The sequence below is a fragment of the Vulpes vulpes genome, chromosome 5, assembly GCF_048418805.1.
Source record: "Vulpes vulpes isolate BD-2025 chromosome 5, VulVul3, whole genome shotgun sequence".
Classification (NCBI taxonomy): domain Eukaryota; kingdom Metazoa; phylum Chordata; class Mammalia; order Carnivora; family Canidae; genus Vulpes; species Vulpes vulpes.
This window is the reverse complement of record NC_132784.1, coordinates 134,515,394-134,803,751: the sequence shown is the minus strand read 5'-3', so window position 1 is coordinate 134,803,751 and position 288,358 is coordinate 134,515,394. Positions and strand designations below refer to the sequence as shown.

General features: G+C 45.5%; 1 protein-coding gene and 1 pseudogene across 3 annotated transcripts; one reads left to right on the top strand and one right to left on the bottom strand.

Moving 5' to 3' along the window:
* Positions 1 to 64,196: 64,196 nt before the first annotated feature.
* On the bottom strand, positions 64,197 to 64,347 carry LOC112925865 (U4 spliceosomal RNA; annotated as a pseudogene).
* Positions 64,348 to 78,636: 14,289 nt separating this feature from the next.
* On the top strand, positions 78,637 to 276,393 carry EGFR (epidermal growth factor receptor). 3 transcript variants are annotated; one of them, XM_072760089.1, is made up of 28 exons: positions 78,637 to 78,849; positions 216,284 to 216,435; positions 217,289 to 217,472; positions 220,412 to 220,546; positions 225,930 to 225,998; positions 226,826 to 226,944; positions 228,458 to 228,599; positions 230,204 to 230,320; positions 233,487 to 233,613; positions 233,713 to 233,786; positions 234,629 to 234,719; positions 237,019 to 237,218; positions 238,322 to 238,454; positions 240,300 to 240,390; positions 242,030 to 242,187; positions 244,633 to 244,671; positions 246,716 to 246,857; positions 247,672 to 247,794; positions 248,464 to 248,562; positions 254,172 to 254,357; positions 263,314 to 263,469; positions 264,337 to 264,412; positions 268,393 to 268,539; positions 269,995 to 270,092; positions 271,307 to 271,474; positions 271,848 to 271,895; positions 272,803 to 272,905; positions 273,597 to 276,393. In XM_072760089.1, the coding sequence occupies exons 1-28, from the start codon at positions 78,765 to 78,767 to the stop codon at positions 273,953 to 273,955; spliced, it is 3,621 nt and encodes a 1,206-aa protein (XP_072616190.1). In that variant the 5' UTR covers positions 78,637 to 78,764; the 3' UTR covers positions 273,956 to 276,393. The 3 variants fall into 3 exon arrangements, with proteins under 3 accessions (XP_072616190.1, XP_072616189.1, XP_025862449.2); XM_072760088.1 differs by lacking the exon at positions 78,637 to 78,849 and adding an exon at positions 79,792 to 79,943; XM_026006664.2 differs by lacking the exon at positions 78,637 to 78,849 and adding an exon at positions 138,119 to 138,431.
* The last annotated feature ends 11,965 nt before the right edge of the window (positions 276,394 to 288,358 follow it).

The window sequence follows — 288,358 nt, the reverse complement described above, 5'->3', positions numbered from 1 at the left end:
AATCCATTAATTCCACTTTTGTATATTTACCTGAAGAAAACAAAAAACACTAATTCAAAAAGATACAATGTACCCTATGTTTGTTTATAATAGCAAAGGTATGGGAGCCACCTAAGTGTCTGTCAGTAGATGAATGGATAAAGAAAATGTCATATGTATACACAATGGAACGTTATTCAGCCAAAGAAAGAGTGAGGTCTTGCTCTTCAGGACAGCGTGAGTGGACCTGGAGATACTGTGCTAAGTGAAATCAGTGAAACAGAGAAAGCAAACACCATACGATTTTACATATATGTGGAATCTGACAAATGAAACAAAGTAAAAAAAAAAAAAAAAGGAAAAGTCATAAACACAAAGAATTGTATTTGGTTGCCGGAAAGGAGGGGTAGGGGTTCGGCAAAGTAGGTGAAGGGGATGAAGATGTACAAGCTTCCAGTTATAGAATAAATAAGTCATGGGGATGAGAATATAGCATAGGGAATAAATTTTAAGAAAGAAAAGAGAAAGAAGGAAAGAAAGAAAGAAAGAAAGAAGAAGAAAGAAAGAAAAAAAAGAAAGAAAGAAAGAAAGAAAGAAAGAAAGAAAGGAAGGAAGAAAGAAAGAAAGAAAAAGAAAGAAGAAAGAAAGAAAGAGAGAAAGAAAGAAAGAAAGAAAGAAAGAAAGAAAAAAAGAAAGAAAGAAAGAAAGGAAGAGAAAGATATCTGAGTGAGTGCTAGGGTATCAGGAAGGATACACTAGCTCCAAACCACGTTTTTCTAGTCTGTCATACTTGTAACCCAGTTTATTAGGAAAATTTCATCCTTTAGTTTAAGGTTGTTTCCTGTCAAAACAAAATGCTCTTGAAAGGCATGCTCATTCAATCTGATCCTTTGCCTTTTGTGGAGCTGATGAATTTGTCAAATCTTTTTCCTGGAAGCAGTTTTAATACAATGAGAGGAATGAAATGCCAAGTAATAGAAAAGTTCTCATAAGAATAAAATAATGCAGCAAAGAGGAGGCCCGGGACATGTCACTTAGGATTTCAACTGAGATCAATCCTGCATGCCACACCTTGTACATACCTGGGCCGTGCAACTCTGAAATAGGTGTGGCCCCAAGTGTTCTAGGATAAGTCCAGGCAAAGACTCTCCCTGGACTCCTGTCAAATTTACTGATCAAAAAACTTGGGTTTAAGCCAAATCCCCTAAAAGGGAAGATTTCAATCACCATGTGGTAAACTCAGTTTCCCCACTTTCCCAGCAATTCCCAAAGAGACTGAATGAAATATATATATATATTGTATATAATATCTGGGTGTGTCTGGGAAGGAGGCTGGAGGCAGAGTAGGAAGTTGAAGAGGAAGGAAGCATGATATTTGGTTGTCAGTATCCAGGGAATTAATCTCTTGCTTTGAACAAATCAAAATGATTTGACAGTTATGATTTAAAAATAGCTTATGTCTTAGAACTGAAAAACCAGAAGAAAGTACATTTTCTATTTTCCTGCTTGAATACATAGGTATCTACTACTTTTCTTTTGTTTTCATTTCTCTGTGTGTGTGTGTATGTTTTCACTTACAAATGAAGTGACTTTTTTTTTTTTTAACTCTCTCATCCAGAGTCCCATAACAATGAGAGTCACTAACCAGGTCACAGAAGAATCTTGACCTTCTGTGGTTACTCAGGATTCTGAAGCTCACCCTGAACTTGTAGGGCCAGGATAATAGCCTCCTTACTGCATCCTAAACCTGTATCTTTGCAATGAACCCCAGAGAAGTTAGAGGAGGAGCACATAAAGATGTGAGTAGGGGTTAGAAGTATGTGATATGCAGTTTTTAAGCTCAACGATTTTGACAAAGCATTTCAATCAATTACATTTGTTGTGTTCAATATTTATTATGTTATCATAATGCTTCAAACACCAAGACTTAATGAAAACAGTCTCTAAAACTATGTGGATTCATTAAAAAATAAAGTCTAGTGATGAAATCATCTGCGGCAGGAAATATTTGTAATTAAATGTATATTTTTAAAATCAAAATAATCTAGACTTTTACTAGAATTCGGTGAAAACGGCAGAAAAAGAAAATGAAAAATCCTCTTCTCCATTAAAGCAAGGCAAAAAATGGCCAGAAGTAACATTTTCGGAACCCTGAAAATTAACCAAAATCTTTCAGAAACCTAGAGGAATATTTCTTCAAGACAGTTAAATCTCAATAACAGCAGGATATATGACATTTTAATGTGCCCTGTTCCCATCCCACTTTCCCAATTCTGCAGGAGCCTGAAAAACTAACAATCTGCACTCATGTTGAAAGTGATCTGGCAGCCAACGGAGGTTGAAGAACACATGGATCTCTCTCAAAGCCCCATTTCCAGAGTTTTGCCATTATTCGATTCTCCTAGTGTTTCTTAGAAGACCCCACTCACAAGGCTGTCTTTATTTCACCTGATTGTCCAATACAAAAAGACTTTTCTCCAAGGATATTTGTCAAAAACAATCGGTCAGTCCTTTAACATGGTGGATGCTAAGGCAGTAGGTAAAAGCTGGGGTAAATGACAGGATAATTAAAAGGTAAAACTGAGGAAGGAGATGCCCTTAATGGTTTTGAAAAGCTCCAACAAATTCCAGAGAAGCTAGATAGCCATGTACATACACAAGATTGTGCCCAGAAAAAAAAAAAAAAATTTAAGAATGCCCTAATCTCTCATCTTGGGCTAATTCTGAGTCTCTGCCAAATAGAAAGTAAAAGCTAAAGCAGAGTTGTAAGGTATCTGGCTGAGGATGGAGGGTGTAGTCCAATACACACACAAAGCCTTTTGAAAATGACTGGGAGGTAAAAAAAAAAAAAGAAAGAAAATGACTGGGAGATATTTAGGGAAATCTCTGTCCAATCATTAGCTGACCGCTAAGCTAACTGAGCAGAATACAGACTTTACAAAATCAGATCATAAAAGTAATAACCAAACTATAGCAACAAACAGCAACGATAAGAGGCCCTGGGAAAGAGAGAAACTGATTCCCAAAATTCTCACATTATATTATTCCAAATGTGCAATTCCCAACAAAAATTTACGAGACATGCAAAGAAATGAGCAAATATGGCCCACTACACAAAGAAAAAAGCAATTAGTAGAAACTTCCCTGAAGAATTCCATACCCTGGGGGCACCTGGGTGGCATAATCAGTTAAGCATCCAGCTCTTGGTTTCGGCTCAGGTCGTGATATCAGGGTGTTGAGATGAAGTCCTGCATCAGCCTCCACACTCAGTGCAGAGTCGCCTTGAGATTCTCTCTCCCTCTCTCCCTGCCTCTTCCACACAGACTCTCTCTCTCTAAAATAAATAAATCTTTTAAAAATGCCACATATTGTACTTACTAGAAAAACATTAAATCCACCATTTTAAACATATTCATTAAACCAAAACATAATATCTAAAGAACTAAGATAAAGCACGAAAATAATGTCTCCCAAAATAGTGAATAATATGAAAACTTATATGCTAACAAACTGGACAACTTAGAAGAAATGGATAAATTCCTAAAAATGTATAACCTACCAAAACTAAGGCAGGAAGAAATAGAAATATTGAACAGACCAATTACCGGCAATGAAATTGAATAGTCAAAATAATCTTGAAAAAAGAAAACAAAAGAGGACTCATGATTTCAAAACCCACGATAAAGCAGTGGCAATCCAGATAGAGTGATTCTCTTGTGAGGAGCACTGGGTGTTATATGTAAATAATGAATCACTGGATTCTGATCCAGAAACCAATGTTATACTGTATGTTAACTAACTAAAATTAATTTAAATTTTAAATTAAATTAAATCAAAATTTAAAAACAGTGATACTGGCACAAGGATAGACATATAGATCAATGTAATAGAACTGAGAGTCTACATATGAACCTATATGTCTTCAAAGAAATGAATACCCACATGCAAATGAAGAAGGAGAAGAAGAAGATTGAGGAGGAAGAGGAGAGGGGGAGGGAAGGAGAAACTGGACTAGTATCTCATGCTACATGCAAAACTTAATGCATAATTTATAAAAGATCTAAATGTAAGAGATAAAACTAGAAAACCTCTTAGAAGAAAACAGCAAATCATCATTGCCTTGTATTTGGCAATGAATGATTTCTTTTTTTCTTTTTTAATACTTATTTATTTATTTATTCTTGAGAGACACAGACAGAGGCAGAGACACAGGCAGAGGGAGAAGCAGGCTACTTGCAGGGAACCCAATGTGGGACTTGATCCCGGATCCTGGGATCACAACCTGAGCTGAAGGTAGATGCTCAAACACTGAGCCACCCAGGGATCCCAGCAATGAATGATTTCTTAGATGCAATACCAAAAATACAAGAAACAAAAGAAAAATAATTTACTTTTCTTTAAAACGTTAAAATTGAGACCTTCTAAATTTTGGACCATTAAACCTTAGAACTCCTGTGCAACAAAATTATGATCAAGAAAGTGAAAAGAAGCCCACAGACTGGGACAAAATATTTGCAAATTAATCAGATAAGAGTCTAATATTCAGGACATAGAAAGAATTCCTACAACTCAACAACAAAAAGAGAAAGATCTCAATTGAAAACTAGGCAGAAGACTTAAATAGGCATGTCCCCAAAGAAGATACACAAATGGGAAGCAAGCGCATTAAAAAAAAAAAAAAAAATGTTCAACGTCCTTAGTCATTAAGGAAAAACAAACCAAATCCTCAATGACAGCCCACTTCACACTCGCTAGGATGACTATAATAAAAGAATGATGGAAAATAGTAAGTGCTGGCAAGGATATGGAGAAATTAGACCCTCATGCATTGCTGATCCGGGTGTAAGATGGTGCAGCCTCTTTGAAAAACAGTTTGGCAGTTACTCAAAAGGTTAAACAAAGCTGTCATATGACTCAGCAGCTCCACTTGTGAGTATATACCCCAAAGAACTGAAAACACATGTCTACACAAAAACTTGTGCACAAATGTGCATAACGACATAATTTATAATAGCCCCAAATTGGAAACAACTCAGGTTTCCATCAGTGGATGAATGGTACATCCATACATTGGGTTATGATTCAGCCATTAAAAGGAATAAAGTTCTGACTCATGCAACAACATGGATGAATTCTAAAAACACTACACTACGTGAAAGAAGCAAACACAAAAATATCACACATTGGGTAATTTCATTTCTATGAAATGACCAGAAGACATAAATCCAGATGGAAAGATGCAGATTAGTGGTTACCATAGGCTAAAGAATGTGACTTTGTGGCATGTGACTGCTAATAGGTAATGGGTTTCCTTGGGGGATGATGAATTAGATAGTGATGATGGTTGCTCACCTTTCGTAATATACTAAAAGCCACTGGATTATACATTGAAAATGGCTCAACATTATGATATGTGATTTATATCTCAATTTTAAAATAAGTTCAGATTTTGAAAAGTGTTTCAAACTGTGTTAAAAAAACATTTGCAGAAAACTGCTGTATTCTTTTGTTCTTTAAATTATAGCAAACTTTTGACAAAACCAATCCCTAGACAAAATATTCCTGAAGGGTAATTTCCTTCCACCAATCTTGGGGTCTCTGACTCTGTTATTTAGGTTTAAATATTTTAAATTATTTCTCAAAATTTGACTGAAATTACCACTGGTATACCTGAGCTCATATCCTAGAGTCAGCATTCTCTTTACACTATTTCTTTTCTTTCCTTGGAGAAAGTGAATAAAAAGAGGTGGCTCCATTCCCATTTGTGTATATCAAATTCATGAGCCTACATCTTTCTTACCCATTTGTTAGCTATCCTTAACAATAGGGATTTGGTCCAGGCATCTGTGTGTTTATCAAAAAACCTCAAGATGTTTCTTGAACTTGAATGAAATTTCCAAATCTGTTTTCAGCCTACCTTCTAAAAGATGTATCCCTTTCTCCCAACCCCTATTTTAGATTTACATGCACAAAATACCTTTCCAAATTATCAAGTCTGGTTTTAGGGGGAAAATTATGGTTTAAAATATAATCTTTTAAGATTTTATTTATTTATTTGAGAGAGAGAGAGCATCAGAAGGGGGAGGATCAGAGGGAGAAGCAGACTCCCCGCTGAGCAGGGAGCCAGATGTGGGCTCCATCCCAGGACCGGAGGATCATGACCTGAGCCCAGGGCAGATGCTTAACCAACTGAGGCACCCAGAACCCAAAATATAGTTATTTTGAAGAGGAAGACAGATGATAAATAATCAAAGAGAAAGTAAGAGAAAGTAACAAGTCACTGCAAAAAATCCCTACTACCTAAACATAAGTTTCAGAGACTAAAACCCTGGAAATATGACATTCAATTGCTTTATTTAAAAATTTGTCTGAGCTTAAGGGGAAAACTTAATAGTATTCTTTTTAAAAATAACAACAACAATAATAATAATGTGGTGAGCTAACATGCATAGGAACAGAATACGTTATTTATCTAATTAAGAAGCTTGATAATAATAAGTCAATATTTTGATGTGTACAGACCAGCAGTGTAAAACTATGGCATATTAGACTGTAGAAGCAATTTGAAGTATTTCAAAAAATCTTTGCCCAAGTTATCCCATGGGTTTTTATTTATCGACCCTTTAATATGTGAGTCTAACAATGATGTATAACAAACAAAAATCATAATGTTCCTTTGCAGTATATTTTACAAGCAATCAAAATTGCCTAATAAGGCAAAAATAAATATACAAAGTATCAATTGTATACACAATATATTCCTTAAATTATTTGCCATATTTTACAGACTACTAACATTTTGGTGACGTTTTAAAATTAAAATTGCTTTAAAATAACATATGGATTAACATTTTTTTGGACATTATAAGAGGGTATAAAATTGAAAGGAAAAGTCACCTTACCTCCAATTCCATTTCCTATCACTACCACTATTAAGATTTTGCTTTAATTTCCTTGGTAAGTGACATTTTAAGTTTCGATAACTTTATAGCACTTTTTCTTGATTCATCAACTTTTAAAAACTTTGAATGCTCAGATAATCTATACTTTCAGAGGAATTACAAAAAAAAATCAAAAAAGGAGAGTCCCTTTTACTCAGCTTTCATTTATGTTATCATCTTACATAGACCAATTATCAAACTAGAACAATTTTCAAAGCTAAGAAACAGAGAAGTATTTAGAACAATGATCAAAACTAAGAAATTAACATCAGTGCAATATTGTTAACTAAACTACAGAATTTATTCAGATCTCATTCAGATTTTCACTAATATTTCCTGAATCAAGATCTCATCCAGGATTTATCTGCTTTTAACAAGACCAATTTATATTCTCAAAGAAAAATGAGATTAGTACACTTAACACAACCTCCCATGTTCCTTTGCTTTTGACCTCTCTATAATTATTACTTATATGTAAGTAACTTATATATTACTTATATATTTTTGTTCTTTTAATGATGTCATTATAACTCCCATGTTTTGATTATCATATTTTAAAAGTATCTAATAATTTCCCACTTCAAAACATTAGGAAATTAGCCTTACACTTCCTTTCATTTGTCTTTTCTTATCTACTTAATTTTTGTTAAATTATTATTTTTATGCAATTAAAGTTTATCATATTTATTTTATATATTTATATTACAGTACCCTTGTCTTAATTCTCCATGTATTAATATCCACCAAAATGACCCATTTAACATCTTGGCTTCTCACTCAGTTCATTGAATTTTACTTCTCCAATGAGGTTCTTTTCTGTTTTATGTCAGCCTTTCATTCTTTTGAGTATCCCCCAGAACCTGTCACTATCAATATTCACAACTTAGTGAAATCTCAAGGATTATCCTATTTTCTTCCTACTTTCTATCTTTCTGGCTCACTTCTTCCAATTCTTTGACTTCCAAAAGCTTCCTCACGTCTTCTGTAACTCTTCTTTCTCACTGCTCACTACCCATCCTTAAGCAACACTTGATATGCTTCCTAGCACATTCATTAGTTTAAGTTTCTTAAAATTTTATACATGTGAACTATGTTTCCTGGATACTCTTACTTAAAAAAATTATTTTACAATTCATCCATCTCTCATTTATTTCTGTTACTGAGTAATATTCCATTATGCAGATGTAATTATTCACCTGTTGGTGGACATTTGAGTTGCTTTTTAGTTTACTGCCATTACCAACAAAGCTGCTATTACCATTTGTTTAAAAATCTTTGTATGGACAAAGATTCCTCTTTGAGCCATCGTTGGACATAGAATGGCTAGATCACATGGCAGTTTTATGTTTACCTGTTTAAGGAACTACTAAACCATTACCAACGTGATTATGCCATTTTACCTCCCTACCAGCAGTGTATGAGAATTCTAGTTTCTTCACATCTTCAGCACATGTCATATGACCAGTCTTTAAACTTGAATCACTCAAACAAATAAGTGTGTTGTGTTACTTTGTTTTGGTTTACATTTGCATTTCCCTAATGCTTAAAGATGTTAAGTCTCATGTAATTATTTACCATCCATATGCCTCCTTCGGTGAAGTATGTACTCAAACTTTTTGCTCATATTTTAGTTGAGTTGTATTAACTGGGTTGTTTTGAGATTTCTTTGATATTTTAGAGACAAGTCCTTTATAAGATATCTAATTTGAAAATAATTTCTCCCATTATATACTTGTCTTTTTATCTTCTTAACAGTATTTTTTGAAGAGCAGAAAATTTTAAATTTGATGAAGACCCATTTGATCATTTTCTTCCATATGAAGGTGTTAAAAATATCCACTCAGAAACTGGATTAATACTTTGCTTTAGGTTTGTCTACCATTATACAATGCTGTTTCTCTCTGTTTTAGAAAAATGTCTCTGACTTTTGTGGAAATACAGAGATAATTTCAAACTTTGCTGTCTTCACTGTTCAGGCCTAACTCCATCTCTCAGAACCTCTCCTGAAAGAGAGTCCCTACTTCTTTAGGGACTCATTAGGCTAAAGCATGCTACAGCCTAAGACCACTATGACTGATTTGCCTAAAGATAGAACCACCTCATCTATTTCCAATGCAGTTTGGTAATGGTCCCTGGATCACCCCCACTATCTTCACTTATTAGCTTTGGATCTATTTAGGGCTCTTCTGGAATGATCTGGGGAGCCTCTGGTATCCTAAACAGTGATGCTACTCTGATTTCTTTACCATTTCTGCCTCATTTATTTTCTTTTCTTCTAAGATATCTCAAGATTTCTGGTGTGCTCATGACATCTTTCATAGTTTCCAGGATGGTTACATTTTCCTTTAAATTTTTATTTCACACATGGGAATTTGAGATGCAGGGAAGGCAGCCACGTGTGCCATGGCTACTATCTTCAAGTAATGTGTTTCCAGCCTCTCATGTAGTATCCTTCAGTTGAAAGTGACAAACATAAACTTAAAAAAAAAGAGAGAGAGAGAGAGACAGAGGTGGGCAGAAGATGCTTTTACTCATGTGACTGAGAAATCAAAGTACAGTTGTGTCTGAGAGTTCCAACAATCCCTTCTGATCTGTGTCTTTTCTTTCTCCCCTCTGCTTGTCTTCAGTCTCAGGCTCTCTCCACATGCCAGCAAGATGGATTCTGACAGCTCCAAAGCTCTACCATTCTCACACATGATGATCCCAAAGAGAGACACCCTTTAGCCATATCCATATTTCATATCTCCTGGTGAAACTCTGGTTGGTATATTGGGTCATGTGACTAATCCTGAATTACTATCACCAAAAGGATGGATATAATGGTTGTGCTTATAGCTATGGGAGTGTTTGGGATTGGGAAAGTTAAAGAGTCAACTCTATCCAAACAGACAAAATGGGTCCCCCTTTAAAATTAGGGGTTATGAATCAAAGAAGAAGAAGAAGAAGACAAGGAGGAGAATGATGACAAGGACAAGGACAAGGAGAAGAATAATGAGATATTGGGCAAATATCCACCCAGTGTTAACAGAGGCATGAATTGGGTCATAACATCTCGAGTATAGTATAAACTGTCAATAAGATATATAAGATTCTAGAAACAAACCAGCTGCATATAAGAATTAAGCATATTGGGGCACCTGGAATGCTCAGTTGGTTAAGCATCTATCTTGAGCTCAGAGTCCTGGGATCAAGCCCCACATCAGGCTCCCTGATCAATAGGGAGCCTGCTTCTCCCTCTCTCCCTGCTTGTGCTCTCTCCCATTATCTCTCTCTCTCTCTCTCTCTCTAATAAATAAATAAAATATTTTTAAAAAGAATGAAGCATGTCATAAAACCAGTATCCCTAACAAATAGTGAATAGTTAGAATGTTAAATTAGTGGTACTGGTACAAATGGGAATATGTCTAAAATATTTAAAAGTTAGAAATTTTTCTTCATTCCGTAAACCAAATATGCCATATGAAACCAAAGTTGTAGTGAAAAAGAAATGAAATTGCAGCCTCAGAATGGAGGATTTTCTAAGTATTTATTGAGCCAGCACATATTCACTGAATATCTTCTGCATGCCAGGACTTTTCTAGTTATTTGGGATATATCTGTAAGGAATGCAAAAATTTTGTCCTAATGGAGCTTACATTCTAGCAGGGCAAATATGTGATTAAAAGAACAGACAAAATTAAAAAATTATACAGTGGGTTAGGAGGTGGGATGTGTTATGAAAAAAAAAAACAGAACTAAAGCAGAATAAGAAGGTGATATTTAAAAAGAACTGAAGGTGAGGGAAAATGCAGGGGGAAAGAGCATCTCTCCCCTGCATGGGAAACCATTAGGACAAAGTTCCTGAGGCAAGAATGTCCTTGGTATGTTGAGAAGCAAGAAATAATCCAGGGTGGTGGAAAGAGAGAGAACAGGAAGAAAAATAGTAGGAAGTGGGGTCAGAGGTAGGGGAAGGCACAGATCATAGGCCCTGAGGGATCTGTGAGACTTTGGCTCTTATTTCTACAAACGGGGTTTGCTCTAAGGAGATCCAAGAGGATCAATTTGGCTACTGTGATAGATTGACCTTGAGAGGAAGAGGGTAAAAGTGGGGACACGGGACATAATTAGGGGGTAAGCAGATTGTCCCAGGTAGAGAAGATGGTGCCCAGAACATGAAGGTAACGTGGTGGAGATGGTGCAGCATGGTCAAACTCCTTGTGCACTGAAGAGAGACCCAACAGACTTCCTCAGGGACTGGATTAGGGCTTTAAGAGAAAAAGATGAGTAAATGATGACTCACGTGTTTTGGCTTGAATGACTGAGGTGGTTGGGGTGGAGGGGAGCAGCAGGTGGAGCCGGCTTCAGAGGGAAGCTCAGGAGTATCGTGTATGAGATCTAAGGCATTCCAAATATAAAATGCCTATTTGGCATCTAAGGGAGGCTATCAAGTAAGCAGTTGCTTTTACAGCCTGGAGTATGAGGGGGAAAGGTCTGACTAGAGTCATATATTAGGGAGATGTGATATAAAGCCTGAACCTGAGTGAATGAATGAATGAATGTGAGGACTCCAGGAGTGAGTGTACACAGAAGAGTGTAGATAAAGGATAAGACAAAAGCAAAAAACATAAAGGAAAATTTAAGAATTTACCTGTGGAATAACATAAGACTTCTTTGTGTTAAAAAAGGAAAATATAGGGAGATCCCTGGGTGGCTCAGCAGTTTAGTGCCTGCCTTTGGCCCAGGGTGTGATCCTGGAGTCCCAGGATCGATTCCCGCATCGAGCTCCCTGCGTGGAGCCTGCTTCTCCCTCTGCCTGTGTCTCTGCCTCTCTCTCTCTCTCTCTCTGTGTCCCTCATGAATATATATATATATATATATACATATATATATATACATATATATATATACAAAATGCAAAATAAATTTGAACCTTACACAACAGACACAGGATTACTTACCTTAATATGTAAAAATGTCTTAGAAATCAATAAAACAAAGATGACTACATCACAAGAAAATCAGGCCAAAGATACCAGAGGCAGACGATTGAAAATAAAGGAGAAGACAAAAAATCAACAGTAAGATTTGCTGTTGCTTTCTAAATAATACACAAACAAATGCAAGTGAAGATAGTAATAAGTACCATGCTTTTATCAAATTAGAAAATGATTTTTAATAATAAAACACGTGGAGAAGACAAGATGATCTCCAGGCTTTGCAAAGCAAAAAAGCACATTGCTAAACAATATATGGAGTATCTCATTTTCATAAAACAATAAACATGTGATATATAATGCTAATTAGTCATAGGATATGATGCTACATATATGATATGATGTAAACTGTAAAGGGGAGAGTGTGTGCATTAACACAGAGACATTTTTGCACATGGAAGGAAATGTGTTAAAATATGAATAAAGATTGGTCCTGGTGATGAGGTTATGAAGAACTTTTTTACATATCTTTATATTATCTGTGTCAACTATCAGCATGCATATTTTGGGTAATCAGGGAAACAGTTGTTTGATAAAAATCACTGAGCACAAAAAATTCCAGATAAATATACAGTTTACAAAGATATTGCTACAGTGTTAGCTGAACATAAAACCACACAGCAGCAAACAAGGCAACCAAAGTTTAAATTTTCTCCTCTGGCTGCAAATAAAGTACTTCACACAGATTTGCAAAGCTGCGTTGTTTGTGTGTTATTTTTATAATTATAAAGCTAAATTTGTTGAGTTTTATAATATCATAGGAACTGAATGAACAGTATCATTCCATAGAGAAATGCCAAAATAAATTAAGCTGACAATGATCTATCTAACATGGTTTCTATAGCTCCCATGTCACTTGTTCAAATCTATTTGCCTCCCTTTTCCTGAAATGCCTATTATTTGGGTCACTTCATTGGAATATATAAAGCAGAAGCAGGTGCTACTTAGATGAGGAGGAAGGGGCCCAGAATCTCTTTGTGCAAATGCACAGTAATGTGGACTAGTCCCTGAACTTGACTAACTGGACCTACAGAAGGAAACTAAGAATCTGACCTGCAGATAAACTTGAATAAAGTAATGTGGTTACACACTGGTGAAGCACGACAGATGTTAACCATACATTTATCTTCAGGGCTTCCTGACGTCCCAGGGAATTTTTAAAGAAATTGGAAAATCCATGTCTTTATTTAAATCTCTCCAAAAGAAAAAAGGAAATGAGAGTAGGAAGAAAGTAGATGAGAGAGGACCACAATCTGTTAGGACGGGGAGGCTGTGGACAATGGTCACTGGCTTAATAGAATGGAAATGCAGGGTGGTGGGTGGAAGGCAGCACACGGAACAAGCAGGTCTGGGCCACGGAATCCTGAAAGGTTTAGCCAACAGACCTACCTCTTAATGCCAGGTTCAGAATGTGGCTGAAAATAAGGGATTGATTAAAGGTCCACATAAAAAGCAGTCAAATTTTCAGATTTCTAATCCTCGCCCCAACAGCAAAAAGCTCCTCCCTCTCTTTCCCTGGAAGTGTGCAAACCATCTGCACATACAGGCTCCTGAAGCAGCAAAAAATGAATGGAGAGGCTGATCTCAGCACAATTTTTCTCTTATAAATCATAATAAGTCCAACCAATAAAGGTACATGATTCTGGGACTCAAGATACTAAAATATGTTAACATCTGAGTGGACACTTGGAACAGCATGTCCATAGCACTGATCCCGTAGACAGGGTAAGTTTGCACAAAGGAAGCACACAGATAAGAACACTTCATGGCTCATTTCACTCCAGGGAGGCTTTTATTTGAGACTTTGACTAAGTTTACTGTTAGCCCACAGTTTAGGAGCCGCCATCACATATTGGTCAACGGATCTGAAAGCTTTATGACTTAAATGCATCAAAATGAAAAAAACAGCCAACCAAATGAAATGAACCACGAAGATACTTGAATAAAAGAGGACACAGAATTGACTTAAAATTTATTCAAATGCCCCTAAAGTCATTAGTTGGAACTTGTAACAAAGGTTAACGTGCATCAACATGGTTTTCATTTATTTCCTTAATACCAAATTAATTTTAGTGAAGAGGAACGAAATGCTCATTAAGTATCTTTCACTTGTGATATCTGAGCTGAATTATTAAATCTTCCTGAACCTATCAGGTTAGTTTAATTTCTCCTCCTGTAACTTGCTATTCCGTCTTGGTTTTTATTTGTCTAGGTGAGCTAAATGCACTGACCATAAATTTGAATTCTGGGTGATACTATTACAGTAAGTTTTGTGTGGTGTGTCTGTGCCTGTGAAATCTTGTACTTTATATTGTGCACCTAGAAATGGCAGAGAGACAGACACACGGACGGAGACAGAGAAACAGAGAGAGAGAGAGATTCCACAAAGACGTTTTGGGTTTTGTGTGATGTCTGCTGCAATCATATGCTATGTGTGTCGATGACAAAGTACAAAGCACTTTCCTCCCGCCTTTCCAGTGATGCCACTGAATTTAGCCCTTTACAAGTGATATTTATGATACTGGCTGATGTATTTCAGCGTGGAAAGAAGAAAATGTTTATTTTGTTTCCTGACACTCGAAAGTAGGTGCACCAGGCTCACCTTGTAAAAGCTACTTCTGGGCTTTGAAGGGAGCTGTATTTGCCGTAGCGCAGAGAAACCAGAAGCAGCAGGGAAATTGCGAGTCTTGCCAATCGTGGGCTTTGCCATTCTGGGATGCAGAAATACAAAATTAAAAAGGCCAGTCCTGGCCCCTGTGATTTCTTTTTCTCTGGGTCCAACACTTTGGACTCTAGTCAACCCCAGCAGCTGGCATCCCAGACGAGTCTTAGTAGGTCAGGTTAGAATCCTGGCCATTCCCACTCAGCCCTTCATCTGTACCCACCACACACAAGGGGCCATTTGAATGAGACCTTAAGAACCAGAGCTCTCCCTATTCTTCACTTTGGGCAAGATTCATCTTTGTTCCTCAAAAGACAATGACTGTGCTCCTTTTCCTCTCAGTTGAACTCTTGGCAACCTACAAAAAGCAGGGCATCTGTCTCTGTGGTCTTAATTTCCCACTGAACCCACTTTGTTCTTATTGTATACGTCAGGTCTCCAAATACATTTGAAATAGATTCGTAGCTCTTGGATGAATACTCTGAGCTTCATGGCTGATGAGCATGTCCCCTCTTCAGCTGAGGGAGTCTGGGAACCAGTGATAAGGAACTAGAGGGAGTCGTGAAGAGGCTGGCAGGACCAGAAGCAGGAGTTCCAGTCAGCAGTTGGTCACTCCTCAAGTAATGTTCCTCTGCACTCAGTCTGGATAATGTGAACCTTTGATGATGGCGGACGTATTTGGTGAGCTCCTACTATGACTCGGGACCATGCAAGGTGTTGGTGGTATAAAATCAAGCAAGAAGTGATCCCAGCCCTCCAAGATATTTCAAGTTAGTGAAGGAAGACAGGAGAATGTGATATTCTCTCACTGAACAAACACATATTGGGCACCTACCATGTGCCACGCCTGAGCTATGTCTTCTTGTCCTTGACTTTTATTTTTCTCTCACACTCACATTCTGCTTTAAATCCTATCGGCTCTATCTTCAATGCATATCCCTGATCCAGCGCTTCTCATCATGACTGCCACTTCTGGGCCTTGAGCCATCAGCATCCCCTGCATAAATTATTAGAGAATCCTCCGACCGACCACCTTGTTTGTGTACCTCTAGCTGTTCTGCCCACAGCAGCCCTGAGTGATTCTTTCAATCTGTGAGTCAGAGATGCCCTGGTCCAAACAGATGGCTCCCAAATAGGTGAGAAGTAAAAGCCAAATTTCCTCACTGGCCCACAGGCCTTATAGGACTAAGGTCACTGTCTCCTCTCTAAGCTCATTTCTCTTTGCTCTCACCTCACTCCTGTCCAGCCACCTGCTTTCCTTGCTGCCCTTCACTGTGCTCTTCACCAGGCAAGCTCCCAGCCCAGGGCCTCTGCACTTGCTATCACCACCTAGAACTTTCTTCCTTCAGATAGGCACGTGGGCCACCACATCAACTCGTTCAAGTTTGTGCTCAAATATCACTTTCACAAGGAAGCTTTCTCTGACAGTAAAAAATCATTTTCATCTCATTGCCAATCTTGTTTTATTCAAATCCCTACCAATGCCCCAACCCACATTATTTTGAACTAAATACTAAACGTCTTATCTTTTCACCTGTAAATGTTTCACAAATAAAGAATTTTTTGTCTAAAAAAACTCAACAATACCTCTATCACATCTTTAAAAATAATAATTTATTAATGTTGTCCGGTATTTGGTAAGTATATACCTTTCTCCTAATGACCGATATGTGTTTTTAAGTTTCTTTGAATCAGAATTCAAACAAGAATCTCTCTTAAGGTCTTCTAAAAATCTATTCTCTCTGCCTCTCTGTCTCTTCCTCTCCTTCTCCCACCTTCCTTCCCTCTTCCGGCTCTCTTTCTTCCTTTCTTCCTCCCTGCCTCTTTCCCAATTTATTTGTTGGAGAAAGTGAATGAATTGTCCTATAGTATTTTATATACTCTAGATTTTGCTGATTGTAAACTATCTTCTATATTTCCTGGAAGCTGGTAATTAAATCTAGATGTTGGATCAGATTCAAGTTAAAAATTTTAGCAAAAAAAAGAAAAAGATAGGTGATGTTATATATTTTTAATCAATAGGCACATAATGTCTTCTTCTCTCATTTTTTTTATATTTGCAGTCATTAATAGATCCACCAATTCCCGGGTCTATTATTTCATTAGAGGTAAAAAAAAAAAAAAAAAAGATGTTGATATTCAGCTCTATGAATCCTTCTTCATGTTTTTTTAGCTGGAAGAGATAGCAATAAGTCAAGAAATAGTTGTGCCAGGTTTGGATGAAGTCACCCTAGAAGCGGATATAGAAAGAGCCCTGAGGAATAACAGCATTTCAAGAGGAATGAGAAAATAAGGAGCTGAAAATGGAAACTAAAAATTAAAAGTCCTGAAAGGAAGGAGCATGCCATCAAAGTAACCAATACAGTGGAAACTTTTCAAGAAATAAGGAGGAGTCCAGTGCTAGATGTCACAAAGCTACCAAGATAAAGAATGGCAAAAAAATCCTTTAGAAACAGTAGCATTAAATTACATGCCCTGCCACAGCTCCCATTGTTGTATTTAAAAGAATGAAAGAATATTTACATTATTTATCACCTGATATGACACTCCCTGCCTCCAAAACTCACCTCTGTGTGATAGCCTCTACCATGAGGGGAAGCTGACTTGTCAGGCTAACGGATAAGGCGGTCTCATTCAGTCTGAGAGGGTCGACTAGTCAACTATCAATGGGCACAGGAAAATGGACTCTATGATGAATCTAGGACCATACGTAACCTGTCTCAGTTGTGACCCAGGTGAACCACCAGAAAATCACCAAGTGGAGAACACCCCGGGGAAGGAAGTGGAATGATTCAAAATGACCCGGATATTGAGTGGTAATATCTCAAATAAGGAAATACTAACCAGCAAAGCAACAAAGAGTAGCCCAGTGGGTGTTGGAGAAAGCTGACGTTGAGACGAGAGGGTTATGGAGAAGGGGTCCTGTTGAGGGCCAGGCTGTGCATGTCCAGACACCAGCCACTTTGGCATGGGCTCCAGTATTTGCCACCGGGGTAGTAGGTGCATTGCAGTGCTCAGCCAGGCAGCTCAAAAACTACCTGTTGAAAAGTAGTTGTGTGATAGAAAGAATCAAAAGTAATAACAAATATCCCTTTAGCAATTCTAGTAAATTCAAAGCAACAGTAGGAATCTTTTCCCACATAAAACAGGGACTGGAAAAAGATTCCAGACCCAATTCTGCTTCTTGTCAAAAGGGTAAACTAAGGTAAGTTACATTAAGACCTTGAGGTTTTTTTATTTGAATGCTTTTGCATAAGATCTGTAAAATAGAGATATTTCGTATCTCTTAGTTTGTATTAGGAATAAGTAGGTATATTTTCTAAACTATCAGAGAACCACATCCAAAATAAAAACTCTAATCTTAGAGTTTTAAAAGTTTAAACAACCAGCCCTTAGGTCATACAATCATGTAATTCCTGGGTGGTGAGCAGACTGCATACCTGGCCCTGGCACTGAGTTTCCTGCCCCATCATGCTGCCTCCCCTTCCTGGGCTCAGTGTTAAGGACACAAACAAAACACAGACAAACTGCCCAGCTCCTGGCAAATACCTGGGGCCATGGTAATATCTTTGCCAGCTCAAGAGTGAGCCACAAAAATAGCACTTACAAGACTCAAGCTTTAAGAAGAAAGACACATTGCAAAAGGATCAAAAGAAACAAAGGAAAATAATTTATTCTTCTCCATGTGGCCTAATTAGCAACAGGGTCATTTAGAGGCCTCAAACTAGAGAATGACCTTAAAAGACTTTGGGCAGCAGTTTGACCAGTGTTCATATTGTTTTTGGAAGCTGTGCGCTAATGTGGAAATTATCTGCATGGTATTTACCAGGAAGTAGGTAAAGAGTAAGCCAAAGAAATTTTCAAAGTGGCAGGGCCTGGTATGTCCAAAGAGGTAATAAATTTCTCCCAAAGATTCCTGGAACAACAGAAACATCAGTAATTAACATTTCAGGGTTCAACGTTATTCATGAAATCACAGGAGAAAAGTCAACTAAAACTATCAGGATATTCGAGGATAATTAATGTTCTAAAACTTGATTGTGAGGTTGTTTAAAATTTGTTAAAAATTACAGAGCTATACACTTGCTGTGGGTGAATTCTATAATACTTGAGTTATGCTCCAGTAAAGCTGTTTAAGAAAAGAAAAATAAAGCCAAAGTCATAACCATAAAAAGATTAATCAAATCAATAAACTTTAGCAAGACTTATCATGGAAAAGAAAAGAATAAAACACAAATTGACCAATATTAGGAATGAAAAAGGGAACATCACTACATAGATAGTAGAAAGATAACAAAAGTACAATATAAACAACTTCACAACTCTACATTTGACAACTTTTATGAAATAAATTCTTTTTTTTTAATAAGTTTCTTTTTTTTAAGATTTTATTTATTTATTCATGAGAGACACAGAGAGAGAGAGAGAGAGAGAGAGCACGCGTGAGAGAGAGGCAGAGACACAGGCAGAGGGAGAAGCAGGCTCCATGCAGGGAGCCCGATGTGGGACTTGATCCTGGGACTCCAAGATCATGCTCTGGACCAAAGGCAGGCGCTAAACCACTGAGCCACCCAGGGATCCCCTATGAAATAAATTCTTAAAAAATACTACTTACCAAAAGTAACAGAAAGAAATTTTAAAATTTTTAAATATTTCATGAGGGCAAAATAATTTAGATACCAAACTTCACGACCACATTGCAAATACATACATGCAAAAATATGAAGTAAAAATTAGTAATCGAATATAATAATACACAGAAGAATAATTAATATATAGGTAAACATATTCTAGGAAATTAAGGGTAGCTTAATATTTGAAAGATATTCAACATAATTCACCACCTGTGGTGGTTTTAAAACATGCCCACAGATACTACTCCTCCCTTCAATAGTAGAGTGTAATTTCCTTCCTCCTTACTGTCAGCTGGATTTAATGATTCCCTTTTAACTAAGAGAATAAAACAAAGGCATGGTATCTAACTTTGGAGACCAGGCCATAAAAGGAACTGGGCAAGCAGCTTTGTAGTGGTGATACTAGAGTAGCCCTCTGAAAATGCCCACTTGGTGAGAAACCATAGCTTTTTGCCAATAGCCAGAAAGGAAATGAGGCCTCCTGCCAATGGCCATCTTGGAGGTGGGTCTTCCAGCCAGTCAAGACCAAAGATAACCAGTCTGCCATTTTTGGGAGACCATGAGTCAGAAGCACTAAGCTAACCTGCTCATGGATTTCTAACTCTCAGAAATTGTGTGAGAAAATAAACATGTGTTGTTTGAAGCTGCTAAATCTTGGAGTAATTTTTTATGTGGCAATAAATAAAACTTAATAAGTTTTACCATAATAATATACAAAGAGAAATACATATATATATATAAAATCACCACCATAAATGCAGAAAAAGCACTTAATAAATCAACACTATTAACGATTTTTTAGAAAGCAGACATGAAATAGAAGGAAACAAACAATACACTTTTTAAAAATTCAAGATGAATAATTTTTTCAGCTTTACCAAGATATAACTGGCATATGATATTGCATAAGTTTAAGGTGTACACATGATGATCTAATACACATATATATTGGGAAATGATTACTACAGTAAGGTTAGTTAACACATCCATCTTCTCACATGGTTATCTTGTGTCTGCAAATGTTGAGAACTTTTGAGACCTTTCTTAGCAACTTTCAAATATACAATACAGGGACGCCTTGGTGGCACAGCGGTTAAGCACCTGAGCCTTTGGTCTCAGGTCATGATCCCAGAGTCCTGGGATCGAGTCCCACCCCAGGCTCCCTGCGTGGAGCATGCTTCTCCCTCTGCCTGTGTCTCTGCCTCTCTCTCTCTGTGTCTCTCATGAATGAATAAATAAAATCTTTAAAAATATATATACAATACAGTTAACTATAAGCACCGTGTTGTACATTAGATCCCCAGAACTTATTCATATTATAACTGGAAGTAAGTACCCTTGACCACCTTCATCCATTATACTTGATAATAAATTATTGAAGGATTTCTCTTTGAATACTACGCAGGAACAAAAAAGGAACAAATTATATATATATACATATATATATACACAACAATTGTTTGATTCTATTTACATAAATGTCTAATAGGCAAAAAGTGAGCTATGTTGAAAAATTTAGGACAGCGGTTGACTCTAGAATCATAAGAATGGAAATTGGCTGGGATGACGCATGAGAAAACACAGTGATGGTAACGCGCTATATAATTAGAGGGATTCGGGTTGTATGAGTGCATGCATTTATCAACCTCGAATTATATACTTCAGATTTATTCATTTTATTGTATGAAAATCTACCTCCAAAAGAAATAAGGAAACCACAAATATAGACTGAATTCTAGTTGATGATAATGCATATTAAAATAATTAAGGAGAAAAAAATAAATAATAAAATAAAATAAAATAAAATAAAATAAAATAAAATAAAAATTAAGGAGAAAGTACTAATGCCTGAAACTTATTTCAGAATGCAGAAAAAATTAAGATAAATTGATAGGTGAATAAAGGGTCGCAAAGATAGATAAATATGTGAAAAAGCAAGCAAGATAAAATGTTAATATTAGAATCTAGGTGACGGTATATAAGTGTTCACTATAAATTTATTCAAATTTTTCATACATTTTCATAATAAAATGTAAGGAAAAATTGTGCTTTTATGTAAGAGCAAAAACATGAACATTTTAATAAGATGCCATGTGCAAAAGCATTGAAAAACATCAAATACCTAGGAATGAATCTAACAAAATTTATACAATATCTCTACAGAAAAAAAACTAGAAAATATTGTTATAAAATAAAGAGCATGTTAATAAACAGAAGAATTTATTATATACATGGCCTAGAAGATACAATATTGCCAATAGAACCATTTTCTCCGTTGATCTGTAAATTCACTGAAATGCCATTCAGCACCCCGGCATGCTTTTGTTGTTGTGTTGAAGTTAAAAAGTTCTGATTCTAAAAAATTACTTGGAAATACCCAAGGTTAGAAATAGATAAAGCTATCTGGAAAACTACAAACAAAGCTGGAGGACGTACACTAACAGTTGTCAAGACCTATCATAAAGCTACAGTAAATAAGATAATGTGGAACTGGAATGAACAGAATGAACAGAGAATCCAGAAACAGACACAGCGCACACATACAGCCACCACGTTTATAACAGTACATGGGGCAGGGTCGATAGGCAATACCCCATGGAAAAAATTAATCTTGGCTCCTACCTCACATCATACACACACACACGAAAAAAATCAATGGAGGCAAAGCACTAAATATTTTAGAAGAAAACAAAGAAAAACATCTTTAAAACCTTACAGAAGACAAAAATTTCTTAAGCAGGACAAAAAAATATAAAAAAATAAAACAATATATCAGACTACATTAATTTAAGAAAATTTATTCACCAGAAGTCACAATTAGGGGGAAAATGGAAGCTACAGAGAGAGGGAAGATGTTTGTATGGCACATTTCCAACCAAGGGTTGCATCCACCATGTGTAAAGAACTACAGATTAATAACAAAAAACAGAAATCCAATTTTTCAAAATGGGTTAAAACTTAGCCACAAAGTCACAGGAATTGATTTGATTTCTTTTCTTCCTACAGGGCTTCTTTTTTTCCCCCAATTTTGTTAAGATGTAATTGATATACATCACTGTATAAGGTTTGCCACAGAATGCTTTGACTTACATATATCATAAAATGATTATCTCAATAAATTTATTTAATGTCCATCATCTCAAATAGATCCAATAAAACAAAAAAAAGAAAAAAATTATCCTTGTGATGAGACTTCAGAATTTACTCTCTTAACAACTTGCCTGTATAACCATACATTGGTGTGAACTGTGGTCATCATGTTGTATGTTATATCCCTAACACTGATTTATCAGAGAAACTTCTCATAAAGAACTATAGAAATAATCCCTGAAAGTTTAATCTTTCCAAAGCTTCTTATACCCACTCACTCTTCTGGACTATTTGCAATTCTACTGGGAATCTATCTTAGATATTATTATCAAAGTTCTCTTCTATTGGTTTTGTTCAGTAGAACCCTTCCATTCAAAGATTCATCCATGGAGTTGTCAGTCTTTTTTTTTTTTTTTTTTTCTCATCCATTTGTATGGGTTTTCTCTCAGCCTGTATAGGTCAGGCTTTTGGAATCTCTTGGAGAGGGATAAACCAGCAAACAGCTGGAAAATTTGGACCCTTCAGATAAGATGTGGGGAGTGTTTGAGGCTCTGAGGGCACAAATAAGGGAGGCAGTCCTCTGATAATCACCTAATCAAATAGGAATTCAGCTCAGAGCTGCAGTCCATTCAGCCTGCTGGTGTCAGCAGAATAAGGGGGCCACCATCCTTAAAGAATTCCACACACAAACTTTTTTTCCCAGCTGGTCTACTGGTTGGTATCTCTCCGGTGGCCCTAAAATATTGAGCCTTCCCAGGGTCTCCTTTTCAGAAACAAGGCTTCTCCTTGATTCCTGGACCCAAGTTCCTACCTAGGGATCATAGATCCACTGGAGCTCCTGGCCGCAGGGCTGTCCATGTGGTCTTCCAAGCCTGGTCCTTGGGAAAGCATGGAGTCTAAAAGAATGCGAGGTTATGCATGTGTGTTTGGGCTTCCCTCTTCCCCGGTATCTTCCATAATAAAGGCTGACATTTAAGTGCAGACTGATGCTACTCACTAACTACATTCACCAAACAGAAATTTTTCTCTCAATCCCCGCCCCCCCTCCAAGTTATCTCTTCCATCCACATGAACTGTGCTGGTATCTATTTCACCCTTTGGTGTCTGCTGGATATGAAATTCTATCCTGAGCCTCACTCGTTTCAGAGTCTTGATTATTTAAGGAACTCTGTCACATTTAACCCCACCACTAGAATCTTGCTTCAACCCCAATTGGCCCTACAGCCAAGATCTCACTGCCTTTCCTCCGAATGAAGAAATCCTTTCCCCTATATACTAGTTTAAAGACTTAATGCAAACTGACCTTAAATGAATTGGACTTCTGAGTCCTCCTCTTGGGGGACAGTGCATCCTAGACCTCACATTTTGACCTTACCACTCTGTCCCTGTGAGTTCTTGAGCAGAGCCAAAGCACAATCTAATCTCTTTTTACTTTTAACTGAGAAACTGAGGAGGTCACTATAACTGATTGCGGTAAGATACATGTATCATAAAATTTGCCATTTCAACTATTTTTCTGTCTACCATTCAGTGCCATTGATTACATTTATAATATTGGAGAAACTGGGGATCCCTGGGTGGCTCAGCAGTTGGTGCCTGCCTTTGGCCCCAGGAGAGATCTTGGAGTCCCTGGATCGAGTCCCACGTCGGGCTCCCTGCATGGAGCCTGCTTCTCCCTCTGCCTTTGTCTCTGCCTCTCTCTGTGTCTCTCATGAATAAATAAATAAAATATTTAAAAAAAAATATTGGAGAAACCATCATCACTTTCATTATCCCAAACGGGAATTCTGTATTCATTAATGTACTACCCATTTTAGATGTTGTTTTCATTTCCTAGATTGCTGACTCAAAATAAGAGGGATTCAGCAATTACTAAGTTAAAGCCTTTTCTTATACTTAATGTTTCATCGTAGGATGCTTCTCTTGGGAAAGGAAGAATGACAATTCATTCTAAACCTGGTCTAGTGATCCTAACTGTTCTGGAGTTAACCTTATTGTCTTTAGAAGGGTTAGATCTCTTCCAGAACCATGGCATTAATTTCATCCTTTATTTTATGATCAGTTTTCTTGGACACTATAGATTATATTCCAGCCATTGGGACAGATAGAAAACGGACTGAAATGTGTCCAGGAAAAATCTCTTACTGAATTTTAGCGATGTCATTCAGTCCCTGACACACGTATGCCCTGTCCCTTTAGTAACATCTGTACTACCAACATGGTGGAGGTAAATCAAAGGAGAGTAGAATTCAGACACCAGGACTACACTCATGAGAAAAAGGGTATGAGCTTCAGTGCTGTGATGCCAGGACAACTGTTTTGACTTTTCAAAGTATTGTTCGTTTGTATTTGTCATTCATTTTACCGTGCAGTGGTTAAGTACAAGAGCGGACTCTGGAGTTAAGCTCTCTGGGTTCAAATTAAAGCAATGGAATTTAGTAGACCTTAGAACTTTCTAAGCCTTTAAAGGTAAGTTAAAAAGCCTTTGTAAGTCTCAATTCTCCAAGCTGTATAATACACATAAAAATTATAACTATGCCATAAAGCTGTCATTTGGATTAACTTAAGTAAACCTTCTAAATTGTTCAGCTCAGTGCCTGGCCCAAACTTAGGGTAGATATTATTAAATGTATAAATTAAACAGATAAATACATAATTTTCAGAAAGTGAAGTGTCTAGATGCTATTTTTGAGATGCGAAAGCATAACTGAAAAGATATAAGGATTTAACTAACAAGATTGTTCAAAATGCTAAGTTTATAGATTATGAAAACTGTTTCTTTAAATAGGCTTGGATGTCAAGTTTCTGCATGGAGCAAATTAAACATTCTTTTCATAGTCTTTCTCTTCCAGTTCTAAGATGCCAAGTTTCAGACAAGCACCTGAATTCCAAGTGATATTCTAACATAGCCCCAGTGTAATATGCTTTCATGATTAGTCTATAACCTTGATTTAGTCCATTTGTTATTTGGGGGAAGGAGATTTTGACATTCGGTAGTTCTGTGGAGATTCCAGAGAAAATTTCAAGTTGAGAAAAGTTTGTACTTTGCACTGTTTGAGATTGTTGCAACTCCAGCAGAACATCCCATTTGATATATTGCAACAGTCTGGGCAATTACACACCTGAACGTGTCCTTGGAATGTGCCGAGCTACAAACAAATGCCAACTATTCCAGCTATGTCTCCAGAGGTCAGCACATATCTTTTTGCAAACAAGAACCGAAACAGCCCCTGGTCCCATTGCTTGAACATGTTTGGGAACCTCACACTCTCAGGTCAAGTGGTAAACAACCATAAATAAGGATGATTCGGAGTGAAGGCTAAAAAATAAATAAATAAGTGACCCAGGAGAAGGCACAGTATCAAGTTTAGAGTTTTTCAGAGATTCTGAACAGAGCAGTAGTTAGATCTATTCATAACAAGGTCAGTGATTTCCAAGAGCTCAAATATATCCAACAGAACAAAATCTAGACCTCTATAGAGTTGGTAGCCAAGAAATTTGATCACGAGTAGAAGGAGCCATAGTAGGTGTTGATATCTGGTGAGCATTCACAGAGATAGGTTCACCTGGAGCTTCTGAGGAATAATACTTGATTCCAGACATGAGAAGAATCTAGCAGAACTAATACAGCGAGAAAGCTAAATAAACAACAACAAAAATAGTTCCAGTGTGACTTACAGTGTAAACCAAGACCTAGTATATCGCAGATTGGTCATGTACCGGGTGGTAGGTAGAGATGAGGCTAACCCAGTGCTCCTATGGGCACCGCCCAACACAGTTCCCAGGAATATCCTGAAATGAATTTGCAGACTTCATTTTGCACTTGATGAGAAGTTGCCAATATACACAAAGGTGTATACATTGTAGGTTCAGAAGGGCTGAGACTGCAGGTGGAAGAGACAGGGACTGGCATTTGCAAAATCTTTTGATACCACCAGTACCAGTCATAAGGAATTAAATGGAAAAGTGAAGTGGGCAGGGCATCCTGAAGGCAGATGTTAATCAACATGGGACAGTCAAGATAGTGACCTCGGAGTGGGCCAACTCCTGACAAAATCAAGATACTCCAGACTGACTGCAAAAGCTCTGTATTAGTTTCCTATTGCTGCTACATCAAAAAAATACAACCCTAGTGGCTCAAAACAACACAGATTTATCATCTTATAGTAACAAAGGTCAGAAATCCAAAATGAGTCTCTCTCTGATGGCAAGGCAGTGTTCCTTCAGGGGGCTCTGTGGAAGAATCCATTGCCTTACATTTTCCAGCTTCTAGAAGTTGCCTTGATTCCTTGGCTCATGAGCACCTCCCTCCATCTTCAAAGTCAGCGGTATCAGGCCAAACGCTTCTCACGCTGCTATTATTCCACCCTTCTATGCTCCCTTGTCCACCTTTAAGGATCTTTGTGATTACACTGGGCCTACCTGGATAAACTAGGATATTCTCCCTTTCTCAGCATCTGTAAGTTAATCAGATCTGCAAGCTTCCTCTAACTGTGTAAGGTAACACCCTTAGAGGTTCCCAGGATTAGAATCTAGAAAATATTTGGGGGCCATTACTGTACCTACCATAGTCCCTAAATATCAGGTATTCCATGAGGCCTGACCAAAGCAGATGCACATCCTCTCTGGATGAACACACTCACAATTTAATTTTATAGTATTTACATAAAGGAAGATCAAGCATAAGACCACAATCGCTGATCAGCAAATGCATGAGAAAGCAATTCACCATAAATGAGAGAGCAGAAACAATAAATAGCAGTTTGAAGCCCCAAGAGACTCACATAAAGAGATTATTGGGAATCATCTTAAAGATAATAAGATCAAAACAATAATAATAAGATCCAAAGAAAGGAAAAAAACGTAACTGTTGAAATGAACACACACACACACACGGATGTGTCAAACCGAAAGATAGAGCAAAAGATACTATTCAGTATGCAGAACAGAGATACAAGGTCATAGAAAATATTTCTTTTTAATTGAAGCTACACTTAAAAAGATAATTAGAATATCTAAATTTTGTCTAATCAAGTCCCAGAGAGAAAGAAGATAAAGGAGAAAAAGAGAATGAAGAGAGGCAAATTTTGAAAAATATACCTGAGAAATTTCCATAAATTATGAAAAGGATAATTCACAGATTCAGGATGTATGACATACATAAAACCAAAAAACAAACAAACAGACAAATAAATAAATAAAATGTATAGGACACTTGTTGGGCCCTGTGTCTTGCCTTCTTGGCCACTTTTTACTTCGGATCTTTACTACAGCAACTGTCATTCTGCAGGACACCATCTGACCTCACCTGCAAATCCTACCTTTGCTTACTGCCCTGGCGGTCCTCTGGTGCGTGTGGGGAATGAACGACGTGTACACCAATTCTGAAATTTCACGGGAATTAACACGTCATGGAACAATCTTTGACCAATGTGGAACAGGAACTGGTGGATAAATTCTCCCCTCACAGCCAATTCAGGGATGTGTTCTAAAAAGTACTGCAGAGCGTCCTGGAGGGACTGAGCCCCAATTTTCCACAGCAGTGACCAGATCAATAAGGTACCCTTGCGTTGGCTCTTCCCATGGTCTTGTTTCATTTTTCCCACTCCTACTTTTCTTTTTCTGCTAATTAGTTCCCACATAAACTACCTGAACCCAAGCCTAAACCTCAGGCTCTGTTTATGACGGGAGAGGAAAGGGAAAGACAAGGCTCATACAAAAAGTCATCCCCAGGTCTATTGGAGGAGAACTGCAAAATATCAAAGATAATAGAAAATCTTAAAATTATCCAGGGAGAAAAGTGAAATCACCTCAAAAGAAATGACAATAAGGCTAATAACAGATTTCTCAATGATAAGGTCACAGAAGACAGTAGAACAATACTTTAAAAGGCTGAGCGAAAACAACTATTAATTTAGAACCAGGTACCCAGCAAAACCATGCTTTAAGAGCCAAGGCAAAATAAAGAAATTTATAGAAACTAGAAGGCTTATGATCAACACACCTACATTACAGGAACTCTAAAGAAAGTTCCTCAGGAAGTAGAAAAATAAACTCAGAAAAATATTATGAGATGCAAAAGAATAGCAGGAAAAGAAATTGGTAAACATGTGCATAAACCCAAACAAGTGTATAAGCGCAAACATAACCTCTATGGAATAGCAGGAATTATGCCTAACCTGAGGACTAAAACATAAAATGAACTTAAATCTGGGGCAACAATAAATGTAAGGAAGAAGTGGTACTCAAAGCTAAAATGTTCCAAGTTTCTTACAGCAGTCGGTAGGGAGGTTAAGATATTAACTTTGGACTTAGTTAAATATACATGATCACATCTTAAAAATTAGCACTCAAAAAAAATAGAAAACAAAGACAAAATGGAGAGGATAAGCAAAGCCAAAAAGGACGCATTTTAGAAGAAAACAATATAAGACATAAACTTTTCCTGACATTGACCAGGAAAACATGCTCAAATATAATCTGCTAAAAAAGTAGACATAACTACAGATGGATCAGAGATCAAAATAATGAAAGGAATGTGAACAACCTTATTCCAATACATCTAAAAACTTCAATAAAATGAATCAAGTTCTACAAAAATATAACTAATCGAAATCACTTCAAGATGAAAGAGAAAATCTTAAGTCCTATAACTATAAAGAAATTCTATTAATATTTTAAAACATTCCAATAAACAAAACAAGCCCAAAATACCTTATACATGGGTTCTACAAACTTTCAAGGAGCAGGTAATTTGTTGCTGTTGTTTGTATATTTCAAGTTTTTTATTTAAATTATATTAAATTTATTTAAATTAAATTTATTTAAATTTGTTTTTTGTATATTTCAAGTTTTTATTTAAATTCTATTTAAAGTATAGTGAAATATCAGTGTCAGGAGTAGAACTCAGCAATGCATCACTTATATATAACACTCAGTGCTCATCACAAGTGCCCTCCCTAATACCCGTCACCCGTTTAGCCCATCTTGCACCCACCTCCCTTCCAGCAATCCGTTTGTTCTCTATAATTAAGAGTCTCTCATATGGTTTGAATCCCTATCTTTTTTTTTTTTTTGTCATTTCCCCTATGTTCATCTGTTTTGTTTCTTAAATCCCATAAATGAGTGCAATCACACAGTATTTGTTTCTCTAGGACTAACTTATTTCCCTTAGCATAATACTGTCTAGTTCCATCCATATCATTGCAAAGGGCAGGATTTCATTCCTTTTATGGCCGAGTAGTATTCCATTGTACCTATGTACCACACCTTCCCTATTCATTCATCAGTGATTGGACATTTGGGCTTTTTCCATAATTTGACTATTGCTGCTAAAAACGTCAAGAGAGCACGTACCCTTTCAAGTCAGTGTTTTTCTATGCTTTGAGCAAATACCTCGTAGTGCACATGCTGGGGCGTAGGGTAGTTCTATTTTTAACTTTCTAAGGAATCTCTATACTGTTTTCCAGAGTGGCTGCCCCAGTTTGCATGTGCACCAGCAGTGTAAGAGGATTTTCTCCCCATCCTCACCAATACTAATTGTTTCCAGTGTTGTGAATTTTAGCCATTCTGACAAGTGGAGGTGGTATCTCACAATCTCACACCAGTTTTGATTTTCATTTCTCTGATGGTGAGCGATGTCGAACATCTTTCCATGTGTCTGTTGGCCATCTGATGTCTTCTTCGGAAAAATGACTATTCATGTCTTCTATCCATTTCTTAACTGGATAGTTTGTTTTTTGGGGGTGTTGAGTATGATTAAGCTCTTCACAGACTTTGGATACTAGCTTTTTATCACGTATATCATTTGCAAAGATCCTCTCCCATTCTGAACACTGCCTTTGTGTTTTGCTGTTTCCGTCACTGTGCAGAAGCCTTTTATCCCAATGAAGTCTCCATAGGTCACTTTTGCTTCTGCAAAAGTTATTATTATTATTTATAATTTCCTGCCTTTATTATTTATTTATTATTTCCTGCCTTCTGCAAGCTTTAGGCTTCATTTCCTGTTCTTTTTCTAGCTCCTTTAAGGTAGAAGGTTGGTCACACATTTGAGATTTTTCTTGCTTCTTGAGGTCGGCCTGTATTGCTATATACTTCCCTCTTCTGACTGCTTTTGCTGCATCCCAAAGGTTTATCATTGGGTTTTCATTTTCATTTGTTTCCATGTATTTTTTAAACTTCTTTAATTTTCTGGTTAACCTATTCATTCCTTAGTAGGATGTTCTTTAGCCTCCATGTATTTATGTTTTTTCCAAATTTGTTCTTGTGGTTGACTTCAAGTTTCATTGTGTTGTGGTCTGAAAATATGCATGGTATGATCTCAATCTTTTTGTACTTGAGGGCTGATCTGTGACCCAGCACGTAATCTATTCTGGAGAATGTCACATATGCACTCAGAAAAAATGTGTATTCTGCTGCTTTAGGAAGAAATGTCCCAAATATATCTATTAAGTCTATCCAGTCCAGTGTGTCATTCAAAGTCATTATTTCATTATTAATTTTCTGCTTAGATTATCTGTCCATTGGTGTAAGTGGGGTGTTAAAGTCCCCTACTATTACTGTATTGTTATCAATGAGTTTCTTTATGTTCGTTATTGTTTTATACATTTGGGTGCTCCCAAGTTGAGGGAATAAAAAGTTTACAGTTGTCTTCTGGGTGGATAGACCCTATCATTGATTCATTCCTCTGTTTCTTCCATCCTTGGGGTCATTACATCCAGCCAATTTTGCATCTCAGTTATAGAACTTTTCATTTGAGTCTGACTAGTTTTCAGGTTTTTTATCTCTGCAATCAGGGACTCCCCAGTGTCTTCTATGCTTTTCTCAAGCCCAGCCAGTATCTTTCGGGTTGTTGCTGTAAATTCTGGATCATACATATAATTTATAATTGTTTGATTAGATCCTTGGCTATGACTTTTTCTTGTTCTTTCTTTTGGAATGAATTCCTCATCTTGGCATTTTGTCTAGTTTGTCTTCTCTGTGTGTTAGGAAAGTCTGTAATGTTTCCTTCATCTGAGAGTAATGGCTTGATGAAGAAGAGGTCATATGCTATCTAGGCCCTGATGCTTTAGGAAGTGTTTTTGGTGTATACTGTGTGCACTCTGCTGCTGTGTTATGGCTGCTCTTTCCCCAGGTCAGTTCTCTGCAGTTTCTGCTTCCTCCAGTGAGGAGTGTTTGGACATAATCCAGTGTGTGGTGAGTTTTAACGAGGTGTCTTTTGGTTTGCTTGTTAAAAGAGGCCTGATCCTATTTCCATTAGAGCTGAGACTTTGCAGGAGTCTATTGTCAGTAGACTTAGTACACGTGAGGGATTTGTATTGATCTTTTGGGGCAGGGGCCCACTGCCCTGGTTGTCAGGCATAGTTGCCTTAGTAAAGAAGCACCTACAGAGCACAGGCTGCTGGGGCTTGAGGTAAGTGGCTCAGGCCTCCAGCATGAGTGCTGTTCTCCTCAGTGAAGTCAGTCCATGTTGATGGATAAGGAAGAAAAATGTCACCTGCCCTCTCCCTTCTCTCCACATTTTTTCATGCCCAGTGGTGTTCAGGAAACTCACAATCTTGCTTCCTGTGTCCCAGGTGTCCCTCAGATCCTTGCCTTCACCCTGTATCCAAGCTAGCTGCCCACCTGGCAGTGTAGTGTACCTGTGTTTTATCTCAGGCACTCTGGCTGAGTTTCAAAAACCCAAACTTTAGGGACCCAGTGCAGCATGGACCCACATTGATCCTCTGGGGCAAGGTTCTTGCTATGCTGGGGCTGGTGCAAGTTTATCCCAGAAGGGCAATCGCATGAATACACAGGAGCTTGGAGTTTAGAGTAAAGCATAGCAAAAAGCCTGCCCCAGGGTAGCTGCTCTCCCTCCACAGGTGTCTCTGCCCCTATGCTAAGGAACAGGGCAGCACGATGGCTCCCTCCAGCTCTTTTGTCCCCTGAGAGGAAGTGCCATGTCTCCCAGATGCACTCCAAGAAGGGGAAACCATCTCTCCCAATGCAATCCAGGGGATCTTCAGATCTGCTGTCCACCCTTGGGCCTCTGCTCTTCTTCTTCATAGGAGCACCACTGCACCCACCAGGCTCCACATCCAGATTATGTCAATCTCATAAAACTATTTCCAGAAAATAGAGAAATACTCATAACACAGCCTATGAAGCCAATATAATTGTATAGTAAAACCAGATATGGACAGCATACAAATGAAAAAACCAAAACTAGTATTTCTTTATGAATGAAGATAAAAATAAATCTTAGCTACAATTTATAAGTCATGAGTAAAATCATAGATAGTAAATATAGTATGCTGATGTTAAAATAGCCAGAAATATAGAATGACTTTAACATTTTTTTCAAAAAATATAAATATCACTCAGCACTTTAAATGCTTACGGATTAAAAATTATCTAACTACCAGCAGCAAAACAATTATTTACTAATTCATCCAATAGGTACATGAAAAATTATTCAACATCACTAATCATTAGGGAAATGCAAATCGAAACCAAAATGACATATCATCTCACACCTATCAAAATGTTTTTCCCAAAGATAAGAAATAACAAGTGTTGGGGGAGGATGTGGAGAAAAGGGAACCCTAGGCACTATTGGTGGGAATGTAAGTTAGCACAGCAACAATGGAAAACTGTATGGAAGTTCCTCAAAAAATTAAAAATCAATGACCATATGATTCAGCAATTTCACTTTGGGTATTTATGCAAAGAAAATGAAAAGACTACCTCAAAAAGATACATGTACCCCCATATTTCTTGCAGCATTATTTATAATAGCTAAGATATGGAAAAAATCGGGCAGCCCTGGTGGCTCAGGGGTTTAGCGCTGCCTTCAACGCAGGGCGTGATCCTGGAGACCTGGGATGGAGTCCCACATTGGGCTCCCTGCATGGAGCCTGCTTCTTCCTCTGCTTGTGTCTCTGCCTCCCTCTCTCTCTCTCTCTCTCTGTGTCTCTCATGAATAAATAAATAAAATCTTTAAAAAAAAAAGATATGGAAAAAATCTAAATGTTCATCAATGGATGAGTGGATAAAGAAAATATAGTGTGTGTGGATAGATATAGCTATAGCTCTAGCTATCTATCTATCTATCTACATACACACATGGGATATTATTCAGCCATAAAAAGAATGAAATCGTGTCATTTGCAACAACATGGATGGACCTTGAAGGCATTAGACTAGATGAAATAAGTCAGACAAAAAAAAAATCATATGATTTCACTTTTATGCAGAATCTAACACAGTGTACACAAATATCAAACCATTATGTTGTACACCTGAAAATATTATAATAATATAATATATAATATAATAATATAATGTTACATGTTAATTATACTTTAGTTGTATAATTTAATTGTAATTAATCATAACAATGTTATATGTCAATTATATTGTGATATATAATATAATAATGTTATATGTCAATTATACTTCATTTTTTTACAATGTTACATCAGTTCATATGTAGAACATAGTGATTCAACTTCTCTATACTATACGGCACCTGGGTAACTCAATGGTTGAACATCTGCATTTGGCTCAGGTCCTGGGATCGAGTTCCGCTTCAGGTTCCCCATAGGGAGCCTGCTTCTCCCTCTGCCTACGTCTCTGCCCCTCTCTGTGTGTCTCTCATGAATAAATAAATAATCTTTTTTAAAAAGTTGATAATTCATCACTATTCATTATTTCTAAAAATTTTTAGAAAATTCAGAATAGATTTTATTTAATCCTTTAAACTGAAGGATTATTTACAAAAATATACAGAAAACATCCGTTTTTGATGGTGATATAGTCTCTTTAAAATTAAAAGTAAAAGGCAGCCCCAGTGGCTCAGTGGTTAGCACCACCTTTGGCCCAGGGTGTGATCCTGGAGACCCGGGATCGAGTCCCACGTCGGGCTCCCTGCATGGAGCCTCCTTCTCCCTCTGCCTGTGTCTCTATGTCTCCCATGAATAAATAAATAAAATCTTTTTAAAAAATTATAAGATAGAGTATCCATCATCACAGCCCAACTCAATAGTGCACTATAGATTTTACCTAGAACAGCAATGCAAGATATAGAAACAAAGTCATAAAGATTGGAAAGAAACAAAGCTGTCATTATTTGCAGATGATTTTCTACATATAAAACCCAAAAGACTACATAGAAAATTTTTACAAATAACAAGAGAGTTTACTAAATGCCTGGCCTGTAATTGCCTTATACATGGCATCAATAAGCAATTAATTAATGTATTCCTTAGAAGATACAATGCTTAAAAATACTTCATATAAGTGTATAGCTATATACATGTATATATATTTCATATGTGCTTGTAATACATAGAATATACATTACTGTAGGTATTATATATAAATTTCAAAATTTATAATCAAGTTCCTATTTCAAAACTTGATTTAAAATATTAAGGTAGGGGGCAGCCCGGGTGGCTCAGCGGTTTAGCACCTGCCTTCAGCCCAGGGTGTGATCCTGGAGTCCCGGGATCGAGTCCTGCATCAGGCTGCCTGCATGGAGCCTGCTTCTCCCTCTGCCTGTGTCTCTGCCTCTCTCTCTCATGAATAAATAAATAAAATCTTAAAAAAACAAATAAATAAAACAAATAATAAATTAACTTTTAAAAAGTATGTAGCATAACATTTATCTAAAGCTCAAGACAAAGAAAAATGATATATATTATCTATATCTTTGTATGTATGTATCATCTATCATCTCTGCCTAAAGAGAACATAACCCTCTATATATATATATTAAAGGGAATAAAACAATAAGCCTGAAATTCAGTGGTGTTTTCCTAAGGGAGAGTGTGGGAACCAGAGTTAAGCAGCAGTCCATGATATGAAAGAATCACAGATATTTGCAAGGCACTGGATATGTCCTGGTACCTAAACAGGGAAAGGTACCATGATATTCATTTTATTACTACGCTTTTTCACTTCTATGAATTTTATACTTATTGTTTTTGTTTATCATAGTGTGAATCAAAAAGAAATATACATCTGATCTTCATTCCCAGTTCCTGACATCGAGCTCCTAAATCCTTTGGAATTCCCTGAGTGATAGGAACATCTCTTTCTAATGAGGCAAGTCTTGGTGGGCCTCTACACAGCTTGGGGGTGAGGGCTGGTCTACAGAAAGACCGAGGCATATTAGAGGGCTGGAACTTTTAGCCTTACCCCCAACCTCCAAAAAGGCAAGAGGAGCTGCAGATGGAGTTAATTACCATTGGCTGATGATGTGGTCAACTATGCCGACGTAAACCTCCATAAAAGCCTCTGAAGGGTGGGTTGGAAGAGCTTCCAAGTGAGTGAACACACTCACATATGGGGAGGGTTACACACCCAGCTCCACAGAACAGAAGCTCCAGTGCTCGAGACCCTCTCAAATCTTTCTACACACTTCCTCATCCGGCTCTTCATTTGTATCCTTTATAAAAAACTGACAAACGTAACTAAAATGTGTTCCTGAGTTGTATGACCCGTTCTAGCAAATTATCACTAGATTAATTCAGGGAGCGTGGGAATCTGCTACTTTGTAGCTAAGTCAATCAGAAGTACCCAGGGTACCCAATACCTGCAACTGGCACCCAAAGTGAGGGCAGTCTTATGGGACTGGGCCCTTAAACCTGTGGGGCCTAACGCAGGTCTGGCCAACTCCAGAGAGTTCGTGTCCGAATTGGATTGAATTGTAGGATACACAGGTGGTTGGTTTGGAGAAGTTGGAGAATTGGTTCTTGGTGTAAAAGTCTTGTGAGTAAAAACCGTGTAGATATATATTACACTTTAGAAGATTATAAGTATAAACTTAAATAGACACTAGGACAATATAAGGCCAGAGAAAAGCTGAATACAAATGAAAAATGACTCCGACTGTAAAAGGCAAAGAAGAGAGCGCACAATAGATTAGCTCCTGCAGAAAGCTGAATCAATGAGTACCTTAAACTTCAACTGATTTTTTATTATACCCACTTGGGAAAAACCAACAGTGGATGAACCTGTTTTGTGTGAGCCTTCGCTCGGGCAGCAGAGGCTGCCATGTAGACGCGGCCCTCGACAGCTAGTGTCTCCCTCTCCACTATCTCGTATCTGCCTTTCTGCAACCAAACGTCCAGCTCTGCTCTTATTCCCAGCACTTTTCAACAAATGCTTTCCCTTTTTACTTTAGAGAAAAAAATTGAAGACACAGGATGTTGCTCCTTAATCATAGAGACAGGAAATGGGTACAACTAACCTATAGATTCATGCAGCCTGGTTACTTTCTATTGTAAAAATAAATTGCCTAGTGTCCAGTCGGTTCACCCAGGCTCTGGAGCCCTCCATCAAAGTGATTGGAAATCGTTGTTGCTTTTGTATTTTTAAACTTTTCCCCCCTCTCAACAGCTTCATAATTTTCTGGTTCCAGTGCAAAATGAAAATGGGGGACTCCTGGTTCAAAAATTAAGAATTTCAATCCAGTAACAGTAGATTTTGAAACCAAGTGCACTTGTTTCACCTTATCTACTGCTGTCTGTATTGTCTCCACTTCCTCACTTTTCCCTCGAGCCTCAACCCACTCCAAACTGGCTTGGAACCCAGGGCTCACAGCAAGTGTTCTGCTAGAGGCCACCAGGGGCTGAGGGGGTGCTATGTCAGCTGTAGTCCAGTCCTCATCGTCTCTAGCCTCTCCCTCCAGGACACTCCTGATGCCACACCACCCTGGTGCTCTTGCCACCTCCTTGTTTGGGGTCTCCTCGGCGGAATCCTCATCTCTCCTAGCCAGTCACTCACTGCCTGAGCAACCAGCCCTCTTCTCTCTTGCACCTGTAATTTCCTCTTGAATGATTTCATTGAGGCCCATATCTTCAGTTTTAACTTCCTTACAGTATATCTCACAACATAAAACGTGTGTATTCTCACATAGCAAAAACAGCCATTTTTTTTTCCTTTTCTTCAGGAAATTTACTGGCCTATTTAGGAAGCCCTTCAACACCCAAATTGTAGGAACAAACTCTGATTTAATTTGTACTCCTTTTATGAGTTTTTACTTAACATTTTACATACATTTAACATTTTAGCATATGATTCAACAGAATTTATTTTATGTATGATATCTAACATTTTAAATAAATTATCTATGGGTTCCATAGTTCATCATTTTATCTCACTTTTTCATCATTGTTTTCTAATGAACATACTTTATTTTTTATTTTTTTTATTCTTATAGAGGCAGGAGGGGCAGAGGGAAAAGGAGAAGGAGACTTTTTTTTTTTTTAAAGATTTTATTTATTTATTCATGAGAGACACAGAGAGAGGCAGAGACACAGGCAGAGGAAGAAGTGGGCTCCATGCAGGAACCCGATGTGGGACTCAATCCCGGGTCTCCAGGATCACGCCCTGAGCTGAAAGGAGGCACTAAACCACTGAGCCACCCAGGGATCCCCCAAGAAGGAGACTCTTAAGCAGGCTCGTCACCCAGCACGGAGCCTGGTATGGCGCTTGATCTCACAATGCTGAGCTGAAATCAAGAGTTGTACACAACCAACTGAGCCACCCAGACACCCCAAAATACATTATTTTTATGATCACAGAAAGTAACAAATTTTAAATAAGAAAATAATATTGCATATAATCAAATATTTTTTCTTTAAAATTTATTTTTTTAATTTAAAGTAAGAAAAGATAGAAACTGATTAATCCTTAATCATAACTTCTGATAGATTTCAATCATTTTATTTTCTATTCATATCTTAAATAATCATTTTTCTACATTTTTCTCCACTTCAGAACATAAGATCTATGAAAGCAAGGATTTTGTATCTTTTGTTCAATGCCATCTCCCTACTTCTAGTGCTTAGAACAAATCAACAGGAAGAGTTTAATATATATTGGTTGAGTTAATAATTAGGTAAATAACTTAATGAATTACCTATTTTCTAATGACTTTCTCCAAACCTGTAATTGCTTATTTTTTTCAAGTGTTTTAAATTGCCTTCTAAAATTCAACTATTAAATTTTAAAGTCATTTATCTATAATTATAATTATAATCTCTATTGGTTCCACTAACTTAATTGTCTAGGAGCATGCCAGTATAACTGCATTCTAATAATTATGCCCATATGTTTTTATATGCTTGGGCTAAGATCTATTTAAACTAATCTTTTTCAGAACGGTTTTTGATAGTTTTATAATCAGATAAGAAGTGTAATACTCATTTAACTGTGTTGGACAAAAATTATTTTGTGACTTACATTTGATTCACATCTATTAATTCACTTGTGAGAATCAATTTTTTTTAGCCCATCCTCTGCACATTCAGGGATAACTGGTGCTGAGGAGGAAGAGATGATAGTTTAGAAAAGAACTGAAGTCCAATCAGCCAAATGGGCCTTTGATCCAAGACTCCTTCTCACACCATTGGTATATTAGGACTAGAAATGGTTGCCTAAAAAAGAACTTTTACACAAACAGGAAGAGAGGATCAAAGTGAATATCTAAAAGGCAAAGGGAGGGCAGCCCAGGTGGCTCAGCGGTTTAGTGCTGCCTTCGGCCCAGGGCCTGATCCTGGAGACCTGGCATCGAGTCCCATGTCGGGTTCCCTGCACGGAGCCTGCTTTTGTCTCTGCCTCTCTCTCTCTCTTTCTGTCTCTCTCATGAATAAATAAATAAAATCTTTTTTAAAAATTTAAAAAATAAAAGGCAAAGGGAGGACAGAAATGGGAGGAAAAGCAATGGATTCAAAAACCTGAAAGCAAAACAAACAAACAAAAAACTGAAAGCAAAAATAATAGACATCAAAATAATGAATGAGAAAAGCCAAAAAAAAAAAAAAGAAAGAAAGAAAGAAGAAAGAAGAAAGAAAGAAGAAAGAAAGAAAGAAAGAAAGAAAGAAAGAAAGAAAGAAAGAAAGGAAGGAAGAAAGAAAGAAAAGCCTTCTACTCTCTGAAGAGACCTCAAGGCTTCAATAAGAAGGGAAAGACCCAAAGGACACAAACATAGTGATCTGAAGGGACACATGCACCCCAATGTTTATAGCAGCAATGTTCGCAATAGCCAAATATAGAAGGAGCCCAGATGTCCATCAACAGATGAGTGGATAAAGAAGATGTGGTATATATACAATGGAATATTACTCCACTATCAAAATGAATGAAATCTTGCCATTTGCAACAACATGGATGGAACCAGAGGGTATTATGATAAGCAAAATGATTAGTTAGAGAAAGACAAATATATGATCTCACTCATATGTGGAATTTAAGAAACAAAACAGAGAAACACAGTGGAAAGGATGGAAAAACAAAATAATATGAAACCAGAGAGAGAGAGAGAGAGAGAGACAAGTCATAAGAGACTCTTAACTGTAGGAAAAAAACTGAGGGTTTCTGGAGGGGGGATTGGTGGAGGGATGGTGTAACTGGGTGATGGGTGTTAAGGAAAGCACGTTATGTAACAAGCGCTGGGTGTTATATGCAACTGATGAATCACTAAACTCTATCTCTGAAGCTAATAACATACATGTTAATTAATTGATTTTAAATTTAAAAATGGAAGATGTTAGTTGAAAGATGCTTTCTAAAAAAAAAGGAAAGGAAGGAGTATGGGAGGAAGGAAGAAAGACTTTATTTCCTTAATATTTTCTGATCAGGAAAGACAATCATCATATGGTTTCATTCATATGTGGAATATGAGAAATAGTGCAAGGGATTATAAGGGAAAGGAGGGAGACTGAGTGGGGAAAAATTAGAGAGAAAGACAAACCATGAGAGACTCTTAACTCTGGGAAGCAAACACAGGGTTGAAGAAGAGGTGCTTGGGGGATGGGGTAACTGGGTAACAGGCACTGAGGAGGGCACTTGATGGGATGAGCACTGGGTGTTATACTATATGTGGCAAATTGAATTTAAATTAAATATTTTTTAAAGTAAAACATTTTTTTCTGATCAAAAATATGCTCAGTATAGGAAAATTAGAAAACAAAAAATTATGAAAAAGAAAATATAATTCATCCATAATATGACAAATGAAGAATAATAATTCCCACCTTCTAATATATTACCTTGTGGCCAAAAAGTCAAGTCTATTTATGTTTGTATTTTCATAAATAGGATCCCCCCCCCATTCATTTCTTGGATATAATACATTCATCGTTTTTTTTTTCAGAGTATAGATAGATTTTTTTTAATGCAACCTGATAGTGTGTAAAGGGTGTCAAGTTCTTTTCAACTTAGTCATTACGTATCTGTTGCTTCTTGACAAATTTTCTCAAAACCTAGCAGCTTACTATCTCACAGGTTCTCCAGGGCAGGCATTTGGAAGTGCTTTATCTGGGGACACCTGGGTGGTTCAGTGGTTGAGTGTCTTCAAGTCCTACATCGGGCTCCCTGCACCGAGCCTGCTTCTCCCTCTGCCTGTGTCTCTGCCTCTCTTTCTCTCTGTGTCTCTCATGAATAAATAAATAAAATCTTTAAATAATAATAATTAAAAGGAAGTGGTTTATCTGAATGCTTCTGCTAAGGGTCTTTAACAAAGTTCCAGTCATGGTATTGACCAGGAATTTCCCCATTTCTGTGCTCAAGATGGGAAAACCCACAACCAAGAGCCTGTTTTTGGCAGGCTTTGGGTCTTTTCTGGCTTTTGGTGCTGAATATAAAAATGAATATCAAAAAAAAAAGAATATCTCTCTGTCTCATTTAGACATCTATCTATCTATCTATATCTAGCCCACAACCTACAGCAGCCTGCCCAGGAAACCAACATCTTATCTGTAGTAACCAGCCCAGGAAGCCAGGCTGTTGCAAATCAAGACTTGCAGGAAGTCAGATTGCTATCTCTAGTAACAGTCCAGGAAGCCAAACAATAACTTCTGTAACAATGAGCCCTAAATTGCTAGGACTTGATTAATTACTACAGATTCCCAAATTTTGTCCTGCTTTAAACTTAGCACCAATGCAGAACCAACCATAGGAAATGAAATATTTGCCCCTAACCAATCAAGTAGGATGCCCCACACTGAGTAGCCACTTCCAGCTTCCCTATGTCAGCAGCCTCCAATCAGTGCACACCTGAGCCTTCTCTTTTTTCTACTGTAGAGCTTTCCCACTCTCTGACCTGGTTGTGAATCTCTGACAAAAATGAAAGTGATAGTGGTTGACTTCCTTGTTTGCTACCGCTTTGAATAAATAGCCTTTGTTCTCATCCAGTTAGTTTTCAGTTATTCCCATAGTTAGTTGTGGAGGACCCACTGGAACCATCTTCGCTGCCCATTGCTGTGGATCCTGGCCTTCGACGAGATGCGGTGCTCACAGACGCCTCTGTGCACCCACTGCTCAAGGCTGGTTCTGGCTGTGAAGACGTGGTAAGTCAGCATCACTGTGTCTGAATCTGCTCTCGTCCCAGTGACATCTTTGACGCTCTATTCTTACTTTGGTACTTGAGTTTCGTTATCCATTCCCATTTGATTCTGGGTGGGATCAATCCATTCCTTTCATCCCTTTTTGCTGCCTTGTGTGTTACTGCTCCATGTTGTGCTAAGAAGACTTGTACAGAACATAAGCATGGGCCCAACAAACCTCTTGTTCAAGTCAACCTTATAGACTGTTGAATTTTTAATGACTGGTATCCACTTAGACAAATTTTGCTGTGAGTCACCAATAAAGCTGGATGAGCTTCTCCTTCCAGCTTAATTTTGTGTTCTGTGAGCTTGGCTTTGATCCAGAGCCAGCAGACAGCCCTACCTGCAGGGGAGCTCAGACTATCAGGTCTTGGTTGGGGGTAGCCAGCTGTCAGGTTAAAGGCCTGAGACCAGGTGCCTGAGCATTACATTGCTAATGACCATTGCCAGGATTCCTGGGGTTGTGTTAGTCTAAATCCTGTCCTCTACCAGGGAACACTCCTACTCCTCGTGGGAACTCTCATTGCAATCCTAATTCTTGTGCTTATCTTTCTAAATGGCACGATTTCACCAAAGATAATTTCCACCGGCCATTCTGGGGAACACTTTTTTTTTTTTTTAGGATTTTATTTATTTATTCACAAGAGACACAGAGAGAGAGAGAGAGAGAGAGAGAGAGAGAGGCAGAGACATAGGCAGAGGGAGAAGCAGGCTCCATGCAGGGAGCCCGATGTGGGACCCGATCCCGGAACTCCAGGATCACACCCTGGGCCGAAGGCAGGCTCTAAACCGCTGAGCCACCCAGGGATCCCCATTATGGGGAACATTTGATTTGAAACAAAACTGGTCATTTGAGAGGTGCCTCTTTCTTTAGAAAGAAAGGGAATACGTTCTCACAAGTCCAGTGAGTGGCATTTTTTGATCAGTACGTAGGATTCCGAATGAAATTATGAATCACAAGTGTTTCACTGTAAGATCCTTTGGCCAAAGTTAGTAAGCCAGTTCACAAGTGAAGAGAGAAGAAACTAGAAGAAACTAGACTCATTTCCCCAGTAAATCTGCCCCTCCTTGCCCTTCATTTGCATCCTGTATCCAGTTGGGTCTCTTCCCTCTCACAGCCAGCCTGCTGTAAGTCAGACTTGGGGGAAATCAGACAGCTATGTCTCATAAAAATCCAGGAAGCCAAACAATAATCATAACAACTGGCCTCAAATGTCCAGGACTTGATTAATTATTGACAGCTCTCCTAATTTTTCCCATTTACAGCTTAGGATCGGTCAGAGAGAGCCAGATATATACCCCTAACAAATTTCATAGTATGCCCTACTTCTAGCAGCCACCTACAGCTTCCCCGTGACAACAGTCTCCAATCAGGGCACCAGTAGCCTTTCCTTTTTTGCACCATAAAGTTTTCCCACTTTTCTGTCTGCCTGTGAGTCTCTGATGATGAAAGACCCCCTTGCTATAGCAAGCTCTGAATCAATAGCCTTCACCTTTTTTTCACTTGATTAATTTTCATTTATTTCCACAATGAAAAAAACAAAAAAAAAGGAAAATAAAAGTCACAAATGGTAATGGCTTTCCTCGGAGCAAATGCCTAAAGGAACAAGAGAGGGCAGTCCAAGACCGAAACCACAGTTCTTTTGTCACCTAATCTCCAAAGTGACATCCTACCACTTTCCTGTGTTTTATTCTTAGAAACAAGTTACTTAGTTCAGCCCACATTCAGGGGGATATTACATAAAATGTAAACACCAAGATGCAAGGATACTGGGGTCCATCTTAGAGGCTTCCCACCACACGTAGTATGGTGACTGATGTACTTAATGCTCATTCAACAAATTGTTTTATATTGTTCTTTCTTCCCTTTACTTTTTCATTGTTTTTTATGTATTTAATACCATTTTCCACATGATTGTTTTGAATTTCCTCTGTACTTTATTGTTGCATCAATTGTATTTTTCTCTATGCTCTTAGAGATAAATATGATATTATTATATATTTTTTAAATTGACCAACTGGGGGTGCCTGGGTGGAGGGGTCAGTTAAGTGCCCCACTCTTGATCTCAGCTTACGTCTTGATCTCATGATGGTGAGTTCAAACCCCACATTGGGTTCCAGGCCCAGCTTTTTAAAAAAGAAAACAACTATTTCCCTCCATGAAATCCTATTTCATCATTACTTCATCACACAGTAAGAGCAATCCTTTAAAATGGATTTATTCCTCCACCTCTTCAGTCTCTCATCCCATTGGCATCTTTAAAACACAGTCTTCTGATTCTTTGCCCTGCCAAACAACTCTGTTTTCTTTTTTTTTTTTTAAGATATTCTCTCTTTTTTTGTTTTTTAAGATTTAATTTATTTATTCATGAGCGACACAGAGAGAGAGGCAGAGACACAGGCAGAGGGAGAAGCAGGCTCCATGCAGGGAGCCTGACGTGGTACTCGATCCCCGGTCCCCAGGATCACACCCTGGGCTGCAGGTGGTGCTAAACCGCTGGGCCACCTGGGCTGCCCACAACTCTGTTTTCTTAATGTAAATTAGTACTTATTAGCATTTCCTTTAGAAATTGTCTGTTTAAAGAGTTGTCATTTGTACTTATTTTCCTAAGATGTTGAGTGTTATCCCTTTCTACATACACACACAGACCACACACACACTTGCCAGGTTTGTTTTCCACTATTTCCCCTTCTTTTTCCAATTTCCCATCTGAAAGTCTCTTTCCTTTGATTTGTTTTTACATTTTTCAAACTTTTTATTGGAATATAATAATACCCAGCAAAACACACAAATCAAGAGTCAACAATTTGATGACTGATCACAAAAATTCACACCCTCATGTAACCTTCACCATATCAGGAAATAAAATCTTGCCTGCACTCCAGAAGCTCCACTCATGTCTCAGCCAATCATTATCCCCTCCCTTCACCCAGGAGTTACCACACTAACTTCCTAAACATGGTTTTACTTGGTTTTGGATTTATATCAAAGGAATGGGGCAATATTAATCTCTGAGCCTGGCCTCCTTCACTCTCAGCATTGTCAGATTAAACCATGTAGCTCTAGTTCATTAATTTAAATTAATAGATAGCATTTCCTCATATAAATTACCATAATTTATTTGTCCATTCCATTCTTGACAGACATTTTGTTTCTTTCCAATTCGGAGTTATTATGAACAATATTGCTATAAATACTTTACATATGCCTTTTGGTGCACATAGGCATGAATTTTTGTCATGTCTAATATCTAGAAGTTAAAGCTATTTGGCAGAGAATGCATTTTTCACCTTTAATAGATGGTTCCAATTTCCAATGGTTGTGCCTCTTTGGTTCCCCCCAGCAATGTACAAAAGCCCCTTGGTTCATTTCTTTACGAATTTTTTTAGTTAACATTTATTAAGTTTAATAAAGACTTACTTGAATGCTCGCACCTAAGAGCAAAGCATTTCAGAGTTCTAAACTTTACAATTATTCCCATGATTTTACCAGTATCCTTAGAAAACCAGAGCCCTGATATCAGACCTTGTGTGCCCAGCCCTGTATTGAACACAAAGAGCAGGGTCCATCAGGAAACACAAGAACCTGATGGTATGGTGACCCAGATTATTCTGGCCACCTGGAAGTTCTTTTATTTCTTCTTTCCCATGAAACTTCAATAGTAATTACAATAGTTAAAATCTGGCAGACCCTAGAAGCTTAATGAAGATAGCTATATTCTTACAACCAAAATTACTGGACTATAATGACCCTTTTATTTCAGCAATTTTCACAATGGGAACAGATTATTAATGATCCATTTCCTTGATTTGTATATGGGCAATTCAAGAAATGATGAAAAATATCAAATGAGTTCTTTAATGGGCCACTCAACCATGGTTGTCAGAGCCAGTCTTGGTTATTTCTTTAGCTGATTACAGCCACTATCACCATCTATGACTTCTGCTTCGTACAGAGCATAATCTGTTAATTTACTCATTTGTTCAGTCATTCAAAAAGTATTATCCAACTCTGTGTCAACATTGCCTGGAGCAAGGGGAGAATAACGTGAAGACGAGGTCATGGACACTTCCTGTTAAAGATATTACCTGCTGGGCATTTTGCTTTATTCTCCTTTCTGAAATTCTCCAAAACAACCAAAACATGATGAAAGATATAAGGAAAACTGCCACTTTTATAGATCAAAGAAATTTCTAAACTTTCTGTGACAAACTGAAGCATATCTGCCAACTGCTACACGGTCTGGACTCAGGAGTCGCCAGGCAAGACAGAGGGATCCCTCCAAAAGCTCCAATCAGGAGACGCATGTTACATCAGGGAGATCACACTTGCAAGATGAAGGGAGACCAGGGCACAGCAGAGTGTCCCCTGGGAGACCTGCTTCAACACCATGGAATATTGAGGGAGAGGCAACTGCATCAACTGGCCATTCCTCTTGCTCCCCAGTAGAGAGAGTCTGCCAGAGGAAAAATAAATTGTTGTTTTTAAAGAACAGAACAGGAAAAGGCAAACAAATATTCCAAATTATACAAGGAAGCTTTTTAAAAAAAAATAAAGAAATATTTGACTATGCAGATTAACCCTGAATAAACACATTGAGGAAAATTCACAGCAAGATATAGCCAATGAAATCACTGTACTTAAAGGATAAAGAATCATGAAAGTATCCAGGTAGAGGGGCACCTGGGTGGCTCAGTCAGTTAAGCATCTGCTTTTGGTTCTGACCGTGGTCCCAGGGTCCTGGGATGGAGCCCAATGCCAGGCTCCCTGCTCAGCGGGGAGCCTGTTCCCCTTCCCTCTGCCTGCCGCTCCCCTACTTGTGGTCCCTCTCTCTTGGTCAAACAAATAAATAAAATCTTAAACAGAGAGAGAGAGAGAGAGAGAGAGGGTGGGGAAGAGAAAAAAAGAAAGTATCCAGGTAGAAAAAAAATAACAAATTACGTTGGGCGGCGAGCAGATTTCAGATTGTTTGCAATATCCAGAAGGCCAGAATACACTGGAACCGTGCGCATTAGAATTGTTACGCACTCAAGTTTTCCTTCAAGTATAAAGGCCAAAAATATTCTCAACCATGCAAGAATGTAGGAACAACTACACCAACTACACCAATAAGATTTTTTAAATAAGGTTTTGTTGTTGTTGTTGTTGTTGTTGTTGTTGTTGTTGTTGTTTAAGTAGGCTCCATGTCCAGCATGGAGCCCAGCACAGGGTTTGAACTCAAAGAGATTGAGTCGGACACTTAATCGACGGAGCCACCCAGGCTCCCCTAAATCAGGGTTTTAAACACAAGACACAACAAAAGTGCTTAATAAAATCCATCCACCATTTCAGAGTATTCGTTTGTGTTGGGTTTTCAACCTTTTAAGCATACAGCTCTGGGAAGAAACAATTGCGGTGAATAGTGTTTATAAGAAACAAATAGTATTGCCGTAGACATTTAAAAATCATGTATGATAATATCAAATGTCTGCAAGGATACAAGGAAACTGAGTCATTTCTACATTGTGAATGGAATGTGAAATGGTACAACCACGCTGAGTGTGGCAGTTTCTTAACAAAACTTAACATATGTTTCCCATACAATCCAGCAAATACACTCCCAGGTATTTATTCCAGGAAAACGAAAGCTTATGTTCACTGAAAAACCTGTAGATTAATGTGCATAGAAACTTTATTTGTGGGGACACCTGGGTGGCTCAGTGGTTGAGCAACTGCCTTTGGCTTAGGGTGTGATCCTGAGGTCCTGAGATAGAGTCCCGCATCGGGCTCCCTACAGGGAGCCTGCTTCTCCCTCTGCCTGTCCCTCTCTCTCTCTCTCTCTCTCTCTCTCTGTCTCTCATGAATAAATAAATAAAGTCTTAAAAAAAAAAAAAGAAACTTTATGATAGTCTAAACTTGGAAACAACCCAAATACCCTTCAATGGGTTACCAGATAAGCAGCTGGATACATCCATTCTGTGGAATATGACTCACTGATAAACTAGAACAAAGTACCAATACATGCAGCAACTTGGTGAATGTCAAGGGGATTTCACGGAGTGTAAGAAAGTCAATATCAAATGTTTACATAATGCGTAAGTCCATTTGTGTGATATTCTTGAAATGAGAAACTTATAGGGATGGAGAACAGATTATTGGTGCAAGGGTTTGAGGGATACTTGTGATAGAACTATTTTGTATCTTGGCTGTTGTGGAGCTCACACAAATCTACACATGTGATAAAATCGCCTAGAACTACATACACAAACATGCACGTAAAACTGCTGAAACCTAAATAGGATTGACGGATTACAATAATGTCGGTGTCTTGGTTGTGATGCTGAAAGGTACTACCTTTGAGAGAAACTGGGTGAAGAGTAGAAAGGATCTCTTTACATTATTTCTTATATTACTTTGTAGATGTGAATCTACAATCATCTCAAAATAGAAGTTTTTAAATGTATATAATGTAAATGAGAAAAATTGGGAGTTATGGGAGAAAAAATAACCAAAACCTAATGTTAAAACATTTAGCTAACCCAAATAATCATTTTGGTCTTTTATTTGATTTATTTATTTTTTTCACTTTAGTCTTTCATAAAGTAATAGACTTTGTACTTTTTAAATTTTTTAAATTATTTATTTATTTATTAGGTTTTATTTATTTATTCATGAGAGACACAGAGAGAGGCAGAGACACAAGCAGAGGGAGAAGGGCTCCATGCAGGGAGCCTGATGCAGGACTCAATCCCAAAACTCCGGGATCACACCCTGGGCCAAAGGCAGACGTTCAACCACTGAGCCACCCAGAAACCCCTGTACTTTTTTTTAACGTAAAGAGATCATTTAGAATTGTGATGAAAATAAATTTCAGTTGTTTTCTCCAGTTTAACTTCATTTCTTTTAAGTTCAAATAAAATTATGTGAAATGTAAATTATTTTGAAATACCATAAATAATTTGACTGTCTTTTTCTAAAATTATTTGTCCTTGTATTTTTTTCTATCTTTATATGTACAGCCACGCATTAACAGATATTTAGGGGGAAAAAAATCACCCGATACCAAGAAAGGCTACTTATTAATGACATTCGAGGTAAGTGTTTTAACTTTCTTTTTTGCATTTGTATGACTTTAAATTGTGGAAGTGTGTCATTTTTAACCCTAAACAAATAACATCCAAAATGAAACAATAAAACAACAGTCCCTGACTTTGAAGGGGTGATTGTCTTATAGATAAACAAAAGATTTAAAAGAATGGTCAAAGCTTCCATGACAGCACAGAGAAGGAAGAAACTAAAACTGCCTGAGTTCCGGAATGAGAGAAGCCTGCCCAGGGGTGATGAAGCATTTTACAATATTGTTTTTTAAATCATTCATTTCTTGGTAATTTTACAAGTTTTATCTGGAAAAAGCACACCACAGTAAAAAACCATTTCAAGTCAGACTTTCCACTGTAAAATCCACTTTGGTTAGTTTTGATAACTTATTGACATGACTTTGTAAAAGGTGAAAAACTGAAAGTGGAATAGCATAACTTGGAGGCCAAGATGTTGCTTATTTTTTTTAATGAGACATAGTTTTAATAAGTAGAACTTTACTTGAATGAGACACTTGTCAAAAACTCGTTTTCATCATTTTAACAATCATTTCCTTTTTATCTTTGTAAAAGATGCTATTAAAGCCAAACACTGCAGTGTGCCAGTAACCTACTTTTTTCATTTATATATAAAATACAAAGGAGCATTCAGATGTTTAATTTCCATAATTAGCTGGAAATTTTTACCAATCACTAAGGAGCAAGTATTAGTTTGTCCTTTATCTTAATCTCTGAACATACAGCTCATAAATTTTCACTGCAGACTTGGTGCCACACCAAAAACTCTTGTAGTAGCATAAGCTAAATCTTTCATTGAATCTATGTCTAATATTTGTCCAGTTGACTGCATGTCACTGTCTATTTACACGGCGTAATTGTGTAATAACATAATTGGCCATGATTAAATCATGGAGTTGGGCATTCATCACAACAATCTTGCCCACAATCCTCGCCATCCTGACATATGGTCACTCAGCCCCCACCGAAGCACCTCCAGTTTCAGCAAATTCACCGCTCACCGGTTGGCCAATTTCATGATGACAAGGTTCTGCACAACCTAAGCAAAAAGACCTCTGTGGGACTGATCTCATCACTCTGTCGGCATAGCTCGTATGTTCTATACCAGTCGCCATTTGTGCTCAGGATAACTTTTTAGGCTGCAAATGACAACATCCATCTCAATCACGTGTAAGGAGTAGAAAAAGGGTGATGGGAAACCTTCTCTGGAGGGATGCCGAAGTAAATGATAGAATCCAGGAAACCACCAACAACAACAAACACAAAATAGTCCTTGGGACTCCTGTTGCTCTGAGGTCCTTGACGTCAGGAGCTTAGGATCTTCCCTCTGCAGCACAACCATCAGTGCCATCTACATACCTGTCTGTGTTTTGGTTCAAATGAAACAGAGATGCAGGAGTTCAGTAGCCTCCAGGGAGCTGTGGTTGTGCAGCGAACACCCAGTGAGACCTGCGGGAGGAGAGGCAGTAAGAACACAACCGGGTTCTTCTACTGGAGCATCTATTGTGAAACCTTTAATCTTGCTAATTCGATTAGATTGTCCTTTTTTTCACTGTGGCCTGGTGCAAAGCGGGCGGACGCAGCGGTTGCTTGTAAACTGCTCCCTGGCAACGCCTGTGTTGGGTTCCCGGTTCTTCCCCGGGGCCTGCCACGATGCACTGCACATGTGGGCATTTAATGCCATTTTTTATAACAATGAAAATATTGTTTGAACCACTTTCACAAGCTCATAACACAGCAGCCATATATAATTGCACAACTGTCCACAGACCACATTAAAGAAGTGTCATTTTCGAAGACCAGATGTGATGATGTCTGCGGAGTACTTAACTCCCCATACAGCTCACGTGGCCGAGCAATGTTTATGAAAACCCGATGTTATATTTCCTGATGTGTGTACGTAAAAGTGTCTGTGCTTTGGAACTCACGGTATAGGCTTTCATTTCTTTTATGGTTTTGACAAATAAATAGGGTGGAGTGGAGACAGCAACAGGGACCTCCCTCACCCTGCAGTGACTGGTTGCTGAAAACCGCCTTATTACCCACGTGTTACTACAGAAACTTACCATGTTGGGTCATTAAGGAACAATATGTGAATTTCATCATCACAAATGACTCCTGTGCTCCCAAGGAAAGTTCCACAAATTCGCATTTAGGAGAGAGAATCAGACAGGAAGCCAAATGCCGGGTCCTGCCTTGGACAAGCAGCAAGGGTGGTCCTCTGTGAGGCTGGGCGAGTCACTCGGCCTCTCTTGAGTTTTCCGTTCGTTGCCAGGAAGAGACAAAAATCTCACTTTAGAGAGTTAGATACTCTGCGGTGTGACCAACACTTCTCTCGCATTCCGTCTAGGCCTCAGGAAAAAAAAGAATCAGCCGCCCCCAAATGTTTACATTTAAAATCAAAGTCTGATGGTGCAGTCCCTGAGCGGGGCCTCAGCTACAGCTCGCTGCCCCTTGCCTCCGCTAAGGCCCCAAGGGGCATCCAGATACGCTCAAGAGCAAGCGCAAGTCGCCTGGATGCCAACCTGCACGTGTCCCTGGCAACCTCCACTGCTGCTTCCTGGGTGTTCACTTACCCCCCATCCTCCCCAGTCCTCAGTCCCTGCTCTTCCCAAAGAATGTAGCCTCATGCAGGGCACTTCCCAGGACTTCGAGGCTGCCAACCATTGCAGAGTGCCCCGACACTCTGTAGGCCTCTGGGCCTCTCCTGCCGCCTGCCCCCACTGCGCACTGCCAGGACTTACCTTTTAGAATTAGGGTCGATGTTTCTCTTTCTGTCCTGCACCGACAGTTCTCATGGAACATGTACAGACTCCCTAGCAAAGGCTCTACCACACCCAGGTGCCATGACCCTCTTCTCTCTTGCTAGCTCCATCTCCTGCAACAGCCTTGCTCGTCAATACTGGAAGCCTTGCAGCCTGTTCTACTGTTCCACGTGTTTCTGCCTTTGTACATGTTCTTCTTGCTCCTTTTCCAACCCTGTTGCCAAAGAAAGCCCGAAAAAAAAGAAAAGAGAGAAAAGAAGAAAAGAAAAGAAAAGAAAAAAAGAAAAGAAAAGAAAAGAAAAGAAAAGAAAAGAAAAGAAAAGAAAAGAAGAAAAGAAAAAAGAAAGCCTGAGCATTTGCACCCTCCACGAAGACTCGAGGGGATCTCGGAGGAGGGTTCATCCTCGCTTCCTCTCAACTCTGGTTTGTCTAAACACATCTCTGACGTTGCCTAATCAGTGTTATTGTTTGCTCTGCTTTGTTTTACATTTGGATCTTTCCTACTAATCCTCACCTTAGAGGCTCAGGCAATTTTTAAATTCCTCTGGAAGTCCCTAGCACAGCAGAGCATCTGACACACACCTGGCATTCAATAAACAATTGTTGATGACTGAACCAATGAGCCAGCGAGGTTCATGGGAAGAGCGTGGTGGGAAGGTACGTATCACCACAGGCTCTGCATGCCTGAGCTGAGTTTGCCCTTTGGAGAAGCGCCCAGCTCACTAGATGTTGTGGATGCCACATGCGACTTCGAGGTGAGAGCACCTGCAGAAAGGCAAGAACACTACCGAGTTCCAAAGATGATCGCTGCTGGACTCTCTCATTAGAGCACTTGGAGTAAGAGATGCTTTGGGGGATTATTGCTGCTGGGAGCCAGTGGCAGCCACTGATGGCAGAAGCATCAATGACACTAGTGGGCGAACAGCTGCATCTGCGAGGAGGAAGTGCTGAGCAGCCCTGCGGGATGGGAGCTGCTGACAGGCTTCCCGCGGCCTGTGCACATCACCGGAGCTTCCAGGAGAGGCTTCCAGAGAGGCCAGCTGGGCTAACCACTGCTCAGAAAGCGAGGGCCCTCCCCTTCCCCAAAGGCATCCCCTCTGGCATCCCTGTGGGAGACGTGAAGGATTCCAGGTCCCCCCCCTTCAGGGACACAGAGGAAACATTTCCCACCAGAAACCTAGGAAGCAAGATCTCAGTGGGGTTTCCAGCTAGCCATTGAAAACTTGAAATGAAAACCCATCTTCAAAGTTTGGTGGAGGCCAGGGGCAGGAAAAAAGAGTTAGAATTAACATAACCTAAAAATAGAGTAACAAGACTGACTTTATTTGAAATATAGAAAGAAGTGTTGAATAGGAACCAATGTAAATAACAAAAAGTGAGGAATTTCAGACTAAGATGAGGTTTAATGGCCCTTGTACTGCTAGAAATAACTGAGTCCTCCCCCCCCCCCCCGCCCCCATTTCTCATCCTACAAAAGAAACTACTATATGGAGTGTCTCTGATGCCGAAATTCCAGAAAATCATTCGAACTGCTACGTTTTCTAAATACAGAGGATTTCTTTTCCAAAAGGCGGATATTTCCCAAATTGTGCTAAATAGAAGAGTCTTCCTATCTTCTCTCCCTATTACCACGGTGGCCTGTGAAATTCCAACAAGTCACCTAAATTAAGATATTTCTGAGAAGACTACAAAACTGAGTGCTGCCCTTGCCTTAGATGTTTCTTTTACAAGTTTTTGCATAGAAGTTAAATATGTAAAAAAAAAAAAAAAGAAGAAGAAATTAAATATCTAATGCAAACTTTTAGGAATAAATGTGAAGCATTTTGCCAGATTGATTAATTTGGATAACAAAACAATTCTGCTATTACTAACGTTGGGTATAACACTAAGTCCACCATATTTCAAAACAAAATAGCGTTCCTTGGTCACAAAATAGTTAATACTCAAAGAAAAATATAAAAATGCAGAAAAGTAGACAAAGGAAAAAACCTTTAGTTCCATTATCCAAAGAGAGCTATGTTTCCAGGAGTGCATTTTATTTCCTTCCAGTCTTTTCCCCTCTGTGTGAAGGGGCCTTGTTTTCATAGTTATCATCAACTCTATGTATAATTAAGATTATACATAGATAATAATGATTTTAAATGAAATATTGTAATTTCAGCCCTAAACATAAGAATGGCAATAACAACGTCTAATCAGTTGGGGAACATTTTCATGTAAGAAGCCTCTTTGTGCACAACGACCTCTAATTTGCTTAATGCTGTATTGACTCCGACACCCCCACATAAAATGTCTAAATGGATTTTTAGGACTTCTGTAAATTCCCAGTAGAAGTAGATGGGTCCTAGCAGTGCCTTACCCACCCACAAAAGCAGCATTTCCAAGCTGGAAGGGTCCACAGCAATTATTAGAGTGCATTTTCATTTTTAAGAAGAGGAAATTAGAACCAGAAGAAATTATGTAATTTGCTCGAAGTTATACAGTGAATTGGTCTCAGGTCAACCACTGCCACTGGGCCCCTGGACTGCTCTGTAGATCTTTCCACAACACCCACTGCCTGTCAATCATTTGTTGCCAAAATTAGTATCCACTGGAGGAGGCTCTCTGGAGCTCGCCCAACCCCTCATACCTCCTTCTTAGTTCTTGGGCTAGGCCAGATTTTTGGGAAGCTATAACAGAGAGAGAGTATAAATACTACATTTATTTATTTTTGGATTCAGAGATAGTACCTGCAAACTTGTCCTCTATTAGTCGAGCCCTCCCAGGGACTGAAGTCTTCGTTTACTGAGGAGGGAGACGTATTCTCTAATTCAACCACACAACTGAGAGAGGTATTTTAGTAACAAGAATAAAATCTCAGTGTCAGATCTACCCTTTGTTCCCCTATTTGTCCAGCTCTCCCCGACGTGGAGTTACCTGAAACGGGGCTGGTACTCTCAGAGGAGAGGAGGTGATGCGGAAATAAGAAAAAACTAGCCTGTAGGGGAGCTATGGTCACAGACAGAACCCACCAATTCTCCTTTCTCTTTAAGGGTACAAAGTCGTTTTAGGCCTTACTTTCTGTTTCACTCTCCTCCCCATCGTCGAGCTGTCTTGTAGGAGGGGAAAGCGAATTTCAGATGAAACTGGAAAAGGAGTTGCTATAAAAACACTCTTCTGTGTGCTTAATCAAACTCAAGGTCTGTATGTTTTAGGGTCTCTCGGTACGGTCCCAGGAATGCATGTAGAGGTTCTGATGAGGGGACACCTTGTCATGTGGCTGAGGTGACAGCAATCAGAGGAGACAGAGAAAGCCACAGAATCAGAGAGGGAGCTGGTCTGCTTGCCCAGGGCTCTCCCAGCTTTACAGTTAGTCCTCTGCCTACCGGGGTCATGATCTCGGGGTGGTGAGACTGAGCCCTGTGTCAGTCCGCACAAGCTTGGAGTCTGCTTGGGATTCTCGCTCTCCCTCTGCCCCTCCCTCTTCTTGCACACGCTCTCTCTAAAATAAATAAACAAAAATCTAAAAAAATAAAATAAAATAAAAAACCAAAAAGCCCAAACATAAAATGAGATCATCTGTAACTCCTTCAAAAGGGCACTAAGCCAATTTAACTTTGGGGGATTTATGGACCCCTTTCGAGAGTCTGATAACGAGACAAGCCCTCTCTCTAGAAAACTGCACATATACACAAATGTCTGGCTATAACTTCAGGGGGCTCATGGATTTTACGGGGCACATCACAGCCGCCTCGGGTTGAAAGGGTTTGAGATAGGGCTGGTATGAGGAAGAAAGCATTTAGGGAGAGAAGAAATGAACAAAGAGTATCAGCAACAGAGAGCACAATGGATTTGGAGCTATTAGGTATTCCAGGCTTGCAAAGGACTGCGTATGGATAGGGAGATAGTATGGCTGGTGGGGGCCAGGGCATGAGAATCTCGAATGGTCCACACAGATTCAACTGGTCCCCTAATGTATCCAGAAAATGTGTCACAATTGCTTCAGATTGCACAGCACCCCCGTGCTTGTCCAGAGGTCATTTCCCCCCAACCCTGCTCTTCAGAGTTCAGCCAAGAACATGGGGGCGAAACTGGCCCCCGAGAAACGTGATGACCTGGAATGAGGCTCAGGGTCCGAAGTTTAGGTCCTGGATTCACGGTGGAGGCCTCACCCAGAGCCAATTTCATGTCCATCTTTACATATTTCTAACCAGCATGATTATGAGATTCCTCAGCCCACAAATAGGTTAGAAATAGCAAGAATTTAAAAGGTAGTTGTCGGGCAGCTCCAGGGGCTCGGCAGTTTAGTGCCACCTGCAGCCCAGGGCCTGACCCTAGAGACCTGGGATCAAGTGCCGCGTCGGGCTCCCTGCGTGGAGCCTGCTTCTCCCTCTGCGTGTGTCTCTGCCTCTGTGTGTGTGTGTGTGTGTGTGTCTCATGAATAAATAAATAATAAAATCTTCTTTAAAAAATAAATAAAAAATAAAAAAAATAAAAGGTAGTTGTCTTGCTCCACTGACAGATGGTGAAGGAGAAATACTCAAAGTTAATAAATGCTTCGCCACCTAGATGTGGATTCGGTTTAGAGAGGCTCACATGCCAGCCGACCTCTTTAGCTCCTGGGGGACCACCGCCTGATAGGCCAGTCTATCCGCGAGTGTCAAGAATGATAAATGTCTGTGCTTCCTTCATGCCCTTCATATGGCAGCGTCACATGCTAGGAAAACCTCTCCAGTGATTCTACGGGAAGCAGCTGGAACCTCTCATTCTGTTTCTCAGCAACCTTTTATGTTTTCTCCCCAGCTCCTAACAGAATTTATAATCATGTTATTGATGACCTTACTTTTTTTTTTTTTTAACATTTATGTACTTACTGCACTAGATAGGAGCTCAATGTGGCAAAGAGCCACATCTTTCTGATTTATCACCGACTGCCCAAATCCTGGCCCAGTGCTTGCCACATAAATAAATGTTGGGCGAACAAAGAAGTGTCACCAGGGAAGCATCTATATTTCTTAATTACAATATAGCAACTTAGTAACAGTTTTTTAAAATTTAAGAATGCTTCTTAGAAAGATGATTAAAGGGATGCTATTTCCTGAAAGGACAGGAAGGTCAGGAGAAGATAACCACCATTTATTGAGCAACTATCATGTACCAGGAATGTTAATCCTCACAGTGACGCAGTAAAATAGGTATGATTAGTCCTCATTTCACGGGTGAGGAAACTGAAGTTAAGCAACTTTCCAATTTTGTGCAATGAGTAGGAAAGCCTGCATTCAAGTCTGAGGCGCAGGTCCCATTACATAGATGGGTAAAGCCTTAATTATCCTCACTTCCGGGATAGCCCCTGTGTTGACTGAGGTGCAGACGGGCCAGATCCAAGACCTGGGTTCCAAAGAGACTCATTAGGAGGGAGGAGGGTCTTGTAGACTGGCTGAGTCAAGTCTGAGAGTCACGACAGAGATGGGGCTCCCAGGGCAGACGTGGAATTAGGGAAGGACAGAATCAAAAGTCAGGAGTCCTGTGAAGACAGGATCTGAGTCACTCTTCAGCCCACTAAAACCTGGCCTCCAACCTCCAAACTTTCCCCAAACAGCTCTCATTAATGTCACCAATGACTTCGACATCAACAAATCCAATGGGTAATATTTATTCTTTGTCCTGCATGGTTTCTCAGCAGCATTTGGCATTCTGACCATTTCCTTCTTCGTGAATCATTGTTTACCCATGGCCTCCCTGCCACCCTGTTTCCCGGTCTTCCTCTTACCTATCTGCCTCTCCAACTGAGTCTGATTGCTTTTTCATCCTCCTCCACCTAAGCAATAAATGTGGGGGGTTCAAGATCAAGGTGAGACTTGTTTCTCTTCTGTCTCCCAGTCTGTACTCTCTCTCTCTCTAGGTAAACTTGTCTAGTCCCATGGCTCTAGATATTATTGACCAGCTGATGATTTTTTTTTTTTTATTTCCTACTCTACACTATCCTTCTGAGCTTCAGACTTGATTTAGCAATCACCTATTTGGCATTGCTATTTGGATATTGCAAAGGCAATTCAAATTGACCATGTTTGGGGCGCCGGGGGTTGCTCAGTCGGTTTAGCGTCTGCCTTGGGCTCAGGTCATGATCCCAGGGTCCTGGGATCGAGCCCCACATCCAGCTTCCTGCTCAGTGGGGAGCCAGCTTCTCCCTCTCCCTCTGCCTGCTTGTGCGCTCTCTCTTTCTCCATGTCTCTCTGTTCAATAAATCAATAAAATCTTTTAAAAAAAAAATTGAACATGTTCAGTACAAACTCACCCATTGCAATCTGATTGTCTTTAATGGTTCTAATCTTGATGAATGAGCCCATCTACCCACTTGGGGCAGAAACTTAGCGTGATCCTCATTATCTCCCTCTCCCTTAATCCTCACATATAAACCTACCAATTATCTCTCTCTTTTCTTTTTTCTTTCTGGAACCACACTTAATTGGTTTTTCCACCTCTACTCTTGGTCTCCTCCAATCCATTCTCCATGTTTATCACCAGAGATATCTTTTTATTTTTTTATTTTTATTTTTTTTAAGATTTTATTTATTTGTTAAGACACACAGAGAGAGAGAGAGGCAGAGACACAGGCAGAGGGAGAAGCAGGCTCCACCCTGGGAGCCCGGCGTGGGACTCGATCCTGGGTCTCCAGGATCACACCCCTGGCTGCAGGCAGCACTAAACCACTGGGCCACTCGGGCTGCCCCAGAGTTATCTTTTTAAAATACAAATGTGACTATGTTATCCCACTATAACCATAGAAGAAAACTTCAATTTCTACATGGTCCATATATTCCTGAAGGATCTGACTCTTGCTTTTATTTCTAGGCCCATCTCAACGTATGCTGATTCTCTATTATTGAAGTCTCACCACCAATGACCTTCTTTCAGTTTGTAGAACATATCATGCTCCCTTTGGCCTCAAGGCTTTGACATATTCTATCCCTCTTCTTGGAACATGCTCAATCCTTTCCACCACCCCTCATTTGGCCAGTCCTGAGATCTCAACTCAAATGTTAAGTCTTCAGGATCCCTACACATTTTGGACCACATTGTATGCACACACACAGAATTAAGCTCCCCTAATACCTAATATACTTGTACATAGGTCCCTATATAGTACATAAGTTGATCAATGTCTCTCTTCCTCAACAAACTCTAATCTTGGAGACAGGGTAGGGGGGTGGGGAGGATGAGCACGGAGATTACTCATCATTGAGTCCCAGGGACAAACACAACATTTTACACAAAGATGATTTGTGAGTATTTGTCAAGTGAAGGAGGGGAAAAAGAAGAAATGTAGCCCTTGGGGGCCTTTAGGGTATCCACTCTTTACCCTTAGACAGGATAGGCAGTGCCCAGGTATATCTGGCTTAAGGTGAGGGAGATTTGGTGTTATCAGTGGAGATTATGTGTCATTTATTTGTAAGGCAATAAATGTTTTACTTCATCTTTAGATTTCTTTGCCTTTACAAAGCTGAGTTATTTCTAACGATTTTTTAAAAAAAGATTTTATTTATTTTTTCATGAGAGACACAAAAGAGAGGCAAAGACACAGGCAGAGGGAGAAACAGGCTCCCCGTGGGGAGCCCAATGCGAGATTCAGTTCCAGGACCCTGGGATCAAGCTCTGAGCCAAAGGCAGATGCGCAACCACTGAGCCACCCTGTCGTCCCTCTAATGACTTTTTGTTGTTCTGATTGTTGCTGTTTTGGTAAATCATATTTCCCCATTAACTTTCAATTCACTATTTAAGATATATTTCCATTATAGAAATTCAAAATTAGCTTTTTTATTATTTTTTTAATTTGGACAAAAGTGCAGTGAAAATGGCAACCAAGTCTGTGCTAAATGTAGTACTGAGGGCAATTTTGCATAGATTTATGATAATTTCATCAGCTCCAAGCAGTCTTTTCTTCTTTCTTTCTTTCTTTCTTTCTTTCTTTCTTTCTTTCTTTCTTCTTTCTTTTTTTAAGATTTAATTTATTTATTCATGAGAGACACACAGAGAGAAGCAGAGACACGGGCAGAGGGAGAGGCAGGCTCCCTGCAGGGAGCCCCATGTGGGACTCCATCCCAGGACCCCAGGATCAGGCCTTAACGCTCAACTGCGGAGCCACCCAGGCATCCCTCCAGTCAGTCTTTTCTATTCTTAAGTTCAACGTATCCTTCTCCAGTAAGAAAGATTTCTTAAGCTTGAAGACCATCCTCAGTGGATTCAGATTGCTTGGGTTGGTCCAGCATCCAGCATTCCTGCTAATAGCACCTAAATATACTTCCTCGGCAAACCATTTTGACTCCATCTATGTGGTTGGGGTAGAGTGACCCATCCCCAGCTTCAGGGATGGGCAAGTAAGTGACCCATATCTGATCAGAGTACCACCTGCCCTGGCCAAAGTGACTGGCACATAGGTGGACACAGGCCAACGGGATTCAATTCTGGTCCTCTGAATGGAATGGGACAGAGACACTCCCTCCCGCTTTCCTTGACTGAGAGGATAGAAGCGTGTCATGCCTTTCTGCACTCTTGCCCCCACAAGATGAAAATGGAAACGAAACACAGAAAAGCAAAAGTGGGACACAGTGAGATGACGTCCACAGGCATAATTTGAGCGTCAGTGCCATCATACAGCTAGGGCAGGGGTGAAAACTATTTTTTGTAAAGGGTCAACTAGTAAACATGTTAGGTTTTGCGGGCCTGTGGTCTCTGTTGTGACTACTCTGCTGTCCTCATAGCACAAACACAGCCACAGATGATATGTAACCTAATGAGCAAGGCTATGTTCCAAAAATTTTATTTATAGATAGTGATATTTGAATTTCACATAATTTGTATGTGCCCTAAAACATTATCCTTCTTTGGTTTTTGTTTTTGTTTTTGTTTTTGTTTTCTCCAACCATTTAAAAAGTGCAAAAAACCCCTCCTAAGTTGCTGGCTTTACAACAGGCCATCAGCCAGTTTGGCTCCCAGACTGTCCTTGCCAACACCACTCAAGGCTTTTCAGTAGCCAGTAGCCAGTAGCCAGCTTGTAAATTCTCTTTTTTGCCTTAAATCAATCAGAGTGTGGGGGTTCTTTGTTTTTTTTTTTTTTTTTTCTGTCATTTGCAAGTGAAAGAGTCCTGACCTTATCCCACACCTGGGATTTAGTTTCTCTTTCTTTTTAGTCTAAACAATTAAGAGATCTAGAAAACTCCTAAAAATGAATGTGTAAGACACTCTCCCCACACTTGCTAAGGTGGGAAAAAATGTTTAACAATATCTCAGCTGGGACTTTCGGGATACATCACTTCCACATCCATATGAAAAATTAATTGAAAAAGAGAATAGTGCAGTTTATTATAAATTTACTAATTTAAAAAAATTACTAACATAAGAGCCTGAAATTCAACAAAAAGAACTTATTTCAGAATTGTGTATTTGTGTTTGCCCCTTTCCAGATTGATCTCCTTTGACTAGAAAGTACCATATTATATTTTAATATTAGGATTTTCGCCATTGTCTCAGATGGAAGTTATTACCAACCCAGAGTATATCGCACACAGTGCTTTTAACAGTATCCTCAATCATTTACTCCTAATTATTTACTCCTAATAATTGTCTCTGTCAATCTGCATGTATCTTCCTTTTTATTTATTTATTTTTATTTATTTATTTTTTAAGATTTTATTTAGTCATGAGAGAGAGACAGAGACCCAGAGACAGGCAGAGACACAGGCAGAGGGAGAAGCAGGCTTCCTGTGGGGATCCCGATGCTGTGGGACTCGATTCCAGAACCCTGGGATCACCACCTGAGCCAAAGGCAGACACACTCAGCCACTGAGCCCCCCAGGTGCCCCGGCAGGTATCTTTCTTTCTGCCCCTTACCTCTTCATTAGTCATTAAGTCGGTTCTTGGTGTTTTAAAAACTGATCATCTAATTTAAAGCAAAGTGGCAACAAAGAAAAATAAACAAATATAATAAATTGATCTCTATGCTAATCATTAACTCAAAATCCCCTACAAGCTTGAAATACATGTTTAAATTACTTTTAAGAAGAGGAAATTTGGGGATCCCTGGGTGGCTCAGTGGCTGATCATCTGCCTTTGGCCCAGGGTGTGATCCTGGAGTCCTGGGATCAAGTCCCACAACGGGGTCCCTGCATGTAGCCTGCTTCTCCCTCTGCCTGTGTCTCTGCCTCTCCCTGTGTCTCTCATGAATAAATAAATAAATAAAATCTTCCAAAAAAAAAAAAGAGGAAATTGATTTTGTTGCCACAATGTGCATCTTATAAAGTTGACATTTCAATTATCAGATGTGCAAAAAATGAGATATAAATCTGTATCAAAACACTAACAGAGGCTTAACTTAAAAAAAAAAAAACGAATGACATGATGCCTTTGTTCTCTACCCTGGCAAAATCACTACTTATATGTTTGCATGCTATCGCTCAGGAAGATAATTTTTACACTTAACATTGTCATCATCACACCCAAACCTGTGCATATGTGTGGGGCACCTACACCGGACCATGGGACTCCTGATTTGGGCTCAAGTCATGATCTCAGGGTCTGAGATTGAGCCCATGCTCAGTGGGCAGTCTGCTGGAGATTCGTTCTCTCTCCCTCGCCCTCTGCCCTTCCCTCCCTCCCTCCCTCCCTCCCTCCCTCCCTAATCTCTTAAATAAATAAATAAATAAATAAATAAATAAATAAATAAATAAAATCTTCCAATTTCAATTTGCCATGGAAATTCTGCATTGCTTCAGGTTTCTGCACAGTCTTCAGAATGACCATTTTATTGGCAACATTACATTACAAAATATTACTTTTCCTTTATATAGAAAGCAGAAAGATTGTATTTCCTTGATGTTCTAGAAAATGCTCCCCTGAATATTCACATGGGGTCTCGGAATCCATTTAGAGTCTCTGAGGACCATTAAAGAGTTCCTTCACCATTTCCTTCTTGGTTATTAGGCAGCTCCTTCTTGATTTAGTAACTGTGCTCTGCGGGGCCAGATCCTGCAGGTTGTCCGCCCGCTTTATGAGTACAGCAAAAACAAAAGCAGTAATTCCATTACAAGTCCTTTAGCTAAACATAAATTTCTTGCATTTAACCAGAGATGTCTGCTCCCCTCAGAGCAGTGTGCACATCCCCTGTGAAGACAGCCTTGGCTCTGGGTGGGAGTGGGGGGGCTGGGAGGTTTCAGGACTTTGCAAGCACCTCCCATTCTCCCTTTAGCCCCCTCTCCCCTCCACCCTGCAGTCAGGAGGGCTCAGACCTCCAGCCGGGAGGGCCGCCAGTGCAGCAGCAGCCTTGGGGAGCTGATGTCCGGAGCCAGTGTCCCTGGACTGCAGAAATACTACATTTTCTTGCATTGGGTCACCTTTATGGTTTCTGCAGAACTTGAGGACTCTTCAAGCTCCTCTGGTCTCTTAAACAGTCTGAAAGGAGCTGTGAACAAATTCTCAGCAGGAGGGAAATGAGACTGAGGACTCACCCACCCTGGGAAGGCCAGGAGGGCAAGCGAGCCTCTTCCCAGGTCTTGTTGGACTGAGAACCGCACGATTTCTGTCATAAAGGCTAGCTTGGGACAGGTGCAGGTGGTTGTTTCTCCCTGACAGGTTAGATGGCAGATGGCGGCTGTGCTGTGTTTGTCTATCTGTCCCATGCCTTGAAAGGTGGCATTTGGATGAGCACTACATATTGACTTGTTGTTTTAAAAGTAAATTCAGTGGCTCCAAGGCTATATACATATTTTTAAAGATCTTGAAGTGTGATTGTGTTTTTTTTCCCATATTGTTCTCAAAATTTTAGGATGCTACCAAAAGGAATAAATAAATGTCTATCTTCACCCTGAATGCACTGACCCTACATATATAAAATCACTGAAAAGCGATTAAGTTTTCTCTTCTTTGATTCCTGAGAAAGAAATATATTTTTCATTTCTATTTGTTTTATTCCCATTTGAGCTACACATTCATGTTTTATGTCCCCTTATTTAGATGGGTTTTGTTTTGTTCTTCATTGTCGTGTGTAATTCTGTTTGAATTCTTCTCCGGTTATCTTTCTTTGCTGTCCTTCCCATTACAGATTTTTATGTATGGATTGTGCTCCATTTCCTTTTACATTTTCACTTGAGATAGGTGGTAAATATCCTCACTTTTAATACCATGTATATTTACTTTAGGCTATTACAAACGTATCACTTTATATATCTATTAATCAAACATATTACAGACCCTAATTAAGTTGGTAATTAATGTTGTATTTTGGGTGTAGTTTTTCCAATCTTTGCTAGCTTAGTTGGAAATTCTATCATCTCTGTGATTTTCATTTTAGCTACAGTTAAACATTTTTAAGCTATTTTATCCGTGTTTGTGAGAAACAGAGTGTGCAATTTCATTAATATTTGGTATCCCCGTTAATCTTCAAGAAGTCAGAAAAAAAAGTGCACCGCCCTGAAGATTGAGCACTAATTTTCATCCACTAATTAACATCACATTTTTAATGCTGAAATAGACTGTAAGCACACTTCTAGTAAATTCCAGGTGTGTTGTGTTATCTATAAGTCAAAGTCATTTGATTACAATGAGACAACCACTAGGAACTCATTTTCTGTTGTTTTCCTTGGACTGGTTGAGTCATGATAAGAAGACAGCAGGATATACAGTACACCTGAACTGTCTTACTCATGCCAATAACTGATATCATGTCCAATCTTACTTCTAGATACCACCCAAATGAAATTATAGGAAGTCTGAAACATCAATAAAGATTATTGTTTTCAATTAGCAATAATCGCGCCTCGGATAAACCTCATTGGCTATGATACTGCCACTGGGCAAAGCTAAAGATTATTGTTATGCTAAGTTTTTAGTTTCCTAAAATACAATAGGATTTAGAGAAATGTGTCACCAACTTCTTCCCTTTTCTAGCTATAGGTACATACTTCCATGTAGAAATGAGAAGTAAGCATGACTATAGCGTCTGAATGTGTCAAGTTATGGCCAAGAAACTGTCTCTGTACCATCTGCTTTGGGGCACCTGGGTGGCTCAGTCAGGTAAGCATCTATCTTGGGGACAGGTCATGATCCTGGCCTGGGATCAAGCCCTGCTCCCCACTCAGTGGGGATCCTGCTTCTCCCACTCCCTCTGCTTGTGTTCTCTCTCTCCTTCTCTCTCTCTGCTATATAAATAAATAAAATCTTTTAAAAATTTAAACAAATATAATATCTGCTTTACCTTAAAATCCTTCCGCTATTCCTTGGCAGGCAGAAATGTTTTGGTAGCTCTACCAAAATACAGCAGCTTTAAGGCCGACATGATACAGGAGAGAATTAAGGAGCAGTGAAACTAGCATTTGCCCTGCAACTCAGCAATTCTGCTCCTAGGTATTGCCCCAAGTGAAATAAAACACATCTACACAAAGACTTGTGCATGAATATTCATAGCAATTTTATTGATACTGATGATAGTCAAGAATTGGCAACAACTCAACGTCCAACAACTGGTGAACGGATGAACAAAACATAAACAAAACATGGCACATCCATACCATGGAGTCCTCACTCAGTACTAAGAAGAAACAAAGTACTCGTAAACGTGACAACACGGATGAATCTCAGGATCAATAAACTGAGTACAAGTGCCAGACACAAAATACTTCATACTCTATGATTCCTTTTGAAGTTTAGGTTCCTTCTGAAATCCTAGAAAATGCCAACTAGTCTACAGTGACATGAGGTAAATCAGTAGTTGCCTGAAGCAAGGGGCGAATAGAGGGGTCTGGTCTGAAAAGGAGTACGAGAAACCTTTTTGGGGAGATGAAAATGTCCTCTGTATTTTGTTTTTAAAGACTTCATTTTTCAGTAGTCTCTACACCCGTGGTGGGCACTCCAACTGACAACCTCGGGCTCAAGTCACATACATGCTCTACTGAGCCCGCCAGGCGCTCCACAATGTCTCCTGTCTTGTGGGGACTTCACAGGGGCTTGTGCTGTCAGCACTCATTGAATTTTACACTTTAAACAGTTACAGGTTATTATATGTAAACTATACCTCCATCAAGTTGGTAATAATTTTTTTAATAGGCAAAAGATTTAAAACAGAGACTCCACAAATGGCCAATAGGTACATGAAAAACCTAATTAGACAACAGAGAAATGCAAATCCGAACCATATAAAGCCATTTAATGCATGCATGTTACTGCACGTAAATTATACCCTAATTTTTAAGGTGCAGATCTTCAAAGGAGAATTAAAATAAGTTTTCTTTTTGAATCAGAAACAAAACACTCAGGAATTTCACTTGCAAATGTGTGAAATCAGTACTCCGGGTTATTCCTCTATTCCTCCTCTGCTTGGGTATATTCTAAACATCCTTCCATAAGGAACCAGGAAAAGAAATTATAGTCCATACATCAAAGGAGATACTGTACTGTGTCAAAAAGAATCCCATTCATGTGTCTGCAGGTTCTGATGCAGCTGATTAACCCCTCCCCTTTGAAACCTGTTCTCTACTTGCTTCCAAGATCAGGCCACTCCTCTCCTTTGCTTTTCCCTCCTTATCTCCTGAGCCTGTTTCACGTTGGAGGCCCCAGGGCTTAGGACTTTAATCTTGTGTCCTTATCAAATATATTCTTTACTAACCCCTTTAGGATCTCCTTCAACCTCAAGAATTTGAGTAGTACCTGTTTACTGATGATCTCAAGTTTTATCTTTGCCCTCCACTGTCCTAAGGCCCAAACTCCTAGATCCAACTCCTTACCTAATATCTCCATTTGAAAATCTGAAAGGATCTCATGCATAGCAAGCTCAAAACCGGATTCTTAGACTTCCCCCTTTCAAACCTCTCCTCCCCTTCTGGTTTTCATCTTAATGAAGACTACCATCCCCCACTTGCTGCTCAAAGCCTTGAGGTCATCCTTGACTCTTTCTCTCAAGCTCGGGATTCAACTCATCAGTAATTTCTATCAGCTCTTGCATAACTGCATCCTGACTCTGGCCACATGTCATTACCTCTGCAGCACCAAATCAGGCCCACATCTAACCTGAGTTATTGCAATAGCCTCTTCCCTACCCTCATTCCATTCTGGAAACAGCCTCCACCCCAAAAGGGATCCAGTTAAGACCTAAGTCAATCATGCATGTCACTTCTCTGTTCAAAGTCTTCCAGTTTTTTTTGTCCATTTATTTTTCAGTAAAAGCTAAAAACATTACAATACCTTACCAAGGCCCTGTGGTCCCCCTGCCCCTCTGACCTCTCTCCCACTGCCCACTCCATTCCAGCCACACTGGCCTTCTTGCAGTCTTTAGTTTGTGTTCCAGCCCCCTGCCTGACTCACTGACTCTCCTCCATGCATTTAAATGTTCCCTTCTCACTGAGGCCCTCACACCACCCCACTTAAATTCATTAATCTTTATGCTCCTTCCTTATTGGTTCTGCGCAGCACTTGTCCTGTAATATCCCTGTGTACCGGCAGTCTTCCACCCACTAGAATGTGTGCTGGGCACTGTTCTAACAATTTGGAGATGGAGCAGTAAACAGTGCTCAGGACTCCCAAGTCTCTCAACCAAGTGCACGTGCACAAATGTGATGTTTAGGAGTTTACTATGCATTTAACTGGAACTCACTGAAGGCCGTCTTCCACTCGCTTTTCTCCTTAACCCCAAACAAGATGTGAAAAAGAGGGCAAAGGTCTATATAGTCTCCATAGCTCCGTTTCCCACAGCTGGTAAAAGAAGTGACAAATCAATGGAAGGTCTCAGGAGGTGACCAGAAGAGCATCCCGGCTGCTGCTAGAGAAAAAGGACAGGGGATTTCTGTGTGTAAACCGCCCTGGAGAGGGCAGAGCATCCTGGATTGTCTGTTCATAGCAGAGGCCTCATTCCTCTGGGGGTCAGGTAACATTGTAGCCAGGATCCTGGAACCAGGGAAGGAGGCACTGCAGAGGCTACCAGTAGCTGGAACATGAAGCAGAAGAACTGCATCTGCCAAAGACCGTCTCTTTCTGTGCCCACAGAGCAGCCGTAGGTCCAGGGGAAGATGCATCACTGACTGGCCAGATTGGCCCACGAAGCTGCCCAAGGCCACAGAATTTATCTCACTCTTATGTAGAACCTCGGGGTCCTTAGATCTTCCAGGGCTAGGTAAGGATGTCGCACCCCAGGAAAAACAGAGAGCGGGCAGGATGGAACCATAGGGATTGGGTGACAGGGAGCGGATGAGAGCTTCTCTGCTCCCCAATTCCAGGAGGGCGGGGGCGGGGGTGCTGTTTCCTCCAGAAGACGTGGCCACGCTTGCAGGTGGTCCTAGCCTCTGTCAAACAGCAGTCAGTTCAGAGGGCCCCTGGAGCCGGGGTGAGCAGCCTACCACCTGGCACCTCCCTGAAGACTCAGAAGGACTCTCCAAAGGGTCAGGTGTGCTCAGTCACAGTTCTCCGAGAGGAGTTAAAACTGGTGGCCAGGAAGGAAACACACGTGTCTGAGCGAGATCTCACCGAGGGCACCTACTCAGCACACTTGGGTGAGGGGACGGTGCTGCAGGCAAGGCTCAACCCATTGCCAAGAGCAGGCTGACCGGGACAACCCTTGCCCAGTCTAAGGTAAACCGAGAGCAAAACATGTTGGGGGGAGAGACATCTCAGTGCTTGGCTGAGGAACCACACATCTTGGGACATGCCCTCCATGGTGGAGGGCCAGGCCCCCCATGGTGGGGCTAGGAGCTCAACCCACTGCTCCTGTCGCTGGTTCCCTGAATGTTTGCGAATGGTTGGCATGGCCCACTCAACGCTGCCCGCTGAAAAAGAACCCTCACTCCCCGGCCGGTTTTCCTGGAGACATCTGGGACCTCCCTCTTCTGCAGGTGGTGGGCTAAAGACACTGCGGGAAATCTCACAATTTCAAGGAGAAATTTGAGAAACATCCCAAATCTCAGAGAAGGAGAGAAGATAAGGAACCAATATTCCCCTTCTCCATCCTTCAGAAACCAGGGAATCCCCCCCCCACCCAAGTCTCCCTGACTAGTTTTGCCTCCAACCCCTCATTTAAACATGAAAGACTGGGACCCCTGGGTGGCTCACTGGTTGAGCATCTGCCTTTGGCTCAGGTCATGATCCCAGAGTTTTGGGATCAAGTCCTGCATCAGGCTCCTTGCAGAGAGCGTGCTTCTCCCTCTGCCTGTGTCTCTGCCTCTCTCTCTGTGTCTCTCATGAATAAATAAATAAAATCTAAAAACAAAACAAAACAAAACATGAAAGACTGGGCACCTGGGGGCTCAGTCAGTGAAGTGTCTGCCTTTGGCTCAGGTCATGATGCCAGGGTCCTGGGATGGAGCCCCACAGGCTCCCTGCTCAGCAGGGGGGTCTGCTTCTCCCTCTCCCTCTCCCTCTGTCCCTCCTCCTTGCTCCTGTTCTTTCTCTCTCAAATAAATAAATGAAATCTAAAAGATAATAATAATAATTTAAGAATCAATTAAAACAAGAAGTGAAAGATTTATGAAAAGCTCCCCAGGATTTAACAAAAAAAAAAAGGAGGCAAACATAATAAAAAGAAGGAATTCCAAACACCACACATGCATATCCCAAGGTGTGGCTCAGATGCAGGGCCAGCTTTCCCACAAATCTCAGGTGAAGCTCTCAGATGTCAAAATCCCACAAAAATCCTGGCCTAGCGCCTGGGGGCAGGAGGCCCTGGGGCTTCCCCAGGGCAACCCCTCTGGTCTTTGCAGAGGCCTTCTCAGCCCCAGCAGCCTTCTCCTCCAGCTCTCTGCTTTGGCCTCAGAATCCCTCCGGCTTGAATACAGCTAACTTCCACCTTCACAGCTGCTCTAAGATCCCAGTATCAGTCTGGAACCTGAGACTCCTCCCCACCCCCACCCCTGCCCCACAGGAAGGGAGGCACGATTGAAAGCAACCTTTGAAGAAAGGCAATCGGGGAGCTATTGTGCAGAGGCACTGGCTGGGCGAGGCCTCCAGCCGGGCTCCAAAAGTGCCAGTTGACGGAGTCCACGGCTCGGGCCCTGTTAGCGCGTCCATCTGCAGACGGCTGGAGCACGCACTGCGGTGCCAGCCCTCTTTGGGACATTCATTGCCCTTTTTTCCCTTGCAGCTGCTACAACAAATAGCAGTTCTTTTGAGGGCCAGGAACAAGGCTGGTCCTCAAAGTTCATCATTAGAAATCTCAGAGAAAAATCACTGTTGCTAAGTTATGCCATGGGGAAGGGGGTCTTCTTTTCTTAAATTAAAAAAACATTCAATGACTAATTCTATGTTTAGATTGTTCATATGACCATAGAGACCAACTGAAGGATAAATCTAAGGGGGTGCACTCCGTGGCTGGGGGCTCCTGGCTGAGCCAGTGGACTGTCTTTGTTTCTTGCTCTGTCTGCATATACAGAAATCTCAAGGGAAATGAAAGAATGTTCTATATGCAACCCATAGCTCCAAAAACACAGGTACGTGGCAGTTTTTGGCGAGTGCTATGCTCTAGGTGCTTACATTACTTCAAGTCATAACACATCTGTGGGGCAAACGTTTGTGACAATTTACAGAAGAAAAAAAAAACCAAGGCTTTTGGTTTGGAAAGATCAAAAAAATAAAACATGCTCAAAGTCAATTCAGTTAATAGCGATTTTTAGATCATAGCGTTACTACATGCCCTTCCCCAATCTAAATATGTGTGTGTGTGTGTGTGTATACATGATATATTCCGAATATTAATATATTTATCATAGAGGCCACTTTTAGGCAAACAGACTTCAGCAATGGAATGCAGACCGGCTCATCAGGCCACCCACCTCAACATACCCGTAGGCCCAGGCTGACCAGGGGGCTACTTACAACTGGGCAGTTACCAAAAAGGGAGCATCCCATTCCTGGCCATTGCCCCTCATCTTTCCCCTTTAGAAACAGCCTCCACCCATCACCTCGCGGCCTCCCCTCTGCTGTCCCGTGCGCAGCTCCCTTGCGGTGTATGCAACAAACTTTTATCTCCTTTGCTCTGTCTCCAGTGAACCCTTTCACCTCCCATGCCACCTGCTTCTACTCCAGCATCGCCCCACATTTGGAGGCCCCATCCGATCGAGAGGCACCACATTTAGGTGCCACATATATATTATAGAAACATATATATGGGGACGCCTGAGTGGCTCAGTGGTTGAGCATCTGCCTTCAGCTCAGGGAGTGATCCCGGCGTCCCGGGATCGAGTCCCACGTCGGGTTCCCTGCAGGGAGCCTGCTTCTCCCTCTGCCTGTGTCTCTGCCTCTCTCTCTGTGTCTCTCATGAATAAATAAATAAGAGCTAAAAAAAAAAAAAGAAACATATATATGAATGCTTATACATTAAACAGAAAATGTAATATCAAGTATACATAAAATATACAAATAATTAGGGGTTGAATAATTCTTGTATAAATTAAAGTATGTTAGGGTACAAGGAAGTAAGAGACAACCTGAAAGTCCCACAGCCTGCCGAAGGCCGATTCTCTGCCACTCTCACACCCATCACGGAGATGTCACCTGTACGTCCAGCAGAGAATCTGCGGCCCAGCGTCAATTCCATCTGGGCCCAGGCCGAGGAGGAAGCCACTCTCTAGCGGATCACCAGGCAAAGCAAGAAAGAGGGAAAGGAGCCTCAGGGAAGCCTACGCTGAGAGCTTCTACCCAGAAGCAACTCATTTCCCTGCATTAACACGTGATATCGCTGACTTCCAGGGGACCAGAAGGTTCTGGCCTCCCTTGGGAGTTGGGGTAGCCAGATCCTGAGGGACGCATGACACTTCCCCTTGGGCTACAATGAATTGTTCTCAAGCGAGACAATGAATTGTTCTCAAAGGACATTACTCGGAAGGAAAGGCGGTAGGCCCTTGCCAAATTATCTTACCAGGTTCCAAAACTAAATGCCACCCGGGCAGAACAAGTCACTCATCTCCGACGACACAGTGATTCCCCTAAGTGCGGGCGCTGAGAATTCATTTCTATAGCAGAAGAGTGACACATTCTATTTTTCGGTGGTGCTTAGAAATCAGTGAAATTGGGACGCCCGGGTGGCTCAGTGGTTAAGCATCTGCCTTCGGCTCAGGGCCTGATCCTAGGATCAAGGGATCGACTCCCGCATCGGGCTCCCTGCGTGGAACCTGCTTCTCCCTCTGCCTCTTTCTCCCTCCCTCTCTCTCTCTCCTCTGTATGTCTCTCATGAATAAATAAATAAAATCTTTAAAAAAAATCAGTGAAATTGATGATTAAGGTAGAAAGGTTCTTATTCCTTCACATATCACATCTGGGTAGTCTAGGTGACCTCCGACAGGCTGCCTATAATTTCTGTGGGAGCAGGAACTGGTAACTGACCCCTGTCCCAGCCACTTTGGACTCAGCGAATGTAGAGTAAATGCCATTTATTCCAACTGTGAATTTTAATACAATAGCTAAGAACCCTGAGAACTCCCTGTTGTGTTTGGGTTTATTACTGAAATGTTATTTATTAATCCGTCCCCTCTCTGAAGCCATTCATCTGGACGAGGTGGTCACCCTGTCATCTGTAAACTGGCAGGGCCCTGTGTTTCATGTCTCTCCCCAACCTCAGCTTCCACCCAGGCTTTCTTGTGGCTCAGTTCTACAAAATTAACAACTGCAATAATGTCTCATTTTCTATTCAACTGCAGAGATAGGAAAGCAATTAGCTTAGATTTTTCTAGCCCTGTTGACCATTCTTAACTTATAATATCCACCTCCATTCAGACCCTACAGACCCTGCTACCATCTAAAAATGTCACTTTGAGGAGCACCGGGCTGACTTAGTCAGTAGACATATGACTCTTGATCTCAAGGTAAGTTCAAACACCATGTTGGGTGTAGAGGTTATCAAAAAAATAAAATTGAAGAAGAATTAAACTGCCACTTTGAATCTAACTTCTGGAGATTTCCTCAAAAGTGATTTTTTCCCCTTGTTTAGGACAGATAAATCCTTTATTCGCTGCATCTATATTCTTTGTGGAGAAAAATAAAGTGACACAATTCTCTCCATTTGTGAAGCGCCCTGAATTCCCATTTATTTATTTATTTTTTAAACATTTTTTTTTTAAGATTTTATTTTATTTACTCATGAGAGATACAGAGCGAGTGAGAGAGAGGCAGAGGGAGAAGCAGGCTCCATGCAGGGAGCCCAACATGGGACTTGATCCCCGGTCTCCAGGATCAGGCCCTGGGCTGCAGGCGGCGCTAAATCGCTGCGCCACCAGGGCTGCCCTGAATTCCCATTTAGAGGAGAATATAAGCTTGATGATAGGTCTTTGCCTCGTTACCTCTATTATGTGAGAAGAGACATAATTATATTAGTTAAAATATTAAATTATAAATAGCTAAAAAATACCTCCAAGTGTCTCTCTTTCTTTCCTAATGAAGCATATATTCTACCATTTATTATTTATTATAGACAGATAAGCTGGACAAAACTTGCTGATGATTGGCAAGATAAGCAATAATATTTAGTGCAGGCACCCTCCTAAACTCCTCCTCCTACCCTGGATTTTTTCACTGCCAGGTCATGGTCAGCTCATGGTACATGGTCATTGTACATGCACCATCCATTGAGAAGTAGGTCCTTCTTTCTCTATCCCACAACAGGACTCTATCTGTCTCCAATAATTTTTAATATATATATATATATATATATGCTTGTAAGATGTCAACCATGATAATGGTATATAGGCATAAGCAGTAATAAACATCTGTGTTTTCTGAAAAAAAAAAAAAAACAAAAAAAACAAAAAACAAGGGATGCCTGAGTGGCTTAGTGTTTGAGCATCTGCCTTTGGCTCAGGGCGTGAACCCCAGGGTCCTGGGATCAAGTCCTGCACGGGGCTCCCCGCAGGGAGCTTGCTTCTCCCTCTGCCTGTGTCTCTATCTCTCTGTCTCTCGTGAATAAATAAAATCTTAAAAAGAAATCAAAATGTGCTAAAATTTGAAATATGCTAATCTAAGATAAGGTCTATTGTGATATATAATAAATTATGACCTTTGGATCAAAATCTATCAACAAATGCATATGCCCACACATGAGGTGAGTGAGGGTGAGCTGGAAAGAGAAGGGAAGCTGAAGAAAACCAGACATGAGAACCACACCTATGGCATGGTTGACATTAGTACTGTTTAACCAGGAAGGGTGCAGTTGCAAGCCTTAATAATGCCTGCGGTAGCCCTGCGGGATCCACGAACTGGTGAATCAAGCCTGGTGGTGTCCCTGTGAGCTGGAGACCTAATATCCTTTCTGAAGCAGACAGTTATCACTCAGCAAGTTGCCACCTTGCTTGAAAGCAGACCCAGCTCACCAGCACTTTCCATTTTTCAAAAAAAAAAAAAAAAAAAACCCACAAAATCCGTATTTTAAAATATGCAATGTCCTGATTTTTAAACGTTGCCATTAATTCAATTAAAGGAAATATTGACGGGCCACACAAGCCACATCTGTATTCTGAACTTGCTCTTCAGGCCACCAGTTGCAACCCTGAGGCTAATGTTTCTGGTTATAACTATCCCTGACAAGTAGTCGTATCTTGGACAAAATTATTTAATCTCAGTCTTCAACCTTTATTGTGGCGGAAGCAACGTGCAGGGTCCAGAAACTTCCTACAAGATCCCCTGCAACGTAGTTACAAACATCTCAACAATGCCAGAAACTGGCATTCAGAAATGTGATCCTGCTTTTTAAGCATTACATAACCCTCAACCCTAGAGATAATGAAGAATACTAATGACATATAATGTTAATAAGAATACTAATGACAAATGAATGCCTCGGCAGCTCTGGGTCAGCATATCATCCCTGAAAAGAAGCAGCAGCTTCTTCCCTACTCTGCCAGAGACAGGTCTCAACTCAGAGTCAAATGCAAATAACTGGACTCAAAGGGAGACAATAAGTGGCTGAAGAAACAGAGGAAAGTCTGTCACCAGAAGCCCCCACCTCAGCAGGGGGCCTACTGGGATCACTGACCCTCACCTTACAGAAATAGGTGATGCCTGTTTACAGTACAACATTGCAAAGGTATAAAAGGAACCGTTGAAAAATAAGCCTCCTTCCAACCCCTGACCCCCCCTGACTCCCCAGGGGCAACCCTGTTGCTGAATTCCTTGCATCTTCTTAAAATACACCTTCGGAAGAGCTGTCGAATGCATGGACATTGAAATGGGAACCTGTTTTAGAAATGCATGTTCTTTTGGAATTTTAGGATCGCAAGGGACCTGGTTCAGCCCTTAATTCACAACCCACCTTAGTATTGCTCCTGCATACAAAGCTCTCTAAGGTTGAGAAACCATTCCACTCAGAGGCAGCTCATTCCACTGTTAGAGAGCTCTAGTTTCGGTGACCAAAGATTATTTAAAAAATTTTTGAAATCTGCCAATCTAGTGTTTTTCCTCATCATTCCTTGCTTTGCCCTCAAAGGCCAGAGAAAACAGGTGGTCAAATGCCTCTCGTCTAAGAAGGCACTTAAAATATTTGACACCCTCCTTTCTTTATCCTGTTTCTCCTCCCTTTCCATTGGGTGTGTGGTTGCAGGGGACTCACCACCACGTTCTTTCAGAAAAGATTAAACTCTTATTTAAAATACCCAGAAAGGGGCAGCCCGGGTGGCTCAGTGGTCTAGCGCCGCCTTCAGTCCAGGCTGTGATCCTGGAGTCAGGGATTGAGTCCCACGTCGGGCTCCCTGCATGGAGCCTGCTTCTCCTTCTGCCCATGTCTCTGCCTCTCTCTTTCTCTCTCTCTCTGTGTCTCTCATGAGTAAATAAATAAAATCTTTAAAAAATAAATACCCAGAAAGCTCTTCAAAGAGGAAAACTGCTCATCAGAGGAGCAAAAAAGTTTCCGATTTGTCGCTGGCAAAGAGAATGAACAGCCTGTGTTATGAAAATTGATAGCCTACGTGAGATTTAATATGGGAAATACTAGAGTCTCAATACATACTTGATAATACGGTGTCCGTGGGTGCTTTATCCAGAAATTTTCTGGCCAAGCAGAAACTTGGGTAGTAACTTCTCTAAAAACTTTCCAAGATACATTCTGAAATAGAATATGGAGTCCTAATGTCTCTATTTGGAAAGTCGTAGTATTAGAATGATGGGGAACACGGCCTGGATTTGGGTTCAAGGCTGGCTTCATGACTCACAAATTCTACTTTGGTACGTCGGGGAAGTTATTTATTTAACCTTTTCCAAGCCAGTGTCATCTTGCTATAAAAGGCAAACAGAGTATAAAGTAGCTAACGGGTCAGCTGAGCTCACTTCTGATCAGTGCTTAGCATGGAGTTGGGGCTGCCCCTGCTATTCCTAGGGTGGTGGCGGCAGTGGCTCTTGCCCGGGATATGGCCTGGGATATGCCCTGGGAGCACTCTCTGCAGACACCGGGTGCCTGAGAACCCTTTATGCAGGGCCCAGTCTGGGCAAAGCTTTGTTCTCTTAAGAGGATGCCATTCCTGCCAGCTCGGTCATATAGTTTTTCACCTTGCAAGTAGCACGTTTTCAGGCCACTCCACTACCTGCCAAAAAGTACAAAATTATCTGGAATGTCACCCCTTTATCACAAACTCAGAGGAGAAACTCAAACCTGAGATAGGTGTCCCAGTAGGATGTTAATGTCACACATTCCTCTCCATTCCTTGGGCTCAACCCAGTACCAGGTGGTCCGCCTGAAGTGTCCCACTGCCTCCTTGAGTAATTGTTTTAATAAGGCTTTGCTTCCTGAGATACCATCAGATCGTATCAAAGGTTGTTGGAACAAAACATCACTATAAAGGTTCATACCGCAACAAAGAGGTGGCTAGTGAGAACTCTAAAGTCTTTACACTTTGTCTTCTTTTGAGGGGCCCATGTGAGAAATTGCTAATGCAGTCTTAAAAATTCGTTGTACTTTTGGGCAGCCCGGGTGACTCGGCGGTTTAGCGCCACCTTCAGTCCAGGGTGTGACCCTGGAGTCCCGGGATCGAGTCCCAGGTCAGCTCCCTGCATTGGGCCTGCTTCTCCCTCTGCCTGTGTGTGTGTCTCTCTCTGTGTCTCTATGAATAAATAAATAAAATCTTAAAAAAAATTCATTGTAGTTTTAATTGATTGAATGTTTTAACATAAAGATACTCTGATTTGTGCCACCTCCCGTATTCCTTGACGGAAGTGTTGGAGCCAGTTCTGTGGTCTCTGTTAGGTGCGCACACGGGACTTTGTCGTGTGCAGCTCTTCCGTAAGACCCACTTCCAGATTCATCCTATGTTCCGCTGTGATGTTTCTGGTTTGCTCTTCCCCAACTTGTGTTCCTGCCGTCTTTGTGTTTCTTTGCAAACTGCTGGAAGTCCTGTTTGGAACACGTGGAGGAAACCAAAACATGGTCTGCAGGATCTTCACAGCCTTCTTCACCAGGGGCTAAATGAGTTCAGCAGGCTCAGTGCTCGTTCTTACCTGTTAAAACAAAGGAACAAACAAGAATGATTCTAAATTCAGTTGAAAAAAACACAGGTTCTAGGGGTGGTGAGGAGCCCTGTGCTCGGGACCCAGGACAGCAACAGGGGAGTTCTGGACTTTAAGTGCCCTTGCTTTAGGTTGGGGATTCCTACTCCAACAGTGAGGACACCCCGGGCTGGACCAGGATGAATGTCACTAGTGAGTCTGGCCAGGACGGCAGGGGATCCGGTTGTAGAATGGGGCCAGCGGCCACCTGCCCCTCTGGGAAGGAGCAGCGAGGAGAGGCGGGTGCTCTGCAAAAGAGACGCAGCTCAAGTCTCTGCGGCCGAAGGGAAAGGAGAGAAAATGAGTGAAGGTATCAGTGAGGGTGACAAAGCACGAGAGCACCAACGAACAAGGGGCGTGGAAGGGGAGGTGGAAGGGGGGTTGAGGTGACTGGGTGAGTGGGTGACGGGCACTGAGGGGGCACTTGGCCCCATGAGCACTGGGGGAACTCCAAGAAAACGAATTTAAAAAGTTTCTGCAGCTGGAGAAAATCTAGTTGCTTCTGGCCAAACCCTTAGCAGACTTCCCAGCACTTCTCCTGCTTGAGTGACCCTCTTGTCTCAGGGCGGGGCCCCTGGCTTCTGCAATAGGGTCCCCAGTGCGGTTTGTCTGGAGCCTTTATTGGAAGCGCTGATCTTCTGCGAAGTGACCGACACGCGTGTTTGCTCTCCGGGGAGCCCTGGCCCTGCGCGCTCGCTCCTCACGCACCCACTCAGCTCTTCTGCGAGCCCCTGTGTGAGCCCGGAGTCGGGTTCCAGGGGGTCGGGGGTGGGGGGGCTGCGACGGGCCCCCAGACTTGAGAGCGGCGCTCGGCTGCCGCGTTGGGTGGGGGCGCCCGGAATACCCGGTGCTTCCGTCCTTGCCATTACCCGCCTGGGCCTCAGGCGTGGCCGCGGGGCGCGGGGCCGGCGATGATCCGCCAGGGGGAGGCACGGGGGGGGCGGGGATGCGCGGGGGTCCCCGGACGGGGCGCGGGGGGGGCTGCTCTGCCAGGGGGAGGCACGGGGGGGACGGAGATGCGCGGGGTCCCCGGACGGGGCGCGGAGAGAGCTGCTCCGCCAGGGGGAGGCACGGGGGGCGGAGATGCGCCCGGGTCCCCAGGACGGGGCGCGGGGATGGGGGTTGCTCCGCCAGGGGGAAGCACGGGGGGGACGGAGATGCGCTGGGGTCCCCGGGACGGGGCGCGGGGAGGGCTTCTCCGCCAGGGGGAGGCACGGGGGCGAGGATGCACCGGGGTCCCCGGGACGGGGCGGGGAGGGGCTGCTCCGCCAGGGGGAGGCACGGGGGGGACGGAGATGCGCGGGGGTCCCCAGGACGGGGCGGGGGGCAGGAGGGGAGGCTGCTCCGCCAGGGGGAGGCACCGGAGGGGGAGGCACGGGGGCGGGGATGCGCGGGGGTCCCCAGGACGGGGCGCGGGGAGGGCTGCTCCGCCACGGGGAGGCACGGGAGGGGGAGGCACGGGGGCGGGGATGCGCCCGGGTCCCCGGGACGGGGCGCCGCCGCCCGCCGTCTGGGCCGCTCGGCTCCTCCCGCCGCCGCCTCCGCCGCCGCCTGGCCCCTCCCCCGGCGGCCCGGCCCGGCCCGGCCCCCGCCCCCGCCCCCGCCCCCGCGAGCTAGACGTCCGGGCCGCGCCGCGCCCGCAGCCTCCGCCCCCGGCACGGTGCGCACGCCCGCGTCCCCGCGAGTCCGTCCCCGGCCCGAGTCCCCGCGAGCCCGTCCCGCGGCCGCCGCCCCGCAGACGCGACCTCAGGCCCCGCCGCCCGCCGCCCGCCGCCCGCCGCGATGCGCCCCCCGGGGCCCGTGGGAGCCGCGCTCCTGGCGCTGCTGGCGGCGCACTTGCAGGCGAGCTCGGCGCTGGAGAAGAGAGGTGAGCGCCTCCCGCCCTCCTTTCCCGCTTCCTGGAGCGCCGGCTGCGCCCCCGCCGGGGCCGTGGGAGGAGGAGCGGCCGCGGGTTCCCGGGCCGGGGCGTCCTCCCTGCGCGGGGCCCGCGGGGCTGCAGCGCGCAACTTCCCGGGCTCGGCGGCCGCGGGGCGCCCCGCGCCTCCTCCCGGGGCCCGGCTGCGCTCGGGTGCGGGTGCGCGCCCCCGGGGCTCGGGGCGAGCCGGGTCCCCCTCCGCAGCCGCGGACCCGGACCCCCCGGGCACACACCCCCCCCCGGGTGTCGCTGCACCCCGACCTGGCCGGCCGGGGCGGGCCCTCTCCTGGGGTGCGCGCACCCTTCTGGGGGTCCCGCGTGTGCCTCTGCCTGTGGCTGCCGGGAGGGAGGAGGCGCGGGCCGCCCTGCCCGGCTCCAAGGGGTGCGCTGGGCTCCCCCGCGCGCGGCCCCCCGGCGCTTGTCCCGCTCTCCATCCCCCTGCGCGCCGGGCTCCGCGCGCCCCTGACCTCCGGGACCTCCGGGACCTGCCGGCACCTGCAGCCCGCGGGGGGCGTCCCCAGGCTCCCGGCAGCGCCCGGACGCACGGAGCCCCGACCCGCTCAGGTCCCCTCCGCTTCTCGAAATGAGGCCCACGGCACACTTTCCTTCTCCAGATCCCGAGATTTCTCTCGTGGGGGGGGGGGGGGCAAATGTGCCATTTAGCCTTTTTGAAGAATTTGACGTTGGGCCACCCGAAATATCGAAGGTGATGTTTTTTGAAAGAAGGACTGATGTCCGTGGCTCAGCGGTGCCAAATGTCCAGACTGAACATGAGCGAGCCTTGGCTTCGTGACTACCGGCCCTAAACCCACTTGACATGAGAAACATGCCTCCGAAGGCTTAATTACACAATTTCAAAATCAAGCAACCCGGGTTCCAAGAGTCAGGTCTGTACTTGCTGCTGATGTCATTGGCACAGGGAGCCGGGCTTCGGCGCTGGGCGAGTTTGCTGGGGCAGCTTTAATGCACAAGCCGGTGAGGTTCCCAAACTTCGCTGCGGGTTACAGTCACTTGGGATCTTCAAACCAAACCAGACGAAAACTCAGGTCTGCCCCCTCCCACCCCAGACATCCTGATTTCCTTGGTCTGATCTGAGACCTGGGCATCAGGATCTTGGAGAGCTCCTCTGGTGGGTCCGCTGGGCAGCCAGGTTTGGGGATCACTGGCGTAGGGGAGAGACTGCTAAGGTCTCTGGAAAGATTACCTGCTCATGTAAGGAAGCTCTTTTGGAACACCTGGACTGTTAACAACCTTGCAAAATATAGGAAAGAGGAGGTGGAGGGTGATTTCGGTAATAGGGGATTAGTCTTTTCACCGACAGAGCTGGTGGAGAGCTCTGCATCCTCTAAGGAGTCTGAAGGGCTCCCCTTCATCTCTGCGGGGAGCCCTGGAGGCTGTGGCCCTGCTTCTGCAACAGGGTCCTCTTAGGCAGGTGGTGTCTCTCCCTCTCTGCTACAGGGCGCCCCCTCCTTAATTTAAATTGACTCTTGGAGCACCTCCAAAGCATCACTTTGTGTGTGTGTGTGTTTAAACTCCTGAAGTGTTTGCAGCTCTTTGCTCTTCCCCCTTTGAACACTGCTATTAGTGCTTGGAGATGTGTTTCCGAGAAAATGTATAAATACCGCTTATTTTGCCTGTCCTGTATTTGCTTAAAACAGAATGCTCCTGAACACGATTGTGAGGGTAGGCGAACAGATGTCATTCTGTTAGAGTAACATTACAAAACCAATTTCAAAGGATGAATTATTAAAAATATAAAAGGAGATGTTTTTACCAAAGGTGTTAAGGACCCTTAGCAAATTCGGTCGGGTTTGTTCAAGCAAATTTACTCGGTTTAGAGAGCCCTTTTTCCCTAAGATTTGGTATCTTCTGTTCTTACGGCTCTTGGTACTGTCAAGCACTGTCTTACGCGTCCTTTTAATCCTTACATTAGGCATATGTGGTGAGTACGCGCTTTATTAAAAGGGGGGACTGAGGTCCAGAGTAGTAAAGCGACTTCCACATTAGGAAGAAGCAGAGCCAGGGGTCAGACTCAGGCCTTCTCACCTGCGAGTCCTGCCTCCGCCACCTAGCTCCACTGCCCCCTGTGAGTTCTGGTTTCAGGAGAGCCAGGTCGGGTGTGTGCAAACACCTAGTGGCAGGTGCTGGGAGTGGGAGGAAAGGACCAGGGAACGGGCTCCTTAGGACTGGTCTCTGTGAAACCTGGAACAAACGTCCACCTATTGGGTGGTCTAGACTCTTGCTCCTTTACTCAGTAGTCGCTTTGCCTTCTGTGGAGGCAGCTCAGTCGCCAGAGCAGCAGTGAGCTTGGACACTGCTCCGGGGTTGTTAAGCAAGCCCCTCTCCCTGGGAAAATGGAAAGGTAAAGGTGTTGCTCCAGAAGAGAGACCCTGGGTGGTTCTCTGGGGAGTGCGGGGGGCCTGTCCCAGCTCTTCCTCTGAAGACATTCTCGATTTAGTAGGCTGTGTTGAAGAGGAGGGAATGAGAGGATTTTGAATCGTATCCCAAGTGAAGATCCCACTACCCTCTTTTCTCTCGGGAGTTCAGAGGTCAGGAAGCCCAGTCGGTCGTGGCCTGGAAGCCGGGATGCCTCTTCTCATTCCAGCTCTGTGTCAGGCTGGACGTGGCAGTTACCAGGCCCAGGCTCCTGAGTCCATCTCAAAATTCAAAGAGTATTTATTGAGTGCATAGAATGTGCTGGATGTTATGAGTTAAAAGGGGTAGGGGTAATCTTAGTAGTTTCTACTAACACTTCCACTGTGTGATTCTTTAAGTCGTTAATGAAGTACAGAGGTCCTCGATTTATGATGGTTTGACTTAGAATCTTTTATTGTACGTGCGATGCACGTTAAGTAGAAACTGTACTTGGAATTTTAAATTTGGATTTTCCCCCCCAGGCTAGTGATAGGCGGTGCAGCCCTCTCCCATGATGCTGGGTGGTGGCAGCGAGCTGCAGCTCCCAGCCAGCCCCGTGATCACCAGGGTCGACAACCCCCACACACTGACAACCATCCTGTTTTTCACTTTTAGTACGGACTTCACAAGTCATGTGAGGGAGTCAACACTTCATATGAAATAGCCTTCGCATTAGATGATTTTATCCTCCTGTCGGCTAACGTAGGTGTCCTGAGCACGTTGAGGGCAGGCTAGGCTCAGCTATGATGGTCGGTAGGTTGGGTGGATTAAATGCATTTCAACTTAAAATATTTTTAATTTGCCCTGGGCTTATGGGAACATAACCCCATCGCGAGTCAAGGAAGATCTGTATTAGTAAACCTCTTTTTCAGTCTGCAAAGGGGCCCAGCAGTCTGTGTATCTCATGTATTCACACGCGTGGAGCTCTGTTCAGCAGTTACCTGGCTGATGGCTCCAGTGGGTTTGTAACCATTATTTCTGGCTTTATATATTTAGTTGCAGAGTCCGTGATTTTTCAAAAACTCATTCTGAAGTTTGAAGAAGCCGATTGCCAAAAGCCCATTGTGCTGCATGATTAGGCTTGGTCCACGTGACAGCACTAACATGTTTTGAAATGTTTTTAGAGGCAGTGTCAGTAAAGATGAAGGTGAAGGATCCCGCCCTGTTTAAAAAGAAAATACACCCCCCCACCCCCACCCCCGCCCTTGATCTAAGCTTCAGGATCAGCAGCTAGTGTCTGAACCTTTTCTGACAGGAGTGGCAAGTCAACTCTGATAGGAAATTGATGATTATGGCTGTTAAGGGAAGCTGGCCCCATGCTGGTGCCCCAGGCCCTAAAATTCAGGTGGGATCAGAATGTTAGCTAGGACCCACCTAGGGAAGCATTTGGCCTTTGCCCCGTGGCTTGCTGTGAAAGTTGTGTGTTTCTGTGTGTGTGATTTTGGACTCAGAACATGAAATGGGCTTATTTAAAGTCGGGTTCTACAAATATGAGAAAAGGGCAAAGTTCTAGAACGGTTCCCCACTGCATTGTTTCCACATATACGGTTTCAAAAGCAGATTCTGCTTCTCCGATCTGTACAAAACTACTTTCAGTTTGTTTTCTTCTGTCACTTTTGGACATTTGAAATCATCATAAGAAACATTTTTGGCCTTGGTTATTACCGGTTTATTCTTAAGCCATCAGCACTTATGGGGATAGAGTATAAACCTTGTTCTCGGGGGTCATTCCCGTCGGACATCCTAGCGTCTGTCCATCCATTCCTTCTTCTTCATCTTCCTCCTAAAAGGTCGCCTTTCCTAAGACAGTTTCAACAGTTGGCTCTTTGCACAACCTCGAAGGATAGCCTGCCATCCAGCCCATGGGCATGAGCAGGTTAGTTTGAATTCAGGCAGGGATCCAAGCTTATGTCAAATAACCGGTTTGACTGAAATTTTCACTTTTTCAGAGTCACTAGGTACAGCCTCCTTCCTACACATTTAGATAGACACAGTCAATACAGTTGTCTAGAAAGTTCCCTGAGCCAGTGGGGAGCAGGAGGGGGTATTTGGGGCCAGTGAGCGGTGGGTGGCGGCTTGTTTGTTTAGCCCTGTTAGAAACTAAGTGCTGGATTTGACATTTTAAATCTCTGAAGGCCCTGAGGTATAATATCAAATGCCTGACCCTGTTGACTAAGCATCTGTGAATTGCATATGCTTAAAATAAATTTTACTCCTACCAAATTTCAGCAGCTTGCTTCAGAAAGTAGTATGTGAAAGCGAGCACCGACGGATAGAATTTCCTTCTCTGCTCCAACTTATAGTCCATCCTGGTGGGCCAGCACACCTGGCCCTGATTTAGGAGAAATAATTACATAAGTTAACCGCTGCTGTTTGTCCTTTGAGTATAAGGACACGAATAGCTGCCTGTTACGACTTAGGCTTTTATTTTCTTTGCGTTTGGGCCACAGTGAGCAGTTTGCACTGTTCCATCCACGTTCTGAGACTTAGGAATGAATCAGCGTCGGTGCTTGCCTTTTAGTCATTTAGGGCAAGAGAAATCTATAGATAACCAGTGTGAAACTATGTCACAGAACCAGTGATAGAATTCTGTACACGGTGAATTCTTCTGGCTTTATTCTTTGCTTTTAGTTCCACCTGGAGAGGGGGCCGGGTATAGATGGCCCTGGGCTGTGGGCATTTCCCCTGGAGAATGCACATTAGGAAGGCATCCCACGCGTCGTGCCAGTGGTAGCAAAGGTCTGAGGAGCACTGGTGACTCAGTGTGATGGCAGGAGAAGGGGGTGATGGGGGGGCCACACATCCTAAGAGCTTGGCCATGCCCCCTCCAGGTGAGGGGAGGCTCACTGGGGAGCCCTAAGCTAGGAACTGGCAAGATGGGTTTGGGGTTTGAGAAAGATGATTCTAGCAGCCACGTGGGGAGTGAGTGCATTGCAGAGGCAACTGTGGAAATAGGGAGCTGGGTGGCTTCTGCGGGCCAAGGAGAGAGGCGGGAGGGGGAGCAGTGAGGACGCAGAACAGGTGACTGAGGCTGACCTGGAGGCAGTTCATGTGTGACCAGTACAGGATGTAGGGAGTCCCAGGAGACACACCGGGTTTGGCTTAGAAGGTCAGGATCAACACTCCAGCTGTTCACAGAGGCCGAGAAGGCTCCAGGAGGAAGGGTCACTTGGGTGGGTGGAAGTGCTCGGATGGAAAAGTCTGGAGGCCATAGAGCGAGTAAGCAGGGGGAGGGGGGCTCAAATTATCATTTTATTACATGTTTCAAATGCAGATATTGTCTTGGGCCAGAAAATAACCCGCCCCCGTCCTGGGTCATGCTCCCTGTCTCGTCCATGTTGAGCCAGGCCGGGTCCTGGATTACCAGCTTCTTTCTTCAGCAGGTTGCCCTGGCGAGCAGCTGGAGTAGCTGCAGCTCTGAGCAACTGATAAGTACCTTGGGGATCACATCTGTGTTATAATGCCACAAATCCTCCGACGGGAATCCCGCATTTCTTATTTAAGACAGCATCACATCACTTGGTTTGTACATTAGCGGCTGAACTGGAAAGACTAGGAGGTGACTTTTTTTTTTAAGTAGTAGGTTTTGAACCTTGCATGTACCTTAGAATCACTTGAGAAGGATGAGAAAGAGGATGGCTTGCAGCACCCTCCACCAGCTGAATAGAATCTTCCGGGGGATGGAGTGCCAGCACACAAGTTTTTTGTTTTTTTTGTTTTTTAAAGACTGCTTAGGCAATCCTGATGAGTGCCCCAAGTGGTGTGTGTAGCTTGTGGCGGAGAAGATATTTCATCTTTGTTCCCAGACTCCCATTTCTTACTCATTGCCTGAGCTTCCTCAAGATCCAGGAACAGTTTTGCATTTCCTTAGTAAATCAGGCTCAAAGTTGAATTTTTTTTCCCCCTGAAGTCCTGAGAAGTCTGTTACAGGGGCTCTCAGGGTGTGTGTCCCAAGACAGCAGCAGCAGTAGAACTTGGAGGCTGATAGAAACCCACATTCTGGGTTCCCCCAGCCGGGCCCTCTGGATAGGGTGCTTATGGGGATGGGGCTTGGCTTACAGTCTGAGAATATGAGCCCTGCGGGAGCTTCTGATGCACGCCAGTTCCAGAACCACAGACACTGCGTGCACACCGCGTGCTGGGTTCTGGAAATACGAGAGGAAGAAGGTAACTGCTTAGCTTTGAAGCACACACAGGTGGAAGGGCTGAGCAGGGAGAGAGACGGAGCAACCCCGGGTAAGGCCGCATCTTACGGTAGATGCGATTTGGGATTTCAGTGGGAGCCCCCCAAAATGGGCTTCATCCTATTTCTGTGATGGGGACAGTTTCTCAGAAAGAGAACATTTAGCTGGATCTCAACAATGAGGTTTTGCCCTGCGTCCAGGCAAAGGGAAAAGAATGAGGAGGGCTTGGCGCCCTGTCCGCCAGCCCACCATCACCGGTCATTTTATGAACGTGCGTGTCTTACTGCAGCACATGCTAAGGTTTTAGAGTTTCCTCCTTTATTTTTCTAAACTACCGTGAGGAAATGTACAACATCAAAAGTAAAGTGCCTGAGAGGTGACACATTTTACATTTAAAAATGAAAATGGGGGCAGCCCGGGTGGCTCAGCGGTTTAGCGCTGCCTTCAGCCCAAGGCGCAACCCTGGAGACCCGGGATCGAGTCCCACGTCGGGCTCCCTGGATGGAGCCTGCTTCTCCCTCTGCCTGTATCTCTGCCTCTCTCTCTCTCTCTCTCTCTCATGAGTAAATAAGTAAAATCTTAAAAAAAAAAAAAAAAAAAGAAAATGGCCTTTTTTAAAACTTATGGCTGGTTGTGAAGAATTGAACTGAATCTGGATGATAGTCGATAGTTTTGACATTCTTCCCCAGGTGGCATGATCCGGCCCTACCACTTGTCATGAATGAGAAAAAGGATTACTTGACATCCTTTGTTTAACTTCTATTGCAGAAAACAAAGAGAGGAACAAAAGTCTTCATAATTCTAGACATGATAGATGCATGTTGAATCACACTGAGGTCAGAAAGTGTCTCTCAGATGAACTGAGCCACGGCCACTTGTGAGTTAGAAGACGCCTGTGTCCTGATTCACTGTTGAAAATTGCACAGATTCACCAGTTTATTTGCAGAGGATCATTTGGAAACAGGTAGATTTGTACCACAGGGCCCCAATAGGGCTCTTGGAGATGCCAGGGGGTGTTCATGCCTTTATGGAGGAGGAAATACAGAAGTGGTTCCTGGCCCCTTTACTTAGCAGTGGTTTTAAGAACATTTTTGAAGGGTTTTATTTCAAAGCCAGAAATGCCTTGCCTGACAGCGTACTACTCGGTACTTGCAAGCCAGCGCATGCTGGGTGAAGCCACGATTGCCTTAGCAATTGTGTTTCCTGACACATGATATCATTATAGCTGTTTGAAAGTTCCTTTCTTTCACTCCACGTTTTGTAGAAAATTGATGCGTATAATCCCTCTGATATGACAAACTAACATTTTTATGTGAAAACCTGTGCGTGTTTGAGGTTCTTTGCCTCTTACCCATAGATTTATCACTATTTTAGAGTCTGGAATAAAAACAAATCACTTTAATGAATCTCAAGGACAGGCATGTGTGCCTGGAAAAATTCTTACTGTTGTAAAATGAGATTCCAGAAAGGTTGTCAGAAAGGATTTTTTCTTTTTTTTTTTTTTTTGTAACATCAAAAACCTGGTTTTGCTTATTTACCACCAAACATGGAATACCTGACACATGCTGGCTTGTCTGTGTTTCCGCAGTATCTCCCAGTTCATTCTTAAATATCATCAGCCGTAGCAGATGGTTAAATTGTCCTGAACGAGATAAATTAGACTATCTTAAGTGTGTTCTAGTACTAACTTGCAAGGTCCTTTTTTGAGAGTATATTTTAATATGGTATTAGAAATTTAAATAATGTTCATTTCTTTTCCAAGCAAAGGAAAAGAAGCCCCAATTTCACCTACTTTTGATTACGTCCAGATGAATGCCAGAAAAACGAAAGGTGGTTGTGGAAGAATTATTATGCCACCTGTTGGTTTTTAAGATGCTGATTTTAAGGGGCTTTTACCTATGATGAATTTCAGAACTTTTTTCTTGGCTTTGATTTGCTGCAAAGTTAATAGGCAGAAACCGTATCCTTATAGTTACTTCTTGATTTCTTTACCTCTGCTGGCATTTCCTGGTGCTCCAATAGCCTGTATGCATGCGGTGTATTTATAAGAATAATGTATTGCCTTAATCTGCCCTCCCTCCCTTCCTTCCTTTCCTGCTTCCTTCCTCTCTTTCTTTTTTTGCAAGCTGTTATGAATATATCTTCACCTAAGAAAGAAAATTTTCATGTATGACCATGAATAAAAAACGTTGACAAATTACCGCAAAAATACGCTACGTAACTTTTTAAAGTTAGAATGTCAGACGTTCGATGTTCGTGATTATTTTTAATACAGATATGAATAGACATGTATCATCATTCCTTCAAAAGTTGCATTGCTAAAGGAGGTTTTCTTAGGACAGTGCTTAGTGTATTTTTTCCCCTGTAATCCGTTGTTAGTGATAATAGAAAGAGAAAACAGGTTCGTGTCTACCTTTCCAGTTTCAGCTCCCGTAAAATAACTAAACTAGATGGTTTGATGATTCCTTGCAGCTGGAAACATCTATGAAATTAAAAGCAAATCTGAAAGCATGCAAGATACATATTTAAACTTGTAAATAATAAGTGTGCTGTCCCTGTGATCTAGCTGCTAAAGCAGTGATGTCATCGTAATAATAACACCTTGCACTGTACAGCACTTTACAGTTTACACAATACCTTAACATCCATCTCTCCAAGCTTCCTAACAACCCCACAGGATGGGGGTCATTATCCACATTTGGAGGTGAGGGACTCAGGCTTTCAGCCCTTCTGCAGTTTGCCCATGACCACCAAGCTAGTCAACATTTAGGCGTGGAGAGGTTTTCCGGCTACACAGCAGACACCTTTTCCAGACACCAGTATCACACGTCTCCAAAGCTCTCCCTCTTCCTCCTTTAAGACATCATCGCTTCTTAGCCGTTGATGCCTCCTCTCACTGGAGTCCTATTTGTGAATCGAGAGACTAACATCAAAAATACTCAAATTTTTTGTTGCACTCCTATTACTTATACCCAACGTCCTTCACAATTTTGGTGCATTCTGCTCCAATTTTGTTCCTCCCCACTTTTTTTTCTCGTTATGAAGTTGTTTTTGTTTTGTTTTTTTTTTTTAGAGGTAGGTGTCTTTATATATGCATCGTAATTGCACATTTTATATGATACAGGACAATACATTTGTGAGCCTTGAAAACATCTACTTTAGAAATCCGAACTATGACTTTTTGAAGTTGTGTCATAAACTTCTGTAAATTCGCCAGATCTATAAATACGTGAAGTAAAAACGAGGAGGGAAAGCACCTTGATGTAGCAGTTGGGTCAGTTAGCAGTGCCTGTGGCTAAATGTGGTAATGCCGTCACACCGATCTGTAGAGTCATTTCTGTGATTTAAATGAAGCACACACTTAAGCTCGTGAGGGTGTGTAAATAGCTGTTATGAAGAGGACAAACTTAACAAATTGTGTACGCTCCAGGGTTGCTGACTGTCTGTATCAGATCCTTTATAAGAAGCCAATGTGCCAGAGATTATATACGGAAGCATTGACTTTAAAGAGAAAATATTACAGAAATCACAATTCTCACTTAGAGGAACGTCATTGTTTAAATGAATAGGACGTGGGATGTGAGAGTTAGTAGATCTCTCATTGACGGTGACCCATAACTTTTCCAAAAGAAAAGTCAGAGCACAGTGTTTATTTTCCTCCATCAGGAAGGAAAGAGCTTTCTTCTTACTATTTCTAACATAGTGGAAACTTCAGTGCTCTAGCAGAGATTCCCAACGATCGTTTCTATTTCTTAATTATAAAGCAAAGTACGAAAAAAAAATCCCATATGTAAACGGAATAATCGGTCTGTAGTCGTCATCGATGTAGTGGAGGCTTAGAGATTATCACTAAGGGAAAACGTGGATTAAGAGCCAGAGATGATGCATCTCTTGTTGGATAGGTAAACTCTTCCCGTCAACTTCCAGGCATTTAGTGTATTGAGTTCAGGGTGGCTTGCTTAGTAGTTGGCCTCTATGCATTCATCGCAAAAGTTATTTGGGCAAAAGCTATGCCACTTGACCTTCAATCAACAAAAGTCCACCCAGCCAAGGCAGGACAGAAAGTTGAGCAATTTGGTGAAATGGGACGACATAAAGAGTCAGACCAGTTGCCCAGTTTTTCGCTTCACTTTTGACTTCTAAAGACGCTCTGTCATTATGCAAACTCAGGGATGTGCCTGGTTTGAAGGAGAGGCATCGATGGGAAAAGGCCCAGACGATTGAAGACCTGGGTGGTTATCTGAGACCATCTTGCCTCATGCCAAAGTCTTGTTCTTAAAGTCTTGGCTAGGAGAGCCAGGCTTTGAGAGAGTTGGGCAATGGCTACTACATATTCATAATGTTGCCCAGTTGCAAAAACAAAACGTTCAAATGATAGCCAGGAAAATAAGCAGTCATGGATTCAAGGCCTGAACCGTGCAGACGAAGCCCACGAAGACGGGGTGCCAGGGTGGGGAGAGTCGCCAATAGTATACGTACTTCTCCTGCAGTTTGAGGGGGATTTGTTTTTTTCTTTCCTCCTTGGACCTTGTTTTGGGAAGAGGTCAGACTTCATTTCCCTTCTAGGCTTGCTTTCTCTCTCATCTAGGTGACCGGGGAAGGGGTGGAAGGAGGTGGTAGCCGCAGCTGAAGCGTGATGTTGGTCAGCACAGGTGTGCCGATGCAGGTTTGTAGTCTAGTAGAAGTTTGACAGGCTGGGTGGCTTCTGAGCGCCACTTACCAGGTTGAATTTTAATGAAAAGAGAAGCACTAGGCGTCACGTAGTGTAATAGCAGCCGTCCTCACCTTAGGATCGTCAGGTGTGCTCTTCGCAAACCGACAAGGCCGAGGCTAAGTTTAAGAGCTGTTCTAAAAGTAACAGGTAATAACTAATTAATATCCAGTGATTTTTGAAATGTGCCATCAAACACGTCAGCTCCGCAGGGGCCTCCTAGAGATGGAGGGAGAACGATGACGTGAGTAAGCCCTTCCCCATCTGAGGAAGCAGCATAGTCTATGTCGCAGGTGCGTTCAGTGCGCCAATCAAGGGGGAAAAAAATCCCATCTGCAGATGGGTTTCCTTCCAAAGAGAGTTCGATCGAGTGAAGCTTCACCTGCACATGCTTCTGTTCAGCCTTCATATGTGTAGTGCGCAGAACCTGGTATGATCCAGATTGGTTCTACTGTCTTGGGGGCTTGTGCACCATCATGCGAGTGAGCAGGGTAGGGGGAGTGAGCAGGGCACCTCCATCCCCCTGGCCGTCCGTGCGGGCGCTGGCACCTGTCCGGCCCCCTCACTACCCTGCTCTCCCTGCTGGAGGTATTATTTTGCAGCAGGTGCCTACGGTCGCCTCTCAGATACGCCCACTCGCTGGTGGAGATTCGCCTGGACCGTCTCTATCCATTTGTGTTTTCCCTGGCTGTGAAGTGGAATGCATGTGTCTGCATTGCATTGCATGTGTCTGCAAAACCGGGGGAAATATTCCAGGGTTTCTTGACTCAGAGGCAAGAGGGACACTTCCTCAGCCAGGAATTGACTACATTCTCGGGGTGAAGGGGAGTGAGCAAGCCAGAGGTCAAGAAAGCTGCCTGTGCCAGTTGTTTAGGGCTCCGGGGATCATTCTGCTCTTACAACCAAGGCTACTCTGGGTGGATGTTTGTGAACTTCCGCTGGTTCTAAGCGTGTCCGAAATTATCGTGTCTATAATTTTTCCAATCTGAACATTATTATAACAGGTTAAAGAGTGCCCAAGGCCAGGGATTCTAGAATGATCATCACTAACATCTGATGGATGTTTTTGTTCCAGAAGGCAGTATAACCTATATCTAGCATCTTCTTGAGGTTGGACTTTTTTTTTTTATAAGTAGGAAAACTAAAATGTATACGTGGAACTAAAATGTGAGCATATAAAACAATAAATATACCAAAGAAAAAAAATCTCTAGACCTGTTCTGTGGTGCTTTTCTTTGGATAACAGTGAAGCATTAGGGCTTTGCCTCCTCCATGCGAGTAGGACCGTGCAGGATATGACAGACGGGGGTGTGCTGTCTCCAGACCTGGACCTCACTTTGCTTGTGGGGTGCTCGTGGCCAAGTTGAGTAACTACTGCAAGTCGTGATTTTTGCCTCTGCAGAGTGAAGATAATAATGGCTCTTATCTTGGCACCTCGGTGGTTCAGTCAGTTAAGCTTCTGACTCTTGGTTTTGGCTCAGGTCGTGAGATCCAGCCCCGGGTTGGGCTCCACGCCCCACGAGGAGGCTGCTTGAGACACTGTCTCCCTCTGCCCATCCCACAAGCATACTTGTGCTCTCTCTCTTTTTCTAAAACAAATCTTAAAAAAAAAGAAACAAAAAAAAAAAACCCGTCATGGCACTTATCTCAGGGAGCTGGGGAGAGGATGGAACGAGATGATTTGTGTAGGGGGAGGACCACAGGGCCTGTCCCCGGAGCACATTCCAGAAGTGGTGGATGTGAGCACTGTTTGAAGAGTGGACTTGCACTTGACCTCTGACCCTCACCATGACTGTCAGCATCCTTGGGGTAGGTGTAGAGAACCTGAGGTTTAAGAAGGTCATGTCACTTACCCAAGGTCATCTGGCGAGAGGGGGTCACCCTGGCCCCTGGGGAGCTGGTGCCCTTCGCGGCTACATGGCCTGCCCTGCGCTCAGGCTGCCCGGAGGCTGCAGAGCCCAGCAGGGGAAGGCTCCGCTCACCTTCCCCCCTCGCCCCCATCCCAGGACCCCCCCCCCAGCACAGCCACTTGACCCCACTTTCCTTCCACGGTGGGTCTTACTGTCCCTTGAAAGGAGACTGTTGTTTGCCCTGCGTGGCTCGGGGCCAGTCTTTGAAATGCTCTTTATTTCATCGTACGGCCCAGTCACTTCTTCTTGTGCTGTTTCTACTTTGGGACTTCTCCTGGCTGCTGGGGAGGCTGCTGCTCTGTCTGTTTTCTCCTGCTCGTCCTCCCTCCCCGTGTCACAGCCTTGGTGGCAGGGATGGGCCCGCGCGTTTCCCGGTGCGGCCCCTGGACACCCGGACCATCTCACAGGAGGGAGACCTGCACCCGGAGCCCTCGACCCTTCGGCGACAGCTCAGCTTTCTAAAGAGAGAAAACCACGAGTCTGCACCCTCTCTCCCGAGGACCGAGGACCGTTTGATCTGCAGTTGCTAAGCTGTTTCGGGTGACTGCAGTGCGCCCCGGCGGGCCCCTCCCCGAGCACGGGCTCTTCATCGGGGCTCCAGCCTCCGAACTTTCTGGGCCTCTGGTCTTCCCCTGCTCACTAGGATCAGGGCCCGCGGGTGTGTATGGACCGCGAGAGCACATCCCGCTGTCTGTCGTCGTTCTCACGTTCGCAGGGCGGTGGCAGACGGGTCACGGATTCACATAGGCTGGGGACTTGCTCTTTCTGCCAAGCAGTATATTTAGTTATTTTTAAAGTTGTTTAAAATAAATTGTGAGTAAAAATAAATTGCTTTTGCTGCAAGAAACACCAAAAATGGAAAAGCTAACAGTTCAAAGATGATAATTTATCTTGGAACTACGGCGAGCAGCATAGCTGCTTTATTAAACAGTGAGACGGTTTAGGAGATTATTTGATCTACAAATGGGTTGAAGGGTGGTCTGACCTCCGTGCCCCGTTTTCTCCATCCGTGAGCCTTTCTGGACTTAGAGAGCCGTCGTCGTGCAGCTCTATCACGCTTGGAGCGGTCCATTTGGGAACCAACACAAAGGGAAGAGACATCGCCCCTGATACGCAGGGCTCTGAGAGCCATACATTTATTTTTCTTTGAGTATTCGCTTTATGGTTAGCACATTTTTTAGTGTTAAAGCAGCAGGGGTGGGGTTGGGTGTAAGGTAATGAGGAGGTGTGAGGAGGGGAGGCAGGATTAAGGAAATTTTTTTTTTTTTTTTTAGGATTAAGGAAATTAACTCTCATGCGTACCCTACTTAATGTTTTTAGGTATTTTGTTCTTCGCTTCCAAAACACATTTTAGGGTAGGTATTTGAACTTAATATCTTATTTCTCCTCAGTGTTGTTTTTAGAGGTTTCCGGAGAAGTTAAGATTTTTTTTTTTTAAATTGCTGTAGTTCTTAGAAAAATCATACTAAAAACACTGACCATGTTACATAAATAAGAATAGTGGCTTTGCCGCCATAGCAAAGCTTTTTGTCACTAGCTTTTTATTTTGAAAGCATTACAGATTCACAGGAAGTTGCAAAATAGGCACAAGGAGGTCTGGTCAGGGCACCCTCTCCCTAACCTCCCCCAGCAGCAACATCTTAGTACAAAGTTTTAAATATTTAGTTTGACCTCTTTATCTAGTACTGACCTAGGCTAAACGCCCGCTGTTTTAATTAGCTAAGTGAGATGCTATTGTAGAAGTCATAGTCTTCGCAAGACTGTTTACAAGTTGCTTTTTTAGGTTTTTTGTTTTGTTTTGTTTTTTTGTTTTTTGGGGTTTTTTTTTTTGTCTCTAACATTTGGAGGCCGTGCAGGATGAGGAGGAAAAGGGAAGGAGGGGTAGAGGAAGAGTGTAGGTAGGCAGACAGATGGACAAATTGAGAAGCAGAGAGATAAGAAAACAGTACAGAGATTCCTCAAAAAGTTAAAACTAGACCTACCCTGACCCAGCAATCACACTCCTGGGTATTCGTCCCAAGAATACAGAAATACTAACTCAAAGGGATACATGCTGCCCTAAGTTTATAGCAGCATTATCTACAATAGCCAAAATATGGAAACAGCCTAAGTGTCTGTCAACTGATGAATAGATAAAGAAGATGTGGGGTGTGTAGATAGATATAATAGAAGGTTACTCGGCCATCAAAGAATGGGGGCTCCTGGGTGGCTCAGACAGTTAAGCATCTGCCTTCAGCTGTGGTCATGATCCCAAGGTCCTGGGATTGAGTCCCACAATCAGGTTCTCTGTCCAGTGGGGATCCTGTTTCTCCCTCTCCCTCTGCCTGCTTGCATGCACTCTCTCTCTCTCTCAAATAAATAAATAAAATCTAAAAAAAAAAAAATGAAATCTCTGCTATTTGCAATGATGTAGATGGAGCTAAGTGAGATAAGTCAGTCAGAGAGAGACAAATACAATATGATCTCATTCATATGTGGAATTTAAGAGATAAAACAGATGAATGTAGGGGAAAAAAGAGAGAGAGACAAACCGAATGAGAGAATAACTATAGAGAACAAAATAAGGGTGGCTGCAGGGGAAGTGGGTGGAGGGGATGGGTCATGAGGATCAAGGAGGGCACTTGTTGGGATGAGCACTGGGTGTATATGTAAGTGATGAACCACTAAATTCTACTCCTGAAAGTAACACTATATGTTAACTAACTAGAATTTATGGGACGCCTGGGTGGCTCAGTGGTTGAGCCCTGCCTTCAGCTCAGGGTGTGATCCCGGGTTCCCCACAGGGAGCCTGCTTCTCCCTCTGCCTGTGTCTCAGCTTCTCTCTCTGTATCTCTCATGAATAAATAAAAATCTTGAAAAAAATTAAAAAATAAAAAGGAGAAACAGAGATAGAGAGATGGACTTTCATTCATTGGCTGGACAAACCAAACATCCTCTTGTAGTTTTTGGGTCAGTTTGCATAAGCTTAGGGTATGTTCTATTCAAATCACTAGTGGTTGGGTTTTTGTGTATGCAGCTCCCTGTTCGTCCTATGTTTATTTTCATCTCTTTGTCCTAATTTGCCTTCTTTATAATAAGTGTAGGTGCCCCAGATGAGGGTCTTCTGAAATGCTGATGATGTCATGTTTTTTGATTCAGACGCTGATTACACAGATGTATTCATTTGGTAAAGAAAAATTCATGGAGCTGCAGTTTTGATTTGTATACTTTTCTACATTTATGTTATACTGCAATTCGAGTTCTCCATACTGTACAGGGCCACTTCGTAGAGAAGATAAAGCCTTCCAGGGAGAGCTCCTGTTTTATTAGGAAGTTCAGGATCTCAAAGAAGGGATTGGATTTCAATCAAGGCAATGCATTTATTCTGTTTTGGTAAATATAACACACACACAAAAAGTGTCCCTTCAAAACTGAGACTCCTCTTGCTGTTACTTCAGTTTCCTCTGACTCACAAATTATTTTAAAAATAGGGTTAATAAAGAGTCACAGCGAAGGAGCACGCTCCTCCTCCTGTACCTGTCTAGATGAATCCTTGGAGGGAAGGCCTCCTGTAACAGGTGTTAACCAACTGCAGAAACTTCGCAGGAAGACAGTGTCATCTGGGGGTAACCCCAGCTTCCTGCCCTGTTACTTCCTGGGGTCAGGCTCTTGTGGGGCTGTATTCGGGCCAACACTGGGAAGGAGAAGAGAAAGCAAATCCCGTGGTAAAGGAAAAATCTCAGTCCACACAGCACATGCAGACCCGTCCTGCAGGTCTTTTTGTGGAGTTTCCAGAGCATTCTGAGCCCTGATTGTTGCACCTGTTCTATTTATTGCCCAGTGGCAATCCCTGTTTGCTATCGCAGGGCAGCTTGTTTTAGTGGATTGGTGTAATTCAGCAGAATCTGAGGTGTGTGTTTCATTTTCAGTTTTCAGGGTGGTTCAACCCAGGAGGCGTGCATTAAATGGTGATTGCCTACTGTATACGAGAAAAGCTGCTGGGTGTGGGTTACACAGAAAATGCAGTCTTTGCCCATAAGGAGCCCGTAGTCCAGAACCCCGTTCATCCTGTCACATTCCCAGAAGTGAGAATTTAGTCTCATGTGGTTTGTGAGCACTTGAAAACTGAGATGATGGTCATAGAAACCAGAATGGGGGTGTGTGTGTGAATGTTACGTACGGCATAATTTTGCGAAGCGCTTTATAGCTTTCCGAGAGCCTTTGACCTATTTTATCGCATTTGAATAATCATGTGAAAATCGCCTCAGTTCCCTTCTTGATCTCTTGATCAGGGCGATGCAGGGCAGACTGAGTCTCCAGCTTCTGTGCCCTGGGAAGGACTGAACTAGTTCTGAAAATCTGTGTCCTCTCTTCACGGTTCCTCGTTGACATCTGAAGCTGTTTACCATAGGCTTACCAGCTCTAAGAGATGTGATTTCAATCATTTGGTAAATCAGCCAGTCAACTACTTTTCTGCCAGATGGAGTCTGACTTTTTTTTTCCTGACTCCCCCCTCCCCCCCCCCCCCAAAAAAAGTTCGTCCTTTCCTCCAAAGAGCTCAGTTTTAAGATGGGTGTTTGATGACACCAATGGGAAGATGGGGCAGATTGACACACCTGAGTCGGTCACCTCCAGCCTCAGCACTTGGGAGCAGAGTCACGCGCTCTGCACTCTGCTGTCCCTTTGTGTGGCACCTAGAAGGGCCCGTCCCCAGGGCCTGGAGCACTCCCGGTGGGAGATGGGTGAGCGGGGTGCCTGGGAAGGGAGGAGGAGAGCCTGGGGCAGGTGGCAGGTGCAGGCAGGTTGGCTTTGAAAAAAAAAGGCACGGGTAGGAGGTAAAACCCTGGCCACTGTCCTGCTGTGCCCCTAACCTGGAACTCTGTGTACTGCAGGGAGACACTTAGCCCAGTTTGAAGGCTGCTGACTGGAGCCCGAGGACATCACCAAGGCAATGGTGGGAAGACTGGAGGAAGCACAACCTGCACTGACACTCTCAGCCATAGGGAGGCTTCCCACGAGGAGGGGCTGGCCCCCCGTGTGTAGGGAGGGCTGCCGGCAGGTCCCCTGGCACAGGAGATGCATCTCTTTATCAAGTGGCCTTGCATTGAGCACCTACTATGCATCATGACCTGTGCTCGCTTCTGGGACGCAACCTTGCGTTTGTTAGCTCCGCATCAAGGAGGCTGTCAAGAAGCAGCGGGACATTCATGAACCTGCTCCAAAATCATTTCCTTAACCTGGGAGCCACAAATGTACCCCGGGGGAAGGGCCTGGCAATTTTATACTATTTTTAAATTTTTGTTTATTCACTTTTGAGGGTAATCCAAATTCTTTTGAACTTAGGTACAGACTGAACTATTTTATTATAATAAATCACAGTCATTGTGTGTGTGTGTGTGTGTGTATGTGTGTATTCAGTGAACCCCCCACCGTGCAGTGATGCTATTCTGAACAGTCCCTTGTATCTTAAGAACATTAAGAGGGAAAAAGGGGACACTGTTTTCTGTCGGCTCACATATTTACCATGTGTTTCCCTTCTCTTAGGTCATTCAGTCCTGCACTGCCCCGTTGTCTGTTGCCTCAGAACAGTTGCCCCAAATATTTTGCTCAGTTTTCTGGTTGTTTACAGCAGGAAGATAAGTCTGGGACCAGTTCAGCAGTTGCCAGAAGGAGGAGTGTGTGGTTGACATTTTATGACTTAAAAACTTAGCTCTACAGCCACTGCTTCTCTCATTGGGGTCCGTGGAAATGGTTTTTCTTGTAAAAAAGGCCAGTATGTTATGAAATTTGAGAAGAATCACTATAAGCGAATATATGTCCTAGGATGTCCTGGAGCTCGGAGGAGCAAAGAGATGGGCCATCCTGTCCCACGTAGTATGTATGTCAGGGAGCTGCTCATGAAAGGCTTGGTTGACCTTTGGTAGTAAAGATAAACTGAGGATTGGAGGTTCTCTGTCGAGCATGTCATACTTTATGGGGACCTTGGGAAACAGGCAGAAAGCAGTCGAGATGGCAAAGAGCAGAAGCCTGAAGCACAGTTAAAAGCCCCTAAAAGCACGGGCTTTTAATGGGAAGAAGAGGAACTGGAGGGCACATCTGCCTCTGTAGGGTGTGGGGGTGGGGAGGAGGGGCAGTCATGGGCCCCTGGGGGTACACATCCTTTCAGATCATATCCAGGAGGAGGGAGAGCCTGGGTCAGTGGAGGTTTCCGAAGGCTAAGCAGTCGTCCTGTGTGGGGTCATTATCTACATACGGGTCCATCGATAGAGAAGGTGAGAATAGAGGGTCTAGGAACACTTGAGAGATGGCTCTTTAAGAACTGAGTTCTGTGCATCCGCTTCTCTTCTTATTCTCTTGGGCCGTCACATTGGCTGCCAAGGACGCAGGCCCAGAGCTGTGACCCCAATAGGCATCTAAGCTGTTGAGAGTGGAGGGGGGCGAGGAAGAGAGCTGGAGCCTCTGTGAGTTTGCTCTTGCCCAGTACCTTTCTCTTTCTTAGACCAGCTAGTTAAGCTCCGGCACATGACTGTCCTCTTAACTCGTCCACGGATGGTGAAGCAGAAACTCAGAGTTCCCAGAATGTGTCACAATTTATATGTAAGTGTTTTTCAGCACGTTTTTGTATAGTTTAGAAGCAGTTGGTGGCCCTCCTGGGTCTTGGTCCAACAGGGAAAGTTGCTTATCATCAGGTTTTGTTGCAGGGTTGCCTGAATTTTCTGTATCAGGCTTGGAATGTGATGTCAGAAGAATGAGGTTTTCTTCCCCCAGGAAAATATAAATAATAGATTATACCCGTGTAGCTATATTGCCTAACTTACTGCCTATAAATTTTCTGTGGAGCTACTGTATGTATGTATATATGTGTGTGTATATATATGTAAATCTCCTGCCTTTCTTCAAAGAAATATTAATCCTGAGACCCACAGCTCAAGCCAAGTAGAATTCACAGATAAGAAAATGATGAGCTTGGGCGATCTGCATAATTATGTAAGTCTTCTGCTTGACATAACAGGAACCTTTCTCCATTGGAGAGAAGCTTTGGTAAATACCAAATGGGTGGATTAGATTTTCCCAATTTATTTTACCCATTGCTATTTTTATTTCAGAACTGATTTGAAATATTACAAAATAAAATTTAAAAGTGCTTTCCCGGACTTTTCTTTACTCTGCATTTCATCATCGGATAAGTAAATAAGTGGAGAGAGAACCTTGTTTTTGTTTTTCGGTGTCTACTTAATAAAACATGTTTTTTTTTAACTAACTGCGTTTTGGGGACAGCATGCCTTTTCCCAGAAAATCTCAGGTTAACAACATTAAATAGGCACTGGATGTTTATCTGATCTTGTTTATAGGAGCATGAGAAATTTGGTAACCTTTGTATATACTTTATGCTGTTAACTAGGTAAGAGGTCATCGAACATTTAGAATTTCCTCATAAGCTTCTAAAATTGTCAGGTGAAGTCTACTGTGTCTGTATCAGAAGATGGTGGTTCTTGGCCTAGCAAAAACATTAGCTGTGTGAGAAAGAATATATGTGGTTCTTTTTGGAAATCTGCATCCAGTGACAGAAACCCTGACAACTTCATGTCTTTTCCAGAGTTAACAGGGACATTCTGGACTGTTCACAATGGTGGGCGACCTTAGCAAACTCAGTCTGAGCCTCTATTGTGGGAAATGTCGTAACTGCACATGATATTCAAGTCATTGATTAAGAGTGAAGGTTATATATATGCACACACATATATAAATAAATTTATATATATAAATATATAAAAATATGTAATTTATATATGTATATCATATATATATTTATAAATAAACGGAGTATTTATAAATAGGGAGTGAGCCTGAGGTACCCTGTACTTTTTTTTAATGACATTATCTGTTGCGTTATCCTGTTATGTTCTGGTACAGCTTTCTCACTGGATTGTAAGCTCCAAGTGAAAAGGAGCTGTTTTATTCAGACTCCTAGCTCACAGCATCATGCCACGTACACAGTGGGTGCTAAATAAATACTGACTGCATGCATTGAATATATCTAAGATATAATTGCATTTCAGATAAACCTCCAAAATCCTAACACTTTATTCACTGGCTAGCATGAATGTATTTTCAGAAGGGGGGAGAGACTTTGTTTAAGCCACCAGATTATTAGGTTATAATGATCTCGGTCATGAATTTCCTCATTGGCCTCCTTTATACTTAATTTGCAGTATATAGAAAGACAAGCATGTCTAATGGAGTGTGACAAGTGTTTTCTTGTTCTGCTTTTCAGAGAATTCACCTCTAAAGTAAAGGACATGCATTGGCTTAAAAGTACTTTTAAGGGGCGTCTGGGTGGCTCAGATGGTTAAGCGTCTCTCTTTGGCTCAGGTCATGATCTCCTGGTCTTGGGATCAAGCCCCGCCTTGGGCTCCCTGCTCCTGCTTCCTCTCATTCTCTCTCTCTGAATCTCCCTTTCAAATGAATAAATAAAATCTCTAAAAATAACTAAGAGTATTTTTAAGGAATTAATACTTAGATTAAAATGGAATTCTCAGGGAAGAGTACATCTTAACTTCATGCAATCACAATGAGATGTTTTCATGTAGAGGAGTCTAAGGGTTATCTGTAGCATTCACCCATCATCCAAACAACACAGGGGTATAGATTTCTATTTTTAATTCAAATTAGTAGACATTAGCAGACAGTTCAGAGAAATACATGATCTTCAGAGCCCTCTCAGTAATTAAAGGAAGACAATTTTTACATGGAATGTGATAAAATGAGTTTAAGTGCATAATAAAAGGCCATAACCAGGATAACTCTTAAATATTACATCAAAGGAAAATAAATGTGATTTTCATTTACTTGGAAATAATGGTTAACTGTAACCTCAAGAAACACTATCAACAGTGAGATTTCTCCCCACCACAGTGTCATAAAAGTCAAATGGCTGGTGGTGATTTACTAACGACAAGAGAAAGAAGTCATGTACTATGTACAGGTGTGTCTGGAACTGTCCAGAGTTGGCAGTGATGATGGGGCCACAGGCACTAAATGCGGAGTTATTAATGAAATACAATTGGACTTTAAGGACGGGGAAAGCAAAGTTTATTTAATTCCGTGAATCACGTCCCAAGTATCATACGCTTTTATACACTCGGTGCAAGATATCCTGTGTTCAGTTTCTATTTCCATGTGGCATGGATGTGGCGAGTCTCATTTACATAGAGAGTTAATGCAGTTTATTCTACGTAAGCACATGAGGAAGGTAGTAAGAACAGTTTGAATGATCAGGGAACCTGGGTGGTTCAGCAGGTTAAGCGTCTGCCTTTGCCTCAGGTCATAATTATTGGTTCCTGGGGTCAAGCCCTGTGTCTGGCTCCCTGTTGGGGGTTGGGGGGGTCCACTTCTCTTTCTCCCTCTGCCCACCCCCTGGTGCGCTCAAGCACGCGTTCTCTCTCCCTCTCAAATACATGAATAAAATATTTAAAAAAAATTTTTTTTGAATGATCAACCAGATTGTATTTTGAATCTTCAAACCAACAGACATAAAATTGAAGGAATAAAAAGAAATATTTATTTATTTATTTATTTATTTATTTATTTATTTATGTATTTGTGTATTTATTTATTTATTCATGAGAGACATAGAGAGAGGCAGAGACATAGGCAGAGGGAGAAGCAGGCTCCTAGGGACCCGATCCCAGGACCCCAGGATCACAACCTGAGACAAAGACAGATGCTCAACCACTGAGCCACCCAGGCGCCCCTCAAAAAAAAAATATTTAAACAAAACAATGATAGTGGGTCAAAGTTTGCTGCCACACATGACCCTGGAGAGGAGTATCAGTCTTGATTTTGCATGTACAAGTTTAACAAAGGATTATTTTTCATTTTACCTCTGGAAATGTAAATTAGTGTCGCAAGTGCCTTTATTGGGGTGTAGACGCTGTCCGTGAACTTTTGTCATTTTTTAAAAAACAGACTATTACATTTACATGTCAACAATAAGGATAAACTGTCATTCTTTAGAAATATAAAGCACACCCCTCCAGTTGTGTGCAGTCTCCCTGTTTCAAATTGAATAGCATCTATCCTTCAAACTGCCGTTTAGTGACTAGGTACTATATACAAGGTGTTACCCTCAAAGTTAGGACTTTCAGTGTGGCCTAGGACTTGAGTCATGAAGCAAATTAATAGATTTTAGGAGTATGGAGATCTAGACCTGTGGTTCTCAACTGGGGACCCTTCTGCCCATCACCCCCCACGGCCCCCCGCGACATTCGGCAATATCAAGCAGTGGGGTGTGTTACTGGTATCTAGTGGGTAGAGGCCAGAGATGCTGTGACACATTCTTTAATGCACAAGACAGGGACGCCTGGGTGGCTCAGTGGTTGAGCATCTGCCTTTGGCTCAGGACGTGATCCCGGGGTCCTGGGACTGAGTCCCTAGGAGCCTGCTTCTCCCTCTGCCTGTGTCTCTGTCTCTCTCTCTGTGTCTCTCATGAAGAAATAAACAAAATCTTAAAAAAGAAAAAATGCACAGGACAGCCCCCGCCACAAAGAACGGTTTCCCACCCAAGATGTTAACAGTGCTGACACTGAGGAGCCCTGGGCTCCGCCGCATTCAGTAACCGCATTCAGCTCTTACTTATCCATCTACTTGAATATTACAATAGAATACATTTGTATTCTTTCTTCTTCTTTCTTTGGCGTGAATTATTCCTTTGCTTGGGTTTTGTATGTGCCAGAAGTGCAGCAGCCAGCATTCCAGCTTCACCTGCACCAGCTTGCCCAACCTGAGAACTTCCAAGTGAAAGCAAGAGTCATGTGAAGACGCCTTAATTATACCCACTCGTAAACTTGCTTAAAAAGGAATCCGTGAGGCCCTGGGAGTGAAAAATTGGCTCCTTCACTGTTGTAGAAACAACATAAGTTTAACATAAAACATGTGCTTTTCTTTTTTCCTTCTTCCCTCCCCGCCCCCCCCAAATCTGGCAACGTAAAAGCACCATTAGGTAAAGAAATCTTTCACCACACCACTTTCTCAGAAGCCAGAAGAAAACCCAGCTTGTTCCAGCCCAGCTTTGTCATGGAGAGAAGGCAGCTGCTCCATTCTGAAACGTCCTTTCTCTTGATAGCAGCCTACCCAAGGGTGAAAATGTGTTCTACAAGCGAACAGTGAACGTGTGCCCGTTCTCCTCTGTGGGATGCTGTTTGTGCTAAGGTTTAGATCACTACACCTGACGGCTTAGCAGGGGGAGGGCAGGCCTTCTGTCAGCCAGAGGCCACCAGGTCAGTGCTGGTCCCCAACCCAGCGGTTGCCTGAAGTCCCCCAAAGGGCAGAGAAGTCCCATGCCTTTTGCCATGCCTGAAGGGAGTCACCAGAGTCTCTAACACAGCCACACACCTGTGGGGTGTCACCTTGGCAAGTGCACAGGGCAGGTGACCGTTGGTGCTGTTGGGATTGGAGGCCAACCAGAATAACAAATCTGCTTGCGAGCTTGAGTTGAGTAACACTTGTCGTTCCCCTATAACTCATGTGTATCATAAAACACAATAATTTCTTGAATTTTATAGTCACGTCCCATAATAATGCCTGGCATATACCTGGTGCTCAATAAATATTTGTTGGGTGAATGAATGAGTTCAGAACTGGATGGGATCTTGGCCCAACTCTCTCATTTAACAAGGAAAGAAACTCAAGGTCCACAGAGATTCTACAATGACGAAGGAAAATGGGTATTTTCATGGCCTGTGGCTTGTGTGGCTCTGTGAATCACACGCAGATACGCCTGGAAAAATGTGTGACAGGCCACCCTGCTGGCATGGGTGCCCTCTTGGTCCTGCTCCCAATTTTCTGAAAATAGGCCTCCAAAATTGCTTCGGCTTTAAGTTTTATGCCCAAGTCTGCGTCACCCCCAGTTGAGAAAATCTAACGAAAGGATAGTCAGGGGATTGAAAACCTTGATGTAACTGTTTCATTTAAAAAAATGAAACGGGGGATCCCTGGGTGGCGCAGCGGTTTGGCGCCTGCCTTTGGCCCAGGGCGTGATCCTGGAGACCCGGGATCGAATCCCACGTCGGGCTCCCGGTGTATGGAGCCTGCTTCTCCCTCTGCCTGTGTCTCTGCCCCTCTCTCTCTCTCTCTCTCTGTGTGTGACTATCATAAATAAATAAAAATTAAAAAAAAAATGAAATGGATATTTTCAAATGTTTGACTCCATTAAATAAGATTTTTTAAAAAGTTGATTTTAGCATATATAGTCGTTATTGCTCTATGTCAATGCTATGCACGTGCTCCTGTCTATAAAAATTAATAAGTTTTAGAGAACCAAACATAATTGTCTAAATAAACTGGGCACATTGTGATCAAACTTAGTGTGTATAACTGATCGAACTTAATTTGAATTTGTAAATGATATGTTTTTCCAACAAAAGAACCCCGTGTAAGAAGACGTGTAACCCATCAGTAAGAAGAAGGGGTTAGAATGCGTGGTAGTTAATGTACCTTCCCAGTCTAAGGAAAGTAGCCAAAAGGGAGCTTCTGGACAGTGTTCGGAGGGGGCTCCCAGAGCCCCAGAGTCCGTACCATCACGTGGTGGCTGTGTGATCTAGTGGAGGACACCTCTGTCGGCCTTAGTTCCTCACCTGCCAGACACTCAACACCATGGGACCTAAGGCGAAAGGCTGTCCTGGAGATTCAGAGAGGTAGTAGTACATGAAAAGTACGGGGCATATAGAAGTTATTTGGTAAATATTAATATTTTGATGCTGCTGCTGCTCTCACTGCTGTTGTGGTTCTAGATCACTGCCATCCAACATGGTAACCGTGAGCTACATTTGGTGGCTGTTGGGCACTTGTGATGTGTCTTGTCCAGGCTAAGATACGCTGACAGTATAAGCTACATACTGGGTTTTGAAGACTTAGTATAAAAAGAAGGATGTAGGGATCCCTGGGTGGCGCAGCGGTTTAGCGCCTGCCTTTGGCCCAGGGCGCGATCCTGGAGACCCGGGATCGAATCCCACGTCAGGCTTCCGGTGCATGGAGCCTGCTTCTCCCTCTGCCTGTGTCTCTGCCTCTTTCTCTCTCTCTGTGTGTCTATCATAAATTAAAAAAAAAAAAAAAAAAAAGCAAGCTCACCTAATGCTCTTTTGAATTAATTGCACATCGAAATAAAAATATTTGGGGCATATTGCATTAAATGAAACGTCTTGTTAAAATTGACTTTGGCAGTTTCATTTTTGTTGTTTTTAATGGGGCTACTAGAAAATTTTTAATGATATATGTGGTTCTCGTTGCATTACTAGATAGTACAATGACTAATATACGTGGTGAGGGTCCCAGAAATGTGTTGCGTGTTTTGCTATAACCGTAAAGTGTCTCCTAGTCAACTACGCTTCCAGCCCTTGCATCTTGGACCTGAATCTTTTACTTTTTTAGGCTTTATTTCTCTGAAGGGTTGGCCTAGACTGAAAAAATTAAAAAAAGCATCTAGGCAAACATGAACTTATTTGCTTTCTGACCGTTCTATTCTGGCCAGGAGGAAGTCCTATCTAGGCATGAATCTGCCTTCAGTGATTGAAGAGAGATCCGATTCCTTATTCTTCGGAGAGCCCAGTGAGAAGGTGTCACTGAACTTGCTGGGTTATCCTTTATGGCATTGCGTGTCATTAGCAAGGGCCGCACTTTGCTTGATGCTCCTGCAATCGGTGGTTCCCAGCTGTGTTCCTTAGACACATGTTGGTCTTAATAGATGTTCCTGAAAAAAAAAAAAAAAAAAAAAAAAAGCATTCTGTAGTCAAGCAAGCTTGGAAAGCACCCTATCCACAAGACCACTGCTTATGTACGTTTCATATTGAAGATTCTGAAAAGTCCTGCAATAAAGAGGCCCGTCTAACATGTTACAGCCCATAGTTACTCGAATTTATTTGACTATAGATCATTTTTTTTCAAACAATACCTACAGGACACACCCCGCTGCTCACATGCAACACGGTTTCAGAAACACTCCTTCAAACAATGAGAAGGATCCACTCACTAACCTGAGCAATGTTTTTAGGGAAGGACGGGCAGAAACAGTTTCTCTGAAAGTGGTGGGACGATCACCCTTCACTGCCTTTCTAGGAAGGAATCGCTGATAAATATGCGTCTCTAAAGGGAGTGAAGGTGAAAAAAAACAGAGGAATTGCTGTTTTGCAAACACGTCAACTTTTTGAAAAAGAATGCCTTGTTCAGATAAGCAAAACAAGGAAAACATTGCAGAAGTCCTGCCTTACATTTATATTTATTTATAATCTATTTTCTGAAAATAGTTGAGACACCTTATGAGAGTTGCAAATACGATAGGGCCGTTCCAGCACAATTGTAAAGTAACGAGAATGCAGTCGTAGAGGAGTGGAGATGGCTCTACTGGCAACCACAGGCTTTGGGCACCTGCTACAGTGAGCACAGAGCCAGCCCAGGGCCTCCCAGCTACAGGGAAAGCCTTTGCAGGTGCCTGGTCCCCACTCCAGACCCACCTGATTGCTGCCTAAGTCATAGTGTGCAAGGCCAGCTCTGGGAATATCTCCTGGAACTTGTAGTTACTGCAGACTCCAGTTTAGAAGATTAGAAATTGTTATGCTGAGAAACTGCCTTAAAAAAAGGAGGAAACCTAATGCCGGTAAAGAAAGAAACCTAATGCTTTCAAACAAAATGGTTATTTATTTATTTATTTATTTATTTATTTAATTTATTTGAAGTAACTGCTTTTTTTTTTTAAATTTAGATTTCATTTATTTATTCATGAGAGACAGAGAGAGAGAGAGAGAGAGAGAGGCAGGGACAGACTCCCCACGGGGAGCCCGGTGCAGGACTCGATCCCACGACCTCAGGATCACGACCCGAGCCGAGAGCAGACGCTCAATCCCTGAGCCACCCAGACTTCCCAAAGTTTTTTTTAAAATGGGAAACGTATGGGGCACCTGGGAGGCTTAGTGAGTTAAGATGCCTGCCCTTGGCTCAAGTCATTATCTCCGGGTCCTGGGATCAAGCCCTGTATTGTTATTCATTTATAAATAAATAAAACCTGTGAAAAGATGGAAAATGTATTTGATCTGGCCTACTGTTTTGCAAAGATGAAAACTGAGATCAAAGAAATCTAAGGAAAATGATATATCTGGTAAAGGGTTAGTTTCTAAAATATATAGGGAACTCATAGAAATCAATAGCAAAAAAGCCCAAATAATTTCAATTTAATGTGGGCGAAGGGCCCAAATAGATATTTTTCCAAAGAAGACAGAGAAATAGCCAACAGGTACATGAAAAAGATGCTTCACTAGTCATAAGGGAAATACAAATGAAAGCCACACTGAGGTATCACCTCACATCTGTTAAAATGGTTATTATAAAAAAGATGAGATAAATATGGATGAAGATGTGGAGAAAACGGGTTCTCTTGCGCTGTTGGTGGGAATGCAACCTGGTGCAGCCACTAGAAATTTCTCAAAAAATTAAAAATAGGACTACCCTATGCCCCAGTAATTCCACGACTGGGTATATATCTGAAGGAAACTCCATCAGAATCTCAAAGAGAGGTCTGCACTCCCATGTTCCCTGCAGCATTATTCATAATAGTGAAGATATGGGAACAACCTAAGTGTCCATTGACAGATGCGTGGATAAAGAAAAAGTGAGGCAATGGAATAGTTAGTATTCAGCTCTAAAAAAGAGAAGGAAATCCTGCTATTTCTGACAACGTGGATGAACCTAGCCAGCCATCATCCTAAGTGAAAATACGGCAGAGAATGACAAATACCGTATCTCACTTTTATGCCAAATATAAAAAAAAAAAAAAAAAAGTTGAACTCCTAGGAAGATGATGAACTCCTAGTAGAATGATGGTTGCCAGGAGGTGGGGAAAGTGGGTGATCATAGTCAAAGGGTGCAAAGTTCCAGTTCTAAAATGAATAATTTCTGGTGGTATGATGTACAGCATGGTGACGATAGGTAACAATAATATTTACTTGAAATTTACTAAGAGAATAGATCTTTTAGCATCTTCACCACAAAAAAAAAAAAAAATGTGAGATGACAGGTGGGTTAAAAAAAAAAGAAGAAATCTGTGTGCTGAATCACGTGAACACATATTATGATATGGCTATAAAGTCATCAGTCAAATAAATTCACTAGCATATTCATTAACTAGGAAAATATTCCATTGGGGGAGCAGAAACTTCTATTTCATTTTTATCTGCTCATTTTCTGTTTCTTTTTTTTTTTTCATTTTCTGTTTCTTAATGCACAACATGTATTTGTACACCGTATGTGTGCATTAATTTTTTTTTTCAATCAGTAAGGAGGGATATTTATAAGAAGTCTTTAAAAGGGCATAGGCCTTATTGTGGGGTGACGTGTGAGTCATAGGTGACAAGCCTGTGTGTTGTGTAAAGCTGTGGAAGCTGGTATGTGGGTCCTGCAAGGAATGTGACTTATAAGCAATGATGAAGTTGGCGAAGTTTCAGTAAACACAGCTGGGACTGCCCCCACGGCCTTTGGGTGACCTTGGACATCACTGCAATTTATCTTTGGAGATGCACATATGCATCTTTTGAGCTTGATAGGACCTCGATCATGATGCTTTTCGAGTGATTCTGGTTTTTGTTTTTTTTTTTGTTTTTTGTTTTTGTTTTTTTTGAGCACTGGGCGAGACCGTGCATGCAGCTCAGGACGCACGTCCATCTGTGGCACAGCCAGGCAAGACGCAGTAGCAGCTGACACAGAATTTAAACAGGGAGAAAAATTAAGTAAATGGCCTAGAACAGATTTCCCTCTTCTGAATGACTCTAAGAACTGAAATAGCGGAAGATGCCGAGGACTCTAGGAAGGAGGTGTACATCAATCCTGGCCCGTCTCTTAATTAAAGGAAATCCAGACGATTAACACAAAACGGTGTGAACAGGCCGTTCACACACGTCACACGAAGGCTCACCAAGGATCTCCTTTTTCTGTTAATAGATCTTTCCCAGACTTTCCACTCTGATTTTTGGTGCAGACACCAGGTTGCCCCGGTTGTGTGTCCTGCTGTCAGGAATACCTTTTAAGGACCGAGAGGGGAATCTTTGGCTTTACGGGCTGGGTGTTTGAATTATAGTATAAAGTGGCAATAAAATCAACCGAGCGTTATTGCTCTCACTAGGAGCCAGGACAGTTCAATCTTTTCCACAAGGATATTGTGATGCTTGTGATAGTCCTGCTGCCGATACGGTGCCTGTGAAACACAAAGGGTGACCCTGGCCTTAAAACCAGCTCCAAGCAAGTTCTTGTTCTCCTCGCCTCTCGAGACACCTGATTCTCTGCCAACTGTGATACAGTTAAGGGTATATTGTCTTGGCCGTGCTTTACCGGAGCCAATGCTTAAAATGTTCCCTGAGTTTAAATTTTCCAGGAGTCCTATTTCATCTTGCCAAATGCTTGGTACTGTGACACTTTCAACCAGCACGGAAAATTCAATCTACATTTAGCTTTTTTTTTTTTTTTTTTTTTTTTTTAAGAAAACTCTCTTTTATGAATGTAGGTTGTGTCTCACACTCATCCACCTCCCTGTGCACAATCAAAATTAAGCACGCCTGGTCGTATTTGTAACACGAGAGAGAGTCAACAAGTCTCCACTAGTATGCACACACTCAGAAGTTGACAAGAAAAATAAATCTGAAAAGCGGTTTGAAATCCTTTTATTAGCCAGAAAAACGTGCTGTGCCAATATTTTTATTAGCTGTAAAAGATCAGTGAAAGTGTGTGACCAGAATTGGTTCATGCGTTCAGCAGCTTTTATGGGACTGGGTGCCGTGTTCGGCGCTGGTGTTCCCTATCAGAGGGCCATGTGACTAGTTAGCAAAGAATCAGGACCCCAAACCTAGATCTTTAGACTTCAGTTGCTTCTGGAACATCAGAAAGAAGAAAGTCATTTAGGAAAAACCCCGGGGCTGTGAGGATAACAGAAGCCAAGTCGCTTATTTCTGACCAAGAAGACATTCCTAGGGCATAGACTCACGGAGTGGCCGGGCTTTGATAATTGGGAGCCCAGCTGCCCTGCAGGTATATCAGAGATAGACCTACAAACTCAAAATGCTATTTTATTTTATTATTTTTTTTTAAAGATTATTTATTTGTGCATGAGAGACACAGAGGGAGAGAGAGAGGCAGAGACACAGGCAGAGGGAGAAGCAGGCTCCATGCAGGGAGCCCCACGTGGGACTCGATCCCGGGACTCTTGGATCACACCCTGAGCTGAAGGCAGATGCCCAACCACTGAGCCAGCCAGGCATCCCAAAATGCTATTTTAAAATAATATTTTCTTTCCTATTTAAGTGTAGTTGACACAGTGTTACATTAGTTCCCAGGGTACAAGGCCGTTTTCCCACATCCCTATGCGTTACACCGTGACCCCCGCATGTGTAGCTCCATCACCACACGGCATTACACTATCACTGTACCCCCTACGCGGACCTTTTCCCCGTGGCTTATGCATTCTGTACCTGGAAACCTGTACCCCCCACTCCCCTTCACCCATTATGTCCCTCCCCCCCAGCCCTCCCCTCTGGCAACCATTAGTTTATTTCATGTACGGAAAGGTCTGCTTCTGCCTTTTGTTTGTTTATTCATGGTGGGGTTTTTGTTTCTTTGTGGTGGTTGTTTTTTTGTTTTATTTTATTATTATTATTTTTTTATGTTCCACATATGAGCAAAATCATATGGTATTTGTTTTTCTGAGTCTGACTTAGCAAAATACCCTCTAGGGCCATCCATGTGGTCACAAATGGCACAACCCCATCCTTTTTTATGGCTGAATAGTATTCCACTGGGTCTTTTTTTTTTTAAGATTGTATTTATTTATTCATGAGAGAGAGAGAAAGAGAGAGAGACACGCAGGCAGAGGGAGAAGCAGGCTCCATGTAGGGAGCCTGACGTGGGACTCGATCCTGGGACCCCAGGATCCCGCCCTGGGCCGAAGGCAAGTGCTCAGCCGCTGAGCCACCCAGGCGTCCCTCCAGTGTGTCTTAAGTAATATTGTCAATTCTTTAAAATAAGCACAAGTGTGATTTACTTTGAGCATGTGTGCTTTAGCAGGATGACGCACTTCAATCTTGCCGATGCAACACAGAATTGTGTGACTTTTTCTGCTCAAACTCATAAATGTATGAATTCCATCCACATTATAAATCACAATACGATCCTTGTTGATGGACCATGGGAATAATGATCATTGACGTCTCCATAGAAAGTTCTACCCCATGTTTATAACTTTGGCAGGAGGCACAGAGTTAATAGAATTTTAATGTATCTTCAGTGGGGGGCGGGGGGGGGGGCTTGAAACTACCGCGCTCTCCTGCCCCAACAGATTTCACTACCAAACCTTTCTCCTTCGTTCTTTCACCTAAAGCACAAATCCGTGGGGGGCTTGGCCGCCCGGACTTTCCGCACCAGCCGGTCCGGGGCTGAGACCTGGCCTTGCGCTGACGTCAGCTTTTGGACCTCTCCAGGGAAGGCAATTCGATACCTCTTTCATGGTTGGGTTTTGACAATTGGGGATTAGGTGTCCCTTCACACGAGGACTCGCCTTCTCCATCCTCCTTCCCCCGGACCCTTTCCCCGCAGCTCCCGCTGGGCCCCCGGCTGTCCAGGCGGCTCCGAGCCCGGCCACCCAGCCGCCCAGCCACCCGGCCACCCAGCGTGTCCCCTCCCGGGGCTGCAGGAGCCGGGCCGGGGGGAGCACGCGGGCTCCCCTGTTTGTAAGCGGACGCATTCAGGCGAAACCGGGACTCTGTGCACCTGTCACAGGCGCGGGTCCCCTGCCCCGACGGCAGAACCCCTCGTGTGTGCTCATGCCCTCGGGCCCGCGGTGGCCCTGGAAACGCTGCTGGAATCCGGCCTTGGCACCCCGGCCCCCCGCTTCTCGCGGGCCGAGCAAGGGGAGCGGCTCCCTGCCCCTCCGCCAAGCCTCCTTCGAGGGCTCTGGCTTCTGTGTGTCTCAGACTGTTGTTGATTGTGATAAATACACATTACACGCGCTTTGCCATCTGGGCCACGTTAAGCGGGCAGCTCAGTGCACGCCGCGCGCCTGCACCCATGCTGCGGGGGGCTGTGCCCCGTCCGTCCACGGAGCTCGGGTCCACTCTGCCGACTCGTCCCCGTGAGACCGCAGGTCCTCAGGCTTCCCTCCCCCTGCTCCTGGCCTCCCCCTGCTCCTGGCCTCCCCCCTGCCCTAGGCCTCCCCTTGCTCCTGGTCTCTCCCATGCTCCTGGCCTCCCTCCCCACAGCCCCCTCTTCCTTGCTCCTCGTCTCCCCGCTGCTCCTGGCCTCCCCTCTGCCATCCCCCCTTCCCTGCTCCTGACCTCCCCTCCTTGCTTCTGGTCTCCCCCTTGCTCCAGGCCTCCCCCATGGTCCTGGCCTCCCCTCTGCCGCTGCCCCCCCTTCCCTACTCCTGGTCTCCCTCCTGCTCCAGGCCTCCCTCCTGCTCTAGGCCTCCCCATGCTCCCGGTCTCTCCCCTGCCCCTGGCCTCCCCTCTGCTGCCCCCCCTTCCCTGCTCCTGACCTCCCATCCTTGCTTCTGGTCTCCCCTTGCTCCAGGCCTCCCCCTTGGTCCTTGCCTCCCCCCCATTCACCCCCCTTCCCACTCCTGCCCTCCCCCCTGCTCCTGACAGCACCATTGCGCCCTCTGCCTCTGGTTCACACTGCTCTCGGGACCCCCTGTGAGTGGAATCGTGCAATATTTGTCCCTTGGTGACTGGTGTGTTTCTTCACCGAGTGTCCTCAGGGCCCATCCGTGTCATAGCACATTTACCACATTTTGGTTATTCATTTATCCATCAGTTGATACTTGGGTTGCCTCCATGTCTCGGCTGCTGTGAGCAACACAGCTTGGAACGTGGGCATCCACCCCAGCTCTGCGGCATCTTCTTGAAGCCCAGATGTGACCCAGTCACTCCTCGGCTTGAAATCTCCACAGCTCCCATGCCTGGAGGACGAAGACCAGGATCGCCTGCGGATCTGCTGCCAGCCCTCTTGGGCCTCCCCGCCCGGGGTCCCGGCTAGGCCTTGCGTTCCCATAGCCCTCTGCCTGTGTCCCTGCTCTGTCCTCCATCCAGGAAGTGGTGCCGGTATCTATACTGGAAATCTTATTTCTTCTTGAAACAGAACCAGACCAAACAAAGTACAGAATGAAGAGCTCGAGTGTCCTGGCCGCAGGCACCACGTGCGGGAGTACGTGTCCCCATCCCTCCCTTCTCCACGGTCGACACCTGCTAAGCGCCTCTGTGTGTCTGTGTCACCTCTAGGACCTGAGCTCCTGCGGGGGGGCATAGCGTCTGCTTCATTTTGAAATCTTGGTCTCAAGTGTATGCTCTTCTCTGGAGAAGGGGCTGACTTGCTGGATCTAACTTGCTTTAGCGCTGGGTCAGATCCCGACCCTCGGAAGAGCCCTTCTTAAGTTGTTATTTTTCAGGCTCCAGTTGCCACCAGAGTCTTAGGTCTTTGCATGAATTTATCTGGTCACCAGAGCTATGACCCATGTGGCAGGTGTGACTCTAGGAGCCTTCTACACAAAGATCGGGTTTTAGCCTTTATTGGTCATGTCAGGGTCATGAACCTCTGAAGTCTGCTTGTCCAATGTTAAGAGGAACATTTCAAGAGCTGCACTCACGTGCTCTGGCCCCACCTGCTCTCCAGTGCATGTTCTTCTCCTGTCCCCCTCTGGCCACACTGGCCACTGCTTAGTTTATCAAACCGAAGTTCTGACTGCCTCAGGGCCTTTGCACAAGCTGTTCCCACTGCCTGGCAAACTCGTGTTCTGGATCTTCAGTTGTAGGATCTCTCTCACCTTGCAAGAGTATTTGTTTGCTCCTTAAATGCCTCTCCAGCTAGCCTGTCAATGCCAGGAGGGCAGAGCTCCCACCTGCTCCGTCGACCTGCACACTCACAGAGCCCAACACTGTATGGCAGCTTGACTGACACGAAATGCGCTGGGTTGAAGCTGAAAGAACTGGAGCCCAGCTCTGTGGCACCTTCTTTAGCCGTGTGACTTTAACCAAGTACCTTATTCTCCCTGGGACTCAGTTTCCCCTTCTGTAAAACATGACGACAGTTCCCGTCTCAGGGGAGGGGAGCCGCCGAGCCAGGGCCTGCACACTGAGGACACGGAACGGTCAGTTCCAAGCTTTGCAAAAGGGACTTGCACAAAATTCCTTCTTCGTGCCCAGTTTATTCATTAATTAAAGCGTATGGAGGGATGATTTCTCAGGACGGGCTGTGTCCTCAGCCCTGATCACGCATCTTGGTCTTTGGTGTCCTTGTCCTCCCCCTCTTAACCCTAGCTGTGCTTCAGAAAATCAGACTTGTCGTTCAGGAGCTTCGGCAATCGATCAGTCATTACCAATAATTGTAGTTATTAGCCATCGTCATTGTAATCGCAGTAGTAGTAATAATGGGGGGAATCCCATGCTGGCTGTGTTGTGCTGAAAGCAAACTGCGAGCAGCTCTCCCCAGAAGCCTCCAGGTGCCTGTCCTGCTCAGGTGTGTGGATGCTGACGGTGAGGAAAGGCGCAGGCAGGCCGAGAAGCGCTCCGGGCCTCCCCCTGCATTTGCAGCTGTGCGGGGCTGGCCAGGCTTTTGCACAGGAGAGCTGAAGTCTGTGGCCGAGGAGCAGATGCAGGGCAGGGCAGCGTGGCAGGGAGAGGCTCCCGGTGGGGTTGGGGCGGGGCCCGCCGCCCCATGATAGGGCGACTCCCGAAGGTGGCTGTTCTGGAAAAACAACAGGTGAGAGCTTGTCGGGCTCTGGAGTCTCCTTGGCTCCTTGTGCCTGCTTCAGCCCAGCAGCTCAGCTCGCCCGTGATCTTGGAGCCCGTGGAGCAGCGAGGAGAGCCAACGGCCGAGAAAACCCCGCTCCCCCGTGTTTGAAAATAGTGCCCTGCACACATTTGGGGGACACGCTTTTGATGAGCCAGATGTTCCCATCCCTTTCTCATCCTTAGGGGACCTTTGCCTTTCTTGGGTCAGGGAGAAAATGCAGCCCGTGGCACATTCTTCAGGGCAGACTATTTTAATTATTACCAGTTTAATGTGCGTTTTGCTTATTTAAGGAAAATCCCTGCGGTTCCCTGACGTGCTTCAATGTCATAACTGTGCATTGGAGCAAATGGGGCCTCCCAGCCTGGCTCCTGTAGGACCTGATCCTCGGGGCTGGGGAACCTCCTTGGCCACGGGTGGAAAGGCCGTGCCTCTGGAAGCGCGGGGCCAGAGCCACCGTTGGCAAGAGCTAAGTGTGTGCCCAGCTCAGGGGGACGCGCCTGGTCTCTGGTCTGCAAACGCGCATGCGCCGTGCCATCCCGCAGCAGGCCGGGGCCCGCACGTCGGGGGGCTTTGGCCTTCCTGACATGTGCCGGTTTGGGTGGGCGCTGGAGCTGCCCCCCCCCCCCGCCCCCATGTGCTTTCTGGTCCCGAGAGGCCCGCAGGGCGCCTGCAGGACAGCACCTGTCACAGGAGGGCTCTGATCACGGCACCGTGCTCCGTGTCGGGCAGCAGCTGCCTGCTGGGAGGCCACCCTGGGCCTGTCCCTGTCCCTGTCCCTGGCGGACCTGGGAGACCTGGGGATTATGTAATTACTTGGTAGTTTCCCAGGGTTGAGAAGCAGAGGTTACAATTTAAAATGAAGGAAGGAAGGAAGGAAGGAAGGAAGGAAGGAAGGAAGGAATAAGTAAATAAATAAATAAGTAAATAAGTAAGTAAATGAATGAATGAATGAATGAATAAATAAATAAATAAATAAATAAAATAACGAAGGTTGGCCAACTCCGGAATTCCTGCCTCCCTCGTTGGGGCAGGCCTGCCCCCGTCATCTCCCCAGCCCAGCCTCCCCTGTGTCCCAGGTAACCTCAGAAGGGTGGCACATTTCCTAGGAGGACATTTGATTCCTGGCCATTCCCTCGAGGTGATTCACATGAGCTCACAGTCTTTTTTTTTTTTTTGTGGGCTCTCAACTGATGCACTCCACAATGAGCTAGTTTTGTTTGGAGCACACAAACCCAATCCCCAAGGGACAGCGGTGATTTCTTCAGTTCCTAAGGAAGAGTGTTCGTTTTCCCCAACTTGCAAAAAGACAGGGGCCCTCCCTGCCTCTCAGGGGACTACTTTCCAGTTGTATCAACAACCGCCGAGCGGTACATGAAACTTCGCTCGAGTCTGGAAGAGGAAACCATCGCCTAGTGGCGGCCCGTTCTTATTCATTCTCTGCCTTGGACTCCTGAGCTTCCCCCCTTTCTGGAAGGTCTAAGCAATCCTGCTTACGGCCGGCGCTTCCACTTCACTGCCCCAGGCCCCCTGCCCTGGTGCCTGAGATCCCCCAGCGCCGAATTAATTTTCAGAAAGGATCAGTGTCCCCGCCGGTAGCCAGAACCTCAGCCTTCTGGTTGGATCCTCTGTGTCTGCATCTGTGTCCCTGTTCCTCGTGAGGTTGAGTCCTCGTTGTCCTCTTCTCCGTGCTCACCTTTAAAGGCGGCCTCTGACCACGGATGGAGAGCCGTCCCGGGCAGCCCAGGCCTGACGTCCCTACTGTTGTGATAGAGCCCCTGAGAGGACATTGGCGGCCCCGGAACCACCGCAGGCCCAGCGTGTGCTCGTGCGCCTCCTCCTGCAGTATAGTGGGGAATTTCACACCTGCTCATTTACACCCGTGAGCCACACATGGGAGCTACCCCAGAGGTCCTCGTCTCCCTCCCTTCACCCATCTTGTCCTTTGGGTCCCCATGATAACGGTCTTGGGCCACCCCCGCCGTCTCCTGTCACAGTGGCTACGATTGCATCCTCCTCGTTCCTCTTGCTCCGTCCTAGAGCTTCTCCACATTGCTGCCAGAGCCAGCTCTAGAACGGGGGTTTGCAACCTTGGCTGCACGTTGGGATCGCCTGGGGAGCCGTGAGCAATCTGAACGCTGGCCCCAGCCCCTGAGGTTCTGCTGTTCCTGGTCTGGAATGGGGCCTTACGGGTATCTTCTGAAAGCTCTCCAGGTGGGAATGTTGCGTAACTCGGATTGTTCTCAAATGCCGGTCTGATCGTGTTACTAACTTTGTAATTCTTTTTGGTAGCTCCTTTTATCTAAAGTTCAAAAATGGAGCATAACTGGAATCAGGATTTACACCACCTTTACACTTTCTGCATTAACTCCTTCAGCCCACAGGCCTTATTTAGGAACTGTTCGCTCTAGCTGTAGACACCACGTGGTACCTATAATAGTGCACATGATTATTTTCCTCATAAATGCATGACAAATGGGTCTGTCCTTGCACCCAACCATACCTGGTCACCAGCTTCCCCTCTCACCTTATCCTCTTTCCCTAAACAATCCCTCCAACACACACACACACACACACACACACACACAACGGTCTATGTTATCTACATTAAACTTTGTCTTGAACTCCTTTAAGGTTGAATGATTTACTTTTTTCTTTTAAAGATCTTATTCCTTTGTTTATTTTAGAGAGAAAGCACGCACGCACACATGGTGGAAAGAGGCAGACGGGGAGGGGGAGAGAGTCTCAAGCAGACTCCCCATTAAGCACGAGCCCACAATGAGGCTCGATCCCACAACCCTGAGATCATGACCTGAGTCAAGATCAAGAGTCGGATGCTTAACTGACTGAGCCACCCCGGTGCCCCCCTGAATGATTTGCTCTTTTGTTCACCTGTATTTTCTCTTCCCAGTCATATTTCTGCCTGCTTGAACCTCAGGCATTCACATGCTTAGCATGGAGCTCAACATCCCGAAGGAAGGAAGGAAGGAAGGAAGGAAGGAAGGAAGGAAGGACAGAAGGAAGGAAGGAAAGAAGGAAGGAAGGAAGGTAAAGGAAAGAGGAAAGAGGAGAGGAAAGGAAAGGAAAAGAAGAAAGGCAACATCTGGGAGCCTCGTACCCTCGTTTGTATAATAAAGCACAGGGTTGGCCGATCCGCTGGGTTCCTCTAGCTCTGAGCTGGAGTTCCTCTTAATTAAATGATTCTGCGACAGTTTATCAATTAAAAAGAGACTAGAAAAGGTGAGTTATGTCCTTGGTGTAGAGCAAATGATTCACAGAACGTGGGAAACCAGATAGACGAAGGCAGATTGAGTGTAGACATCGTGTCGTTCTATAGCAATGCCGGTAGCTTAAGGGTTTTATGGAAAACTATGAGTATTTTCAATATTTAAGTAAAATGATAGTCATCCTGGGGTTTGCATGTAGTCAGTACCTGGGACATTAAGGAACCTGTCGGATGTGTCATAGTCAGTAAAAAAGCTAGCAGTGCTACTTATATAACTTGTATGAATGATCTTTTTGACCTAAAGATTTTATTTCCACTGATTTTCAGACTGGTGACAGCTAGTCAGGCTCCGCCTCCCAGAAACACACTTTGCGGCCCCCCTGAACAAACTCATTTGGACATGAAGTGAAACGTGATGGGATTTTCCCTCTTTGGCCTCTTGCGGTTCTCATTTCATGTATTTCTGGAATTCACTGTGGTTGCTTTGCCTTTGACAACAAACTGATAAATACCGTGGCTAAGTTTTAAGCTAACCTGGAAAAATTTAACTTGGGGTTCGCGTGTCGGTCAAAAGTTCTTGTGTTTCGTTAATCTGTTTGTCGCCCAATCCTCTTATGGAAAATCGTCAGCTTTTGGTGTGGAAATAATTTTCTTGAAGGCGGTATTTGTTGAATGACTGACGGAATGAAAACACACCGGTTGCGTAAGTGTGAAAAAGCTCTGGGTGTTTGAGTTGGCCACGAGTTCGCCATGAGCCAACAACAGTGTGACGTGGCTGTTGGAGTCCCGTTAATAAAAGTACAGTGTCCCAGATTCAGGAGGTGACCATCTGGCCAGGGCCGTGCGCTGGTCAGGACGCGCATGGGGTGTCCTGTGTGACCGAGGGCACGTTTCAAGGGACTGTGGTGACCTGGGGCTTGTGATGCAGGGAGTGGCTGGAGGGGGGCAGGGAGTGAGAGTGGCGAGGGGACGCTCAGCACAGTGGACACTGCACCAGCTGTCCCCAAGTATTCGAGATGCAGTGATGTGGCGAGGGAAGTAGGCTCGTTCTCCTGGCCCCGGAGTGCAGCACTGAGACAAATGGTGTGAAGTTGGATCAACATAAGAAAGAATTTCATAAACAGCTAGAGCGATCCTAAAATGGAATTTGCGGTTCATAAATTTGTAAATGCCTCACCCTGGAAGCGTTTGAGCAGAATTGGGATGGGCAGTTGTTAGTAATCTCTCCAGAGAGGCGATGCCAGCATTCACTAGGAATTGGGGCCTCCTGGCCTTTTCAGCATCTCTCAGTACCAGCATCTCCTGCGTTAACAAGCTCAGGATCTCAAAGAAGCCGTGTTATGCATGTGACGTTGGGCGGCTTGGATTTCTCGGTAATGCCGTTAAAATAAAACTTACCTACTCTTCTGCAAACACTATAAAAAGTTGAAGATTTTTGGGTTCGGGTAAAACTGGAATATGAGAGGGAGGATATTTATGGCGGGTGTGGTTATACTCAAGTATTTTATTGGACTCCGCTTTCTCCACTTTGAACTTGACACTTCTGTGCACAGCGCAGTCTCCCCGGCCTTCCTCTGTGTTTGGGTCGGGTCATTTAATGTAACATCCCAGGGGCTTGGTTTTTCTTACATAAAATAAGGGGCGGGGGTTTGGAACATCTGAAGTTCTTGTGGTCTGCACCCCAGGTCAGTGGCCATGTGGTATGCGGTACGTTCCTGGAAGCCACGGGGAGGTGTACTCCTTCCTGCCGTAGGACAGTCCATGGAACCTGTTTTGGGGGAGACGTTTCCTGGTGAGGAAGGAGTGTGCAAAGATCGGTGACACGGAAAAACAAGTCTATTTTATTTTATTTTTTTTACAAGATTTTATTTATTTATGATAGATACAGAGAGAGGCAGAGACACAGGCAGAGGGAGAGGCAGGCTCCATGCTGGGAGCCCGATGTGGGACTCAATCCCGGGACTCCAGGACCGGGCCCTGGGCCAAAGGCAGGTGCTAAACCGCTGAGCCACCCGGGGATTCCTGAAGTCTATTTTATAGCTGATCAGGGACACCTGGATGGCTCAGCAGTTGAGCATCTGTTGTTGGCTCAGGGCGTGTTCCCAGGGTCCTGGGATCGAGTCCTGCATCGGGCCCCCTGCAGGGAGCCTGCTTCTCCTCCCTCTGCCTGTGTCTCTGCCTCTTTCTTTGTGTCTCTCATGAATGAATAAATAAATAAATCTTTTTAAATATTTTTAAAATATTTTTTTAATTTATTTAATCATGAGAGTCACAGAGAGAGAGAGAGAGAGATTTGGGGCTGCCCAAATCTTTAAAAAAATAAAAAAAAATAGTTGATCGAAGTTGCATGAAAGCAAGCGGTAAATTTTGCCATTAACCAAATGAAGAGTTGCGTATATGTAGTATATTAAACAATGTCACTTAAGAATCAGACTGGGCAAGTGTGGAGTTAGTAGGCTAAAAAATATGTGTGTGGGATGTCCGGGTGGCTCAGTGGTTGAGCACCTGCCTTGGGCCCAGGGCGTGACCCCGGGGTCCCGAGATCGAGTCCCGCATCAGGCTCTCTGCATGGAGCCTGCTTCTCCCTCTGCCTGTGTCTCTGCCTCTCTCTGTATGTCTCTCATGAATAAATAAATTAATTTAAAAAATATGTATCTGGAGGGCTCTAGCAAAAAAATAAAATAAAATGAAACGAGAGAGAGAGAGAGAGAGAATGAAGTTTTGGTGATGGGAAGGCTGAAATACATCCGGAGGAATCGGAACTCGACCCTTCTCCTTCCGTTGGGCTTGGTGATGTGTCGGGAGGTTTTCGGCTTGTGTGTGGATGTGGGAGTCCCATGAGCACGAGCAGGAAATATGAGCAAAGGAGTAACTGTCCCCTGTGAAAATCTGGGGGACGAGTCTCCCAGATGGGGAGCCATACCCGGTGCCGTCAGTGGCCTCCTCCATGGTGACGTTGTGCGGTGCCGCGCTCCCCCGTCCGCTTAGCTGGGGAGCAGTGTGGGGTTTCTCGGGGAGTGGGGCACAGAGCGATCCGGTGCCCCTGCCCTTCCTCCACAGACCCCCAGCTTCCCTGGGTGCTGCCATCCCACCTTACTGAGGCGCCTTTGTTACAACTGATGAACCCATATTGATACAAGATGATTAGCTCAAGTCCAGGTCTACATTAGGGTTCGCTCTCGGCGCTGTGTGTGCCGTGGCTCTTGGCAGGTGCATAGTGGTGTATGTGCACCGTGGCGGGATCATGCAGGATAGTTTTGCTGCCCTAAAACCCCCTGTGCTCCATCTGACCCTCTCTTTCTTCCCCAAGCCTGCTGGTAACCACTTAACCTTCCGCTACATGAGTTTCCTCCTAAACGTGCTGCTACTGTATGCTTACTGTCTCTGGACATTGTGAAACGCCTTCACCTAACGGACGTGTTCCGTGAACCTTCATTAGGTATTTGCGCAAATGCATGAACAATCAAGAGTTTTGTAAGACTTCTTATCCTTGACATCATCATTGTGAGAAAACAGAGTTCTCACAGGGATGTGCTGAGGGGACACCGGAGGTGCTCTTGACCCAGATAGCTAGCTGGTCCTGGGTGAAAGTTGAGCGGACAAACAGAAAGCCGGCTCTCAGGCCCAGGCCCTGCTGGGCCTCGGGGGACAGCGAGGGCCTTGGGAGCACGTGTCTCGTTATCTGGTGGCAGCCTCGTGGGATCACAGCTAATTAATCTGTGTCAGCTACCTGAGGAAAACGCACAGGTGAAAGAGAAACACTTGCAGAGAATCCCTCTACCCCCTGCCCCCCCAAAGAACAGCTTAATTTTTTTTTTAATTTTTAAAAGATTTTAATTTATTATTTTTATTTTTTTTAAATTTTATTTATTTATTCATGAGAGACACACAGGGAGAGAGAGAGAGAGAGAGGCACAGACACAGGCAGAGGGATAAGCAGGCTCCATGCAGGGAGCTCAATGCAGGACTCGATCCCTGGACCCCAGGATCACGCCCTGGGCTGAAGGCAGGCACTAAACTGCTGAGCCACCCAGGGATCCCCTAAGATTTTATTTTTAATTTTATTTTTAAGTAATCTCTACCCGTAACGTGACACTCAGATTTACAACCCTGGGAGTCACACTCTGTGCCGACTGAGCCGGCCAGGTACTCCCAAAAGAACAACTTAATTCTGATTTATTGCTGTCGCTTTAAGTTTTTTTTTACTTTTCAAGTGCACGGGTTTATGAACTTTTACTCATGGAATTCTCATTTATAGTCCTATGATTTTATTTCATTAACATGTTGTAGTTTAGTCTATCATCCTTTTATTGGGCCAGTGTGTGTGGTTGTATATTTTTGTTTTCAAGAAACAGAAATCAGTAGTTTTACATGCAGTTATTTCTCTGTTTTGGGAGAAATATTTCTCCGTTTTGGGTTATTTCCATGTAGTTCAAGAAGTGAGGTTAAGGCGATCTCATGTAAATTTTTGAATTTCACAACGTGATCCTGATTTTCGAAGTCCCGCATTTTGTGAGGGAAGTGTACTGAGCACAGAAAAGCTTTCAGAATTGAATGGAAACATTTATCTTTGTGGGTTTTTTAAAATATTTTTTTAAAGATCTTATTTATTTATTCATGAGAGCTACAGAGAGAGAGAGAGAGAGAAGTAGAGACACAGGCGGAGGGAGAAGCAGGCTCCATGCAGGGAGCCCGACGTGGGACTCGATCCCGGGACTCCAGGATCATGCCCTGGGCCGAAGGCAGGCGCTCAACCGCTGAGCCACCCAGGCATCCCCAACATTTATCTTTGTATATGGGATAGCTGACTATTTCCAGAACCTGAGATCTAAGAAGTCTCTCTGCATAAATATGGCCACAATGGGTTTCTTGATATTTAACCTCCATTTCAGGAAAACATTTCATAACTTTTCACCTTGTGCTTTGGGAGCCATCAATGATTATGGGCGGGAGACTGGCTGTGTAATAGACAACCATGGTTTAGATGATTATTTGGGGTTGATCCTGTGATAATAATGCAGTTCTTCCCTCTGAAAAGTGGGTGAGTAGGGTTTGGGGACCCCAGGTGCTGCATGGCCTGGAGAAAGAGCCCGGCTTCGGAGCCCAAGAGACCTGGGCTGAATCCCAATCCCACCCACTATCAACTACGTAACTGTATGATCCTTAAATCTTACCTGCGTGTTTTGGTTAGCATGGTGTGGGAGCTCGGTGTCTTATTTTTATTTTCAGTTGTTACATGGACGTGGTCAAATCTATATTTTACCTTCCACCATATAGCGGTCTTTTAAAGCAAGCTCAGAGGAGGTCACCTGTTCGTTGGGAATGATTCCTTGTACCGTTTAAGCAAGGTGGTGTAAACCACGGGCCAGGCACCCCTGCAGGCTCCTCACGACTGTACTTCCATCAGCAGCATTTGTGCTGAAAAGCAATCTGTTCCACCGTGAATCATTTAAAATGAATCCAGTGGATTTTTGTTCATTATATTTATTAGCGGGCCGCTCAGGAATGGACGTTAGGTCTCTGGTGTGGATGGGGAGTCTGCCTTTTATGTAAGATGTGTTGCAATTCAGCTTTCAGGTCCCAGGCCTGGGAAGGCCATGGGGCCTTCATAAGCGGGCCCACCCACAGTAAGGAAAGCAATTGTCCAAATGTGGATAGCGTTTCCTCCCACTGCTCTCAGCTGTTTCCAATTAGCCCCAATATCCATAACCCCGGGTTGTGTCTTTATCAGTTCAATTCTCCCATGGCGATGCAAATTTTAAACCACAGAGGGAAAGGAGACAACAATGAATATGCTTTTATAACATAGCTCTCCCTTTTATTGTAGCTCTTGCACTGCACAAATTTCTCTTCTCTGATTAAACGAGTGCTTCATAGGCCAGACTTGGTGTTTGTGAGGCAAGCTTTTCCCTGCCATGAATGAGGGTCTCAGAGGATGTCAGAGATATAAATCACCATATAAATATAAACATATCTCTGTGTGAAACTTCATTTTCCATATGCAAATTTCTGGAACCAAGACAAGTGGAACTTAGCCAACAGACTGAAAAATGTAGACCAGCTATGATCTAATCTCCCTCACCTACTAGGCAATTTATTATAACTTGATTGGCATAATTTATATGGCATTCAAGAAATGAGTATTTAAGTATTGCAGACACCGAAATCACTAATGAGTATGATTTTTGGAGATGAGTGGCTTAGACGAACTGTTCCTCAAAAGGTCAAGTGTTTCGTGGTCACTTTTCATTGTAGGCTGGAATGGGGGAACAGGGATCTAATTGCCCAGGGTGATGGAACTTTAATCTCTAACTTAGAGGAATCTAGACCCTGGAGGAGGAATTAAAAGACCCCAGTGAAGCAGGAGAGGGATTCAGTGCTGGGGGGATAAGTGAAAATTAGTAAATCCAGCCTTTAGGAATGAGAGAGCCCCAAGGCTGGAAGCTAGAGGTGGAATGAGGGAGAAGTTGAGGAAAGACTGTTCTAGAATTACATCTGAGTCCCAGCATCAGTAGCTCCTAAGACTTGGTAGAGAAGGAAACTTTATTTGTGAGTTCTGATTAGTCCTCAAAGACACCACAGAGGATTGAGGCACATTAATTACCTCTTGCATTCATGTTTCACTGGGTATAAGCAGGAGTTTTGGCTTTGGATGTGTATGCATCAAAATTGGAATAATACGTTGGACATGAAAAGGTTGAACAGTCGAGAAACGAAGGATTCCACACCCCATGTATCCCTTTCTTAACCCTGTAGTTAAGATCATAGCCCTATCACATCAGTGGATAGATCGTCCAGAGAATCAATAAGGAAACATTGGCCTTGAGTGGCACAGCATTAGACCAGATGGACTTAACAGATATTTAGGGAACATCCCATCTGAAATCAACAAAAACACACTCTTCTCAGGTACTGGTGGGACGTGTTTGAAGATAGATCACATGTTAGACCATAAAGCAAGTCTCAATACATTTAAGAGGATTGAAATCATACCCAACTTTTTTTTTCTGATCACAATGATATAAAACCGGAAACCAATTACATAAAGAAACTTGGAAAAATTATAAATAGGTGGCTATTAAATGGCATGCTGCTGAACAACTAATGGGTCAAGGAAGACATCAAAAGAGAAGTAAAAAAAAAAATACCTTGAGATAAACGAGGATGGAAATGTGACATGCCAAATTTTACCATGTGCAACAAAAGCAGTCCAGAGAGGGAAGTTTATAGCAATTATAGGCCTACCTCAAGAATTGACAAGAGTCTCAAACAATTGAACCTTGCACCTCAGGGAACTAGGAGAAGAAGAATAAACAAAGCTCAAAGTTAGATGGAAGGAAGGAAATAACAAGGGGCAGAAATAAATAGAGACCAGAAAGGTGATGGAAGAGGTCAATGAAGCCAAGAGGTGGCTCTTTGAAAAGATAGACTAAATTGACAAACCTTAAGCTGGACTCCTGGGGGCAGTTGGGGAGGGGGGGTGGTGCGTGGAAAAGAGGACTCAAAATCCAAAATGAAAGAGGAGATGTTACAGCTGACAAAGGGTAAAGGATCATGAGAACCACTATGAACAATTATACACCAACAGATTAAACAATCTAGAAGAGATGGATAAGTTCCTGGAAACATACAGCCTCAATTCCTACCAAGAGTGAATTATGATGAAAGAAAAAATCTGAACAGACTGATTACTAGTAAGGAGATTTACACGATGATCAAAAGCCTCCCAGCAAGCAACAGACCATTTCACTGGCAAATGTACCAGATATTGAAAGAAAGAATACCAATCCTTCTCAAACTCTTTTTAAAAAACAGAAGATGGAATTCCTCCAAACTTATTTTATGGGGCCAGCCTTACCTTGATACCAAAACCAGACAAGGATGCCAAGAGAAAAGAAACTTAAAGGCTAATGTTTCTGATGAACATACATGCACAAATCCTCAACAAAATGTTGGCAAACCAAATTCAACAATATATTAAAAGGATCAAATAAATCTAGTGGGATTTGGTCCAGGGATACAGGGATGGTTCAACATCCATAAATCAGCCAGTGTGACACACCACATTAACAAAATGAAAAATAAAAATCATACGATCATGTCAGTAGATGCAGACAAATTTGACAAAATTTCGACACCCATTCATGATATAACTCCCAACAAAGCACTTATAAAGGGAAAGTACCTCATCATAATAAATGCCATATATGACAAGCCCACATACTTAATAATGAACAACTGAGAACTTTTCCTCTAAGGACAAGAACAAGGTGATGATGCCAACTCACTTTTATTCAACATAGTATTGGGAGTCCTAGCTGGAGCAGTTAGGCAAGAACAAGAAATAAAAGGCATCCAGATTAAAAAGGAAGATATAAAGCTGTCACTACGGATGACATGATAGAAAATGGTTAAGACTCCATCAAAAAAAAAAAAACTTGGAACTAATAAAAAATTCAGTAAAGTTGCAGGAAAAAAATCAATACACAAAAATCTGTTGTGTTTCTATACCTAATAATGAACTATCAGAGAATTTAAGAAAATTCAATTTACAGTTGCATCAAAAAGAATAATAAGATACCTAGGAATAAATTTACCCAGGGAGGTGAGAGACTTGTGTATTGAAAATTATAAGACAGTAATGAAAAAAAAATTGAAGAAGAGATACAAATAAAAGGAAAGGTATTTTGTGCTCATGGGTTGAAAAATTAATATTGTTTAAATATCCATGCTACCCAAAGCAGTCTACAGATTAAATGCGTTTCCTATCAAAATTCCGATGGCAGTTTTCACAGAAATATAACACAGAATCCTAAAGTTTGTATGGAATCATAAAAAACTCCAAGTAGTGAAAGCAATTTTGATAACAAAGCTGGAGGTATCACGTTCCCTGGTTTTAAACTATATGACAAAGCTATAGTAATTAAAATATGGTAATGGTGTTAAAAAAAAAAAAAAAAAACAGACACATGAGTCAGTGGAGCAGAATAGAGAGCCCAGAAATAAACTCACACATATGTGGTCAATTAATTTATATCAAAGAAGCCAAGAATATGTAGTGAGGGAAGGACAGACTTCAATAAACGGAAATGTGAACAGCCACATGCCAAAGAATGAAACTGGAACTTTATCTTAGAACATACACAAGAATTAATTCAAAAGGGAGTAAAGACTTGAATGTAAGATCTGAAACCATAAAACTAGAAGAAAACATGGGCGGTTAGCTCCTAGACATTGGTCTCAGTGATGATCTTTTGAATCTGACACCAAAAGCAAAAACAACAAAAGCAAAAACAAAAGTGAGACTACATCAAACTTAAAAGCTTCTATACAGCAAAAGAAACCACCCATGAGGTAAAAAGGCAGTTACTGAATGGGAGAAAATATTTGCAAATCATATCTCTAATAAAGGGCTAATATCCAAGATCCACACAGGACTTGTACAGCTCAGTAGCAAAACAAACAAACCCCAGAGCAATCCAATTAAAATATGGGCAGAAGATCTGAATAGACTTTTTTCCAAAGAAGACATCCAGGTGGCCAAGAGGTACATGCGGAAATGCTTTGCAGTACTAACCGTTAGGGGAATGCAAATCGAAACCAGAATGAGATGTCTCCTCACACCCTTTACAATGGCTGTCATCAAAAAGACAAATAAAAATGTTGGCAAAAAGTGGAGAAAAGGGAACCCTTGGGCATTATTGGTGAGAATGTGAATTGGTGCAGCCACTATGGAAAACTGTATGGAGGTTCCTCAAAAAATTAAAAAACAAAAAACAAAAAACTACCACATGCTCCAGCAGTTCCACTTCTGGGAATTATATGAAGAAGATGAGTACATTAACTTAAAAAAAATTACGTACTGCCATAGTCATTGCCACGTTATTTACAGTAGCCAAGATCTAGGAACAGCCCAGTGTCCAACCATGGATGAATGGATAAAGAAAAAAAAAAGAGAAAAAAAGAATGGATAAAGAAGTTTGGGTATATAGATATACACACAATGTAGATACACAGATACACACATATACACACGCAATGGAATATTATTCAGCCATAAAAAAACATGCCCTTTGCAACACCATGGATGGATCTCAAGGGCATTATGATAAGTGAAATAAGTCGGAGAAAGGGAAATACTATAGGATCTCTCTTATATGTGGAATCAAATATATATATATTAGATAATGTGCATAGATATAGATTTAAAGTTGCAGGATACAAAGTTATAGGCACATATATGGTATATTGGATAATATGCATAGATTAGGTTAGATTCAATAATATATGTTAGATTCCACATACACATAATATATATAAAAGATATAACTTATACATGTATAGAATATGTCATATAAATGAAAAAGCTCAAGATACAAAATAACAGATTAATAGTTGCCAGAGGCTTGGGTGAGGGGGAGGCAAGTGGGAGAAATGGATGAACTCTTTCTGCTTTTGTTTTTAGTTTCAATAAATTGGATTGAAGAAAAGAAAGAAACCAATGGATCATAGCCCTGGAAATAATTCACAAATAATTAACTGTCGATCATCTATATCTTACTGCTTGAACGAACTTGTGTTTTCTCTTCCTTTCATCCCTGCTCATTTGCATGGAAAAGTGGACGTGGATTTCTAAATATAAATCTGTGGTGCTTCTTTCCATTATTTTCGTGCCATTGGGATTATATTTGGCATGCAGGCAAACAGCCATGTATTACTGTGCATTGTTACGGGACGAACATTGAACTGAGTCAATGGAGTAAATGTAAAGATCTAATTGGCATTATTTAATGATTCATGAGTCGGGGCTGCATCCCATCTAACAGATAGATAGGAGCCCTGAGGAGCGGTTTGAAATGGGGTCCGCCGAGCAAGGGAGGACTGTTTGAGGCAAGGTCACCTTCCTTTAGTGGGAAGGGCAGGGGATCTTAACAGGCAGATTACCTAACCAGTGCTGATCAGAAAATTCCAGACTGATTGGCTGAAACCGCAGTGAGGTCAGGTATTACACATCTGCTGGGGCTTAGCACGAGCAACTCCATTTTCAGTCTGCTGCTTTTCAGGACGTTCACGTTACGCTTTTACACCGAGGTGGTGGTGGTTGGGTGGTTGGGTGGCTGTTTCCGATGCCCAGTTCCCTTCTTTCTCTCATTTCTCTGCAAGTGTCAGAAACTTCGGCATCTTTGCAGACCTACGTCAAACAATGCTGTGCTCGCTGCTTGAAAAAGTGCTCTTCGTACAAAGTTTATGGAACCCTTGCTGTTCCTATGAGGTGCGTCATCCCACGCAGTGGATGCTTGTCTCGTGGCAGCCACTGTGCTTTGCACCCATTATTGCCTTATTTTAGCACATAAAAGTTGCCTGCGCAAGAGACGCCGTGGTTCCTTTTTATGGGGGATCAGAGAGGTGAACGGATTGCTCTAAGCTCACAGAGCTAGCACGTGAGTCCAGGGTTATCTGCTGCCAAAGTCTGTGTACCCCTCTCCACCACATTGTTTCTCCATTCTCATCATCTAGGGTCAAATGGAAAGAACAGGTGGGGTCAAGTTTCAAACAATAAGAGAAATTAAGAAATCTGTGCCCGGAAGCAAGAACGCCTGCCCTCATTAAAGCTGGCTGCATTCACCTCCTCTCATTCCCATCCTGTTCTGCCTTTTTGGCAGATTTTTCTCTCCCCCGTGTTTCCTCCTTGATCTTGTGTGAAACCTCTTCCCTGGTGAAGTCATTAGGTCCAAGCTTTTATTTTACTTTGGTCCATAATTTAGATGGAACCACATGTGCTGATGTGATTATGGAAATCTCTGGACAGCGATAGAATTGTGGAGGGGTGGAGTGTACGTATTTGAGATTAAAAGACCAGGTGTGGGGGAGGAAATATAATGAAGAAAAAGTAGATTTGTAAAGAATGAATGCCAAACCTATGCTTATGGCAAAAGCTCTCTTCCCATGAGATCGCCTCAAAGTATCTTACCATTGGCACACACAGAGGTTGTTATGCTCAGTCTTCTGAGCTGGGACCATCTTGAAATCAACTGAAGGACACAGAGCATCAGCCAGGCTTGCAAAAAGAACGTCATGAGCTCCGAAGCAGGTACTGATTTCAGTCTTGGATCTGTGTAGTGAGAGGAGCAAAGCAAGGAGATGGAGTGATGGAGGGGAGGATATGCTGTTCATAACAGAGAGGGAACAGTGAGGCAGAGCAGTGCACCTCAACTGGAGGCAGGTCTTGTCCTGGATTGTAAATGCCAACTGTTCTCTTCCTTAAACTAAACAATAAAGCCAAGTCAGTACAGCAGCTCTTGGGATTATTTGCTTGTGCTACACATTTTTCTTGTTTTCCTTGGCTTTCCACCTCCATAAGCTGGCCTCAGGGATTTAAAAATCTTAATATGAAAAACTGATTGCCACTGTTTTTCATTGCTAATGGGTAATTCCTTTCAATATTCTTATTTCAGCAGTGCCTCATGATGTGTGGTGAACAAGAGGCAGGAAAGGTTGTATTACATATTTCAGGTTTATTTGCCTGAACTTAATAGGAGATTTATTATTTTTTAAAATATGCTGTAGACCCGTAAATACAGAAAATAAACTGAAAGTTGCCAAAGGTAGTTGCCAAAGGGGTGGGGGGTGGGGATGGGCAAATGGGGGAAGGGGAGTGGGAGGTATGGGCTTCCAGTGGTGGAGTGAATAAGTCACAGAGATGAAAGGCACAGCATAGGGAATACAGTCAGTGACATCGTCATGGCATTTTATGGTGATGGATGGTGCTCACTTGTGGTGAGCATAGCATGAACCATGGACTTGTCAAGTCACTATGTTGTACAGTTGAAACTAATGTAACATTGTCAACTATAGTTTAATAATAATAATAATAATAATAATAATAATAAAATGTGTCTTTCATGGACCAAAGAAACTTCTAAGCCCAGGTGAACATCCATTTTTGATGTATGACAGGATATAGTTCTTTAAACTATGCCCTTGATATTTAGATTTTAATTTAAAAATGCATGCAACATTATATATAAACCTATAGATATAGACTGAATGTTTAATAACAGGCTATCTGTATTATTCACAGGCCGTGTTTGACTGTCAAATAGAAGTAGTTTTAATTTATAATAATAATGTCATGTTCTTCCCATCAGAAAGGCAATTATGCAAGCTTTGCCATCACACATGGAAAATAATTTAATGGAGTGCTCATTGCAGTTTAATGAGTCCAGAATCTGATTTTTTTTTTAAGATTTTATTTATTTATTCATGAGAGACACAGAGAGAGAGGCAGAGACACAGGCAGAGGGAGACGTAGGCTCCATGCAGGGAGCCTGATGCAGGACTCGATCCCAGGATCCCAGGCTCACGACCTGAGCCAGATGCAGACACTCAACCACCAAGCCACCTAGGCATCCCCATTATGGGATATGGTGTGTGTGTGTATATACACACACACACACATACATGTATACACACACATATACATGTATATATATATATGTAATATATATGTATATATAATATATATATATATATATATATATATTTTTTTTTTTTTTACTGAGCAGCCTGTATTGCTTTGTTAAGGAGGATATGTTAGGATCCAGATGTCCAGAAAGGGCCCTTCTGCTTTTTTGAAGTTTGCCTTTTTTTACAAGTACAGCAAATCTTAGAAGTGATTCCACTGGTGTTTATACACATTTTTTTTTCTATCGGATCCTTCAAATTCTTATTCAGTGCCATTTACTTTTATTTTAGGTGTAATTCAAGTCTAATTAGAAACCAGAAACACTTGTAAGTCCACAGCAGATTTTAAAAAGCTTAACAGACCTTTTTAAGGAAGACGTAGTGAAGCAATTGCATATAGCAAGGTAGGGCCATTCAACAACACAAGGATAGGTTTTCTCATTGCATTTTCGAACTTCTTATGTCAAATTCTGAAACAGAGGAAAAGGCAGGGAATAAAGGACACGATGAAAGGTAGACACATCCTGGTAGGCTAAGGCATTTGTGTAATGGCAGACATCCCACACATAGTGGTCCCCAAAGACCTGTGTGTCTGCACTGCCCGGTCAACGTAACCCATCTGTACTTCCATGGAAAAGTTCAGCTACCCTCCTTAGCACAAAGCAAACATGGTAATGTTGGAAGGCATATAGCAAATATTTTGGAGATACTTATCCAGAAGCATTAAGTAAGCATTCTCAAAGCTTACAAAAGCCAACCCGAGTTATCTAGAAGGCGACTCTTTCGATGATGTTGGCTTGACCCTAAACAAATGGGAAGAGCAGACGAGGGAGGATTTCCCCCTCTACTTTCTCAGAGATGTAATTCTGGAATTCCTTAGTCTTTCTGGAGATTCTTGCTGCATTCTGGGGCTTTCATGTATAAACACTTAGATGTTCTAACTAAGTAACTCCCTAGAGAGGAGAGGAGTGGACAAGGAGTAACCTTTCTGGTGACTCATGGGGTGGGTGGAAATTCCCTGTTGCAAGAGAGCTCTGCTGGGTGAGTCTAAAGAGTTAATGCACTTTCAAAAGCCTCTAATTTACTATTCCCGAAGAGTGATTGACTCACTGGAAGTATCTGGGTGACTATTAACACGTTTGTAGCCTGAAGAAGATCGGTTCTATTTTAAGATGAAAAGTACAAAGCTAGAGCTGGGAAGTCATTAAAAACGGACAACCAGTTCACCATTTTTGAGAGTATTCATTAAAAGGTTCCTGTTACAAAAGGAACAAGAAGTAGCTTGGGATCAGGGCACCGTGAGTCATGATGTAAACATGTTAACCCCGGCTGGGGAGAGGTCTGTGAATAAGGCCGGAGGTAAGGTGAAGAAGCATCACTGCACGGTGTTGGAAGAAGCAGGGGGCAAGGACCATATTTCCTGTCTTCTCTTCACTAATGAATTTTTTATGTACTTGGGGAGCTGAAAGGCACTGGGGGACAACGGAGTAAATGAAATAACCTTTCTACCCTCCACCAATACGAAACTACCTCTGCTACTGCGTACCTCTCACTGCTGCCTCCTTTCAAACTCTGGAGAGGGGGTCCTCAAATGTGTCCCTACTCCGGATTATGAAAAAATAACTATTCCAAATAGTTTCACCTTGTTTCTAGCATCATCATCTCTTGACTGCAACTGCATGCTTAAAAGTGCAGTGTGACACCTGTATACGGTGCTAAAAATGTCTCCAGCAGCATTTGGAGCAGTCATCCTATGTGTTCCTTTCGATCTTCCATTTTTTGCAAACCAATGTTTCGCCTCGAAAGGCACTTTTACCTTTTAGCAGGTGGTGGTCTCCTCTTCTGAAATAGAAAGTCACATTTGCAAACCACTATAATCTAGAACTGCTTTTGGAGAATTTTAGCCCGTGTTTAAAAAAAAAAAAAATCACAGAATTGATACCTGAAGAATTAATACCAAGGTCACAGTATTGTAGCATTTGATAGAAAATGAGTCATTGCCATGATTAAGAGTATTTTCAGACTTCACTGTGCCTTTTTTTTTTTTTTTTTTTAATACAAGGAAATGTTTTGTGTGAAATGTGCCCTGGCGAGTTGGTGGAGGTAGGACTGGGTGCTCAGGTCATAATCTCAAATGCACACCAGCCAAGGAATGCCATCAGCCCGCACCAGACCAATTGCAGTTCTAAGTAAATAAAATATAAAACCAAGATATCTAGATGCAGTTGAGTTCAGAACTCACCATAATAAATTATCTTGTACTTCGCGGAGGCATCTGTTTTCACCGTCAAGTTTGGTTTGCTGAGTTACAGAAAAGAGCAATTCAAAAACTTTGATTCTTGGGGACGCCTGGGTGGCTGGGTGGTTGAGCATCTGCCTTCGAATCAGGTCATGATTCCGGGGTCCTGGGATCGAGTTCTGCACCAGGTTCCCTGCATGGAGCCTGCTTCTCCCTCTGCCTGTGTCTCTGCCTCTCTCTCTGTGTCTCTCATGAATAAATAAATAAAAGCTTAAAAAAAAAAACTTTGATTCTTGGATTGGTATTAGAAAAATAAGATAACCTTCTCCTCCCTGTGGGGTCAGGAGCCAAGTTCAAGCTGAGTGCCTCCCAGCACTCAGTGTTGTGAGTTTATAAAGGAGAGTGCACCTCCCAGGGCAAGCCTCACTGCACCTGAAGGTCATGTCCTCTGGCTGCCCCTGAGGTTGGCTGCACCGTCCTCTTCTCTGAAATATGCTGCAGCATAAACTAATGTGTGTAATTCTTTTAAAAAAAAAATATTTTAAGGAATCTCTACACCCAACCTGGGGCCTGAATTCAACCTGAGATCAAGAGTCCCATGTTCCACCGACTGAGCCAGCCAGGCACCCCAATGTGTGTCATTTAGAGCTTAAAAAATAATGCAGCAGGAAAAAAAAATACATGATCTCACATTCACAGGGACATCCCCAAACCTGAAAATAAGTAATATACTCACGTCGCGTTGCCATTCTGGAACTCGAGCTTGAGGTTGGGAATTCCAGGAGGCAGGGTGGTGAGACAAAAGTGCTTGCAATCCAGCAGACTGGTAATGATGCCTCAGCTCCAGCACCCCGTAGCTGACAAGGTGATCTCAGGCCTGGGCTAAGGATCTCTCTCTGGCAGCCCTGCTGCTGGGATTCCTGGAGCGCAGGGTGCGTGGCACCTGCTACAGTGTCTGGCCCACGGAGGCTGCATCAGAATGAGTAGGGCTCTGCAATTTCGGAGTCAATGATGAAGATCAGGGGAAAAGAAACAGAAACAAAAAAACAAAAAAACCTAAAAACGGGAAAAAGGCTGTTGTGACCTATAATGCCTTCAAGATTAGTTAGAAACACAATGTGAGGGGAGAAATGGAACCCTTGAGAAAGTTTTTTAAAAGTATTGCATTTATTAGTGGAAGTCGTTGGTGTGGAAAGCGTACAGTAAAGCAAATATGTGCCTGAACAAATGGTCAAAATCCTGAGAAAAGCCCCTGAAACATTAATTGCGGGTATATGGTGTTCAGAAGCCACAGTGGGGATGCTCCGTTGCCTCGTTCATCAAAAGAACAGTCATTGCTTGGGTTCGGCTTTTCGATCTGCGCAATGGAACAGTCACGATCTTGCATAGACAGAATTCTTCAGTTGACACCGTCCTCCTGTTTCATGGAGTCCTCAGGGAGTCCAGGCTTGATATTGAAATTTTTTTTTCTAAAAGTAGAAAAGGAGACAAAGTCAGGATCCAAAAAAAAAAAAAAAAAGAATCTTGCAGGCGACCTCATTCTATTCCTTCCTGTCTGCAGTCTCGGGGTCCCTTGGGTCAGGGTCTCTCTGACGCTGGTCATTTCTGGGAGAAGCTGTGTCAGCTCAGGCAGCGGCCTTCTTCGGAGCCTCAAGCCAGGCCAAGGCCGGGGGTACTGGCGTCCGCAGGTGCAGGGAACAGCATGGGCTCTTAGCTGGAATTGCACTGAGCTCTGTGCTTCACCGTCCTCCCTGGGGCAGGTGCTTGCAGAAGCCACGGTGCTCGGCAGGGCCAGCGAGCGGGTCAGTACCTCTGACAAGGCCTGAGACAGGGAGATGGCCCGGGAAGCGACACCCTCTCCCCACCTGAGAACTTGGATAAAGCCTTAGAGTGCAGAGGGAGGAACCCAGGAAAGGCCTCCGCCGTACAGAACCAGAAATGCTTAAATATTAGCTCCGGGAGTAGGGATGGGCTGGAGAGCCTGGGGAAGGTAGTTGGCCTCGTAGTTATGGTGGAGAGGGTGCCCGGGTGGCTCCGTCGCTGAGGTGTCTGCCTTGGGCTCAGGTCAAGATCTCAGGGTCCTGGGATCAAGTCCCGCATGGGACCCCCTGCTTCTCCATCTGCCCCTCCCCCTGCTCCTGCTCTCTCTCTCTCTCTCTCTCTCTCTCTCTCTCAGTCTCTCTCTCACTATGACAAACGAATAGAATCTTGAAAAAAAAAATAGAGCGGGGAGGTCCGGCTTTGTTATCGAACTTTTGGGACCCTTTGGGAACAGTATTTACTTCCTTATTGCTCCTATTTGTTCAAAGAAAGTTCAAAGGAGACTCACGTCTTCTCGTAAAGCAGCTTGAGACGTTCCGCTCCAGGTTGATCACAGCGGAGGATGAAGCTTTATTTTGTATTGCGAATTTATTTATTTATTTGTTTGTTTAAGGATTTTATTTATTTATTCATGAGAGACTCACACAGAGAGGCAGAGACACAGGCAGAGGGAGAAGCAGGCTCCATGCAGGGAGCCCGACGTGGGACTCGATCCTGGGATTCTAGAATCATGCCCTGGGCTAAAGGCAGGTGCTTAACCAAGGAGCCACCCAGCCATCCCTGTATTGCAGTTTTAAAAATGAGATTCTCATTTCAGGAAAGACACACACACACACACAACCTTGTGAAGGCTCTACAGTTCATTTTTCTTCTAAAATTCAGACAATTAAGGAAGTTGATTCTTCTGAAATTGTTGTGCTTATCAAGAAAAACATTTTACACAGGTGTCCTTGAGCCCCATGTGCTCCGCCGCAAAACAGAGTCATTTGTGACTACCCAGCAGTGGATGATTTTTATTTTCAGCCCTGCTGGGGTTTCTGCTGCTGTCCAATAAGTATTTGTTGAATGAATACTAAATAGCCTCAGTAAAAGGGGCGGCAGGTGTTCGGCAGGGTGTGCGTGCCGTGCCTGGAAGACCCCCCGGCTCCAGCTCACCCTGACTTGCCCCCACGGGGCCCCCTGTCACGCACGTCAGACCTGAGGCTTGCTCAGCCCGGGGGGCACAGAACTCATAGGGTATTTTACCTGCTAAGACTGAACTACCCCCACTCAACCTTGCCCTCCCTCCAAGGGTTGGAGACCCTCTGGGTCCTATACCGTGATGGGCAGAGACCCACGGCTTTCCTTCCAGACTGTTCCACCACCTGAGACATCATCGCCAGTGGGAATTAGAATAATAGAGCAGGGACAGCAGAGCTGGGTGGATGCCGTGAACCCAGGGAGGTGCCTGCATAGATTTCCCTCATTTCCAAGGAAGAAAATCCTTCTAGGGCACCCCAAGAAGTTTCCTACCAGAAACCTCCACCAACCCCAGAGGTTTGATTCTCTCTCTCTCTCTCTCTCTCACACACACACAATCGTACTTAACTCTAAGGTTCTTCTTTCAGAAAAGTTTCCAGTAATATATCTTGTACCAAACTGAGATGTATACCCTGAGGTTTCTTTAGATCAAGACACAGCGATGCAGGTTATGTTGATTTTCAAACATCACGCTTGAAAACGCACGACCATACTTACGCTTAGACAAACAGGTTTCAAACCTGTTTCATTTATTTACAGTTTTTTTTTTTTAAGATTTTTTCATGTAATCTCTAACCCAGTATCGGGCTTGACCTTACAACCCCAACATCAAGAGTCTCATGCTTTACTGACTGAGCCAGCCTGATGCCCCTCGAATTGTTTAAAAAGGAGAATAACGCGACGTGGCTGCTCCCACTGTGCTCTGAAGGTTGTAGCTCTTCTCCGTGGTCCCAGGCTGCATGCAGGGACAGCGAAGAGGGGGGGGTTTGTCTTTTTTGGATAACGAAGCTGTGCCCCCCCACACCTTGCAGTGCGTGACGCAGGCCTTCATTTCTGGTTAGACGGGCGTGGATCTTGAGGACCAAAGTCACGCTGTCCTGAGTCGGCTGATATCACGGATTTATTCTCCTCTTTTAGGCGATTCGTGAGACTTGCTAACTTTCTTGCCCCCGCAGAAGCCCCACTGCCTGAAATAGAGCCGGATGATCCATTTTTTCCCTTAGAGCATTGCCATCACTAGAAAGGGAAGAGAAGCCAAGTGGGGAGCGGCCTACCTAATCTCCAGGTCTGCAGCGAGTTCCGGGAGTCCGCGCCTCTGTACACACCGACCTGCGTGCACACGGCAGAGGAAGCTGGTGGGGTTGGGCGCGGACTCTGCAGGCTCAGCGGCCTCCTTGTGCAGACGAGAGAAGCCAGGCAGCTGTGGAAGGTTCCCTGGGCCTCAGCGGACCCCGGGGTTCTCGCTAGTGCTTGGTCGCAAGCAGACGCGTGCCAGGATCCCTGGAGCCAGGGCTTACGTGTTTTCTTCTCGTGCTGCTTCTCTCCGTACACAGAATATCTGATCCGAGGCCCCGTTTCTCATGTTCTTGCCCCATATCCTGTCTTGCAGACAGGAAAGGGGGGGGGGGGGAGAAAAAGAAATGAACAGAGCCGACGGGCCTTCTTGCCAGAGGAGTGGGACCTAATCCCGGCTTTCCAAAGTGTTGCTTTGTCCCATGGCAACGTGGCTATACACGACGTTCCAGCCTCTGAGCAGGTGAGCTCTGGGCCAGATTCCTCCGGGGGAGGGAGGCCAGGGTGGGCCGCCGAGGTGACGGCTGGCTCGTTGCCCCGTCCCCGGGCTCGTTAGCAGGGAGCAGGGCCTTGGAGCCTTGGCCGCGCTTTCCAAAGGCAGGGAGAGGCGGGGAGCGAAGGGGAGGCTGCGACCCCCACTCCACCAAGAGTATGTGACGGGGCAGACTCGCAGAAGGTGCAAGTGTGTGCGCGTGTCTCCAACATTGACTTTGTACGGGTTCGTGCGAGGCTTTGGGGGGCCGGGGGGCAGCAGGAGAGACGCGATCATCTGAAGATGCGCTTCAGCTTGCCTTCTGTGGCTCGTGATTCTGGTTCACCCGTTCTTTTTTTTAAACTCAGAATCTTCTAGCAATAAGTGAAAAGTTCCCTTAGACTTTTTTTTTTCTTAAAAGAACATTGAAAACAGACAACCTGAGTGTGTTAAAATACACTCAGGCCCAGGTTATCCTGTCCCTCAGGGCCTCTCCTGTGTAACTTGGCCAAGTCGTGGTTCTTGATCTGCTTCCTTCAAGATGGTCATCTCTCTGCAAGTGTGAATGTTCTTCCCTTCGACGAAGGTTGTCTTCCCCGTGTGCATGTGCGTGTGCGTGAGTGACTGAGTGTGCAGCATCCGGAAGCACCGGCTAGCTCACGAGGCCTCTCACTAGATCTGTTTCAGTTTTCATGCTAATCCGTTTAGAACCTTTTATTTCTCATCGGTGCAGAATCATGTGATTCTCTACAAATTATATATGAAGGAGAAAGAATAAAACAAAATCGACTCTACGGAAATACGCTCAGCACGTTTAGATCACGTATACCAAGACGTCCCAGAATGTAGCTTTATCTCTTTAAAGACAACACGGCTTTCTGGGGCAAGTCAAGGCAAAATATTTCAGTAACTTAGCAACATAAACAGAATAGAGGTGATTTTGCAGGACATTTTTCTCTTGGATTGGATCATAAAGTACCACAAAGGAAACCGTGAAGGGAGCCCTGAAACACATCAGTGCAGTTCCCGGGGGGTATCCTGCAGAAATACGTGCACGCTCCCCAAAAGCCCCCGACCAGGACTTGGAATGCAGTGACCTGCAGGAAAGTGAAACGTGCATATTTTATACGTTTCAAGTGCAAATGTAATTTTTTAAAAAGATTTTTTTATTAAAAAAAAGATTTTTTATTTATTCTTGAAAGATGGAGAGAGAGAGAGGCAGAGGGAGAAGCAGGCTCCATGCAGGGAGCTCGATTCAGGACTCGATCCCAGGACTCCGGGATCATGCCCTGGGTCAAAGGCAGGCGCTCAACCGCTGAGCCACCCAGGGATTCCCTGCAAATTTAATTTTGAATTAAATTACGTGACACTACTCTAATTTGAGACTCTCTTCTTCAAGGCACTTTGCTCAGATTTTGACACACACACAGCTTACTGAAAGTGGATTGATTTTAGTGCTTTATTTGTGGGGCTTTATCACAGTGGAAAAGCTCGTACCTCGGAGTCAGATGAACAAGGTACCAATCCCAGCTCTCCCACTTAGAAGCTGTTGAATTTTTGTATGTACTTTTTCTTTTTTTTTCTTTTTTCAAGATTTTATTATTTATTTGATAGAGCACAAGCAGGTAGAGGGAGAAGCAGGCTTCCCCCTGAGTGGAGAGCCGATGTGGGGCTCGATCCCAGGACCCTGGGATCATGACCTGAGCCAAAGGCAGACACTTAACTGACTGAGCCACCCAGGGGCCCCTTTAGTAAGTTCTTTAAGTCACCTGTGCCCGCATTTTCTTGTGGGACCATGGACCTAATAACAGCACATCCCTCAGAGGGCTGTGGTGTGGTGAGTTTGCTAGTGGGTGAGATGTAGAGCGGTGCCTAGAACGGGGTGTGTTGGCCGCCGTCACTAATGATCCTGCTAGTGGCTTCCCCTTTTAGGGAAGTGACTTCTTGCAAAGACACCAGCTGTACACAAGGACAGTTTCATGTCATTCATTGTTTCACGAATTGGACCGGGGTCAACTGCTTAGTTGTGTTTACATAAATCCTGACAAATGCTTTTAAAATCCTGGTGTTTTGTCTCCTTTCGTGGAAGATGACAGGACACGTGAAGAGACACCAGGAGTCCTCTGACATCTCTATGTAAACCGGTTTTCTTGTGTATCTGCCAGTTTCTAAAATGTCCTACATGAAGGACTTCCACCACTCTGTTTTAGGCACATAGCTACAGTTCAGTTCACTTCACCAACTGGAAGGTTCCCTAACAGTCAGACTAAAATCTCTCATATTATTAATGTCTCTTTACTGGTTTTTTAAAAGATTTTGCTTATTTATTCATGAGAGACACAGAGAGAGAGAGAGAGAGAGAGAGAGAGGCAGAGACACAGGCAGAGGGAGAAGCAGGCTCCACGTAGGGAGCCCGACGTGGGACTCGATCCCGGGTCTCCAGGGTCTGGGCTGAAGGCGGCGCTAAACCACTGAGCCACCCGGGCTGCCCCCTCTTTTTGTTTAGATAAGAAATATTCAGGCTTTGCTGTATCTGATCACCCTGGCAGGCCGGGCTTTCAGCTAACTGCTTGGCCAGTTTTATCATCGTTTTACCTCCCTCGTGATGATGCAAACATCCAACCCCAGTCTTTCCTCTGTTATTCAACCATTAAATCATGATTTTTTTTTCCAAATACTCAATTATGTCCAGGATCCAAGGAGGGGTGATCAGTTATTGGGAACAGCATAATGTGATGGCTGAGTGCCGTCACCCACGGTGGCCACTGTTGCTCAGCCTGTTTCCTCCTCTGTGAAGTAGGAGTGAGTATAGGGCCCTCCTAGTAGGGTTTTCTGCAAGAGTAAAATCACTCCCTGAAAGACTCTAGCACGGTACGTGGACAAGGCACGTGCCGTAATGCTTCTGCAGTCACTGGGATTGATGCCGTGCCCAGGGAGTGTAGACACTCGTGATATATGGATGTTACCCCAAACTCCCTGACTCTGACTTTGAATGCAGCTCAGTCTGTGTGTGGCCCTCAGGGAAGTGAAATGTGTAATACTTTATAAAGTTCAAGTGTGAACTCAGGTTTGAATTCATAGAACATTATTGGCTCTCGGCTGCTGCTAAGAGAATTTCTATCTACGTACTCTGTCCCATTTTCCCCCGAGGAAACCAAGGAGCACGAATTACTTTCTAGAGTCATCTAAATCCCATTCCTGTTCTTTTGCCGCACTGTTAATTATAGAGAGACACCCACACCTATGTCAGGCTTGGTTTTTCCCTACCTCTTAAGATGTTATCAGCTTTGTATTAAAAATTAAAAAAAAAAAAAGCAAACGTGCTATTTACTCTGTCCTTCGTCAAGCAGTGATAACAATCATAACATTTTCTTTTAGGGCTTTGCGTACTGACAGGGGTGGATGGCCCCCACGAGGAGTAAGTTGTAGGCAAATTATAATTAAAATGGTGTTTATATCTCTTTCCCTTTAGAATGGAAATAATAATTCCTTCGACTGAGTGAAAATGGGCATGGGGCATGTGTAGGGCTCGTTCTGGTAGCGTGTTAGGCGGTGGCCGGGGGATCCTCAGATGCCCTCTTCTTCACTATTTATGGTTCCCTGGTAGTTCGCCGCATTATGTTATTCCCTCAGAGCTGTGGCTCAGTCTAAGGAAATCACTATTAACCCCAAGAGAAAACAAAGAGGCTGGGGCCCCACCCTTCTTGCGTGCTCTGACTCATGCTGAAAATGTGTCGGAATCTCTGGGTTAACAATGAGTCCTCGTCTAGATCCATGAAGAACTTGTGGAGAACCATTTGTTCACCGGGACATCCCATTTTTTACTCACCCCCCCGCCCCCCCACAGCTGATCGATTCCCTCATGACCCTTTTACTCTGGCTCTGTTTGCATTCTAGCTGTCTCCAGGTTAGAACTGAAAATATGAAGATGTCGTCAAAACCGAGCACTGGCTTACAGTTGGTTCCCTTGTTGGGTTTGTGTATATGAACTAGAAACAGAAAGTGTGAGTAGTGACGTCATGTTATTTCCCTTTTAGTGAAAGGCCACTAAAAGTTTTTTCGGAGCGGTGTTTGAGGCTAATGGATTAAAAAATAAATAAATAAAAACCTAATTCTTTTAGGGACGCCTGGGTGGCTTAGTCGGTTAAGCGTCTGCCTCTTGGTTTCATCTCAGGTCGTGATCTCATCTGTCACGAGGTCGGCCCGTGCGGGGCTCCACGATCGGCACAAAGTCTGCTTGAGATTCTTTCCTCTGCCCCTCCACCACTTGCAGGTGTGCTCTCTCTCTCTCTCTAAAAATGAATAAAACTTAAAAAAACCCTCAAAACTCTTATTTTTTTTAAGATTTTATTTATTCATGAGAGACATAGAGGGAGAAAGAGGCAGAGACAGAAGCAGGCTCCATGCCGGGAGCCCCATGTGGGACTTGATCCCGGGTCTCCAGGATCACGCCCTGGGCTGAAAGCAGCACTAAACCACTGAGCCACCGGGGCTGCCCAAATCTCTAATTATTTTAAACATCTTGTTGTCTGTTCCCCAAACACCTGATGCTTTTACCTAGTGTTACTAAAGGATATATAATATTTAGGGATGCATTTTTTAATTTTATAAACCACTACTACAAATGGACCCATTCATTGAAGTCAAAAGAAATTACAATTAGCGGATTAACCGGCAAAATCAGTATTTTTTTCTTAAGGTAGATGAAGAATAATGGCTAACTTATGATTCTAATTACTTAATAAGGACTTCTCTCCATGGAAAGGTATTGCAGCAAAACATTTTCATCCAGAATGTGAACCTTAACGGTTGTAAGGTATTTTAGAAATCCGTTTTACGCATCTTTAGTGAAGGTTCTTGTTGAAAGAGTCACATGAATGGAAAATCCGTATAGAAAAACAACTCAGGAAGATCTCGCACAACACTAGTAAAATCATTTTGTCACTGTCTTAAAACTTTTACAGAATACTTGTAAATAAATAGAAGGTTGGGGGTATGTAGGCAGCCGAAACCCTCAACTGGCTGCTAGAGCAGGGTCAAGGGGTTCCAGTCTTCGTTCCTCTAAAAGGAGGAGCAAATTGACACAAAGGCAAAGCTATAAGAAACAAATGTTTTAAGTAAATTCCACCAACCAGAGGCACCACCAATGACCATTTGGGCTTCCTTAGTCTTTGTACTGCCTCAACTTCTTCAGCACCTGGAGCCATGTACATTTGCGTCTTAGCCCTTCTTCCGGAGGTCATCTTATCAACTGAGTTATAAACACGACAGAAGCTCTTGTCTTAGGGCTTTTGTAATAGAAACATTATCTTGAATTTCAGAGTATGCTCACTGGGGAGAGGACATAGCACAACAATGACACAAACAAAAAAGAAACCCAGTGTATTTTAGAACAAATTTGTCAGTCTGATTTTCCCCCAGTTTGGTCACACTCACATCACAGCTGATGCATAACTATGTCCCTCCTGAGTCCTGGGAACACGTCCTCTTGCACCTGGTAACAACAGGTTACCTGAAGCTCAGGTTTCTCCGACACGGACACTTCAGGAGGCTGAGCCAGCCACAGCGGTGAGGACGATGCTTTGGGGCCATCACGAGTTCACCACAGCTGCCTTCCCTGGCAAGCTCCAGGCTACACGATGTACTCTGGAATTGGATTGCCTGGTTTTTTTTTTTTTTTTTCAGTTGGTTTGTAAATAGGATTGCACAAAAATCCATGCAAATCAACTCTCCAAATCAGAATTTGCTCAGCTGACAAGACCATTAAATTAGATGGGCTGGCTTTCAGTTGATGGGGGTGCAATAATATAACTCTGCATAACAGTCCTATAAAAGGACAAACAAGCACATTACATGATAATTTCCATTAAACTGGAAATGTCCAGGCCTGTTTACCTCGATTAATTGTCCTTGTCCACTTTCCCAGCCTAGCAGTTATCCATTAGTAATTAGTTATGAATGGGGCACTTGATATTAAAACATCTCATTTAAGGTACCGTTGCTGTTTATTATGACATTCTATCAGCATTTTTTTTTTATCAGCTTGAAATGTATTAAAATCCAAACTCTACGGGAGGTGTATTAGTTTTTCACGTGGCATACCTAACTGAAATTCTGAATTGAAATACAATTCTCATTCCCATAAGGGGCACTCCAAGACAGTTTTGTCACCAAGACTCTGGGATCCCAGGAAAAGCTGGTTACGTTGGTTAGAGAGAGTCCCGATAACCACTGTGTGTTTTCATTTTTATGATTACAATTTTCAGGATATCGTGTGGACTGTGCTCAGGAACACAGTGTCAACACTAAATCTTTTTTTATTTTAAAAAGAGAGAGGATGTACAAGGGCGTGTGAGTCAGGAGGGGATGGGCAGAGGGAGAGAAACCCTCAAGCAGACTCTGCGCTGAGCAGGGAGCCCAACGTGGAGCTCAGTCCCAGGACCTGGAGATCATGACCTGAGCAGAAATCCAGAGTGAGATGCTCAACTGACTGAGCCACCCAGGTGCCCCATAAGTCTCGTTTTCATTTCTGTCATCTAGAATTCCTATTTTTCACACGGACCCCTCCACACGTATACTCCAGCCAGAAACAACCAAGTAGACACACACGTACACACCGCTACCTTCATCTATTTCGTTGGTAAGAAACTCAGCTCATCTGAATGTGACCTACTTAATACGTGATCCCTGCTTCTTCCAGCAGTCTTCCCTGCAAAGAAAATTTCTTTTCCTTTGAATTTCATTTGTAGGATGCACAGCACATTCGCCCCTGAGGGAGTTCTTGGTGTATATGCGGTCTCTCCTTTACTGGAATATCATGTTCATAGAGCTCTGAACACCCCTTTATTTATTTGCACCTTTGTAGTGCCTGCCACCCTATCATTGGTGTCCTGTAGGCTGTCAACAGGGAGAGAATGAGGGAAGTTAGCTAGCCACCAAGTATTTGAACCTTCTCTGCCTTAGTGTTTGAAAAGTGAGTTCACCACCACTTATGGGACATAAAAGAACAAAAACTGTACAGAAGTCCATGGGACTACCAATATGTCAATGCAATTGAACAAACACCTATGTAGTGAGGAGTTGATGACCCATTCCATGTCTTGATGAGCTCAACTACAGATGATTATTTAGACAAAAATTCTGAAAAGGATATTTAGATCAGATCTTCACCCTTTATAAATGTAGGTAAAAATGAGCACTTTACTATTCTGCACCAGACATAGTGTTTTTTAAAAGACACGCCAGTGTGCCTAGCATGGGACCTCAGGCCCATGGAAATTCTTTGATCGTTGTAGGATAAAATTTCAAGGTAAAAGCTCGTATTAAGTCTGTGAAATTGTCTTCCTGGGTACTTACAATTGGAAATAAATATTTTGCACAAAATAGGTCGTACAGTTCTATTGCTGAATTTTCCGATCCTGCTCTTGCCATTTATATAGACAGTGAAAACCCCTCCTCTGCGTTTTCCTCTGCAGCAGTGAACAGTGTGTGTGCCGTAGGCCGTCTCACGCGCCCTACCATACAATCCCTGCTCTAGCGTCTAGATTGATTATGCATGACTCTGATGTAATGAGATGACACAAACATTGACTTCTGAGTGGAGCTAACCCAGTGTTCAGACTAAAAGACAAAGGCCTACCAGAGAGCTGGAAAGCAGGCAAGAGCAGGAGTATCAGGTCCCTCCATGAACGTTCCGGGAGGCCCATAGAGACTCTCTGGTGCTGGAGTTGGTTAAATGCTCATAAAAAAGAGGCCTGGGAGAGGTACTTTTCTGGATGTAGCCTTGACTTTTCTTTTAAACTGAGGTAGCAAGACAGCTGGACATTGTCCCCTGGGCTGGGACTGGAGAGTAGGCTCTGACGCCATTGGGCTTTGTTTTGTTTGGCTCGCAAAGCTTCACACAATTGTAATGTTTCACCAGCTAAACGCTCTCCTAGTAAGCCAATGACATTGTGGGTGTGGAGGGGGTGGAGGAGGGAGGCACTTAGCTGGCTCTCTTGGGGTAAAGTACACAGTGGGGCCTGGCTTCCCGCTCTGAGCGGAGGAATTGCCTAGAGTCAGGCTGCATGTGTCCTTCAGGGCTTCCTAGAAGCTTTGGGGTGTTCACCCCTGCCCCCTTTGTGATATGCCCCAGGTCCCGAGCCTTCTGTTGCTTGTGGGCCTGTGCAGAGGGGCAGGTAAGGGGACAGGGTGACGGCGGTGGGGGCCGAGGACGTGGGGACCCTGCCCTCTGCACCCCCCATACCTTCCCTCATGCCCACGGTGCTGCAGAAGGGTTTCTCTTTGCAGCCTTGCCCGTAGGTACCCCACCGTCTCCAGAGGGACCACAGACATGTAAAAAGTGCTCTTTTACCGTATTTTCCTTAATCCTTAGACTACATGCTGAACGTACCACTCCAGGTGATCCCTACGTAGACCAAGAGCGTTTATAAACCTGCCCCTTCTTTTTCGGATCCCAGCACCCCGAGGAGAAGGGTTTTACACGCGATCCCCTGTCTTTCCACGCCTAGGAAGGGTTTCGATGCGCTTCGGGGACCAGTGGGCAGGGATGAGAGTGAGGAGAGCCTGGGTGCTGCGACGGGTCCACGGCGGGGGGCTCCGTTCGGGGCACAGGCCCGGGCTGCCCGGGGAACAGTCTAGGTTTCTGGGTCCCAGACGATCTGCTCCTCCACCGTTGCCTCCTCCGCAGAGAAATTGGGCGAGGGAGGGGAAGAGGGGGGCTCGGGAGCGCCGCTGCTTTGTGCGGCCCCTGTGGGGGTGGCCTGGGCCCCAGACTCCCGCCTGCCCCGGGTCTGCCCGCCCCCAGGTAGCAGGCAGGAGCTGATGTCCAGTTCGGGTTCCAGAAGAGGAGAAGAGCAAGTAAGTTCACGGCCCAGGGTTCTGGCCCCTGCCCTGCCCTGAGCAAGGGGCCGCGGTCACAGGCCTGGCCGCGGCCCGGGACTGGCTGGGTGCGGACCACGCTGGCGGGAGGGCTGGGCTGAGCACCTGCGGGAGGAGAGGGAGTGGGGGGGGGGGGGCGGACCCGGCGGGACCCGGACAGGCGGCAGGAGCTTGACTGGGGCTTTTTAGGCGCCGAAAATTACGTGAGAAATAAGCCGAAAATGTTAGAGGAGTCCGCGTTTTCCTTTAATCCCCCACCCCCCAAGCCCCGTTCTTTCCTTTGTTCTTCCTTTTAGGGCCAAAATTAGGTAACGAGTGAGATGGGCATTAAATCCTGTGTGCGTTGAGGTTTGGTATTGGGGGGGGAGGTCCCTGGGGGGCTTGGCGGTTGAGCGTCGGCCTTCGGCTCAGAGCGTGACCCTGAGGTCCTGGGATCGAGTCCCGCATCGGGCTCCCTGCAGGGAGCCTGCTTCTCCCTCGGCCTCTGTCTCTGCCTTTCTCTGTGTCTCTCATGAATAAATAGATAAAATCTCTAAGAAAAAAACAAAAACAAACACCAGTCACCGCAGCGTGGATGCGGTAGGGACAGACGCGGGACCTCCAGCCTGCTGAGCCACAGTCCGGCGTGAGCCCGTGCTGCTGCCCGATTATCAGGAGGTCGGGGGAGGCACATGCCCCCAGAAGGTGCACATCCAAGAAGGAAAGCTCAGGCCTGGATTTTTTTTTTATTATTTATTTATTTATCTTTAAAGATTTTATTTATTTATTCATGAGAGAGAGAGAGAGAGAGAGAGAGGGAGAGACACAGGCAGAGGGAGAAGCAGGCTCCATGCAGGGAGCCCGACGTGAGACTCGATCCCGGGTCTCCAGGATCAGGCCCTGGGCCAAAGGCAGCGCTAAACCACTGAGCCACCCGGGCTGCCCCAGGCCTGGATTTTAAATGCGTGGAAAGTGTTCCTGATGGGCGCGTTATGTCAGAGTCTCACGAGTCTAGTGTTTCCTTGTGGAAAGCAGCGGCAAGTCAGTCTGATCAGAAAGTGCTCTGCAGTGTCCCTTGGCAGGCCCCTTGCAGGCCAGGCGTGGAAATGATTAACAGGGGAGTTAGCAGTTGTGGACTTTTGGTAGCACAGGGAACAGTATCTTTTGATGTGGGCCTGGGCCGCGTCCCTTAGATACTGGCAGTTACCAGTTTATCCACTAACCTGGACTAGGAGTGACCGTGGCTGCGTAGCTCCCAGGTGCCTGCTGGAGGCTGAGCGGAGCTCGTTCCTAATTCCCAAGCTGTTGCCCTCTCTCCAGAAGGTGCTGTTAGGGTTTCTTTGTTTGTCCTATAAGGGATTTTGAAGCTGCTTGTAGACTCACAAAACGTGGGTACAGGAAAGGCTCCAAGATGATAGAAGTGTTCACTGGCTTTCAAACATTTTTCATGTGACCAAAGTAAGAAATGTGTTTTAAAATCATGACACGTACAGCGATTATTTATATAAAGTTTTGGGGGATAATTACTGCCTTTCCAGCACCTCGTCAAGTAGAGGGATGGCCTTAGCCTCATGTGTCTATAGAAGATGCATCGTCTCACGTGATTCCCTGATCCCATCTTCTCCCTTTTGCACTCCTCACTCCCTCCCCACATTTCCTTCATAAGCATCTTTGTTTTCCTTTCATTTCCTTTGTCTCCTACCTATGACTCTGTAGCTTTTTGGAGACTTGCACAGGAACAGTTTATTTAAACTCAGCTGGTGGCACCAAGGCTAAAGAGATTCCTTAGACACAAAACCACCATGGGGGGGGAGGGGAGGGCGGGGGGGCGGGGGGAGCCAAGCAGTGCAGCATCCTCATATGGTTGCTTTCCAGAACCTCAAACAAGGATTTGTTTCATGAACAATGATTATCCAAGATTTGCATCTTCTTTCTTTTCTTTTTTTTTTTTTAATTTTATTTATTTATTCACGAGAGACACAGAGAGAGAGAGAGGCAGAGACACAGGCAGAGGGAAAAGCAGGCTCCATGCAGGGAGCCTGACGGGGGACTCGATCCCGGGTCCCCAGGATCTCGCCCTGGGCCGAAGGTGTTGCTAAACCGCTGAGCCCCTCGGACTGCCCCCAAGGTTTGCATTTTCATCCCTCTTCTAGACTTGTCAGTCCCTCGGTCTATGGATGCAACAGGCCACTCTTCCATCTCTGGAAGTCGCCTCTGTCTGAGACCCTTCCTTGGACCTCTGGTGGGGGTGGAGGCTCGGGGTGATCATAGTGTATTAGCTACCTTAGCACTAATAGCAAACACAACCAACCATAGCAAATTGCAACCAACTGGGTGGCTTGAAACAAATTTATTCGCTCATGGTTTTGGAGATCAGAAGCCCAAAACCAAGGTGTTGGCAGAGCCATGCTCTCTCTGAAACCTGTAGGAGAGACTCCTCCCTCGCCTCTTCCTAAGCTTCTGGTGTTGCCAGAAATCCTTGGTATTTCTTGCCTTGTGGATGAGTCACTCCAACCTGTGCGCCCGTCGTCACACGGTATGTCCATTGTGTCTGTTCTGTGTCTTCGCATGGCCTTCTCTTCTCTGTATGTGTGTTCAGTCTTCTTTCTTCTAAGGACACCAGTCTTTGGCTTAGCAAACCCCACCCCCCCAACCGCAATCCAGGATGACCTCATTTTAACTTGATTACATCTTCAAAGCACCGTTGCCAAATAAGGTCACAGTTACAGGTACCAGCCGGAGATTAGGACTTGAACATGTCTCACTGAACAGTTCAGCTCGCAGCACAGTCATTTATACAATCCTCCTTGGGGACTTTGATTTTGGTGGTCTTAACCACGGAGTGTCAGCAGTGCCACAGGCAGGTGGAGCGTAGGACGCCCGAAGTGAAGGGCTTCCGTCGGATTCCTTCACGACTCACTCCACGGAGTCCTCACCACTGTCCAGGACTGGAGCAGATGCCTGTGTCCGCCGTCTCGAGCCCTCTGTGGGATGCTGCGTCCGGTGAACGCTGCATGAGGAAGACAACCAGTAATTCTTACAGGGGCAGGAAAACCTATCTCTGCAGCGTAACCCAAGTGATAGTGTGAGGCACCAAGTATACCCTGAGCTTTCAGTTTCTTCTGGGCCAAGTGGAGGCCTCTGGTGGGTTTCCTAGTGATAATTAAAAACTGAGGAAAGACCATTCTGTTCTTCCCGGGGGAAAAAAAAAAATGCGTCTCATTAACCAAAATTGTGTTTTGAAAATATGTGCACTAATATCATGCAACCAAATCAGTAACATTTAAATATATTGAGGAGTCTTTGGGGAAGTGAACTATACTAGACGGGTCTGTGATTACGTGCACGGGTCAAGGGGCAACGTGCTAGGAATGATTGTCCAGATTCAGGGAGTAGCCAGGTTTTCCGAATAGAAGAAATGAGAGATTATAATACACAAGTTGGCAAGATCAGGATCCTAAACCATAGACCACGGTTAAGTGGAACAGAGTTAGAGAACGTGTTCGTTACAGGGTCAAGGCAAAGCCAGCTGCCGAGGTGCAGGTGGAGGAGAGCTAGCTTGACCAACGCCCCCGTGGAGAATAGTCGGTTTAGTTTACCGGAATGAAATAAAAACCCAAACTGTGATATTGTAACAAATTATCACAAATGTCATGGCTTAAAGGAACACGGCACACGTGTATCCTCTCTCTGTTTCCGTGCTGTGTTCTTGAGAGACCCTCAAGGTTGGGTTCTCATCTGGAGCCCACTGTGCTCCAGCCTCGGCCCCGCTCTTCGCGGAATCCAGTTCCTTGAGGTCGTGGGCCTGAGGCCCGTGCTCAGAGGTGGCCCTTCTCCACCACAGCCCTTCACGGTAGAGCTGCTGCCTTCTTCACAGCTGACGCATCTCCGGCCAGGAACGGCGCAGACCTGTGTTGAAAGCTTTCACCTGATTGAGTCAGGCCCACCCCGGGTCTCTCCCTTTGGGTCTGGGACCCCGGGGATGTCTGCAAACTCCGTTCACCTTTGCCATTTGGCCCATCACAAGAGTATTGTTATCCATCATGCATCTGGGTCAAGTTGCAGGAAGGGATAAGCAAGAGATACGCAACTGGACAAGCATGTGTTGATGAGAAGTGCTCCTTTCCAAAGCCGCACTTGGGAGGGGTGTTTGCAAACTGGGACGGGCTAAGGGTGGGGAAAAGTCACAGCAGCGAATAGAGATGGAGCAGGATGTTTTTGGTGGGGGGAACAGAGGGAGGATATAACAGGTGTCTTGGACATTCGTAGGGCAGTAACGAGGCGCAATTTGACATACTGGTGTGTTCTGGCCTCAGATGGAGCGATTAGATGCCCTGAGGGGCTCCCCCAGCTGAGCCACTGGTCTGAACTCCAGAGAACAGCCTGTCCATAATCTTCAGCCATCAGATGTACCGTGGACCCTCAGTGTGGCATTCGGTGTCCCTTGGAACTGTCTGAAGGACACACTCAGATCCAAGCAAGGTATATCCTTGCCTGTTCCATTTCTCTAGACCCTCAAATGATCACGGAGCAACACACAGGACACCAGAAGCCTTCAAGAGTGGGCAACAGTCAGCCTGCCCTGAATACAAACACCCTCACGGGTATTCATATTTGCTCGCACAGTGGACACAGACCAGATTGAAAAAGCTGCCGAAGGCCACATTATGAATCATATCCCGCCCGAGGTCTGAGAGGTGACATGTAGTGGCTCCTTTTCCGCTGCATTCTTGCAAATCCTTTCGATGTTACAAAAACCCAAGTCCTCTGTATTCCCTACGTCTGCTGAATGCATGTTTTTGCACGGGTTTCTGTAGGGTGGCGGAAACCACAAGGGCTCCAGGGTCAGAGAGGCACTGGCTTTGAATCCCAGGTCTGCCCTCCACTCCTTGGCCCCTGGACAGTGCTCCGTCTTAGCTCATTTTATTTTCTATATGGTGGGGGGTGATTCTTCTCTATAAAGGAACAGAAGAGTACAGTGCATAGTTGGTGCTTCAGAAGTAATATTTCTTCTACTTTCGGGAAAAATTACATCTGAAGTAATGGAACAAGAATCCCTGAATGTTTAGAAATTTGGTTTTAGCCATACGGCAAAGTCAGTGGTATGGACACCTGCTAAGTAAGATTTGCTGCGTATCAGGGCAGAGGAGAGAATTGACACTTCAGGTGTTTCCGTCTACTGGCACAATACTGGGTTCTTTATATCTCCTCTCTTTTAATTGTCACAAATAACTTTCTAGTCCAAAAATAGGGAAATAGGGGTTCATCGTGGCTCCAAGAGCACAGTGGGGATGCAGAATTCAAGCTCATGTGTATGTAGCTCCGTGTTTTGTCCACTAGACATGCTCCCCTGATTGGACAACACTCATGATTTGTGTTGGAACATGACCCTGCCCCAGAAGCAAATGACCCTCTTCCACTCATACCTTCCTTTGTGTCTCATCCATAGTTTAAAACCATTATTAACACTACTGTAATAGCCGCCGTTTGTCAGGTGCATATACCAGGCCCTGCGCTAAGTAATTCCGATGAATTATGTAAAGTTGAGGAAAGTGAATCTCAGAGAGACAGTAATTTGCTCAGGTCCACACAGCTGGTCAGTATAGAGTCAGGGGCTTCCAACCCAAAACACTCCTTTATTCTTTTCTTTTTTTCTTTTTTTAAGATTTTATTTATTTATTCATGAGAGACACAGGGAGAGAGGCAGAGACACAGGCAGAGGGAGCAGCAGGCTCCCTGCAGGGACCCCAATGCGGGACTCGATCCCAGGACCCTGGGATCACACCCTGAGCCAAAGGCAGATGCTCAACCACTGAGCCCCCCAGGCACCCCCAACTCACCCCCAGGAACGCTCTTAGTGCCTTAAAACCATAATGACAGTTTGTAAGATTTACCAAAAAAAAAGTCTGTGGTTGTCCAGAAAAGTGAGATGATTTTGCTCCCTTGGAGGAAAAAAGGGCGCTGGAAAGACGTATCGCTCGAGTATGGGAAAAAATGAAGCTGTGGCTTTGCTGTGAGCCAGTTCTTTCCTGGCAGCGCTTGGAATAAAACCATCGATCGCAGGGTGTTCTGCTTTAGCAGGAGCTGCACGGTGACTTTTTTCTCTCGTGCTTGCAGGTCCCCTCCTCCCCCGGGGCCCCCGCCCTGCCGCTCCGGGTGCAGCACTGTGCTGCGGGTGGGCCATGGGCCTTTGGCGACCCACAAGGGAATGGATTTCTTTCTTTCTTTCTTTCTTTCTTTCTTTCTTTCTTTCTTTCTTTCTTTTTTCTTTCTTTTTTTTTTAATAATGGATTTCTTTTTTCCTTTTTGTTTCCCCTTCTAAGCCAGGAGTCCGGCTGCCGGCTCTCCCCGGCAGGCCTGCGGGCTTGCATTCTTTGTCCGCAATGCTATCCTAATATTTCTCTTTTCTTTGGGGCAGGAAACGGGAGACCCTTTTTTTTTTTTTTCACAGCCATTCAGGAAGTCATCCAGAGTTATAATGGCCCATTATCTAATGGTCAGAGTTTACTTAGGCTTTCACTACTTCCACTGCCCACTTGAAACAAGGAAAAATATTTTCCCCCGCCGCCGTGATGTGCTATTCACAGCTGACCACAAATGCTCAGAGGCCGCGCGTGTTCCCATCGAGAGCTCCGAGTCAGCAGAATTGTGCTGCGGTCCCCGGCACGACTCAGGGGGACGCTCTCCTAGAGTCTTTTCAAGACATTTCTCCATTATTTGTCTATAAATCTGTGCCCTGAACATGCCCTTACAATCCCTTTAAATCAGACATTTCTTAGCCTTAACACCAGCAGTGGCATTTATTAAAAATGCATATTCTGGGGACATCCGGGTGGCTCAGTTGGATCAGCATCTGCCTTGGGCTCAGGTCAGGATCCTGGGGTCCGGGGATGGAGCCCCACATGGGGCTCCCTGCTCGGCGGGGGGCTGCTTCTCCTGCTGCTTGTGCTCGCTCTCTCTCTCTCTCTGTCAAATAAATAAAATCTTTTAAAAGATTCATAGTCTTAGGCTTTGCCTGGTGCCTACTGGGTGAAATTGCTGGAGCGTAGATCTCAGGAATGTTCATTCCAAGAGTGATTCTGTGCGACCAAAACAGGAAGGCTCATTGCCTTAACATAGGTGGCTTGCACCAGAAGCGTGCATAACTTAAAAGCTATGGCAAAATGGGTCCTATTAATGCCAAGGGGGAAAAACAGACACCCCCAGTGATTTTTATTAGGATCCAGAAAAAGACACACCGGGGATTTTTATTAGGATCCAGGACAAGATCACAGTCTGCAGGAGGGAACAGGATAGTGGCATTTCCTCACCTGCTCTTTGTGATGCTGCGATGAATTAGAAGCTTTCCTCATGGGTTTATTAGCTCGTGAACACCCGTGTCCCCAGCTGAGTCCCCGCAGTGCTCCCAGCAGGATGTGGAAGAGCTGACCTTGACTCACAGCAGACAGGGGCTTGTGCAGGTGAGCAGGGAACATTCCAGTGCCCGGTGTACAGCAGCCTCCCCGCCTTAGCAGCTCCTCCCTCCCTCCATCGCAGGCCCTGGAGGAAGCAACTGGAAGGAGTAGCTTCTCTTCTCAGATATGTAATCAGATAGAGGAAAATTTATGGGGGGAAAAAAACAAGGAAAAGGTATATGTGCTGGAGCTGATTGGGGTGGGCTCTCGGGGAAGGTGGTAAATGGAAATCGCGATCCCCTTCCTTGATGCGATGTGGGAGAGGAAAAGGCCCCATCTCTCCTGCACCCCGGGCACCGCCTGCCCCCTCGTTGCTCTCCCTTCTGGATAGACAGTCCCCCGAAGCCAGAGGCCCACGTGGTCATCTCCAGGAGCAAGAAGACCCTTTCCACACCCTGCGCTCCGCGTCCGCCTGCCCCTGCTCTGAAAGTGGGATCGCATCAGGGGAGCCCCCCCACCCCGGCCCCAAGGACCCCCATCTAAGGAGGGGTGAAAGAGCCCGCCATCTGATCGGCAGAGCCGCAGGGCAGAGGCAGGAGATGTTCCAGCTTCTTCGTGAGTCGGAACACAGGTGCATCTGAACAGCCTCGCCAGAAACTTCGCCCCACAGCCTGCAGTTTCCCTGGTCACACTTGGGGTTGTTGAGATTACACAGGGGTAATTTCAGAGGCATTTTCAAGTGCACCACAGGCCTCTGCACTTGCAAATTAAACGCCTGGCGCCTGATTCTGCTAAAGTAATAGTTCATTATGCTACAGATTACAGGGGTGCGCCTGGGGCACGTGGCCTTCACGGTCATCCGACTCCCCGGTGATCGCCAGGGGCGTCATCCTCGCCTGTCAGCCCTGATGAAAGCCTCTGTCATCCTGCTGATGGGGACCTGGCCGCATCCCGAGCCCCATTTCTTTAAAGCTGACATAGTTTTCTTTTTGGAATGAAAGGCCTTTGCCAGTTGAGCCAGAATGTTGTGTGTCCCACCCCTGTCCCTTGGCCTGTGGAAACGTCATCGAGCTCTGGAATTCAGCAGCTTGCCTCGCCGTCTTCCCTTCCTCTGTCTTTCCTTCCTCTTCCACTCCCTCCGTTTTTGTTTTCTTTTGTGTGTGTGTGTGTGTGTGTGTGTGTGTGTCTCCATGTATTTATTCACTTGTCTGTGTTTTAATGACATGACACAAACACACCCCCTCTTGGGAAAATGCACTGGTTGCAGGAAGTTGGAAGTTAGAGAGTGAAAAGCAAGACCCGTGGATCCTACTAACCCCGTCAGGAGCTTGGGAGGTGTCGTTCCAGAATTTGTTCTCTGCAGTCTGTGTACAAGTATGTGGACAAAGAAGCATAGTTTAGGTTTTGTCCACATTTTTATACAAATGGGTTCGTTTACTGCGTATTGTTTAGCCTTTTTTCTTTTTAAGTTCATTCCACTTTGCTTGAGAGCTTTCCAGATTGCGGCAGGTATAGCACAGCCTCGTGTGTGGGGCCTGCCGCTGCCGGTGGACACTTCGATTGCTTTGGGTTTGTCAGCTGGTACGCTGGTGCTGCAGTGAATGTGTTTATACAAACCTCTCTTACCCACATAGGAAGTGGTTTTCCAGAAGAGATCTGGAAGGGGAGGTGCCACGAATGGATTTTTCTTTCTTTCTTTATTTTAGAAAAGATTTTGTTTATTTATTCATGAGATACTCAGAGAGAGAAAGAGGCAGAGACACAGGCAGAGGGAGAAGCAGGCTCCCTGCAGGGAGCCCAATGTGGGACTCGATCCCGGGACCCCGGGGTCACGCCCTGAGCCCAAGGCAGATGCTTAAACACTGAGCCACCCAGGCGTCCCCGAATGGATTTTTCAAGAACTTCTTTTTTTTTTTTCCACTTACACACAGAAGTCATATAATACACATCCAAGGCCCAGATCATCAAGCTTGTATTTTCTTGCATCATCTGCTCTTCCATTTCTGAAATATTTTAAAGCTGGTTATGTCACAGCGAGGAAATCATGTCATTTCACCACTCTGTACTTCACTCTGGATCTCTGAAAACTCGGATTTTTCTTGGGTAATCAAAGATCATCATCCCCCCTAAAAACTTACCCACCAGTCTTTTAGGTCATCCAGCGACCTCATTGGCATTTCTTCGATCGCCTCCAAAATGTCTTTGTACTGGGAGATTGTTGGAAGCACGATCCCAGAACTGGACCTACACCCACCGTCCATTATCATGTCTAATCCTCGAGCTGGATCAGCCCCTTTCCTCGGTGTGTGGGTGACTGTGGGAACCGGTGTTCTTTGCATCTGTGCTGGGAAATACCCCACCCGCTGCTCTTGCCTCTCGTGCCCTCCTCCAACTTGCTCGGCTGTCTTCTCCACTTCCTGTCCATGCAAGCTGCTCAAGGCATTGAAGAGACAGAAACTCAGCCTTTTAGGCTGACTTCTTCCTAGGTCGTGCTCTCTCCTTCATATTACATCCAGCGTTACGTATTTTTACTTTGATGATACTGTCTGTTTCTTAAGAAAAGACCTCAGGTGATCATCAGGTGCACGCCCTTGTTTGCTGACGAAAAACTGGCAGTACAAAGGGGTGAGGTGACAGGCTGAGGATGCGCAGCCGGGAGGCCCTGTCCCCAGCCCGTGCTCCGTCTGCTGCCCCATGAGGGATGCTTTTTCTTTTTTTCTTTTTTTTTTTTTTTGCTTTTTCTTCATTGCGCTGTTCCAGCTTCCCAGGAAATGGCCATACAATTTAGGATTCAGATACAGCGACTAATTTCTGTAGAAGAGAAAACATAACCTAGAGACATTTAAAAGAGTGGAAAACATACGATTTACTAAAACCACCAATCTTGCAAGTTGAAAGATTCACCAAATTTTTTAAAAGTGTACACGTTAAGCCCTATAATTAAGTCAAACCTGAACTCAGACATATGGCCGGAGATACCAAGTCATGTGTGTTGAGGGAGTAATATGTTACTATTCAGATTTTTAAAATACCATATGTGGGTTTTTTTTTTACCTACCTTTTAAAGACCGTCGTCTTGGCCTAAAGGCACCTGATGATCACCTGAGGTCTTTTCATGAATGAAGCCAGTAAAAGGTAAAATGTTATCTGCAGGAAGCAATGGCTCTTCTTTGTAGAAGATTTCTCATTTTAACTCTGAAGAACCCAAAGTGCCTTCTTCTTTGCAAGGACCTAACGTGTAGTCGTGTATTTTATAAGAGACAAACTATGCTTTTATAAATGGGCTTTTTTGTCATGTGGATATTGTTTTTATCGGGTATGTGATATTTGTGCAGGTGTCAGGTGCTTGATACTTCTCCTTTGTCCATGATCTCATTTGACCTTCTCAGCAACACGGCTAGAGAGGCACCATCCCTATCGCCCGAGATCACCAGGTTGCTAAGTGATGGAGCCAATATTTTAACCCCAAAGTCGAATTTATTTATTTTTTATTTTTTAAAGATTTTATTTATTTATTCATGAGAGACACAGAGAGAGAGTGAGAGAGGCAGAGACACAGGCGGGAGAAGCAGGCTCCATGCAGGGAGCCTGATGCAGGACTCGATCCCAGGACTCCAGGATCATGCCCCAGGCTGAAGGCAGGCGCTAAACCCACTGAGCCACTCGGGGATCCCTACCAAAGTCGAATTTAAAGATTAGTGTTTTTTCCACAGTATGATGCTTTAAAGGAGGGTGCTCTGAACTTTGCAAAAATGGGTCCCTCGATTTCAAGGGATCAGCAATATCTAGAAAAGAGCTACAATAATAGAAAATCGTAAATGAGTCTCTTACCTATAATTATAGGGTAAAACATGATGAAAGCTGCCGTCTTGAAAGATTCTGGTGATGGAGGTTCCTAATGTAGAGAGGTTTATGGGTTGAAAAAGTAGTACCAGGTCGGGAAAAAGACACGATGACTCGCCTGGCGAGAGCACAGGGCCAGCTGTCATCCCCTCCTGCCTCCCTCTAACACACACACCCCTCTGTCACCTGCCAGAGAGCCGGGGAGGGGAAAGATTCAAGAAACGCCAGAGCTGTCTGTCGACAAAGCCGGTGATGCTGCGTTCCAAGATCTGGCCCTGCCAAGTGGCGAGCGAGGGTCCCTGGGTAGTACTTGAACTCATCATCCTTCCGAAGAGCTCCTTGCCGGTGGCGAGATCCAAGCCTAAGCAGCAGAAGTGTGGCAAAACAATGGGCACCGGAACGAAGCCTTCCTCAAAACTAAGTCCCCTCCTGGTGCCCGATTCCTGATGTGCTGAGGACAGAATGGCCCGTGACACGATATTGTGGCTGAGGGTTTGAAAACTGGCCCTTGCGTCCCTTTGCGTTTGGCCGGACAGTTCAATTAGATGCTGAGCCCTGCAGATTTGTTTGAGGAGGACAGGAAATGCCCCAGAGGGTGAGATTAGGTGGCTCCCCATCAGGCCGAGCGTGCACCTTAATTACTGCAGCGAGATCTGCATCAGTAGGATTAGCTCCAGCCTCGTTTGGAGCCCTGCGGTGACCTGTGCCACATCCAGCGGGAAGTGTGCTCTCATCTCTTTGATATTCCACAGTGCAGAGCACCTGCAAATCCGTCCTCCGCCTCTGCAGCCTACCACTCTTACGTTTTATCCGCCCACCTCCACCTCCACCTCCACCACCACCACCGACAAATTCATCAAATCAAAGGATCCTGGTTTTCCATCCCCAGTCCCTAGAATGGCCTTTTCTGCATGCATTATAGAAGAATTGGTTTTGAAGAAAGTGTTTGAATTTTATATCACTTGAAGCATCTTTAGGGAGTCAAGCTTTTATACCTTTTTCACCGGCTCAAAACATGCTGTGCTATCAAGTGTCACCTGGCACAGTGACGAGCAGATGAATGTCATTTCTGTGTAGGGCTAATTACAGCTGCCTGGCCTGGCGTCAGCCCCTGGGCAGGGCCAGCGAGGGGGTGGGGGTTGTGCAGCCCCAGCGATTTGCAGGTAGTGCTTGTGATTCCAAAGATGTTGCTACAGATCTGTTCGTTTCGAGCCTGGATTAGACGCTAGGGGTTTGGAGGCTTCTTTTACTAGCAGTTATACGATAACCAGAGTGTTGAGTTCCAGCCCCGAAACCTATATGGAAACCCATGTGGACAGAGTTGACTCCCAGTCGGTTACCTGCATGTGGCCTACCCTTCTCCCTTGCCCAGCGTTTTCACGGAGGCCTTTTAGTTTTAATCAAAAGAATCCAAACTAAAAAAAAAAAAAAAAAAATCATGTAGCCTGTGTCCTAATTTCCTCAGCTGACCTCTAGGGAGAGAAGACGAAGTAGAGGGTCTAATGGGTCCCTTCCAACACACGTGTCCGCGAGCTACTCACGTGGGAATCAGGTCCGCGATGTCCCTGTGTCAGCCGTTGCTCCGGTACAGCGGAGTTTGCCGCCTTCTCTTCTAGTTCTAGGTTTCATGTTGGCAATTAGAGAAATCCGATTTCTCTGCTCTGTAAATGGAATTGCTTTTGCGTTGGTGGTTGTTTTTGTCCTATTTACTCCCCTTGGGTTTGGAATCACCAGCCCGGGCCATTTGTAAACCAAAATTTGCTAACGTGCAGTTAGTAACAAATCACATAGGTGGCGGGATCCACATACTCTTCCCACTTCTTATTTCCAGGTTTGGGTCCTAGTTGATAAGCAAAACAAGAGCACTTCTCACCTGGTTGTGAGGTGCCTCTCACTGTTTTGTCCTGTCCTTTCATGACACTGCACAAGTTTCTATTCTGGAAACAGTGATTTCTACTCATTATCTGTGCACAATCAGTAGTGAAGGAGTGGTGTTTTGGGGTTCTTTTTTAAGATTTTATTTATTTATTCATGAGAGACACACAGGGAGAGGCAGAGGCACAGGCAGAGGGAGAAGCAGGCTCCATGCAGGGAGCCTGATGCAAGACTTGATCCTGGGACCCCGGGGTCATGGCCTGGGCCAAAGGCAGAGGCTCAGCCCCTGAGCCCCCCAGACGCCCCAAGAAGTGGTCTGCAAACTGCATTTATACCCATTTCAGTTTTGATGGAGACTTTCTGCTGGAGCCTGGGGTTTTGCGTGCTTAGGGGTTTTGTTTGTTCGCTTTTTGCTTGTTTCGTTTTAACCTATGAGAATTTTCTCAGCTTAGGGCCATGAAGACACTCGTGTCTGTTGTGTGAGCACCTGCTGCTCCGGGTTTGGCCCAGGCGGTGTGGCTAAGGGTCTCACATTTGGGTTCAGGGCGCCCGTGGCGGCCGCCTTGGGTTTCCCGGGTGCTGCTGAGTGTTCCTGGAACCCCACGGAGTAGCTGAGGCACGAGAATGTGCAGCTGCCGACGGACACGGAGCAGGGGGCTCCACAAAACCCCACTCACACTGCCGATGGTGGTGAAGCGTACGTGGGGCAGGAAGTGCGCCCACCCGGAGCTAGTGACCCAGCCAGCGTGAGGCATGCACGGCCGCACGGAAAGGAGATTCTAGGGCGCTGCGCACAGGCCCGCGGCGGGTACCTTCTCCCCATCACCAAGGGAAAGTCTGTTTTCAAGAAGGGCCGTGGGATGGAGTGACTGACACCTGGTGATAGCATTTATTCATGTGAAAATGCATCTTTAAAGCGAGTTTCCGTGGACTGGCGAGGAGAAGATGAACTGGCCTGAGCAGCGTCCAGCTCCTTGGTCTCAGGACAGCGAGCTCGTGGCCCGTCGGGGAGGCAGCTGCCTGGAGGTTCGGGGGGCCCTCCCTGGCCCTACGGTGGGCCCTCTGCTCTTGTGAGGGGGTCGCCTCAGGAGGGCTGGTCATGAGGACGTTTCCAGGCACCCGGGTTCTGGGCAGCCGGAGACCAGGGCCTGGAGAAGCCTTAAGCGGGAGGCCGGTAGGGAGGGCTTAGCTTTCTACTGAGAGTCCATGGGACATAGGGAAAGGAATGCAGCACAGGCCACTCCAGCAGTTCCCTTCGAACCTGGTCTTTCACACGGCTACGGCCCCAAGGCCGCGTGTCCGTGCCGTCACCTCAGACCTGGTGTGGAAGCAGCGGGTGACGAGGTGCATGCACAGTGCCATGGGTGTGTTTCGGCCGTTGTAGCTGCTCTGGCATTACGTTTCCATGCGTGTTTATCCTACAGGCCCTAGACAGACCCTGCTCTTTGGTAGGTGAGGGAGATACCTTTGGGATATTAGAAAGGCCCAGAAGAATTTGGCGTAAGCATTTCAGACCATTCAAAACCAAGACTAGTGGTAATGCAAATTCATTGACTCTAACTTTTTTTTTCCCAAAGATTTTATTTATTTATTCATGAGAGACACAGAGAGAGAGGCAGAGACACAGGCAGAGGGAGAAGCAGGCTCCCTCTGGGGAGCCCAATGTGGGACTCGATCCCGGGACCCTGGGATCACGCCCTGAGCTGAAGGCAGGTGCTCAACCGTTGAGCCGCCCGGCTGCTCCCATTGACTCTAAAAGCAAAAGACACAGCGTTATGGGGATGTCCAGACTTGGGAGGCTGCTTTGTAGACTTTGGAAGACATGGGGCGGGGGCCTCCTCCCGAGCCATTGGTCTAGGCTCCTTCCTCAATTGAAGACTCCAGTAATTTGGCTTGCCCCTTTCCAGCTGAGATGCCTTGGCAAGCGTGAACGAAAAGATGGCCATGTCCTTGAGGACACGGACTCGGTCTTCTTACCCTCCCTGTCGTGGCGCCCAGGCCCGTGGCGTTGATGGCGTGGTCTCCTGAGACCGTCTCCGTACCCTTGGGTGCTCCTGCCACTCACGGGTGCATACACTTGGGAAGTGTGGAGGGAATGCATCTGTGACCTTGGAAACAGAATTATTTCCAGCCAAACAGGGAAATCAGGGGTGAATGCAGGTTGGCCCTGGAGCCTTAGCCATTCTCAGTACTGATTAGGGAGGCATTTCTGGACGATTTGGCTGAAAAGAGAAAATTGTATTTTAAAACGAAAGTTCTGTATTGTCTTTTACTTTTGATTCCCTCCGCCCTGCGGAAGAGCCTTCTTAGAAGTCACCTTGTGAGAACTGAACGTTTTGATTTTATTTATTTATTTATTGAACTGAATGTTTTATTTTTCGGTCTCTGGTGGCACTTGCGGAGCCAGCCCCAACTTTGAGGAAAGGGTGTCGTTGAGGAGTTCCCCGAGCTGGCCCATCTTGCGCTCTGCTCCCCGGTCCCAGCTTCTGGGACCTGCCTTCTCCTCTCCGCCTGAGATCTCTGACACTCTAGTTGTCTCCACTGACACTAGGAGAGAGTCCCAGAGCCCTCAGGGTCCCCGTCGATGCATCCTCCACACCTCGTCCCGCCTCCTCAGGGGCAGGGAGCTTCAGGTGGAACGAGGCCGAGCCCAGGGTTGGCCTCCGAGCTCCTGGAGACGCAGGGCGGAGGCCCGGACGTCCTTCCCCACCTGCTCAGCCCAGGGTGCGTCCCCGCGCCAGTCTTATCTCTTGGCTCTCTTATCGCAGACGTTTATTTCTCATAAAAGAGAAAAGCATGACTGTCTCTGAAAGCCCTCAGAGGCTCCTGAGGCTCAGGCTCGCGGCCTCTCCTGAGGGGGCCGTACCCCACGGTCCTGCCCCCACTTCTTCATAATTCAGCTCTGCTCGCTTACGTCCCCACCCGACTGACGCACACCAGCTTCGGGCCCCATAAACCCAGGATCCACCCCTCTGAGGACGTCTTATCTTTTTCAAGGGCTGTTTGTCCAGTTTTCCCTCCACCATGCAGAATTCAAAAGGTCAAATCACTTAACCTTTCTAGAACTCCATTTCCTTTTCCCTGAAGTAGGGAAATCAGGAGATAGTTGGAGGATTGAATGAGGAGAGCAGCCCCAGGACACCCCCTGATGGGGTTATTGGCCACACCACCACCACCATCATCATCATCATCATCATCATCATCATCATCACCACCACCATCATCACATCATCACCACATCATCATCATCACCATCACCATCCCCATCCCCATCACCATCACCATCGTCATCAGTGTCCTCTGGGTTGCAAGCAGGCATGCCACGGAGGAGTCACTTCACTGAGCCGTTTTCGTGGTGCTGTGGTAGTGCTGGTCGCCTGGCAGAGACAGCCCTGCTTCACAGGCCCGTGGCCCCGCCCTGGGCAGCCGTGGGACGTCAGGCCAGCTTAGGCCCAGCGCCTCAGTTTCCAGACTTGTGCAACGAGAGATTGAACACCTGCTATCAAAGGATCACATACAGAGACACACAGACACACATGCCCAGACACACGGACACTCACACTCGCACGAACATGTGCACACGCAGGCGTAGGCACACACACACGGACACGGGTACCCGCGTACACCGTACACGCAGGGAGACCCACAGAAACACACGAAGGGGGACTCATAGTTCCTAGTCACGGGCGAGAAAGTGAAACTCATTTCTCTCCACTCTTCTATGGGAGGAAACGTGGACGCTCGGTGTGAGGCGACGAAAGTACAAAAGTGATCCCAGGACCTGCCGAAGCCTCTTCTCTGTGATACTTCTTCCCGCTCACACTGATGCACGTACTCAAATGTTTTTCAGTGGTTTTTGTTGTTGTTGTTGTTTCAGACTGAGTCTTCCCCGATCTGGTAGCAAGAAACGATTATGACGGTGCAGCTTGCCCCAAAGGACTGAGGATGGGGCCGCGGGGGCTCGGCCGTGACCCCGGGGTCCTGGGATCGAGCCCCGCGGCGGGCTCCCTTCTCCCTCTGCCTGTGTCTCTGCCTCTCTCCCTCTCTGTGTGTCTCATAAATAAATAAAACCTTAAAAAATATAATAAATCCGGCAGATGATAGCATGCGGCGTCAGCTCTTAGGACCGAGCCACCAGTGCCTATCCCGGGGTGATTAATTCAAATTCCGCAAATAATACTTTTTAGAAGCCCTCCAGTGCCTTAGTGTGACTTACTGAAGATCTGACCCCCTTAAGCAGTCGACAGGTCTTTTTTTCCCCCTTTAATTTTCTCGTTTGTAAATGGAAGCTCCCCACCTCGTGGCTTCTAGGTTTGGCACCCCTTGATTCTAGTTCATAGCAGTGCTGGCTCTGCCAGCCGGAATTCAACTTAGGACAACTTTCTAGAAAAGCGTAGGGGGATTTGTCTCCCCGCCACGTATGAGAGGGTGAATCTGTACATTAGTTTCTTCTTACTGATGCCAATTGTCGGATCATTGTGCGAGCTCTGTTTCTTTGGACCACATCGGACCAAAAAGATGTGTTGGCCTATCGCGAGTTATCGTCGGTGGTGGCCAGTTACTCAAGGACTCGTTCGCTCATCCACTCGTTTATTTCCCAAGTAGCTGTCAGGTGTGTGTAGAGTGTGTACAGGTCGTTGGGCACATCGGGGTGTGAAGACCCGAAGCACACTCTGCCCCCCTTCTCATTTCACCCCGTCGGCGCAGTCCTATCAGGGCACATCCAGTGGTTAGTGGAGTCAGTACACCTCTTGGGACCAAGCCAAGCCCTCTTCCCAGCTCCCGTGTTTGCTGTTGATCTGAACGTCCCCTTTTGGGTTTCACTTTCCTCATATGTGAAATTTAAATACTAATAGATGCTGTCTGCTGGGTCCTTAACCTTTCCTGCGACAGAGGAGTCCTCTTCAGCTCGGTGGCCGGGCCTCCAGGTTTCTCTCATCTTGCCCTTCTGCTCTGTGCTTCTGCAAGCGAGACCCCCAGAGGCACGGATAGTATTTTGTAGCCACGTGCCCTGTCCAGACAGGTGCTCGCCTCCGCATCCTCAGGAGGATGACTTATTCAAGGACCCCAAAGATCTTCAAAACTCCAAATCACCTTCCTTGCCTACGCCCAGGACATTGGAGCTGTTTGGCCTGGGAAATCTTAAAGCTGAATGTCACAAACCCAAACTTCATACTATCATTAAAAAAAAAAAAGAAGTGCTAAGATTGCACAAAAACCTACTTCATTCTTTTTCCCAGTGAAGCTCTTGTCCCTTTGTCTAAAGGATGTGTCCCCTTTGCCCTCCTGGTTAAATTCCAGGATCAGGTCTTCGTTCTGTCTTCGTCATCTCTTCAGATGTCTTCCAGGGCAACCATCTGTCTTGGTCTGGGGGAGGACCAAAGCCTATACGCGTGTAGCTTGCATGTCACAATGGTTTGGAAATCAGCTTCTTCGGAAGGTCAGGAGGGTCTCTCAGTATCCTCAGGACACTGTTTCCTGTTCTGCAGATGCACACCTGTGTTGGCTCTGTTAACCGTGCTCACAGCTTCCCTGGCTCAGGGCTGCCATGTGGCGTTAGGCTAAGACAGATGTGGACAAGCTGACGAGACGTGTTCAGTTCTTCGGGGTCCAGCCTTCCGAGCATCTTGATAATTACCATCATTCCTCCTGCAATTAGAAGCCCTTTGTCTTTCTGCTACTTTGCACAAAACTCACTTTGCAAATTCTTGACAGAATGCAGACTTTAAACTTTTAGTTGAGATGATTTTTCCATTTTTGTTGACCAAAGTACTTGGTAACACTTGCAAATCCTATAAAACATACCCACGAGGATTGAAATTTGTTTCAGAGTTCATTCTGAAGCACCAGTTGACTAAAGTCTGAACACACGTCGTGGACATAAAGTATCTTTGCAATTCATGCTTACTAAAATTTTCTGCTCCTGCATAAAAATTGTGTCAAGCAATGGAATTAGATGGCAGAGATCACCTGTTACTTAAAAACAACAAATCTTGCGTGTGGCTATTTTACGAGACGACGAAGCATCACGATCTCAGGGGCCGGGACACCAAACTGGTTTTCTCCACCCTGACATCAGTCTCTGCTCTGATGGGCGTTCAGGACAAGCTGCTCCTGATTAAACTTTCACTTTGACATTCGTAAAGTAGAAATGTAGGGGTTCCCTTGGAAAAAAAAGAATGTGTCCTCCTCCCCCTCACAGTGGCGATGGAGCCTGCACCACTTAATGGTCCATCAGCTCCAGTGTGGCGGGGCAGGGCACTGGGGCGGCAGCGTTCCCTGATTGCTCCCTTCCTGAAGTTACTGAAGGTACTGCCTACATCAGATATTAATAAAGGCTGCCACGGACGAGGCTCCTGCGATGGGTCTCATGGGATGGAATGACTGTAATGGAAATTCGTTATCCCAGCTCCTCACCTGCTATTAGCTTCTCTAGACCCATAAGGGAGCTTGTGACTTACCCAAGGCCCTGCAGCCTGCACTCTCTGCAGCCTGAATTACTGGTTCTGGAACTTGAGCACACGAAGAAAGTTCTGGGGATGTTTTTCCAAATGCAGATTTCTGTGCCCCACCCTCATGGGCATAATCAGAGTCTCGGAATGAAGCCCAAGAATCAAGATTTTTCACCAGCCCTCCGGGGAATCTCAAGCCACTTGCATGGCCACTTTCCCAGGGTCCTCCCACCCAGGATGCGGAGCTCCAGCCTCCTTGCTCCTGGCCTGTTCTCGGATCCACACGGGAAGGGGAGACCACACCACCACTTGTGGGGATGGCTTCAGCCGACGAAGCCACCCCCTCAAACACTTACCCAGTATCGTTTTCCGAAAACAACAAAAACGACTAACCTAAATATCCATCAGAGCAAATAGAGAAGTGGGTCACCCCACATTCACCCAGAGGGATTTACTGTAAAGTTCATGAAACCGAAGCCACCTTCCGAGGCCCTGGGTGGTCCAAGCAGTGCGCTGGCAAGAGTCTTATATTTTGTGAAATTTCCATAAGGAAAACATTTTGTCAAATTTTTCTGATTTCCAGGATTCACTCTCGCTTTGTACCTGATTTTGTATGTGTTAGCCTCAGGACCCACAAGCCATGTGACCGCCTTCGCCATCCCTCAGGGGCACCGCATAGCAGTTAGCAGGTGGAGGTTGATGACAGTGGCCCCAGTGAGCCATGTTCAAGATCGATTCTGTACTTTGCCCAAGGACACATCTCCACAGGACACTTCTATTTGTGAAAAAAATACATATTTGAGTACACCTAAGTATCTCTGAAAATTATATATTTTTTGCCCCATACCCTTCTGTACTCTTTATCTCCCCGAACTCTTTGTTGACTTGTTGATTGAAGATGGGAGCACTCCTTCTCACCTCCTGTGAGCGCCCTGGCTTGACAATGCAAATTTAAAGGCCTAAAAACATGCACATCCTTCCAGTAACCAGGGAGGGATGGGTTAAGTACGTAATAGCTAAGTATGTAACTGTAGATGATGCAATACTCTCAGCCAGTAAAAAATATCGTGTAGATAAATAGTAAAATGAAAGCCTTTGTAATACTGTAAATGAGAAAAGGCAAGTGTCAACGAGTATACATAGTAAAATCCCATTTTTTGGTAAATAAATTCACCTCTCTGCCACGTACACATAGAAAACACGTTCTGAAAATTCAAGTACCATATGAATCTTGTTGATTATTTTGTTTTTGTTTTCCTGTTTGCTTATCTGTAATCCCAGTTGGCTTCAAAGAACATGCTCCTCCATCAATCTAAAAATAAGATCGTTAAAATATCTTACACTCAGAAAGAAAGAAAAGGCAAAACTGGTCCTCCAAGCTGTCATCCTTTGTGATGTGAATCTTGTTTTCTCACTTGTTGAAAGGTTCAACAAGGCACAGAAAAAGCATTTGACAAAGTACAACATCCATTCATGATAAAAACCCTCAACAAAGTAGGCTTAGAAGGAATATACTTCAACATACTAAAGGACATCTATGGAAAACCCACAGCACACATCATTCTTAATGGGGAAAAACAGATCTTTTTCCTTAAGGTCAGGAACAAGACAAGGATATTCACTCTCAACACTTTTATTCAACATAGTACTGGAAGTTCTGGTGATAGCAATCAAACGACATAAAAGAAATAAAAGGCGTCCAAATTGGCAAGGAAGAAGTAGAACTTTCACTGTTTGCAGATGACATGATACCATATGCAGAAACCCTGAGAGACTCCACCAAAAAACTACCAGAACTGATACAGTAATTGATTAAAGTTGCAGGTTACAAAATCAACATATAGAAATCTGTTGCTTTTCTATATACTGATAATAAAGCAGCAGAAAGAGAAATTAGGAAAACAGTCCCATTTACAGTTGCACCCAAAATAACAAGATACCTAGGGAAAAAACAACCAAAAAAGAGGTGAAAGAACTGTACTCTTAAAACAGTGATGAAAGAAATCAAAGATGACACAAAGGAATGGAAAGACATTCCACGCTCATGAACTGGAAGAACAAATATCATTAAAATGCCAATACTACTCAAGCAGTCTACACATTTAGTGTAATTTCTGTCAAAATACCAACGTTTTTCACAAAACTAGAACAAACAATCCTAAAATTTGTATGGAATCACAAGAGACCCTTAGTAGCCAAAGCAATCTTGAAAAAGGAAAGCAAAGCTGGAGGCCTCACAATTCTGGACTTCAAGTTATATTGCAAAGCGGTGGTCATCAAAACCATATGGTACTGACGCAAAAATAGCACATAGATCAATAGAATAGAATAGAAGAGCCAGAAATAGTTAATATTCACCAAAGCAGGAAAGAATATCCAATGGGGGTAGAAAAAAAAGACAGTCTTGTCAACAAATGGTTTTGGGGAAACTGGACCACTTTGTTACAGCACACACAGAAATAAATTCAAAATGGATGAAAGACTTAAATGTGAGACCCGAAACCATAAAAATCCTAGAGGAAAACACAGACAGTAACTTCTTTGATATTAGCCCTAGCAGCTTCTTGTCTCTTGAGACAAGGGAAACAAAAGCAAAAAATAAACTATAGGGACTACATCAAAATATAAGGAGTCTCCACAGCAAAGGAACCGATCAACAGAACCAAACGGCAACATACGCAATCAGAGAAGATGTTTGCAAATGACATATCCGATGAAGAGTTAGAATCCAAAACATATTAAGAACTTAGAAAGCTCACCATCCTAAAAATAAATAATCCAGTTAAAAAAGGAACAGACATTTCTCCAAAGAGGACATCCAGATGGCCAACAGCCACATGAAAAGATGCTCAACATCACTCATCATCAGGGAAATGCAAATCAAAACTACAAGGAGCTATCACTTCACACCTGTCAGAATGGCTAAAATTAACAACCCGGGGAAAAGGGAATACTTGTGCACCCCCACTGTTGGTAGGAATCCACCTGGCTGGTGCAGCCACTGTGGAAACCAGCAAGGAGGCTCCTCAGAAAGTTAGAACTGCCTTAGCATGCAGCCGTGGCACTACTAGGTATTTACCCAAAGAATATAAAAAACACTAATTCAAAGGAATACATGCACCATTAAGTTTATAGAAGCATTACTTATGATAGCCAAAGTGTGGAAGCGCCCGGGAGCCGATCGATAAGTGGACAAGGAAGATATGGTGTGTGGTGTCTGTGTGTGTGTGTGTGTAATGGAATATTACTCAACCATAAAAAGTGAAATCTTGGCCATTTGCAATAACATGGATGGAACTAGAGAGCATAATGCAGAGCAAAATAATTCAGAGAAAGACAAATGTCATGTTTTTCACTCATTTAAGAATTTAAGAAACAAAACAAACAAAAAAAAAAAAATAAGAGACAAAGCCAGAAACAGACTGTTAACTTGGAGAACACACTGATGGTCACCAGAGGGAGGTTGGTGGTGGGGATGGGTTAAATAGGTGACGGGGATTAGGAGGGCACTTGTCATGGTGAGCACAGGGTGATGTATGTGAGTGTTGAATCACTATATCATACACCTGAAACCCCTATGACACTGTGCGCTAACTCTACTGGAATTTAAATGAAAACTTAGGAAAAAAAATTTAGAAAAAGAAAAGATTCGACAAAATGATATATGAATACACCCTGAAAGGTGTTCAGGTGTTTTCTGCGCATCAATTTTTTAAGCAATTCACCTCCCGACTCCCAGAGTCTTCCAATTTCCAGGCAGCACTGGGCACAGCAAGGGCCTTCTCTTGCCTCGCTCCCTCCAGGCGGAGCTCAGGACAACCTCGCAGGTGCCTCGGCACGTTCAGAACTTCAGCAGGTTCTCCATAAATGCGCTTCCCCTCCTCTTTCATTCTTCTCATGGCCTTAAAGAGGAAAGGAAAATCCATTTCTGAAATATCCCTACGTTTTCTTTCTTACCTGTTCTTTGCCCACGTAGTTGTGCTGCTTGGTTTTTTTCCGTGTTGTCCCTTGATCGGTCCTCTGGAATCCGTCGAGTCGTGATCCCATGCCCAGAAGCCTGTGAACATGGTCATCTCCCCCGCATCTCATTCAGTCACAGGGACATTTCCAATGATAGTTCAGGTGCCTCTTCTGGGGGAGGGAGGCCCCATGTGACTCCTTGTAGTTTTGGGGGGGCCGTGGAATAGGTGATTTTTGTAAGTGCTACATTCTTTTAAGAATTAAAAGCCACCTTTTGGCCGTCAGCGTTGGAAGTCAGCATGGTGGTTCAAGCCAGGAGAGGGAGGCCAACATTCCTTTCTATGAAAGGTGAAATAATTTCTTGAAACAGCTGAGCAGGACGCTTGGTCCCAGAGGCATGGGAGGGATTCTTCTTCAGCCAGGAAAAGAGCCCGTCGCTCTTTCTGTACCTTGAGAGCTACAGTCGGATGCTGCAGGACTTAGCGCTGCCAAAGCCACCTTCCCGAGGGCTGCCCGGCTGTCCCCAGCTGTGTCCCCTCACCAGGCTGAGGTGGGTGGGGGCATCCTCCTCAGTCTGATCCGTGAGAAAGAGCAAATGGGTTTCACAATTGTTCCCAGTGCCTCCTGCCAACTTCTGTGAACAGATGTGAAATTAAAAAAAAAAAAAAAAGAAAGAAAGAAAGAAAGAGAAAAGCAAAGGACCTTCATTCCCAACTTCATATCATATTGTAAGTGGAACATTTTTGATAGAAGCAGATCGGCTAATCGGTTGTTGAAAGTCTGAGAGACAGAACCGATGTATTGAATGCCCTGGTGTTTACGGATGTTATTACAAGGCGGGCTGCCTTTCTATAGTTTCTATCTTTTATTTTTATTTTTATTTTTTTTTAAGACATGGGGCCTAGGAGCACTCCATGCAACCCAGCAGGCTTCCTGGTTTGTCAGAAGGAGATCAGTTTTCATCATGGGCTCGGTGGCCAGTCCGAATGGCAAGCTCTTCCCCATGAGTGCCTCAGGAATGGCCTGCCTCTTCAGTGGGGCCAGCCTCCCTTGGACACCTGACCATGCTCGCGGAGAAAAGAAAGCACTAGAAGATCACAAAGCTTTCCACCGAAGCTGCTGCGCTGGGCTACCTGACCTGGTTTTTTTCTGATCTTAACTATGTCAAGTGCTTGACAAAGACAGTAGCTCCCTTGGGTCCATCATGAGCTCACGGCCATGCGATTGCGCCAGTCGCAGCTGTGTCGTGCACACAACCATCCTCTGTGACCCAGCAGATGTTCTGTGTAAACAGTTGTATTAATTGCATCTTGAAAACATCATCCTCCTCGGATCCTCCGGGGTTGGGTGAAGTCTGAGGTGGGCGGGAGGGCCCTCAAGAGAGACATGTCTGCAGGAAATGCTCTCCCTCCCGTGGCTGTTGGCAGAGCTGTCTTAGAGCCGCCGCAGCTGCTGCAGCGGGCCCCTGCTCCCACTTGTGGCTGCATGATGCTTTGAAGGGGAGCTCGGCCTCCACCCCTTTAGAGCACCACGTCGGGGACCTCGGTGGCAACCTGAGTGCATCCTTGAGGTCCTGCGCTCACTGGGACGGATGGGGAGGCGCCCACCACAGATGCTCCCTGAGCCTCACAGCACACCCCTGGGGCCTGGGGGGCCCGTGGGGCCATTTGGACACTTACAGTGACAGGGAACTGACCACTACAGGACATAAGCTGTGGGCTTTTGGTTGTCATTTGGGAGGGATTTTTCTTTTCTTTTCTTTTTTTTTTTTTTTTTTTTTTGACAGCCATCGTGGTTTTTAGAAGACTGGCCTAGCACAAGTATGTGTGTCCCTGCCTCACCTTTCTCCTGACCCTCTGACACCACATACGAAGATTTTTTCCTTCCTGCCAACCCCTCAATTAAAGACAGCTGATTCTCCTCCTGCAGAGGCTGGCAGTCCCCTCTCTGCAGGCAGCTGACAGCCCGCGTCACTTTGACAAGCTCCCCGAGCAGCCCCGGGTAGGAGGCGTCAACCAGGCCTGTGACCCTTGCCTGTCCCCTCCCGCACTCTGGCCTGGAAGAGTCGGGGGTGTGGGTCCTCTGGAAAGGCCTGGCCTTTTTAAAAACGGATATTGTGATCAACCTTTTTCATTCCAGCCTCTTGAGGTCGATGACCGCAGAGCCAGGTCTGTCACCGGGCATACGTGGCCTGGCATTGCTTCATCGCACCTCCTATGGCTCAATGCACTGAGTCACCATGAAAGTGTTGAACGGGGCTCAATTTTCCAGTGTTAACTACAGTCCCCCCATCTGTTTAGAAGTCAATCCACTATCAATAGGCTTTGTTTACTCTGCAGGAATCCGTGAACTCCCCTCAGCTACCGCATCTTTTCCTTTTAGGCTGACGGGCCCAGTACATACTATCTGTGGAGCTCGCTGGCCTCAGCTACAGGCCAGTCTATCAGCTTTGTAATGCTGCCGGCCAAGTCCAACGAGTTGACCACATCTGATCTGCAATCCTGGACTCCTTTGATGGACCAGGAACAATTCCTTTGTCTTCCGGTGCCCATGCATCGCATTGTAATAACTCTCTGTTTCCTGAGATAGGTATTTCTCATCATCTTCTTTCCTTGTTTAAAAATTAGAACACTTGCCTGCCCACAGTTTTCCACTGGTTTCCCTAAGGTGGAACAACGGTGGTTCAGCTCCTTTGACTCACGTTCTTCCCATCACGTTCCCATTGCATTTATATTTCTTAAAGTAGGATTTAAAAAATTATTCAGAGATTGTCTTCGTGTTCCTCCATATTTACCCAAAGGATTTGAAGATGTATGTCCACACAAAAACCTGCACAAAGCTGTTCATAACAGCTTTATTCATAATTGCAAAACTTGGAAGACACCAACATAGGCTTGAGCGGGTGAATGGGTAAATAAACTGGTACATCCAAACAGTGGAATACTATTGGGCACTAAAATGAGCTCTCAAGCCATGAAAGGGCATGAAGGAACCTTTAAATGCGTATTAGTGAAAAAAGCCATCTGAAAATCCTACATATTCTATGATTCCAACTCTACGACATTCTGGAAAAGCCGAAACTATGGTGACAGTAACTATTAGGTCAAGGGTTGGGCCAGGGGATGAATAGGCATAGCACAGAGGATTTTTAGGGCAGTAAGACTACTCTGTGTGAGACTACAATGACAGGTGCATGTCATGATACCCTTTTTCCCAAAGCCATAGAGTACAACACCAAAGAGAGGAGCCTAACGTAAACTATGGATTTCGGATGAGAAGTATGTTGATCAGCTTGTGACAAATAGACTACTCTGGCGGTGATGTTGATCATGGGAGAGGCTGGCATGTGTATGGGTGGGGGTGTATGGGAACTCCTGTACCTTCGCCTCACTTTTGTTGTGTCCCTTAATCTTTTTAAGCCGTTTAGTAGCAATAATAGCCCAGATGGACATTTTCCTGAGACACATTGTGTAGCTGTTGCTTGATACACTTAGCTAGAATAAACTGTAAAGTCTTGTTCAAAGATGGAGGATGGAAAAGAAATCCCTGCAGATTCCGAAGTCCTCCTATTTGAAAGGGAATTTTCGGGTTGTGTAATGAAAAACCGCCTGCGTGGACTCTGGAGGTTCAAAACCTCTCTATGGTTTTCTCTTTCCTTTGAAGAAACTGGGAAATCTGGGAAGATGGAGAGAAATGGAAAGGAATTCTCACACGGGTCACCAACTCTCTTTTTGCATTGAAGTTCCCATGGTTCACTTTTTAGCGTTTGGTTCATCGAGATGGTGACCGCTTCAAAAGTCTTACGCTTCTTGGAGGCCTCCTCTGCTCGTAGGCATTGAGTGCCTTCCTGGACAAGCAACGCAGGCTGATACTTCTCACTGATGAGTTCTCTCAGCATCTGTCTTCAGAGACTTAATTGCTTAAATAAGAATCCCAAAGCAATCGCTAAGACTTTGATTCCTTTTGGACAGTGCTATAGGAGAGGCACAAAGTTTTATTGAGTTGATAATTGTTGCCAAGTCTGGACAAGTCCTTAAAAAGTGTCCTCTCTGAGCATTATCTGAATCATGTACTTAATATATGGAAAGGGATATTTTATTTTGGTGTGACTCTTCAAAATAATTTACTGGCTAACATTATGGTTTAGCTAACTCGATGGCCTCGTCGCAGAAGTCCATAATTGTGATATATCTTTAAATATCTGTCCTTCCCCACCGCCCCCCCGACACACGCATGGTCCAATGCAGTGTAAATGTAGAGATACCGTCACAGAATTAATCAGACATTCATGACCACATTAAGAGAAGGAGTTGAATACTGGCATATTTCATTTGAAGCTCAATCTAAGGAAGAAAGTTTGTGTAGACAGAGCCATGCAGGTGGAGCTCTTGGGGAAGAAACGAGGTGCTAGCTGGTGGTGGTGTCCACGCCTGAACATTATCAAAGGAACTTAGACATCAGACTACATTCTTTTAAACACAAGAGTCTATAGAATAATATCCCATAGAAAACCCCTAGATATTCTGGAAACTGTCTCTTCCTTTTCCTACCTTTGCATATGATTGAACCTTAACATCCCAGACGTGATTTGGGAATATTCATACAGGTTTTGTCATCTCTGTGCGCGAGAATAAAGAACGCCGTGTGGGAAGTTCACATCTTTTAATTCATGATAATTAGTTTTTTTTTTTGAAGGATATGGTTTCTAAAACTTTATTACTTGCTTTTTTACTTTTCCATGCCAGACTATCTGTGCTCATATTAAGAAACAGCAATGCGAGTCTCTGCCTAAATCAAAACCCAGTTTATAGGGGCACCTTTGTGGCTTAGTGGCGTTGGCTTAGGTCATGATCCCAGTCCCGCATCAGGCTCCTTGCTTGTCCCTCTGCTTTGTCTCTGCCTCTTTCTCGGTCTCCCATGAATAAATAAGTCAGATTAAAAAAAAAAAAAAACAGTCATAGGATATATCATGCACACACCTGTCTGGAAGTACCCATGGACCTGCTGAGTATAAAAGAACATCTATTGCTAAAAGTAATAGGAAACATTTACCGCATGCTTGCTATGCGATGGGCATTGTCCTGTGGGCCTCAGATTCTGATTAATAACCCTGTGTGGCAAAAAGCATTTGAAGCAATTCAACATGAGGAAACTGAGGCATGAAACTAATTTCCCAAGGTCACCCAGCCAACACTTTGCCAAGCTGGACGGAAGCCCTAGTGCATTCATTCCGCAGCCGCCGTGGATGAGTGACATCTGGGTAGATGGAGATTTGAAGTCCCTTTGGATGCTGAGACAGGTTGGGTGTAGATCTTTCCCCAATTCTCTACAAGGCTGTGTGACCTTGGCAAAGTCATTGTCTTGAGCTTCATCTACAAGTTAAGGAAAAACTAGTGCCCCTTGTGGGGTGTCGTCTCAAGGATTCTAGGGATGCGCATGGCACTTAGTAACCCACAGCAGTGAGCCGTGCTTTATATTCTCGGTAGAAAGAGGCCAAGCGTGCCAAGTCGCACAGCCACCTGTGCCTGGCCTCGCCGTGCTGGCTGACTAGCCCACTTGCCCACCTCTGGTTCCCCACGCCCCACGCCCCACGCCCCACAGTAAGGAAGGGCTGCATTCCATAACTTGGTAACTCCCGGGAGGCACTTTTCCTTTCATTCAAAACTCATGTTAATGACCCTGGTGTTTGGGGTTTTTTTGGTTTATTTTTTTTTTTCCTGTTGCTTTCCAATGAAGTAGGAGGTGGGCATCCTGTCAGGGAAAATCATTTAGAATCACTTATTGTTTATACTTTGGCTTTATTTGATCTAATGCAGATCAACTGCTTTCAGAAAGTTACTCAAATGAAGAAAAACTGGGAGGGGATGGATTTTGCTTCGTGTTCTTTTCAGTAAGAAAATTATTATTAATTGTTTTTTAAAGATTTTATTTATTTATTCATGAGAGACAGAGAGAGAGAGAGAGAGAGAGAGAGAGAAGCAGACCCCACAGCAGGCTGGAAGCCCAATGTGGGGCTCCATCCCGGGACCCCCGGGGTCACGCCCTGAGCCAAAGGCAAATGCTTAACCGCTGAGCCTCCCAGGCGTCCTGAGAAATATTATTCATTAATAACAACCTTTTTTGGCTAACATGGTCAACTTAATGCTGTAGTGATTCCTCTTGACAAATTAATTGTACAGTGGATGATTGTTTTTAGGACTTGGAGTATAGTCAATGTTTTATTTATTTTTATTTTTTATTTTTATTTTTTTTAGTCGATGTTTTAAATTATTATGTGAGCTTACGGTTGTTTGTGTTTATTGCTTATTTTTAGCTATCTCCCCGATGTCAAATACTTAAGGAAGGAATAATACATTCAATTGGACTGTAGCTCCTTCAGAACAATTCCATGTACTTCTTTGGTGTGGTTTATAGCTGAGAAGAATAGAGTCTACACACGTGGGAAACTGCAGAAAGTCTATATCTTAATTGCTTCAAGTACTTGAGATGAATGAAACCAGTTCATTTGCTGTTACTTTTTTAAATCTCATTCCAAGTGGTTTTGTAAGTCCTCCTAAGTTTTAAAAATGAGTTTTCTATTGCTAGGAGAGAGGGGTTTGCTCTATAACCTGCTTATAAAGCAAAGTGTTAGTGGTATCTTCTGTGATCAAAAAGAAATCGGGTCTGGGGGAAGGAGAAATGGGGAGATGTAGGTCCAGTTTTAAGATGAATGAGTTCTGAAGATCTAATGTACAGCACGGTGACTGTAGTTAATAATACGGTATCATAGATTTGAAATTTGCTGAGAGTAGATCTCGTGTTCTCACCACATACACATAAAAGAGTTAACCGTGCAAGGGGATGGATGTGTTCATTATCTTGAGTTCTTGGTGATCATTCCACAGTGTATATGTGTATCAAAGCACCACACTGTACACCTTATATACAGTTAGATTGGTCAGTTATTCTTCAGTAAGGCTGATGGAAAAAAAAAAAGAAACAATCTAGTAGTTCTATGCCCTACAGACACTAATTGTCTCCATTTCCTCATGAAAACCGCTCCTGCGGAAATGATGAACATAAGTGTAAATAAGCTATGAGCACAGCTCAAGCAGCACCGTGGAGCTCTGGTTGCAGACCTAGACTACCTAGATCTGACCCTACGGAGCTTATCAACAGCCAGGGTGAATCACAGAACTTATTCTAACGAGAAGCTACGTATAAAAAAGAGTAAAAGAAGCCTGATTATACTGAGGTTCTTTTATATTAAGCATTATTCCAAATGTGTGAACTATTTTAATATAGCTGTCTTGGTAGAAAGTTGTATTTGATTTAAGATAAATAAATTAATAATTTCATTTCATTTAAAATAAGTGTTCTGTTTAATGAACGGGTTTTTTAAAACTAGGTATTTTTATTCTTTCCTGTGAAAGAGGTAGGATGATGAGAGTGGCTGATAGAGTTGTAAGCATGGAACGTGAAGGGCTGACACACATGGCTTTCTGAGTTCTTCCTTGAAAACAGCAAAGTTCAAGAATTTGGTTAAGGGGGTGTGTCAGGGGCACCTGGGTGGCCCAGTGGTTGAGCATCTGCCTTTGGCTCAGGGCATGATCCCGGGGTCCTGGGATCGAGTCCCGCATCGGGCTTCCCGTGGGGAGCCTGCTTCTCCCTCTGCCTGTGTCTCCGCCTCTCTCCGTGTCTCTCATGAATAAATAAATAAATAAAATCTTAAAAAAAAAAAAAAGGAGGTTGTCCTGTAGTACAGAGAATTCCCCCAGGAGATCCAGGGACCCAGGTTTGAGCCACCTGCAAGACCTGCAGGCTGGACCACTTCAGTAGAAAGCCACGGCCATGGCCATTCTAAAAAACAAGGAGAAACGTAATGTCAGGATGTGGAGCTCGAAGCCTCGGTAATTCTGGTAGCACATAGCTGGACATTAAAGATGAACATAAATGCTTAATCATCCCCTCCCAAACACCACGGGGAATAACGTGAGGCCAAGTGGCTTACTGTTTGCCCAAGCCCTGTCTTGGCTCAGGAGTGGGAGCTGTGTGCTTCTCACCCCAGATCATGAATTCATTCTGGGTCAGAATCCACCGATAGTTCTGCCCAGGAAGTCCCTCCAGCGGGCCATACCCATCTTTCCCTTTTGCACTTGTAGCAGTTGACCCGTACCTCATAATGAGTTTTGCCCTGCTCCTAACATGAAACTGATGTCATTTCTTTGGGCGCCAGTTGTCCAGTGGTTGTTCAACACTAATCATTCCCCTTTACACATCACTCCATGCGTCTGGAATGCAGTGTGTGCTTCACGATCCACAGGTCTGAGAGAAACTGTACCTTTGATGCAGAGACTTAAAGTAAAACTATTTTATGTGGAAGTCTAGATCTCATTAATACAAAATGACTTTTTAGGCTTTAATTCCAAGACCTCCTTTGCCCAAACTCCGGAATTTTGTTGCGTCCCATCAACGTGTATCCTTAATGCAGTAGTTTATCATTTATTCCCCTAATGATAATATACATTTTATAATGTATATTTTAAAACCAGTTTTTTAAAAAGTGGTATTTGGAGATCTTAAAAATCTAGGAGTCAAGACATTGCCCTATTAACCATCAAGTGTTTTCAATTCTCATAACTCAGATATTCCTGAATTCGATTTCAAGATAAACACATTACATAAATATCTGTAAGTAGAAGCATATGTATAGGCTTCCAACTCTGTGCCTTTCCAAGAAAATTATAATACAGGAAAAGTCAGTCTGTCTTGTCAGAAAAAAACCTATCAAGAAGCATAATTAAGAAGCATCTGGTTTATTAAAACTCTAACATTCTTGTTGTTTACACAAAATAGTTAACGTTGTAGCAAATGTTTTCCTCCCTGTCCATGCCTCCTCTTCCTCCCATTTTTCCTTTCTGATACTAGGTGTTTATTTTTTTCCCATTTCCACTGACAAACCCCATGACAAGCAGATGATCACTGGAAGAATTTTATTCCCTCCGTGGGGAAAACTCAATAATTCCTATGGAGTTAAGTGGCATAAAAAAAAAATCTATTATTTCAGGGGTTTAATGATTTATTGTGAAATATTGGTGGTATAAGCCAAACAAAGGGAATACATGAGGAGGAAGTCTGGAGAGAGCGGGGGATTCATCTCTCGTCCCAGCAACGTCCTGCGGCCAGAGCACATTGTACAGCTCAGGGGTGAATTCTGTGTATTTACAGTACGTTCGACTTCCAGATTCCTGAGGCTACAGATTTGGAGACGTAGCAATGTTTGCAAGTGAAATTGGAAGGTGGTTTTCTCACAAGTGCCCATATGTAATCTAGAGTTTGCCTATCCAGTCTGTCCCTGCTCACCCCCATTATCTGAAGCAATCTGCTACCAAGGTAGGCCCACTCGTCAGATCGATGATTTGCAAACGAAGAAAAAATATTCAAAATCCACATAAATTATACTATGTTACATTGTTCGTAAAAATGCCAATAAACGAGGAAAGAGTTTTGAACAACTCCACTGCTGTGTAAATGAATCCTCTTTTTACTGGATCCCGCTGGATCTCTTAGAAGGATCTGCATAGCTCCCTTTCCATGATTATCCTTGAAAGATGAAATTGCAACAAAAGTTCTTTTTAAGTTGGCAGGACTTATGAAAGGTGATTCTTTGTTGTATTGTGATTCGTCCCAAATGTAAAAATGTCTCTGACCCTGAGCTAGTTCTGTTTTGTTTTTTTTTTTGTTTTGTTTTTGTTTTTGTTGTCGTTGTTGTTTGTTTTTTAATGTAGGAGCCTAGAAAAGGCATGAGTGATAGGAAATGTCCATATGGTCCTTTGGTGAAGCGTGGGCTGGGAGACCCAAGGGACAGAGCAGCAGTTGTGGCTGACTGCAAGCTTCATGGAAGGCCACGTGTGGCTGCTTGATCCCCACCCTGAAAACTAGAGCATACTGACACACTGCATTCCAGAACAGTCCTGGAGTCGCTCTTAGGAATTAATGGGAGGGTGGCTGGTATTCCGAGCAAAGGAGGGAGGAGTCCTGGTCTGTTTTTCCCTAGCCACACCATTTCTGGAATAACATTTTGCTTCTCTGATAGTCAAAGTCACATTACACTTATATATTTGTAAAAACCTTCCAAAATTCTAGAGCTATATGGCACAAAGTAAAATATCCCCATAAGCCTGTACCTACACTCCTGAGAAAAAACAAATTTGTAGCTTTCCCCCAAATGTTGCCTTTCATAAGCATGTATGTGTGTGTATGGATATATATGTATGTGTCTGTATAGATACATATAATGAATATTCAACAAACAGAATCATATTCATGTTGTTAACCATAACTCATGTTCAGAATCATGTTCTAAAAATTCCTTTTTCCTTTTGACTTCACAATGCAACTTGAGCAGATTTCCAGGGTGATCCACCAAGGACCATCTCATTCTTTTATTTTTTTAATTTTTTAATTTTTTAAAAGATTTTATTTATCCACGAGAGACACACAGAGAGAGGCAGGCTCCTTGAGGGAAGCTCGATAGGGGACTCGATCCCAGGACCCTGGGATCACACCCTGAGCAGACACTCAACCACTGAGCCACCCAAGCGCCCCCATCTCATTCTTTTAATAGCTGCCCTCTGTTGCCGTGCATGACTGATCTTTAGTTTGTTCCGTCCCCCACTGTTGGACATTTGAGTTATTTCCATGAACAGTTACCCTGAGCATCCTTATTCACACAGTCTTATGTGCTGAAGCAAGTGTCCACTGGACCACTCCTAGAACTGAAATCTGGAGTCAAAGGTCTGTGACAGTTTTAAGTGCTACACTCGGAAGGTAGGAACCTGCACAGTCAGGCTGAAGAGCAGTAGCCCGCATGGGCTTGTGATTAGGAGTTGAAAGGGCTGAGGGCAGTAGTCATGGCGCCAGAGATTGGGGGCGGGGGAGTCACAGGGTAATAGCCATCCTCAAATTTTCAAAGAACTGTCATTCAAAAGCAAAATAAGGTTTGACACTTGACCCTTAAACAGCACAGGGGCTGGGGTGCTGACTATCCACATGGTTGAAAATCCAAGTGTGACTTGACCCCCCCAACCTTACCTACTAATACCTTACTGTCGGCCTTACCGATCACGTGAACAGTTAACACATGTTTTGCAGGTTACGTGTACTATATACTGTATCCTTATGACAAAGTAAGCTGCTAGAGAAGAGAAAATGTTATTAGAAAAATCATAAGGAAGAGGAAAGACATTCACAGTAATGTACAGTAATTACGGAAAACAATCTGCATGTCAGTGGTCCCATGTAATTCAAACTGGTGGTGTTCAAGGGTCGTCTTTAATCTAGTAGGACCCCAGCTGGTAGACGATGAGCCATGAATGGGGGGAAGAAATGGCACCGACGTTTGACTTCATACACAACTTCCTTAGGCTTGGACTTCATTGAACTCACCAGGGTGAGTGCCCTAGGCCCAGGCAGTGGGGGCACAGGCCCGGCAAGCCGCCTGCTATCCTGGAGCTTACACTTCAGTGGGAAAAATAGAAAATGCAGAAGTAAACTTACAAAAAAAAAACCCAAGGAAATTTCCCATGATGGTCAGTCCTCCTTGGGGAAAAAGACAAAACAAAAAAGGGTAAGGTGATAGTGAGAAGGGAAGAGGGGCAAGAGCAGTTAATAGGATAAGCAGCAGGAGCCCGAATGAGGAATAGGCTGCCTTGCTGGAAGTTAGAAGTGGAATATATTAATGTGCATGGAAGATTAAATCATGGGATCTGCAAAGTCACTTAAAGTCTCATTCCACATAAGACACATGGACATTATCCAAACAAAAGGTTTGACAAGGGCTCCTATTCTTCTCAAGTATCACATTTTACTGTAGTTACACTGGCCACGTAGGTTCTTGTGGGGAAAATTGCAAGGGGGCTTTCTAGAGGAATGAGAGCTCTTCAGGCCCTGGGATGTGTTCCCAGGTAACAGGAACTTCAGACTGGTTTTGCCCTTGAGGTGTGGCCTCACGGCTGCCTGCAAAACACCCAGGGCCCCGAACGAGGCACAAGGCACAGCGTTTGCTGCTCACTGGTTGGAGCCATCCTACTGCCAGAGAGCAAGCAGAAAGCAAGACAAGACAGGTCCTGAAGCAGTAATTCCAAGCCTTCTTCTCTTTCCCATATGAGTCATTGTTAGTCAGAATATTACCTTTGCAGAGAGGCTTAATTCCTTTCAGACTTTAAAGCGATACTTCCTCTTGGCTGAGGTGTAGACTTTTGTCTCTGAGGACAGATCGTGTCAGTTCTTTGAGCCTAGGACTGTGGGCATTTGTTTATTTGCATGACAAAGCGGTCTTTTAGGCATTTCAACAAATAAAACCATAGAACACCATTCTGTGTTTTGAATGAGTACCAGAATAGCTCCCCTGTGAACTTCAGAAGGAAGCGGCAGCCGGGTCCCACTCCAGGGTTGGCTGTGCATCTGCTCTGCGTGACCTCTGAGAAGTTTCCTCTCTGGACTGGACAAGGTCATCTAGATAAACAAACGTGGAAGTGCATTAGGGGGCTTTAAAAGATTCAGAAAAATAATAATATAAACAAATCTGTGCTGCGAAGAGGCATAAAGCCATCTTCGTAAGGTAGGGGAGGAGGGGGCAGGAGGTAGGGGAGAAGCTTGATAGTGTTGTGAGAGATGCCAAAGAAAGGGGACAGAGAAGTTTTAAACTCTCATGGGAATGTAGCCGAAGTGAGAGCCGAGGGGTCTCTGTAGAGAGGGGTGCCTCTGTGAAGCTATCGCCGCTCATCCCAGTAGGAAAGGAAACAGGAATGTGTGTCTGGGCTGCTGCAGCCAAGCCTGACCACCTTCCAGGGCCAGTCCCTCAGCATGGTACAGCCCCCCCCCCCAAGCCCAGCACCCCCAGGAAAGGCAGGCAGAGGTTGGGCACAACCCAAGGTTTCCATTGGCACCAAGCACGATGATCTGCAGGCCTTTGTTTTACATCTTAAATGTCTTCAGATTATGAAATTATTTACAGCTTCATGAACACGCATCTCTAACCAAGAAGTTCGCAAGAGACTCTTTCTGGGTGAACAGAATCAAGGACCCAGGCGGCTAGCTCTCTGTCGTGTAATGACTGGGTCTCCACGCTGCTTCCTGTTCATATCCGGAAGTTGAATTTCAAATATTGCTTTTCAGACTTTATTTGGGGCCAGTTTTAGCTCCGCTTTCCTTTCTCCTGCCTCTTTCCTTTCTCTTGGCCATCAGCCACCAGGCTGCACAATGACCAGCTGGCCCCTGGCAGATCTTGGGACCAGGTGTGAAGTAGCTGGAGAAGCATTTCAAAGCCAACAAGGGAGTGATTTCATTTTCCATTGACACTATGCAGAAATGAAGGGGATTCAAGTGCCTTCAGAAAAGCTTCCTTCCAGTGAGTGGAGTTTTGGGGGGTTTCCAGACTTACTCTGTTTTTATTCTTGGAAGCATCATTGTTGCTTTTCCCCCTTCCATTTATATACCAGGAACTGATTCAGAAACCATAGAAATCGGATTTGGAATCGCTGAATGCTAGCAGACAGCTGACTGCTCTCTTCCCAAGAAATCCTGCCAGCTGGGTTAGGGTATCAAGTGGTGCCTGCCCTCCTGGGCTGGCCCTGCTCGGGCCTCTAACTCCACTGACTTGCATCTTACAGCAAAGTGCGCTAGCACCCGAGTGTTTTGCTTCATTCTTTAGACATTTTGTGGTTTGGGGCTCAATCAACCAGGGTATGATTTGCAATCCGCGGTAACCGGTTTTCGGAGCAGCTGCCCAACTAGGCAGGTTTCATCTTGCTTGCTTGCTGAATTTTTTTTTTTAACCCTCACACCTTTTTTTTATTACACTGGGATTTCATTTTCCAGAGCCTTTCAGTTGCCCCCGAATAGACAGGCTCCGAGCAGGACCCACCAGCCTTCCCACATAAAGTATAGCAATGAATGTATTGGTAGGTTTTAATTTGCCCCAAATGTGATCTGAAAGGCACTAAAAAAATATTGTTACTCTCCAGTTTGGACAAAATCCTATAGAAGTGAATCCCTTGCCTTGTGTGAGTGAGCTTGGCTCTACCTCCGGAGTGAATGAGTTCAGTTAAAGGAGTTTGGATAAGATCAAAATAGACGGGTTCGAACCTGAGAAGCGTTTTGGGGCCTTTCTGTTAGCGAGCTCTTCTGTAAAAGACCTGCCCTCTTGGGTCAGCAGCCACCAGGTAAACAGCATATCCAGCACCTTTGGGAGGGCTTGGGGTGGTGCCAGTAAAAGGAAACGGGCTTGAAACAGGAAGGAGGTGGAGTGGGCGCCCCAGATCCCGTGTTACTCTGCGCCGAGCACTGTGCCGCGAGCTTTGTCTGCATTATCCCGCTTAACCCTAGGGTAGCTGGGCTGAGGGGGGGGGGGCGCTGGGACAGGTTGGGGGGTGCGCTTCGGGGCTCCTGCCACTGCCCGGCAGAGCGGGACGGGGACTCGAGGTGACGGGCACCCAGCCCGGGCCCCCCAGACACCCGGTGGCTGCAGGCCCCTGTGCCCCGTGCTCGGAAGCTGCCCCGGAGCGCGCACCCCGCTCCGCTGGGAACAGGGTGCCGGGACCCCAGGACTTGGCCCGTGCTCTGCAGCGGCCGCCCCGTCATGCGAGAAGGAACCGTCCCCGAGTGCTGACCTCTGTCCCTGCCCGCCGGCCGGCGCTGGCACTGGGGTGCACGCCGTCTCGGGGCGCGGGGCCCTGATGCTCTGCCGGCCCCGCGGGTCGGCTCCCAGGGCAGCAGGTGGGAGGCGGCCTTCCCCAAACCTGTAATTTGGGGGCGAAACAAACAGATGATTAGCTGGGGGTTGTCGCTTTCAATCAAGGGCTTCGGCACCGTCTAGACGTGGCCTCAGAACCGGGGGCTCCCTGGCCGCACGCAGGAAGGGCTCCCGCGGGTCCCTCAAGTGCCAGGCCGCCTCGTCCTGGAGCCTCTCGGCGGCTCTCCCACCTGCCTCTTTTTTTTTTTTTTAAAAGATTTTATTTATTTATTCATGAGAGAGAGAGGCAGACACAGGCAGAGGGAGAAGCAGGCTCCATGCAGGCAGTCCGACGTGGGACTCGATCCTGGGTCTCCAGGATCAGGCCCTGGGCCCAAGGCGGCGCTAAACCCCTGAGCCACCCGGGCTGCCCTTCCTCCTGCCTTTTGTGCTCACTATTAGAACAGAGAAGTAAGAAGCAGTGTGAATCCTGTTTAAACAAGGCATCCTGGGCCGCCTGCAGGGCTCAGCGGTTGAGCATCTGCCTTCAGCCCAGGGCATGACCCCAGGGTCCTGGGATCGAGTCCTGCGTCGGGCTCCCTGTAGGGAGCCTGCTTCTCCCTCTGCCTGTGTCTCTGTTTCTCTCTGTGTGTCTCTCATGAATAAATAAAATATTTAAAATAAAACAATAAAATACAGCATCTTGACGATCCACGTAGAAGCTATGAAATTGCCATCTGACCGGGCCCCGGGCCACATGGGCACTTGGTGGAAGATGTAGCCCTGGCCCTGTCTCTGGACCTTCGCTGTTCACTCCTTAGCTGGGGCTCTGTGCCTGCGACCCCAGGGCCTTCCAGGCGCAGGTCCCCGGTTCCAGCCTTGGTCTTCTACGACAGCCGTTAATTTTAGCACGGAGATCTTGAGACGATCATCAGAGGAAGAGAAAATTATGCCAGACAGACTCAGGGTGTCCGTGTACTCTCCCTTCCAAATCATGACACTTTTTTTTTTTTAAAGATTTTTATTTATTTGAGAGAGAGAGAGAGGAGAGAGAATGAGGAGGATGAGCACAGAGAGAAGCAGACTCCCCGCTGAGCCGGGAGCCCAACCGGGGGCTCGATCCCAGGACCCTGAGATCATGACCTGAGCTGAGCCGAAGGCAGATGCTTCACGACTGAGCCCCCGGGTGCCCCCAAACCAGGGTACTTTTGTTAGTGAAAAGAGAGGAACCGAGCAGACCCTGGAAGCCCAGGCACGAAGAAGGCTGTCTGGACAGGTGCAGCCGTGCTTCCGTGTGCTTCAGAAAGTATTTCCAAAGTCAGCTTGGAAAGAGGTTTCATTACTCAACCTCCAGTTACATAGAAAGTTCAAGGAATCAGAGCAACTCGTTACATACACATTCTGAGTAACAGTGAGACAGGGCTGATAACGCGGCTAACCCCGGCTCGGGGTGACTGAGGAAGATAATGAACGTGCTGAGGGCATGGTGAGCAGTCAGGACAGATGTTGATCCCGTAAAAATATTTCGTAGTCAAATCACTAGCACCCAGGCAGTTGCCTTATTTTCCATGTGAAATACACAGTCGAAAACGCCCGATTGCACTCACTTTCCCCAGCTGTCTACAGCATATGGGGATTTCAGTTTCACGTTACCCCTAAAAATACTGGGGAAAGTCTTTGATGTACAAAATTATGTTTTTGTCCCATAGATGAGTAAGTCACCTTCTCCTCACATTCCCCAATATTTCTTTCACTGGACTTCTGCCAATAAGAAATCACTAAGGGGGAATTCACTGAAAGCCCCACATCGGGCCCCCTGCTCAGGGTGGGAGTCTGCTTCTCCCTCTCCCTCTGCTCCTCCCTGTCCTGCTCGCTTGCTCTCTCTCTCTCTCGTAAATAAATACATAATAAAATCAATAAAATCTTTTTTATTTTTATTTTTTTTTTAAGATTTCATTTATTTATTCATGAGAGACACAGAGAGAGAGAGGCAGAGACACAGGCAGAGGGAGAAGCAGGCTCCATGCAGGGAGCCCGACGTGGGACTCGATCCCGGGTCTCCAGGATCACGTCCTGGGCTGAAGGCAGACGCTTAACCACTGAGCCACCCAGGTGTCCCAATAAAATCTTTTTTTTAAAAAAAAGAAGTTATATTTATCATTACCTAAGATCTTAGCTGTTCTGTCTTTTAGAAATAGAGGGATTCTATAATCAGTCACGGGATGGGAGAGTGATCACAGCCCTCCCATCGCCAGGGTTTCCTGGAACCTTCCTAACGGTGGAGACTGTTGGGAATCCATCGACAGCTTGGCATAGGGGCACTGGGACAGCGGGGACACAGGCTCGCCACGGGTTTCACTTCCACCTACAAGTTTCCTTCAGAGCATCAGGCAACCAAGACTGACCTGGTAACTCCCTTACGTCAGTCCTGCCAATTACGTGGAGAACTTCCGGTGTGCCCGTCCCTCTGCGTCGGAATCCACTCACAGCAGCGTGCCAGTGCATTTGCCGGGCAGCTGGACTGGTTGGCCCGATTGCACAGCCGCAATGGAGAATGACATCAGTAAACTTTATAATCCCCAGGGCAATCGTGCATTGTTATAATTTTACATTTTAAAAGACAACAGGTTGCGTGTAGGACGATGTGTGCTCGCGCACCCAGGCACCCTTCCCAGGTAACCAGGATGAGCATCTGAAGTCGGAAACAGAAGTTTTCCTAAGGGGAGATTCAGTGGTTTTTATTAGCTTACTCAGTTCGGAATAGGGGGCAAAACGTGGGCATTGTTATGATCTTATTTGCTTGACACCTAAAAAGATGTCTTAATCGTGCTAGAGAAAGATTACTGTCGGAGAAGAAGGACTTGGCAGCACCATTGATCCCTGATGTCAGGCTCTGAAGAATGCAGGCCTTGGATTCTTGGGCAGGAGGGCAGGCCATTGAGATTTCTGAGTCCACGCGGTCCTCAGTAGTCCCTCCCACCCCCGAGGCTCTCCAGAGGGAGCCCAGTTGTACCTAGCATCTCCACTTTTGCAGGTAACTTAGTGAGGGGTGGTGAGGACCCTGGGCCGGATCACCTCCTTCTGGCTTCCTCCGCCCTCCTGTTCATACCCTACGCCAGCCCCCTGTACAACTCCATCCTGAAACCCCGGATTCCTAGCAGGGGGTTCTGCGTTTCACCAGACAGCTTTTCTGATAGGGAGCAGCTTTCCTGGAAGTTTTTTTCAAGTAAATTTTCAATTCAAGTGTAACGTAAAGTCAGGAACGTCCACGGATCACAGGCGTGGATCGCAATTTGACAAACTTCACAAACCGAATCTCTCTTCCTCACCAGCACCCAGATGAGGCCTTTTGTGTCTCCCTCTGGGATGCGGTAATCACTACACCGATGCCAACTCTGTGGGTTTGCTTTGACTGTCCTAGAATTTCGTATAAATGGAATCATCCAGTATGTGGCCTCACGTGTCTGATTTCTTCCGCTCAGCATCTTGCGTTCACATCGGTCCGTGATGTTCTATGCAGTTGTTTCTCCCATTCTCAGCTGGATGGCTCATTGTAAGAGAATACCACAAAGTGTTTATCTCTTCTACCGTAGGTGGATGTTTGGGGCATTTCTCTTCTTTTGCAATTATGAGAGTGTGAAATCCTCCCCCATGTCTCTTGGTGGGGTGCCGAGGAGTGGAATGCTGGCTCTTAGGGTGTGATTTCGCTCGGCTTTAGCAGATACTGCCGAAAGGTTTTCCCAAGTGGTTTTAGCAAACTGTATTCTTCTGCCTGCGGTGTTTAGAAGTTTCAGTGGCTCAGGATCCTGGTTCCAGGACGATCAAGAAAAGAAGGAATAGTGGTCGCGCCCAAAAGGGGCCGCAGTACTTGTAATACCCGACTTTCTCATTTTAGCTATTCTGACGAGCGGGCTCCCTGGAACTAATGATGAAAATTAATATTAACCAGCCTTCTTAAAAATGAATTAACTTTTTAAAACTCATAAATATAGCCTTTCATTATCTAGGAAGCAACATGGGACCTTGAACGGTGTAGGAGTGTGACTGGAGTCAGGCAGAAACGGGCTTGGATATTGCTTCTGCCTTTTGTCAGCTGAGTAGCTTATCTCCAGACTTTGATTTCTCCTTTGGTAAAATTAGAATTAAGGACAGGATTGAGTGAAGATTAAGTGCCATCATGTCTAAGACCAGCAAAGCCCTGAGGCATGCTAGAGTTAGTAATGGTTGGTTGTCTGTACCCCACTCCCAACAGATTTGCTTTTCTTTTTTTTTTAAACACAAATTGATATTTGCTACAGAAAAGCCAGCTTCCTTTAGAAAGCATTAGGGTCGTGTATGGCCGCGAGCCACTATCAACCGTGACCAAGAATGATAAACCGACATGCAGTCTCTTTGCTTTGTTCTCTTCCTAGATAATATGAATTTTCACAGTTTTCCCATGGCCATTTCAGAAATTATGGAGGATGACACTTAAAAGAGAGATTGGAAACCATCCAGCCCAACAATGCGCTCCGCTAAACCTGAACTGAGCCTCAGACAGGCTTTCCCAGGCCCCCACAGGTAGCCGTGGTCTAGAAGCAGCTGGGACGCAGACCCTTTGATTCTAGGGCAGTGCCAGTTTCACAGTGTTTGGTGACTGTGATAATTAGGGCATGAATCTGTTTTTAAGTGACAGTGAAAAGGAAAATCACTTTTGACATAGGCAGTTCCTGTAATTAACAAATTGCTCACAACAAACCCTAAAAGATTGCTGTAGACAACTGCCCGTACCCATAACTTGATTATTTAGCAAGTCAAATTCAAAGGGAAATTATTTTTGCTCTCTTGATTCCAGTGGTTTATAAGGTGGGATGGACATACGGTTAAAGATCTTCTCGCTACCTTCTTGGATCAGTAAATGGTTCTTGGATGAATGGGAGTGACTGATATATGGTAGTATCCAAAGGAAGATCTAACAGACTAGGAGAGAGGAACACTTCCTCTGGGAAAACCCATACTTTCTAGCTCCCACATTTGGGAAGCATGTTACAGTTAAGCTGCAAAAAACAAACAAGGCAACTTGTCAAAACGGAAGGATTTTTGGCCATAGCTGCTGCAGCGGTTGGGGGGAGAGGGAGGGGGACGTTGGATCCTAGGGAAGCCAGGGCAGGTCTGGAGAAGAGGCTCTGAAGGAGCAGTGAAAGGCCTCCAGGAGGGATCCCTGGGTGGCGCAGCGGTTTGGCGCCTGCCTTTGGCCCAGGGCGCGATCCTGGAGACCCAGGATCGAATCCCACATCAGGCTCCCGGTGCATGGAGCCTGCTTCTCCCTCTGCCTATGTCTCTGCCTCTCTCTCTCTCTCTCTCTGTGACTATCATAAATAAATAAAAATTAAAAAAAAATAAAAAAAAAAAACTTTCCCTTCCCTGCAGCTCAAAGGAGCTCCTTTCTATTAAAAAAAAAAAAAAAAAGAAAGAAAGAAAGAAAGGCCTCCAGGAACAGGGCCCTGCCCTAACAGGACGAACTCTAAAAGAACCCAGAGGAGCCACAGCAGGCACCTTGCTGAGAGCAATTTGCAGACTGTTTTCTCAGCCTCATCCAGAAGCATTTTGCCGAATGCCCTCCACAGACCCTGAAGGAAAATCTTGTCTCTTTAAGGTTCACATTTGTGCATATTTGTGATGGTGGCTTGTGAGTGATGTGCTGGCTGCATGCAGAAAACTACTAATAAAGTATATTTGAGGTCTGGGACATTTCAAAAGATTGGATTTTGCAGGCAGAGAAACCGAGCAGGTATGAGAGTTAGGACCCCCCGTGCCATGGCAAGGAGCGTGCATGCGGACCTAGGACCTGGAGAAAAGGCAGGAACGGCAGGACCTAAATACGGTCCGGCACCACCCAGACTCAACATCTGTAAATCCCTGTTGGAAGCGCCTTATGATTGTGCCCTTGTGGGACTGTTGGTGGGAAGGCAGACAGGTGCAGCCACTCTTGGAAAACAACTTTGGAGGTTCCTCAAAAAGTTAGAAATAGAACTACTCTGTGACCCAGCAATTGCACTACTAGGTATTTATCCAAAGGATTAAAAAAAAAATAGGGATTTGGAGGGACACATGTCCTCAGATGCTTATAAAAGCAGCATTCTCAGCCATAGGTGGGTGGTTATGGAAATGTCCATCTGCAGATGAATGGATAAAGACCTTGTGGTATATACAGACAGTGGGATATCACTCGGACCTCAAAGAGTGGCATCTTGCTATTTGCAACGACATGGATGGGGCTAGAGAGCATTATGCTCAGCGAACTAAGTCAGAGAAAGACAAATACCATATGATTTCACTCATAGGTGGAAGTTAAGAAACAAAATCGATAAACATGAGCAGTGGGGGCGGGGGGGGCCAGAAAGAGTGTTAAACCACAAAGCACAGTGTTACCTGAAGAGAACAAACTGAGGGGTGTTGGAGGGGAGGTGGGTGGGGAATGGGTGAAGTAGCTGATGGGGATTAAGGAGGGCACTTTTTGTGATGAGCACGGAGTAATCTATGGAAGCGATGAATCACTGAGTTCTACACTTGATTAAATAAAAACTTGAAGGAAAAAAAATCATTGTACCCTTACATCACTGGTATCTTTAAAAGTCTCTCGCGCACAGTTAAATTTTGGTAACGAAGCCTTCATTTGTCTTCATAAAACACTTAGCAGGAAAGTGGGGCACTTAAGTGACTCAGTCATTTAAGCCTCCCGCTTAAATCCGGGCTTCGGTCATGATCTCCAGGTCATGAGATCATGAGATCGAGTCTCATGTCAGGCTCCATGCTCAATGCGGAGTCTGCTCATCCCTTTCCCTCTACTTCTCCTTTCATTCTCTTTCTCTCTGTCTCTCAAATAAATAAATAAAATCTTTTTAAAAATGCTTAGCAGAAAGTAAGTTATCCCTGTAGGTTTTAAGCAGAAATGCTAGGGGGCCAATGGGGCCAGTAAGTAACTGGAGATTCCATCCAAACCCAGAGTGGGAAGAGCATCTCAACCACACCAACATGCCCACTCCCTGCCGCTTGGAAGGCTTATCACCTTTGGCTTAGTCATCCAGCAAACACATATCAGTCATCGACCTCCCTCCATGTGTCGGTGACCAGCAAGGCACTGGCCGTAGCAAGTCCAATAGACGCCATGCGTGTCCTCCAGGAATCTCACATCCATTGGACACACAGACAAGCAAATTAGTCATTCACAGCCAGAGCCTAGGTCATGGGGGCTGCAACCAGCATGGGAGTCTGGCCTGTCCGTCTGGAAGGCTCCCAGGGAGGACTGAACATTGAAGTGACAGAAGGCCCCATAAAGATTTCCTAGTGCCAAACTTCAGGAAAATTGGCCAAGGTGTTTTACTTAAAAAACACAACCTGGAAAGCCAGAGTTCAACCTTAAAAATACATTTCAAAGGTATTTTTATTTTTAACAAATCCTACTTGTCCTCCGAAGTCAAGGAGAAAAGAATAGGGATCCATCAGGGGATCACGTAAGCCTGAAACGACTGTCCCTCCGCCCCCATCCCCACTGCTCATTTTACAATTCAAGTGCCGCTGACTGTAGTACACTGAGTGCTCTTTCTTCTCCGCGCACAGTGTGGATAATGGTCTACACATCTCTCTCCCTTGAGATCTAACATAGTGACATTACAGACTCAGAAGGGGAAGTCAGACTCTCTTGTTCTTTGATACAATAGGATATGACATAAGTGCCTGATACCAACACAGCCTTTCGAGTGTTTAAAAAAATATACGGTGGCTGTAGTTTTTTTTTTTTTTTTTAAGATTTTATTTATTCATTCATGAGAGACACAGAGAGAGAGGCAGAGACCCAGGCAGAGGGAGAAGCAAGCTCCATGCAGGGAGCCCGACGTGGGACTCGACCCCAGGATCACGCCCTGAGCCGAAGGCAGGCGCTAGACCCCTGAGCCACCCAGGGATCCCCTCCTTTTTTTTAAGATTTTATTTGTGGCTGTAGTTAATAATCCTGTAGTGTATACTTGAAATTTGCCAGAAGAGTAGATCTTAAGTGTTCTTACCCCCACTCCTCTCCCAAAAAAGCTAAGTGTGAGGTGATGGATGCATTAATTAGCTTGATTGTGGTAATCTTTTCGCATCACATACGTATATTAAATCATCACACTGGATGCCCTGAATATATGCAGCTTCTGTTGCCAATTATCCCTCAGTTAAGCTGGGAAGATAATGGAAATAAGATGGCCTGTGAAGTTGTACATCCCCAGCCACTGTTTCATGCTTGGAAACTAGGATTTTGGTGTAGTCAGAGAGGCTCTCGTCCCAGCAGATGTTGGGAGGAGAGAATACCATGGGACATTTTCTTCCCCATTTCAGTGTCTAAATTTCTTCAGAATATGATCTCTGTTCTGACCACTCCACTGAAACTCACCTGAAAAAGGTTCAAAGAATTTAACGGCTACAGTCGCTCCATAGCTAAATCCAGCACGTGCCTTTCCCTCTTTATCTGCAGGATATGACAATATGATACCTGCTTTTGTCTTCGGCCTTGGGGCCGTCTCCCTGTCCCGGTTCTCCTGTCTCCTTGAGATCTCTCCTCCTTCGTGTCTTCGGCGGCCCCTCCATTTGCAGTCCCCGAGCAGTGTTAGGCTGTAACCTAACCTAACCTAACGCCTCCAGTAATGAGCTTCACCTGGAGCTTGTTAGAAATCCAGAATCTCAGGTTCCCTGGGAGTCTCTGAATCTGCATTTTAACAAAATCCTGGGGTGTTGATGTGTTTATTAGGCTTTGAGAAGCGGTCTAATGAGCTCCCCAGGTACAAATATTGCTGATGTCAATGTCCTAGTTGGGTGGCTAGATCCAAGTGGGGCATCTTTCTGTTTCTTGCCACCCTGGATGGACCCAAGGCCATCCACCTGAGCCAGAACAGGCTGTTCTTTCCCAGTTTCTCTCTCACATTGCTGACTCTCCTTGCGAGTTCAGGTGCTGACCTCCCTGGCAGGAAGGCCATGGATGGGATGAGCTCCTGGCATTTCTGATAGCTCACTGCAGACGCCTGCTCTCCAAGGCTGGGGTCCCCGCGCTCCGGCTTGGCTTGTCTATCTACACAAAGATGGCCAAAGAGGGCTTATTGGCCACTCACGTCTACTTCCTGGTACTCTGTATGAAAAACTTACTCACTGCCTGGATATTGAGCAACGTGATTAATGACAAAAGGAAGTACTTTCTTGGTTTGACAAATAATCGCTTCCATTCTTTCATTTGAAAATTGTGCACTTTAGTAGAAAAAAAGAATATATGACAACAGCGAGGCCCTTTATGGGGAAATGACCCATCTGAGAAGGCGAATACCGATTTTCCGTCTTAATCAGCTAGCAAGTGGTGGTGTGAGAAATATTCACCTACGGTATGTGGCGTCTGTCTTCCTTCCTAGACTATCTGCTCCATGAGGACAAAGACCACTTGTATCTCTGCAACAAGCACAGGACTTGGCACGTATTCAAGGCCCAATACACATTGATGAGTGATGCATGAGCCCATTCATTCTCCTTGGAACATGGTTGACACATCTTCAAACACTCAGCTTGGAGTGGAGGCTGTTCATCAGGCTGTGTATTATTATTATTATTATTATTTTATTTCCCCCTGGTTACAGCACCTTCACACTTAAAAGGCCTTATTAATATTGCTTGTAAGAAGAAATGTTGATGGAAATGAGTCAAATGGCATTATGGTTAGAAACTTGCCAGGTGTCATTTTTGGGAGATTAGATAACTGTGTTTTCTGGTGAAGTGAATTGCCTGTTTGTTGCAAGTTAAGACTTTGCTGGACTGGTTTACAGGGCCAGGGGGAAAGAGATAAGTGAATCTTCTAGTGAGAGAGGTCATCTGTTTTGAAAGCGGGGAAGATTCCATGAACCAGATCCAAGTGTTACGACACAGGGAAATGTCTCAGACTGCTGGGTAATGAAGCCCCTAGTTGAACATTAAAACAAAACTTCTTCCCCCCGTCCCCTTTGCAAAGCCACAGAGCTCAAACCTCGGAGGGCTTGCATGATGACAGCCGTGAGTAGATTTGGATTAAAACTCTGATCCCGAAGAAAAAGTGTATCTTTCCACAGGTATTCACGGGAAGAAAGCTGCCCCTTCTCCTTTCCTTGCTACTCCGCCCTTTCAGAAGCCCTTGCGACAGAGGAGGTGCAAACGGACAGTATTACTCCTTCCCCAGAGCTGGAGCGAGACAGATATGTCGTCTCCATGGCATCGTGTGTTTCCCTTCCTCTCAGGTCATGGCTTGACCATTAGGGGAATGTCTTGGGCATCTTTGTGTTTTCCTGGACAGGAAGAACAAAAAGGTCCTGGTCCCGCCCTTCTAGAGATTTCATTTGTGCTAATAACCAGCTGGCTGGAGCCGTGCTTTCCATTGCTGTCTTCTCCTCCATCCCCTGCCCAACCACAACCACTTTTACTTTCTTTCTTTCCATTCTCTAGAACTCTTGGTTCCGAGAATGACCATGAAAAACAGACCAGAGGTTGCAATGCTCTGAAGCATGGTGGGTGGTTATTTCTCTTTTGTTTTAGATTACCGAGCTTTCCTGGATGCCTTCAATTAATTGAACTTATTATTAGAAGAACCTCCCCTTACCGCAATGAAAAGGCATTTAGGTGATACAATCAAGTGTGTGCTGTAATTAATTCAGTCATCTAACAAGTATGTTTGTCATCCTGATGTGACTGGTGACCTTGACTGGGAGCGGAGGGCCTCCTACATGTAGGATCTGTTCAGGGCAGGGGGCTCCTTGCTGTCCGATTCCATCAAGTCATGCTGTATTGTGCACTTGGAACCTGTTATGAGGACAGAGCTCATGTTAAGTGGCTCGCTACAGTGAAGTGTGGAAAACTTCAATAGATACCTTATTTGGTTTTTTGGGAAAGTCCATTCAGACCATTTGAGTCTCTGTAATCCACATTAGGGGATCTTTACTATCCCAATAGATTGAGAGGTAGATCTGAGCCCACTTTCTGGAAGAAATGATAACAGTTTACACAGGTAGTCTTCGTGAATCGAGCATGAACTCACCAGAGGACTCTCCTCCCACAGGGCCCACACCCAGAAGTCTCTCTCCGCCCCTGCAACCTCACACAGCCACGTTTCCCTCACACCTCCTTCCTCCTTGCTCCCAGCCTGGCCCCTGGCTCCCCAGACCACAGACACCCCGTCTTTGGTAGCTGCATTTTCATTTACCGGCTCCTGTGGAAGGCTGCACCCTCCGAGGTCTTGCCCATCGTGGGCGGCTCCCCGTCCCCTCTCACTGCAAAGCCTCCTGCCCAGCTGGAGGCGGCTGCCCTGCGCTTCCGTGCACACCCTCCCTTCCAGTCTCCCTTCCAGTCGGTGTCTGGCTACGCAGCCCCACAGACCAGCCGTTCCCACCAGCAGCCGACCTCTGCTCTCACTCCCTGGCGGAGGTGCTGGCGTCTTCCTACCGCCTCCACTTCTGTGTCTTTTCATGCTCTGTTCCTCCCCTTTCTCCTGCCTTTTCCTCTGCACACCTGCACGTTATTCTTCACTTATTCTTCGCAGCACGGCTCAAGCATCACACCCCTCAGGAAGCGTTGCTGTGAGTGCCCTCTGTCCTCTCCAGCTGAAAACTGGCAGGGTGCATGCTTGCTGTAAGCTCTTGTCCAAGCACGTCTCGTTCTGTCTCCGTCATTGACTGAGTTCCTCTGGGGGCAGGGGCCAGTGCAGTCTCTTGCATTCGATGAATCGTGAGGAAGGGGAGGCATCGATTGGTGAATTAATTAATAGGTTATAGTAACACACCTTTGGTGCAGAGGTCGCCTTAAAATAATCCACATGCCGGGCTATTCTGGAATGAGGACTAGGCCAATCGATGATCAGCAGAAATTGTAAGACTAAGTCACTGGCTTGCTGCGGGAGATGCTCGTTCCTCTCTTTTACCAGTTTCATCTTAATGTCTTGTGTGGGAAAAAAAAATGTGTCTATAGATCCTTCCTGGTGTGACCTTGTAGGTTAGGTTAATTCATGAAATAATGGGGACATTGTGGTGATACCAAGGAATAAAGGAGGCATTCTTTGGCACATAAATATCTGTTCAAAAAAGAAAATCTGTTCAAATGATTAAGAAATTAGTGTTCAAAATTTACTTAATTAGCATAATCATTCCTTTTATAAACAAATATAAAGAAAACTAAAAATAGTTTATATTTTTGCTCCAAATTATATGCCCCAGAAAGGATGTATTCTTAAAAACTTCCTTGTTTTTTGTTTTGTTTTTTTTGTTTTGTTTTTGTCTTTGCTTCCATTTTAGTATAGAGTCTGGGAAAATGCATCTCTTCATATTTGAAGTGTACCTGCTTGTAAAATGTGTTCAGAGTTTACTTGTACCCAAACAATTGCAGGCAACGTCCAGAGGAATTTCATCTCCTATTTATCACATGCTTCATTGCATGAGGCTTTGGAAGAGGAGCTTTAGAGCTGCAGTGTCTCACTGAGATAAATGTCACTTTAGATGTCGTTTGTGAGAAGGAAAGCCTGCAGGAGAAACACAGACAGGGATCAAAATGTGGGGCAAATGTCGTAAATGTTAGAGCATTGGACCTGTCCCAGCTCAAACATAGAATGGAAGCTGCATGTATGTGTACATGTGTACATGTGTGTGTGCACACGCGTGTGGGTGTGTTGTTCCAAAGTCCAAGTAGGGAGAGTACGTGAAGGAACAGAGATATGAGCAAGAAAGCTGTAGTGTAAGTTACAGGAAAAAACTTTGCTCTAGATCATTCATGCTTTTAAAGTGCCCAGACTTGTCCACATTTTCCCCATGTGTTACTGGCACAAAATGTCCCTGTGACATCCCTTACTACTTCAGTCAAATCTAAAAGCTTTGTTTCGGCATGTCCTATTGGTATCAATATGTTTCCAATCTCTACCAGATTTTGTAGACATTAGGCATGAGAGTGACTAAATCATTCAAAAACGGAGGCCGAATACTACGTATATGGACCAAGCAAGGCTTCGGAGTCTTTCTTGACTGTGTTGTTTTCAGATTTTCACAATTTCCAATTTAAACCCGAAATCACAGCAGTGTTTATGACATCCTCTGGTTGTAAGCTATGGTTGGAAAATTATAGGGGACCCTGTGTGAATACCAGGGACCTCGGGATCGTGATGAAATCTGTACTGTCATATGGAGGTTTGGACAGGGCATGACTAAACCAAAGGATGGACCCGTCATGCTCATTGCCTTTTGCTGACTTGTGCCCAACAGAACGGTGAGGAGCCACCACCGCATGACTGTCCCTTGGGTGCAGTGCTCTTCTCCACAGTCGTAGTGGGGAGACCAAGCATTACCCAAGGATATCAGCCCTTCTTGCCCAGCCAGGCTGAACTAAAGTCTTCCCCTATGGTCTAGGCCTTTGATGTTCCCTGATGCTTGAACATTCTAGATTTTTACCTGGAAAGATCAATGGCTCTGGACATTCTATCAAGTTCTGTAACTCTGCCATCTCCAATTCTGTTGTCTGTGACCCCGTCATCATTCTGGTGCACCGCTTGGAAAGCTCAGAGCAGGGGCGTCTCCTGGAGAGCTTGTGAAGATGCAGATTCTGATTCTGGGGGTCTGTGGGCAGGCGCAGGACTCTCCATCTCTAACAGGCTCCCAGGCAAGGCCCATGTTGTTAGTCCACAGACCACACTCAGAGTTGTGAGGCTCTAGCCTTCCGCAGCAGACACCTCACTAGTCTGTCCACCCTCTTCTGGAGGCCACCCTCCCTTCTCCACATGGTGGCAAGGCTTTTTTTTTTTTTTCTTAAGTTGGAAGGGGGAGCTAACTTAATTTTACCAAGATGCTACATGGCATAGAGAAAAACAATTCTTAGTCATAAACCAAGTACGCACCACTGAAACCACATGCTTTTAAAAGAAATAATGGCCTTGATCTTTATAAGAAGAAGGTCACAGTGTTTGAAAATTATAAGCCATTATGCTTTACTCTGTCCATCCCACTTGGAGGGGAAGAGTCACCTGTCACCAGGGCACAGAAGCCAGGCTCATTCATCACCAGGAGCATTGTGGGCTCCAATGTGAGCACGCTGGCTCTTCCCACAACGCCGGCGGTACCCAGGGAGGACTATTCTCTGTGAGACCTCTGCCTTATGGCATGTGCCTCTAGATAAGTTGCGTAATCAAACTTTTGTTTTGAGGAAAGTGTAGATTCATGTGTTGGTGTAGGAAATGAGACAGAGAAGTCCTATGTACCTTTTACCCAGTTTCTCGGAAGGGAACAGGTTGCGATATCACAGCCAGGACGTGAGCGGCAATGCGTGGTCTCTACCACCACAGGGATCCTCCCGTTTCCCTCTTTACAGACTTTTGCCCACCTCTGGGCACCGGTTAGGTCCTTCTCTAAAAAGCAGCAGGTATTTTAAAAACACAAATCTAGAGCAAGTTCATCCTTGTTTAAAACCTGCTAGTGGTATTGCCCTTAAAATGGAATCAAAAGCCTTAGCAAGTAGCCTTTCGCGGGGGCCCTCTGCTTTCCCAGCCTCACCTCCACTAGATTTCTCTCCAACTGGGGAGCCCTTCACTACCACCTGTCTTCCCGCAAGGAAGCCCCCCAAACTCCTCCACACGCTCTGCTGAGCTCCTCTTGGCCTTAAGAGCTCAGCCGAGGGCAGCCCGGGTGGCTCAGCGGTTTAGCGCCGCCTTCAGCCCAGGGTGTGATCCTGGAGACCCGGGATCGAGTCCCACGTCAGGCTCCCTGCATGGAGCCTGCTTCTCCCTCTGCCTGTGTCTGTGTCTCTCATGAATTTAAAAAAAAAAAAAAAAAACTCAGCCAAATGGCCATTCCTCAAGGAATCCTGCTGCGATCTCTCAGACCAGGTCGGCTTTCTGCACTCTAGAAGCATCCACACAGCCATGATCCCAACTGCAGTTCAGTCCCCAACTAATTGGGTGAGCGTGTGTCTTCCCCACTGGGGTTTAAGTTTCACGAGGCAGGAACACTGTCCGTCCTCCCTGTGCCTGCCCTTGGACCTCGAGGGTTGCCTGGCACACGCTGACCCTGAAGTGATGACGGAGATGGCGGTGTTGGCGATGGCAATGGCTATGGCTTACAGGAGCCAGCCACTCTTTGACACATATTAACATCTTAACCCTTATGGTGACCCCGCAAGGGCTCTTTTTACCCTCGTTTTACAGATAAACAAAGTGAAGCTCAGCAAGAGGTAATTTGCCCCAGGTCACACCACTCAGTCTGTCACAGACAGGCGTCCGTCCAGAGCTGGGACCCGCCTGCTTGGGCAGGATTGCCTTCTGCCCTGATGGCTGACCTCTGCACACTTGGCCACCACGCACATCGGTACGGTGTTCAGTGAACACCTGCTGGGTGAATGATTAAGGGGGACGCTTTCTGAGCTAGCTCTGATTAACTACTGGCACGGAAGTCCCCCGTGGACAAAGATCGCAAGGGGCTTTTCATTCTGGTGGGCCTGATTCTCAGTAATTTCCTTATTAGGAAAATACTTATTAGGGGTTGTTGTTTTTTTAAATGCAACTTTCAAGTATTAAGTAGACGTGAATTAGAAAGTCTAAATTATTTGCAAGTGTAAACTGGAGAACATTTTGTAAGTGTTTTTTTCCTTGCGAGTGGATGAGTGTATAATGAATATAGCATTCATTCTATGACAAGTATTGTGGGATTTGGGAATTATTTTATGAAATAACACAAACATCCCCATTTAACCTCGAATCAACACTCAATAATAAGTGAATAGACTTAGGGGGGAAAAAGCAAGTGTATTTCTAATGGCAGAAACCATTCCCAGTGAAAATTAATTAAGTTAATAAGAGTTCCTCTATCCTTTGGCACATTAATACTTACTCCTAATTGTTATTTGATATTTTTAGGTTTTGTATTTCTTTTGCAAATTGAGCAAGCATTTGATGAATGACCGGGTTCTGCTACCCAACTTTTGGACTATTTCCAAGCATAAAATTACAATTCCAGATAATCCTGTCACAAAGATCTGGGTCTCATTAGGAAGGAGGGGAGCTGGGCGATGGCCCAGTGTGGCCTCCCCCAAACCAAGCAGCCATGACTTTCTCTAGTTCTACACACGATTTAAATTTTTTTAGTAATCCTAAAAATTGATGTGCTTTTTCCATGAAAGGAAGTGTGGCCACATTTTCCAGAGGGGGAGGCATCAGTGTCCTTACTCCTTCATGCTCTCATCCCCAGCCCTCACCCTCGCCACCACCCACACAACATCTGTAGTTCTTAAACTAAAAGCACAAATTATTGTGAAAGTTAATTGAGCTTACAAAGAAATGCTTGTGTAGAAAACTTTCTCGGCTTCAAGGAAAACAATCTGGCTTGAGTGGCCATTCCATGGAGTAGAAATTAGTTCACTGGAAGGCACTCCTACAGCCCTCAGGAGTAACCCTTCTGTGGCCACCCCCCCCCCCCTTCTGAAGATTTGACACTGTGCCAGAATAAACAGCTTAAGGATGAGTCTGGTAAGGGCATAAAGCCCACACTCACAGATTCTTATTTCTCTGGTTGCTGGCCTCGATAACTAGATAGTCAGCTGGAAGAAGCAAAAACAAACAGACAAACAAAAAAGTGCTTTAGATTACAGATTCCTGACTTATTGAAATATGTCCATCACACTGGGCCTGAGCCTCTGGCCATTTAAAGGCCATTGGATGCCACCCTCACACAGCACTGGCCTTGCAGGGACATGCAAGCCCCGCGTTGCCAAGAACGACTTTATCTTCATCAACATGTTCTATCAGATTGAATGGGACAGCCAGAGAAGCCAGGGCTGGCACAAGAACAAATAGAAAGGAACGAGCCAGGATTTGGTCCTGAGACTTCTCGAGGGGTAACAGCTTTCATTCTTCGTAGGCCCAGGAAACCTTGGGCCTGGACTTGGCTGCAACCACACCGTTCCACTCATCCCCCTTAATTACCAGGAGTGTCCTCGACTTCCATCAAAGCAAATGCATGAGGTTCCTCTCGTTGCAGAGCATCCTGGTCGATGTCTTGTCACTTAACAGGACCTGCATTTTGAAAGACGCTACTGATGATCAGAAACAGCATAGGTGGCTTCTGGAGATTAGTCTCTAATTGTCCCCACAGGGGAAAAAAAATAGCTTCTTCCTAAAAGATAAAGGAAGTCCACTCTAGTGTCCTTTGGCCGAGGGGGTGGGGAGGATTTATCACGGTGGACAGGTTCACCTCAGCCGTTGTCTTGAAATGTGAGGGCCGGTTCGGAAAGCTTAACAAAGAAGAGGATTATAAAATGTTGGCTGTAAGCAAGACAAAAACACAGAAGTTGAAGGCAGGACATTTGTCGAAGGGAGCTATGAAGGACATTTTGCAAACCATCCGTGTGCGTTCTTCTTTTGTACTCTGTTGGCGAATAATTCCTAAAGAAGCCAAGATGGCAATGATACGTGGTGTGTGTTATTCTAGCAGACTCGTGTTTTTGGACGACACCGCTCTGGTCAAGTCTCAAACGTGGGACTTAACCGTGCGATGCGAAAAGGTGCTTTCAGCAACAGAGTTCTCTCTCTGCGGTCAGTAGCAGATCTGATCCTCACAGGCTCGCGGGATGTGATAGAAACTAAACCCTAAGAGAGACCCAAGGAAGGAAAAACACTTCCTCGTCCAAGCCGGAGAGGAATTTACCGTCAGCCCTACTATTAATAGATGCAGTGGAGATTCCATTTTCATTGCTCAACTGGCATATTAGTTATTAAACTTAAAAGAGGTGAATCACGCCTGCTGAAAACCCACGGAGGACGTTCATGCAGACTTTGGAGTAACTCAGCAGCGTTTCCTTCATCTTTCATTCCTTGCTGGACTTCTCAGTGCGATGAACTCAAGGGAAGCCAAGAGAGGCAGAATGTTTGCTGTTGTTCTCAGATGACACATGAGTCTTCAAAGAGACAAAATGTGCTGTGAAACAGCAGAAAGCTTTCACCACCCAAGTGTGAGCAAGTGCAAGGCCGTAGAGGCACCGTAGGACCGGGAAGCCGGGAAGAGCAGCGGGACGGGGTTGTCCTCCTGGGGGGTGTCACTGTGAGCGGAGGCCACACACATGGAATTCCCGAGAGCGCCGAGGAGGAGGGAGACCTGGAGCAGCATCCCCGGGTGGGAAAAGCAGGGGTGAGAAAAGCAGTGGGAGGACGCAGTCATTGCCTCCACCGTCTGCAGGGCTGCGAGGTCGAGGAGAAGCAGGTCGCATCTCTGTTCACCCGAAGAAAGTCATGGGGGGACGCGCTTGGGGTCCCTGTAAGGAGCAATCGCGTGATAGGCTCATGAATACAGGACTCAGAGGGAGGTGACGACTGAGAAGGGGCGTGCAGGATTGACAACTACTTGTCAGGAACACGGGGGGCCTGGATTCTTGGGGGCCGTGGCGGTAACACACAGGTGGACATCCAGTTCCTGCAGCACAGAGCTGTGACACCTGCTGCGCTCACACACACACACACACACACACACACACACACACGATGCTTCCCAGCCCTTGCACTTGCCTGTCGCTTTTCAGTACCTTGTACCTTCAGCTCCTCGCATCAGCTGATGATGAAATAGGAAGATCTTTACCCTAGGAAAACTCTTTCGGAGTTTGGCCTTGGAGGAAAATGACTCTGTTGAACCACATTTACCTTCTAGAAAGCACAGGGTCGTGGGAACCCGGGTCCTATACTTCCCGACCTCCTGTTGGGCCTTCCTCTGAAGCAGAGCTCGGTGAAGTACAGCCCCTGGTTCAAATCCAGCAACTGCCTGTTTCTTAAGCCAAGTTTTCGGGCACAAGCCGGTGCCAGGCCCATTCGTTTGCTTCTTGTCTGTGGCTGCTTTTTTTTTTTTTTTAATTTTTTATTTATTTATGATAGTCACAGAGAGAGAGAGAGAGGCAGAGACACAGGCAGAGGGAGAGGCAGGCTCCATGCACCGGGAGCCCAATGTGGGATTCGATCCCGGGTCTCCAGGATCGCGCCCTGGGCCAAAGGCAGGCGCTAAACCGCTGCGCCACCCAGGGGATCCCTGTGGCTGCTTTTTGCACGCTGGCGGCAGAGCGGAGGGGCTGGGACGGACACTGTATGAGCTGCAAATCTGAACATATTTACTCTCTGACTCTGCTCAGAAAACAGGTAAAGGAGGTTTCAGACTCTCTCTTTTCCAGACTTCGATCTACGACAAGGGCAGGCCAGCTTTGGCCGCATCATCCCCAAGTTCCTTTTCTCAGGCCGGTGACGCATCTCATGGCAAGTGGTTGCATATGGGAGTGGCTGCCTTTCATCGATAGCTCTGCTCACGGAGGGGAAAATATGTTCTAGAAACAATAGTGTATGAGCTAAACTTGAAATTCCTCTGTGACAGAGCCTCGGCTTGGGCTGCTCCTGAGTTGACTTAGTAGGTTGGTCTTTCTCAGTCAGTGGACCCAAGACCTGGGCTTTGGGAAGGAGCTAGCTGGGGAAAGGGGCTTCGGGCCTTCCCCGCCGGGACCAGGTCTGTCCTCTTCATCCTGCTCTTCGCACCGTTGCTTCCTCTTCCCACCTGAAAGTGAAACTTAAAGGGAATATTTAGATTGAGTAGGAGTAAATGAAAAAATTGTCCGCTTTCAGGCGAGCATTGAATAAAAGCACATGCACGCACGCAGCACACAAATCCAGCTACGCTTGCGGAACTGCCGCAAAGGGTCAGGCGAGGGCTTTTTCCTCAGTGAAAACTGTTTAACAGTGGAGAATGTTCTGAGCAGCAAGCTGGGAGTTCTCCTGCGGGAATTCTGAAAGGCCCATCCGAGGTGTGGCCTCCTCAGCTTTCAGTGCCCGGCTTGCCCCCCCTTCCCCCCCCCCACTCAAGTATGGGTCCAGTCCAGATGCCCTCCTTTCGGGGCAGGGCTGGGCCCTGTGACCCAGGCAGGCTGGGTAGCTCAGTGGAGAGAGCCCGCAGCTGCTCGCCAGGCCACACACAGCTTGTGAGCAGAAGGCAGAGGGGCCTGCCGCCCAGAGGAAGGAAGCCATTCGTTCTGCTGGGGTCCAGGCGGGACTGCGCTCAAGCCATCGTAGTGTCTGTTAAAGGCTCTGCCCTGGGTCAGGTGCTTCGGCCAGGAAGTCTGCCATCGTATCAAATCCTCCCGAGTCCTAAGTCCCTGTGTTATTAGGTGAAGAAAAAGGGACTCTAGAAGTTGCCTTGGTGGTAGTGGAACCAGAGTTCTAATCCTGACCTTGGGGCTCCAAGGTCACTGACCATCGAAAGGTGCCGATGAGAGTTGGGCTCTTATTGTTCTGTACTCAGAATGGCCCAGGATGGCGGGTGAGGATAGCTTTCCACATTTTTCTTTTTTCTTTCCTTTTTTACTTTTTAAATTCTTTTTTTCTTAAGATTTTATTTATTTATTCATGAGAGACACACAGAGAGAGGCAGAGACACAGGCAGAGGGAGAAGCAGGCTCCCCATGGGGAGCCTGTTGTGGGACTCAATGCCAGGACCCTGGGATTCAGGCCCCGAGCTCAACCGCTGAGCCACCCAGGCATCCCACTTTTCGAATTCTTGATGACATATTGGTCCAAAGAGTTCTGCTGAGAACCTGACATGTAAACTTGAAAACAACAAAACAAACCAAGCAGTAGGTGCCCCTCATTGGTGAAACCAAGCCACTGATCTTTGTAGGCAGACTGTGTTTCTTCCTTTCATTGCTTCTCAGTTGTCTCAAGCAGCAAAAGGGAGGAGACAGATGACACAGGGACAGCTCCGGCCCGAGGTGGCAGAGTGATGAACTCAGCCCAGAGAACAGCTCGGGAACCTCAGCTGTGTCTGCTTGGCTGCCCCGTGCACCCCGACCCCGGCCCCCAAATCCTTTTCTCCCCCAAGTGGCCCATATAGGGTGGCTGAGCTTTCCTGGCCTCCAGTATCTTCACTGTGTTTCCTCTGCCCCTTGAGGTACTGACTGTCCTCTGTGGATGCTTGCGGCACATTCCAGATCCACCCTTGCCCCCCGAGGCTCCCCGTGCAAGGGCTCTGAGATCTCCCTGCACCTCATTGCCAGGCTCGCCTGCACTCCTGCAACAGCCACCTTTGGTCTTGGGGCAGCTGAGGCTCATAGGCTAGCTGAGGGGCTGGACAAGCCTTACCTGGCAGGTGCCACGAAGGGGGGTAGGGTGTCCCCTGGGACTATCTTTGTTTTAAGAGGCAAACACTGGTGTAATGGCCTTTACCTGGTGTCTTAGTGATTGCTCCCTTGTTTCAAATGTTTACTGTTGTCATTTGCTTTGTTGTGTCTTTTTGGTTTTTGCTTTTTGTGTTTTTGTTTGTTTTTGTTTTTTGCTGGGGCAGGGGCGGGGTTGGTTCTTTCTGTTGGGTTTTTTTCTAATGCTCATTGATAAGCCAACTTGTGTGTGTGTATTTAGAGACCGCCTTGTGCGTTAGAGGCTGGTATTTTTCAAAACACGGATAATAACAGAGAGAAAAATTTAAATAACATTTAAACCACCTTGGGGCAGGGGGTAGGACATGCACTGCCACATAGAACCCAGAGTCTTTCTGCAGAGAAATGCTTGCCAAAAAGGTCTTTGTCCCCCATTCAGGATTAAAAATATTTTATTTCCTTACAAATTACAAATCTTTTCCAGAATTTTGTTCGGTGAGAATGGATGGAGACATGATCATTACATGTAGATGACTGTAAACAAACCCAGGAAGGGTCACTTGTGCCCCCAAATTAGGATATGGGTAGTGAGCCAGGGGAAGGGATTGCAGAAAAACAGGAATGGAAGAAACCTGATATTCTGAGTGTGGAATATTGTGGGGCTGTGCAAGGCAAAGTCACCAGCTCAGCACCTGGCATTTGTGGGCGACTTGTTCTTTTGGTCTGAATGTAAAATATTGTGTTTCCGTTTGCTTGGTAATAGGGAATATTGGCTTCCTCTTCCCAGATGACTCCAGGTTGGCAATTTCTCTGCTTGCTGACTTGTGTTTCTTTAGTATGTCTCTACCCTGAGTGGTTTTGGGACGTCCAGTGATTTTTTTCATGTGTAAAGTCATCTCCCCAAAGGGCTAATATATTCCTCCAAGGCAGTGAGTACTTCTGATTCATTCTTGGCAATCGTGGTTATGCTATTTTTTTAAATATGCTTTAGTTAAGTAAGTGAACAAAAGAACAAATAGCCTCTTGGCCCAGGTGCCGATCACAGAGCATAGGGGGATGAACCCTTACAGAGAGGCTGTAGGAACACCTAAGGCTAATGACTCCACCTTGCTGTGATGCTTCTCAGCCTTGTGTGGCATTCAAATGAATTCTAGAAGGACAGCTCAACCAGCAAGTAAATAGCCCAATATGGGGAATATTACTCAGCCTTGGTCATTAGAGAGTGAGTCATGTGGACCTGAGCAGAATATAAAAGAGAAGGTATGCGAGTTGGGTGAGGACCATGCCCAGAGGAGTGAAATCTTGTCAGCCCTGCCTCGCTTTACCTCCACGTCACCTTGCTGGGAATGACATAGATTGTGAGGGTGTCTCTAGGAAGAGAAGAGCTGCACCCTGAGCTGTAACACTAGACCGTACTATGAGAAGCTGTTGAAGATGTAGCTAGTTGCCAACCAGGCATGCCAAGGGCTCTGGATATGTTGGACCTGAGCGCTCACGCTCTCACCCACCCACTGTTTTCTGCTCACCAGTTCTCTATTGAACAGAGTCAAGTCAGAGTTGAAAGGCGGCAGTAAACTGAGGGCAGTCTTGGGTCAAACGTTGACCACGTTTTAAACCCGTTTTCAAGCAATAGTCTTTGACAACAGCCCCATTTTGGAATCTTAAATTTCCCACCTCCTTCCACTAGTCCCTCTCTTGGCTTACTGTCTGTGACCACCATTGGTGTCAGCTCTGTCACCCAACCCCACTCCCGAATTGCTTCATCCCTTCAAGTCTCCCACCTTGCTGTGTGCCAGACAGCTAACTAATGAGATGGGCAAACCCACCCTAATCCAGTGGGTTCTTCCGTGGTAACTAGCTCTTCAACGCGTCTTCCTCATCCAGGGTACAGGCAGAGGTTCAGGGCAGTCCTCTTGGGGTCCAGCTTTGGAAACCCGGACGACTGTGCAGATGTCAGGGAGTGACATGAGTCTTGACTCCGCACTGCCCTGCACTGGTGGGTCTGAGGTACTAATCTGAGAAGGCGACCGAGCTCTCAAGAAATAGGTCAGAAGCAAAAATTGCAGTGGAGGGGAAGGACAGAAGCAGTGGTTTGGCTACCAGACACTTGGAAGGGAAGTGGTATTAGTCACTTGAGAAGCATTTCTATATGTGAAGAGAGAGCCCCTGACCATGAGTAAGCAATAGTCCCCAGCTAGGAGATTAGGAAAACAGAACTCAGGCCAGAGAGGAGGCGCTTACTCATGATATCTCTAGAAAGGAAAAACCAGACACACTAAGCTCACTGTTGTTTATATTTTCACATAGGGAGATTTTTAAACCAAATCCGGTGATCTGTCCTTTCTTCTGTGTGCTGCTCAGCGTTCAATACTCAGTCAAGGTATGACGTATTAGCCACAGACTAGATCGAGTTCTGTATGACCTGATACAGATGCTGATGTGTGTCTTTCCTCCTTCCGTGAGGTTGCGTTCAGGACATGTCCATGTGTTTAAAACACAGAGACACTGGCCACCAAGACAGAGTGCTGTCTGATACGCACTAAGTATTCAGAAGAGGTTTATTGAATTGAATGAAGAAAAGGTTGATGGGTGTGATTTATGAAATCTTTTTCAGTTCAGATGAGTTTCTCAGAGTTCAAATACATTGGACTAATTGATCTCTGACTAACCATTAAACTACCTATTAAAAAAATGGTGCGGGGGCGCCTGGATGGCTCGGGGGGCGGGGGGTAGACTTCTACCTTCGGCTCAAGTTGTGATCCCCAAGGTCCTGGGATCGAGTCCCCCACCGGGTTCCCTGCTCCGCAGGAAGTCCACTTCTCCCTCTCTCTCTACCCCTCCCCCTGCTCATTCTCTCTCTCTCTCTCTCTCTCTCTCTCTCTCAAATGAATAAATAAAAACTTTTTTAAAAAATGGAGTGGATTGCCAGCCCTGTGATTTAAGATATTTAGTTTCCATTGTTAGGACCGTTCTTGGGCTCACATCCTATATGTAATAATGAAAAGTGCTGACTTTTATTTCAGAATTCTCAAGCGTCTCAAGTTTCAACACAACTTACCAGTTCTGCTGAGACGATTTAAAAAAAAAAAATTTTTTTAAGTCCCTAGGTGGGGAGTGGGAAATGGTTTGTTGGTATCATGAAGACATAGGCAGGAATAGATTGCCAAGGTTTGGTTGCAATGCATACTGCTAGGGTAAAGCCCCAGTGTGAGACGTAATTTATATTTAGAGACTTGTGAATTATGAAATACTTCCACGTCCATGATCATGTAACTGCTCACCCTCCCCTGTCAAATATGTTGAGCTGGTCCCATTTTTAACCAGTGAGAAACACTGAGACCCAGAAAGTCTGGGTCTGGCAGGAGACCATCCCATACTGATACTATCACCATCATCACTCTGATGTTTGATGATGTCTCTAGAAGCATATTCCACAGTCTCTCGTAGAACTGGACTTTCTGGGATTCAGACACATCAGTTAACTCCCGAGAGAGTAGACATGATATACAAAGGGATCCTAATTCTGTATATTGTTTAAATATCATGAAGTTGGCCTGGGATTACTTAAATGGCTAGGAGGAGAAGCATGGGGATGGAAATCAACCAGTTTTGGTGTTCTGGTCCTAACTCCAAAATAAAAGAGAGATTATTTTAAAATCTTCTGCTTGTTCATTTAATTGGAGTTACTGTAGCTTGCAGTTGCGTCGGACATGTCAGAGCCTGGCGTGTTTAGTCCAGTAGGGATATTATAATGCACGTGGCAAATTATCAAATATTTCAGAGGACCTTTTGATGATCACATATGCCCTTCCAAATCACAGTGTAAATTCAAATTCAGTTCAACAACTATCTTTGGATGCCTACAAGCTGAGAACTATTTATTAGTTAAAAATCAAACATGATAAAATAAGGAACTACCGGTAAAATATGAAGTTTTGGAAAATAAAGAAAAACCTTCACGATGATGAGACTTTTCCCACTCTACAAGGCCTTTGATGAAACCCACGGTGACAATGTAAAGGCTCTGCGCTCCGCAGGGAGTCTGCGTGAGGATCCTATCTCTCTGTCTCACCCTCTGCCATCCCCCTGTGCTCTCTTTCTCTCAAATACATAAATAAATCTTTAAAAAAATAAAAAGTAAATAAACTCCACCTCTCCCCACCATAAAGATGAATAATAAATAATATATATATTTGCATAAACAATAATTCTAAGTGGTGATTAATTTACTTGGAAGTAAAGGAAGAGGGTGATGTGATGGGATTTAATGGTGGATACGTAGGCTAATCTGGTTCCAGAACAGGCTTTTCCAAAGGGGTGACCATTGAGAAAGATGCAGAAATCTGGAGGGAAACAGAAGAGCATTCCAGGTGGATGGGATAGCCCTGAAGTGAGCAAGAACTGGGCCAGCTGGAGAGAACTAGGGGAGTGTGCCTGGAACGGGGAGCAGGAGAGGCTGAGAGAAGCAGAGATGAGGAGAAAGGAGCCTCCACTGTGTTCTGATAACACAGGGAAACTTCTGGATGGTTCAAGGCAAGGGAGTAGTGTGATACGATTTCTGCTTAAAACGAGGTGTTCTGTGGAAAATGGGGCAAGGATCAAAGCGCAGACAATTTAGAAGGCCAAGGGGAGAGATTTACAAGAGCCAGCTCCTTTGGCAAACCTTAATATGTAGTTGAGAAAACAACAAATTAAAACAATTATAAATTTTCTTAGGCAGTTTCAAAAGTGTCTAAGTGGATTTGGGAAAATCTGGAGCAACTTGTTTTAAGGTCGTGTCTTAATCAGCAATACAGATTTGCCCAGGCTTGTGGGGAAAGAGAGGTGTACACCCCCATAATGAGGCAGGAAAGCCACAGGCCCTACCCCATAAAATCAAGGGTATTCCAAGACTTAGAGGAGGCAGATTGTTTTTATTTTCAGTTAAGATCAGTGGTGGTGGTGTGGGGGGGGGGGCTGTTCTTAAGAAAAAGAACAAGCAGACTGTGGTCAGCCCGAGATCCCCAAGGATAATACGCAGATAACTTCCCCTAAAACACGTTTCTCGGTGTCACTGCAAGCTGGTGCAACATGACGTGGGTGCCTCTCAAAGTAGGAGGCTGTGGAATAAGCCTTACACAGAAGAGCGATTCCAATTCCACGGAATCCCATTAATTGAAATTCTGAAGTAGGCAAAACTGTTGTAAGTGGAGACAAGTCACGTGTAGTGGTTGCTGGTGTAGAGGGCAGGGGACTGGCTGGGAAGAGGCCTGAGGGGCCCCCAGGGCTGATGTCCTATGTGGTGGCAGGAGTGGAGCTTCCACAGGTGTGTGCGTGCGTTGAACCTCTCCCATGCTGCCCTCCAGACGGCCCCCGTCCCAGGTGCGTGTGCTGCCTCCACACAACAGCTGTGAGTTCACCTCGAGCTCTAACCCGTGGTGTGCCAGGGACCAGTGTTCCGGCATCCGGACCTTACTTTGCAATGCGTTAAAAAATAAGGTAGGTGAGAAGATGGTCACAGGGCTCATCTAAGGACATTCACGGTGTTGTTCCTTCAGCTTTTCGACACGGCTCCGGATCTTCCTAGTAAAATCTGAAGATGAGAAACCTGAGTGCTTAGTAGCACCTGTAGGGCTGCTGCTCTTGATTCAGTAGAATTTATCCTCAGATTTGCAACAGGTAGAGCAGATCACTAGCATTTTGTACGGAGCTGGATACACTTTCAACTGTCTAGCCTTCTCGTATAGGGCTCTGAAGTCCTATTACTGGCCCCTTTGAATAAACGGCTTGCACACCTAATCCTCTGTGCATCTGTTAATGAAACCGTTGCGTAAGTTCCTTTCCCTTTCTTTCCTTTTCTGATCACTATTCTACAGGCAAAATAACTCTATTTATTGCCCAATATTTGAGTGAAGCTGTTTGCAGGTCCAGACACTCCCAGGTCAGATCATCCCCGAGGGCGAGTGTCCATCCACAGGGGTCCTCGTACAGCTGTACAGGTGCATCTTGTGTCACTGTCACATTTCTCAGGAGTTAATTTTAACAAAAGAAAGGTGAAAAGCTCTTGTGTTTATTCAGGCTTTAAAACAGTTCTGGAAGGTCAGGATTATTTTCAGCGTGCCTACTACTAGAGGAAAGCGTGCCGGGGAGAGCTTAGAGAAGTCATTCGGGGTCACGTAATGAGGAAGTGGCCAAACAAAAACTTTCTCCTGGATGAATCAAAAAGCTCTTGCCCTTTTGCAGTTTTGTCTTAAACCTGCCTAACTAGTTTGTGATTTCTTTTTAAAAATAATTTTACTTAATTCAGTGATCTCACATTTAACTCTTCCCGTTGCTTTATATTCATAATGTGAGACATTTGGGATAAGTATGGAATGAGGATAATACTTTGTTGAATCAAGAAACCTAGGTCAGGGGCACCTGGGTGGCTCAGGGGTTGAGCATCTGCCTTCGGCTCAGGGCATGATCCCGGGGTCCTGGGATCGAGTCCCACATCAGGCTCCCTGCATGGAGCCTGCTTCTCCCTCTGCCTGTGTCTCTGCCTTTCCCTGTGTCTCTCATGAATAAATAAGTAAAACCTTAAAAAAAATAAATAAAAGGAAAGAAACCTAGATCAAATCATTCTGATCCTCACTCTGGAGTTCAGTTAAGACCCTGTCATCTGCTTTGGGGCACACGGCAGGAGAAAGCCTCAAACGAAACAGCTTTGTAATGATCTCTTTGGAGACTTTAGTAACTAATCCTGGAATAGAATTCAAGATGGATTTGCCTCAAACGGAATCACACGGTATTGTACCAATTGCTTTCTTGGTCTCCAGAACACGCCTGTTGACAGGTGAGCATTTAGGGCTTTTTACAGTTTGCCGTATTTTAAAAAATGAACAACACTTTGCATGAAGCTTCATAAAGCATATACATTTGTTTACATGAGTTGTCCTGTTGCTTCCCAAAATGTTTTTTTTTCTAAGATGTTTTTCGAATTAACGTTCACATCAGTAATGTGTGACGTTGCTGTTCCAGATGCAGCATCTCTTTTCCTGAATATAAAAGTAGTTCATACGCATTATAAGCGGTGAGGGGTCATGATAGGTATCCATCAAATAAATATTTTAGGAGCTCACTTTGCATTTTCTGAGGGAATGAATGCAAGGACAAATGCAGTCTTTTTGAAATCATTTCTTCTATAATGTAACAAGCTAAACTTAACATGCATGCTTTTTTGCTGACAAACGTTCCTTTGTGATTGACTTAGTAATAAAAGTTTGGGGGGGCAGGCAAGAGCACCTTACAAGCGGATATCACCCAGCACCCCTGAGTGGCTCCGTCGGTTAAGCCTCTGCCTTTGGCTCAGGTCGTGATCTCGGGGTCCTGGGATCGAGCCCCGTCCAGCGGGGAGCCTGCTTCTCCCCCTCCTCTTGCCCCTTCACCCTGCTCGTGCTTCCTCTCGCTCTCTCAAATAAACAAGTAAAATCTAAAAAAACAAAAAAAGAGAGAGAGAGAAACTCTTTCAAATGAAAGCAACTGTTGCTGTTTCTCTCTGTACATGGAGGAAGGTCTTCTGACAGGTGCTCCCCCCTGAGCTCTAGGACACCGCTCACCTGGCTGGGACAAAGGGCACGAGTAACACGGTGCTCCCCACATGGCCGCCAATCAGTTGGGCTGAAATGCGGAGACCAAGTCTGCCAGCCAGGAAAGCAGCTTTTGTTTCAACGTGTGCCGATTGAAAGGTCGTGGCTTATTGTCGCAACCCTGCACCTACATCAGTGGTGGCATCGTTAGGGACCTTGGGATTGGGCAACGAGTCTGGCCCCATGTGCATGTGTTGCCGCCAGCTGTGTACAGATGTTCCAAGTGAAGGGTGCAATCAGAGCAGCCCGTGCTCCCGGGTGAGAGCAGCCCAGAGCTGTGTGGGTCAACCCAGGGTTGTGGTTGGAAGAATTCGGGGAGCATTAGGGGGCCCCTGGAGCAGATCAGGGCCTGGAGGGGGGAGGCTGTGCTTGGCATGGTCGGGCGGTTGTAGTTCCCAGTGAGAGACCTCCCCACCACCGGATTTGAAGGAGGCCACAGAAGAGGGAAATCCCCATAGAGTTCAAGAGGATGTGGCGATTGCTTCATATTTAACGTCGGTGTCAGTGCTTGGGGTTGATGATGTGGTGTCTGAACATGCGCTCGCTGCCGTGGCACCAAAACGCAAGGGCAGACGGTCAGGTGATGCAGTTCCCGTGGGGAAGGAACAGAGATGCCTGCAAAATAGAAATGTAAATGTGGAAAGAGTCTCCGGGGAAAGTACCTGCGTCTTGACTGCGGCCTTGTTTCGTGTCCAGCCACCTGGCCACCGGCTGCGGTCGCGCCTGTGCCCGTGCGGAAGAACCTGGCTCGCGCTGAACCTACCCTCCAAAGCCACAGGCCATATTTCTTCACTCTTACGATAATTTTGGTTCAAAGTATATAGTCCCTTAACAAGCTCCCTGCTTCAAAAGCCCCAGACCTCTTTGTTTGGCTATGCTTGCTGAAACACGTCTTTCAAAGAGCCAGGTTTGTAAAGGTGACTTTATTATAATCTCCTGTGCTTTTCAAGGTAGACCGACGGCTCTAGTGCCATAATCTAGCTTGGCCCCCTAATTTAAACTGTTTCTTGTACGAAGTTAGCACATGAGGGAGTTCAGCGTGCCAAGGCTGTGTCCTGCCAAAGAATGCAAAGCAGTCGCACCTCCACCTGTTCTGGGAGGATTCGCACGGCGTGTGGACAAACAGAAGCACAGGGTGGCTTCTCAGTAGTTGAGTGTGTTTTGAAATGTATGTTTCCGTGTCATTATTTTCTGGATGGATAATTAGGCCTTTGATTCGTTCTTTGATGCGTTAGTCGAGAAGAATATTTATAATCTCTGGCCAGGTGGATTTTCATCTACACTTTTGCCGTCGATTTTAAGCTGTAACAACCTTGTGGTCAGAAAATACCGGCCGGCGTCTGTTATGTTCATCAATATCCCTCGGACACGCAGTAATGGGAGGATAATTGTATTTCGTAAAGTAAAAAGTTCATTATAGAGGTACTAATTCAATCAACATTGTTATTGCATTATTTAAATACCCTATGATACACATTTCTTTTTGTCTACTAAAGCTCTAAAAGACTATTTTGTCTTGGGGCACCTGGGTGCAATGGTGGAGCGTCTGACTCTTGGTTTTGGCTCGGGTTGTGATCTCAGGGTCGTGAGATCGATCCCTGGTCGGGCTCTGCTTAAGATTCTCCCTCCCTCTGCCCCTCTTCCCTCTCAGACTTGTGCTCGTTCTATCTCTCTCAAATAAATAAATCTTTTCTTTTTTAAGACTATTTTTGTCTTAAAGATTTTCATCGAATTTCCCCTTGAATTTTTAACATTTCAAATGATTCCGTGCATTATAGGGATGAGCTATCTCTTATGGCGAATTGTACCTTATATACACAAACATTTTCTTGTCGCATTCATCTTAGTGACCTTTTATCAGAATTAAGATTGTAAGTCGCTAAAACTCGCAAAGTTAGTTGAAATTTGTGAACATTTTATTTTAGTTTTGCTACTTTACTTGGCGTTTCACGTAAAACCTTTTTTTCTCCCTTTTTTGCAGTCTGCCAAGGCACGAGTAACCGGCTCACCCAGTTGGGCACTTTTGAAGACCACTTCCTGAGCCTTCGGAGGATGTTCAATAACTGTGAGGTGGTCCTGGGGAATTTGGAAATTACCTACATGCAAAGGAATTATGACCTTTCCTTCTTAAAGGTTAGTTCAGTCAATTTGATTGTCTTACCCAAAGGATAGAAGGAAAAATAAGGAGATAAGGACCTTGAGATAACGTAGTTGGAAGTGTATTTGCTTTTGCTACAGCAGTTATGTGTCCTGGGGGAACTACAGATGCAAGTTTTATCAGAAAACCACTTCACCAGCTAGTGTCAAGTCAGAGCTACGAAATAGTGTCAGAGAGAAACAGGCTGGCCTGCCGTTTCACTATCATCAGAGACACTGATATTAAGCATTTAACCATTGCTGTCGCTGTGGTATCCTGGGATATTGGCTCTTTGAGGAAAAGACAAAGTCCTACTTTGTAGCATTTTCCCATTTCCTTGGTGTAAACACTCCCCCTCTCGTTGAATCCCAGCTACACCGCTCCTTCCATTTCCCACATGTCTCATGGTGTGCTCTCGTGAGCCACCAGGAGCCAGCTCTGAAGGCTTTGGAGTTGGGTGGTAGTTGAACTCTGGGTTTGATTGGCCTTCTGGGTTCTGTGTTGCTTTTTATAAGAAAGCGTGCAAGACGGATACAATACGAATAGATAAAACGTTTTCATTTTCTTCTGAGCATAGTGAACACCAAGTGAAACGAGAGTCAGAGCTTTGCTAAATAATGCACGTTGCCCTTTATAATCGCCAGCAGGCTCTAGAGGCAGAAGTACCCGAGTCGTCGTAAACCCTGTCACCTCCCGTATCCCCGCTGTAGTCATCCACCTGCTTTATAGTTGTCAGTCACTTGCGTGCGTGGTTGGCTTAGGTGTCCTGGGCTTTCTTGACCCATTTTAGACCTTGCATATTTGAGCTCTTGACAAGAGAAATAACACGCTCACGTTTGATCTCCTTAGACCATCCAGGAAGTTGCCGGGTATGTATTGATTGCCCTCAACACGGTGGAGAAGATTCCTTTGGAAAACCTGCAGATCATCCGAGGAAATGTGCTCTATGAAAACACCCATGCCTTATCCGTCCTCTCCAACTATGGCTCAAATAAAACTGGACTGCAGGAGCTTCCCCTGAGAAACTTGCATGGTGAGAGGCCAGGGCACCGGGAGGCTGGGGCTGCAGACAGCAGCTCAGACCAAAATATTTTTTAGTGCCACTCAGAGAAGACTTTTATTCATCAAATACAAATGTATTGAGCGCCAGCTCTGGGCAAGGTTCAGTAGGTGGAAGTGACTAAGAAGACAGTAGGTGATGGGGAGGGAAAGGAAGTTTGAAACCCGGTACCACTTCTCCTATATTCCTGGGGAAATATTCAGAGAGTGAGTAAGAAATGGTAATGGTTCTGGGACATAGAGACCAGATGACCTTGGCTGAATAAACTCCAATCCTAATACCTGGACCTCAGGTGTAAGGGACATACATCGAAAACCTCCCCTACTTGGGACAGTCTTCAGAGCAATGCTGTAATACAGAAGAACAGAGGATGACGGTATTGCAGAAGAACTTTGAATTCCTGGGAGTAGGTCCCTCGTGAAGGTCCCTCAAGTGGACGCTAAGATGATAGAAGGGATAGGAAGTTGATTTAAATAACATTGAAGATAATGAGGAGCATGCCCTTGCTGTGGCAGGTGCAGTGCCCATCCCATTGCATCAGCAACTTCACGCCCACCCTTCAACGCGGGTGTTTACACTCCCACCATCTTACACATAAAGAAATGGTGGTAAAATCATCCTCCCAAGGTCCCACGTTAGTGAAAAAATGGCCAGGAATGGCCACCAAAGCTCTGCCCCCAGGGTCCTCGCCCTTCCCATGTGCTGTGCAGTTGTGACGGGAATGGAGCCCATCAGGAAGAGGGGGACGAGAGCAGAGGCTGCGTAACAGAGGGGGTCCTGGGAACGGTAGGAGCCCCACGATGGATGTGCTGGGATGAGGTGACGCATCCAGACCCGAGCTCAGAAGCGGCTGGCACAGCCCTCCAGCTGGGCTCCTGGGTTTGGCCATCCTGTAAAACTGCCCGAAGACTTTCCACCCACCACTTTAGGTGCTCAGAACACCCACCCACATGGTCTGCGTTTATGCTAATACTAATTTGTGCTATTTACACGTTTTACGAAATGGTCTGTACATTGAGCATGCCTCAATCTGCCCGTCTGGCCTCGTGCTATCTCGTGGTGACAGGCAGATGTGGTTAAGAGCATGGACCCCGGAGCCAGGATGTCTGGGTTCTAGCCCTGGCTCCGTCACTCACCAGCCAGATGCCCCTGGAGCAGATCCTCCCTGTGTCTCGGTTTCCTCCTCTTTAAAAAACGTGCATAACAATGGTAACACACTTCCCGGGGGTGTTGAGAAAATTAAGTGAATTACTGTGGAAAAAGCACTTAGGAGTTATTCCTGTTGTTGGTATTATTTCTGTTGTTGGCATGGGGTCGTATGAAGGCAGAATATTTAATGTTATTAAATCATTATTCTATGTGAATTATTTAGTAGTAATGAAGCACCGTTGTTGATAATTAACTCAGTGCCCACCACAAAGTATAAAATCATCAAATACTGAAAGTAAAAATAAAAGTGACTGCTGCCAGACGGATGACCTCTTCCTCTGCCAAGCAACCAGTCAGGGGCACCTGGATCGTCCAGGACCTTTGCTGCCTTCCTTTTACTTCTCACGTTTGCAGGTTGTAGGTGTTTTGTAAGGCCCCCCCTTGACCCTCCATCGTGCATTCTCTCTTGGCACCGTGGTCTGTTGTCCTGAGTGTCACAGCAGCCTTAACGCCCCTACGTTGTGTTTCGGGTCTGACCTCTCAGCAGAGATTTATCCTCTTGACTCTGGCTGCCTCCTGACTAAATGTTCTCTCTTGATTGTCCTGCTGTCATCTTTGACTTTCTACCCAGTGCTCCACAATTTGGCCCTTCGGGACCTCCCAGCCTTCCTTCTGTGATTCCTTTGTTCTGCACCATCCGCGGAAGCCAACGCCTGCCTGGCCCTCCGACGTGCGTTTGCTGCAGTCTTCTGGCTGCGGAAAGCCTGCTGCGCCCTCCCCTCTGTATTCCACAATATGCTCCTGTTTCTGTTCTGGGAACTGTCATTCTTTACAACAGCCTCAGAGCTCTTCCCGGGGAGGACCTTTCCTTGTCCACATTGGTACTTTGTGCTTGTGGTAGTCCCATTCCCTGCTGGTGGCGGTGGGGGTGGGGGTGGGGGGTTGCCAGGCTTTATTTATGTATCTGTATTGAAATTACAGACAGGCATGGGACTATTGTGAGGATTAACTAAGATAATGCATTTAAAGCAACTCGCAGAGTACCTGGCCCTGTCATGTGTCATGCATGGTCTCCCGTGGCATGAGCTCATTGACCCTGTGACCTGTCTACCTTGTGAGCTCCTAGGTCCTCCTTATCCTTGCTGCAGTGGTTTATGCACATACGACATAGTAACCGTGTCTGTCTAATGTCGTACATGCAATACTCTCCCTTTGCTCACCCTCGAATTTTTTTAGCCATTACAGATTTTTCATGTTGTATTGTTTCTTCCTTTGAAACAGTCATACCGGTCCTTCATGCCCTTTGCATTCCTAGTGTCCACCATCTCTTCATCAAACATACAGATTCTTCTCACCTTCCCCTCCCACTCCCCTGCCACTTTTTCTGGTGAGGAGCTCCAGAGGCAGCTCACAACATCACCCCTTCTCCTGGCCTCCCAGCCCACGGTGGTGACTGCCACCACCTGTCTGTCCCGTTTGCCCCTTATATCATCATACACCTTTCTTCCTCCCCGTATTTCTGAATTCTGATAGTTTGTAGATCAGAGGCCCATTTCAGGAGGCAAACCCTAACCCCTCCGCAGCACTATCATCAACTCATTTTTCAACTGCCCCCCCTCCCTCCGCCACAGCTCTATAGGGAGTCTTGCTCGCACACCGGCATTATTTTAGCAGAAGTCAAAATGTGAAGAAGTATTGCATACGTACTTTGTGGAAGTTTAAAGACAGGCCCGTTTGATAACTGAGGTTCTTTTCACGCGCAGAAATACTACAAGGCTCTGTGCGCTTCAGCAATAACCCTGTCCTCTGCAACGTGGAAACCATCCAGTGGCAGGACATCGTTGACAACGATTTTATAAGCAACATGTCGATGGACATCCAGAACCATGCGGGCAGGTGTAAGTGTTCCATAAACGTCCTCTGCCTGTAGCTCCTGTGGGTGGGACAGAGCTGTCGTGTGTTGGGTGGTGAGATGACAGAGAACAGAGTTCATGTTTAAGCCACATTCATCTAAAGCAAAAATAGCTAACAATTGATCCACCCACTACAAGAGCACTTATCCAGGACAGAGGGTAAAGGCTTTTTCTCGTGACGGCATGCCTGCTAACAGAGCAGATCACCCCCTCCACGACAGCTGAGCCCTCATGTGGCCATGGAGAAGAGCTGTCGGCCCAGGCATGGGGGCTTCTCCTGTCATGCCCGGAGGAGACAAGCCAAACTTTTGTGTGCTTCCGACTTGCTGCTGAGCCTCCAAGCAGCGCCAGGCTCTCCGGAAGCACGTAAGGTGACCTCTGCCCTCCTACACAGAGCCCCAGGCAAAGTTGGGCACGGTGCACAGGGGGGGCGTTTGTCCACATTCCCCTGGTGCCAGTGACCCGGTCCCTGCCATTCATTGGCAGAGCGGCCCGTGCCAGGGAGAGGCTGGCAGGGGGCCAGGCTGTAGGTCGGGGCAGCACCACTTGGCCCCTTGGCAGTGCTGTGTGGGAAACTCTGAAGACACATGTTTACAGTTACCAAGCTCCGCTTGGCTTCTCCCTTCCTGATCTCCCTGGTCTTTCAAGCCTTTAAAATAAGAAGTCATCACCATTTCCTGCTTCTCTGTTTCCCTAAACTGTGCAGTGGATGCACGTTTTTGTTTTGGGGTAGGTTTTTTTGTTTTTGTTTTGTTTTGGGTTTGTTTGTTTTTTTTTTTGGTGTCAAAGAATTTGGAGTTCACATGGATCTTCAAAATTGACTAGAGCCCCTTTCTTGTTACTTCATTTTATCTTATTGTATTTATTTGTTTTTTTATTGTAGTGAGATACCCTTAACATAAAATTTACCATCTGAACCATTTTTAAGCATACAGTTCAGTGGTATGAGGCACATTCACACTGTGATACAATCATCACCACCATGCATCTCCGGAACTCTTTTTATCTTGCAAATACTGAAAACAGTAACTCCCCCTCCCCCTCCCCCAGCCCCTGGCAACCAGCATTCTACTTTCCATCTCTACAATGTGACTGCTCTAGGGACCTCATTCATGGTCTGTCTTTTTGTGACCGGCTTCCATCCCTTAGTGTAATGTCCTCAAGTTTCATCCAGGTTGTAGCATGTGTCAGAATTTTTTACTTTATATGGATGAATAAACATCCCATCGTGTGTATATATGTATGCACATGCTTTGCTTATCCATTCATCAGTTGATGAGCTCCTGGGTTGCTTCCACCTATTGACAGTTGTGAATAATGTCACCGTGAACCTGGTGTTGAGCTCCTTTGTTTTATAAATACATTATTCCAAGAGATATTCGGCATGGTACCGTGTTTTCAAGAAATTGGAAATTTTGTTCTACAGTGCAAAATTTTGTGTTACCTGTGACATCCAGGTTAACCTTTCTGCAGCTATCTAATAGACAGTGGGGAGTTAAATTGTGGATGTTTATAACAACAGAAAAACTGACACAGGAAGGCTGTGAGGCTAATACGGATTTGCCATAGACTGAATCAACCAGCCCAAATGGCACACCTGTCCTCATCACACCGGGACTGTGGGAAAGAGCCTGAAAGAAAATGTTGGGAAGGAAGAATGATAGATACATGTAGGAACAAGATCCAGATATGCCAAAGCTACGAACTGCAAACTGATATGGTTATTGAGTTAAGAATAGATGGGTAAGGGGATCCCTGGGTGGCTCAGCAGTTTAGCGCCTGCCTTTGGCCCAGAGCGTGATCCTGGAGTCCCGGGATCGAGTCCCACGTCGGGCTCCCTGATGGAGCCTGCTTCTCCCTCTGCCTGTGTCTCTGCCTCTTTCTCTCTCTCTCTCTCTCTCTCTCATGAATAAATAAATAAAATCTTTAAAAAAAAAAAGAATAGATGGGTAAGAATAAGCTACACACGTAGAAGAGAAAGACAGTAAGAGTAAGCCTTGCTAAATTAAATGTCCATAAAGAAATGACATTTCAAGCAAATGAGGGAAGGATTTATTATTCAGGAAATCATTCCAGAATGATTGAACTATTAAGGGGAAAATATCAAAGGGACAGAACTATAATGATTTGGGATCCCTGGGTGGCGCAGCGGTTTGGCGCCTGCCTTTGGACCAGGGCGTGATCCCGGAGACCCAGGTTCGAATCCCACGTCGGGCTCCCGGTGCATGGAGCCTGCTTCTCCCTCTGCCTCTCTCTCTCTCTCTCTCTCTCTCTCTCTGTGACTAACATAAATAAATAAAAATTAAAAAAAAAAAGAACTATAATGATTTTTTTTTAAAAGACACTGTCCACCTGCTACCTGTATTCTCCTCATTAATTACCCAGCAGGAACAAGAATAGGAGTCTGCCACTCCTTTTGTGCTGAAGGAACCCCTGCCCCAGCCCAGTACTCTTCATGGCACATGTGTCTTCTGAGAACTTGCCTCATTTAATTTGTATCTAAAAAAAAAAAACTCATAAGGTGATTAAAGTATTTTATGGACAATGGATTTGAGATTCAGAAGGGTCACCCAGAGCACCCCCACGTGATGTTATTGCTGCTGTAGCTTGGAATTTGAAGTTAGACTGGGTGGGTTTACTGAGGGAGAAATTAAAAAAAGAAATCAGTCATCCACTTTATACACCAATATTCCAGATTGTATGATGTATAATGCATTGCTGAATATATATGTAAGTGCTAGGAAAGAAACATAAAGATGGATATTGGTAATACCAAGTTGAAAAGCCAGTCGGATACCATAAAAGAAAACTTAAATATGAAAAAAATCTTAATGACAAACAGCAAAAACATTGTACATCAGCTGCTTACCTTGAAAAGGGTTGATATTCTTGATAATATGATCATATAAAGTAGTCTTAGGTATCCCACGAAAAAGATGAACCTCTCAATAAAAAAAAAATGGGCCAAAGACATGAGCAGTTTGTGCCCTCCACATACAAAGATGGCCAAGAAATAAAGTAAAATGTTATTTCTTACTGTTATATTAAAAAGGTCAAAATAAAATAAAGAAGCATCATTTTTGCCTTTGCTAAAGATTTGGATTCCTTTTGATTTTTAGATACCTGGATCAGGAGGGGTATGGAGAAGTAGAAATTCTTATATTCTTCTTGTGGGCATATAAATTAGTCAAATGTGGTTAGAGATAGAATTTCAGCAATATGTATTGAAGCTTTAAAGTATGCACTCCTCATGTCTAGGAAGACTAAGAAAAAATATTAAGAGGAGTGAAAATTACAAGGATATAGAAAAATATTTTTGTGCAAGAATATTCCTTGCAGCCTTATTTATAATGAATGTTGGAAATAACTTACCTATGTAAAAATGAGAGCCTGGTTAAAGCCATGCCATTGAAAATCATGTTATGTAGACGGATATTTAAAGGCATGGAAAATTGCCATGTTTTATTAGCTTTTTTTAAAGTTATGATACAAAGTATAGTGTGACATCAATTCTTATACATGCATGTACTTATGTATATATTGGTTACCTCTGCATGATTCTCATTTCTTCCTTTTTTCTATTATCCGTATTTTGTTTTTTTTTAATATTATTTATTTGCGAGAGAGAAAGCAAGCAAGCAGGGGGAAGAACGGAGGGAGAGGGAGAAACAGGCTCCCCGCTGAGCAGGGATCTCGATGCAGGGCTCAATCCCAGGACCCTGAGATCATGACCTGAGCCGAAGGCAGATGCTTCACTGACTGAACCACCCAGGTGCCCCTCTGTTATCCATATTTTCTATAATTTGCCTGCATTTCCTTTTTTGTCACATAGGATTAATAATAGAATTATAAGCAAAACTCAATTCATTGGTTGGCACGTGTTTTTCCGATACGGGAAGGTGCCATTAAGCATTTTTATTTTAAATGTTTTGTTTGGGGACGCCTGGGTGACTCAGTGGTTGAGCACCTGCCCCTGGCTCAGGGCGTGATCTGCCGTCTCAGGCTCAAGTCCCACATCAGGCTCCCTGCCTGGAGCCTGCTTCTCTCTCTGCCTGTGTCTCTGCCTTTCTCTTTCTGTATCTTTCATGAATAAATAAATAAAATATTTTTAAAAATAAGTAAGTAAGTAAATAAATAAATAAATATTTTGTGTTTCGTAAACCTACTACATTCTTTAATAGGGATTGAGAACTGTAAGTATAGGGCAAACAGTAAAAATAACATCACTGTGCAGACACAGGCACTTTTAACATTTCTGGGTACTGCTTCTCTTGCCTGTCTCCCTCTCTGTCTCTTTACTTCTGTCTCTGTCCCTCTCATCTTCACAGCCCGCACCGTGCATTTGGGGTTTGGCCTCACCATCTCTCATGATTCCTAGGAGCACCAGCATTGCACTAATGCCCTTCACTTGTGGGGTGACTGGAAAGATTTTCAGTCTCATAAAGGGGTGTCCTAGTTCCACAGTAACTTGGGAAATCATCAGCTCTTCCATTTGAAATCTAAATTCTACCGGGAATTAAATTCTTCCTGACTGTAGGCGACTTTGGGGCACACATGACCTCCGTCAGGTTGATGTGTCTTTGCAACAAAAGATACCTGCACGGCTGATCTTTTTCCAACAAACTTGGGTAGTCGATCTGTTCTCTTTATACAGATAGAAGGCTTTGGTCTTCAGGTATCTCAATGCTAATGTAAAAACAAAACACAACCGATGAGATTTTAAAAATCTTGTAGCTGTAATTTGTAGTTGATCATTTACAAAAAACTGCAAAAACCGATCGACATCAATATTTCCACGCAGTAGCTTAAAATCAACAGCTACAGGTTTAGCTAATCAGCAAAGTGATGCACACTGTGAACATTGGACCCTTTGAGCAGCGTCAGGACCTCTGTTTGGCTTCGGGTCTAGGAGACTTTATTTGCAGGCCCCCATTTCCCCAAGATCACTGACCCCCTGGTCACTCGAGACTGGCACAGTGAGTGTAGTGTGTGCACCAACCCCACCAGACTGACACCCGTCACACTGAGATGCTGGAAGATCCCCAAGGCTAAACAGATGTGGAGATTGGACCATTTGGACCTCAGTTTTCATGGCCTGTGACAAGTCAGTAATTCTCCTGCGTCGGTTTCTGCAGCTGAAATGTCAAAAAAGCAGAACATGGTTCCTCTTTTTTTTTTTTTTTCCTTCTGATAGTCTTTCAAGTCATCTTACAAACCAACCAGCAAACAAACCAACAAAAGAATAAGAAATGTGAAAGCTGTTCCTTGTTTCTAGGACGTCGCTTTGCTCAGGGCAGGTTGTCATCAGGTCCTTCCATCCATTCTCTTCCTCTGAGATAGGAATTTAACAATTACTTTTACGTTTTAGGCCAAAAGTGTGATCCAAGCTGTCCCAGTGGAAGTTGCTGGGGTCCGGGAAAGGAGAATTGCCAGAAACGTAAGTCAGCAAGCAGAATTTCAGATAAATGTGTGCCCATGTCCCTCCCCTTATACTCATAGGTGTTTGCCCTTTGACGACTCCAAAAAAGCAGTTGCCTGAATGACATCCTTGCAAATCTCCCTGCATGTGGTTAATCCGGTGTGGGCCATCTGGGGCACTGGAGCTTGTCATTAATGAGTGAAAGTCAGCCACACAGATGCCACCAGTTTCTTTGAACCGTATGTTTGCTGCATTTTCCTGGGAACAGAAGACTTGCCCGTATTACCTGAGTTTCAGGACACTTCTTGTTTTCTCTCCCTTGGGGGCCCGTCTACACAGAAGCACGAGCAACCCTTTTAGAAGGGTTCTGCTGGGATCCTTAGCTGAGGAGCATGGGTGGCCAAACAATCTGGGGACGGCCCCCTTTTCAAGTTCACTGTCTGTCGTTCAGTTTGCTTGTGATGTGACTGTTGGGTCCTTTTACACACTGCTTTCGGGCACGCACTTCTGTTATTTGATGTGTTTCCGTATCACCCGAAATCTCAGCTCTCGCCAGCATGTAATTAGTGAGCAGCTCTAGAAGTCTAGACCTGATCTGATGAGTCCTCCTAAGTGATTAAAAATAAGTGGGAAAAAGAGGTGCAATAAAGAAAGGTCGTGATTCAGTGTAATTTGGCCGAGTGCGGATGTTTGGGAACTTGGACGAGCCGGGCAGCCGCTAAATTCATCACTTTGTTCACCTTTTCACCTGCTGTTTGCCAGTACCCTGCAAGGCCCCTGGGGAATGACCCCTCACCCCCCCTCCCTGGCTCTTCAGCTCACCGGTGACCTTTGCTCCTTTCCAGTGACCAAAATCATCTGTGCCCAGCAGTGTTCGGGGCGCTGTCGCGGCAGGTCCCCCAGCGACTGCTGCCACAACCAGTGTGCCGCCGGCTGCACGGGGCCCCGCGAGAGCGACTGCCTGGTAAGGCCGGCCCTGCCCAGCAAAGCAGCAGCTCTTGTCCTGCCTTCACCACTTACTTCGTGACTTCAGGCAAACTGTAGGACCCCTCTGTGCCTCGGTGTCCCTGCCTGACGATGCTGGATGGTGCTGGATGGTGGCCTGGGTGGCACCACGCCTGTGCCGTCCATACCAGGACTGGGCGAGGGATGAGCAGCGGCACTAAGTGTGAGCTGTCTGGGCTTGGTGTTGGCTGTGGCCAGCCGCACTGTTGTCACACTCCTCATTATTCCGCTTCAGTACAGTGGAGGCGACAGCAGAGGCCCCTAACATACCTCTACAGAGGTATTGGGGGACATACCCAGAGCCACACAGACCGGAGGACCCCGGCTGAAGCTGCACCCAGATCTTCCAACCCACTTGCTCTGCTCTTTCAGAGCCTCCTGCACCCCCCACCCCCACCCCACCCCACACCAGGGGCCTCGGAGTGCTCACGTTTGCCCCTGTTACTGCAGAAAGCCCTGACAGGAGCCTCCCTGCCCCAGCGGGCTGTAGGCCCCCCTGTAGGTGGCATCTCACGGTGCTTGCAAGCACCTTGGGAGTCCTGGAGACATGAGGGCTGGCAGACAGGAGTCCTGGAGGTGGCCCCAAACGCTTGTGGGCTCCAGACAAGAAGGCCCACCTGGGGTGGAATCCAGAAGACTCCAGTTTCAGGGAGAGGGAATTTTTGTTTTTATTTTACTTTATTTTTTTAAAAGATTTTATTTATTTATTTATTTATGAGAGAGACAGAGAGAGAGGCAGAGACACAGGCAGAGGGAGAAGCAGGCTCCATGCAGGGAGCCCGATGTGGGACTCAATCCTGGGACCCCAGGATCACTCCCTGGGCTGAAGGCAGACGCTAAACCGCTGAGCCACCAGGGATCCCCAGAGAGGGGGATTTTTAAATTCCAGAGGCTGCATCCCCGGCCCCAGGGATTTTTGACTTGGTTGGTCTGAGCTGATTGTGATGTGCCACTGGACGGGAGATGGCAGGTGGGTCTGAGGGCCACCGCTGTCTGTGGCCTGGTCCCCTCTACACAGTGCCCTCCCGCATCAAGGTTTTCTGCAGTTTGGCAATAAATTCTAAAGAATAGAATTCATATGGCAGTAAATTCCAAAGAACCTCAAGGGTTGTTTTTTGTCTTTTTTTAAATAAGGGGTACCCAATAAATTGAGTTTAAAAATAATTTCACTCCACAGTTACCACGGTAGTATGTGAACTCCATCATTTTGTAAATTAATAAAAATGTGTGTTTTATCATCGTAATCCATAAATCATCACAGCTAGGACAGTACAAGAAAAATCAGACTTTTGAGATCTTGCTGAATCTTCTGGAAGTTTTTTTGGCTAGTTTTTCTTTTAGGGGGGGAGGGGCGGGTTGCTTAAATCAAATTCCTGGACATGAACTGCGAGGTGAGCTTTCTGCACACAGTTGAAACAGTCCCGAGCATCCTTGCTCAGCCTGACCCGTACATGTTGTCCCTCCTGTGATAGGTCTGCCGCAAGTTCCGGGATGAAGCCACGTGCAAGGACACCTGCCCGCCCCTCATGCTCTACAACCCCACCACCTACCAAATGGACGTCAACCCAGAGGGAAAATACAGCTTTGGTGCCACCTGCGTGAAGAAATGCCCCCGTGAGTTCATCACATGTGAAAAATTTTCATTTATCAGATGGCTGCTTCCTGTTTGGTCTCCTCTTGGAACCTTGAATCCTTTGTCTTGGGTAGTCTTTTTGGGTCCATATGTTTGCCTCACTGTCAGGCAGGTGACCGCGGACCTGTCCCGGTGCACAGATGAGGTGCCCGCCCCCTGCCGTAGGTGTCAGGGGATGGCTGGTGCTCTGTCCAGCAGTGTCTGTTCTCGTGTGCGTGGTGGCCAGGACAACAAACACACCCCGGGACTGAGGTCCAGCTGGAATAGTCTAGAATATTCAGTTGTCTGGTTGGAGGATTCACTGTTTAGCTCTCATGTCTGGCAGGTATTGAAAATTAGAGAGTGTGTCAGAAGACCTGCCTTCTTCAGTGGTTAAAATTCTGATAAAAAAAATTGTGCCTCTTGAGGGAACTAAAACTCCATTGGAGTCTGTTTGTGTGTTGTTTGGTTTTAATTGTCTCAGATTGGGTTTTGCTTATCGGCATTTGCCTTCAATAGGTGGCTTGGTGTTCAGGGCAATGATGATATGAATTATGCCCTCACAGAGAAAGTCTAACGTTGTCGAACTGAAGAGCTTTAGAAACCAATCTTGATTTCTAGGAGGAGAGACCAAGAGAAAAAAAATCGTAAGCGTAGTTACGAGGGGGCAGATTTGCCCTACCAGGTTTATGGACATGAAAACTTTTAAATTCTGTATGGAAAAAAAAAACACATAAACAGAATAATACACCACTGTAATGGAACTAACTTACTAAAATTTTTTTAAATTCCCACAACCATGACACAGGTCTAATCTCTGAGAGAGGGCCTTTACTAGGTAGGGTTTAAAAAACCCGCAGGGGAGCCTGCTTCTCCCTCTGCCTGTGTCTCTGCCTCTCTCTCTGTGTCTCTCATAAATAAATCTTCAAAAATTAAAAAAAAAAAAAAATCTTTAAAAATCCACAGAAAAACAGAGCCCGAGAGCAAAAGCAGACAATTTACCAAAAGAATTATGGATGTCCGATAATTATGTTTGAGGACATACTTGGGAAAGTCAAAACAGGAACACGGAGAGCTCCAGAAACATTGATATTTGTGTTAATATTAACATACATAAATTACTTGCAAGTGAGCAGAGGCTCAGAAGGGGACCCGTGTGCCTGGCTCGCTGCAGAACCAGCTGGCGGTACGCACCCCCAGCCAAGGGAAGGCTGCCGGGCTGGACGGGACCTCAGAGGGGGCCGTCGGCCACAAGTACTACCCGCATCCTCAGACGTGGATAGTGCCTGATAGTACATCCTGGAGGCATCATCCAAAAAGAAAAATGAGCTGCAAAGAGATGTTTGAAACCATGTTCTACTTGACCCATCTGTTTCCTGCCCGTGATGGGCTCTGTTTCTCCACATCAAGGCTGGAAAGGCATTAAAGCTCTCGAACCTGCTTCCTTTTCTGTTTGCAGCCTCTCATTCTTTGTCCTTCAAGTAAATAAAACCCGAGGATTATAGGCCCTTTTCATCGGCCCCTTTATAGGGGAACATGAGACAATGGTGTGGGGCCCAGAAACACCTGGTGCCGCTTTCGCCACCTTGCTTCCTTGTCTCTCCAGGCAACTACGTGGTGACAGACCATGGTTCATGTGTCCGCGCCTGCAGCTCTGACAGCTACGAGGTGGAGGAGGATGGTGTCCGCAAGTGTAAGAAGTGTGAGGGGCCTTGTCGCAAAGGTAGGAAGCCCACAGCGTGTGGTCGTGAAGCCCCCCCAGGTCCCCTCCACGTCATACTTGGAAGAGATCAGAGCAAATCTCTCCCTTCATCTTGGGTCCTTGGAGGACGCTCAATGCCAATTGACTCCTCCTTATTATAAGCCTTTATAATTGTCGTTTTTGTAAAAATTTCCGAACACCTAGAAATGTTCCAGGACCAGGGCAATGAACACCCGTACACCTTCCGCATAAATTCACCACTTTTTAGTGTGTTGCCTCATTGCATGCGTGTGTGTGTGTGTGTGTGTGTGTGTGTGTGCATGCCCTGGTCAACTTTTTTCCTGAGTTACAGGATAGAGATATCATAACACTTCACCCCTACGTTTGTCAGCATATTTTCTTCCTCCTTCTCCTAAGGAATAAAAGGTTCACGCTCAGGATTATTTAACATCAACTGAGTACTCTTTTCTGCTATTCAGTTTAATTCAGGCTTCCCCCTCCTATCCCGATCAAGTCATTTTTATTTTTTTTCCTTTTTCCTTTTTTTTTTTTTGAATTTAAATTCAATTTGCCAGCATATACTATAACACCAGTGCTCATCCCGTCAAGTGCCCTCCTTAGTGCCCGTCACCCAGTCACCCCATCCTCCCCTCATTCCTCCCCTTCTGCAACCCTTTGTTTTTTTCCCAGAGTTAGGAGTCTCTCGTGGTTTGTCTCCCTCTTTAATTTTTTTCCCTCCTCACTCAGTTTCCCTCCTTTCCCTTTTAATCCCTTTCACTATTTCTTATATTCCCATATGATGATTGTCCTTCTCCAATTGCTGATTAAGTTATTTTTAGCTGCTTATCAATCCAGAACCCAATCAATCACCCATGATGGGTTTCATGTAGATGTCCTGCCTCCAGTATCTTCATTCATCGACAGATGTATCTCAGCTCCCCTCCGCCACTGGCTTTTCTTCTCCCTTCTCCCCACATGACCTCATGTGAAGAGTCTAGGCCAGGTGTTTTGCAGTGTCCCTCAGTTTGGCTTCACTGGCTGTTTGCCCTTATGGCCACACTCCGGTTGAGCATTGTGGGAAGGAGCACTGCGTAGGTTGTGTTGATTTCCTCTCATTGTATCTCATCAGGTGGCCTATGATGCCATGTTATTTCATTACTGATGATGACAAATCAGTAAAGATTTCTGATGGCTATAAAAGAGTGATTTTTCTCTTTCTATCATGTCTTCACTTATTAGTTGGCATTCCTTTTTTTAAAAAGTGTGAAATCATGGAATCCTTTATTCAGTTTGTAGAAATCCATTCCTGTCATTCATTTGGGTGCTTAAATTGTCCCACATGTGGCCAGGAGGAGCCTCTCCAGAGGCCTCCTGCGTCCCTTTGGCACATCCCATGTCCTAGTCATGTCTTCTACTCAAAAGGTCCTGACTAAACTCCTTGCACTTTGCTTCTTAACCTTAATATATCCTGTAAATCACTCCAGATAAGTTCATATAAATCTTCATTCTGAATTTAGGAATTAAAGTAACCCCACCATCACCATTGCACACGAGCAGAAGGAGAGAACTTGAATAAACACAGGGAATCCCCTGCCAGACCTCTAATTAAATGGCAGTTCCTCCTCTGGCCACCTCATTCTCCATTGTCAGCCAGACCCTGTGAATCCTAAGGAAGCCTGGCCATGAATCCCACAACCCCATTGTGCTAGATGCAGCACAGGATGAGCCATTCAACCCAGGAGTCCTTAGAGCAGCTCCTCAGAACCAGAGAGGAGGCTGGCCCACAGGGTGAGCCTGGAGACCCAGCTGGTGGGACGGTCGTGGACACCCCAGTCAGCAGGGGAATGTTTTCCTACAAGGGACGCCCAGTGGAGTGAAGCATGGGGATGGTGGAACAGCAGGGCTTGACTGCATCCCCGAGAAGTCCACGGGGAGGAAAGAATAAGATCTTATCCTGAGCAAGGAGATTTGCAGTGATTACCCTTCAGAGTCAAGGTAAAGTCTGGAAGATAGGTACGCAAATTGCTCTGCAAACTCTAGAGGGAGAATTACAACAGATAAATGGGCTTTCGGGTAGAGGTGGCATTTGCAATGGAAATTTAGGAGTGGATCTAAATTAATAAAGGGGCTCAGAGTGTGGAAAGGGGCATTTGAGACTGATGTAGCAATAGGACACAGATCAAAGCCTTTCGCTCAAGTAAACACAGGGGAAAAAGTTCATCTGATAAAAGCTATTACAGTATTCCCTATGACGTAGTATAAGACAGCCATTAAAACCCATGTTCGTGAATAGTTTCAATAATATGAGGAGTGTTCACAGCAAAATAAGTAAAAAAAAAAAAAAAAAAAAAAAAGGAAATACATATCTGGTGTGACATAACCATGGAGGGTAGCTGGAAGGAACTTCTTTCAAAATATCCTGTAGTAGAAACTCTGGTCATTTTCATCCCCTTATTCTACTTTTCAACGTTCTCAGATGAGCACATCTTACTCTTTATAATAATAAAAAAGAAATCTATGTACTTTGTTTCTTTAAAATAGATGACAGAGCTGCAACCAGGTTAGGACAATCAGAAGGTGGACACCTAAGTGGCTCAGGGGTTGAGCATCTGCCTTTGGCTCAGGGTGTGATCCCAGGGTCCCAGGATCGAGTCCCACATCGGGCTCCCTGCATGGAGCCTGCTTCTCCCTCTGCCTATTTCTCTGCCTGCCCCCCTTCTGTGTGTGTGTGTGTGTGTGTGTGTCTTGTGAATAAATAAATTAAATCTTAAAACAAAAAAAAGGACAATCAAAAGGTGTTAGGTCTTAGGGGAGCGCCCTGGTGAGAGCCGGGTGAGAGCAGGGCCGCGGTGGCACTGCTGTCCTCAGGGGAATTGCACTGCCAGGAGGGATGGTTACGAGCAGTTAGAGTCCAAGTGGGAAATCAGGAGGGGGAGACTGTGTTCCCAGTTAGGGCAGCAACAGCCCTGAGGCCGGCATCGCCTTCTCCAACCAGTGTAACCCCGGACCCCGCCAGAGTTACCAGTAGTACCCAGCAGGCCTCCATTAATGCTGAATGAATGAATGATGTCCTGGCAGTGATAGTCTCACGGCCACAATTCTCTTCCGTCCCTCCTCTGCCTGTGGAACCTGGGCTCTTCTGAATTCAGCATATGTGGTTGGACTAAACATCTCCTTGTCTTTACAGTTTGTAATGGAATAGGGATTGGTGAGTTCAAAGACACACTTTCCATAAATGCTACAAACATTAAACACTTCAGAAACTGCACGTCGATCAGTGGAGACCTTCATATCTTGCCGGTCGCATTTAGAGGGTAAGTAACAGATCAAGTGTCTGGTCTAGAGAAACACAAAATCCGCTTTGTTCACTGGTAGACACTTGCGATCCATAATCGTTTTGTTTCTTGCTTCAGTGACTCCTTCACGCATACGCTACCTCTAGATCCGAAGGAGCTGGATATCCTGAAAACCGTCAAGGAAATAACAGGTGTGTGCTGCTAACATGTCACATGAACATGATGGGAGCTGGGTGTTTTAGAGAGCGAGCCGGGAGAGGCATTTTCTTCTCTCTCAGCGTCATAAAAACATCCCGTCTGAACTTCTATCGTTAGTGACTAATGAGTTCTTTGATAGTTCTCACAAATGCGATTTCCCCTGCGTGTGAAGCGTGAGCACTTTAATCAGAGACTTGAGTCATTCCTGGTTTTGTGTGAACATGTTTGACCCTCGTCTCCTCGGCCCGGCCAGCCGTTCTGATGGCCCAGTGACTCTCGGGTGGAGGCAGAAGAAGGGCGAACACTGAGGGAACGACACAGGCTCACAGGCACAGACCGGACCCCACGTCCCTGCCCGTTTTGTCCATGATTCCCATCAGAGCTTCCCTGCCTTTCCCCCCAGAAAGGAAGCAGTTAGACCTACATAACAAGACTGTTTTGAGGATTGGAATTCAGTAAGGAGAGCATGAGAATGTCCTTCTGTGTGATGACAGGTCAAGACACGGCAGCCGCCATCAAGAGCGGAAGCGGGTTTGACTCATCAGATACAGAGCCCAACCCGGCTGTCGGGACCGTGGCACCGTGGGATGGCCTGTGGGGGGAGTTGGTGGTGGCAGAGATGCAGCCAGGGCTGGGAATTCTAGAGGAGAGGCAGGTGCCCGCCTTGGCTTGTATCTACACGTGGATGGACACTCGGTGAAGACGACAAAGAAGAATCCAATCAAGAGTTCCCCTTTCCTGCTCCTATTGCAGTCTCCTAAGAATTCTAAAATGTCGCATGAAAAAGAAATGTCTACATGGCATGTGTCTGAGCCTTCCTTTTTTGCCTTTATAGGGTTTTTGCTGATTCAGGCCTGGCCCGAAAACAGGACTGACCTCCATGCCTTCGAGAACCTAGAAATCATACGTGGAAGAACAAAGCAACAGTAAGTTGAGCCTGCCCAAAGCCTGGTGTATTGTTTATTTATTTACTGATTTATGTTTAAAATAAGACCCAGTGAAGGGTTTGGAATTAGACTCGTGCAGCTGTTGCAAAGATCCTACAGAGAGGGCTGCCCTGTGTCCCCCAGCCAGCTCCCACCATTGTTAACATCTCACCTACGCATGGTAGGAGGACAAAGTGAAGAAATGAGCATCGGTGCCGTGCTGTTGGCTCCAGCACCAGACATCAGTCAGATTTCACCAGCGTGCTGGGAATGCCATGGTTCAGTGTCCAGCCCAGGACCCCACATGGCACGTAGTTGGGATGTCTCCTTAGTCCCTTCCAATCTGTCACAGTTCCTGTGTCTTCCCTTATCACTTGTAGCCTTGACAATCTTAAAAAGTACTGGTTTTGTAGTAGTAGAACGGCTGGTCATGTGTTTTTGGCAAGAAGAGCACCGAGGGGATGTGTCCTTCTAAGCACATTGTATCAGAGGGAGCTCTTGAGAGGTTTTTTAACATTAAATGTCTGGTTCAGGATTTCCACTTTTCCAACTCCCAGCAGCAAAATACTCACATAGAAACGTCTTTAATGTATTAAGAGTAATAATCAGTTTTGTAGTTTGAGAATCTCTTTGTCAGATCTGCCTTGGAAACAGCCTAATGCTGAGAACTATCACCCATTAATTGACCACTAAGACAACTACGTAATATCATTCAATATTAAAGAAAATCTGAATAGAGTACACATAAAATACATAATCGCTTTTTAAAAACCACCTTGGCTGTGCATGTCTTGTACTAACCATGGAGCTAACATTGCTTCCCTGGAAAGACCCTTTGTTCTAAGTTCTCAACAATATTTCTTTTGCCCAAGATTTATACAGAGATAAGAGATTTAGATCAATTTTCTTGGGTGACTGGCATGTACCACTTGGCTTAGTCCTACGAATTTAAACAAATTTAGAATTACTTTGTTTTCTTTTCACATTTAATGAGAAATGGAGGGACAGGGTGGCCACTGGCTCCAGGTATGGCTCACCAGAGGAAGGTGACCCCAGCTTTGTCCCAGCGTCTAGGCTTCCATGAGCACGTGATGAGAGAATTTCTAAGACAGTGGTGCTGCTGGTCTCCTACACAGGGCTCCTCGCTTTCCTCAGGAGCAGGCTGTGGGAAAGGAGGAGGAGAAGGAAAAGGTTGAGGGAGAAACAGAGACAAGGAGAGAGGAGGAATCTCCAAGTTAAACTTTTGTCATCCTGTGTACGATGTCTCCTCATTCGGTGCTGTCTCAACTGGTCCATTCCCTGTCTTGGTGTCCAGTGAGCTTCCCAAAAATGCAAGTCTCTTTCCTGTGGTTTCCATCATTTGCAGACCACAACCGAGCTCAAGGTGTCCAAGTAACCAGACACTTCTTCCAGGCTTCTGCTCCAACAGTAGCTCCTGGTTCTCAGCACCCATCAGCTGCTTTCTTGTCTTCCTGCTCCTGTTCAGGACTTCCCTCCCTTCAGGGTGAATGACTTTTGCCCAGTCACTTGATGGAAACCTATTGATAGCCTTATAGAGTTCTAGCGCAGAGTTGGGTGGTTCAAATGATTGTTATGGATAGATAACAGTAAATGGATAGATCGATGAGTCAGTGCATCAACAGATGGAGGGATAGATGGATGAATGGATAGATGAATCCATGCATGAATGGATAGATGAGTGGGAAGGTGGATGGATGGGTGGGTGCATGGATGCATAGATGAGTGGACAGATGAGTGGATAGATAGTTGGGTGAATAGGTGAATGGATAGATGAATGGATATGGGTGATGGATGGATGAATAGAGAGATGGAAGGATCGATGAATGCATATGTGCATAGATACATAGACAAGTATATGGATAGATGAGTGAGTAGATGGATGGATAGATGAATGGGTGGATGCATGGGTGGAAAAGATGAACCTATGGTTTTTGAAGCGTATTTGCATATTTGAGAGGTTAGAACATGCTCTCTATTCCCAGGCACAAAAAAAAATGCAGTGCATATAATAATGATATTAACATTTATTCAGCCCCCACAATGCCACTGGGGTTAAAGATACTAAATTAACAAGGAACTGGCTTTTCCCTGGAGGAGCTTTAAAAAAAAAAAACTCTTGTAATTTCCAAAAGTCGCGATACAGACTTCCTGCAATATGACTTACAGTGGAGGCAGTTTGTGGTAAACAGAAGGTGGTCCAGAAAATAAAAATAAAGTTTTTAGTGATATAATCTTTTCATAATTTTTAATAACGTTATGTTTCTTCTCCCCGCGACAGTGGTCAGTTTTCTCTGGCGGTCGTCGGCCTGAACATAACGTCCTTGGGATTACGCTCCCTCAAGGAGATAAGTGATGGAGATGTGATCATCTCTGGAAACCGAAAATTGTGCTATGCAAATACAATAAACTGGAAGAAACTCTTTGGGACTTCAAGTCAGAAAACCAAGATTATAAACAACAAAGATGAAAAAGCCTGCAGTAAGTAATCACTCTGGTTGATTGTGGAGATGGTTCACTTGGATCATTTCTTTTGATTTAGAATATTCCCAAACAGGGCACCTGGGTGGCTCAGTGGTTGAGCGTCCGCCTTTGGCTCAGGTCCTGGGATCGAGTCCTGCATCGGGTTCCCTGCAGGGAGCCTGCTTCTCCTCTGCCTATGTCTCTGCCCCTCTCCCTGTCTCTGTGTGTCTCATGAATAAATAAATAAAATCCTTTAAAAATTTTTATTTTAAAAAGGAATATCCCCAAACATTTAAGTTACATTTTTCATTCCTGAAGAAGCAGATTAAAAGAAATCTGTATATTCCTAAATGTGAAGTTATCGTGTAAAGTTCATTGGAATTGTTTCCAAATCACTCACATGTCATAGGATGGATTTGCCTTGAGATTTAAGCTGTGAATTATTTATTTATAATTCACAGAACTGAGTTTTATATACATTATCTTACCTTTTAGCCTCTGATGAACGTAGCTAGCAACACATATACACGCGCACGTGCACGCACACACGTGCACACGCGTGCAGGTAGAATGAACATTTGCACTGACGTTTTCTAGTCTGAGTTTAGAGCCCCAGGCAGCTCTTGAAGCCAGGCGTGCCCGTTACCTGGTCGCTGGGAGAACCAGATCTGAGGTCACACCCTGACTCTAGCCCTTCCCAGCTTCCAGACTGTGGTCAGTTTACTCAGCATGTGTAGGCCTCGGCTTCCTCAGTGATTCTCACTGCTCGGGAGAGAATTAAATGGAATTTTACATGTAAAACTCTTGGCATGGTGCCCAGCACACGGCAAGGCCCACAAACCTTCCCTGTGTTTCCATCAGCTGTGACATTCATCCACAAAATGCTACCCAGCTCCAGGCCAGGAACCCTCGACTCCCCGCAGGGAAGAGGAACTTGTAGTTGGCCTCTGGAAGCCCGCTGTGTGTCATTGCTTCTTCCAGGCCCCCCCACCCCACCCCGCCATGTCCATGCAGCTCAAGGTCACAGAGAGCCCAGCATCCCACTTATAGGAGCAGTCTCAAGTGGCCCCTCCAGTCACTGTGCCATAGCTGACCCCTTGTGTCTCGGTCTGTCTTCTCAGAGGCCATAGGCCACGTCTGCCATCCTTTGTGCTCCTCAGAAGGCTGCTGGGGCCCAGGGCCGAGTGACTGTGTGTCCTGCCGAAGCGTCAGGCGTGGCAAGGAATGCGTGGAAAAGTGCAACATTCTGGAGGGGTAAGGTTATCTCTTAACCCCTTTTGTTTTCATTAAAAAATAATAATAAGGTGATTGTTTTTATAGGTTTACAGTTAGTTCACTTTTGAAACTTTTCCTTTTGTTTTTTTTTTCCCCTTTTTCTTTGGTCTTTATTTCTTGACAACTGTTAATCACGAAAGGAAATGAACAGACTTTTTTCATTACTTAATCCTATCCACTAATTCAGAGAGTCTCTATTTTTGGAAATACCTGATAATTTTCTCAGCCACACAGAGCTCCCAAGACAAATGGAAAAGTCAGAAATGGTTCGTGTGGCCAAGACCACAGCCGTTTAGACTTTTCTTTGGAATTCACTCTTCCTGGCATATCAAAATATCGTAGTATAAATTACATTTCCCGGTTAATTTGTTTCATGTTCAACAAATACCAAACTGTGCAAATAACTTTAAATGTAACCATGGACAAAGAAATAAACAAGCATATAACATAAGCATTGTTAAATTTATTTGCCATCAATAGAAAGTCCAGTCTGTCGCTTCTGTGGGAATCTTGATACTGATGTCAAGCTTTTTGCGTGACCTCAAGTAATGATTAAAAATAAATTAATAGGAAAGTAAAATTGAAAGATAGAGAGAGGCAGAGGTGCTTTTTTTGTTTTTTAATGTAAAGAAAAGGGGAAATTTTGTGAGAGAGAAGAGCCATCAGAATTATAGGTGGCTACGGGAACCATCCTTCTTGTTCGCTCTCAGCGCTTGGGCCACAGTACGGATCCAGAAATATTTAGGAACAGGATGAGAAGCCCAAGTCCGACTCTAGGAATCCTTTAGCAGGTGCGCTCTGTCACCTAACAGAGTCCTTTGTATAATTGACAGTGTTGCTTCAACAAGTAAGAAATATTGGTGCAATCGTTACTGCTGCAAACAGACATGAATCTCATGGTTTCCACATCTTCTTAGAGAGAGAGGAAATCAGAATAACCGTAAGGGTGGTGCCTTTCTGTTCTGTTAGAGAACCCTGGTGTCTTGCTGCACTTGCTCAGTTTGCACGGCTGGCTTCTCCAGCAGGCGTGTAACCCGGAGAAGGAGGGAAGAGAAGAAAAAAAGAAAATTGGGCATATTTGGTTTAAATGACATTAGGGAGGATTTATGGACCATGTTGTGGGTGTAAACACCCCTTATTCACTGGAGTGAAGACCTGTAGTTAATTACCAGGCAGAGGCAGATTTCAGTGCTAAAAGCTGTCACAACTATTTTGCCTTTTCAATCAAACATCATCTTCTTGCTTAACATCGATCTAGACATCTTTGAGGAATAGCGAAACCATCACAAGCAAAAATTTTCGCACCTTCGTTCCCTACGTACTGTTTTTCTTAATAACCATTGAGTAAGTTTTAATGTCTCTCCTTCCTTTTCCTGAGCATTAGTCCACAGTTAACCATTTCTTCCCAGCTTAATGCAGATATCCACGAATCTGAGATTGGGGCAAGGGGCGAGGTCACCTCTGAAGGACTATTATTTTTTTCATTTTTTGGCTCGTGTGCCTAATAGACAGAAACTGTGCCTTGTAGAGAAATGCGGGCAAGATGTTTGATTATAAATGAAATTTGACCGTTTGTCCAGGATAGAAGATGACCAAGGATTCGGTTAATACAGTCAGTTTATCATATTGCAGTATCGTCCTAGATTCCTGACTGTTGCACGTTGACCTAAATTTTTTTTTGTTTTTTTTTGTTTTGTTTTTTTTCTTTTTTGCATTTCTGAGAAAGGTGACTTGTGTCTGATTAACTCGGACGGTTGTAACCCCCCAGTATTTTGAAGCAGGATCCCTAGAGATGACGCTGATGAGTTTCCTTTCTTCTCTCAGGGAGCCAAGGGAGTTTGTGGAGAATTCGGAGTGCATACAGTGCCATCCGGAATGCCTGCCCCAGGCCATGAACATAACCTGCACAGGACGGGTGAGGAGCGCAGTTGATGTTATTCCCTCGTACATCCTAGGGAGAGGCTTTCCCAGCAGCGGAACCACGACAATGAGCCAACAACACTCTGCAGCCACCAAGCCCTGGGGGGGGGGGGGGGCTGTGACCTCCAGGTCAGGAGACTGGTTGAGTTGACGTCATCACACAACCCACCTTGCAGGAGCCCTTACCCTTCCTGTCCAACACCCCCTACCAAGTTGAATAACATCTGCTCTTTCGCCAGAAACAGGGAGGCCTGTGGTAGACTGGGTACACTGTCAGCCAGTTTTCATTATTTCTGACATCTGTCATCGTTTGCTTTATCATTTTAATCAAACGTCAAATTCTTATTTAACATTAGTTCACAGTTATTCAAGGAATTTTGAAAGGAACGCCCAGCAAAACTTTTCAACGCTCCTTTTTCTATCTGCATGATATTTTAAAGAGCGTAAGTGAGAATTCAGGGCCCCCTCACACCACTCTCTGAATGTTGTTCATTCTCAATATTATTTATCAGGACTTCTGTTTGGATTTGAGCTTCAACAGCCATACCTGCGTCTACTAATTGAAAAGGTTTTTCAGGAGTTCCCTCTGAACTGGGCGGAAGGCTGTGTTTTGAGGTAGAGGCTGCCAACAGGTGTGACAGGTCACACAGGAAGCCATCGTTCATAAGCTCACATGGCGTTCGGTTACATTTTTATCATTGAAAGAAAGCTGTAAAAAAAAAACAAAAAAAGAAAGAAAGCTGTTGGTGATGCTTAGTCATCTGATTGTTCTGGTTCTGAGAACACTCAGTCTTTGGACAAAGCAGAGACATCAGAGAACTTCACCAACAAGCACATCCTTCCTACCAGTTATATTTTAGTCCCTTTATGAAAAGACGTGGACACAGCCCGAGCAGTCCCAATACGCTCACCTCTGAGTTTTCCAGGGGCGCTCCAAGTTCCATAAACAGAATCAAACTCAGCCCGGTACACAGTTAGTTATGCAGCCACCGCTGCGCTTACACTTGCCACCCTCCTGTGCCTAGAGAAATACAGATGTGGGCTCTCTTAAATTCGCCTCTGCAAGTTTGGCCACCCACAGAGTCTCCTTTTACATTCAAATATCATATGCAGAAAAGTCCATCTGAGCAATGAAGAGGTAAATATACTCATAGACTAATTAGATTGTTTTGACAAAGAACTATGCCCATGACCCATTAAGGAAGCTGTGATGAATATTTCGTATGCTTATATGTTAAATGCCTTTTTTTTTTAAGATTTTTTAAAGATTTTATTTATTTATTCATGAGAGACGCAGAGAGAGGCAGAGACACAGGCAGAGGGAGAAGCAGGCTCCCTGCTGGGAGCCCGATGGGGGACTCGATCCCGGGACTCCAGGATCGTGCCCTGCGCAGAAGGCAGACGCTCAACCACTGAGCCCCCCAGGTGTCCCTGTTAAATGCCTTTAAAGTCAGGGAGACTTTATCGGAAGCTGTTAACAGCGGTCGGTCACATCAAGCAACAGCAGTCCCCTACAAGCTTGCAGTTTTTCTGCTTGAAGAATTTCTATTATTATTCGACTGTTTTCACAATAAGTATGTCAATTTTGCAAGTGAAAGAAGCATCCGTAAATGTCTTTCTCCGTCTTGGCGCAGGGGCCTGACAACTGCATCAAGTGCGCCCACTACGTCGATGGCCCTCACTGCATCAAGGTCTGCCCGGCTGGCATCATGGGAGAAAACAACACCCTGATCTGGAAGTTTTCGGATAGCAGCCACGTGTGCCACCTGTGCCATCCAAACTGCACCTATGGGTGAGCAGAAGCTCTGTGTCTTGGAAAGATATTTATTTTAATTATATGTAACCGAAAAAGAATAAACCAAGTGGAGAAGAGAGAATAGTTTTTTCTGACAAAATTCAGTGATAGTATGAGATGGTGGCCTCTTTTACTTTCTACTCAGCCATCATTTCTGCACATCCCAAGGGCCTGCTAGCAAGGACCTCCTAACCCCAGTACTCCAGTCTCCTCTCCTCTGGCGCCTGTCCGGTCTCTGTCCTGTCAGTCACCTCTTCAGAGGTAAACTGGCCTTTCTTCCCTCCAAGCCACGCATGTATCAGTAGCATCCTCGGCCCGTAACTCCTGCAGTTGCCCTGCAGCACCTTCAGAGGCTGCACGAACCCTACACGTGGTCCCAAAAGTTACAGTTTTGATTTGCACTCACTTTGCATAGTGTTTGTTCCCTTTCCGGGACTGCCAGGCATTGTGGGGGAGAAAAAGCTGGGGAGCAGAGGTATTTTGAGGAGGGTGTGAGTTTATCAGTGACCACTCGTCAGTGATGTCTTTTGTCTTTGAGTTTGGGTTTTCCTAGGAGATTCCAGAGTGTGAAATAGTGAGGTCCCTCACCTCCCCCCACCCCGTGCATCCCACAGCCTGAAAAAGCCTCTACATGTGTGTGCACACACTCATATGCATGTGCGTATATGTGTGTGCCTATGCTTGTACGTGTGTTCCCATGCACCTGTGTGTATACGTGTGTGCCGCCTGTGCACACACCTGTGCGTTGGTGTGCACCCTTGTGTGCGCCTCCGTGTGTGTGTGTGTGTGTGTGTGTGTGTGTGTGTGTACCTGTGTATGTGGTGTAGGAAGGAAGGCCCAAAGGCACTGGGGCGGGGGGGGGGGGGTAAGGAGCGGGACAACTTGGAAGTGGGGGAGGGAACTGACCTTCCCCTTGGAGAGAAGCGTACAGATCCCTGGATGGAGATAGGAAATGGGGAGCTTGGCAGATGCCCCGTCCTGTTCACACATTTGAAACGCAGCCCTCCCTCCTTTCCCAGGCCATGAAATGGTAATCCGCACCCCCCCACCCTCGTTTTTTCAAATTGACATATCGCTGACACACCATGTCATATTCGTCGTACAACATAGTGGCTCGACAATGCTCTACGTTACGCAGTGCTCAGCACAATAAGTGCAGTCCCCGTGAAAAACTATTGCATCATTGATTGTATTTTGTATGCTGTGCGTCTTATCCCTGTGGCTTATTTATTTTACAACTGGAAGTTTGTACCTCTTAACCCCTTCACCCATTTTATCCGACCCCCTCGTTCCCTTCCCTGTGGTGGCCGCGGGTTTGTTCTCTGTATTTATGAGTCTGTTTCTGTTGTTTGTTTGTTCATTTGTTTTGTTTTGGGTTTTTTTGGATTCCATGTATAGATGAAATCTTACGGCATTTGTCTTTCCGTCTGTTTCAGCTAGCATAATACTCTGTAGGTCCATCCGTGGACAGCGGCAGGAGGTGTCTTTTCTGTTTAATTAGAATATTTTGTTTTCCTCTTGATGTTTGTGTTGGCAAATGTTGCTGTTCTTCAAAGCCAATGTGTTCTGCCTTTTTTACATCATCCTGTAATCAAAATAAGAGATGGTGGCCTCCCCCACTAGAATGGGACCCCAGCTGCTCAGGAGTCACTTAAGACAAATGCTGTCTCTGCTGCATGTAAGACATTTGAGACGTGTGGTAAGGGATGAAGCCAACTCCTGCTCTGACTCTTGGCTTTCTGGGTCTGAAAGCACCACTGCCCTGCCCCTGCCATTGAGACGTGGCTCGTTCATCTGTTCCCGACCCCGCCGGCTCCTCAGTCAGTACGGCTCCAGTCCCGGCCCCTCCACTCCCGCGCCCGTACGGACATTCTAAAGCCAGATGCGAGACAGCTATATCTCTGTCACTAAGTGTACATGAAGACATTTCAGTAACAAGGGCCAGAAACTGTCTACTGTGCTCAGTGCTAGAACAAGCCCTGTCATAGAGTACGCACTCGGAAATACTTGCGGAGAGAATGAACGAATGAATAAATGCAAAATAAATAAAAAATAAATTATAAATAAATAAATAAATAAATAAATAAATAAATAAATGATTAACCGGTGCTGCAAAATTGAGATTCATGGTGATTTTAATGATTTGAGTGTAATTGAAACATGTTGCCTTATGATCTAATAAAATCTCTGAGGGGCGCCCGGGTGGCTCAGTTGGTCAAACAACTGCCTTTGGCTCAGGTTTTGATCCCAGGGTCCTGCAACCCAGCCCCACATCGGGCTCCCTGCTTCTCTTTCTCCCTCTGCCCCCCTCCCCACCCCCGTCATGCTCTCTCTTTCAAATAAATAAATAAAATCTTAAAAAATAAAAATAAAAACTCACTAAGACAAAATACTGAAGTAGTAGAATGATTAAAATATGTGTTTCTGTCTCAATTCCTACAGCTGTGAGGGACCAGGTCTTGAAGGCTGTGCAAAACCTGGGTAAGTGTTATAGTTGTGTCCAGTGGACCTTCTCAAAAATGACCCAACACCCTATGGGCAGAGATAATGCTTTCCCACATTTCTGCTCACCCTCTATCTTGACCGGTTCTCCTGGGCCAGCAGAGCTTCCCTAGCAGAGGCTGCCCTGCTGGTCCCGCCTACCTCTCCCCTGCTGACTTTGTTGGTGTGCTTCAGGGGAGGGGATGCAGGGTGTGAGCTGGTTCTCAGTGCCCAGTGCTTCTCTTTACCTGGAGCCTGCCTCTGACTTCTTTGGTTACACCATTTTTGTGGATCCTTCTAGTAGCTTCTCTTCTTTCCTTCCTTGCTGACCCAGTTGGCACTATCTCAGACCTTCATGTTTGATGATAGAGCTCCAGCGTGGGGGGCTTTTCTCCCCTCACTTCCCTTTCTAAACAATGACTGCCTTTAGCATTTTAATTCTTATGAATTGGCCATCGTTGCTTGAAATGCTGCACTAAGGAAAAGCAGAGTTGGGAATTCCTGTTCAGACTCATGGGAAAGAGGGGCATTATCAATTAGCAATGTCTAGCAAGGCATCAGGATTAAACACAAGGCGCCTCTTAGGCATGCCTGACCTAGGCAACACTGCGCAAACTTCCAGGCACCTCTTCCATTTCTGGTAATGTCTACACAATCCCCGCTTTGACAACCTGCCCTCCATGTCAGCTGACTCTTCTGCCCCAGAATTAGCCTTGATCATAAATCCCACCTATTTTCAAGTGAAACATTAAAGACAAATAAGGCAGTTTTTCAGAGATGAAGATGTCCTTTCCATCCCTTCCTCTTTTCTGAGCCCACAGGGACATCAGCAAAATCCGTCCTATCTTCACGCTACAACCAGTACCTCGGTAACGAGGTTTTCCATCAAAGCCCCACCTTGAAACTAGTCAGTGACCATTCTTTGTTGTATTTACTCTTTTTATTTTTTCTTCTCTTGTTTTCACTTACCCCTTTGTATTCCTTACCCCATGGAACACATGCTCTATAATAAATTATTCTTTTTATCTTTCATCTCAGTATAGTAAAAACTCATTAATGCAAACTGCATTCCTTGAGGAGATGGTATAATGCAGGAGACGACTTTTGCACTCACTAAGAAAGTGCTGTAAATATTGTTGTCACGGAGTACCTTTGACCCACTTACAAGAAATTCATAAGGATGTCAGGATGTTTATGTGCTAAAGATACTAATTAATCTTTGACACCCTTTCACGTTTCTTCCCGAAAATATGAAGTTTCCCGGAAGCTCAAATGGAATAGATTCTTGAGAATAATGATTGTATAAGGATTCTAAATTCGGAATACATGAATTCAGATGGTTCTTTCCTCAGTGAACTCCAGAACCTGAGTTTTGACTTTTTTGCTGTCTCTGAAATCAAGCACAACCTTGGTGGGAAGAAGGAGCACAGTCGAGTGGCTTGATGTTACACAGTGACGTCACTCACTTATGACAACGATGCTTTTTATGTTGAAATCCTATCACTTTACAACCTCCCCCAAGCTTTTTCATAAAGCATTCCACATGGCTGTGGTCCCATCTTGAAAGCCAAGGACCCTTCGAAGAGGCTCAACATTCTGGAAAGGGTCCCTTCACCCAGGCAAGCCAGGAGACGATGCCTGCCTTGTGCATGTGGCATTCTAGGCTTCAGATGAGTGGAGATACTCTGGGGATAAATGCAAATTCACATGAAAATCATTACTGAAGTCTGAGTTACTTGTTGGATTATGTGGTTTCTTAATTAGTAGATTAAAATATAAGCGTCATCTGGGGTGTCCAGATGATACCTCAATTTAAAAGAAACGTAAAACAACTGGGAGGGAGGGCTTTAAGCTCAAGAAGGTGGAAACACTACCCTAGAAACTCTTTGCTTTCTTTCCTCCTTTTAGAATCCACATGGCATCTACTTTTGGAGATGATGTTAAATGATGTCAATGTATCAAAACACGCAGGAAATACATAAAATGCCAAGGTAATGACATCTGTCAGCAAACCTCACTTGCCCACATCTCCTTCTCATTCCAGACCCAGGATCCCATCCATTGCTACCGGGATTGTCGGCGGCCTCCTCTTGGTGGTGGTGGTGGCCCTTGGAGTGGGCCTCTTTTTGCGCCGGCGCCACATTGTCCGGAAGCGCACACTTCGCAGACTGCTGCAAGAAAGAGAGGTGAGTGGGTGCCCAGGCCCAGCATGCTCCCCCCAGCCCCAGGCAGCAACAGGGGTTCTCCTGCCAAGTCTTGGCATGTGTGATTTTGTATTCTAAGTGTTGTAATTGTATGACTATGTTTTATATCTTGTGATGGAAAAACCGGAAAGAATCTCTGGACGTCCAATTATAAGTGACCAGTTACATTTTGGTACATCTCTGGAATGAAATGCAGATGTTTCTACTCTGAGTCTCACAACATGGACGCAGAGCCATGTAGAGTCCTATTTAACACATAGCACGCAGGTATGTGTAATAGGAGTCCGCTGGTTCCTGGGAAGGCACATGGTTGAAATGTCACTTTGGAAAATCCCATTGTCTACACAGTGCTGTTCCCTTCTGAGCTGTGTTTGTGACTCACCTGAATGGGTCCTCAGCCAGCATCCTTATGTCCAGCGTCCCTGGGAGGACAGACCCACAGCAGCTCATAGCATGATGGCACTTGTGTGTAAGAAGGCCCAACAGGCTACCAAAATGATCATCCATGTAAAAGTTTCCCTCACCAGCATTCTCCCAGTCCAGCTTATGGACTGGAAATAGAAGTTGCATTTGGTGAAATACAGCTGTGCTGTTCGAGGACACCTGTACCAGGGAGTCCCTGTTCTAACACGTCTTCCGTAAAGCTCTGAGAAGGTGTGCATTTCTCCTCTCGAGTGAGCACAGCAGGTCCTCTGTGCTGAAGCACAGCCACACGTGGCCGTTGTCGGGGCCTGGCTGCCACCCCCTCCACGTGGGCATGAGCATTGAGGCAGTTGCTCTTCCTTGTCTCTCACAGCTTGTCGAGCCTCTTACACCCAGCGGAGAAGCTCCCAACCAGGCTCTCTTGAGGATCTTAAAGGAGACGGAGTTCAAAAAGATCAAGGTGCTGGGCTCTGGAGCATTCGGCACAGTGTACAAGGTGAGGCCACCCTGGTTCCATGACTTCCAGGTGCGCGGGTCGGTGGGCCAATCCAGAGTCTGGGGCCATCTTCTGTTGCTCAGCCTCGTCTACTCTGTGTTGCTCGCAGTTTGGGAAATTCCAGTGTTTTCCCCCTATTGTCAAGAGGAAGTCTTTGATGATCATGGTGACAGATACAAGGTCCTGTGGGACCTGTACATGGGCAACAAGGCTTTCATGGACCCCAGTGTTGACTGTGTACGGGGGTGGGTGGCAGAGACGGAGTCTGAAGGAGAGCCCCCATCCCTGCGTGACAGCGTCCCAACAAACCAGGCTGGAACAGCTCCTCTTAATTTTTTTCTGGATCCTATTACACCAAGTCTGCTTTCAGTTGGGCCTAGACCCCGTATCTCAGAATTCTGGACAAAACGATCCATGCTGGTTTGATAACTGGCACAAGTTTTGGATTTTTTTTATCTAACGGCTCTGATTCATGGAACATGATCGCGAACGAGCTGCTGAGACGTCACGGCTCCTAGCACGGGCGGCCTTGGAGTGCACAGCTGTGCTCAAGGTCCCTCTGGCCCTTTGGGACAGTGTCCCTGGTAAAGTCCGTCTATCTCACGAGTCAGCCTATTGTGCATAGTACGGCAATCACCAGTTCGTGTCCCCTCTCCCTCCTTGTCACAGGGACTCTGGATCCCAGAAGGCGAGAAGGTTAAAATTCCCGTGGCCATCAAGGAATTGAGAGAAGCCACGTCTCCCAAAGCCAACAAGGAAATTCTTGATGTAAGTTTCTCCTTTGTCCTCTGCTTGTCCACAGGCCTGGATAGCAAAAGCCACATTTTGTGGTGTCTGGCAGCAGCACATTGCCCTGTTGTAGACTTTTTTTTTTCATCACCACCTTCTAAATGTTCATGTTTCACGTTTTTTTTTTTCTTTCTACCTGTAGTTGGTATAACTCCCTCTCGGGGCTTCTCCTATAGAGAAGAGTCGCAGCTTCCATTCTATTCTCTTATCTCTCCCAAAAGGATAGAAACTCACAATCGTTGGGTGTCCACCAAGGGCCAGCCTCAGGACTCGTTGCTTTGCACACACGATCACAGTGAACTCTCCCGACCAGCCCGTGACACAGGCGTTACACTCAGTGTGCTTTGAAGGCGTAAGGAAGCTTGCTCGCGTTCATGTGGTTGGCGTGGGATTCCAGCCCATCGTTATTCCTGCCTCTGAAACGCGTGTCCATTTTGTTCCACCAAGTTATCTTTGAAATGGCTTTTTCAAGGTGCCAAGGGATTACAATATGATGCTCCATCCACTCTAGAAAGTGTTGCCCATCTTCTGTCCCCCACCCCCAAAGCCAAACAATGATGGAGTAAGTCTTTGGAATGTTCCACCAGATTATTTTCATGTCTTTACTGTCGCTTCCACTGAGCTTTCTTCACCATCTCTGGATCCTCACTGGCCAATGAGAGGCCTGCATCCTCTTAAACAGAGGTTGGCGGAAGGAGGGGCCACTGTGAAGGTGGCTTCAAGGGCCCCCGGTGGACGAATGGGGTCTCCTTGTTAACACCATTGGCCTCTCATGGCTGTGGGTCGATGCAAACTTTTGCTCTTGTCCCAAGGCAGAGCCAGAGAAAGAGGAGTAGAGAGACTTAGCAGGAAGTTAGGCAAACAGTCCAAAAAAATTAAAAAAGGCAAGAAAGAAAGAGCTGCCTCAAAAATCTAGAGAATTTAGTTATCTTACCATCAGGAAGGACAAGAGTCAAATGTGGTATCCCCCACTCTTGCTTCTAACCCACAGAATATATGCCAGGCAAGGCAAACATGGGCCCTTAAATAAAATGTGTTTAGACACAACGAGCTTCCCAGTGGCCTAACACTCTGGACTTGCCATTTCTCCCAGCAGACCTCTCCCTCCGTTGTTACTGTGGGGAGATTGCTTCTAAATGAAATTCCGGCACCTTCTAAATGAAAGAGGTTGTATTAATAAAGCGCAGTAGCAAATCGTGCATATTGGAGATCTCCTTGCGAGCAAAACTATCTCATTTTAATGGCCTACAAACTAATGGAAGTCCTGTTAGCATCACGTCGTCGACTCATCTCCACGTAACCCCAAGAAATGCGTTTGTGAAGTCAGTCTCTGCACCTAGAACCCAGAGCTCCCTGGCCTTTTTTCTCTGTTTGCAGAATTTGCTTCCTTGACTCATTCTTCTCATTAGAGACTAGATTCTAGTCGATGTCGCAGAACGGTGTTTAAATGTGAAGTCAGCAATATTTATAATGCAGGGTGAGGCTGCGTTTGAAGACAAGAGTTGTGCTTTGGGGGGGGGAGGGGGTGGATTTTCACTGCAAAGGACCCTCTAGGACCCGTAGAGCTGGAGGCAGCAGAGGAGGGGGTGGAAGACAGGAGTTAAAAAAGTGTGAGTTCTGCTTTGCCTCTTGCCCTACTTCTCTCCTGCCCTCTCCTCCCTCTATTTTTTGGGGGGAAATTTGGTTTGGTTTGGGTTTTGAGGTTTCCCCCCGTGTCCCTGAGATATGATTGGCGTGCAGGGCCAGTGCACTCTTCGATGGAACAGCCAACAGGGCTGAGCGTGGACTCGCCTGTAGATGCTCCCACTGCCCCGATACTCCGGTCCCCCGCTGGGGTCAGGCCCCGAGACCCCCATGCCCACGCTGCAGCTTCTAGTTTAAGCTGCTGCCCGTGGCCTAGATTAACCGGTTACAGTTTCAGAAATGTTGGGGCACCTGCTCATCGTTCTTGGAGGTCACGCCCCTTTACCCCATTCTCAACCTCAAAGAGCTCACAGATGAGGGAGACAAGCCAGAAGGAAGGCATCCAAAATCATTTGGCCATCGGGACCAAGCCACAGGCCTTGGAACCGCATCGCAGGCCTTCAGGGTCACGGCCTCAGAGGGGCCCTGCTGTGTGACTCGGGTGGGCCCCGGGGTCTGTGGACGTGGGCCCCGCCTGGCCGAGGGTCCAGTTCAGGGCCGGCCCCGTGCAATACCAGGCGTTCTTGCCGCAGGTCACAGTGCACCTTGGAGATTCCAAGATAAACAGCTGAGAACAAAGCTCAGTTCAGCTTCTGCAGACACCAAACAGGACACACGACCAAACAGCAGCTCCATTGTGCTGGGGGTGGGGCGGAAGTGATGCCCTGGTGCGGGGCTCTATCGGATTTTAAGAGGACGGGGATCTGGCCGGGCTCCAGGCTCTGTGTGGCCTGACACCCACGCCGGTGCTCTGTTCCCCGATCCCCGGGTCCAGGTCAGCTCCTCACGGCCCCACAGCAGCTGGGCTGCTCAAACTTGCTCTGCTCTGCAGATTTTTCTCCCCTCTAAGATGAATACAATATGTTTCCAAATCTTCACCAGATCTTGAGAAAATGGGAACGGCCAGAGGATTTCTTTGGTGTTATGGTTGTACGGTTTCCCAGACTCGGGGGAGAGACGTGATTTGTGCTCTTCTGGCAATTGCGTGGCCTATTAATTTTTCCATAGACTTCCCAGTTTAAAACGAGGGCAGGCAGTGGAAAAAGAATGCAAACATTTATGTATGTGCTGGGGGTGTAATGAGGTCTCGAGCTTTCTGGTAGCCCGTTAACCGGAGCACTCGGCGAGGCCTCGCCTCGCGGGAGACCACAGGGTACATACGGCAGGTGGGGGGGCGAGGGGGCTTGCAGAGGGGTCACCCTTGTGAGGAGACCCATACGTGGGCTCAGCTCTGACCCACGGTGTCTCCCGTTCACCGTTCGCTTCGCTGGGCCTCAGTTTCCTTTTCGGATGAGTAATGGCCACAGAAGAAATGCACTTGCAGGGCTTTCCAGGTCGGACTTTTCATACACAGTCCTTCTCAGAGATGAAGGGATGTTTGCGTGTCCGTTAAGGATCAAATGTCTACTCTGCCCTTTAATGTTGGGATGCGATGTTTACAACCCAGAAGAAAGGAAATGCCAGCTCTGCCTTGCAAGGAGAGGGCCACTCAAGGCAGCATCCCAGCAAACGGTCTGCAGCGCATGTTAGAAGTCATGGGAATTTTGTTGTTGTCAATGGAAGGGCAAGGTCTGATTTGCTCTAGATTTCTGGTTTTGTATGATTTCAGGGGGTTCAATCCTGACGGTTTTGAGTTCGTTATTTATGTGCCCGGATATGTGTCTGGTACCACTCGGGGGACAGAAGAGGAAATGACAGAGGCCCTCACGCCCAGGGATTGACCCTGCCTGCGAGGCAGCAGGAACACGGAGGGGATATTGAGGCCACAAATAAGCAGCGTTTGCCAACAGAGTATAGCGCTAAAAAGCGCCGGGCAGATGGGCAGATTCGTGGAGCTGAGAGTGCAGTCCTCTCCTCAGAGCTAGGGGAGGAGGCAGGACATTTCTCAAAATCACACAAGTATTTAAATGCAGATTATGAGGAGTGCTCCAGAGCCCTGGGTTCCCCTGGAGGCTTTACTCCAGCAGATTGCCGGGCCCCACCTCCTGGGTGGGGCCCAAGAATTTGCATCTCTAGCAAGTTCCCAGGCCAGGAAGAGCCTGCTCCCCCAAGAAAAAAACTGCAAGATGCCAGGAGAGTTTCAGACTGAGGAGTCCGGAAGGCCCCTCAGAGGAGGAGTCAGATGAGGAAAGAGGAGGTGGAGGGGCATTCCAGGCCAAGGCCCTGCCGTGGGCGAGGGCCCAGGGAGGAGGACCGAGGGGAGGGGAGGGTTTCCGGGGGACGGCTGACCTGGGCGGCCTGGGGCGGCCTGGGGCGGCCGGGGCACTGAGGCCAGAGGAAGGCTTAAGGCACCAGACAAGGTGTGATCCGGTTTGGTGGGGGCATCAGTGTCTGTGGCCTGGGCCCACTCGGTCTCCTCTCTCACCTCCGGCTCCTCCAGTGCTCCCCCCACCCCCACCCCATCCTGGTCCTCTAGGCCACGTCCCAGCCACAGCAGTGGTGGAAACATAAAAAGAGCCTCTGAGCTCTCTCTTGCAGGCCACACGGGCCCCCCCTTTCACGTCTGAATCCAACGAAGGACACCACCCTTTGCATTTGAAAGGGAGACAGAATTTAGGGGAGGAAAGTGGGGATTCCCTAATTCTCAGTCAGCTGGAAGAGGGGGTCCCCCCCCCCCCCCCGCTGTGTGCACACCTGGAAATAAAACAGCTTCCCGGTGGAGAATGGAGAAGGGTTAACATAAAGTGGGGGGGGGGGGGGAGGCGCTGTGTCAAGAAGGGCTCGGCCTCCGCAGCCAGCAGTCAGAGGAGGGGCGCGTTTCGCAGAGCAGAGTGGTTCCCCAGCTTGAGGCCGAGGCAGGGGCATCACGGGCCACCTGTCTTCGCAGGTGCCACGGGGCAGCCGGCAGAGCCTGGGATTGCTGTGACCTAAGGGCCGGTCCGGCTGGGTCCCCTTCAAAGCCTGGGGCAGGTAGCTGCACCCCCCCCCCCCCCCAGACCGTCCCCGGCCACCTGCGGGCGGGCTCAGGTGACCTCTCACAGCCCTACCTCTGCGTGTGTATCTCGGTTCGGTGGGAAAGTCGTGATCCAGGCTTAGGGCCCACACGGGAATTTCTGTCCTGACATTTTAAACTCGCAGCAGCTTTAGCCCTGGGACGAGGGCTTCCTGACGGAGGCATCAGCAGAGCTCAAGCTCCGGGACCTCAGGCCCCATTTCCTTCCTTCCTTCCTTCCTTCCTTCCTTCCTTCCTTCCTTCCTTCCTTCCTTCCTTCCTTCTTTCCTTCCTTCTTCTTTCTTTTTTTTTTAAGATTTTTTATTTATTTATTCAAGAAAGACACAGAGAGAGAGAGGCACAGGCTGAGGGAGAAGCGGGCTCCCTGCTCGGAGCCCGATGGGGGACTGATCCCAGGACCCCGGGGGCATGCCCTGGGCCGAAGGCGGTGCTAAACCGCAGAGCCCTCTTTCTTTTTTTTTAAAGACTTGATTTATTTATTCATGAGAGAGACAGAGAGAGAAGCAGGCTCCCTGTGGGGAGCCCGATGCAGGAGGGGGGAGGGGACTCCGGGGACCCCAGGATCACGCCCTGAGCCCAAGGCAGACACTCCACCACCGCCGAGCCCCCCAGGTGCCCCATCAGGTCCTGTTTTCATTCCGTGTTTTGCCGCAGGCAGATGCTCCCTGGGTGTCTCTGTGAAGGGAAATCCTTGCACCGCACTGGGGGGGGGCTGTCTTCCACCAAACCACTGGTCACTCCACAGCCTCCTACATGTGTCACAGGCCCTGCAGAAATGTCTGTGCACCAGATGTTTCACGGGCGACCCCGTCCTCCACGAGGCACAGTTGGGGATTCAGAGTCACGGTTGTGCTTTGCTGTGTTCAGCCTGGAGGGAGGTCCGCCTGCCTGTCCCTTGAGCCAAGGCGGGGGGCCTCTCTGAGGCTTTCCTCTCCCCTTCTTCTTCGCACAGGAAGCCTACGTGATGGCCAGTGTGGACAATCCCCACGTGTGCCGCCTCCTGGGCATCTGCCTGACGTCCACAGTGCAGCTCATCACGCAGCTCATGCCCTTTGGCTGCCTCCTGGACTATGTCCGCGAGCACAAGGACAACATCGGCTCCCAGCACCTGCTCAACTGGTGTGTGCAGATTGCAAAGGTAAGTGGAGAGGCGCGCGGGCCCTGAAAGTAGGGCAGGTACTTCACTCGCTGCTCCCCTGCCCCCTCCCCCGGGGTGACATGGTCGTGCGCGGGGGCCCCAATGCAAGGCAGCAAGGGGGAGAAATAAAGACAGCGGGAAAGTGCACAGGTGGGGCTCCGTCCTGGGAGAGCTAGACTTGTGCGCGCGTGGGGCCCGTGCACACAGCGTACGCTTTATTTTGGATCCAGTTGAATTGATTGCCTTCTGCATCAAATGGGGGCCTGTCCCCCTGCGTGCTGAGAATCTAATTGTCCGGCTACATCGAGGCAATATTCACTTTATTAGGTGCTTATAGTGTGGCCTGGTGCTAGGGTCATTTCTCTGGGGTTCTCGTAGGTGAATTTTAGGGTAGTTGAGGGTAGAGGAGGAGCTGCGGCTTCCACCCCGTCAGGCCTGGATACCAAGGCGAGCAAGGGGGCTGAGACTAGGCTAGGAAGATCCAGAGGACAGTGGGGCTGTGCCGACAGGGCAGGTGCTGGGTGCCCCCACCCCCCGCGACCTGGCCCCCCGCAATAACAGGCTCATTCCAGGGCGAGAGACGGCTGACAATGCAGACAGTGGACAGGTGGCCCAGCCGCGTGCTGGGTGTTAGCTCCTCACGGGGTCCCCAGAGGACTTTTACTCTCGTGCCAAGCCTCTCCCTCAGGATGCCGGCGCCGCAGCGATTGTTGGCAACCCAGATGGCTAAGTCCTGTGTTCCCCTCGGTTGGCGTGAGGCAGGTTAGTGGGCAGGCCCGTCTCTGAGCGTGGGCGTCCTTGCGGCCGGCCCCTCCGCAGCGAGCCGGCGTGGAGGGCCGTGGATGGGCCACGGTGGCTGCAAGCCTGACCACTGGGCCCTGCCCGGGGCCTGACCGCTCCCCCCCCACCCCGGCTGCGCTGGTGGCCCGGTCGTTCCAGCGCCTTGTGCTGTCCCTTCTCAGCCGCAGCCTCGGGGGGCTGCCCCCCGCTAGTCCCCGGTGTTCTTGTCCTTCTCGAAGCCGTAACCCTGGTCACAGAACAGGGGCCTGAGTCACTCAGCAGCGCTAGATAGTGGCCCTGGAAGAGGGTGTGTGTGCGCCTCTGACGCCGTGATTTCCTGAAAATGCTCGTGATTTCTGCCTGTGCCTGGATCCGCGTCCCAAGGCTGCCACGGGTTGCCGCTGCCTGGTGGCTCACGACCGCAGCAAGCTGGCCACCCCCCGTCCTGGAGGTCAGTGCACAGCCAAGCCGGCCGGGCTGTGCCCACCTTCCCCCCCGCCCCGCCGCCCACGTCCTTGCCTTTTCCTTTCTGGTGGCTCCGGCCACCCCCAGGCTCGAGGCCCCCCCGACCCCATCTCTTCCTCGGTCTTCACACAGCCTCCTTCTCTATGTCTGAGTCTAAATCGCCTTTTCCTTTCTCTTAAAAGACACTGGTCACCCTGAAATCCAGGATGCTTTCATCCTACATCATTACCTGGTTGCACCTGTCGCAAGGTTCACCTGGTTGACATGAAACTCGGCCCGGTCCTGTCCAGAACAGGGGCTGGTCTGGGGGAGGAGGTGGTTAGCCCCAGGCAGGTTTTACTGAATCTGGAATTATTCCTGAAGATCTGCTTACCCCTGACTCCTGAGCCCAGAAATTCTTCCCCCGTACAGACAATACCGCCTTGCTCTGGTTGCTCTCTTTTCTTTCTAGCACATACTGCTGCCTGGGAAGATCTGGCTTATTTCCGTGTTCCCTTGAGTTTGTGCGCAGCTGCCCCAACTGGACGGTGAGCCCCGTGACACTGGTGTCCTGGCCCGTCCCCACCCTGGGCAGGGCCTCCCGAGCTCTGCACACCTGCAGCCAGCTTCCCCAGCCGAGGTGGTCAGCATCTCTTCTCTGCTTATGTCGTGTCAGTCCACCGCTCCATGAAAGGACACTCCTCGCGATGGGGCATGTAGCCCCCGCGACTTTGGTCCAGCCCAGAAGCGTCCTGGCAGTTCCAGCAGACGTGAGAGCCACATCCCACTTCTGTCGCTCGGTAACCACCTCAGGCAGGTGGCTGAGTCTTTTTTGTGCCTCATTCTTTGGCCCTAAACGAGGTGCCTCCAGCTGTCCTCCCGGGTACGAGAGTGACACCAGGTAGCCTCTGGGAAGCACCTGCCACTGGTGCCGCGTGCACACGGTGCTCACTGGATGTTCCCTTTCTCCATTGCTTTCCCCGCATTTTGGCTCAATTAGGTTGGACTCGTGACTAAAAATCTAAGCTGAAACATTGTCCTAATCTAGTTCCGCATCAGCTTTCATTTATTAGAGCGGCATCAGGGTCCAGGTCCCCTCTCGTTCTGAGCTTTTTCTCTTCTCCTTTGCGACCTTACGTTTCAATCCGCCCGACCACTGGTGCCTACAAAGATGGGAATTTATTTTAACCCTAAAAGTCAGCTTCTGCAGGCGAGGTGGGAAAAAACACACGGACCTCAGTATGCCAGTGGCCACGGCAAAGAAGAATCCGTCTGTGCCTCGGAGTCACAGAAGTTCCTGAGTTGAGGGTCCAGGCCTGAAAGTTTTCCAGGGCAGTTCTCTAGATGGTTTCACTCACAACTGCAACCTGTTATTGAAATCCACTCTAGTGTCTCTTGCACTTTATTTCTCTTTACTTCACACCGAAAGCCTTCCAGATTGCGTCTCTTAGCTCTCCGGGGTAGATTTGCTTTCTAAGTCAGAGGAGAAACCCTTGGCTGCTGTATTTGAATCACTGGAGTGATGGAGGGCCCCGTCCTTGGCGGGAAGGGAAAGTAGTGGTTTCCTCGACCGTGAAGACAGAAATCTGCTCCTGGGTGAGTGACTTTTTATCCTAGTATCGAACAATTTCCTTTGTAAAAGTTGGAAGTGAGACTACCCAGAAACACTTAGTGGCTGACCAGAAACTGAACTCCTGGCGTTTTCAAAGTGGGATTTATTGACCCATAAATGTCCTGCATTGGATTCACAAAGGCCTGGGCTCTCCTGGGAAGTTTTCTAAATATTGATGGAATGCTGGCCCCTGTTACGCAAGTTTCTCATCCTGGCTAAACGGCTAAGAGGATAAATTCTATCACCTGGGCAAAAGGAAAAGAGAAGAGAAGTGAGTGGGCGAGGGAGGAAGTCAGGATGGAGTCAGGAAGGGCCTGGGAAAGCAGAAGGGAGCTCCAGGCCCTCGCCTTACAAGCTGACGGTGGATTCTGTTCTCCTGTCTCAGGAGTTTCTGGAGACATTACCTGCTCCCCAGACAGAAAGATCCTGGCTTCCTAAGCTCCTGGCTCGTGGGGCCCTGGGTAGCTCCCACATGCTGGGACTTCATTGCTTCAGGAAGTGTATCCGCTTTTTCTGGGTACATGAGCCAGCTAGTAAGTCCCAAACTATATCAGATGGCACAGTAATGTCATAAAACGTTCTAATCAGAAAGGTCCTATCGTCCGATTGGCCTGTCACTTGGAAACGCTGCTATTGTGCCAGCGTCTTCCCCTGAGACCATCCGTGCACATTATTACGACGTCCTGCCATCGATAAAGGCTCTCGAGACTGTGATTAATCTGACGGTTTCCCAAACCTTTGGGACAAAAGAGCTTGCTTATCACCTAGCCCAGATCAAGATCTCACAGAATTGAATTCTCAGGTAGTTGACGGAAAATGAGGATCCCTGCGATCGAGCCCTGGAGAGGTTTGGAGACAGATGGCAGGAGACCGAGGCTCTCCCTGACCACACCTGTATGTGCACCAAATGGTGTTTAAGGTGGTCCAGGAGATACAGTTTAATAAGGACAAACCCAAAAATTGTCAGTTCGAAGGATTTATTTAAGTGCACAGAATTACTCGGTTTGGCCACCTGTGTTCCTTCCTGAGTGTCCTGCCGTGAAGCCCATGTTGACAGACTCTACTGCAGTCATAACAGATGAGCAGGGGGGTAATGAATGAATGAAAATCATGCCAGACAAGGAACTAGAAAAGGAGGTGAGGCTCACAATGCCGCCCAACGGTGCCGATTCACCGCCGGCCTCTGCTTCCATCCTCAGAAAGCAGGACTCATCGGAGCTGATTCCACCGCCAAGCACGATCAACACCTAGGCAACGAGACAGCTCGGTGACAAAGCCAAACGGCGGATCCATTACCAGGCTTTTCAGTAACTTGGATTATTTTTTTAAATCTATTCTTAAATGGCCCATAAAAGATTACAAGTGGAATTGAATCAACCTGAATGGTCCCTGTGCAGTATGTCATCAAAAAGCCAGAAGTTACCGTGGTATTAAAATATCAAGAGTATCAACTTTTAGGTATTTCATTTAGTGAACTCTTGGGCATTCATTTGCCAGTGTTAGGAATTGGGTGAAATACGTATGTAAAGAAGATGAAATTTCTTATCTCCCCAACTTACAAGCCAGTGAGGGAAACAGATCCACACAGCCAGCAGCACTGCGGGGAGTGAGTGGTCAGAGCAGGAGAGCTGGGTACCTGGAGGCCCACGCTCCCCAGGCCGCTGGGAAGGGCACATGGGGACCAGCAGGGGTCGGTTGGGGTGGAGGGGGGGCTCGGTCTGTCAGCCAGGTGCCAGGTGCTGGGAGCCACCGGGGGTGGAGGAGGTGGGCTGGCAAGCCAGCCTGTGTCTTAGCCTAGAGAGTTCTGTGCCGGGGATGTGAGGGAAAGGCCCTGCACCATCGTGGCGGTGCACCCACCGTGAGAGGTGACCATCCGGGTGGCCAGGATGCAGAGTGGCTCGGTGCCTGAGAGATGCTGAGGGCTGCTCAGGGAAAGAGGGCTGGGGAGGACAGGCGGAGCCCCCGAGGGGCCCTGCAACCCCACACAAGGAGACAGCGTCACCACGAAAGCAAAGGGCTCTTCTCGGGAATCTATTTGTGATCAGACTCTGGGGGGGGGTGGGTAGGGGTCGGGGGTGGCTGGAGTCCAGGCGAGGTGGGCTAGTGACCTCATTCAAGCTCACAGCCAATGGATGGGGAAGGGGGGGACCTGGCATTTAGAAGGAAACCCTGACAATCACCAGCCCCTGTGGAAGACGCTCGCCGGGCCCCATCCTGCGTGCTGCGTGGATTAACTTACTTAACCATCTGATTAGCCCGCTTTATATACCGGGAAACTGAGGCACGGGGGTGTTTAAGTAAACTTGCCAGGCTCTTGAGCTGGTAAGTAGCACAAATCAGGATTGGACCCCAGGCAGCCTGGCTCCCAAGTCCACACTCTTGGTGAGCCTGGCTGCCCCCTCACAGGAGGGTGTTGGTGCCCCACGAGCTGTCTGGGATTGGGAATTCTGATACTTTTGTGCCTCTTCCGAGGGCAGGAGCTCGGTGGAAGGGGAGCCTACTATTGATTTAGCTCTGCCCAAACCATCTGCGGGCCCCCCACTCCCTGCTTGGTGCCACTGCTGTCTTCACGAAGTCAGTGCTCCCCCCGACTCCTCCCCATGGCAGTTTATGAAACAGAACAGAGAGGGATCCCATTGCAGCCTCTCACCCTGGCCTCCTCCCAAGAGTTGTAGGACGCTGCAGCCCTCCGGAAAACAGAGACTATGAACGTCAGAGCCAGCCACCCCCAGGCCTTTCTTCTTCGTGGATGTTGTGCCAGAAAGATCTTTGGTATCCGTGTGAGGCACATCCCTGTGCTTCTCTCTTTTGTAACTTTGAGGTGCTCTTCAGATTCCCTTCGAACCTTTTAAAATCCGTCCTAGCTGTCCTGGAGTAAGTAACAGAAATAAATACGTTGATTTAAATTAAAGCCATGATCTTGCAGAGGAATCAGGAAATGAGCTTCCCAGGAGGCCCTGGTGCTGCTTCCTGTGGTGTCTCCGCCTAGAGGGGCTCTTATCAGGCTCTTATCTTTGCGAACTGGTTAAAATATAACTTTGCTGGGCACTGAGATGGCCTTTTAAACTGCCTCTATGGTGTGGGACAGAGACTGATGAACAGGGTTTTATCTAAGCTCAAATGAGCCTAATCCTGCCGCCCCCAGATCCTCTCTGATTTAAACCCCTCTGGCTGATTAGCTGTGTGCTCCCCAGATGTAAAGGGCTCTTTCCCAAGCCGTCCCTGAAGACTGATATTCTCCAAAAACGTCACAGTGTATTAAAGTTGTCCTTTACAGACCCGAGGGGTGGAAGTGGGGCTCAGGTCAATTTATTAGGTTTACATAATGACATGGACTCAGTGGCACACAACCGAGGTGCTGGGCTGTGGGGTCTTTTGCTTATTTGGAGTTTCTTTTGACGCCTCAACCAGCCTTTGGACCAGCAGGCAAGTTGCGCTTGGAGGCCCCAGCAGGAAGCGAGGGGCCCCATGGTGGTCTTAAGGCCTCCGAGCACTTGGTCTGACCAGCCTCCGGCCTCGCGATGGCTCTCAAGGCTGATGCCAGGGCTCCAGCTCCAGAGGGGGCTTCTTAGAGATGTGTTGGAAACACCTGGCACATCATCATTGCTCAAAACGGTCACCTGCTACATCACTCCCTCATTCATTCATTCGTTCATTCATTCATTCATTTTTCAACACTTTGTTTTTTTTTTGTTTTTTTTTTTTTCATTTTTCAACACTTTGGTGAAAATGTGTCCGGTGTGCAGGTTGTGGGGCGTTGAAATAAAAGAGGCCGAATGATACGTTTGAGATGGTAGTTAAACGAGGCTGGAAATTCCCTCTGAAGTCCCCTTTTGTGAACTCAGAAAACACAAATTTGAAATAAAGCAGAAGGGATAGGGCAAGGTTGACTGGTTCCCACGTGTCCCGGACTTATCTGTCCCTATTACTCTGTGGATGTGCCTCCACAGTGCCTACTGCTGAGGACGTCCTTGGGAAATGGCTGAGGAAGCAGGGCCAGCGACACAGGGTGGAAGGAAAAGGAGAAAAATGGGTGAGAGAGAGAGAGAGAGAGAAGGAAGGAAAGAGAGCAAATGAGCTAATACAGCCTGGAATGCAGATGTTGCGCCTAACCAGGCAAGAGGCCAAGCACAATTAACCCGTTTTGAATGGGTAAGAGTGCACCGTGTTTAATAAATAGAGGCCTTACTCTTTTATAGGAGACAGGAGGATTGAGCAGGGTCCCAGGAAGCAAAGGAGAAGCGGAAGCTCATGAATGGAGCCCCCTGTGAAGGGCCATGGGGGGAGGTGACGGGGAGTAGGAAGTCGGTCGTCTGTTTGGAGGAGTTCTCTCGGCTTCTGCTCCTTCCCTCTCAGCTCCCCACATGCCATTCCTAAATAATAATCCCTAATTTGGAAGTGCTCTGCCAGAGGGAACCTGCTAGTTTCCTCTTGAGTAGACGTGAGCCCTTCTAACCATATTTTGCAGCATCTGAGGGATCTTGGAAGGGGAACACTGAAATCAAACAGCATCTTAAACATTCAGGAACTTTCTGGATAATCCAGGGGAGAAGAGAGACATGGGAATCAATCATCTTAGTCCAAGGAAAGAAAAAGAAAGACCTCCAACGTAGCCCCCACAGGCTAATTCTCCGGTGGCATCTTCCTGAGATCCTAGTTTCCTCCGATGGTTAGTTTTGCTCCAGAAAGAAAGAGAGCTTCTGATTTCACCTCGCTACGAATTTTCACCTAATAGCTCCGCGAAAGGAAGCAAAGAATTTGCCAGGAAATTTGGGACTCCGTCCTGCGGTTCCCTAACGTGGCGATCCCTCCAGAGCTACAGAAAAGCTGGGGAGTAAAGCAGCGTGGGTGAAGCCCACTTGTTTCCATCTCGTGCTCTTCGGTGAGCACCTCCGTGCCTGTCTTTACTGGAGAGCGCCTGAGCGTCCGCCGTAAAGGACGTTGGAAGCGTGGTCCACGCCTCTGGCTGGAGAGAGAGGGACATTTGTGAGTTAGTGGCAGAGAATGTGGTACGGACGTAAGACGTCTGCAGAACTGAACGGCTTCTCCGGCCTGCCAGCCTGGCCCTGCACGGAGGTGGAGCCGCCAAGCTCATGTCAACAGGTCGGAGCTTGGTAGAGTCCCAGGGAGCCTGGCTGAGCTGGGCAGGCGTGGAGCAAGCAGGAGTAGAGGCCAGAAAGGCCCTGCCGGCAGGAAGAGCTCCTGACGATCACCAAGAAAGCTGTGGGCAAGGACCCGAGTCGAGGGGGGATACTTCTGGGGGTGCACACGTCAGGCACTGCCCTGGGTGCTTCTCGGGTATTGTTTCTCTCTCTCTCTCTCTCTCTCAGCAGTGGTTCTGATTGCAACCAGGGCGGGGAGGCAACTGAAGAGGGGGTAGGAAGTGCCACCTTATAAAAGGAAATTCAGTATCCATGTGATTTCAGATTTTAAAAAGGGGGGGATCCCTGGGTGGCTCAGTGGTTTAGCATCTGCCTTCAGCTCAGGGCGTGATCCTGGAGACCCAGGATCGAGTCCCACGTCGGGCTCCCTGCACGGAGCCTGCTTCTCCCTCTGTGTCTCTGCTTCTCTCTGTGTGTGTCTTATGAATGAATAAATAAAATCTTAAAAAAAAAATCTTCTCCGTTGGTAGTAGCTCAGGTCGGTGGCCCAGAGGAGCATGAGGGCAGTGTGGCCTCCCAGCGCTGAGAAGCCCGGGAGCGGCCTTGCCTTCCCTGCTCTGCAGGTCAGCCAAGTGCAAGGAGGTGACACGGGGCAGGGGCACGGCGGCCACGGTCCACACCAGCTTCCAGCCAGCTCTCAGCCCATCAGCTGACGGCTTGCTCTGTCCTCGCCCTCGAATACTTGGTTCATCTGGGTTTAAAGCTTGAGCAACTGGTTGGAGAAAAGTTAACAAATCAGCAGCGCATTGTCTCTTCGTGGATGTGTCGGTCCATCTATTCAGGGGATAGTTAGTGATGATCCCAAGGGGCGAGTTGCGGGGTCCCTGACGGGGACAGCTAGGACCCGGTGTGAACAGGACATGGGCTCCCCGAGCGGGGGCCACTCCGGGCGGCCCAGGCAGCGCTGCCTGGCCCCGGTGGTCGCGGTGGCCCCTCACTGCGCGGCCCCGTGTTGCAGGGTATGAACTACCTGGAAGACCGGCGCTTGGTGCACCGCGACCTGGCGGCCAGGAACGTCCTGGTGAAGACCCCGCAGCACGTCAAGATCACAGATTTCGGGCTGGCCAAACTGCTGGGTGCCGAGGAGAAAGAGTACCACGCGGAAGGAGGCAAAGTAAGAAGCCGGCCTGTGGGGCGGCGACATAGGGGACGTTCTCAGAACAGCCTGGGTGAGGTCACGGCAGCCGCCGCCGACCCGTGGGTCTGTCCAGGGCCGACTTCAGAGGAGCTGCTCTGAAAGCAGGATTTGCTGGGAGAGTGAGGATAGAAGTTTCTATCGTGTCCAGAGGCCAGAGCCAATAAACATGAGCTGAGCTCCATGGTCGGGTGACTGTGAGCCAAGGTTAGGAGTCAGCCCCCGCCCCCCCCCCCCAGGACCCAGCAGCCTTCAGAAGAGCAGCTGGAAGTGTCACGGCTAATTTGGCAGCACAGGGCTTTTGAGGACGTCTCAGAAAGACCGACAGCTCCCTGTGCTGTTCCTGGAGCTCCCGAGAGTCTCTGGCTCCCGTAGGGTTGGGCCCCTCTCCCAGACGGGGTCCTCCGGGGGCTGCTCTCCCAGCACTGAGGGGTGCAGGTCCCCCCTTAGGCCCTCCGGTTGCTCTGAATCACTTAAGTTTCACTTCAACCCGTATGGCTCCAGGCAGCTGGCTCTGCAACACCCGTAAGCGTGGGGTGGCTAGGACCACAGGGCGCCCCAGCCCCCAGCAGGTGCACCCAGTTCACCAGAACGGCCCACGCCCCAGAGGCCCTCAGCTGAGACCTTCATGAAGCCACCCCTGAGGCCCAACAGAATAGCCCTGTTTCCTATCAGATTTAAAACTGGCCCCTGTTGCTGGGAGGGAGCACTAGTGCTGGGGTATCAGGGTGGGGTGGCCTGGCCTCCCCACGTTCGTCACTTGTCATGTGTTGCAACGTGATTTAATCTCTTGCAGCGGAGGGAAGCTAATAGGTGTCTTACTACTTTCTCTCTCATCATTCCAAGGTGCCTATCAAGTGGATGGCTTTAGAATCGATTTTACACCGAATTTATACCCACCAAAGCGATGTGTGGAGCTACGGTGAGTCAAAGTCTTGATGCTAATGAATGTGTACCGAGAAGAAGCCGCCTGGCAGTGTTTGTTGACCTGGGTTACATGCTCTGTCAGCCGCGTGCTTTCTTCCGAGGCAATGACTCATAACAGCGTGGTAGCCGCTGTCTAGGATGCGAAGAAAACACGACCAAGGAAATTGAGTGCAACTCGCATCCTGCATGTCACCGGGGGAATCAGTGACCTTGTCAAGAGGGGGTAAGGGAGGGCAAGAGAGCTTGGACTTAGGAAATGCCCGTACCTGCGACATCAAACCAAACCTGACCTCGTGAACCAAAGGGAGGTGACAAAAGGTCTCATGGGGAAGAGTTTCCAGGTAGAGACATGGGGTCTTGTGATGGACTAACTCAGCGGCTCTCGTTTGACCCAGTGCATGGGGTCTTTGTGTGTCAGAGAGGATGGCTTGGCGAGAGTGCACTGTGAGGAGGTGTCTGTGGGAGAAAAGAATAAGCCAGGGAAAGAGTTCTTGCTTGCAGCTCTAGTGAGAGCATCTCGTCAGGACGGGTTCTGTTTCCCCCTCCGCATCCCACCTGGCCCTGCACAGGCCTACGCCCCTCCTCTCAGACACGCCTTTGCCGTCCTTGCCACGCTGGCTTTGCACAAAGAATGCCCTGAGCCTACAGAGGCCTCAGCATTTGGGCCCCCTGGGTGGCTCGGCGGTTGAGCGTCTGCCTTCAGCTCAGGGCATGATCCCGGGATTCAGGGATCGAGTCCCGCATCGGGCTCCCCTCAAGGAGCCTGCTTCTCCCTCTGCCTGTGTCTTGTCTCTCTCTCACTCTCTGTGTCTCTCATGAACAAATAAATAAAACCTTAAAAAAAAAAAAAAAAGGAAGATTCGGCATTTAAGAATGTCTCATCAGCACATTTTCACTGACGGCCACGTGAGGTCCTTGCACCTGTTCACAGTGGGCCCTCCTGAGCCCAGCAATCTGCTGGAAGGCTACCAAATAGCTCATCCAACACACTTGATCTGTGAATTGTCAGTCTGTTCCCACTACTAAAGCCACCAAGCTAACGAGGAGGGTCCACCCCCACCTCCATAGAAATGGGTATTTGGGGCGAGCGATATTGAAACAACGTTCCACGAGGAATTTGGTTATTATCACAAAAACAGCATCCACTTAGTATTTTTTTTTATAGCATCCCTAACTTCCTAAGACTCTCAGTGTGTGTTGATTGCAGGGATCCTTGTCCCTTCTGCTAGACTGCAAGCCCCACAGACAGAGATCTTTGTGAGTGAACAAGCCACCTGCAATTAATGAACGAGATAAGGAACTAAAGCTAGTCTCGTGCCTTGTTAGTTCAGTCATTTTTAAGATAGGTCTACTCCCCAAGAGGGACAAAATGACACGCTTTCCTATCCCATCCAGAGGCACCAACGTCGTCACCTCCCTCCCTCGGTGACTCCACCAAAGGACCTCCTGGCGGGTCTTCTCTCTTCCTGTTCTGCACACATTCATCCATTCTCCAGAAAACAGGCAAAAAAACTATTTTTTAAACTATAGCAGACTTTTAATTCTCTGCTTAACAGCCGCCTTTGGTTTTCCAACCACGGTGGGTAAGATCACAACCGGGCTGGCCCCTCCTGCCTTTCCAGGATCCCTCGGCTACGTTTCCCTCCTGGGCTGTGTGCTGCGGCCGGCGGGGGCCAGCTCACAGGCAGTCCACGGTTGGTCCACTTGTTGCATACATGAAAACACTCTTAAACTCTGTGCCTTAATACCTGTGAATGATTACAGGCGTTATCAGAAGGCCGGCCTCGCTGCCGTGGTCCGAGGTGTTTCATTTCAGTGGAAACGGGGTTGCCAGTGATTATAATCTGCCATCCTTGGCAGGACGCTGGAATTATTGAAACCACAGACCTCAAGTTTCAGTTTAAAAAATAAATCCAATCGGGGCACCTGGGTGGCGCAGTCAGTTACAGCGTCCTACTCTTGATGTCAGCTCAGGTCATGATCTCGGGGCCATGAGATCAAGTCCCTCATCAGGCTCCACGCTCAGCACAGAGTCGGCTGAGAGAGTCTCTCTCTCCCTCTGCCCCTCGCCCTGCCCGCTTGTGCACGCGCACGCTCTCGCTCTCTCTCTCAAATAAATAAATAGATGAATAAGTAAATAAATATCTTTAAAACAAATCCTATTACTCCACTCTCTAGTCTCCAGTCAAGACAAAATCTTTTATTTTTTTTTATTTTTTTAAGACAAATATTTTAATAAATTAGGAAGCTATGCGTTCCACTTAGGAGTTGAAAAGAAAGAGAACTCATCCACATTCCAGGCCCACCCAAAAGCCACAACCAGCTACGCGTACGACTTTCTCACCGTTTGTTCCAAAACCTGAAAAGCTTTCCTCCCCGCAGGAATTCATTGCTCATGCTTAAACATAACATTTAAGCCTCGTTAGATGAGAATTAATTGACTTCATGGATCTGGAAATGAGATTTTATTATTATCTTTTTTTTTTATCAAGTCCATATTGGCACTGTGGTGAGGAAGGAAGAGGAATCTATTTCCTTGCCCCTGGACCATTCTTTCCTTCATTTTGCAATCTTGAATGTTCTAGGGGCACCCAGGTGGCTCAGCGGTTGGGCGTCTGCCTTCGGCTCAGAGCGTGATCCCGGGGTCCCAGGATCGAGTCCCGCAAGGAGCCTGCTTCTCCCTCTGCCTGTGTCTCTGCCTCTCTCCCCTCTCTGTGTTGTTCATGAATAAAGAAATAAAATATTTTTTATTTTTTTAATATTTATTTATTTATTCATGATAGACATAGAGAGAAAGAGGCAGAGACACAGGCAGAGGGAGAAGCAGGCTCCACGCCGGGAGCCCGACATGAGACTCGATCCCGGGACTCCAGGATCATACCCTGGGCCAAAGGCAGGCGCTAAACCACTGAGCCACCCAGGGATCCCAAATAAAATCTTTTTTAAAGAAAATCTTGCATGCTCTATATTCAGGTCACTCAGTTCTGGGATGGCCTCTGGGTAATCCACGCAGACCTGAGGTAATATGTATCTAGAGGCCAACTCTCCAGAAGATGCATCAGCAGACCAGCTGGAGATCAGGAAACTGCCAGGATCCTGTGTGTGACCCCTCCCAGCTCAGTCCCACCGGAGTCATCTTAGAGTCAACCTCGCTGTCCAGGTTTCTAGAGCAGAGATTTCCATCAAGAGAGGCACAGAGATGCAAGGATCCTTGGTCTGGAAAAACACCCAATTCTAGGACTACTGCTTTGATTTCTTCTTCTTTTTTTTTTTTTTTATCATGATGATTGATTTTTGAAATAAAAGGCGTGGGGTTTCTAGGTTTACTAAAAGGAACGTAGGGTTTTTCGGATTCTAATTTTTATTATTATTTAAAAATGTGCAGCGTGGAACCTTGGGGGCGGCCTCCATCTTCCGTAGATACAAGTCGCTTAGGGCAGGTGTCCGAATGGGCCACGTCATTACAATGGTTGTGTTGTCATGGTGCCGTCGCTAAAGTCGTACTGCTTGCAGGCCACTTATGTTTGCCTGGCATTGCCTGAACGGTGCAGTCCCATCGTCTTGTTTGATCTGCACAACGATCCCATAAGACAAGATCATTATCCCACTTTACAGGAAGGTACCTTGAGGGATCTCTGGGTGGTGCAGCGGTTTAGCGCCTGCCTTTGGCCCAGGGCGCGATCCTGGAGACCCAGGATCGAATCCCACGTCAGGCTCCCGGTGCATGGAGCCTGCTTCTCCCTCTGCCTGTGTCTCTGCCTCTCTCTCTCTCTCTCTCTCTCTGTCTCTCTCTCTCTCTCTCTGTGACTATCATAAATAAATAAAAATTAAAAAAAAAAAGGAAGGTACCTTGAGGCTTCCAGCATCAAGCACATTGCCCAAAGCCGCTGAAACAAAGGTTCTTAAAGATTAGAAACATTTACAAGGTGGTGTGGTTTTTTATCGATTCATAAAACGACTGCTTCACCCTCTCAGGCGTCACCGTGTGGGAGCTGATGACCTTCGGGTCCAAGCCTTACGACGGTATCCCCGCAAGTGAGATCTCCACCATCCTGGAGAAGGGAGAGCGCCTCCCGCAGCCGCCCATATGCACCATCGATGTCTACATGATCATGGTCAAGTGTGAGTGATGCTGTGGCCGTCTCCTCTGGCCTGGCCTGGCCTGTCGTGGGCACCCGGAGTGCCTTGTTGTGCCTAGAGAGGTTGCTGCTGCCCTTAGCAAAAGACTGAGACCTTTGATCCCCTCAAGAGACGTTGTCAGAGTCTTTACAGCAGGCCCTGAAGTCCAGAAACGTCTGTAAATATCCTCTCCCGACATTCCTCAGGAAGCGCTTGCTTGACCCATTGCGCCCCGTGACCTGGCATGTGCCCATGTTTGCCAGCAAATAAATAACATCAAATTCCTCCATAAGCCATGACACCAAAATATTCTGTTCTCTGGGTTGCTCAACGAGGAAGGCGCTGTACGTTTTGAAGCCTGTTACCAGAGAGACTGAATGTTTTTAAATGCCTAACAGTGAGTAAGCGCAGGAGGCTGATTGAATCAACAATTTCTGCCCCGACCTCAGCCTTTCAAGTAGTAGATCTACGTGGGGGCCTTTCTCAGCGTAGCAAGTAAGCATTTTAAGTCAGAGCGCGGAGCCTGCTTGGTGCTGTCAGTCCCCAGAGGCGCACGTTCACAGGCTCAGGAGACGACGTTCCACGTGTGACGAGCACGGACACGACAGGGTGGCGTGGGGCCTAGACGGGGCCAAGTTCATGTAAATACTAATAACGCCTTTCTGGACTTGAGGCCCCAGGGCTAACCTCCTTTAACTTCCTTGCTTTGGGCTGAGGAAGCTGGGATCCAGAGAGGTTACGTGATCCGTCTAAGGTCACATAGCAGTTTGTCCTAAAATAGCTTGACCTCCTGCTGATAACAAATAAATGTGAGCCCTCGAGAGAGACAAGGATTTCCACTGTTCCTCCGGCTTGCTTAACCCAGACTTAGATCGTTGTGTGATCAAACGTGCTGGTGAATAACAAGTGTCCGAAGGAAGGCACTGGAACACTTGGGTGCTTGGCTACTGAGGATGTAAGGCGGTGAAAGCATCGGAGTGTGGAGTTCCCAAACCCCGAGGGTCTTAAAGAAAGTCCCCAACTTTCCCTAAATTGAATCAGGCTTGCAGCTTGCAAGACTGCTAAGCGCGTATCAATGAAAGTGAATGTCCAGTGAGGACTTGGCCGGGGAGCCCACACACCGGGGTCCCATGGTCTTAGTGATTCGCAAATAGTGAGGCATCCATGGCTGTCCCATCACGTAGGGTGGTGATGCCAGAGCCCCGGCCCCAGGAAGAGCGGGCGTAGAGAACGAGAGGCTGTTCCCGTCATTCTGATGCAAGTATTTTGTGTCATCATGGTCTTTAAACTGTGATCAGCGCCAGGTGGCGAGATGTCTAGATGTCTAGCACACGGGTTCGGTTTCTGCATCACGTACTTTCCCCAAAGGCTCTCGCCATAAATGCTTCCTTGAAGCAATGTCATCTTTAATGTGTCTTTCGAGGTCTGATTGCACCGTGTCCCTCATTCCCTCCATAGGCTGGATGATAGATGCAGACAGTCGCCCAAAATTCCGTGAGTTGATCATCGAATTCTCCAAAATGGCCCGAGACCCGCAGCGCTACCTTGTCATCCAGGTACGGGATGAGTCCAAGCTCCCCCGGGACAAGTCCCTCTGACGTGCATCACATGTCTCCATGCTCCATAGTGTGTGGGGTCCCCTTCCCTGTCTCCCAGGGCCCGTCCTTAAACCCTCAACATATGAGAGTGAGCCTTGGTGAAGGCCGCACGCCCTGTAAACGGAGTGGAGTTCATTTGTGGGCCCCCCCCCCAACCCCATTGGCCATTCCTGCCTGAACTCTAGTGTCCAGACACACTCAGGTCCGTGTGGCCTCTTCCATCGCGGCTAGCCCGAGCCTCACCTCCATCTGGGGGAGAAGCAGGGCTTCGGTGTCAGCAAACCTGGCGTCAAGGCCCTGAGTCTCCACTTACCACTTGAGGCCAATGAAACCAAACCCACAGGGCTGTGTTAATTAAGTCAGTGAAATAATGTTTGCAAAATACATCGCATGGCACCTAAAGATTCTGCTTAGCGACTCCAGTGCACGTGTTGGGGGGCGGCTCCCACACACCTCCAAGCAAGCAGTTCTGACACCTGCTGGGGTCTCTCCCCTCGTCCCCATGTGCTCACCGACCCGGAAGCTGTCTGAACCCAGTCCTTTGGGGGTTTTATGGAGTCTTCATTACATAGGCCTTATTGATTAGATCAGTGGCCAGTGGTGATTGATTGATTCAACCTCCCCCATTCCAGGACATCACAGGCTGTGATGGACTTGAATGTTTCAACCCCCTAATCTCTGGGTTGGTTACCCTGGCAACCATGGGTTAGTTAGTTACCAATTTACTGTGGGTTGGTTGGTTACCAACTTAGGGCTGGTCCTAAAGCCGCTCATGAGCGGAACCAAGACGCCTTTGCTTTCCCCATCACTTAGGAGCCTCCCAAGGTTTCAGAGCTCTGTGCCAGGAATAGGGACAAATTTCTTATTATAAATCAGAATATCGCAGCAGCTAACAACCCTGTACACACTCAATAAATGCCGCTCCTTCGTCCCTTCCTTCTTCCTCTTCAGCTGTCTCTGTTTCCTTTAGGGGCTTTTAAACATCCAAGAATTTTTAATGTTTTACCGTCACGTTGGGGAGGGAAGGAAGCAGCTGTACCTCAGGGAACCAGGGTGATTTTATTATAACCAAATTGCAAGACAAACAGGCAGTTTCCGCAGAAGTGGAATAGCCAAGAAGTGGAACAGCATCTCTCCGGGCCTTACTAATTGTCTCAAAATCTCTGCACCAGGGAGATGAGAGGATGCATTTGCCAAGCCCTACAGACTCCAATTTTTACCGCGCCCTGATGGACGAGGAGGACATGGAGGATGTTGTGGATGCTGACGAGTACCTCATCCCCCAGCAGGGCTTCTTCCACAGCCCCTCCACTTCCCGGACCCCCCTCCTAAGCTCTCTGGTATGAAACGTTGCTTCTTCTCGAGCTGTGTCTGCGCATTTTCGGGGATGGTTTGGAGAAAATGATGCCCACCTAGTGGAACTTAGCTTAGAGACAGGTAAATTTTAACCCAATGGTCAGGCCAGAGTCAGAAGGAATCAGTCAAGTGTATTAGTCATTTGATCGCCTTGCTCGCCACAACTGGATCATAATCCTTTTAGGGCTACTAAGGACCAGAATTAGAACTACACCTAGTTGTTTTCTGAAGCTAATGGGTCAAGACAAAATGAAGCACTTGAATTAGCTCCACTCTGTGAGACCCCACTGCCTGCATTCGGTGGGCACGGGTGAGACTATGCAAGCGTACAGTCAACGACGTCCGTTCTTTTTTCAGAGCGCCACCAGCAACAGTTCCACCGTGGCTTGCATCGACCGAAATGGGGTATGTACGAACAGCTACGAAGCCAGAATTAGGAACAGCTCCGGATCAGGGCTCTGTTAGATACAGAAAATGCCTCTCTTACCCCAGCTAGCCTTGATGTGCCTCCGTTCTTTCCTGTGTGGTTACCCTGACCCCTACCCCCAAGGCCAGCAGTTAGCATCACTGGCCACAGTGCTGTTCAAAATGCGATTGGTGGATCTTGGCTGCATCTTGCCAAGCCAGATGGCTTGGTGGATTGGCTGGATCTTGCCAGCATCACCGGGCAGTTTGTTAGAAATGCAAACTGCCGAGCCGCCGACCCAGACCTACTAAAGGAGGAATGCTGGGGGCAGAGCCCAGCCATCCGTGTTGAGCGAGCCTTCCAGGTGATACCGATGCTTGGTATGAAGCCTTAAGCTAGACCCATGCTTAGCAATAGAGAAGCCACTGGCCACATGTGTCTATTTTTTTTTAAGATTTTATTTATTTATTCATGAGAGACACAGAAGGAGAGAGAGGCAGAGACAGGCAGAGGGAGAAGCAGGCTCCATGCAGGGAGCCCGAGGTAGGACTCGATCCCGGGTCTCCAGGATCAGGCCCTGGGCGCCAAACCGCTGAGCCACCCGGGGTTGCCCTGCATGTATCTATTTAAATTGCTGACCGTAGGGAAGAGCGCAGGTTATAGAACATTCCCATCATCGCGGAAAGCCCTGCTGCACGGCACTGACCAGTCCTTGCCGCTTGCCCTGTGGTCTGTGGGCCAGAAGCATGGGCCTCCCCTGGGGGCTTGCTGGAAACGCAGTGTCCCAGGCCCTGTCTCGGACCCTACTGAATCAAAATCTGCAGCTTAATAACGTCTCAGGTGATTTTTAAACTGAAGCCTGAGCAGCACCGACTAGAGTAACCTTGCCTTATTGCTCCCCCTCAGACCTGTCCCCTCAAAGAAGACAGCTTCTTGCAGCGGTACAGCTCAGACCCCACTGGCACCTTGACGGAGGACAACATAGATGACACTTTCCTCCCAGCACCCGGTGAGTGGCTCACCCTGGAGAGGGTCACACTCCTCAGCCTCCCCGTCCAGCCGGTGCCCAGGCCGCTGGCTTCCTTCAAGCTAATCCAGGAGTGGAGACGGTGGCAAGTTTGCAGACACGATATAGGGAGTAAGAGGCAGAGAAATACAAAACCACGGAGCATGCGTGCGGCTCTGTGTTGAGTTCAAGTCACGTCCAGCCGGGAGACGTGTGATTTTAGAATCGGTTTGCAGATTTTCTAGAATTGGAAGCAAACATCAAAGATGTGTGTGTGGGCGAGCGAGTATGCGTGGGTGGGACTGTGTGTGCGTCAGTGAGTTTATGAGCGTGCGCGTGTGTATGTGAGACAGATTCGATCCCAGCTCCATTCTTGGCCTATGAACCACGGGTTTTCCTAATCTCAGCTTTATAAGCCCCAGACGTTCATACCTGTGTGCACACGTACATCTCAAGGCAGGCTCTCCTTCTGAGAACTTTAAATTGGCAAGAGATAAATGTCCCCATTGTTTTGAGAAATAGAGAAAAGAACGCAATGTATCTTGCGGCAACAGCAAGGTAGTCACCTGCCCAGGTGTCCCTGCCCTCAGCTGCCTCCTGGAAGAGCATTGACAGGGTCCCGATCATACAGTGGAATCCTGCTTGGGCTGATGCTTCGCTGGTTGCTTCACCTGTGATTTCTTTTCAATTTCAGAATACATAAACCAGTCTGTTCCCAAAAGGCCTGCGGGTTCTGTCCAGAATCCCGTCTATCACAATCAGCCTCTAAATCCAGCTCCTGCCAGAGACCCTCACTACCAAAATCCCCACAGCAACGCAGTGGACAACCCTGAGTATCTCAACACCCACCCCACCTGCGTCAACAGTGTCCTCGACGGGCCCAGCCTCTGGACCCAGGAGGCCAACCACCAAATCAGCCTGGACAACCCTGACTACCAGCAGGACTTCTTTCCCAAGGAAGCCAAGTCCAATGGCATTTTTAAGGGCCCTGCAGCTGAAAATGCAGACTACCTGAGGGTAGCGCCACCAAGCAGTGAGTTTATTGGAGCGTGACCACGGAGGATAGCGTTGGCCATAAGAGTCTCAGATGTTTCAGCCCCCTGGGACCCAGTCGTGGCAGCTGCTCCAGTGCTGATAACCTGCCCACATTAACTCTTGGACCTGTTGACTGGTTTGGCCCTATTTGCTCCGATAGACTCATCTTTCACCCAGGATGTGCCCGCTACGTGGATGTACTTTGGGAAGAGTTACTGGGACATTCCTTTGTCTTCAAACTGTGAGGCCTCCACAAAAAGGCATCCAGCAAGAATATTGTCTATTTGGGCAGAAGTTCACCTTTCGATGAGGTATATTTGATAAAAAAAAAAAAAAAACAAAAAACAAAAAACCGTAAAAGGAATTTTATTGCTTGGGGACCCTTGAGGCAATTTTAATTGTCATCGTTGATTTTATTTCTCATGGGCTTTTCCAATGGGGAAGAAGCTTGCTCATAGCACTTGCTGCACTGAGTTGATCCAGGCTCAACTGTGACCAAGAAGCAAGGGTCAGAGTCTTCCAGCTAACCTTTGATTCCACTGACTCTGCTTCAAGATTCTCCCACTGCAAGACAATTTAAAAAAAAAAAAAAAAAGCAGAACTCTAGGAGTACTCAGAGTCCTAAGCAGGACGGATTGATACTGTAGCAAATCATAGCAGGTACAAGAGGATAAGCCACTTTGAACCCTTCCTGATTGGAGAAGAAATGCAGGCGTAGACTTCTTCTTCAGACGTCTTTTTATATAAATTTCTTCATGGTACTTACTATCGGTCGACCAGTGTTTTCTAGTTTTAAGTATCGGACCTAATTTTCCATTCCAGCATGCTTTCCCCACCAGTGTAGACGAGACGGTACATCAAACCATAACCTGGACCAGCTCCCGTTTGGTCGGCGTTCAGACCTATAGCCTTTAACCAAGATGGAACAGTACTGCAAAAGGTCGCACCAGCCACGGCTCCCAGATTTGAGTCTCGGAGGAAATACGTCAAGTTCTTCAGGGGTTGGGGAGTGGGCCCATTAAGGGCCCAGTGCAGAAGCGATGCTCCTCCTAGAGCTCACTCAGTCTCCTACCCACCCCCCCATGCCCGCCCCCACATGGCCAAATTAGGCCACTTATGGGAAATAATTTTTATTTTACTTTAGAAGTTTTTTTACTCCGAGGGTACTTTGTTTTCCCCCCTTTCTGGTAAGCTGCCCCCAAAGCCCCTCTTCGCCCTTCGTGGATGAAAGGATCCAGGCTCTTGGGGCCCACCCTGCAGGAACTTACAGCCCTCACCCCGGGGGCACATGTTACAGGTGGAATGAAAGTGGTAAATACGAAATCGGAGTTTGACAGTGATGATGATGAGGCCTTAACAACATCGACAGGGAGTTTTTTTGAAAGAAAACAAAGTCCCTCTTAAAGCCATTTCCCTGCCATTGGAAGATCCGGCTCATTTAGGATGCCACGTGCGTCCTGGCAAGTGTGATGGGTTCACGACAGTCCTTTGTACGCACAGGTCTTCAACACTCTTTGTCAATATCCAGTTTTTCAAGGAAAAAAGTGTTTCAGACAGTATTTTCGGCCTCCGGATGTCTTCAGCCATATGCACGTATGAGATTTTCCTTGGCCAGTCAAGTATTTCTTGACTCTCAGATCAGGGCCCCACCGTTTTGTTACCACCATACGAATTTTGTCCCCCTGGAAGTATAAACTCTATTTGATTTAATTCCACTGTGTCTTCAGAGACTCGTAAGCACCCATACCAGCCCAGCGTAAGCACAAAAGGTATAAAAACAAGGAACACCTAATCCCCGAGTCCAAGAAATTCACAATTTAGCAAAGGAAGTTGACTTGACTCATAAATACAAACCGTAAAACAATACAACAGATGCTAGGTGAGACAGGTCGGCCAGGCACATGGCAGGAAAGAGTGGATCCCGCCTGGTGGATCTGGAAGGCTCATGGGGGGGGCGGCGTTGGGCCAAAGCATGACCAGGGTCTTAGCCACGGGGGGAATGGGGGGTGCGCTCCCAACACAGGAAAGCTTGACCAAGCAAGCACCTGCCAGAGGGACTGCTAGTAAAGTGGGAGGAAGCCTGCATTAGTTCATCTTAAAGTACTGTCCCGTGCAGCCCAGGACCATCTCGCCCCACGGCCCTACATGAGGTCCCTCCCTAGGAATTGGAAAATGATCAGTGAGAAGACGAAACATTCCTAAGGATCTAAACTTTTGTGCCATTGTCAGTAAGCCACGTTGGTTATTGCTTCGCCTCAGCACACAGGCCTTTTAGGGAGACGTCTTTTCGGCCCAGGGAAACAGAAGGATGCGTATTTTGTTGCCACTTATTCATCAAGAAGCAAGTGAACCGATGAGGGAGAGCAACCATATGTCAGTCCAACTGTAGCAGTTAAATCCTAGTATTTTTGTAATTTGCAATATTTTACTATAACATAATAAAACAGCAAAAACTATTCGAGCTCTTTCTCCTTTGTATTTCAGTTTTCCTGCACAAAATCTAGTTGCTAGATCCTCTTAATTGTAAGACTGTGTTTTCCCAAAAGGTCCCCACTGTGGCTGTCCGGGGAGGGACAGGGGGCTCGTAGAGGCCTCAGAGCCTGAGGCAGGGACCCCCGCCATCCCTGTGGGCAGACGCCCAGAGGGCCCCTCACCCCCACCCAGAGCACCAGAGTTTCTATTTCGTGGCCCTGGTTGGCCAGAGTTTAAAGCTTATATCCCTTCTCTTCCATTCGTCCTTGTTGACACCAGGTCCTAAGACCCCACAGAGAGCCTGTTCCCTCCCTAGTTCCCGGACACGGCCCCCACGGCCCCACCTCTGGCCTGGCCCTTGGCAACACTTCAGGGGAAAGTAGGCGTCGGAAGCTGCAGCTTGCAGCAGGCCAGGGCCCTCACACAGGCCTCACAGAAGCTCCGGTCCTGGCCCTCCTCCTCCATGAGAAGCACTCTTGTCACCCCATGAAGGGAAAAAGATGCATCTTCCAAATTCTAGATTTGCTGAGTCCCCGTTGTGACTGATTTTATACCCAGGAGCCCTGAGGCGGGGGCATCATGCCGCATTCCAGTTGATGACAGGTCTTGGATGTCGGTTGGAAGGTCTTAACTGGGGACTTCAGCTCTTCCCCCCCACCCAAACCATAGACATAAGTGAACTGTGACCTGCACAAGCAGAAAGAGCACCAGTTCTCAAGCTTGGCTGCCCCTGGGGCTCTCCTGAGGTCCAGCCTAAAAGATTTTTTTTTTTTAAGATCTTACTTGTTTAGTCATGAGAGACACAGACAAAGGCAGAGACACAGGCAGAGGGAGAAGCAGGCTCCATGCGGGGATCCCGATGCGGGACTCGATCCTGGGGACATGCCCTGAGCCCAAGGTATACGGTCAACAGCTGAGCCCCCCAGGGGCCCGCCAACCTGAAGGATTCTGATTTAATTTGTCCCTCGGCTGGTGGCATCCTGCTCACCTGTTGCACCCTCCAGGCCTCGGGTTACACGAGCAGAGGTGAAGCTGTTGGGCCACAGCAACTGGCAGTTCTTGTCCCCCTGCCAGCCAGAGTCACCAGGTGTGCTCAGAAGGAAGGGGCAGGGGCCCCGTGGGCCAGTATTATCAGACTCTCGGGGGCTCCCCATGTGATCCTATTGGGCAAGCAGTGTTGAAACCCTCCTGCCTAAGGTGACCTGCAGGTGCCTGCAACAGGCCCCCTAGTCGGGGGCAGAGTAGAGAAGCCTGGCTCAGGAGAGGGCCCGGAGGTGGCGGACAGGGCAATGCGCAGTCCTTAAAATTCTTAAAATTCCCGAGACTTGGCCACTAGTAACCATTCCCAAGCCTCTAATTCTCTGTCACCAGCAGCTGATCCTGAAAGTGCCAGATTCCCACACCAGAGCCTTGATAAAGCCTTGCAATGGTTTGCATTTTCTAAGAAGTTAGAAAAAAAAATGGGTCGCATCCACAGTGAATGAGGTGCTAGCTCCAAGTGACAGCTGGCGAAATTGCCCTTAACGTCTACTTTGCATTTCTTTCTTTTGCTAAGTGCACGTTTTTATTACAACATAATGATCTGTTTATATCTCCTTGCCTAGAGCTGTAAAACCTTACTGAAAAGAAATCCCTGCTTCCAGCACCAGCCGCACCTGCCACCCCAGGGGCAAACTTTTTATGCTATGAAGAAGCACACGTTCAGACAGGATTTTTAAATGTCAATCTATTTTTGTAACTTTTTTTTTCTTTTTTGAGGGATATTACCCTCTCCAGTAGCGCTGAACTTTGTAAAGGATGTTTTTTTTTAGAAAAACTCATTTTTTTCTACTGAAGTTTAGAAAGGCAAATAGAATCAAAACGTGAAACTGAAGTCTTTGTTTAAAGGGACTTAGCTGAAGCAAGAGAAGTCTGTCTTGTAAAAAAGACACGACCTCACTGCAGGGCTAAGGTAGGTCATCGTCCTAATACAGAAGAGAGCCACCCTTTTTATATTTGTAAAATGAGAAAAGGTAAAAAGCACACATGGCTTAGTCTTGCTCTGAAGCAGGTTTTGATAAGTTTGCAGCAACGTTGCAGGAAAAGAAGGACTTCACCATAAACACAGATGCATCTGCATGCGACCCTGGACATGATTCCCAGGATGATCCTGTCAGTGTGGGGGGGAAAAGCAATAATAGAGCACTTTGCTGGCTTATATATTAATCTGTCTTTGATACACATTATTTTTATATTTACAGTTCCTATGCGTTTACCAATAGACTAGAAATACCTGCAGACCCTAATGATGGTCAGCGTGTTTTAAGAACTTGGTAACTCAGTACGTTGATAAAGTCCAGGTTTCCTGAGCCTACGTGTGACGTGCCCCCACCCCACCCCATCCCAGAAAAGGCATCCTCAGCCCTGGCTGCAGAGTGCAACCCCCTGGGGCAGGGGGGATGTTGAAATTAGTGAGGCCCAGCTGCACCTCAGACTGATTATACACCTCTTTCTGGGTGAACTCCAGGCATTTGTACTTCTGAAAGCTCCCTAAGGTCATTCTGATGTCCAGCCACGGCTGAGAACCCCCAGCCTCGGGGGCCTGGGCTTGCAGGCAAATTCTGCAGGTGCAGGCACCCGGAGATCTTGCTCAGCGCCCGTGCCTAGGGGGCAGGAACGTGCCCGGATGGAGGGTCCCTGACAGGCTGCCCAAGCACTGGAGGGGGAAGGTCTAACCGACTGATGGGAAGCAATACAGATCAGGTATCTTTTTTTTTTTTTTTTCCATTTCTTCTATTAAAAGGGGACTGGCAGTAAAATAGAGACAGCGAGCATTCTTGCTGCTTGTGCAACCGACTCGGTGCCCCGCCCGTAGTAACCGGGTGACCTTCATTTCCTGGGGTGAAAGAAAACCCTGACATACCAGTTGACATTACAAAGGGGAGACACTATTAGGAAGATTGTGTACGTAGTTGGGTGGCTTTTATGAAAACAAGAGTCCAAGAAAAGGATTCTTGCTTTAAGAAACACTCTTGTATTTTTCTATCCTATCACCTAGCAGATAAAACTGCAAGGAAAAGCATAAATACATATATTTTTAGGGGCATTTAATTATTATTTTTTAAACCCCTTTGACCTGATTTGGCTGCCGGATGATCTTTCAAAGTAACACCATCTCTTGGAAGTGAAGAGGTCCTACAGATCCGATCCCGGATCATCAGGGGTCACCCAGAAAGTGGTTAACAACAGGCAGCAATAGATTCTTTTTTTTCTTTAAGATTTTATTTATTTATTCACGAGAGACACAGAGAGAGAGAGAGAGAGGCAGAGACACAGGCAGAGGGAGAAGCAGGCTCCGTGCAGGGAGTCTGATGTGGGATTCGATCCCAGGTCTCCAGGATCACACCCTGGGCCAAAGGCAGACGCTCAACCGCTGAGCCACCCAGGGATCCGCATAGCTTCGTTATTTTTGTTTTTTTGTTTTGTTTTGTTTTGTTTTGTTTTGTTTTGTTTTCTTCATAGCTTCGTTTTTGAAACAACCAAGCAAGAGCTCTTTAGCTTCTGTATATAGTACATCTTGACGTTGTTAAGTTTTGCTGTGATGAAAACAGTATTTGTACAAATGAAAAGCAAGATTCTCTTTTATGTGGTTTACACTGTTGATCAGAACATGTTGATTGTATATCAAGTATAAAAAAATTGGATGTATATTATTCATTGTTCTTATGAGTACCTTAGAAATAACGATACTGTGTCCTTTGTTAACAACGCGGTGTTGACAGTGGCTACCAATCATATCTGACCTACTGTAGATGTTTTTCCTGATAACTTTTTAAAATTAATTAATAAACTTTATTTTTTAGAGCAATTTTAACTCCCGAAACTGAACAATTGAGCAGAAAGTACAGAGTTCCCACATCCTCCCTACCCCCCTCACCCCCAACCTCCCCCACCATCGTGTCCACACCCGAGCGGCCTGGTAACTGTTCATGTTCGGAGGTGTCTTGCGTGTCACTGGGCCGCTCCTCAGTACCGTGCCTTGCAGCCCGTGTGCTCTGACCCAGGTCTGCAGACGCTACACATCAGCCCCTAGGCCGTCTCCTCTCCTGGCTTCCCTCACTGTGGAGAAGCACAGAGCCAAGAGGGAATTCCTTGATGGATGAGATTTTTCTATGGCCGGCACCAAAGCACACAGAAGGTCTGTTGTGATTCTGCTAAATCACAAATTCTAGAAACCTGAGGGATTAAGAAGCACACCCTTGTGTGAGGGGCTGGGCTCGGTGCTCACAGCTCACCATCAACCTCCTTTTCCTGCTCCATGAGGACTTCGTGTGGCGGGAACACCCCTCTCCTATGCTTCATGGAAGCCAGGAAAGTAACCACCAGCACTGAAGGAAATTGCTCTGTTAAGGTTGAGGTACAAGTTCCATAGAAACCCGGTTCTCCAGTCCTTGAGCAGATACGTGAATAAGCCTCTTCTTATCTGTACTAACCAGAGGGAGAGTCAGGAGATGCAAACCCATCTCAACAACTGAGCAAAAGCAAACTTCTTGATGAAGCAGGTGACAGCACCCAGAGGGTGAGGTCAGCTTCTGGAAACCAAGGACTGGACACTGAGCAGCTGGGCGCTGGGAATGCACAGGGCAGGAAGAGGTGGGCGGGCAAGTTTTAACTGGCTTTAGGGAGTGGAACTAGCACCTGGAATCCACTCCCCTGGCCTGGAATAGTCCACAGGGCTTTAGGTTTCTTTGACTCGCAGTGCTCCGACTCCAGAGACTCAAACCCCAACCCTCCCTGCCACTACTTTCCCTTGGACCAGCTGGTCCCCACACAATGTTCCACCTTGTTTCTGTTACACAGGAGAACTGAGAGCAGGAAGTCAGGCTCTGCTGGCTCACAACCACCCCTGATGCTTGCGATGTTGACTCTCATCATTTCCAAGAAAATTACAGCTTTGTTTTTGCATTGTTCATTCTGAAGATCATCAGTCGCCTACATACAAACAAACATAGGGTTGAGAGAAAATTGTAATTCATGTGGGAGCGGGACCTCAGGATAACTAGGTTCTTCAAGAACAAGCAAATAAGCCAAAAAGTGTCCCCACTGGGCCCCAAGGCTTCACTGGCTTCCTGGCCTCCTGAACCTCCACATGCTGGCATTGTCAGGTGCCTTGGGAAGGAATAAGCCTCCTAGAGCTCAAAGCCTTCGATTAGGGGAGTTAACCCCATGTAGGAAAGGCGAGTGTCAGCAAATGAGGCAGATATGGAGAATATTACGGGGCCCAGGCCACCTCGAGCCTACATGTCACCCACCCATCAAGGGAAGGCCTTGGCTTACTAACCCAGAGGAGCGCCCTCACCTCAGGGCAAACTCACCACACCACTGTCTCCACCAATAGCCCCCCACCAACCCGCTCCCCATAATTCTAGCTGAAGCTCAAGGCAGATGGAGTTTCAGCTTGTCGAGACTTTACTTTGGGCCAATAATCTCGCGAAAGTAATTATAGCCACCTGAAGACAGGAGAGTTTTCCCAAGAATGAGAGGGTCTGAAAAGGAGGACAGAATATACCTGCTTTTTCTTTGGGTTCTCCCTTTGCTCGGGGCTTGGACAAGTTCTTTTGAGTCCAGTTCTTCAGGCTTCGCCCCTCTTACGGTCTTTATTCCACATTCAGAAAGGATATTTAAAAACTTGGGTAGAAAAGCCCTAAAATCACATCTGATTTCTACCCTCGTTTCAAAAATTGTAAACAAAATATGACAAAGATCCTATGGGCACACATTTGTAATTTATAAATGAGTCCCTTGAAGGAAGCTCTCCCTCTGCTCCCCAGCAGTCATGCTGAGAACCCTGAGAGATACAAATCGTGGGGAGGACAGCCAAGTCTATACTCTGAAGTGCTTGTACAGGTTCTGCCTTGAATCTCTTTCTCCTCATCCAGGACCCTTGAGCTAGAAAAACTGGATACTAGGGTCTAAAGGAAACAAAAATATATCTTTTACCCTATTCTTGAAGGCAAATCCAAGCAAAGAGCATTCCTCATCCTAAGTCCATCTGGATCACGTGTGTAGATCCAGAGCAAGAGCACAGGGGGACCAGGAGTGCCCACCGCTCTGGTCTCCTCCGTGGCTCAAGCCTGCATCATGTAGGCCACCCCTTGGGCCACTCTTTGGCAGGCAGGTCTGCACAGGTGAAGATGCTGAACAGCAAGCCTCCAGTCTGGGGCCACTTGGGCAAGCAGTCCCTGGGACCAGTACCTGAGCATATGCAGGAGAGGGAGGGCAGGCTCCAGGTGGGTGCTCCCTGCCTGGGAAAGGGTATAGTCCATAGGTTGGGTGGGAGTCGGGGAACAGACTGGGGAGACTGAGGAGCTCTACAACCGAGGGTGCCCAACACCAGGGACCGAAGGTGGTACTGCTCAAGCAAATGGGACCGGAGCCTAACAGCCAATTCAGTTTTCTAAACTGCATAATCCCATTCTTTTCTTGAAACAGTGATCATAAAAAAATCCAGTGATGCTCCATCTAGGTGGAGCTGTTAATAGGGAAGCTGTTAATATTAAGAGACGCTCACAAGGCACTTCATAAAATTCAATCATATTGCTGTTAAAATCCCTCCGTAACCTAGGAATAGATGACAACGGCTTTAATTGAGTAAAAATATCTATTAAAAATGTAATACGAAACATTGAATTTAATTCTGAAATACCAACACTTTAGTTAAGGACAAGAGAAGAGTGACTATTACTATTTCTGTTACTGAACGTTCACTCACCCAAAGTTCACTGTTTTGGAGATAAGGAAAAACATCTTACTTATATATGATACATTTGCACATTTAGAATATAGTTAGCAAGACCTGTCCCATTCCCAAGGTTAAATCCAGCCAAGCAGCCTGTTTTTCTGAATAAAGTTTTATTGGAACACAGTTGCACCTATTCCTTTACTGTATTGTCTGTAACTGCTTACGCACCACTGGCAGAGCTGAGTAGTTCCAACAGGGATCCCATGATCTGCAAAGCCAAAGCTATTTCCTGTCTGGCCCCTTGGCAGAAATTTGTGGACCCCAAAACAACCGGCTGGAATAAACTATTAAATAAGAAAACTCAGTAGGGTGGCCATGTATAAATGTAATCAATAGCTTTCCTATTTCCTATTAATTGAACAATGTAACGGGAAAAAATCTCACTTAAAATAGCAACTAAAACTACAAAATATCTAGACATAAACTTTGATGTGCAAAAACAGTGTGAAAAAAACCCAAAAATTTTGCTAAGGCATAAAAGAACGCTTAAAACATATATTACGGGAGCTATTGGGTAGCTCAGTTGATTAAGCCTCTGACTCTTGATCTCAGTTTGGGTTTTTCTCAGCATCATGAGTTCAAGTCTCATGTTGAAGCCCATATACAAAACAAACAAACAAAAAAAGATATATTCTATTTGTGGGTATGAGGACTTAACCTTGTAAACATACAAATTCTTCCTAATTATTATATAAATTCAATGCAATTGAAGTGAAAATTCCAATCATTATTTTAAGAAGTAGACGTATTAGAACCTAGAAAAGAAAATGCACAGCAATAGTGAAGAACATTTGAAAAACAATTTGAGTTTTCAACTGATATCAATGATATAAAAATATACTGTGTAAAACTATAATAATTAAAACTGCATAGTACCAATGTTGTCACAGCAACTAATTAATGGAAATACTTCAGAAGTTTGGAAAAAGACACGTGTTGTGAATGGAATTGTGGCAGATGACGATAATGCTTCCAGAAGGTGGAGGATTGGAAGGCTCTCGAGTCCATGATTTTAGAGAAAACATCTATGCATTTAAAAATCAATTAGAACTTTATTTGACACCTTAAACAAATTACAGGTGGACTAAGGATCCAAGCATAAAAAACAATCAGAGTACTGGGCAAAATATATGTGAGTATTTTTGAATCTTAGGATAGGAAGTTAATGCTAAAGCATTACAATAAAACCCCAAAGCCATAAAGATTGGCAATGTTGATCACCTAAATATCTTTTTGTTTTGTTTTTTTTTTTCGTTTTTAGTTTTTAAAGAAAAAAAAAACTAAACATGGTAAAAAAAAAAAAAGTCAAAAATTCATATGAGGATAAAAAAAACCCTTTAAAATGAGCAAGGATTAACCCCACTCAGACTCTGACAGTGCATAAATGAACAATTCACGGAAAAACTACAAATGACTAAAGAACATTTACAAAAATATATGTTGAACCCTACTAACAATCCAGAAAAATGCCAGTTAAAATGAAATGATAATCTCTTTTCATGACAGATTTTGGTGGGACTGTGAAGTGTCACAGTCTTGTTGGAGGACAATCAAAAGTTTCAATGTGTGTATCCTCTGATATGGCAATTTCACTTGTAGAAATTAAGTCTACTAAAATAGCGTTATCAACTTAATGCGACTCCCCTAAAATTCATCTATTGCAGCCCTAACCCACAGCGAGTAGGGTCTTTGGGGAGGTAATTAGGGTTCGACGAGGTCATGAAGCTGGGACCCCATGAGGGATTAGTAATATCCTTATAAGAAAATAAAGAGGCCAGAGCCCCCACACTCTCTGCCAGGTGAGGACACAGCAAGAGAGCAGCCACCTGCAAGCCAAAAAGAGAGTTCTCACCGGAACCCGACCATGCTGGCATCCTGAACTCAGCTCCAGCCTCCACAATTGTGAGAAATAAATGTCTGTTGTTTAAGCCACCCGGTCGATGGTATTTTGTTTGGGCAGCCTGAGCGAAGACAAATATCCAAACACCTATGCAAAGGTATAGGAATGAGAATGTTCATTAAAACATTATTTGTTAACAGGGGGGAAAAAAAGGAACATTTTTAAGGTCCATCAGGAGGGAAATTATTAAATAAATCCTGGAGTATGATAATACAGACTTCTGTGCAGTCGTTAGGATAAATCTGCAGTAGCATGGACGTATATTCCCATGATATAGTTTTAAATGAAACAAAGCAAGATGCTGAAGAATTTTTATTTTTAAAAACAGCTTATATTTGTGTATGCACCTCCCGCACGAGTGTGCATGTGCCTGCACATGCATGCACAATTTGGAAGCCATCTGGAAGTATTAAAGTCAACCCATTATGGTGGAGACCCGTGGTGCGTGAGGAGGGAGCAAAACAGAAATGGTAAAGTGTCAAGGAGGAAATTTGACTTTTTATGGTCTCTGCTCTTACGTTGTTGGGATTTTTGTAATGGATATAGATTACTTAGGCAATCATGCTGGGACAAAATTTAATGTGTGTCTGTTCATAGCCTTTCCCTTCCCTCCCCGCACAAGGAGACATTTAGCAATTTCTAGTTCAGCGTTGGATTCTCTTCTTCACGAGCTCGCCCGCCAGCAGAGTCCTTGTGGCATCATCTCCTGGGAAGGACGCTGCAGGGCTCCAGCGCTGTGGGTGGCAGGGAGGATGTGGTGGGCACAGAGCATCTGGGGCCGAGGGCACAGGTTCTTGCGATGACCAAGGACGGACGCACAGCCTAGGACACCAGAACTCTTCTGGTGTCACAGTGTCTTTCTCAGCTCGGCTGCCTTAAAAAAAAAAGACCACAGACTGACTGGCTCACACAACAGACATTGTTTCTCACAGTTCCAGGGTCTAAAAAAATCCAAGATCAAGGTGCTGGCTGATTTGGTCCTGGTGAGAGTCCCCTTCCTACCTTGCAGAGAGCCACCTTCTCCCTGGGTCCTGGTGGCAGAGAAAGCCAGCTCTCTGTGTCTCTTCTCACACTGACAGGGACCCATCCCGAGGGCCCCACCTTCATGATCCCGCCTGCCTGCTGGAAGCCCCACCTCCACATGCCTTCACGTTGGGCGTGAACTCAACACATGAACTTGGGAGTGGACAACACAAACAACCTATAACGGAAAGCCTTCTTGATTTTAGGAGCAAGAGATTAGGGAAGGATAGAGGACTTGAATGAGAGTACGTGTCCTCTCCAGTTTAAGTGAGGTCCAAATATAACCTGGAATTCTTGTTTGGATCTTCTTTTTTTTTAATTTAAATTTAATTTGCCAACATATAGTATAATATCCAGTGCTCATCACATTACGTGCCCTCCTTCATGCCCATCACCCAGTTACCCCGTCCCCCCACCCACAGCCTCTCCAGCGGCCCTCAGTTTGTTGCCAGAGTTAAGAGTCTCTCATGGTTTGTCTCCCCCTCTAATTTTTCCCCAATCAGTCTCCCCTCCTTGGATCTGGTTTCTTTAAATGATTCAAGTATCCATGTCTTGGCCATTATAGATAAAAGTTCTAATACACAACATTTTAAAGCTTTTGAAATAAAACAGTTATCTTTTAAGTTTATTGGCTAAAGCCACCAGCCACAGAAAGATGAGGAGGGTGTTGGGTTGTTTTTTTTTTTTTAAGATTTTATTTATTTATTCTTGAGAGACACAAGGAGAGAGGCAGAGACACAGGCAGAGGGAGAAGCAGGCTCCATGCAGGCAGCCCGATGCAGGACTCGATCCCAGGACACTGGGATCATGACCTGAGCAGAAGGCAGATGCCCAACCACTGAGCCACTCAGGCGTCCCTGGAGGGTGTTTTAAAAAGTGAATTGGAGTAGGAAGGGGTTGGGAGACTCTTGACACATATTCATTTAAGCAGCACACCCCGAAGCCGGCCTCAACCCCATTCCACAAGAGAATCAAGCCCTGATGCTGCTGTAATCTGCTGTATGTGATTAACAACTTCTCCTCGGCCTTTCCAGAATGTGCTAATTATGCAGCATCCTTGGGAGAATCGAGACAATAGTCACTTGAGTTATTTTTTTATAAGGCTTAATTCTTTCTGGATACCCTAGTGGGGAAAAGCCTGCTGGCATCCAAGAATAAAGGACGATTCCAGCGTTCACCCATTATATTCACCAAAGGAATACACTCACTAAATCAGCCAATTAGTCCTTGGAACAATGAAAGAATTAAATAAACAATAATAATTGATAATATGCATAATAATATATATACGTACATCTAGCAGACACTGTGCTTAGTGCACATTGATGCTTACGTGGAAGGATTTTCTTATTTGACAGATGAAGAAACATTTGAAATGCAACATCCTACTACTATTTTGGACATAGGAAAAATCACATCCGCCTTGCTCAGGAGCCGAGCCTGCAGCTGGGGTGTTTCCTAGGGCTTCTGGGGCTCCACACACAAAGGAAAACCAGTCACCTCTGGTGCAGGATTGGTGCCAGCCCCCCTGAGAGTGCACAGACCCAGCGTATTAACCCCGCATGCAACGAGGAATCGCAGCTCAAACATTAACTGACCTACTCTGTGCCACGACAGGTGTTGAACTCTGTGAAAATACCAGGTCCTAGTGTTTCAGAATAAATACAGCTGCACACGCGTGCACACACACGTACATGCACATCAGAAAGCTGGTTAGGACCCATCTACGTGGACCCTCGCCTCTTCAGCTGCCAGACGGGGATTCAGACAAGCAGAGATGGTTACAGCCAAGCTGAAACCATAGAGCCCGACAAAGGGCAAGTCCAAGCGTCCAGCATGGTAGCTAAGGTCATGGTCTTTAGCATGCGAAGCGCGGACCTAACGCCAGAGATGCAGAGGCAGAGAGCACGCTTGGATAAAAAGAAAGAAAGAGAAGTGTATTTTAAACAAATTCTCTTTTGGACGTCTGGTAAGGACTTCTAGAGACAGCCCTGCCCAGCACACCCCCTCTTCTTGGCACAGGGGACACTGCGCTTTCCTACGAAGGGAACAGGCCTCATGACTTTTCTGCCCATCGCGCTACGAAGGAAGTGACTCCTGAAACTTCGAGGACAAAGCATCACATTGCAGCGTGAACTCCCTAGCGCTGTCTGCCCAGCCCCCGGTGCGAGATGCCCACCTCGGTGCCATCCTACTCCTACACGGTCACGTATTTTCAGCCCAACAACCAGAGGTTGTTGAGTTG

Coding starts and splice junctions, on each gene's coding strand:
- EGFR (XM_072760089.1), top strand. CDS start 78,765: ATGCGCCCCCCGGGGCCCGTGGGAGCCGCGCTCCTGGCGCTGCTGGCG. Junction 240,391..242,029: donor ACATAACCTGCACAGGACGG/GTGAGGAGCGCA, acceptor GTCTTGGCGCAG/GGGCCTGACAACTGCATCAA. Junction 242,188..244,632: donor CATCCAAACTGCACCTATGG/GTGAGCAGAAGC, acceptor CAATTCCTACAG/CTGTGAGGGACCAGGTCTTG.